This window comes from Diabrotica virgifera, chromosome 9 (assembly GCF_917563875.1).
Source record: "Diabrotica virgifera virgifera chromosome 9, PGI_DIABVI_V3a".
Lineage (NCBI taxonomy): Eukaryota > Metazoa > Arthropoda > Insecta > Coleoptera > Chrysomelidae > Diabrotica > Diabrotica virgifera.
Genome location: NC_065451.1, coordinates 15511243 through 15759820, shown reverse-complemented (window position 1 = coordinate 15759820; position 248578 = coordinate 15511243). Strand labels below are relative to the sequence as shown.

The 248578-nt window shown below is 32.6% G+C and overlaps 4 protein-coding genes across 13 annotated transcripts; 3 read left to right on the top strand and 1 right to left on the bottom strand.

The window, feature by feature from the left end:
- Window positions 1-19004: 19004 nt before the first annotated feature.
- Window positions 19005-42659, top strand: LOC126892199 (uncharacterized). Of its 3 annotated transcripts, XM_050661693.1 has the most exons (4): window positions 19005-19137; window positions 37560-37660; window positions 38012-38110; window positions 38464-42659. In XM_050661693.1, the coding sequence occupies exon 4, from the start codon at window positions 38624-38626 to the stop codon at window positions 42482-42484; it is 3861 nt and encodes a 1286-aa protein (XP_050517650.1). In that variant the 5' UTR covers window positions 19005-19137; window positions 37560-37660; window positions 38012-38110; window positions 38464-38623; the 3' UTR covers window positions 42485-42659. The 3 variants fall into 3 exon arrangements, with proteins under 3 accessions (XP_050517650.1, XP_050517651.1, XP_050517652.1); XM_050661694.1 differs by lacking the exons at window positions 19005-19137; window positions 38012-38110 and having other exon boundaries at window positions 35627-37660; XM_050661695.1 differs by lacking the exons at window positions 19005-19137; window positions 37560-37660 and having other exon boundaries at window positions 37935-38110.
- Window positions 42660-48947: 6288 nt separating this feature from the next.
- LOC126892829 (uncharacterized) lies at window positions 48948-50207 on the top strand. The gene has a single exon (XM_050662567.1). It carries the CDS (start codon window positions 48948-48950, stop codon window positions 50205-50207), a length of 1260 nt encoding a protein of 419 aa, XP_050518524.1.
- A 63113-nt stretch (window positions 50208-113320) lies between these two features.
- LOC126892201 (zinc finger protein 664-like) lies at window positions 113321-228208 on the top strand. 8 transcript variants are annotated; one of them, XM_050661702.1, is made up of 3 exons: window positions 113321-114209; window positions 203690-204457; window positions 227941-228208. In XM_050661702.1, the coding sequence occupies exons 1-3, from the start codon at window positions 114053-114055 to the stop codon at window positions 228009-228011; spliced, it is 996 nt and encodes a 331-aa protein (XP_050517659.1). In that variant the 5' UTR covers window positions 113321-114052; the 3' UTR covers window positions 228012-228208. The 8 variants fall into 8 exon arrangements, with proteins under 8 accessions (XP_050517659.1, XP_050517661.1, XP_050517660.1 ...); XM_050661704.1 differs by lacking the exon at window positions 227941-228208 and adding an exon at window positions 138798-139309 and having other exon boundaries at window positions 203690-203973; XM_050661703.1 differs by lacking the exons at window positions 203690-204457; window positions 227941-228208 and adding exons at window positions 138798-139309; window positions 144793-145147.
- A 17819-nt stretch (window positions 228209-246027) lies between these two features.
- On the bottom strand, window positions 246028-248205 carry LOC126892827 (uncharacterized). The gene is made up of 2 exons (XM_050662566.1): window positions 248088-248205; window positions 246028-247858 (listed from the first exon to the last, which is right to left on the bottom strand). The coding sequence occupies exon 2, from the start codon at window positions 247855-247857 to the stop codon at window positions 246028-246030; it is 1830 nt and encodes a 609-aa protein (XP_050518523.1). The 5' UTR covers window position 247858; window positions 248088-248205.
- Between the last annotated feature and the right edge of the window lie 373 nt (window positions 248206-248578).

Sequence of the window (248578 nt, the reverse complement as noted above, 5' to 3'; positions counted from 1 at the left end):
ACATAATTTGTGAACTGCATAGTAAAATAAAAGTCATTCGTTATTAATATAAATTCGTCCTTATTCGAATGATGTGAATAATACTTGTTTCGCTTCTACTTTTTTAAAAAATTGTAACAATAGTTTCATAAATAAAAATAATGTCTAATTACTTATAATTGAATCGGTCATTTCAAAAACAGCAAAGTCCACAATTTTGAGAAACTAACTTTTTGAGAGGAATAGACTCCTTTTTAAGATAAACGTTGTGTGCAAAAACGACACCAGTCCAGTAAAAACATTAGGAACAAAACTACAATATAACTCTGAATTTTGATGTCATCCATTTCATCCATCTTTCGACTATATAGTTAAGTTTTCTTTGCTCTTCTGTAAAATTAGGAATATGTGACTCGTGTTGTTTTTGAAATGACCGATTCAATTAATAAATCGATGGTACAGTATGTTGATATTAATTATTGGTAATTTTTTACGAATATTTTTAATTACTTTATACTATTCTACCATTACCTTATTAAAAAAAATAACATTGGCTTTTATATTTTTAAAAATCTATAGGTACTTACACAGTTTTTCTTATTTGTTATATATTTCTTTGCATATATTTATTTTAGAGATGTAATAATATCTAATAAACGCAATATTGATTAAATAAAAAATAAAAAAAGTAAAGATTGGTATGGGATTCGAACCAGGATTATCCACGTCCGAAAACAAACGACCAGTTCTCGTCGCCATACGCTCGAACTGTCAAACCATCTAAAATACTCGATGACATTGTAGGATAGTGACGTCGTCAATACTCCCCTTGAATTAGAAAGAGACTACCGACCAAATAGGCTCATTTATCTCTGTCGCAATCGTCACCCATTTTAAGATCGTAAGGCGCAATCTAGAGTATTATAAATCTATGTACGTTTACGTTTGCATAACATAACCTGCATCTTATTTTTTCTTCTTATTATTTTTTTGGGCTGGGACCTTGACAATTATCCAGTAACCAGGACTAATAGAATTGGCCAATATAATTAAAAGTGCGAATAAAAGTACAGAGCGTAGAAATAGGCGCCGCTTTGCCGAACTTGCACGGTCCCAATATGGATGTTGTAGCTATATACAAAAGGTTGCTAACATTGAAAGTTTAGACTATTTCTGGGTAAAGTGCTACATTAAGGCCGCGTCCCACCATCAAATAATTTGATCAAACTGGTTTGAGCAAACTGAAAGTGACAGTTAGTGACGTCACATCCTGAGTGTTCATTGTGGATAATAATGAAAAATTTTAATTTTAAATAAAGTACAAACAAGTTAGACAACTCAATACAAAAAATTTGATCAAACTAGACTGATAGTGAGAGCACAGATTTTCAGAATTTCAAAAAAACTGCAATTGTGACGTCACTTTGACGTACTTCCGGAGTTTGCTCAAACTGTTTGATCAAATTATTTGATGGTGAGACGCGGCCTTTAGTAAGGCTACTCGGATTGATCTGAAATTTGCACAGCATATTCTTGGCTACTTTTTATTCACTTTACATTCTATACATGTTTTCGCGCTGAGCTATAGTTTTTCTGTATTTCTCATTCAGAAAACTGATATTTTGACATAAATTTCAAACCGCATCCGCCATTTTAATTGCTGTCCATAGAAAAAAGTCAAGGTTCATAAATAGACAGGTTGCATGGTAACTTTCCACCAATCAGCGTCGAGAATCTAATGGCGGGAGTGACGTCACCCAGAATGCTGCATTCAAATTCATTCACTTCACTCATTGAAATGAACTCGGAAAGTAGGAATGTATTGAAAATATGTATATTTAAAAAAAAATACGTTTGGATTTTTAATGACTATTTATTTCATATATTCTTTAAAAAATGTGGTAGATGCCTGTAGAGTTACAAAACTCATAGAATATAATTGCAATTAAATATATGCAGTGGAATAGCATTACCACATACTTAATTAAAGCAGAAGTAGATTCTTTCTTGTGTATATATGGGACTAAATCATTCAAATATCCTAGGTATATTAATAATGGGTTGAATACAATTTACTTTTTTAAAATGATTTTGAGTAGGTATATAATAATTTTGAATTGGGGATAATGCATGTAGTACATTATTATAAATTCCTCCTAACATGTAAAACATGGTGAAAAAGAGATTCAACTAAAGATTTATGTATCAAAATTAGTAGTTTTTCCCTTAAGAGTATCTAATTACGTTAGGTACTGGATTATAATATCTAAAACTATGAAAACATTATGATACCATTCAATAGGTACCTGTGAAGTTTTACATTAACAGTAAATTATAAAAAAATACAATTTCAGTGGAATAAACAGAATTTTCCCCATTTTATATATTCATTTAGTTTATAATTGTTTATTCAAACGATCTTCAGATGGCTGCAATCCAGTAAGTAAGTAGGTACTTAACACAACCACATTAAAATATATCTTAACACTTGTAAAAGAGTTTTGGGCTTAAGTTATTATACTAAAAACACTTAATGATATCTATAGATACATTATATCTCAATATATAAACACAAATTAAAACACTAATGATATTTAATAACAAAATATAGACTCCAAACCACGTATCCTATTATGTTTACAAACAATTCGTAAAATTGATCGTCTGGGTGACGTCACGATGACAATATTTCATTTGTCAATGTCAAAGTTACCATACAACCTATGGTCTAGGTACCTTGGAAAAAAGTGTTGTGTGATTTCGTGCGTGTGCGTATTGCCACACGGTTATTAGACTTTATTACGGTTGTCTTGTCCGACGGTGGTGGGGAGACTTATATTTTTGACTTTACGTCACAAGAGTTTACATTCCCATATTTTTAAATGATTTTCGATGATTGAATGTGTGTTATTGTGTATATATGTGTATTATTTGTGTTATTATGAAATAATTAGACAAATAGTACACATTTTATCTTATACCGGGTGGAGAATCGTAAAAAGGGCCATAGGAAACTTAATGTAAAATTCTGAATTGTTGAATTCCTGCTTCCCTAACTAATTATTTTACATCAAAAGTCATGAGAGAATACTTGTAGAGAATTAAAATCTGTATTAAAATCAAAAGTTAAAATTGTTCTACGATTTAAATGCATTCCAAAATTTTGAAAAATATGATACATTTGCCACAATAGGTATGCGTGTAAAAGTAAGGCCACACGTTACTATTTAACTGACAGTGCTCACACCATTAACTGAATAAAAAAATCTTTATTATTAATCCTTTCTACGCAACTGAGGGTATCTTATCAACTGTATTGTTTTTAAACAATAAATGATAAAATAAAAATATTGACAGTTCAAAAATGTGAACATTATTGCATTGTGTGTGACCTAAGTTTGGGCTGAAAACTAAAATGTACATATTACATTTTTACAAAATTTTGGAATATGTTTAATTACGTAGACCAATTTTAACAGTTATTTCCAATACAGATTTCAATCCTCTACAAATAGTTTCTAATGTCTTTTGATGTAAAATAATTATTAGGGAAGCTGGAATTCAACAGTTCAGAATTTTACATTGAGTTAATGCAAAATTTTGACGCATGTCAAAATTCTCAATGTGTTTTAATTGTATTCATTTTTTTCGAATCCTGAGAAAACTAATAAATATTTTTGAAAAATTTCAACTCAGAATGAAAGACTACATTATTACCGAGGGCTGAAAGTCCCTGAAAACTTCTATAATGTTTATTTTAATAAGTTACAGGGCTGAAAATAAAAGAGAAGTGTGATATTTAATTTCAAATATTTCATTCAATAGAATCTGCTTGTTCATTCTAAGGGGCTTTCCGCCCTCGGTAATAATGTAATCTTGCATCGTGCGTTAAAATTTTTCTAAAATACTTGGTTTTCACAGGATTCGAAAAAAATCATATTACGATTCAAATGACAGTAAACTCTCGTGACGTAATCTCACCCTTAATGTTCATTGGTTAGTCGATTTAGGCAACCGTAGTAATTTCTAAGAACCGTGGTATTGCCATAGCCACCTTTACTTAACGTAAAGTAAAGGCCATGAGCCGATGGGTAGAGGGGATTTGACAGCTTTCGCCAGCGCTGTTAGTGGCAGTTTTGTGCATTTATCTGATAAATTAAAATGGCGCGCCATGGGTAGAGGAGAGGGGATTTGACGGTTTTCTCCTTAGAGCATGGAAAATTTTTTCTCTCTCTGGAGATCTAACACGCAATCTGTTTTTCGAACGAAAGTGAATCCTTATTTTAATACGGTTGGTTCTCATTGAGATTTGACATCACTTGTTTTATTAGTGATTTTTGTGCGATTTCTGAGTGAAAACTAGCAATTTTTTTAACTCTTTATAGTGGTGATGTGTTCGGCTTACGGTTGTAAAAGCGACAGCAGCAGGAAATAAGTGCGAATTACATTTTACAGGTAAATAAATATTTCTGTTATGTGTGCGTAGATGAAAATTCAATAAATACTCCTATATTCTTAGATATTGCCTCTTAAATGGTTAATAATTTGAAAATTAACACTTTAATGTACCTTATTACATAATTAAAATTACATGGTTAAGTTATAAAATGAGAAAAATTTACATGTAAAATTAAAAGTAACATAAAAAATCACCATTTTACCAGTGGTGTAGGTACGAAATAAATGAAATTATAAAATATATTGTGGCAACTTCGAAAATGGAATTAATAGCGTATATTGTTATTACATATTATTGACTTTTTTTGTTGTTAAACATTTTATTGCTTGATTTTATTTTGTTTATATGTAAAAAAATTATTTAAGAGCACAGTCGCAAATATTTTACGGCTATCTCTACTTTTTCTTTTTTTACACGGCAAATTATATGTATAGTATTTTTACTACAAAAGCGATATTACGTAGGTCAAAATTTTTGACGTAAGAGAGCTCTCAAAACAGAATGTGACTTTTCATTATTGCCATGTTTATTATAATTATTATAAACATGGCAAAGTCACATTCTAATGTTTTGACAGTTCTCTTACGTCAAAAATTTTGACCTACGTAATAATGCTTTTGTAGTAAAAATACTATAGTAAAGTTTTCACTGGTATGGATACGTACATAAACATTACTTGACAATGACATTGTCACCATTAACTTGAGATGACTTTTGAATGTTCTTGGATAACTGTTACTTGTATCATCGCTTAAATTATTAATTCAATTAATTAATATGATAATTTTTCACTAACTATGTATTCAGTGATTATAATAATTTATATACTATGCCATAAAAAATAATACTTAATCGAGAAAAGAGGAAAGTGATTTTTTTAATAATATATTATTACTATGGAACGCTTAGATAAATTTTGAATATCTTTAACAACAAAATGCTTATATCACAATATATATCCTGGTGTAGTCTCTGCTTGGGATCTTCCATAAATAATAAACAATAAATAACTTTTTATTAATGTCACGTCTTAAATTCTTTAGCCAATACACTATCAATATTATTTAATAAACAACTCAAGATAACGAGCGATACACAATTATTGGATCAAAGCTAGCCGTGCAAAAAATTACGTATGTCTTGTTTTAATCTGAATTTTTATCAATTAATTTTGATTAACGTTATAAAACATAAAAAATCAGTCAAAGCCTTTAATACAGAACTTTAATCTAAAATAAAAAGAATTAACACAATTATAAGTAACAATAATAAATAAAATCAAACAGGATGCTGTATATGTCCACCACCAACATCTCTACATAACCTAACTTTTCTTGTTAAGTTGACGTGCACTGCAAAGTTGACGTAAACTGGAAAGTAGTATATCTGAATTAAGAACAGACATGCACTGTATATCTATCTCTGTCGTTGAGAGCCACCTATGGTGACAATAATTTTGGATCAAACGTTATTATTATTCCTAAAGCCGTGTCAAATATCTAAAATTGCCGCTGTCTTGTCAGCACATTCTGTTCGACTGAGTGCGTTGTACGACAAAGATAGCGAATATTCAATTTGGAAAATATTACCACTGACATGGTGTTCATTTTTTTCCAATAGGGCTTTTCATAGATTGTCATTTGTTTCGAGCTTCTGTCATGTGTCACATAATATTAATATATCTACGTCATACGTCTTTGGTTTGTATTATTGTTATATACCAATAAAGTATGTCGTAGATATATTAATATTATGTGACATATGACAGAAGCTCGAAACAAATGACTGTGAATAAAAAGCCCTATAGGGCTTTTCATCGATTGCCATTTGTTTCGAGCTTCTGTCATGTGTCACATAATATTAATATATCTACGTCATACGTCTCTAGTTTGTATCATTGTTATATACCAATAACGTATGACGTAGATATATTAATATTATGTAACACACGACCGAAGCTCGAAACAAATGACTGTGAATGAAAAGCCCTATAGGGCTTTTCATCGATTGCCATTTGTTTTGAGCTTCTGTCATGTGTCACATAATATTAATATATCTACGTCATACGTCTTTGGTTTGTATTATTGTTATATACCAATAAAGTATGTCGTAGATATATTAATATTATGTGACACATGACAGAAGCTCGAAACAAATGACTGTGAATAAAGGGCTTTTCATCGATTGCCATTTGTTTCGAGCTTCTGTCATGTGTCACATAATATTAATATATCTACGTCATACGTCTCTAGTTTGTATCATAACTGTTCTATACCAATAACGTATGACGTAAATATATTAATATTATGTGACACATGACAGAAGCTCGAAACAAATGACTGTGAATGAAAAGCCCTATTCGCTCCGAGCGTTAACAAAGTGTCAAAGCAAAATCGACCGACCTGCTCATGGTGGCGGTTTTTTGAAATTTTATAAGGACGCTTTGTATATGTTTAAATGAGACATTTAAAAAATGTCGTGTCACGCTAGTGATATTATGTATTAATATAAACAGAAAATAAAAACGCACTATAAATTCTTCACTTTCCAATATTGATTATCAGTTTGATTTTGTATGCATAACCTCACTATCGCAGTTTATGTCAATAAATATTTATTAACGAAAAAGAAAATATTTTGTTGCACTATAAATTACAGTATAAATTAATAACTAATGAATTCTAACAATTGTATTCGGTTATTATCACTACAAAATAAAATATTCAAGTTTAACAAAATAATCCCATAAGACTCAATGTTAAAACGTCCTTACAAAATCTGACAGCGTATCACGTGACTGTACGTAGAGGGGAGACGCACGGAGCCAATACTGAAAAAAGTACTTTTGAAAAATTTAAACGCAGAATGAAAGACTAAATTATTACCGAGGGCTAAAAGTCCCTCAGAATAAATAAAAAGTTTCTTTTGAATGAGATCTTTGAAAATAAAAATCACACTAAATTGTCTCTTAGTTTTTCACCCCTGTAACGTTTTTCTCAGAATTCGAAAAAATAAATCCTATTTAAATATAGTATTGGAGCCGAAATTTTGCGACCTATGTGAAATAAAGATATCTATCATAAATCAATAATTCAAAAAGTTTGCTTTCGTCACGTCCCCTAATTCCTAATCCTGTTTTATTTTGAGTGGGTATAAAAGTTCAACATACTAAAATACTGTTATTTGTTTCAATCTTTCTATGTAAGCCATGCATAATATTGTGTAATTAATAAAAATAGAAAATTGAACTAAACCTACGAGCAATATTATTTAATTATGTAGTTTTATATAGTTTCTTCTGGCCTACGCGATACGCCACTGGCACTCGTGTTTGGTTCTAACTTGGTTTTGGCTTCAGTTTCGTTCTCGTTGCGGTCACTCCAGGGAGAGGGTAAAAAATTTTCCATACTCTAAGGCTACGGCTCCACGGGCGGGAAATTGACGCTAGCAGTAGCCGTTAAACGAACTTAAGGTTCCGCGAAACGGATAAGGAATAGCCGAACTGAACCGACTACGCACAAATCCTGTAATCGGTTCAGTTCGGCTATTCCTCTTCCGTTGCGCGGAACCTTAAGTTCGCTTTACGGCTACTGCTAGCGTCAATTTCTCGCCCGTGGAGCCGTACGCTAAGGTTTTCTCCAGCGCTGTTAGTGCAGCGTTGCCACATTTAGTAGATTTCTACTTTTTTGGTAGATTTTTGATATTTTTAAAAAAATTCTAGTAGGCAATATTTTTTAGTAGATTTTTGGTATATTTCAACATTTCCTTATGACAAAAATAAAATTTGCTTTTTAATAGTATTTACCCCATTTCTAAATTAATTTTTAGACATTTTGTTACAATTTCCCAATATCATTACCGAAAATAAGATTCAGGGGTGGGATTCTGTGTACAATCGCTAACACCGCCGACCGCTTTCTATCAATGTCAATATATTTGAATTTTTAGTTTTAATTCAAATATTTTCTTGTTTTACTAAGTGTCACTTCAGCATCAACTAGCAAAACTAGAAAATAATTCAATTGAAGCTAAAAATTCAAATATTTTCACAATTGACATCGATAGAAAGCGAAGTGTAGATATCTACAGTGCACGGAATTAGCCCCAGGACGTAGATGATGAATATTAAACAGAAATGAAACTGGATTCTGGTGTAACAAACTTGTAGATTTCAAGTAGCAGTGCAATCAGTACCTATTTCAGGTGTTATTGAAGAGTTCTGGCATTCGGTGAGCCTGTTAGAAGCTAACGATGGAAAACTAAAATATCTAAATATTAAAATTATAATATATGTAACTTTGCAAAACAACAAATGTTGTGTTTGCGTGTTTCTAATGTAACATGCGAAATAATTGTTTGAAGAATATGATCCAGACATGCAGATGTTAAAATCAGTGGATGACAAAATATTATATACAAATATTAAATATAAAACTGATAAAAATTAATAATAGTTGGTCATTTTTTCCCCGTTAAAATATAAAAAAGTTTGGTTTTTGTTTACAAACAGTCATATTAATTTCTAGTTAAACTCCCTCTGTGGCTCAGTGGTAAGAGCGCCTACCTTTGGATCGAAAGGACCGAATGGTCGTGAGTTCGAATCTCACCAGGGTAAAGAATTTTTCTTTTATTATAAATTAATAAATGAAAATAGTTTCTATCCTTGTGGGATCGGTACCCACCGGAGGGACCGCAGACGTTCGGATACAATTAGCGTCTCTGCAAAGACAATGACATCGACTTTGCAAAGTAACAAGACACTTACTAAACACACACACTACAAATAACACTAGCTACCTAATTAGTAAAATCCACTGTACCATCACCATGCCAATGCCCATTAGTTGTCGAGGCATTAGCTAAATAAAAAATTTCTAGTTAGTCAGGTGTTATTTTTATTATAGAAAGTTCTAAATTATATACAAATATATTAATAAAGTTTTATAGTATATTGTATTTTAGTTTTTGATAAGTAGATTTTAGTAAGCTAAACTTACAGTAGATTTTCTAAATAAAATGTGGCAACGCTGTGTTAGTGGCAGTTGGCAGTTTTGTTTTGTGCATTTGATAAACTTTATAAACTGAAATGGCGGATAATATGGATTTTTCAAAAAATAAAACAGGATATTGCAGCTGTTGTATTGATTCATGTAAAAATACTGAATATAACAGTACTCGATGCATTTATTATATTCGGAAACATTGCGTACATGTCCTGCATCACATCAACTAAATCCTTTCCTTTTTTGGTGTTGCTGATTGAAATTGGATATCAAGACTTGAATCCAGTATAATGTTTAATATCCATTTTGATAGAATTCAAACAAATTACAATTCATACACATTACAAATTTTAATAAGCAAATCAGTAAGCACACAAAAATAAACAGAGGTAACATTTAAAATGTTAAATAATTCATTTAAACTTATTCTTTTTCTCAATGGTCTCTTGCGTAATCAGTCATCCAGTCGCACGAACTTATATATTAAATATTAAAATTATAATGAATAAAATAAAAAAACATAATTAATTTTACTATTAATTCTGTGTATTCATTTAGTAATCAGGTTACAATAATATTTCAGTTCATAATTTGTGTCTTTCTAGATAAGTATCTATTTTTCTCGTTTTGTATATTTCACATACATAAATTTTATCAGAAAAGTATAAGTTTCAAACCGCGAGATTGCGCTACCGTCGAAACTCACAGCACTTTTTTGAAGCAATGTTGCCACATATTTTAAAATTATTGTTTACTGCGAAATTACTAATTCCAATACTATGGTTTATTTTTTAACCAGGAGGAGTAAACTAAAAAGACAGATTTACACCCAAGCAAGTCACTAGAATAATAACCAAATACATCTTCTTTTTTCGCTGATCTAGTCGGCCCTCAACGGTAATCCATAAATATTATATTAGATTAATACGTCACTAAAGAGTTCCAAAAACAACTGCTTTTATATAAAAGTAGACTAACAATCTAAAAATTAAAGGAATAACACAGAAAACACAAAAATCCCTATACATATAACTTAATTAACCTATGAAATGTCACTAGTGTCAAAATTTGATAAATGTCATTAGTGTCAAAATTTTATAACAGTGAAGTAAACTTACCTGCGGTTGGACCAATTACAAACAAGCAATACAGCGCGCTAAATTTGAATCACTCCTCTTGGTTAAAAAACAAACCATAGAGACATTCAGCTTTCATTCGTCGTGGTAGTCGGACGTGCGTAGGAAAGAAGCTTGTTTTTAAAACCGGTGTTTATAAATTAGGTATATAAATAAATATTTTGTGAACTTTAAAAGTAAATTAATTACACCAAATAAAAAAGCGAAATCGAAATAAAGACATTAAAAACTTATGAGTGCAGTAAGCGGGGCGACGCCCCCGATAAAAATGTTTTAGAGGCGCAAATGGATACAGAACATGCAACATCTTCAAGAGAGGAGCTGTTAGGATTTCAAAATCTTGTTCCGGTTACACAGAATAGTACCACAAAACTTGTTAATAATAAACCCATTATCGATAATGACTTTGCTAATGTACAAACTTCAATAACAAATGCCATAAATAAAGAAGTAGGAACAAAAAGGGAGGAATTTCTTTACCGACAAAACGATGTAGGACCTTTTTACGCATATTTAGAAAATAATTCACCCGATTTTCAAGGCAGATTAAACGCGTTGAGGATAGTTATTATCACAAATTTTAAAGAAAGTGATGAAAAAATTGTAAACATTGACGCAGTAGGGAGAAATAAAATACGTATTAAATTTAAAGATTATAAATCGGCTAACTATATCATATCTAAAAAAAATGAAGCAATATTCACAAAAATAATTTAGACATATACATTCCTAAGTTTCATTTAGTTAGACAGGGCGTAATAAAAGATATTTCCACAGAATTTTCAGTAGAGTATGTTAAGAACAGAATCAAAATGTACGATTTACACTGTAAATTTGAAGTCCTTCAAGTCACAAGATTAAATCGGAGGCAAGTAGATGAAAACGGTACTCAATACATTCCAACAAAAACATGTATAGTTAGTTTCAAGTCACAAGTGCTACCAAAATATATAACAATCAACAAGGTACTAAAGGAAGTCGAACCGTATAAACAAAAGGTGTTATTATGCTTTAATTGTCTTCGATTCGGACATACAGGTGGGCAGTGTGAGAGCAAGGCTAGGTGCGATAAATGCCAAGAATCCCACAACTCAAAAGAATGTAAAAAAACCGATCTCACTCCAAAATGTTTTAATTCTTCGGGAGATCATTTTACTACAAACTTAAGCGCGTGTCAAGAATTTCAGCGTCAAAAACTTATTAAAGACGCTATGTCTTCCAATAATATTAGTTATCAAGACGCCAACAAACAGTTCCCCAGAAACTCCTATGCAAAAGTAACATCCATTAATACTGAACAAACTACAAACCTCTCCTGCCTCAAAACTTTCCCTGCATTAAATCCCATTAATTATACACCCACCCAACTCCCATTAAATTCAATTAAGAAAATGTCAACTAATAATATATTCTACAATAATAATTCAAATAGTACAAATTCTCGAACATTTAAAAGACAAAGACCAAATACAGTCGAACCCGCTTATTGGAATAGCCTTCGTGCCAAGCAAAAATATTCTTATAACCGGGATATTCTAATAACCGATCATTGGTGGCCAGCCGTAATAAGTGTACCGAATGTACGTAATAATAGTACATACTATGTTAATATGTATATTTATATTGTTTTAGGTCTTTTTATGTCAATAATACAATAGCGTAACGTATTTATTAAAAAATCAAATTACATTATATTATGTGGATGCATACAGTAATTAACATGAAATGTATGCAATCTATAGATTATGTAAAAATTTTCGTATTAAAATACATAATATACTTAATAAGAAAATTATTTATTTAGTCTTGAAAAATAATCGGTAATTGTAGCTTGTTTTTTTGTTACATAAAATACTAGTCACTTTTGTTGCTCTGAATTATAAAAATTAGAAAAATTTACAATGGTTTGGCCATCCCGGAAACGTTTTATAACTTTACAAGCGATTAGGATGGGCGAACTGTTTCTTAAGAATTTTTAACAGGCAGCTGGATGGCAAATATGTATAGTGTGTAGACAAAGGAAATTATTTTACGACTGATTTTGTCGAAAACGATTGAATTGGTACTCATAATAACGCAATAAAATATTTATTACCTATCTGACAAACCCAAATAATATAAATAAAACAGCACTACTTACAGGCCTTCGAAGAAGTCCTTGGCTAGAAACCATAGTACAAGACATAATTTAAATTTTTAGGAAATTCGAAATTGTAGGTAAAAATTTATTCGTTGACCTGAAAAATAATATTCTTATAAGCGGTATTCCCTTATTAATACGTATTCCAATAAACGGATAAATTTCTTAAGGAGTAAATGGAAACGTTTCGGGACCTCGAATTTATATTCCATAAACCGGGATATTCTTATAACCGGTACTCTAATAAGCGGGTTCGACTGTAGTCCAGATCCAACATTAATTTTGCATAATGAAATTATATCTTCCCCTAGATCTCAATTACCTACGGGAGGAATATTAGAAAGAGTATTAACTGTAAGGGAAATATTAATAATAATCCAGTTGCATCTCATTCAGACTTGAGCATGATAAATTCAATATTAGAATTAGTTTTAGAAATTGTCTCAAAAGTTTTAGTAACAAAAAGTATAAATGTAAATAAGGAAAAACTTGAAAACTTAGTAAAATTAACTATAAATGGAAACACGTCATCACATTCTCAGCCCTCAACTATCAGACAATAAATATTCTTCAATGGAACTGCCGTTCGGCAGTTTATAATAAAAATAACTTGGAATATCTACTAGATAGGGGCAACTACTCCGTTGCACTGCTATCGGAAACTTGGTTTAAAACAGAAAAATATTATAATTTTAAAGGCTTCAACAATATTCGCTGTGATCGGGACGACGGGTACGGTGGCTCTGCCATTTTATTAAAATCAGACTTAATATACCAAGAAGTCTCAATTCCAACTACAATCAACTTTGAGCATACTTGTATCTCGGTTAATTTTCCATATATACATAAAAAAATTTACTTCGTTTCAGTATACTTTAAACCGAAAACTAGAATATCATTACAACAGTGGACTAACTTTTTGGAACAAATTCCAAAACCATTCATAATTGGGGGCGACTTTAACGCACATAGTTTGGCATGGAACGATGGATATGACGACATTTATGGCAAGATTCTTTTAGAAGCTATCGAACAATGCAACCTAGTAATTATGAACGACGGATCACCTACATTAACAAACAATAAGAAGTCAGCTGTAGACTTGACCCTCTGTACACAGGATCTGACACAACTAATTACGTGGTCTACTTTAGAAGAACCTTATGGCTCTAACCACTTACCAATACACATACAATTTGGAAGGAATATCCCGCTTGCGCAAATTAAACAGACAAAACATAATATATGGAGACTCAAGGCTGCTAATTGGGATGTATACACCGCTACACTTGAAGCAACAGAACCAAAATCATCACTAATGGGCATTATCGACAATATTAATAAAGCTGCCAACAAAGCAATTCCCTTACGAAAATCAAACACACAAAATAGAAATCATTGCTCGAAGGACTGGTGGAACGAAACCTGTAACATAGCTGCTAAAGCAAGAAAACAAGCTTTCTTAACCTACACACAGGCTCCAAATCTTAATAATCTAACAGAATATAAAAGACTTGATGCAGTAGCTAAAAAAACTTTTAAAGAAACCAAGAAAAAAGCTGGATAAATTATTGCCAAAATCTAAATCAAAATACACCAATTAAAGAAGTGTGGAACAAGGTAAACCGATATAAAAACCGAAAACAAGCAAATAAACCCCAAAGAAGACTGGATAAGCGAATTCCACACAAAAATCTCACCTCCATGGGTTGAAAACAACATTACTCAACAAATAGCTACCGTAAATAGGAACACTTCTGTTCTACAATCGCTATTTCAATTATGGGAACTCGATCATTGCATTAAGTCAACAAATAATAAATCTCCCGGGGCGGATAACATTTCATACAATATGTTGCATAAAATGCCCTTAGACCATAAGAAAGCCCTGTTGGAATTGTTCAATTCGATTTGGATAAATAGGATTCCTTTTCCACCGATGTGGAAAGAATACATCATAGTACCTATCAAAAAACCTGGAAAACAGAACGGAAATGCAGATTCATATAGACCCATAGCCTTATCATCGTGTATATTTAAAACCATGGAAAGAATGATAAAGAACAGGCTTGAATATTGGCTAGAAAATGAAAAAATATTACCTGACTCACAATATGCTTTTAGAAAGGGAAGATCTTCCTTAGAGCCCCTAACGATACTAGTAAATGACATCTATCTAGGATTCACACACAAATACAGCACTTTGGCCACATTTTTGGATATAACTTCAGCATATGATAATGTTCAAATAAATATACTAGAAGAGAAGCTCATCAATATTGGTCTACCTACCTCCTTTGCCAACTTCATAAAATCAGATTACTCTAATCGATCAGTTTCCTTAAAGATAAATCAAGAAATTTCGGAATCAAGAATATGTAGATCTGGATTACCACAAGATAGTATCCTGAGCCCAATCCTCTACAGCCTGTACACAATGGACATAGAAAATGTTATATCACAAAAGTCCAAAATTATTCAATACGCCGATGATGTTGTTATTTACACCAGTAGCAAATCAGAGGACAAATGTATAGAAAATATCAACACTGAATTTACAGAAATCCAAAAATGCCTAGACAACATGGGACTTTCCATATCCGAGTCCAAAACCAATATATGTATTTTCTCTAGAAACAGAAACAACTATCAAAGACAATTAACAATAGGAAAATATAAACTCTGTATTAGTAACTCTGTAAAATATCTTGGTCTGCATCTAGATAGAAAACTATTATGGAAGGACTGTATCCACCAAATTATCAAAAAGACAAGTAATTCTATAAATATTTTAAGAGCTTTTTGTAAAGCAAAGTGGGGAGCAGACCCAAATACGGCTTTACTATTCTACAAAACAATGGTACGATCAATAATGGATTATGGAAGTCAACTCTATGGAACAGCAGCAGATACACATCTAAATAAAATCGAGATACAACAAAATAAATGCTTAAGAGTTTGCCTGGGATATCTAAAGTCAACGACCATAAACATTATACAAGCTGAAGCCGTGGAACCTCCTCTTAAACTAAGAAGACAACTATTGAGCAGAAAATTCATGATAAAAACCATTTCCAAAAAAACTTCTTACCTCAATAGTATACAGTCACTAACAGTTTAAGTTTTGACCCATAGATACTGGCACTTCAAGAAAACCCCCCTCATAGTAGAAACTTTCTCAGAAATAGCAGACATTACAGATATAGTCTATTCCAACCAACTCCCCCCGGTTTTAATTTACTCACCTGAACAAATTTTTTCACGTGAAATTAGAACCTACTATTGTGAAAGTCAAGAAGTAGCATGTATCAATCAAACAAAGTTCAACGAAACAAAAAACAAATACTGGCCAAACTATGATTCTATATTCACTGATGGATCAAAGTCAAAAGAATATACCAGTTGTGCCTTTTACCATTTTGAGGAAAATACTGACAAAAAATTTATTTTACCAAAGGAAGCTTCCATATACAGTGCAGAATTAACAGCAATATTGCAAGCTATGAAATACATACTCGGCTCTAACCACGACAAATTTATATGTACGGACAGCAAAAGTGCAGTAGATAAACTTAAAAATGTTAAATTAAATAGATTAGTTAATCATATTGAAGCAAAAATTCTGTATTTACATAATGAGATACACATCAAGAATAAAGTCGTCATATATCTATGGGTAAAGGGACACGCAGGTATAACAGGTAATGAAATGGTGGATGCCTTAGCAAAAACAGCCTCAACATCAGGAGAAGAACTAAATCTTAAACTACCCCCGTCCGATTTATTCTTAAATCAAAGAAACAAAATAAATGAGACGTGGCATAACCTATACAGTGCATCAACAACCGGAACAAACTTTTGTAAACACCAGCAAAGAATCCCCAGAAAACCATGGTTTCACAAAATACCAAACAGAAACTTTGTCGCCACAATAAATCGAATACGTGCTAATCATGCACTAACACCTTATTATAAGCACAAAATGAAAATTACAGACGATCCACTTTGTAGTTGTGGTAAAATGGGTACATTGGTACATGTTTTACTTGAATGTCCAATAAATAATGTAAACATTAACAAACTAGGTATATAAAAACTTAATTCACTACAATATAAACCTTCCAATAGACCTAAATTGTATTATTTTTTCAGGAAATAATGATATACTTTATGTACTTCATCAACACATCATAAATTGTAAACTAAAATTGTAAAATTACTAACCAATTTTGTAAGCAATTCTGCGAAAGAAACTAAATGTAAAGCATTATTACAGGAAAAAAATGGTGATAACAAAAAAAAATTAATAAACCAATTAAAAAAAAAAACAAAAACAAAAAAAAACAAAACAAAAAAAACTAAAACAAAAAAAATAAAACATAAAACACACACACAAAGAGGGCTGAAACCTCCGCGGCGTTGAACCGGGTTGACGCCCTAGCGCTGTGAAGAAAAAAAAAATTAAACACCTTACTAATGCTACATATTACTAACAAAACAAATGACATTATGCTCAAGTTTGATACTATGAAACAATTTACACAACTTAATTATTCAATCTAACATAGTCTGGCTAATTGGTTCTCACCAAAGCCATAAATTCCACGAAAAAAAAAATACTAGAGACTTATTGCAAACGTAAAATAAAGGATCTCTTATTACAGGATACTTGTAATAAGATCATTGAAAAAAGTAAAACGTTTAAAGAATACCATAACCCATATAATACTCAACCTAAAATATGGAAGTGCAATTAGAAATACTATTTGTTGTTAAATACTTTTGCATATTATGGGTATTCGCTCTGAGCATTAACAAAGTGTCAAAGCAAAATCGACCGACCTGCTCATGGTGGCGGTTTTTTGAAATTTTATCAGGACGCTTTGTGTATGGTTAAATGAGACATTAAAAAAATGCCGTGTCACGCTAGTGATATGTATTAATATAAAGGGAAAATAAAAACGCACTTAATCTGATATAAATTCTTCTATTTCCAATCTTGATTATCAGTTTGATTTTGTATACATAACCTCACTATTGCAGTTTATGTCATAAATCTTTATTAACGAAAAAGAAAATATTTTTGTTGCACTATAAATTACAGTATAAATTAATAACTAATGAATTCTAACAATTGTATTCGGTTATTATCACTACAAAATAAAATATTCAAATTTAACAAAATAATCCCATAAGACTCAATGTTAAAACGTCCTGACAAAATCTGACAGCGTGTCACGTGACTGTAAGTAGAGGGGAGACGCACGGAGCCAATATAAATTGGGTAATTTCTGGAAAATGTATTATTAGGGAATAATGGATATCCAGTCCTCAACTACCTAAGGACATTGGTACATACAAATTGCTTCAAGAATAATAATTGTTGTTGAAAGAACATTTGGTATTTTGAAGAGATTTCTCAATTTAACATGTGGAATGAAATGCTAGTTACCTTTTGTTCAAAGAATAATATCAGCTTGTTGTTTTACGTAATATTGCAGTAGTTACTAGAGAAAACATTGAAATATAGAAGTTGATATTGGCCAAAACATTAATAACCTATATTTGAGAATAAACTTTTTGTATGAGTTCTTTTTAATAATACTTCAAATTTAAATTCAATTATTTATTTACACCCCAAAAAGATAACTCATATGTACTGCTGTTGTTAAAATTTAAATTCAACATAATAATTATGTAATTCCAAAAAATAATAACACATAATAATAGGGGGGCGCTACAATAGTAATTCGCACGGGCGAAATATTACCCACGGGCCGGCTCTGTGTATAGTACGTAAGGTACGTGACAAAATATTTTATAAAACCTTAATCTTAAGCTTATTACAAAGTCATTTGTATTTGAATGGCGTGGTTAAGTTTTCGGCCCAGGTAGAAATTAATACGTTTTAATCTATTATAGTTGTAATTATTATACCTGCCGTTCAGTATGTCCACCTCTTGAAATTTAACGATAATACTCAAATACAAATATCTTTGTAAAAGTTTTAATAAAATGTCTTAAAACGGACAATACCGTAACTGGATGATAAAGGGCACGGGGCCAATGGGGCCATTGGCAACCAAGAAGTTGTCAAGGTGAAGGTTATGTTGTTGTCAGTTGTCAAGTCAATCAAAGGCAAACAAAAATTTGTTTTGTTTATTGAGGGTTTATTGTTAGTTGGTTTATTGAATATTGGTCTACAGTTACAAACAAAAACAATTTGAGTTGATTGGTTGATACATGGACATTCCTATATAATGGATATTAAGGTAGAAATAATTAAGGAAGAAATTGAGGAATATGATAATGGATTTAGTAGTGCAGATGTAGGATATATTATGCAGAGTGAGTTATCCACAGAAATAGATATAAAAGATGTTGAAGATGTGAAAACGGAAACACAAGAAGATTATTCAGGTGAGACACTAACTTAAACAGTAAAAATTTCAAGTTGTTAGAGGTCCTACCCTCTTATGACTCTGGAACTAATAGGCTTGGATCCTGTGTAGCAAAAAAATTTATTAAGAGCAAGTTGAAAATTTGTTAATGGCTTAACAAAGTGTCTAGTCGAACAAACTTTGATATACAGGAACACTGGAACAGAGGAAGTTTTAATTGTGGAACAGATTACAGGTTTCGAACGTTAGACTATGAAAAATTCCCATGTATATTGTCGGACAGAATTTCCAATTGATTTATTACCCTTTCATTAAACTCTCATGCAAAAATCCGACTGCTATTTATCACCAACATAATTCATGTCATTTGACATGTTCTATGTGTCGAACTTATTAAAATGCCCAACAAATTTGTCAGAAAAACATTTTTTACCAGCTAACGGAAGATACCAGCTAAACGGTAAAAGGTTTGAAAAAAAAATTAAATTGAATAGTTTGTAAGTTGATAAAAGCTACATTTTAAAATTATTTTGAAATATACAAGGTGTCCCAATAAATGGCGGCGTATCAAAGTTATATTTTTTCTTATGGAATACCCTGTATTTTATTGCATTTTTTAATTGTCCGCAAAAAATAAGGTATAGTTTCATAAGGCTTCCCTATACCTATGTACAGAGTGTTCTGAGTTATGTTGACTTTTCTTAAAATGTAAAGTTTTAAAAGAAGGCTTATTCTCAAGTTATTCTAAGAAATTATAAAAACATTACTTTTACTTCTAAATAGTTGGATATTGGTTGAATGTATTAGTCCTGTCGCCAGGGGGGGTACAACGGCCTCTTTAATTCAGATGGACTTACCCAAGTTTTTTTTATATATTTTGACCCGTAGAATACGAATTTTTTGGGTAACAGTTGATCCGGATGTCGATAAGATTGTTATAGACAAAGAACTTGAGGAATTACATAACAGCGATTTCTCGCAAAACAAAACATATTTTTGTATTTTTTGGGTCATTTTAAGCAAAAAATATTCCTACAAGTTTTTTCGTAGAATGCATAGTTTTCGAGATAACCGCGGTTGAACTTTAAAAAAATCGAAAAATTGCAATTTTTGAACTTGAATAACTTTTGATTAAAAAATAAAGTAGCAATTCTGCTTACCGCATTTGAAAGTTTAAGTCAAATTATATCGGTTTTGATTATTTGAATTGCTAAGAATTAATTTTTTTATTGTTAAACAAATCTATAAATACATAGTGTTTCCCGTACCTAATACATGCGTTTTAACGCATGCTACGTAGAAATTGCCTCGCTTGCACTTATAGCTACTCTACCTACTCGTTCGATTTTAAATGAGAAATCATTGAAAACATCACTCACATACTAGGTGTTTATAACTTTGTTTAACAATAAAATAATAAATTTGTAGCAATGCAAATAATCAAAACCGATATAATTTGACTTAAACTTTCAAATGCGGTAAGCAGAATTGCTACTTTATTTTTTAATCAAAAGTTATTCGGGTTCAAAAATTACAATTTTTCGATTTTTTGAAAGTTCAACCGCGGTTATCTCGAAAACTATGCATTCTACGAAAAAAATTGTAGGAATATTTTTTGCTTAAAATGACCCAAAAAATACAAAAAGATATTTCGTTTTGCGAGAAATCGCTGTTATGTAATTCCTCAAGTTCTTTGTCTATAACAATCTTATCGACATCCGGATCAACTGTTACCCAAAAAATTCGTATTCTGCGGGTCAAAATATATAAAAAAAACTTGGGTAAGTCCATCTGAATTAAGGAGGCCGTTGTACCCCCCCTGGCGACAGGACTATATTCCATGGTTAATTATTATACATTTGTCTACAGGGTGTTCAAAATTTACAGTTTTATTATTGGAGTATTCAATGTGTCATATGATGCTTATTTTAAATGGAACACCATGTATATTAATAAATAATTATACTAACCAAATTTACCTCTTTCGAATGGTATATGAATGTCTTATATACCTAGGTGTCATAGTTTTTGCGTAATTTACAATTATTTAAATTCTTAATCTGTAAATCGATTTTAAACCAAAAGATTAATGACTGTCATTGTATGACATTGTCAGTTTATGACAGTACGGTCTGGTAATTATCAAAACTATAAATATCCGTGTGTAATATTAAATTTTTTTTTACTTAAAAATGGCTTTGGAAGAGCCAATTACATTCAAATTTAATTGTTCCTAAAAATGAATAATCACACTATCTATAAAAGAGTAGACATGCTACTTTGCATTGGGGAATATTTTTAAAATTTTCTCTTAGCTTCTAAAGTTTACGCTTAAAAGTATCCTGATAGAGGACACCCAAAAAAGGACGTTTTTGAGAAATTTCTCGATATATTCCGTGCTGCTGGTAATGTTGCATAGGTAGGAAAAGTTAAATAAAAATAAACCATTTATTTTTGATGACGCCAACGAACTTGATGTCCTGCTTTCTGTTACGGAAAACCCAAATACTAGTACCTACGTGAAAAATGTCAAGTCAATTGGAGATCAGTCTAACTAGTGTATGTAGAAAACATAAGAAAAACCACTATCATCCGTGTAAGACTCAACTACACCAGCATTAGACAGAACAGGAACATTTAACTTTTCGTTTATAGACTTTAGAATTTGGAGAAGATCCTGATTTTTTTTAAGAATGTATTGTGTACAGAGGAATCTACCTACTTTTTATAATAATCGTCCAGTTAATAGACATAGCTTTCATTTTATTATGATACAGTAAACAAACATTTTACTGTTGATCACCAACACCGATGAAGTGTTAATGTTTGAGGAAGTATTCTGAGCCAGTACGTTATCGACCCATATTTTTTTGACGAAAATCTGAATGGAGCAACTTTTTTAAATTTCTTAAAACAAGTTTTTTGAATCCTTCTTAAAACCTTCCACTTAGCTTGCGAACAAACATGTGGCTCCAATTGAACGGAGCTCCTGCTTATTTTGACGTGATGTTAAGAACAACCTCAACATAAAATTTAGAAATAAATGGATAGATAGATTAGGTCCATATATTTGGTCACCTGAATTGACCAAGATGAATTTTTTAAATAAGGTTATATTAATGCTGCGCTTCCTAACCCAGGAACCTGTGTTTAGTACAATCTTGGATTAATATACATGGTGTTCTAATAAAATACCCATCATATTATGCTACATTGAATAATCTAATAATGAAACTGTAAATTTTGAACACCCTGTAAATAAATGTGTAATAATCAAGCATGGAATGCATTAATTATAAGATAATTACCAGACCGTATTGTCATAAAATGACAGTGTCATACAATGACATTAATTAACTTCATCTTTTGTTTTAAAATCGATTTACAGAGTAAGAATTTAAATAATTGTAAATTATGCAAAAACTATGAGACCTAGGTATAGGACATCCAAATACCATTCGAAAGAGGTAAATTTGTTAAGTATAATTATTTATTAATATACACGGTGTTCCATTTAAAATACGCATCATATGACACAATGAATACCCCACTAATGAAACTATAAATTTTGAACACCCTGTAGACAAATGTGTAATAATTAATCATGGAATACATTCATCCAATATCCAACTATTTAGATGTAAAACTAATGTTTTTATAATTTCTTAAATAACTTAAGAATAAGCCTTCTTTTAAAACTTTACATTTTAAGAAAAGTCAACATAACTCAGAACACTCTGTACATAGGTATAGGGAAGCCTTATGAAACTATACCTTATTTTTTGCGGACAATTAAAAAATGCAATAAAATACAGGGTGTTCCATAAGAAAAAATATAACTTTGATACGCCGCCATTTATTGCGACACCCTGTATATTTCAAAATAATTTTAAAATGTAGCTTTTATCAACTTACAAACTATTCAATTTAATCTTTTGTCAAACCTTTTACCGTTTAGCTGTAATCTTCCGTCCCGTTAGTGGTGACTCACCCTGTATACCTATTATATAAAGTTTGATTAATCATAATAATATACTTGTCAGGATGATAAGGTTCACAATTAAAATCACATTCCACAATTAAAACTTCCCCTGTTCCAGTGTTCCCATACATTAAAGTTTGTCCTACTATTATTGTCCGTCCCACATTGACTTTACAGTATAGGGAACATAGGCAATGCAGTCCTTATGAGAGTTTTTAGCGCGGTGGTACCGATTTTATCAAAAATAATTTGTAATCGAACAATTGAGAGATTAAATTAAAACTGTTTTAGAAAGACAATCTACAATTTTAGGATTCGTATGCGTTTTAGTTTATTTGATATACTATAGTTATGTTATTACACATTTTTTATTTTATTTTATTTATTTATTTAAAACACGGGATAACCCCATTAACAGTTAAATTACAATACAATATCAGTTAGGTTTCAAAACATAAATTACCTATAGTATAAAATCAATAACAAAAGTCACATTTAAAAAGTTCACTACATACTAAAAACATACAAAATATAATAAGAACAAAATTCAACAATACCATACATAGATATCACAAAGCATATCACAAAGCAAAAGATCTTTTGAACCGAGATAAAGTTAAATTGAAAATATCATAATCAAATTCATTTAATAGCCCCATGTATCTATCCAATGGGTTATTAATGCCATATGTTGTTCTGTGGAAAGGAATGTTGAAAACATTGTGGTAACGTAGAGCTTGGTTTGGAACATTAAAGTTAATGTGATTTAACAGGTTTGGACAATCAATAAATCCATGTATGATCTTATATATAAATATAGCACCTGATATATCACGACGGTTCTTAAGTGGGGGCAAAGATAATTGTTGTTCAATATAGGAATAATCATGATTTCTAATGGCAGTGTGAACATGGTAAGCACAATATCTCAAAAATTTATGCTGGACTCTTTCTCACGTATCAATATTATTCTGAAAGTAGGGTGACCAAACAACTGAGCAGTATTCTAAAATAGATCTAACTAAACAACAATACACTAACCTTGTTGAATTAATGGAGAAATGACGCATATGAATCCTAAAATTGTAGATTGCCTTTCTATAACAGTTTTAATGTAATCTCTCTAATATTCGATTACAAAGTCTTTTTGATAAAATCGGCATCACCGTGCTAAAAACTCCCATAAGGACTGCATTGCCTATGCTCCCTATATACAGTGGAACCCCGATAACCCGGAAGTCTGGCTAACCCGGACCGATTTTCATCAGACAAACATTTCAACAATAAAAATGTATGTATTATGTTAAAACATTTTATCTGTAGCCGCTTCTGGAATGTCAAAAATATCAAATTTCATTGATAAAATGCGCATATCCCACCGATTTTCGCTTCGACCATAATATAATATTTGAGAGATAATGGGTATTTGTGTAACTTGAACTATAAGATATAGTAAATAGGCTATCGAAAACAACAGGCACCTGTTATTCCTTTATTTATTTCCAACTGTCCTAGCATTGTTTAAAAAAAGACTAAAGACAATTTAAAAAATTCTTTTTCAAACAATGGTCTTTTAAACAATGAAAGAGACACTGTTCTTAAATAATATAACATTGTTTCGATGGCAGACGAAATTGACACAACCGAAACTGACTGAGTTTTTTTACCTAGAAATGAACAATACCTACTCTATATTGTCTATACTATACTCTATACCAGTGGTTCCCAACCTTTTATGTCTGGCGACCCACCTTCTCATGTTTTTTCATATTCGCGACCCATCCCTTACCCATGATGATATATAATGTACATTATTCGGCTACTGTAAGAGCCACGCCGCGACCCACCTAAAATCCGCGCGCGACCCACTAGTGGGTCGCGACCCACCGGTTGGGAAACGCTGCTCTATACAACTATAGGTAAGTTAGATGTGTACTGTGCATATATATTTCATGTTATTTCAATTATTTATTTATTTATTTATTTTATTTATCAACGGGCAATCACCCAATTAAAATACAGTGTAAACATTAATCACAGGAGATTTATAACCTAACCTAAAGTGAATTTAATTTAAAATTTAATTTAAAATTTTAATCATACAAACTAGGAATATTAAATAAATAACAAACATTAACAAAAAATGTACAAAACATTAGGATATCAAGTTATTACATACAGTTTTTAAGCTGAGCTTTAAATTCATTTGGAAAACTATAACAATCTAAACCTTCCGAATATTGGTTAGCAAACCTAGGTGTTCTGGACATGAAGGAGTTGTGTTCGTAGTTAGTGCGATGAGGTCTAATGTAAAAAGGTTGTTTTAGCCTCGTTTGTCTACTGGGAACATGGAGGCTAATTTTCTCCAATAGTTGAGGACCAAAATTATTGGAGTGTAGTATATTATAATATAAAACATTGTGAGATCCTTATGCATGCGTCGGATTTCGAGAGAGGTTATGTTGAGATTTATTTTAGCGTATGGCACCTGACACATTTACATATATTTTGTATAAGACAATACATAAGTTCACAAACGCACATCTAACTTATTTACATAGTCTATCGACTCTGAAGTCACCATCAGGAAATCCTCTGACCTGCCATGATATAATCTTGTGGGACACTGTTCTGTGATAGATGGTTTGTGGTTGTCCACAGTCACAGAGTGGGGATGGTCGTTTACCCCATATGTGCATCATGTAACCACATCTGCCGTGTTGGGTTCTGATTCGGTTCAGCATAGACCATGTGTTGCTAGTCCAGAGAAATAAGATTTTTCTCGTGACACATCCCCCTCCAGGCCAAAACCAAATTTTTTGAGTAGTATGGATATCTATATTATTAACCTATATGTTTCCTGCAGTCGATTTTGATGATATACATAGTTATAAACAAATGAAGATAAAAAAACGGTAAATTATCGCTTTTTTCGTCTATTACCAAAAAGTTAAGCACTTTAAACAAATTTGAGAGAAAGAAACTCATAAATCTTATAAAAAACTTCAATATGGCGTTCGCTGAATATGTCCATCTTTATTGGTTCCTTAGAAAATTGCAAAATAAATCATAAATTTTGAGTTTTTATAAATATTCATCTTAGGTAAATATTAACTTAGAATCATCTTATTACACGGAATGCCAAGACTTCTTGTACTTAAATTATATTTTAAATTTCAAAGCAATTGGTCAAATAGTTTTAAAGTTATTTAATTTGTTTATCCCAAATTCATTTTTTTTTGCAATACTATAAGTCAGAAAATTATGAGGTTACAATAATACTTCGGACAGTTTATGAAAGAAGATCATTTATACTATTACCTTAATTAAAAATAAATGACAAGAAATAATTTTAAATAGTGTAAAATTATTTTGCAAAAACATGTCGATTTTTTGCTTACTTATAAACAATTAGAATAACTTTTTAACCGTTACCCGTAGAAAAATTTAATTTTTCATATTTAGAAAGACTGAATTTTTATACACATTTAGAAAGAAAAAGAACTTTCCTAGGACAATTAGGGAAAAAGTTAGCCCCCCATTTTTTTAATTCACATGTTTTTGCAAAATTATTTTGCAATATATATAGTTATTTTTTGTCATTTTTTTTAAATTAACTTAATAGTGTAAATTTTCTTCTTTCATAAACTATCTAAAATATTACTGTAACTTCATCATTTTCTGACTTACAGTGTTGCAAAAAAAATTAATTTTGGATAAACAAATTAAATAACTTTTAAACTATTTGACCAATGGCCTTGAAATTTAGGGTATGATTTAAGCACCATATGTCTCAGCATTCCGTGTAATAAGAAGGTTCTAAGTTAATTTTTACATAAGTTATGAATATTTATAAAAACTCAAAATTTATGATTTATTTTGCAATTTTCTAAGCAACCAATAAGAATAGACATATTCAGCGAACGCCATATTGAAGTGTTTTATACGGTTTATGAGTTTATTTTTCTTAAATTTGTTTAAAATGCCCAATTTTTTAGTAATAGATGAAAAAAGCGAAAATTTACCGATTTTTGATCTTCATTTGTTTATAACTATGTATATCATCAAAATCGGCTGCAGGAAACATATAGGTCATTATTATAGATGACCAAACTACTCGAAAAATTTGGTTTCGGCCTGGAGGGGGTTGTGTCACCAACAGGCTATTTTTTTTCCTTATTTCTCTGAACTATGCGTGGTAAGTCAAAGCCTGGTGGTTTTTGTGTGATGCAGGGTAAGTTGCTATTTTGTTGTTCCATCCATTCTCGAGTCCATGTTGTCGTTAAGTTGAACTCACCCTCCACAGCAACCTTTGCTGTTTTTATTGGCGGTCGTCTGGAGCGTAGACGGCTACCGTTGGCGGCATCTATATCTTGATGGATTGGCAGGTTCTCGTTATCTACTATCTTTCTGTACTCACTAGTGAGTGCGTGTATGCGTCGTAGTTTGGGTGGTGGAATGTGGCTCAGTACTGGGAGCCATTGCGTAGGGGTGGATTTGATAACTCCAGCAATCATTCTCATTGTATTGTTCAATTGGACATCTACTTTGTGTATATGTGGAGTGTTAAGCCATGCTGAAGAGCAGTATTCGGCAGTTGAGAAGACTAGGCCCAAGGCAGATGATCGCAAGGTGGAAGCCGATGCTCCCCATGTTGTGCCGCACAGCTTCTGGATGATGTTGTTTCTGGATTTAAGTTTTTCCGCTGTTTTTGTCAGATGTTCCTTGAATGATAGGGTTCTGTCAAGAGTCACCCCAAGGTACTTTGGTGTTTTATTGTAGGCAAGTGTGGTGTTTTCGAACTGAATATTGAGTATTCTTCCTGCAAGCTTGTTATTTAGGTGGAAACTGGAAACCTATGTTTTCGTAGTGTTTGGTTGGAGCCTCCATTTACGGAAATATTTTCCCACTATGTGTAAGTCCGCCGTGAGGATTTCTTCTGTTTCTTCAAATGACTACACCTTGTTGCAAGGACCCAGTCATCGGCGTAACCAAACTTTCTTGATCTGGTTTCTGGTATATCAGAGATGTATAGGCTAAAGAGAAGAGGAGCCAGGACAGATCCCTGAGGCAGTCCATTCTTCAGTTTCCTTGGGGTGCTGATGTCAGATCCCATGACCACTTGAATCGTTCTGTCGGCTAGCATGCTGTTGATTATTCGAGCGGTGGATTTACAGGGGATTGTACGGAGGAGCTTGTATATCATGCCTTCTCTCCAGACTGTATCGTAGGCCGCTGTTAGATCTATGAATGCGGCTGCAGTTTTAAGTTTTCGCTGGAACCCTGCCTCGATAAATGTGGTAAGTGAAAGAACCTGATCTGCGCAGCTTCTTTTGGGTCGGAAACCTGCCTGATCAACCGATATTGTTTCAAGCAGCTTTGTGCTCATTCTATTGTAGATAAGGCGCTCTAGAAGCTTAAACATAACCGATAGTAGGGCTATTGGTCTGTAATTCTTAGGGTTGTTATCATTTGGTTTCCCTGGTTTTAATATGGCAATGACCTTCGAGCGTTTGAGTTCCTGTGGTATGATACCGGTCTTCATAATGTCCGTGAAAAATTGGGCTATCCATTCTCTCGCATATTTGCCGCAGTTAATTAAGAATTCGGGATGAATATTGTCAAAACCTGGGGCTTTACCTGGCTTTACATCCTTGAGAGCAATAGTGACTTCTTCGGAAGTGAAAGGGCGGGAGTATTCGGTGTCTGTAGATTGGAATTTTAAAGTTTTGAGCTCTCGTTTTACATTGGTTGTATGTGGCTTGTCTTTCGGTGCTCTAGATGTTGATACCAGATGTGAGGCAATAGTGTTTGGGTTAATTGTTCTTTTGTTCCTTGTTATAGGAGTTCCGCTTCCTAATTTTCTTAATAGTGTCCACGCTTGCCTGCTTGATGTTTGAAAATTAAGACTTTCTACAGTTTCGGTCCATTTTTGTTGTCTCGCCGCATCTAGGCTATGGAGCAGTTCATCTGCTATTTCTTGATCGCCACTTTCAAGGAAATTTTGGTACAGTTCTTCACTATTATGGGACCAACCGGGAATGTATTCTTTTCGATAGCATCTTGGTATATGCTTTTTGGCCGTGCTTATTACGGCTCCAGCGAATCTTTTGTAATTTCTGCCGGTTGGGGGTATCCATCCTAGAGTCTTGTCCAGTTCTGTAGAAAACATACTCCACTTAGCTTTCTTCAGATTCCACCGTGGGCGAGGGATGGATGTGATTATAGGAATTTGGGTTCGTGCCTCTATGATTACTGGGCGGTGTTGACTGTGTGGAAAGTCGTCCATTACTTTTCGTGAGACTGATAGAGGTTGGCCGCTCCTATTAGTAGAGACAAAACATAGATCAGGGTTGTACCCCTTTTTCCATGCTGACATAAATGTAGGTCGGTCTTTAGCATCAAACTTAAGTAAGAAATGTTCGTCCTCCGCCCATTTTACTAGTGCGTTCCCATTGTTGTTGCATTGTTTATATTTCCACTATTCATGGTGACTGTTGTAGTCCCCCACGTATAGTGACGGGTGAGGATGTGTGTGAATGACTTGAGCTGGCCAGGATATAGCTGGTGGTTTGTAGGTGTTAGTGACGGTGATGCTTCCAATTTTTACAACAATATTATGAATTTCATCCTTAGTACACGTGGAAACAAGGACGGCGTTTTCTATGTTTTGTTTAACGTACGTTGCTGTGCCATATGATCGATGGTACGTGGCACCCAGCAGTTCGAAGCCAGGTATTTTTCCCCTTCTTCGCAGTTCTTCCGTTTCGCAGTGTGTTTCCTGTAAAGCGACCAGATCGATGTCGTTATCTTTTAAAAATTTTGATAAGTACTGGCTCTTTGAATAGCTTATGCCTTCTACATTTAAGTGACAAATTCGGATCATCGGTCCGAGTTTTCTAGTCGTTGGGTCCTGAGAAGGACCTTGTGTATTTTTGGTAATTTGCCTTTTGATAACGTTTATCGGCATTTTAATATGTCTCTGGTCAGGAGATTCTAAGATTATCTGACCGCCAGTATTTGTTAGTTCATTTAGCGTTACCCAGGGTGCACGTGTAGTATTCTACTACGGACGCGAACTAGCTATACACCCCTATGTTGAGAGACTTTTCAATATTAGTCTAGTAAAATAAAATTACACTACATGTAAATCAAAATGTAAATTCGTACAGGTTGAAAAAAATTTTATATCAAAGTTTAGGTGGGTACAAAAGACATTTTCAAGAAAGTATCCAAATCATACAAGGGATCATTGTTTAAATAATTAAAAAGGGGTAATTTTTGCAAAAAAATTACTTTTTTAACTGCTGAGGTCATTCAATTACTAATGAAGGTTTATAAGGTTGTTTTCTGTAAAGTTGAAGGGTAAATCTTTCACATAAGACTTACTAAATTAAATTTGACCCCCTATTTATTTAAATAATTATACATAAAACTTTAAAAACAAATTTGCAAAAAATTATTTTTAGCGTTTTAAATAAGCACTATAAAATATCTTATTTTACAGGAGAAGTTGCGCTATGTTATTAGTATTAATCACAAAAAAATTGGTCCAAAAATATTTAATATTTTTTGAGATATTGAATTTGTTTATTAAATGTTACTCTATTTTTAATTGCAAATACGCGGTTGTTGCCAAAGAAATATTCACCTATGTTAAATCTTATTATTTTTATTTTTATGTATATTTTCGATAAATGTGTTGATAAATTAAAATTTCAATTAAACTTCCCCCTAAAATGGCATTTGAAAATTATTCAAATTTGTTTATAATTTGTTTTTTTAATAACGTAGCGGGGATTAAATATTTTGATATGCCGTTTCGATAATTGGGTTCCTGGGAATTTTTCACTAATTAACAAATTTTTTTGTCTTTTTTTCCTCTTCTTTTTTTTTCTTGAAGTTACATTACTACGGGCCCTTTTAGGGTTAAGTTTCATTAAGAATGTCGAATCTCTAAGTTGTAGATTCTAGACCTAAAAATATTAATATTAGTCTAAAATCACTTAAATAAAATGTGGCTACTTACTGAGTTACAGAGTGTTTTATTTAGAAATTTAAAAATTACTTTTACCAAGTACTTTCAAACTATTTGACGTATCCTTATCATACTTGGCAGAAGGTGCGGGTACTATACAGTCTACTACTAAATTGTGATAAATAAAAGTTTCTAGCTACTACCATAGGCGTACGACAGGGGATAGTTAATGGTTGGCCCTTCACAAATTCTACGCCACTGAGGGAATTACTATTTTAGCGAAATTTTTCGATTCTACAATACTTTCTATGTAAATAATATACTCTTTACTGGTAACGATTAAGTCATTAGTTTTCGAGATATTGGACGTTAAAAATGAAAACGGCATAGTTATTTTGATTCATTCATTCATTAATTTTAAACTTCCAATATCTCTCAAACTGATGACTTTATCGATACCAAAGTTAGTTACATACAAAGTATTGGAGAATCGAAAAATTTCGCTAAAATAGTAATTCACTCAGTGGCGTAGAATTTTGGAAGGGTCAATAATTCACTATCCCCTGTCGTACGCCTCTGGCACTAGCTAGAAACGTTTAATAATCACGATTTAGTAGGGTGTACAATAGCCACACTTTCTACCAAGTATGATAAGGATAAAATAGTTTTAAAGTACCTGGCAATAATAATTTTTAAATTTTTAAATAAAACACCCTGTAACTCAGTAAGTAGCCAAATTTTATTTAAGAGATTTCAGTTAAATCTTAGTATTTTTAGGTCTAGAATCTACAACTCAGAGATTCGACATTTTTAATAAAATTTAACCCTAAAAGGGCCCGTAGTAATATAACACCAAGAAAAAAAAGAAGAAGAAAAAACGACAAAAAAATTTTGTTAATTAGTAAAAAATTCTCAGGAATCCAATTATCGAAACGGCATTTCAAAATACTTAAACCCCGCGAAGTTATTAAAAAAAGAAATTATAAACAAATAATTTTCAAATGCCATTTTAGGGGGGAGTTTAATTGAAATTTGAATTTATCAGTACATTTATCGAAAATATACATAAAAATAAAAATAATGAGATCTAAAGCAGGTGAATATTTCTTTGGCAACAACCGCGTTTTTGCAATTGAAAATATAGTAACATTTAATAAACAAATTCAATATGTCAAAAAATTTTAAATATTTTTTGACCAATTTTTTTTTTTGCTTAATACTGGTAACATAGCGCAACTTAGTCTGTAAAATAAGATATTTTATAGTGCTTATTTAAAACGCTAAAAATATTTTTTTGCAAATATGTTTTTAAAGTTTTACATACAATTATTTAAATAAATAGGGGGTCAAATTTAATTTAGTAAGACTTATGTGAAAGATTTACCCTTCAACTTTGCATAAAAAAATCCTATAGACCTTCATTAATAAGTGAATTACCTCAGCTGTTAAAAAAGTATTTTTTTTTTGCAAAAATTACCCCTTTTTAATTATTTAAACAATGATCCCCTCGTATGATTTGGATACTTTCTTGAAAATATCTTTTGTACTCACCTAAACTTTGATATACAATTTCTTTTAACCTGTACGAATTTACATTTTGACTATTTTTCATTTTATTAGGCTATATTAGAATAGTTAATTTCATCAACTATTGTTGAGAGACTTTTCAATATTAGAATAGTTAATTTCATCAACCCTCTAGTTTTGTTTAAATGCAACAAATCTTAAGAACTTGTGCTGAACTCTCTCAATAGCTAGAATATGGGTGTTATAGTGTGGAGACCAAACACATGAACAGTAATCTAGGTGAGGTCTCACAAGTGAACAATACAATACTTTTATGAATGGGATATTTAGAAAGTCTTTTGCACAAAGTTTGATAAACCCTAAAAGTTGAAGTGATTTTGAGACAATAGATGAGATATGGGGGATGTAGGATAAGCTGGAATCGAGCACAACACCTAGGTCTTTTATCTGAGATACAGCGTCTAAAGGACAATCCTTAATAGTAGAGATATGATTTGTAGGAGTTCTATTTCGACCAAAAACCATTAAGTGACACTTTTTAACATTAAGTTCCATTCCGTTGCTATCACACCAATAGCTCAACCGATCCAAGTCAGATTGTAATTTTTGATAGTCACCATCATTCTCGATTTTCAAATATAATTTTAAATCGTCAGCAAACATTAGGAAAAAAAGAATGTGTGTGTACTTTGTACGCACGTAAGAAGATATTCTTCTATTATATAATAGGTAATTTAAATGAAGTAAATATACTTAAAAGGTTATTTGTATTTTATTTAAAAATCAAACTAACTTTCTTATCTACCACTTTCAAAAAAATTTTATTAAAACAACCAAAAATAAAAAAAAATATGAATCGCCCAGGAATTGAACCCGCGTCATTTCAATCTCAGAGCTAACGCATTACCCACTACTCCAGCGAGGCCCTAGGAATTGACATGTAAATTTCGGATATAATTACACAACAAGGAGACATATAGTGTAAAAATGTTATGCTTACATAATATTTTATTATTTTACTACAGAGAAACACAAATCCAAAAACACAAGAATTATAATAAATAATACATTTCCTAAAAACACTAATATATTCTTTTAATGACTTATTTGCACGGTTACAGATACATACATACCTATCTTGAAAGATTAGCAATGAACTACATACTGTCAGAACTACATACTGTCAGTGTGCGCAGGCGCGCAGATTTATGTACAATTTTACCCTCAATCGATTCGCCGCTAAAGAAGAATATCTTCAAAAAGCAAAGTGGAAACAGGAGACAATACCATTAACATAGATATTGAATAGAAGGGGTCCAAGATGTGACCCTTGTGGCACTCCCGAAGGTACCCCAATTTCAAACGATTGAAAACCCTGAACACATACTATTTGTATTCTTTCAGATAGGTAGGATAACAACCATTCTAAAAGTTCACCCTGGATACCCAGACCTCTCAACTTATTGATTAAAATCTTGTGATTTACCCAGTCAAACGCCTTTGAAAAGTCTGTGTATACAGCATAAACCTGGAAGCCACCTTCAAGGGATTCCACAAGGAAGTTGGTAAATGCCAATAAATTAAGTTCAGTGGAGCGACCAGAGAGAAATCCAAATTGCTGGTCGATAAAACAGCATTTTGAACTTGCTGACAAATAGCCACAAAGAAGACTCTCAAAAACTCTGGGAATACAACTCAGAATGCTAATCGACTATAATTGTTCACTTGAGACTTATCTCCAGATTTTAGTATTGGGGTAATAAAGCTAGTTTTCCAGTAGGCTGGGAACATCCCGGTCTTTAATGACAGGTTAAAAATGTGAAAAAGAGGTCTAGGAAGTAAAAAGCTTAAGTGTTTAAGAAAAGAAGGTGGAAGACCATCTGGACCTGGCCCCTTGAGTAGAAGGACAAAACAGATTCTGCTACCAAGATAGGGAAATCAATGTGTTAGAGAGAGAAGTACCTTTCCAATGAGTAAGAGTGAGATAGATGCTGACGTCACAAGGAATCTTCCATAATGGAATCTACCATAGTTATTTTCCGCTAGATGGCATCACCAATCCGCCATTTTTATTCCAATTCACCATTTTTATTCCAATCCACCATTTTTATTCCATTTCAGTATTTTTATTTAAATTCGCTATTTTTATTCCAATTTTCCTTGACATTACGTCAAAGGAATCTACCATAGTTTACCTATTAGCCGCTAGATGACGCCATTTTTAGTCCATTTTTATTTAAATTCACCATTTTTATTCCAATTCGCTATTTTTATTTCAATTTGTCTTGATACAGATATTACGTTGAAGGAATCTACCATAATTCATTCTAAATATGATCTCAAATAAAATCTCATACATAAAACAAATTGAATTCATCGATATGAAAAAGAACTTCGACTGAGTTGACAAAGACAAAATCTAGAAGGAAGATATTCAATAGAAAAAGATTGCAAATTTTCAAAGCAAAAGTCTTTTAGACTAATTCGATTGTGAAAATTATATAATATACACAAGTAAAAAATCGAACTCCTATTGGTCCAATAAAAAAATCAAATACAACAGCATGTAAAAAGGCTTTAGTATTTTCAGTCCTATTAGTCTACATGATTATTTAACAGAATAAATTGACACAGAAAAATGAAATTTACCTCTCCGTAGATACGCCACTGCTAATATGGAAAGATATATTAGAAACTTTATTTAACTTTATTTAATAGCTAAATGATATATGGAAAAATATTAGAAACTTTGCTTAATAGCAAAGCAATTAGAAGGTAATTTAAAAAATACGTCACACTAATTGATGGAGAAAATACAGTAATTAAAGACCCATCAGTATAATTACTGGACTTTGATATAAAAACGAGAAAAGTAGTGAAAATATTGTATTCGAGATTTCGAGGCAGTTAAGTACATTTGGTATATTGTGAACATAGCAGTAAGGTGAGTACTATTTTTACTTTATTCTGATTTTTTATTTATATTCGTACCTTATATGCCATTTTTTCTGTTTTATTTTTCTAGTATTTCTAGATATTTTTTGCTTCTTATATATGAGAGTTTGCTTCTTTGTTCCTGAAGCTGAACTGATTTTCACGTATCCGTATATCAATTGGTCATATGTGATAGTTGTATTGCTCTTGGTACATTGTTGTCTCTTTTTTGTAAATACACTGCTTCTCCATTCATCTGGCTTTGTCCAACTTCCATAATTCTACTAAATAAACCTATATAAAAAGCATGGAAAACGAGTTGCAGCAATTCATATCTCTCGCTCTTTCTTACAATGTGTCAGAGGCATTCGATTTTATTGTGGTTACCAGCTCTTTTTCTTTTTTAATTCTTAATAAAATGATCTAATTAGTTACGTGATGGGAATAAGATATATACAAAAATATGAAAAAATGTTTTATTTCTTTGGAATAAAATAAAAAAGCCAAGTTGGTTGACTGGTTTAAAGCTTTGCAGTGCAGGAGATTTGAACCTATGGTCTAACACTTACTTATTTTCAATGCAATTTAACAAAGCCTTAAATCACTCAACCAACGTGGCTTTGGAACTTTGCTCTAAAAAATAACGATGATATTCACATGTTACGACATTCATATTGATAATAAAAAGAAATAAATATTTTCAAATAATATTTTATTCAAAATACTGTTATTTAGAGTGTGAGCTTTGGTACACGACACCCATATAAAAAGCGTGGCTGTCCCCTCCTTCCTTCTTTCAGCCAACGTCTCCAGTCCTTTCTGTGCTGACATTCTCCATCTCGTCTTTTCTTTTAGATATATATTTTTGTATTTTTGTTTCTGTTCTGACAACAGCATTTCCTGTCTTTATTTTTTAAGTGCTTGAATTACTTCGGAGGGAATGAAGTTGCATGAAGTCTTGCATTGCAGAGTCATAATTTCTCGATTTTTTTATTTATACAGTCGAACCCGCTTATTGGAATAGCCTTCGTGCCAAGCAAAAGTATTCCTATAACAGGGATATTCTAATAACCGATCATATGTGCATAGTAAAAACGTTTTGGGACCTCAAATTTTTATTCCTTAAGCCGGGATATTCCTTTAACCGGTATTCTAATAAGCGGGTTCGACTGTATTCACAATATATTTTAGTCTGATTTTAGCTTATATTTGTAACTTTGGATATACGTAATTTTTTAGTCGAATTCTATTTATCTTTGAACCTTAATCTATCCAAAATTTCGATAAATCCTCAGCCCTATTTTTTCAAATTATTTTAATTAAACTAAAAGACTTTTGTTTAAAAAATTTGCAATATTCTTTCTATTAGAGTCCTTCCTCTATCTATCATAGGATTTTTACAGCTGTCACCGCCTTCCTTCTTTCAGCCAACGTCTCCAGTCCTTTCTGTGCTGACATTCTCCATCTCGTCTTTTCTTTTAGATATATATTTTTGTCTTTTTGTTTCTGTTCTGACTCAACAGCATTTCCTGTCTTTATTTTTGAAGTGCTTAAACCACTTCGGAGGGAATGAAGTTGTATATAGCAAAAAATAAAAGTCGTCTGTTGTTTTGTTTCTGTTGTATCTAGAGCCTTCTAGAGTTGCAGTAGATTAAAATCCTATATTTTAGTTTTTAGTATTTCTCTTAGAACTTTTTTGTTCTTTTTCTTCTGTTTTGTCCAGTGCCCAAGAGCGTTGCAGCAGATTAGAATTTTTAGTATTTTATTCATACATATTAGTTATATCTTTGCTTACATTCGTAACTTATGTATGTGTAATTTTCTCGATCGAATTACTCTAACTAAACTAAAAGACTTTTGCTTTGAATTTTTTATTAGAGACCCTTCGTTTGGATATATATGTTTTGTGTCGGTTCTATTCAGAGTCTCGTAGCGTTGCTTCAAATCTCGCAATATTTTTTCTATTTTATCGATTTTTTCGAAGAGTCAAGTTGATTATAGCAAGTTGTTATTGTTTTAGGTGGATTTAGCAAAAAATAAAGCAAGGTTTCATCCATTGCAGTGGAAACGAACATCCAGCAGCCAAATTAGAAATCGTTGAAACTTAGAATAAAAAAGAGGGTAAGTGATTTTGTTTTTGTAAACCATACATATAATATAGTGAAATACGCAGCGGGTTCGAAAATCGCAATAGCGATGCATTTTTTTTTCTATTTCTCAATTTTTTTCGTTCTATTTTCAAAGAGAGTGAATTTTAGTATAGCAAGGTGTTATTGAGAGTTTTGCTTCGAATTACATTTTTTGCATCGAAATTTTACAACATATTTCTATTCGAGAGCCTCCTATTAGATATGTTTTTTGTCTTTTTGTGTGTTTTCTACAGCCGGTTCGAAAATCGCACTAGCAATGCATTTCTTTTTCGATTTTTTCGAAGAGAGTGAATTTTAGTATAGCAAATTGTTATTGTTTTAGGTGGATTTAGCAAGAAATAAGCAAGGTTTCATCCATTGCAGTGGAAACGAACATCCAGCAGCCAAATTCAAAATCGTTGAAACTTAGAATAAAAAAAGGGTAAGTGATTTTGTTTTTTTTTAACCATACATATAATATAGTGAAATACTTAAGCAGCGGGTTCGAAAATCGCACTAGCGATGCATTTTTTTTCTATTTTTCGATTTTTTTCGTTCTATTTTCAAAGAGAGTTAATTGTAGTATAGCAAGTTGTTATTGAGAGTTTTGCTCCGAATTACATTTTTTGCATCGAAATTTTACAACATATTTCTATTAGAGAGCCTCCTATTAGATATGTTTTTTGTCTTTTTTGTGTTTTATGCAGCGGGTTCGAAAATCGCAGTAGCGATGCATTTTTTTTCAATTTATTCGAAGAGAGTGAATTTTAGTATAGCAAGTTGTTATTGTTTTAGGTGGATTTAGCAAGAAATAAGCAAGGTTTCATCCATTGCAGTGGAAACGAACATCCAGCAGCCAAATTCGAAATCGTTGAAACTTAACTTAACTAATCGTTGAATAAAAAAGAGGGTAAGTGATTTTGTTTTTTTATAAGCCATACAATATAATATTGAAATGATTAAGGAAATAGTTAAGCAGTCGGATAATCTATTATTAACTATTAAAAGACTTCGTAAAATAATTTTTGATAAATTTACTCAAAATGATGCTAAAGTATGGTTAAAGCGATTAAATGCACATATTTGCAAATGTAATAATTTAATTAAAGCTAAAAAATTACCCATTGGAACTGCTAAAAAATTACAATCAAACGTAGGACATTTTAAACATTTTCGAAGAATAATTTTAAATTTTAATAGACGTGTTGGTCTAGGACTTAATTCAAAATTACGAAATAGAGTAAAATGGGAAAATGTCGCTTCAAGTTTTGCAAGTCGGATTAAGACAGGGGTTATAATAAATTTATATCATAAGGATGTAGGACCGTTTTTGAATGATGCTTTTACCATATTTAAACAAAAAGTTAAAACTGTTTTGAAATCTAATAGAGTACTTAAAGTCAACACTACTTTGTGGGGGGAATTTATTAAAAAGACAGGTGATAGTGAGAGTTTAGATTTGATACATTTTAGCACTAAAAATGTCATTATAGATAGTTATTCGACCGATTTACACATTTGGTTTAGCGAAAATGTTAAAGATATAATTTTTAAAAAAATGTCTGAATTTTCAGAAAAAGGTTCAGGTGCCGCTCTCTCTAAAGTAATCTCATTAGAAGTTAACATCAATAAAGTCGAAATTGGGAACGGATCATCGTACATTAAACTTCCTGAACAAATTCAAACTCGTCATGCATGTATAAATATAAAAAATTACGATCAAAATTGCTTTTATTGGGCGATTATTAGCTCTCTTTATCCAGCGAAAATACATACAGAACGTACATCGGCATATCCATATTACAGTACTGTTTTGAAAACGGAGGACTTGGAAGCTCCAATGCCTTTAACTCATATCACAAAATTTGAAAAAATAAATACTATATCAGTGAATGTTTATGCTTTGGAATTAAATCAAGTTAAGGAAAAACAGTTTTACGAAGTAGTACCTGCTAGACTTACACAAAACAAGCTTGATAGACATGTAAATTTGCTTCTAATTCAGGATAAATATTTTTCAAAGTTAAATGATTACGACGCTCCTCCTAGTGACGATGAAAATATTGAAATAAAATATCATTACTGCTGGATTAAAGATATGTCCAGGTTGTTAAGTTCTCAGTTAAGTAAGGACAAACATAAAAAATATATTTGTGATCGCTGTATGAATTATTTTTCCAGCGGAAATAAACTTGCGGAGCATGAAGAGTTCTGCAGAGACATAAACAAATGTAAAATGACTGTTCCCAAATACGATGATGTTGCTTTTAGAAATTTCACATACAAACAAACCACTCCCTTTATCATATATGCTGATTTTGAATGTCAGTTACATAATTTTACAGATTCTAATGTAAAACTGAGCAAAACAGCAAAATACCAAAAGCATGTACCTTATAGTGCAGGCTATTACTTTAAATGTGCTTACGATGACGGCTTATCATATTTTCGAAGCTACAGAGGTGAAAATTGCATGGAGTGGTTTGCAAAAGAAATGGCTGAAATATCCAAATTTGTCAATTCTAAAATAAAATCAATTGTACCTATGGTTAAAAAGCCTAGTACAAGTGGGGCAACTGCCTGTCATATTTGTGAGAAACGCTTTTTAGCTACAGATATAATTGTTGTAGATCATGATCATTTTACCGGAGAGGTAAGAGGATTTGCACACCAAGCATGCAATTTAAACTTCAGAAAGGTGTTTGTTGTGCCAGTAGCATTTCACAATTTTAGTGGATATGACTCACATTTCATGATTATCGATTTATGCAAACATGGGCACCTGAGCTTACTTCCTATTAATAAAGAAAAATATATTTCTTTTACTCTACATTCAGATGAGCATAAAATTAGACTAAGATTTATCGATACTATGAGATTTATGGGAGCTTCACTCGATGAATTAGCATCACTTTTAGATACTTCAGAGAAGAAGATTTTAAAACAAGAATTTTACAGTTTAGATGATGATGCATTTAATTTATTAACTTGCAAAGGAGTATTTTGCTATGATTATGTAGATAGTTTGGAAAAATTAGAGGAAACTTCTTTACCTACAATTAGTCATTTTTATAATAAATTATGTGATGAACATATTAGCGAACAGAAGTATGCTCATGCGCAGAAAGTTTGGTCTATATTTGAATGTAAAAATTTGGGAGAGTATAGCGATTTGTATTTAAAAACAGATATTTTGCTTCTGGCTGATGTATTTGAACAATTTAGACAAAAATGTAGGGATACGTACCATTTAGATCCTGCGTGGTATTATACCATACCAGGTTATACATGGGACTGTATGCTTAGGTATACAAAATGTAGATTAGAGTTATTAAAAGATGTGGATATGATTTTGTTTATTGAAAAAGGCATAAGAGGCGGAATATCTGTGTGTAGTAACCGATTTTCGGAAGCTAACAATAAGTACATGTCGACATATGACCCCACACAGCCCTCTAAGTACATCATGTATTTAGATGTAAATAATCTATATGGTTGGGCTATGAGTGAATATTTACCTTTTGGAGGATTTAAGTGGATTGAAGATGTAACCAAATTTGGTGTAGCATCTAAATCCACTAAACTTCCCAAGGGTCATATTGATATTATGTCAATTCCGAATGCTGCGAAGGAGGGCTATTTCTTTCAAGTTGACTTAGAGTATCCACGTGAATTACACGACAAACATAAAGATTTTCCATTTGCTGCCGAACACCGCATTCCTCCCGGTTCAAAACTACCAAAATTATTGCCAGCTCTTTTTAATAAGTCAAAATATATTATTCATTATAGAAATTTAAAGCAGGCTTTATCTAACGGATTAATTTTAACTAAAATACATAAAGTTTTGAAATTTAATCAATCTGCATGGCTGCGGCCCTATATTGAGTTAAATACTAACTTACGGGCTGCATCTAAGAGCAGTTTTGAGAAAAATCTCTATAAAATGATGAACAATGCTGTGTTTGGTAAGACCATGGAGAATATAAGGAGGCATAGAACTGTAAAAATATGTAAAAATTGGAATGGAAGGTATGGAGCCAAAAACTTGATTGCAAGTATTCGGTTTCACAGTCGTACTATCTTTAGTGAAAACCTGGTGGCCATCGAACTAACCAAATCAGTAGTGTGTTTTAATAAGCCTCTGTATATAGGTGCAGCAATCCTAGACATATCAAAATTATGTATGTATGATTTTCATTACTCCTTCATGCTTCCAACGATGGGAGAAGAAAATTGTATGTTATTGTACATGGATACAGATAGCTTCATCTATGAATTACAGTGTTTAGATGCATATAAGGAGGTTTTAAAGGCACACAACTCTAAATTCGATACATCTGACTATTCGGAAAATAACCCGTACATGATAGAACGGTTAAATAAAAAAATCCCCGGTCTAATGAAGGATGAAGCTAATGGAAAAATTATTACAAATTTTATTGGTCTAAGATCAAAAATGTATACATTTAAATTACAAACAACTGATGAAGAGAGAGAAAAAGAGAGAGAACGTTTAAAACTGAAACTAAACAAGGAACAAATTGATTGTGGTATTCAAAATTTAGGTATAACCAAAAAAGCAAAAGGTGTAAAATATAATGTAGTCAAAAATATAATCACATTTGAAGATTTTGAAAATTGTTTAAAAGAATACAAAATTAAAAGCACAAACCAAAGGTGTATTCGGTCATATCAACATTCAGTATTCAGCATAGAGCAAACAAAAACGGCCCTAAGTCCTTATGATGATAAACGATATTTAATACCAGAATCCTTTAAGACGCTTCCCTGGGGGCATTGTGATATACCATAATTTTTTAGCAAAAATATAATCGCTTTAAGACGCTGAGGGCATTTACTTGGATATTAAAAATGTGTATGGCTGGTGAAAAGACACAATCACTTTTCCTCAGTAATTTTTAATAAAATGACTATTGTACAATATTATTTTTTCATTATCCTTTTGTAAATATATTACTAAAATAAAACAGAAGTGTTAAATACATAATATTTATTAACAAATAAAGTTATTCAAGTCATTTACAACTTTAATTTTATAATAATATACATAGTCTCTCATAGCATGGCTTAACAAAGTATCTGCTGGAGAAATTTCACAAAACGCAGTCATAGCTTCAAACGGACCACATAAACTAGTATCTGTACAAAAATTCTGTTGCAAAAAATATACAACATTTGTATAATATGCATGAAAGTTTAAATTTTCCAACAACGATATGCGATGAGTCACTATACTGTGGTGTACTTGTAGAATTTGCGTAACATCATTTTCATCTAAATAGTATTCCACACCATGTTTTTCAATAACAAGGAACTTGATTGAATCCAACACCAATTGTCGTATCTTGCAGTAGTCTCCACACTGAAACTCGACAGGATCAAACTCGTCTGCATAGAAAAAATCATTCATCTTTTGTGAAAATAGGTTAATTATGTCACTCCACTCAAATTTGTCTATACTAATTCTTCGACCGTCGAATAATTCTTCTTTTATGGCATGTTGACATAAAATGACGGATGCCGTAAACTGTCTAGCTGGAGATAGACCAACTTTAATTATGTAACTATCTAGTGGAAATGAGGCTTCTAACAAGTAGTATGGTTCATTCTTCGCAGCTTCTTCGAATTTTGCTAAAACTTGGTCTAGTTCGGCACCATAATTGATTTCACTTGATGAATCATCGAATACCACAATAGAACTTGATGAACTATAACCACTATCTTGAGAACTCATGTTGAAGAGCGAGGTGAACTAACTGAGAGCGAGGTTGCTGAGCGGTCTTTTATATTGCGTCCCTCCTCTTCAAGGTTGCATTCGCATTAAAAAGTACTAAACCACATCTTTATTATTAATCCAACTATTATGTTTACTATCGAGACCCAGCCATTGAACATACATCTTATTTCCGCGTCTGTGCAATACTTTTTCAATTAAGTAAATGTCTGTATTTTTTGTTTTCTGTAATTCTTCTTCGTAGAATCCTCCTCTAATAGGCGCTCCAGTCATATCTTCAATCAAATATGTTGTGGGATTTGTTATTTTAATTTCAGTAATTTTAAATAGTTCTGTTGTCCAATTTGGCTTATATCCCTTATCAAAAAGGTGTTTATTTTTACTAATACGCACCATATCACCAACTTTCAATTTTCTTGTACCTGATATTTTCAAGTGAGTGTAATATTTTCGTAAGATTTCTTTTTCGTTAGATTTATTAACATCAATAGGTCTAAGTCGAATTTTGCTGTGTTTCGTGTTATTGTAGTCTTTTGTAATTTGAGGCAATGTATCTATCCATTTGTAAGTACCATTAAGACTGAAATACTTGTAAAGTTTTTCCTTCAATGTTCGAATAATTCGTTCACATATGGCTGCTTTTTTAACACTAAAGGTATTATAGTGATTAATACCATGTTTTCTTATGAGGTTTTGAAACTTGGAATTGAAAAATTCTGTACCTTGGTCTGTTTGTAAATTTTTCGGAACTCGTTGAGTTTGATTTAAAATATCTGCAAACGTCTTTGTTATTTCCTCCCCTGTTTTTGTCTTTAATGGTCGAGTCCACACAAATTTTGAAAAACAGTCAATTACGACAAGAATGAGCTTGTAAGATTTATTTTGATTGGCATAGGATCTCATCTCAGCAATATCCATTTGCCATAAATCATCTAGTCCTTTAATGACGGTTCGTCGACGAGGATAATTTTTTCGTGCTGGTTTATGTAATTCGTTGACCAATTGTTGTTTTTCTTTAGACATTACGAATTTAAACTTAAGACGATTGTCCCATGAAGTAATGTTATCTACTGCGTTCTGTAATGTAGGTTACATTTGATTTATTAAGTATTTTCGATGGGAAATTATTTTTCAGGACAACATTTGATTTATTCTCTTGTTAGTCTTATTTACTGTCAAGGTATTTTCTGTAGCTTTTTGTAGATTCAATGCCTTGTTAATCCTATCTACTGTCACGGTATTTTCTCCAACAGATTCTTGTTTTATTGCATTCTGGATACTTACTGCTTTTTGTAAATCATTCATTTCTTTTGTTAAATCAGATATTTTCAAGACAGCCAGTTTATTTGCATCAGATAACTCATTATTTTTTTTATTAAAATTGCTTTCAATCTTCCCGATGGAGTTTTGAAAGTCAGAAATTTTTTGTTCAAGTTGAGTATCTTTTGAACTATATTCTTTTTGCATCAAGGTAATCTCTTTTCGCAGAAAATTTTTTATATTTGCAATGTGGTCATCTACATATTTCTTGTTGGAAAGATGTATACCTGATACAGGAGGATCTCGTTTAATATCCTTATTTACTGCATGTATCTGGTTTTGTAAATCTAAAATGGATTGTTTGAAGCCTTCACGCAGCTTTTGAATAGCTTGTTCATTAGAACGATAATGATGACGACCAAACTTATCAACACTCATGTTGGAAATGATGTCTAATCTGACCTAACATTAATATATAATATCTGCTTCACGTAATTCGTTGATAATGGCAACAATTTCGTTACTATGGGATGTGTTTCCTGCTTCTTGGGAAGCAATCAACAATTCGAGTCTATCACATAGTTCATTTGGATCATCCCAATATACATATTCAATAGGATTATCGTTGTAAATCAAATGAGAAGCATCGATGAACCCTGATCCTTTGGAGGTAGATGAAGTTGCTGACGATGATGAACGAGTTGCTTTTACTACTTCTAAAGGCGATTTCTTTGATGTAGTAGACCGAGTTTTCGGTGGTGAACGAGTCGCTTTCTCTTGACCTTCGAGAGACAGTTTCTTTAATCTAGTAGATTTAATTTTCGGTGATTGCTTCTTTGCTTTTTTAGGTTTAAACAACGGTTTGACAATATTAAGATATTTTTCTGCAGTTGCACCGTTAAGATGGCCTATGGAATTGTGATGAACTAAATCTTCATTTTCATGATTCGTTGATACTGTATCGGAAAAAACATCGTCATCGCTATCTTCTTTTTTCACCTCTTCTTCTGATTTCATCTCTTCCTTTTTGACGTGTTTAAGCTTCTTATTAATAGCATGATGTGAAGATTGTGCAATATCTTTTAGTGGTTTAGTTATGGGTTCAAAGAGTTTATTTAGCGTCTCGTCTTGTTCTGTCCTACCTAGCTTTAATGCCAAATACTTTTTGCGAATGACTCGAGCTAATTCAGCAACTTTACGCTTGCGTGCAGCTACCTCTTTGTCTAACATGTTGTTATGGAATGCGTGTATTTCGATCATAACTACAATTTTATAAACTTGTCGAAGCCTAAACGATATCGTCCGTTAGAAATATCGAAATCCTTAACAATTACGAACGTGCCATACCTATCCTGCCAACATTCAGAACAAATTTTTTTAAATTGAACAAATGTCATGTCAGGTGAGACGTGATCATCAAAGACGTGTTTTAAATTGAGCTCATCCTGTTTAAACAATACAATAAGGTTGGCATTATCACGCAGGAGTTGTTTGCCTGCTCGACTGTATGATTGACATATGTATGCACAATCGATATCTTTATGTCTTCCCATGCAGTAATATTCACGTATTGTTTGTTGTGGATCCGTAGATACGTCATCAAATATGAATACTGAGTTGGGTTTAGCTTCGTCAGGACTTATTACGGCATCATTGTCTTTAAATGGAAAATAACCAACCTCTTTCACAGATTCCAACACTTCCTTCAAAAACTGATACTTGGGTTGAAACAACGATTTTGAATATACGTAAACATTTTTGAATTTAGCGCCATTTAGATCAAACAGTAATGCTAGCATAGCATTCGTTTTTCCACATCCACTTGGGCCACATACGATAGCACGAAAAGAATGTGGTAGCAATACACCATGTTTACTGATTCTTGCCACGTTATCGACAAAATCCAAGTTCTCCACTGCTAGTGTCTTATCTTGTTGAATGACCTTCATATTGTGATTAAGATGTATTTTATACGCTTGGTTATATAAAGAAATTTTTCAAGAAGCGATTCATTTCAATGTTAGTCGTTCAAGGTGAAGGAGTGTTGAATTCTCTGATCAACAATATACCGTTTGAATTGCATGCCCCTGGTTACCAGTATCTAGGACCTGGAACTAAATTACAGAAACGTCTAGCTCGTGGAGATCCAGGGATAAATCCATTAGATCGAGCTGCGAGAGATCATGATATTGCATATTCTCATAGTAATTCATTGAAAGATAGACATAAAGCAGATTGGGTATTGGAAAACAAAGCGTGGGAACGAGTTACAGCAAACGACGCATCTTTGAGTGAAAAAGCCACTGCCTGGTTGACTACTACAGCAATGAAAGTTAAACGAAAACTAGGTATGGGTATGAAACGTGGTAAAGGTGTTGGTTCATTTAAGCGACACGTGCTACAACCAATTATCAGAACGTTGAAACGAACTCCTCCATCACCAAATTTGCGTAAATCAGCTCTAGTTGCACTTGCAGCAGCTAGAACAGCCGTGAAGAATATAGGTGGGAAAAGAAATGTACGAGTTCCAAGAATCATTCCATTCGAATCAAAATCTGGTGGTATTTTACCTTTAATTCCCATCTTTGCAGGCTTATCAGCTCTTGGTAGTTTGGCTGGTGGTGCAAGTGCCATCGCAAAGACTGTAATTGATTCAAAGAATGCTCAAAAGAAACTAGAAGAGGACAAACGTCATAATAAAGCTATGGAGCATCTAGGCAAAGGATTATACCTTCGAAAAAACGCTAAAGGAGGCTTTGGATTATATTTAAAAAAGTCAAAAAACTACCGCTGAAGCTACCTAATAGACCTTTAACCAATGTGGACTTGAATAAATTTGTTAAACTACTTAAAATTCCAAATTTTCGTGGTGTGTTTATGAGAGATAATTTACCTCGTTACCCTCGTAAACATGAATGTGCTATAATTAATCTCGACATTTCAACAAACCCTGGTACACATTGGGTAGCTTACAGAAAGATAAACAAAGACATAGAGTATTTTGATTCATATGGTTGCTTGAAGCCACCTCAAGAACTAGTTTCCTATTTGAATGGTGGAAGAATTGCATATAATAACGATCAATATCAAAGTTATAACCAAATAAACTGTGGACATTTGTGCTTAAAGTTTCTGTATAATGGAAAATATAAGCGCTGATGTCTGGTATGAATTACCACAAGATATTCGCCATGCACTAGAATATTATTTACCTTGCAAGAAAGACTATAAGAAACACGTATGGTGCGATGTTTGTGGGACGATGGAAAGTGTATGTGTATTTTGTAGAATACCGTATTATGAACAAAATATAAATAAAACAAGAAAAACATGTAACATTATTCTAAGAAAAATAAAGAAATGTTTAACATATTTTGGTATTTAACTTACTGCACCTTTTACCTCCTATCAGTCATGTCTCGATTATTGACCCTAACAAGTACTACAAACGAGTTTTCGTTTACTCCTCAAGTGCCTCTTGTGCTTGATCCGCTACGGCAGTATTATGTAGCAGTGTTGGGATTTCATACATTTAATTCAATTCCAAACATTGATGGTGAAAAGTTTTATTTCTATGAGCAGAATGATCGTACAAAGTTGCGTTATATCGAAATTCCATCAGGATCTTATGAAATTACCGATATCGAAGCATACATTCGAAATAAATTAATGGGTATATACAATTCGGTTCAGGAGTTCACTTTAAAACCGAACAACAATACGCTTAAATGTGAAATTTTCTGTCAAGATCATACCATTACTTTCGAGAAAGAAGATAGTCTTGGTAAATTATTGGGTTTCTCCTCAAATAGAGTGTTAAAATCAGGAAAAATGCATTCTTCGGACCAACCTGTAAATATTATAAAAGTATCAAGTCTACTATTTGAATGCAACATTACTGAAGGAGCCTTCTACGAAGACAGACCTGTACACACCATTCTGCATTTTCCGATAAATGTTGATCCAGGTTTTTCTATTGATGAACGTCCTCATAACCCTATATACATACCAATAAGCAGCAGTATACGTGAAATTACCAAAATTACTGTTAGTATAGTCGATCAGGAATTAAGACCTGTCAATTTTAGAGGAGAGAAAAGTACGCTCCATTTGGATTTTAAGGAAACGATATAAATGGGTTTAATTATAAAACAAAACTCTACAAGTCAATATCCATTAGTCTCACACAGATCCTGCATGCGACGTGACGTGTCTGCCGCCAATAAAGCCTTTCTTGTTGCCATTGGATTAAAGCTGAAAGATGTCAAAACGTCAATACATTCGACGGGGGGTTCAACAGCAGGAGCCTCAACCTCATATTTTCGATCTTTACCAAAAACCTCTGTTCGATAATACTATTAGAAAAGAAGAATTTCGGACATATACACCATACATCAAATCATTTAATAATAGTGACGTTGTCGAATTTATCATAAATCAATCAGATGCATTTTTTGGGATACACGAAACGCTGTTGGAAATTAAAGGAAGTATAGAGAAAGTAGGTGATGGCGTGGTTTCTCTTGCACCGAATGTTGGAGCTTTCTTGTTTGATACATGTACGTATATCCAAAGTTCACATGATATGGAAATAGTTAGAGACCCAGGTGTAGTTAGCACTATTCGCAGTTTGTTATGTTATACTCCTGAAGATTCCAAGTTTCTCAGTACTGCAGGATGGAACTATCCGAATAATCCACATATATCGGGAGACAACTTTAGTCTACTGATTCCGATAAAACATATATTCAACATTTTCAACGACTACAATAAATTAACCTATGGCCGTCAAGTGTTTCGATTTGTTCGAGCACGCAATGATAGAGACTGTATTCTAGTGAAAGAACCTAATGCTACAACAACAACAACAGTATCTTTAACTGTTTCCAGCATGGAACTCAAGGTCAAGCATGTCTTTCCCAATGATGATATGAAAATTGAATTAATGACTCCGATTAAGAATAATGTGCCGATAACTATACCTTTCCGTAAATGGGAGCTCAATGAACTACCTTCACTTACGTCAGGATCTCGACGCGAGATATGGAGTGTAAAGACAACTTCATCTGTTGAACGTCCACGCTATGTCATTGTGGCTTTTCAAACTTCTAAACGAGATGACATACACGCTGATCCAACGTTATTTGATCACATTAGAATGTCCAGCGTGCGATTAGTTATTAATGGAGAATACTGGCCTAACGAGAGAATGCAATTGGATTTTGCAAAAAATGACTATGCTATAGCTCACTATAACTATACGGAATTCTTTCCTAGTTATACTCTTTCCTCAACAAAACATCCCATCTTAGATTATGCTGCTTTCAAGAAATATGCCTTATTTGTTTTTGACTGTTCCAAGCAGGATGATACGTCATTCAGATCAGGAACCGTTGATGTTAAACTGGAAATCGAAGCAGATGAAGGTTTTCCGGCAGGCACTCGAGCCTACTGTTTAATTGTTCACGACAGCCTACTCGAATACTTTCCTCTAACAGAAGTTATCAAAAATATTATTTAAGTAGGTTTAAAGAGTACGTCACTCAGTATCAATCATCACGCTTAATCATGAGGATTGCTCTAGTTGACATACAGGGATTTATGGTAGATAGATTGTTTATACCCAAGGAACTCAGCATTGAAATTGGTTTTAAACGACATCATTACATATTTACGTCTCCGCAACCGTTTACTTCATTAACTAATCAAGATAAGAAGACAGTATTCTTCTTGGAGAAAAACGTGCATGGCATTCGGTATTCCAATGGTGATGTGGAATATTCCAAAATAAATCAAATACTAGAATCCAAGTTATTGTATGCTGCCGATTACATTTACGTTCGAGGAGAACAAAAAGCAGAGTTTTTACGACAGAAATGTAATATGATTGGAATTCTTCCTGCTATTATTGATGTCTGCAAATTTGATTACACACCTTGCGTTTGTAAATTTGCTCCTGATGCAAACCCCTGTCACGCCAATGGAGTGTTTTTATGTACCGAAAGAAATGTGGATCGACTACGCCAATGGTTTTGTAATACGATATTACCTGTATAATTATGTTTTATAATAAAAATGTATAGAAAACTATTGACTTTTAATTAAAACTCCTTTTTTACTCATCAATTTTTATATTACGTGTCAAATCCTCTATTTACAATTTTTTTTTAAAATAATTTTTAAAATTAAGATAAATACAGGCATTAAAATTAAACATGTCAATGCGAATATATTATTAATTTCATTTTTCATGTTTCCGCTGGTGGTGTTATCGTCCATGGTTGAATATGTCCTAGTGGATATGTTCTATCGCTAATATGTAGGTTCTCTAATTGTTTGATAATTTTTCTTAAATCCTGATATACTTTAATATCTTTCTGTAACTCAATGAGTTTATCTTGAAACTGTTCAACTTTATGTCTGTACTCACTCAAAGACATGACGCTACTAACAAATTTGTTTCAGTAAAGATACATATCTAAAGTCTTTATGATATGATGTTTAATTTTTCTATTGCACCATCGCTTAAACATAAATTATGTTACGGTCGTAGATAAAATATAGTATGCAACTCGTAAAGCTTAGATTTCTTCACGTGACTGGTTTAAATAACATATTATTTTATGGTCGTAGATAAAATATAGTATGCAACTCGTAACGGTTAGTTTATGGATTAAATAACATATTTGATACTCCCCACACCTTTAACGTATGACAATCTCCAATCAGACCAATGCTAACGACATGTCACCATCGCTTAAACATACTAAATTATCGGTCGTAGATAAAATATAGTATGCAACACGTAGAGCTTAGATTTCTGCACGTGACTAGCTTAAATAACATATTATGTAAAAGAAGAAGAATAGACAGTTGACAAAAAGAAGAAGAGCGTGGCGACTAGCACAGAACGGAAAATTGTTTTATTTTTAATTTATTTACTATTTTAATTTAAAAATAGCGCCAACTAGCGGATAATAGCTAAACTATGGTAGATTTCTTCGACGTAATGTCAAGGCAAATTGGAATAAAAATGGCGAATTGGAATAAAAATGGCGAATTGGAATAAAAATGGCGGATTGGAATAAAAATGGCGAATTGGTGGCGCCATCTAGCGGAAAATAACTATGGTAGATTCCATCGCTGTGACGTCAGCATCTATCTCACTCTTACTCATTGGAAAGGTACTTCTCTCTCTAACACATTGATTTCCCTATCTTGGTAGCAGAATCTGTTTTGTCCTTCTACTCCCTTGTTGCTATCCAAAATGGAAAGTTTTTCATATATAGACGAAATAGAAATGCCTAATTGAGATATATTAAATTGTGATAAGTTGATGTCACCAGAATCTAAAATATTATCCTGCAAAACACAATCTCTATCACTATAATTTTTGAAAAGTAGTCAGCGAACAAATTAACAATTTCTGTACCACTAGAACCAGTGATATTATTATAGTGTACAACTGATGGTATATTAGGTTTGCTATTTTTATTACTAACAAATTTCCAAATATTTCTATTATCCCTTAGAGATGATTCAGTTAATGCAATGTAATCACGATAACATTGTTGTTTTAAGCGTTTACATTGAGCCCTTAATGCAGAAAACTCATTAAAGAAAGTGGGGGACTTAGTTCTCAGATATTCTTTGTGAACTTTCTTTTTCTGAATAATTGCAACTTTGAGATCTGGAGAAAACCACACGGGAAATTTCTTTGCTGAATACTTTTTAACAGGCACATAAAGATCAATTGTTATGTATATAATATCGTAAAAAATACTGATCATGTCATCAAGAGACTTATTTTTAAACAAATTATCTCAATTAAATTGAGAAAGAAAACTTGTAACATATATGTAGGACGTTCATCGTATGGAAATCTCTATAAAAAGCGTCACCAGTCAGTCCAGGGTTGTTAACACATGATTCATACTTAAATTCAAAAGATATAGGTGGATGATGAATATCCAAAGGAAGTAGGACTATCTCTGCTGTTGATATCTTAGCTTCGCCATCGTTCATGAAAATTAGATCCAGCAAATTGTTGTGTGCATTTTTAACGGAGTTGACTTGATAAAGGTTATGGTATGAGCATGGAATGAAGCTGAAAGAATCTGTATGGATTCAACTTCACGAGGTGAAGCTCCTGTCAAAGGGGTACCCACTGAAGACATTCCATCCTTGGACCAGTTACAGTAAGGAAGGTTAAAGTCCCCAAGAATACAAAGCTTGTGATCCGGATTTTCATACGATAGTTTCTCCACATTCTCCTGTAAACTCCCAATATTTCTCTGGATCACTTCGCTGTGGAAAATAAGCAGTAGCAATGATGATCAGCAATGATTGTAGCAACTTCAAGTTTAACAAACAAATGTTCAATGCTGTTACTTGCTAACAAAACTGTTCTAGATATTGTTTTACGGAAAGCTATAAGTACCCCACCTTCATGAGAAAAAATGCTTGTTGATAAAGATCTATCCTTTCGGTGGATGTTGTAGTCAAACATTTGTAGTTCAGAATTGTTAATGTCACTAGTCATAGTCAACCAGTTTCATTTAGCACTATAATGTCATATTGTGAGTATGATATATTCTCATAGAGTAGATTGAGTTTTGTTCGCAGCAGACCTGAAGTGGCTTGAACTTTTAATTCTGTTGATGTTTTTTGTGAGCAATTTTGGTATACCATTTTACATATTTTAGAATAAGGTTTGGTTCACCGTTACGCTGCCTTTCTCTAAGTTCAGTTTTCAGTGAATTAACCTCTGCACGTTGTTCGTTAGTTAGGTCAGCCTCAATAAACACTTAAGTTTCTATCGAGTCTTCTTTTGTTCCTCAAGATTGAACGAACAATCTCAGGAGACTCAAGGGTTAGGCGTAATGATTGATGTCCATTTTTATTGCGTTTCCCAATTCTGGCTGAGTTCTGTATGTTGGCTGGGGAGTCTGACAGACCCAGGAGGATGTCGTTGGCTCTAGATAAATCATCTTCATTGTTTTTGATTAAATTAAACATCATCAATAATGTTGTTTATTTAACTAATAATGAATTTATACGTTACTTTATGGACGCACTGTATACAAGGAATTATATCTGTACTTATAAATAAGTAAAAATATAAAATATTTACATATTTGTCTTTTATTCATTGGCGTTTTTTTTAATGTTTGTTTTATTTGTTTCTCTGGTTGTGTAACAAAAAAGAAAACTTCTGTTGGAGTGAAAGTAAAGAGGAAGATAAACTCCAACAGAAGTAAGGAAAAAAGATAAAGTAACTGGATGTAACTAGATGTGGAAAAATGAGAATAGAGCTTCTCGTTTGAGAAGACGATGTATGAAAAATACTACTTTTACAGTAGTACTTGTATGGGGGGATAATGATAAGATGACGAAGTTGAAGAAAGGGGAATTAAATGGGAGACAAGTAGAAGTATGAAGAGACAGAGGCAAACTGAATAGAGTTGGCTAGCAAGAGATGCAAGAGAACAACTTTACACTCGAGGATGGATACGGCTCGTTTGCATGCCTGTCGAAGAACAGTAGCTCTAAGTAGATAGTAATGATGACTAGAAAAGGTATATACTACGATAAGAATAATGTTCTGAAAATAAATAAACGAGAATAATTGCTAAAGAAGAACAAAATATGGTGGTGGTAATAGAGTGGTCTTCGATCACTCTCCCAGGTATCTTACACTGTTGTCAAATATTAAATATATTAAATCAGTAATAATGAACATAAAGGAATAATAAAAATAAATGATATACAAAATAAGTAAATATTTATTAAAAATAACTACTAGATTTTTGACAATCTGTGAGTTAAACAAAGTGCATATCATGTAACTCTAAAATAACATACATTATACAAAAGTTATACCTGAGATAACAACAATAATGCTACCTGTTACAAAATTACATACCTCTTACATATAGGGTACAACTCACATGAGTCCCTTTACCAAATGGTTATAGTACGCTTGCTACGTACAACTAAATTTAAACAGACAAATATGAAGATAATATAAATAAATAGGCATAAGCCTGACTAAGGGAAAATACTAAATGAATTAAGCAAGTTAAATATACAAATGAATGAAATACCGGGTGTCCACTTATATTTTCCCCCATTTTAACTGCCTATAACTTCTAAACGGCTCAAGATAGAAATATGCGATTTTCGCTGAAATGTTTTATTTTAGTAAAAGTTTTGTCTGAATGGACTGAATTATTTATCTCGCTTTCAAATACGAAAAGAAAAATGGCGGATTTTTGAAAAAAAACGTTGTTGAATTTTTTTTAATGGAACACCCAGTATATTTTTTTGTAAATTAAAAGAAAGGTCATTCACCTATCCAGCGATATAATGTTTTTCAAAATCGGTTGTCAAATCACTGAGTAATTAATTTTTAAAATGAAAGGTGCAACGTGGGTATCACATACCTAAATAACATAATATGTGATTTCCACATTGCATCTCTCATTTTAAAAATTAATTTCTCAGTCATTTGACCACCGATTTTAAAAAAAATTATATCGTTGGATAGGGAAATGACCGTTTTTTCAAGTTTTTAGGTAAGTGACCATTTTTTATGTCGCTTTTAAATAAAAAATGGCGAATTTTTGGAAAAAAAAAACGTTGACTTTTTTTTTTAAACACCCAGTATATTTTTTTGTAGCTTGAAAAAACGGTCATTTACCTATCCAGCGATATTAAATTTTTTAAAATCAGTTGTCAAATGACTGAGCAAATAATTTTTAAATTGAAAGATGCAATGTGGAAATCACATAACATAATATCATTTTGCTTAGTTATGTTATTTAGGTATGTGATATCCGCGTTGCACCGATCATTTTAAAAATTAATTACTCAGTGATTTGACAACCGATTTTGAAAAACTTTATATCGCTGGATAGGTGAATGACCTTTCTTTCAATTTCCAAAAAAATATACTGGGTGTTCCATTAAAAAAAGTCAACAACGTTTTTTTCAAAAATCTGCCATTTTTCTTTTCGTTTTTGAAAGCGATATAAAAAATTCAATCCATTCAGACAAAACTTTTACTAAAATAAAACATTTCATCGAAAACCGCATATTTCTATCTTAAGCCGTTTAGAAGTTATAGGCGGTTAAAATGGGGGAAAATATAAGTGGACACCCGGTATAATGAAGTTAAGATAAATACCGAAACGATGACCTGAATTAACCGAACAAATGTAATAAAGCGAATAAACAATGAAATATTTTTGAAACAAGCAATTAATATTACAAACTAAATTTACCCGAATTACATCAACCAATCAAAGCGATAATAAAGTATAAAAACCTAATTTTTCTAGGCTTATTCCTGTGCAAAAGAAGTTACCGTAGATACAAAAGTTTGGGAACCAAATACACTAATATACAAATATGTCATATAAAAAAACAAAGGTCAGCTATATCTGAAAAAAAAATTAATTAACATAGAGTGCATTAAACCAAGAGTCTTAAATATAAAAACCAATAGTTACTCAAAGCACAACACTAAATGTTCCCAAACAAACCCATTCATCGAACGACTTCCAGATAAGGTTCGATGCTGCAATCCATACAATGAGCACACGGAGAGTGCTAACCTGTCCTATCCGTAGGTGTAGGTGGAAAGATGACAGAAAATGGGGCTGAACGTCCCAAAATGTGTTTCCCAAATGACATGCTCCCATGATGACTTGACTGTGGCTGTAATAGGTGATCAAAGGGGCTACGACTTCACAGGATGGTTTCTCCCAAATGGCTAAAAAACATTCCCAGTTTTATTTCCTATATGAGCAAAAAGTAAAGAGAAGAAATAAATGAGAAAACTTTTTTAAGAAAAAAAAGTGACCATTAAATGAAACAAAAACTAATCTCAGGTAACCTTGAACTATTTTGGGTGTGAAGACATGAATAAATAATGACATTGATTTTGAAATTGGAACATAGAATATGATTTATCTGAGAGAATATGATATTAATATAATAATAGCCATCTACACACATATTATATACCTTAATGAAATGGTATGGAACCAGGCAAAGATAGTTACTTGACAATTTATAGATATATTGGATGCTCAATCAGTTTAAAACGTACAGAGAAGTAATGATAATTATTTCCAATATTAACTTGAGGACTTCAAAAATGTTTGGTTATGTAAAACCAAAAACCACATTAATATAAGTACCTATAATTTCCCTTAATGAATATTCAATAAAGATCGAAATAATCTTCATCCTTCATTTAATGGGTTCACTAAGGAAATTTAACAATGAAACTAATATTTCAAATATTCATAACAAAAAACATTCCAAGGCTAACAAAAAATTATTATAAAAAAGAACCCTCACCGGATGATTCCTATTCAGGCTTCAAGGGGAGTTGTCTTCCTACTCCAAGTAACCATTGGTGGTAAACTTTTCACTTTAATTAACGCTAGTTGAATAAAAATAATTTAGATGGAAATCAACCGCCATTTTATGGTACCAACTACCCACTTCACAGCCACAAGCCAAGTGTCGATCATTCCACTCTCCTTCAAAGAGGAGAACCTCAAACTACCACAGAACATGAATTCAATGTCACGGAACGATTCGACAAGTATGTTCCGTAGACGCCGACGTGTGACGTCACGTAAGTGGTCCTTTACGAGAAAATTAGAGAAATTAATTAAGCGATCAAAAGAAAATAATTATAAAAATAATTAAGGAGTTCAAAAATGATTTAGTAACGTATCAGACCGTTACAGTTGGAGTCGAAAAACACATTCTTAAGTATGCTAGGTTTATTGCAGTTTCGACATTTCTATTTGAATACAATAAATTGAAATATACAATACTTACAATAATATACATTGCAATAAAACCATAATTTAATAGATGTCTTATAATTTAATAGGTGCCTAAATCAATGAGGGTTTGTAGCGTACTAGTGTATTTCAAAGGATAACCGATTTCAGCACTCTGATGCCGTGGTATAGGAGCATTTGTAAAGATGCGTACCGTCATCATCATCCAGCCTTCTGCATCCAAAGTTGAACATAGGCCTCCCCTAATTTCTTCCAGTTTTGTCGGTCTTGGGCTTTCTGCAACCAATTCCCAGCAATCCTTTTGACGTCGTCTGTCCATCGTGTAGGTGGTCTACCTTTACTTCTTCTGTCTTCTCTTGGTCTCCACACTGTAATTTTTTGGGTCCATCTCCCGTCCTTCATTCTGGCTACATGGCCCGCCCAATTCCACTTCAGCTATGCTATTCGCTCTATGACATCTGTGACGCCTGTCCTTCTTCTGATTTCTTCGTTTCTGACCCTGTCTCTGAGAGTCAGTCCAAGTAGTGACCGTTCCATTCTTCTTTGGGCCACTCTAAGTTTCGTTGCTGTGGCCTGGGTTAACGATACTGTTTCAGCGCCGTAAGTCATGACTGGAAGCACACATTGGTTGAACGTCTTCCTTTTCAAATAATTTGACAAGTTGCTCTTGAAAATGTCTGATAGAGCTCCATATGCGGCCCATGCTAAGGTGATCCTTCTCTGTAATTCAGCAGTTTGATTGTCCCTGGCAATTTGGATTTCATGCCCTAAGTATTTATATTTATGGACCAATGCTATTTCGTTGACGTCGACTTTTGGATTTTCGCTTGGTACCAGGTTTGTCATGTATTGTGTCTTTCCAAAATTTACGTTTAAACCAACTTTTTTACAGGCGGCATCTAACTCAGTAAGCATAGTTCTAATCTCTTTTAAGTTGTCTGTTATAAGAACTATGTCGTCTGCGAATCGTAGGTGGGAGAGCCTTTCACCGTCGACATTTATTCCTTTGGCCAAATTCCTATTCCAAAGGACAAGTATAGTACTGTGGACAAAATAGTTGTTGGCAAAATATACACTAGCTTGTTTTAGATTGTTTATGACTACATTTATTTCTTATAGACTTTCTTGGTGTTATTCCTGTTGTTGAGTGTTTGTATTATTTTTTTGGTAGTCAGCGTTGGCCGAAGATGGTTGCTTAAGTTTCCTGGTAGGGTTTCACCATGTTCCCGGAGATTATATCTTTTACCATCGGCGTTTAGCCTGTTTAATATTACTTTCAAATAATGTAAATCGAATTATAAATTCAACCATTGTTTGGTTCTGGGGCTATTTAGCAAGTATTCAAATTCACTGATGATGGACCGATAGGTCTGAAAACGTTCTGAATTGGACACATTTTATTCGATCCATTGGGATTTTTAAAATTTTAATAAATATACCAATTACATAGAAATGGTTTTTACTTCATGTTAGAGTTTATTATTTTTTTCTTTCAGAAATAAATTCTTACAGTTTGCTTTATATTTTAGGTTTTTCCCAAATCAACAATAAAATGGAAACTAAGCAAACATCACCTAAACATCCATGCAAAAAAGAAGGACAAACAAGTCAACATGCTGAAGAAATCATATTAAACAAAAGTGAAAAAGTTCAGATTGTGCAAAAACGTTACAAGTGTGAAATTTGCTTAAAGACCACAGCAGGCCATTTGAAAAGACATTTGCGAATACATACTGGGCAAAAACCGTACAATTGTGAGATATGTTTTAAGCAATTTACAACAGCAAATGATGTGAAAATTCATTTGCGAACACATACTGGGGAAAAACCTTACAAGTGTGAAATTTGCTTTAAGCAGTTTTCACAGCAAGGCCATTTGGGAAGCCATAAAAAAGGACATACTGGAGAAAAAGGTTACAAGTGTGAAATTTGCTTTAAAACATTTACTGGATCAAATTATTTGAAAATTCATTTGCGATCACATACCGGGGAAAACCCTCACAAGTGTGAAATTTGCTTAAAGACATTTCCTGCAGCAGCTAATTTGAAAAGACATCTGCAAATACATAGTGGGGAAAAACCTTACAAGTGTGAGATATGTTTTAAGCAATTTATTACAGCACGTGAAGTAAAAATACATTTTCGAACACATACTGGGGAAAAACCTCACAAATGTGAAATTTGTTTAAAGCAATTTACTACAACAGGCAATTTGAAAACACATCTGCGAATACATACTGGAAAAAAACCTTACAAGTGTGAGATATGCTTTAAGCAATTTTCCCAGCAAACTGATCTGAAAAGACATTTGAGAGTGCACACTGGAGAAAAACCTCACAAGTGTGAAATTTGTCTTGGGCAGTTTACACAACAAAGTTCTTTGAATAAACATAAGAAAATACACACTGGAGAAAAAAATTACAACTGTGAAATTTGCTTTAAGACATTTATTACAGCATTTGAGGTGAAATCACATTTGGGAGTGCACACTGGGGAAAAACCTTATAAGTGTGAAATTTGCTTTAAGATATTTACTAGGGCAGGTCATTTGAAAACACATCTGCGAATACATACTGGAGGAAAACCTTACAAGTGTGAGACATGTTTTAAGCTATTTTCCCAGAAAGATTATCTGAAAAAACATTTGAAAATACATATCGTTAGCTTGTAGTGTGAAAATCTCCCCAAGTAGCAATTTTTCGACGCATTGGTTGTCAGTACAAACAAATGCACTGTATACAACGTTGCCCGAGAGCATTTGCAGTTGTTTCGGCCAACGTCCCCTACCCCAACTGACATTACGATGTTACAACCTTAGATATACGGGCAACTAATTTATTACCATTGTGACAACTACATATCACAGTTCAGTTTTTTCAACAATCGCAACGACTTAAAAATGTTATAATGCTAAACTAATTTACGCCCTGGCCGACTCTGTAGTTGAGTTTGAGTAGAGTTGTCTGTCACGTCACGACCCTGTGTTGTTCTAGAGGTGTGATACGTTTGCGGCAATTTCCAGAGGAGAAAAAGAATTTACTTTATAACCTTATTTTTTTCTTATTATATATTTTATTTTGATGGAAATTTTCAATTTATTTAACAACCTGTTTATTTGTTTTTTTAATAGCTGGTTTCCATTCCATTGTTTTATCAGTAGATTTGAGATTTGATAACCTTAATCTTTGTATCAGCTTTCGTAGACAGGGTTGCCAGGTCAATTTTTACTCTTTCAGTAGTTTTGTTTTCACAAAATCAGTAGATTCTTTTTAGGCCATGTAAATATACAGTAATACAGTGATATGCACATCCGTCCTAAATGTCCCAAGAGGAATTCCTCAAAATTGGAAACCTAATTATTCCAAACCACCAACTGGTAATTACCATTCAAATTTTTCAAAAATACTCATTACAGTTTCCTCGTGATTCGAAAAAAATGGATTAAATTCTGTTAAAATATACCAAAAATCTACTAAAAAATATTGCCTACTAATGGTTTGTTTTTAACCAAGAGTGATTCAAATTTACCGCGCTGTAATGCTTGTTTGTAATTGGTCCAACTGCAGGCAAGTTTACTCCACTCTTATAAAATTTTGACAGTAATGACATTTATCAAATTTTGACATTAGTGGAATTTCATAGGTTAGTGAAGTTATACCGGCGATTTTTTGTGTTAACTGTGTTATTCCTTTAATGATTGTTAGTCTGCTTTTATATAAAAAGCAGTCGTTTTTAGAACTCTTTAGCGACGTATTAATATAATATAATATTTATGGATTACCGTTGAGGGCCGACATGATCAACCAAAAAAGATGTATTTGGTTGTTATTCTAGTGACTTTCTTAGGCGTGAATCTGCCTTTTAAGTTTACTCCTCCTGGTTAAAAAATAAACTATAGAATTTTTTAAAAAATATCAAAAATCTACCAAAAAAGTAGAAATCTACTAAATGTGGCAACGCTGTTAATGAGAATGATACACTTTTGACACTGGTCACATGACCTCTGTCGCCCAATAAGAGGGTGCGTTCTAAAATGGTTTTGATAGTCGGCGCGGTCGGGTTTGGTTGGCGATTGGACTTCTAAGTTGTCTTGTCCGTCTAAGGTTGGTTATAAGGTATTTTTTTAGTAATATTGGTAATATTGTTTAATGCGCCATTTTGGTTTTACTTGAGATTTTTGGGATGTAAAGAAAATGAAAACACAGAATATAAATGTTGTTCTGAAGCTATTTTCTTGTGGCATTTTTATAATCAAGTCAGATTAAATAAATTATTAGAAGAATTTTTTACTAAGCAACAACATTTTTATTTATTTAGTATTATTTTGTATTTTGACAAAGACACCCGACTTGGGCGTCGAAACGTTAATAAAATCATTTTTAGGTAAAATTGTGGCTTATTTCCCATTTGAATATACTTGATTACAGAATATAAAAAATGCAGGCCTTTTCTGATACCTTTAAAAGCACTATCAATACATTAAATTTATACAGAAAATCTTTAACATAAATTTTGACATTTATATTAAAATTTGATTTTTTAAATTTGCATATTTTTGTCAAAAATGTCATAAAAAAAGGAGCGCGTGTGTTTTTTAAAGGAGAAATATCCATATTTGACGGTAATCTGAGATGCGTTTATAAATTTCACATCAGGTCATAAGTCCTTTATGTATTTATATAAATTTAAATACCCAATACGATGTCAAAACAGTTTACTTTTTAGTTTTCGCATTCACCATACAGGTGTTAAAAATATAGGTAAAAAAACATAACTACTCTGACTCCTTGAGCAACCATTGCACGCGCAGGTGCTTTTTATAGTCGCTTCAGTTGTCTTATGCAACGCTTACGAACTGATGTTGCTTACGTTAAGACAACTCAAAAATCGTCCACCAAATCAGTGCAGAATAGGGTCGTCTTCTAGGCAATAACAACGTTGTAAGAAAACGTTGCCACGCGGTAGACAACGTTGTCGCGTCGACAAATTGCTACTTGGGTCGTATCTCATTTTTTTCGAAAATGATATTTTGGTTTGGTGGTTTAGTTTGAAAACCTTGTATCTCACGATTTTCAACTAGTACGTTTTTTTAACGGTAAAATATTGCAAAATCTCTAAATTTTAAAGAACCGCTTGGATTGACATGAAATTTTGCATACACATAGCTAATAAGTCAAAGAAAAAAAGTGATATTGTTCCGATGTGTGCCTTTGCTTTGGGGGTGACTTTCACCCCTTCTCGGGGGTGAAAAAATATATGTCCAAAATAAGTTCGGAATTCGATAAACTGACTGATTCTAAGTAACTTTTGTTCTATAGAGTTTTTCACCAAGTCAATACTTTTCGAGTTATTTGCGAGTGAATTTGTTCATTTTTAAACAAAATAACCACGTTTTTAGACGGTTTTTCGCAAATAATTCAAAAAGTAAGTATTTTGTCGAAAAACAATATTCTTAATAAAAATATAGTTTATAAAAAATGAAAAAAATGGTGCATATATTAAGTCTGTACAGCTAGTACAAGCAAAGTTGTAGATAATGAAAAGCAGGTTCTTATTCGTCAAATTCCAAATCGAATATTTCATCGAGAAATAACCAAAAAACGGAACACTTTTCGGGGAACACTTATTTCAACTTTTTTAAAGTATTTAAAAAAGTTTTATTTTAGTTTTTTAAAAAAACTGCTAACCTTAAAAGCAAGTGAGTTATGCTCAAAATATTGTTGGTACCTTTTATTTTTTGGTAAAAAGAATCGCGAAAAGCACCCCCTAATTAGCATATCAAATAAAATTAATCGTTACCGCTTCACAAGTTACTTCGCTTATTTATTCTTTATACGATCTGTAAGTCTTAGCGGTTCAAAGTGCTTATTTTTGAAAAGGCTGTAGTTAAAATGGCTTGAACGAGTCACTAATTCCGAGTGTATGCAAACTTTGAACAGCCATAGCATAACCGATTTTTGTCCAACAGGAAAACAAAAAGTCCAAAATATTAAGAAAAGTAAAACGTACATTTTATTATTTCTTGATATTTTTGGTATTACATACTAACAATTTTTTAAGTTATTTTGAAAAAGAGCATTTTTTTCAAAATAAAAAATTTTTTTAAATTTTTATTTTAAAACCACTTTTTATTTCAAAAATAAACACGTTGAATCGATGAACCTTACAAATCGTATAGACACAACATAAATAAAGTAACATATGAAGCAGTAACGATTAATTCTATTTAAGTCGTTAATTAGGGGGTGATTTTCCCGATTTTTTATGCCAAATCAAAACGGACCAACTGTATTTTGAGCGTAACTTGCTCACATTTGATGCTAGAATATTTTTATAAAAATGGACATCAAGCTTTTTAAACTCTTTAAAAAAGTTATAATGAGTTTTTTCCAAAAAGTGCTTCATTTTTTGGTTATTTCACGTTGAAATATATTTATTTGAAGTTTGGCGAATATGAACCTATTTTTCTTTAGCTATAACTCTACTTCTTCTAGGTCTAGAGACTTCATGTATACACCATTTTTTTTTTCAATTTTTTACAAGCTATAATTTTGCTAACAATGATTTTTTCCATAAAGTACTTACTTTTTTAATTATTTGCGAAAAATTGTCTAAAAACGTGTTTGTTTTGTTGAAAAATGACCATATTCACTCGCAAATAACTCGAAAAGTATTGACTTAGTGAAAAAACTGTATAGAATAAAAGTTGCTTAGAATTAGGCATTTTATCGAATTTCAGACTTATTTTTAACGTATGTTTTTCACTCCCCGAGAAGGGGTTAAAGTCACCCCCAGGGCAAAAGCACACATCGGCACAATATAACTTTTTTTCTTTGACATGTTGGCTATGCGTATGCCAAATTTTATGTCAATGCAAACGGTTCTTTAAAATTTACAGCAAAAACCGTCAAATAACGTACTAGACTGTTAGAAAAAATCCAAATACACCAGACTATTTTCTACAGCCGAAAAAAGAAACCACGTATATCAATTGCTCTCTTGATTGAGTGTGAATACCACGTATATTTATGACCAAGAATTTGGTACTTAATTTGGAGTGTTTGTTTAAGAGATTCGACTTGGAGAAATGTTTTTTGTGGACAACAAAAGGTAGTCCGGCATATAGAAACATTTTATGAACCTTAAATCATTTGTACTGTATCAACCTAGTATTTGGAGGTGTACCATAAGCTATGAAAAATCAGGGCCGCGTTTAGGTCAATTGACGCCCTAGACAATTCTCTAGTAGCCGCCCTTCAAACATGTATCTACCATTTTTGCGAAAAAAAATTGCAGAAATTTTTATTTAAATAAGAATACACTAAAAATGGATTTAAACTACGATGTTTATATACCTATCATAGAAAAAATCGTCACTCCAGTCTCCAGTTCGATCACATCAGAGAATTCTTTTCAAAAAACGACTTTTCAAAAAAATTTTTTTCTTAACAAAATCGACAAATTGTTAACACTTTCTTGAAACATATAGCTCAAGGAACAAAGGTGATATAATGCCAACTTGCGCTTTTACCGTGGTGGTGGATGCCACCCCTTCTCAGGTGTGAAAATTATTATTTTTTAGATAATACCATAAATCGATAGAGAGACAAATTCTAAGCAAAATTTGTTATATAAAGTTATTATAAATCAATACTTTTTGAGTTATTCAAGATCAAAGCTTCTATTTTTTCGTAAAAAAATGCATGTTTTAAAGCTGTTTTTCACGTATAACTCAAAAACTAGGTACATATAAGCTTTTACAAAAAAAGTTATTATTACCAAAATTAAAGATAATAAAAATCTGAATAGACTCCCCACTTAAAGGACTAAACTAATATTAATTCAAAGTGAGTTATGGGTAATTGAATGTATGTATATTTTTTTCGACGAGTATGCAAATCTAAGTATTCAAGCTTAAATAATGGGAAAACAATGCATTTTTTAAAATATACCTCTAAAATATAATTCAACAATTTTGACCGGTTTAGAATTCATATTTTTGAAAAAAAGATATAATTCAAAAAAATCAGAATTTTTAAAATTATCGTAATTTTCATTTTCTTTTGATAACTCCAAAAATGTATAACCAGATTTTAGGTTTTTCTGTATTAAATATTTTACCTCTTTACTATTTCTGTAGGGTAAAAATAACAGAGATAGACACGTTTAAAGCTTAGATTTTGCTGCGAGAACTATGTAACCGGGGCCATTCAACCTTTTATTTTTAAAAAAGTAAGGGGTTTAAAAGATTCAATTCAACGTGGTTTAATAGCCATTAAAATTAACTTTCAAATGTTTTTTAGGCAAACCTGATATTGTAAAAGTTAACGGAGTTATTAAAAAAAAAGCATTAACTTTTTTGGAAAAATTTTAATAAGGTAGATTTTGAAAAATATTTGGTGCATAAATTTTAATGCTGTCAACTTGTTCGGGGGCTCATTTTATAGATATTTCTAAGTACTTTGACAAATGTTTAATAAGGTTATGTTATAAAATGCATCATTTTCCTGTTATTTAATCTTGAATAGGTACTTACATTTGAGTACTCACCGAAAAAAATATACATTCAATTACATATTATAACTCACTTTTAGTTAACATTAAAAGGATTTTCCACTAAGGAGTTTATTTAAATTTTTATTAGCTTCAATTTTGGTAATAATAACTTTTTGGTAAAATCTTATAGTTTTTGAGTTATTTATGAAAAATCGGTTAAAAATGCATTGTTCTCACGAAAAATTAAAATCTTTGATCTTTAATAACTCAAAAAGTTTTGATTTATTTTAATAACTTTATGTCAAATTTTGCTTAGAATTTGTCCTACTATCTAATTTTGGGGATATTTTTAATAAAATAATTTTCACCCACAGGGTAAAAGCGCAAGTTGACACCATGTCACCTTTGTTCCTTGAGATATCCTCCAACCACTCACCAATTTTCATGCACATCGATGGAGGTTCAACGAAATCGGAGGTAATATAGTATTTTTACTACAAAAGCGATAATACGTAGGTCAAAATTTTTGACGTAAGAGAACTGTCAAAACATTAGAATGTGACTTTTCATTATTGCCATGTTTATAATAAACATGGCAATAATAAAAAGTCACATTCTAATGTTTTGACAGTTCTCTTACGTCAAAAATTTTGACCTACGTAATATCGCTTTTGTAGTAAAAATACTATAGCTCATATCTACATTCAGTGATTGCACTAACTCTTCTTATGTCAATTGGTGATTTTATTGTGATATCCAAATGACCCCTTAAGTGAATGCATTCATGTATGAATGATGTATCTTGGTCGTCTTTATTTTGTATCAAATTTTCAGCTTCTTTAATAATTTCTTCATTGCTTAATTTTGGCAAATCTGTTAATAACACGGAAACGTTGATAAATAAGTCGATTAGATTCGGCAAATCTGTTAATAACACGAAAACGTTGATAAATAAGTCGATTAGATTCCAGATGTCTATTCAGGTGTCTTATCAGAGTGTCGATTATAATATAGAATGTGTGGATTTTCATTTCATCACTAGCTGAAAAGTTTAGTTCATCATCGGCCTCCTCGTCGAATTGAATTTTTCTTTTTCTCTTTCGTATTTCTTTATAATATGTTTTATTTGGGCACAATTTTTTGGCTTCCTTGCGGTAAAGTAATTTGAAAGAGCTTCATACTCTTTAATGACAGAACTGGAGCGTTCAAGTATTACGTAACGCGATTTTTAAAGATTTTTGACACCCCCCCCCTACGTAACGCACTGTAATGAGCGTTTAACTGTAACGCAATTTTTGAAGATTTTTGACCCCCCAATCTGCGTTACGTAATACTTGAACGGCCCCAACCCAGATCCATAATTTTTATATACAAATATTTTTTGCACAGTATTCTTGCCGCCCTCTCATAATGTGCCGCTGTAGGCAACTGCCTATATTGCCTAATGGATAAAGCTGCCCTGTGAAAAATGAAAACCTCATAAATAATCATAAACACAACCTCATTTTATATGAAAAACACGTATATTAAGATATATGAGGTTATCATAGTTACTTGGTCAAAGGCTCTATATTTATAGTGCAAGGATATTTACGTGTTTTTCATATAGTCTAAGAGCTAGAGCCGAAAAATCATCGTCATAAGTAATATGGAGTTTGGCATGTGAAATGTGTCTATTGTATATTGATAATTATGACCCCTTTCAGGCTGACACCTCAGTGGATACAGGAAGTAGCAATAAGGGATGAAAGGGGAAAGTTAGTGTAGTCATTAAAGGTTTTCACCTCCTATTTTGTTAAACCTCCATCGATTTGCATGAAAATTGGTGACTAGTTAGAGCATACCTCAAGATATAAATCTGATTTGGTGCCACTTGCACTTTTACCCTGGTGGTGAATACCACCCCTTCCCGCGGGTGAAAACTATTTTTTTTTTAAATAACCCCACAAATCGATAGAGGGACAAATTTTAAGTAAAATTTGTTATATCATGTTATTAAAATAAATCGATACTTTTTGAGTTATTAAAGATAAAATATTTGTCTGTTTAAGAGCACATGCGTAAAGTTACGGATGATAAAAAGAACATATTAATTAATTGTATGTTACTAAAATATTATGTTTATATTATTTTGATATTATAAATTTAGCAAAAGTGTATTCGAATATGTCAAATGTACCCATTATTGGACACCACCAGTTTCTGAACATATTCAGTTTATATTGATAGAAAAAATTCAATTAAATATCGAAATAATATGAAAATAATATTTTATTAACATACAATTAATTAATATGTTCTTTTTATCATCCGTAACTTCATGCATGTGCTCTTAAATAGACAAATCTTTGATCTTTAATAACTCAAAAAGTATTGATTCATTTTAATAACATGATATAACAAATTTTACTTAGAATTTGTCCCTCTATCGATTTGTGGGGTTATTTTTAATAAAATAGTTTTCAACCCCAGGAAGGGGTGGTATCCACCACCAGGGTAAAAGTGCAAGGTGGCACCAAATCAGTTTTGTTTCTTGAGGTATGCTCTAACTAGTCACCAATTTTCATTCAAATCGATATAGGTTTAACAAAATAGGAGGTGAAAACCTTTAATGACTGCACTAACTTTCCCCTTTCATCCCTTATTGCTACTTCCTGTATCCACTGAGGTGTCAGCCTAAAAGGGGTCATAATTGTCAATATTCAATGGACACATTTCACAGGAAAAACTCTATATTACTTATGACGATGATTTTTCGGCTCTAGCTCTCCGTCTAATAGTTAATATTTGTATTTCCAATTTAATAGCAACATTTAACACTTTCAGCTCTGGGCCAATCAGATATTTGTCTCAATGTGCTCGAATTAAAAATACGTAACAATAGTTTTTGTTTTTAGATTACATTATGCAGAAAATCAGTTTTTTGTCTCTCCTGTAAAATTGTAAATTGTAATTTAATGAGATACGAGGTTTTCACAAGCCATCGATATTGAAAAAAAAGTTTAAGATTGTTTAATTTAAAACAATTACGCCAGTCAATGAGAGCAAGAAAAGGATATCACCTCTCGAGTTCTATCTCACTGCATGGATTTTAATGAAATTTTGGAAATAGTCTCTACTTATCTCCTAATTCAAAGTATCCTACATACTAAGGCGCTTTTATCTTGGGGAAAATTTTTTGATCAAAATAACCACGGAAGTGGCTAGAGAACCTAATTCCAAACTAAAACTGTTCTATAATTTTTTTTTTCAAAACTCGATACTTTTTGAATTATTCGTGGTTAAAAATTGGCAATTTTTATTGAAAAATGACACCTCTTTGGACGGTTTTTTGCGAATACCTTAAAAACCATGCATCTAACTAAAAAAACTGTATAAAGCATTTTTGTAGCTTATAAAGGCTGTATGACACTATGCATTTTCTTGTATCGAAAATTGTATGAAATTCGGCACGTAATTGGTCTATTCCGGTTGGTGGATGGCGGAATTAATTTAATCCTAGAAATAAATGTTTTATATATACAGGGTGTTTCATTGGGAAAGTAACATACGTTAACTTCAGAAAGACGACACTTAGGCGGTCTCAAAAATACCATACTTAATGGGTCTTACTCCATTAATAACAGAGATACTGAGTGTTTTATCTATTTTGCCATTTTCTTAATTGGTTCATAACTTTTTAACCACACTGTATATTTATTTTATATTTGGCACGCAAATATAGTTTAAGATGTACAATAAATTAAATTATTTACAATTGTAAAAATCCAGGTCCGGATTAAAAAAAATTGGAAAAATATTCCAACCCAAAACAACACCCTGTACATTAAATTTTTTTAAAATGGATTTTTCAGTTGAAAAGAGGATGAAAAACTAAATTTAGTGGTATACTTTGAATTTTTGGCAAAATGATTTTTCTGGTCAAATTTTGAATTTAAATTCTGAAATTATGTGAATTTCGAGAGCTCTAAGTAGAAAAAAATTGAAATACAGCTTACAACTTGTCAACCGCACTGTATATTCATTTTATATTTAACACGCGAATATTCTTTTAGGTGTTCAATCAATTAATTTATTTAAAAATACAAAAAAATCCAGGTCCGGATTAAAAAATATTGTATAAATGTTCCGACCCAAAAAACATCCTGTATATTAAATTTTTTTAAAATGGATTTTGCATTTGAAAAGAGGCTGAAAAACTAAATTTAATAGTATACTTTGAATTTTCGGCAAAATAATTTTTCTGGTAAAATTTTGAATTTGAATTCTGAAATTATGTGAATTGCGAAGCTCAAAGTAAAAAAAAATTAAAATATGATTTAATTTTAATTAATATCATTATTTAATCTGAATTGGTAAAATAATAACATTTTGACACATAACAATAATTTTTGATGGTGGTAATTTTGAATAAGTACTTTAGTTTTGAATAGTTATGCTGCACATTTTCTTTTTTTTTTGTTATAATTTTTAGATACTTTGTTGATTAAAGTGATGTATTCTTTATTGACTCTTTATTATTTATTCATTATTTAAAGATGAATATTCGCCATAAACTATTTGTCACAGATAATAAAAAACACTGAAATATTTTAACATTTTACCAATTTAGATTAAATAATGGTATTAATTAAAATTAAGTCGCATTTTAATTTTTTCTACTTAGAGCTCTCGCAATTGACATAATTTCAGAATTCAAATTCAAAATTTTATCAGAAAAATCATTTTGCCGAAAATTCAAAGTATACCACTAAATTTAGTTTTTCATCCTCTTTTCAAATGCAAAATCCATTTAAAAAAAAATAATATACAGGGTGTTTTTTTGGGGTCGGAACATTTTTACAATATTTTTTAATCCAGACCTGGATTTATTATAACTGTAAATAAAATAATTGATTGGACACCTAAAAGAATATTCGCGTGTTAAATATAAAATAAACATACAGTGCTGTTAACAAGTTGTAAGTTGTATTTAATTTTTTTTCTAGTTAGAGCTCTCGCAATTCACATACATATTTCAGAATTCAAATTCAAAATTTGACCAGAAAAATCATTTTGCCGAAAATTCAACGTATACCACTAAATTTAGTTTTTCATCCTCTTTTCAACTAAAAAATCCATTTTAAAAAAATTTAATATACAGGGTGTTTTTTGAGGTCGGAACATTTTTACAACGTTTTTTAATCCAGACCTGGATTTTTTATAATTGTAAATAAAATAATTGATTGGACACCTAAAAGAATATTCGCGTGTTAAATATAAAATAAATATACAGTGCGGTTAATAAGTTGTAAGCTGTATTTAAATTTTTTTTCTACTTAGAGCTCTCGTAATTCACATAATTTCAGAATTCAAATTCAAAATTTGACAGAAAAATCATTTTGCCGAAAATTCAAAGTATACCACTAAATTTAGTTTTTCATCATCTTTACAACTAAAAAATCCATTTTCAAAAAATTTAATGTACAAGGTGTTGTTTTTGGGTCGGAACATTTTTCTAATATTTTTTAATCCGGGCCTGGATTTTTTACATTTGTAAATAAATTTATTTATTGTACACCTTAAAGGATATTTGCGTGCCAAATATAAAATAAATATACCGTGTGGTTAAAAAGTTATGAACCAAATAAGAAAATGGCAAAATATATAAAACACCCAGTATCTCTGTTATTAATGGAGTAAAACCCATTAAGTATGGTATTTTTGAGACCGCCTAAGTGTCCTCTTTCTACAGTTAACGTATGTTACTTTCCCAATGAAACACCCTGTATAATAAACGAACGGTAAATATTTTATTTATTGTGGTAACAAAAATGTGTTTCGCTTAAGACACTCGGAAGAAGAGTCGATTGTTAGTGAGAGCGTTGGGTGTGGTCCGACGCGTTTGACTGCTGAGCTGTTACTGAATAGAAAAACCACAACGATTACTGTTATTTTTCTTCCCTCTGACCAGATGGCTGAGCAGTAAATCATTATTAGGTCTGGTGTATACTTTCGCAGTTACAACAAAAAACACTCTCGAATGCATAGTGAGTTGTTGACACAAACGTCTGATATGGTAACTAATTTATGTGGGTGTGAAAAACAGATGGTGGACAGGGTAAAGCCATGTCTCTCTTAACATTTGTATTTGAATGTGCATTTCGAATGACTAACGTCGTTTCGATTTTGAGCAAAAATAATAAAAAAATAAGAAAATAAAATTAGCAGAAATAGTAATTGAATGGTGGGCTACAACAATGTTGTAAGCGACAGAATCGAGATTATGCAGGAGATGAAAAAAACACATTGACAAGCCATTTATGAACATACGGATACCAACATTGCGGTACGAAAAACTCAGGGAAGGCAAAATATTTTTAGCCAGATTGAAAGATGCTCGCATTGGTCTTTGGATATACAATAATATTGCATTAAAACCTCACTTTGACCCAATATGTGGCTTACAACATTGTTGTAGCCCACCATTCAATTATAGCGTAATGCTATAAGTCGAAATTTTGTTTGCCACCCTGTGTCACGTTACATTGGTATGGTAGTACTGCGTCTACAGCTAATTTAAAGGATTTTATAAACCTATTAATTTAGCATTTTAATGTTAACCAGAATTTTTATGTTGACTATTTGAGGTTGATTATTTGTGTTTTTATTTTGTTTTGATATTTGTGCTAAAATATTTGCATTAGAAGTATCTTCAGTTTGATCCAAATTAGAAACTACATATTGTATTTTCCTCTATTAAAAAATTAGGCAAAATGAAAGCCAAAGTAATAGTTTGAATTTTACTATAGTTTATTTTTTAACCAAGAGGAGTAAACTAAAAAGACAGATACACCCAAGAAAGTCACTAGAAAAATAACCAAATACATCTTCTTTTTTGGTTGATTATAATGGGATTTATCTCATTATTTAGATATTTTAGAAATCCTTAAATTAACTAAAGTATTCGTTAGATATTTATTTATAAAACAATAAATATTACGCCTATTTGTTATAATAATTGCAAAGTAGAACACCTTAGTTAAAGTCCACGTTTTGCTTACTCAACAAGGTTGTGATTATTCATTTTGACACACTAACGAGAATATATACAAACATATTTACAAAACGAAGTATTTGATAAATATGGGAACACGATCAGATTTGAGTCATTAGTGGGTCAGTCGAATTAGTTAGTTAGGTTTGGGAGGTTGCTGCCGTTAGAGCAGAATAATGTAATCACCTATCAACTGAATACATTTATATGGTATTAGTTTAACCAAATAAAGCAGTTATAAGTACATAGTGCGTTCCTGTTAAACAAACCCCATTCCAGTATAGTTAAATCATCCAGCTACCACCATTATTTAGATATTTTAGAAATCCTTAAATTAACTAAAGTATTCGTTAGATATTTATTTATAAAACAATAAATATTACGCCTATTTGTTATAATAATTGCAAAGTAGAACACCTTAGTTAAAGTCCACGTTTTGCTTACTCAACAAGGTTGTGATTATTCATTTTGACACACTAACGAGAATATATACAAACATATTTACAAAACGAAGTATTTGATAAATATGGGAACACGATCAGATTTGAGTCATTAGTGGGTCAGTCGAATTAGTTAGTTAGGTTTGGGAGGTTGCTGCCGTTAGAGCAGAATAATGTAATCACCTATCAACTGAATACATTTATATGGTATTAGTTTAACCAAATAAAGCAGTTATAAGTACATAGTGCGTTCCTGTTAAACAAACCCCATTCCAGTATAGTTAAATCATCCAGCTACCACCATTATTTAGATATTTTAGAAATCCTTAAATTAACTAAAGTATTCGTTAGATATTTATTTATAAAACAATAAATATTACGCCTATTTGTTATAATAATTGCAAAGTAGAACACCTTAGTTAAAGTCCACGTTTTGCTTACTCAACAAGGTTGTGATTATTCATTTTGACACACTAACGAGAATATATACAAACATATTTACAAAACGAAGTATTTGATAAATATGGGAACACGATCAGATTTGAGTCATTAGTGGGTCAGTCGAATTAGTTAGTTAGGTTTGGGAGGTTGCTGCCGTTAGAGCAGAATAATGTAATCACCTATCAACTGAATACATTTATATGGTATTAGTTTAACCAAATAAAGCAGTTATAAGTACATAGTGCGTTCCTGTTAAACAAACCCCATTCCAGTATAGTTAAATCATCCAGCTACCACCATATGATCATGTCGGCCCTCAACGGTAATCCATAAATATTATATTATAATATATTAATACGTCGCTGAAGAGTTCTAAAAACAACTGCTTTTTATATCAAATCAGAGTAAAAATCTAAAAATTAAAGAAATAACACAGAAAACACAAAAAATTGCCGATATAACTGAATTAACCTATAAAATGCCAAAAGTGTCAAACTTCATAAATGTCGTTAGTGTCAAAATTTCATAAGAGTGGAGTAAACTTGCCTGCGGTTGGACCAATTACAAACAAGCATTACAGCGCGGTAAATTTGAATCACGCCTCTTGGTTAAAAAACAAACAATAGGAGCTAAATATATGGTTGAAATTTAATAAAAAATGTTCATCTTGGTAAAAGGTATATTAGTTTAAAAAGCCCTAAAGGGCTACAAACATATGAATAAAACGTTTTCGCTCTGTAACAAGAGCATCATCAGTGTTACAAGAAACAACCAAAAAAAATACAAAGGTCAAAGCCTTTCAAAAAACAGACAAAAGTCTTATATAAAAGATAACATCGCAAAATCCAAAGGACGGATAAAATTCCTAAGGATAAGGCCCTATGGCAACGTATGACTCCCACGCGTTGTAAGTGGGTCAAAAGGTAACTAGGTCATTCTGTTATAAGAGGTGGCAGGCAGCTCAATATAATATAAACTCAATATAATATCTTATAACAGAATGACCTAGTTACCTTTTGACCCACTTACAACGTGTGGGAGTCATATGTTGCCATAGGGCCTTATCCTTAGGAATTTTATCCATCCTTTGGATTTTGCGATGTTATCTTTTATATAAGACTTTTGTCTGTTTTTTGAAAGGCTTTGACCTTTGTATTTTTTTTTTTGTTGGCTCACCATGTTCTTGTAGCACTGATGATGCTCTTGTTACAGAGCGAAAACGTTTTGTTCATATGTTTGTAGCCCTTTGGGGCTTTTTAAACTAATATACCTTTTACCAAGAAGAAAATGTTTTATTAAATTTCACTTGTAATTAATGGTATACAGCCAACTACAGGAAGTTCTTCCTTGTGGAAATTTAAATATATGGTTATTAGTAGAACAGTAGTAGAACATATTTATATTAAGTATCAATAAAAGATTTATAAATAATACCTACAAAAACAATTAAGATTTAACCATGGATGTTTTCCGGCTCATTTATATAGGTTAGGTATACTGAATTCTTCTTTTTCTTCCTTTATTGGGTTATATCAAAGGTATACTGAATTCGCTCTATCGAGATTCACTTTGACACTGACGTTAGTAATTTCTTTTTTGGGAAATTCAGTTGTCAGAAGTGACTAGAAATTACTACACAACCAACACACCTGCTCATAGCCAATATTATTAATAGTAAACAGACATAAAAATAACATAAACCTTATACTCTGGGCTAATTAGCAAAATACAAGGAGAAGTTATTTGCCAGCAATTTTATTGCTGGAATCGAATCTTTTTATTGTATGTATTAATAATATAGGTATGCAAAGTCCGCAGATAGTGTGCTACTTTTTTTATAAACAAAATGGCGCCCGAAAATAGTGCTTTTTTCAATTTTTGCTCTATAACTCCAAAGATTTTAACTTTAGACCAAAAACACCCAAATAAAAATTGACCGCAATTAAATTCTGCACAGAGAACTTTCCCCGGAAAAAGCGGGTTTTTCCAACAAAATCTTTAATTTTCAACTAAAATTTTAGATAAGTAATTGTTAATCAATATTTAAATAACTTGGTAATGTAAAAGCCCTTTTCGTATAAATTATAATTCCAGAAGCCCATGGAAATTGAATAAACAGTTTAGCAACAATTGAATTGTTAATTAAAAATTTACGGTCGCTATAATAACGACAATAATTATGATGCATAAGAATAACTATGATTTTTTCATAAGAAGACACTATACCTATCTAATGTACTTTATAGAATTGAAATTGGACTATTTAAGCGGCCTCAGGAATATTTTAAAATTATAAACAATTTTTTGGCTTATAAACAAATAGAATATCTCTGGAAATATTAAACTAAATTTAATTGTGAAAACGGTGTTCGAAAGACAGCGGCAGGACGCTTCTTTTAAAAGAAAAAACGTTTAATTATGACGAGTGGTTCCTGAGATACAACCAGTCAAAGTTGACGGGAATTTACGGTAAAGATATAAACAATAGGATCATAATTTTTAAACCATCACCTTTTTGAAGTTATACTTCTTTACCGGCGATAGAGGGTGATTTTTTTATATGTTAAAACCTATCAGCCCAGCGCATGCGCATTATAACTTTGTTCTGATTGGATGTTCAAATGACATGTCAAAAATTATCCGATATGGCAGCTGTGGTTTGGAGGTAAAGGTAAACAAATGTATAATATATTAGTTTTATTGTGGTGAGGACAGAAACAAAAAAGTTTATAATATTGTAGTGACTTTTAAATAGTTTTTAAAAGCAAAAGGTACGCAATAATTGTTAATGTATCATGGGTATAAACCTACCTATTTGATCTGCCAAAATACATAGTATGTAATACTTTTATTTATATAATTTGATTACCATCAAAATTTCTATCAATATTCACCTAATATATTGTTTTTTTTACTCTATGTTTTGTTGTATTTTTTCAATTCTAAATCATTTCAATTCAAAATTAAAATAATTTGATCAATTTTCAAAATATCACAAGTTTAATCCGTTTAGTTAGTCGATCTTCGTAAATAATGACACATAGTGTCCGTGGCTAAGCGGAGAAGGCGAATGAATTCCAATACCAACCGCTCTTATCAGCGCTGGTTCGAGTCCCAGTAGAAACTTTCTTTTTTTTTTTAAATACATTTTATGATTGTAAGTATATTTATTATATAATTGTATTTTCAGAAAATACGTATTTAGTTAAAAAAAATTTCGACAATTAATGTTCAGACATCATTTGTGGCTTGTTTAATGTGTTTGTGTGTGTTTTATTCTTTTATTATTTTAATTTTTGGCACTGTTCTAATAAAAATGTTTGAGAAGTAGTAAGTATAAATTAGTTTAATATTTAAACAAAATATAAATAAAAAGTATATTAATTTCGTTTAAATCATATAATAGAAGTATAACTTCTTACGTGCGTACAAAGTACACACACATTCTTTTTTGTTTTTGTCCTCTTTCTCCACACCAATTTTCATATCTTTAAAATACTCATAACATATATTATTATAATAAAAACTATCGATAATACGTGTGAAAATTGCCAAAAATAGCAAAATTCCAATCAAAAATTAGGTTGGAGAAAATGTAACCCTCAAAGTTCAAAATCGATAATAGTTAAAAAAATGCATTTTCTCGGCTTCCCATGGAGCAATTTCCTTCATTCTTTTTTTGTTCCCTAATAACTCGAGTAGAGCCATCGAACTAACGCATTATTAAATGTCAAACTTGCTTTTGTTTTGTTATAATAGATTAATTTATTTATAAGAACAGAAAACTACATATTTTTTCCACTTGTAGGCTTTTTTTTAGATAAACTTACTACAAGTGTACCTTTTAAAGTTAAAAACATAAATATTCTCATTTGAAAGCTGTATAATTATTTAAACAATTTTTATTTAAACAAATTAAAATTTTGTGTTATAATAAATACATTAATTTATTATAACAAAACAAAAGCAAGTTTGACATTTAATAATGCGTTAGTTCGATGGCTCTACTCGAATTACTTGGGAACAAAAAAAGAATGAAGGAAATTTCTCCATGAGAAGCCGAGAAAATGCATTTTTTAAAAGTATACCGATTTTGAACTTTGAGGGTTACATTTTCTCCAACCTAATTTTTGATTGGAATTTTGCTATTTTTGGCAATTTTCACACGTATTATCGATAGTTTTTATTATAATAATATATGTTATGAGTATTTTAAGGATATGAAAATTGGTGTGGAGAAAGAGGACAAAAATAAAAAGGTGATGGTTTGAAAATTATGATCCTATTTTTTATGTCTTTGCCGTAAATTCCGGTCAACTTTGACCAGTTGTATCTCAAGAACTATTCATCATAATTAAACGTTTTTTTCTTTTAAAAGAAGCTTCCTACCGCTGTTTTTCGAATACCGTTTTTATAATTTAATTTAGTTTAATATTTCCCGAGATATTCTATTTGTTTATAAGCCAAAAAATTCTTTATAATTTTAAAATATTCCTGAGGCCGCTTAAATAGTCCAATTTCAATTCTGTAGAGTACATTAGATAGGTATAGTGCCTTTTTATGAAAAAATCATAGGTATTCTTATGCATCATAATTATTGTCGTTATTATAGCGACCGTAAATTTTTAATTAACAATTCAATTGTTGCTAAACTGTTCGTTAAATTTCCATCGGCTTCTGGAATTATAATCTATACGAAAAGGGCTTTTACACTACCAAGCTATTTAATTATTGATTAACAATTACTTATCTAAAAGTTTAGTTGAAAATTAAAGATTTTGTTGGAAAACCCTCTTTTTCCGGGGAAAGTTTTCATCGAAGTAAATCGGAAAAAACACAACAATCTATGCAGAATTTAATTGCGGTGAATTTTTATTTGAGTGTTTTTGGTGTAAAGTTAAAATCTTTGGAGTTATAGAGCAAAAATTGAAAAAAACACGATTTGTCGGCCCCATTTTGTTTATAAAAAAAGTAGCACACTATCTGCGGACTTTGCATACCTATATTATTAATATATACAATCATAAGATTCGATTTCAGCAATAAAATTGCTGGTAAATAACTTTTCCCAAAAATGGCCTATTCTCCGATAATCAGCCCAGACTATTACTCCAATAATTATTTGTTTACACCATTATAAAGTATTGATAACAAATGAGAAAATTATTTATTGTACAAAATAAAAATATTTTGTAGAAATATACTCCAAAAAATTTTATGAGATTAGTAGACACCCAAACTATTTTTAATAATTCTTCTTTTTTTAATGAAAGATTAAGTTGATTTGAGTTGATTTTATCAGTTAATAGTGTGAGGTAGGAATTTTTGTGTTGTATGTTTCCTATTCCGAATGTGACAAAGTGAATCTCGGTAGAGCGAATTCATTATATCAATAGAACTCCATTTTGGGACTGAGATGATTATTCTTATGAAGACCTTAATCATGTATCTTTTCTTGCACTAAATATAAAAATAATACTTCAGTTTTAGTAAACTCTCATTTGTCATAATGTACAGTTTCCTACTAGTATTAGTACGTAATTATGTACTTCTGATAAAGAGGTTCTTGATATACTAATTGATTTCCTGAAACAATCTCAAATTCGTATTTAATCTTAACTAATCAACAAAATAATTAAAATAAAAAAACCTGTGGCTAATGGATTATGTCCGAAGCCAACTACCACTCTGACCATAGATTTATAATACTCTAGATTGCGCCTTACGATCTTAAAATGGGTGACGGTTGCGACAGAGATAAATGAGCCTATTTGGTCGGTAGTCTCTTTCTAATTCAAGGGGAGTATCGACGACGTCACTATCCTACTCTGTCGTCGAGTATTTTAGATGGTTTGACAGTTCGAGCGGATGGTGACGAGAACAGCGAGTCAATTCTCGAGAATGATCGTTCCCTGAGCGTACACGCTCACGAACGGATGAAATTGAACGTATAGTTCCCGCAATGTTAATTCTCGAGGATATTTTTAACTACTCGCTCCGATGAACGTATTCGCTCATTTTAACAGATCTATAGATTTGGCATCGTGATAAAACTGTTTCGGTGTTTATTTAAAACCTCTGATTTGTCACATTCATTCACCAATATTGAAATATATTACATTATGAAAATGGAAAATGGTTTCAGTTTAATAATTAGTAAAAGTCAGTAAATTTTCAATTTATTTCTTGAATTGTGAAAATAATTCATAATAATATAACAGTACTAATTAAATCTTATTCTACTAATTCAGGGTCAATTCTCAGGCCATACCTTGTGGTATATTATAAATAAATTCTGACCTAATAGGTAAAACGACCTTGATCTTCAAAAAAGATTTCGTGGCACATTTTGGTAGTTGTAGTGATTCCAAATAGGTTCATCATGTGTAGCGCCTGGATAACGTGTATTTACATGCATTATCTTATAATTACTACATATATCTAAAAATAACTTATTTACTGTACCAATCAATTTTTGAAAGAATGTAAAATTACCAGGAATCTAACCTAAATCTATCATAAAAATGTCTTTCGCGGCCGTCTTCCACTAAAATTTCAGTTTCCCTCACAACACTCATCATATTTTCTAATATCAAATCTTCCACATTCATTTGCCCAAAATCTTATTTACAGCAAAAAACAGAGTTGAGGTTAAGAAGAACGTCGTTACTATTATCGAACGTATGATGAAGACCACTCGTTGTCGAACGATCACTTTGAGCGATGATTTCGAACGAATCGTTCAAGATTCATTCCTCCAGAATTGCATTTTTTTAGAAACGTTCGCTCATTACGTCACGAACGTATACGTTCAGCGAACGATCGTTCTCGAGAATTGACTCCCTGGGTCGTTTGTCCTCGGACGTGGATAATCCTGGTTCGAATCCCATACCAATCTTTACTTTTTTTATTTTTTATTTAATCAATATTGCGTTTATTAGATATTATTACATCTCTAAAATAAATATATGCAAAGAAATATATAACAAATAAGAAAAACTGTGTAGGTACCTATAGATTTTTAAAAATATAAAAGCCAATGTTATTTTTTTTTAATAAGTTAATGGTAGAATAGTATAAAGTAATTAAAAATATTCGTAAAAAATTACCAATAATTAATATCAACATAATGTACCATCGATTTATTAATTTAATCGGTCATTTCAAAAACAACACGAGTCACATATTCCTAATTTTACAGAAGAGCAAAGATCGAAAGATGGATGAAATGGATGACATCAAAATTCAGAGTTTTATTGTAGTTTTGTTCCTAATGTTTTTAATGGACTGGTGTCGTTTTTGCACACAACGTTTATCTTAAAGGAGTCTATTCCTTTCAAAAAGTTAGTTTCTCAAAATTGTGGACTTTGCTGTTTTTGAAATGACCGATTCAATTGTAAGTAATTAGACATTATTTTTATTTATGAAACTATTACAATTTTTTAAAAAAGTAGAAGCAAAACGAATATTATTCACATCATTCGAATAAGGACGAATTTATATTAATAACGAATGACTTTTATTTTACTATGCAGTTCACAGATTATGTATTCCAATATTAACTTACTATACATAGGTACATTCATTATCTGCTAGATTTACTTAGGTCCATTTTTCAGATGTAAAAATATCTAATAAACTCAATATTGATTAAATAAAAATAAAAAAGGTAAAGTTGGTATGGGATTCGAACCACGATTATCCACGTCCGAAGACCAAAGACCATTTCTCGTCACCACCCGCTCCAACTGTCAACACATATTACTCGATAAAGTGGGATAGTCACGTCGTCGATATTCCCCTTAAATTAAAAAGAGACTACCGACCAAATTGGCTCATTTATCTCTGTCGCAACCGTCACCCATTTTAAGATCGCAGGGCGCAATCTAGAGTATTATATATCTATGACTCTGACACACACACCTGCAAAAACACAAATAAATTCTTCTTTTAGTTTCATGGCCTCCACCTCTTAGGTACTTGGCCAGTTGTCGTATTCAGACTGTAATTGGAAGCGAATCCTCTTTTCAAAAGGTCTGGATTTTTCCATATTCCCTTGTTTAAATTCATTGTAATATGATTTTCAAATAACTATTTTATATCTTAATTTGAAGAATTGTTATAAATTGATTGATCTTTCTTAAGGTTTGGTCATTAATATTATGTAGGAGATTTTGTATTAAAATGGAGGTTGGACTTCCTATATTAACAAGTTCCTGATACATGTCAAATTCAAATTGATTTGTTTTGTTAATTGGGCATTCAAGAAACATATGAGTTATATTTCCTATTTGTCCACATTCGCAAAAAGGAGTATCACTACAATTGATTTTAAACAAATGGTATGGTGTGAGGCAATGGCCCGTTCGCATCCTAAATAATTGATGTCAAGTGCCTTCGATCGACAAATGTGAATTAGTGGAACCAAGGATTTGTAGAAAAATCACTTTGGCATTGTTGATACCATTTCCCTTTAGTTTTAAACTGTTTTGTCCATTCAACTTTAAACTCATTTATAATTTTTTGTTTAATAAAAGGTAAAAAGTAAAATTTATCTATTTTAATGTCTGCGGGAACATCAGCCTCTGTATTTCCCTTTACTCCAGTATATGGCCTGGAATCCAAGCTAAGATTATATTAAATCCTGCTTCCATTGACTCAATAAAGAGGGGGGAACAATTATTTGTCCCCCAGGTGGTGTTATGTAATTTTTGAATAGCACTTTTAGCATCTGAAAAAATTATTGCTTCTTTAAAGTTTATTTGAATACAAACAGATACTGCCTTGTTAATTGCAATAATTTCTGAAGTGCATATTTGAGTGTGCTAATGTAACGTGGATGCATAGTTATAATTGATTGAAGGTATGTGTACCCAAAAACCTACTGTCCTCGACTCGGAATCTAAAGAACCATCTGTAAATACCAATTTATAATTTCCATATGTAGCTGAAAATTCATTAAGAAATTCCTGATGACTATTTATAGGTTTGCATTTTTTTGTGGGTTGAGAAAATTGTCTGAATTGTTCCCGTAAGATAATTCAGTTATCTTCAATTATTTATACATAGCACTTCTCATTTTTTCTTAAAATACATTTAGTCATCAATTTTTTTGCAGCATATCTCGCTTAGTTTGAATGTAATCGACATTTAATATTGCTCATTTTAAAAGTCTTTTCAAGCACTACAAAAGTTATTGGTAGCATTATGCACCTAAAATCGATCGGTTCTGTTATTTCAAGTTGAATACACCGATTTGAGCATGCACCAAAAAAAAACAAACGCATCTCACCTACCATATCTATTTTTTTATTATAACTAGAAGATTTATGAAGGAACGAATCTCTTTTCTTTTTTATAAGCTACGAAAATGTTTTATATAGTTCTTTTAGTTAGATGCATAGTTTTTAAGTTATTCGCAAAAAAACCGTCCGAAAAGATGTCATTTTTCAATGAAAATGGCTAATTTTCAACCACGAATAATTGAAAAAGTAGTTTAAAAAAAAATATAAAACAGTTTTTGCTTAGAATTTGGTTCTCTAACCACTTCCGTGGTTATTTTGACCAAAAAATTTTCCACCCACGAGAAGGGGTGGGAACCGCCTCCAAGATAAAAAGCGCCATAGTATATAGGGTAGGATTTGTTTATTGAACTATTCCCTACGTACTGTGAAAATATCAAGTAAATCTATGTAGTAGGATGGAATTCGGAGCCAAATACCCTCATTGACTGCCCTAATATAAGTTTTGCTTTCAATAATAATAAAGGGTTGTAAATACAGGGTGTCCCGAAAAGATTGGTCATAAATTATACCACAGACTCTGGGGTCAAAAATAGGTTGATTTAACCTAACTTACCTTAGTACAAATGTGCACATAAAAAATCCCTTTGAAGTTACAAAATGAAAATCAATTTTTTCCAATATATCGAAAACTATTAGACACCTTTTATTGGAAATATACGTGTGGCATTTTTATGGTAGGAGGATCTTTAAAAAAAATTATAGTGAATTTTGTGCACCCCATAAAAATGTTATGGGGGTTTTGTTCCCTTAAACCCCCCCTAACTTTTGTGTACGTTCCAATTAAATTATTATTATGCTACCATTATTTAAACACATTGTTTTTAAAACTTTTTTTGCCTCTTAGTACTTTCTCGAAAAGCCAGTTTTTTTGAGATATTTTGAATATTTGTCAAATCCACCACATATTTGTATATGGAGATTACGATTATAGAGACAGAGAGGTAATAATATGAAAATAATATTCTATAATGTTATTTAACCATATAAAAATATGTGGTGGATTTGACAAATATTCAAAATATCTCGATAAAAACTGTCTTTTTGAGTAAGTACTAAGAGGCAAAAAGTTTTTAAAACAATGTGTTTAACTAATTGTAGCACAATAATAATTTAATTGGAACGTACACAAAAGTTAGGGGGGTTTAAGGGAACAAAACCCCATAAAATTTTTATGGGGTGCACAAATTTCACTATAATTTTTTTTAAAGATGTTCCTGTCATAAGAATACCAAATGTCTGTTTTCAATAAAAAATCTCTAACAGTTTTCGATATATTGGAAAAAATGGATTTTTATTTTGTAACTTCAAAGTGTATAACTTTTTTTATGTGCACATTTGTACTAAGGTAAATTAGGTTAAATCAAACTATTTTTGACCCCAGAATCTGTGGTATCATTTATGACCAAAATTTCCGGGACACCCTGTATAATGATAGTAGAAGGTTAAATATGTAAATTTTTCGTTGTATTCTGTTAGCTGCCCTATGCATGTGTTTAAAATAATAATTTGTTTTAAAATTATTTCATATTTTTGTATTTAAACAATTGGACGGCGTTATGCATAACTCGACCAAGCGCCATTTCTTAATTATTGAGATAACAGCGGATTCTGGTGACACATAGCTAAAACTATCTTGGAAAAAATCCCTTTTATTGTCACGTTAATGGTTACTAAGAAAAAAAATTAAACCAAGCGACATTAATCCACTTACCATTAAGCGACCATTAAGCAACCAAGAACCAAAAAACTTTGAAGCAAAACTATGTTTTGGCGCTTGGTCGAGTTATGCATAACGCCGTCCAATTGACAATTAGCATATTATTTATTAAGACATTTAGTTTACAATGTTTTGTTTTGGTAAACAGATATATTGTTTGATAAATATTAAATTGTAAAATTGTTGTAATTTAAATATTTTTGGAATATACTAAAGGTAAACAATCATGTTTTAGTAATTTGGTATAAAACATTTGTTTGATAAAATATCTTGTCTTTTTAGTTCAATATTTTTGTTTAATAGATTTCATTTTGATGTAACTTTGATTATTTAATTTGATTTTACTTTTGAATAAATAATTAAATGATCTAGTTTGTTTACTTTATTTGTTTAAAATGATGTTTTGTGAAAGATTTTAGCCACAACGAAAAGTTTTATATAAAGATAAGAGCTTTGTCTTGTCGAATAAGTGCTTGTAGTTTCATTCTACTAGAGTGGATCCCAGAAGCAGGTTTACCTTTCTAAACGGCCTTTATTTTTAATAGATGAGAAATCTTTCTGTTTTTCAATAGTAAAGGACATCTGCATCTATTCCCATAAATTCCCATTCCATTTCCCTAAAACGATCCACGACCCAGCTTCTTCAACTAAAAAAAACTGAGCCGTCACGCACAGTACGATTCAGTGCTTGCTCTATCTTCCATTAAGCCCCTTATCGACCCCCCTTCAGAGTAAGCATTCCATTTGTTACAATAGACTAAGAGCCGAGATAGGTAAAATTTGTTAATAATTTTAGGTACCGACAGAGACTGTAACTGAAATAGTAGAATCTAAGAGAAAACGTATGAGCATGAGCACTATGCCATGCCGTCATTTTTCAGTGGCACACATGTGTCGACGTTGGAAAATCAAACTTTCTACTTTTGGACCGGATAAATATCTACATTATTTTTAAATTGACGGCATTAAGACCCGCGCGGTACTTTATGTCTCCGTTAACAGCCGGTTAGTTAATCGGGACCTCTTTCGGGTCTCTTGCGTTGTAATAAATGCAATTCATAGGCGTAACCAGGGGGGGGGGGGGTTTTGGGGGTTATAACCCCCCCCCATTGGGATGGACTTTGAGCTCTACACGCTTAACATCATATCCCTCAGAGACCTTCCAGTAGTTGTAACCCCCCCTTAGGATCATCCTGGTTACGCCTATGATGCAATTACAAGTATTATTATAATTGAAGCGTATAAAAGCAAAACCAGACATTTGACATTCTTTTAAAAAATGAGTTATACATGGATTCTTTATGAAAACATTGATATACATTCGATTTTCTGACTCTTAAATTCATAAACACACATTTTAATGGCATTATTCGTAGTTTAAATTTAGCTTTAGATGCAAAAGCATACATTTGTGTACACTTTTTACATGCAAAAGCAGACATTTGCCTTCAATCCAATCCGGATGCGACTTCTTAGCAGAGGCGTGCGGTGCATGGAAGCGGGGGAAGCACCGCTTCCCTATACTTCCATATAAGAAAATACATATATTATTAATTAGTATTTAATTATCAACAATGTTTCCCTAATCTAAGTAATCTATTATGTAACCAATAGGCATTGAAACATTATTAAAAATTGATCGCATACGAACGGTCTAAATAAGCACACAATTCAACGATTCAGTCCGCTCCTGACGGAAGCGCATCTCAAAATCGCTGCTTGTCATGGATTTGTCCCGTTCAAAAATTGGTCAGGGTTTAATAACCTCACCCACTAGTCATGTTCCTTTCGCGCGAATTTTGAAACCCCTGGAAGCGATCGTCCGACCGCTTCCGATTCCGAAAACGAGATGCGGAGTCTGTTACTGCTGCTATAAGGGGTAGGTATTTAGGTACAAATGGCTTAAAGAAAATTTCGATTTAAATTTTTTGCTTAATATTTTTACTAATATTTTATTTGACATTTTGAGATTTTTCCTTGTACTGATATTATATAGTACCTACGACATTTTACAGACGAAGTCAAGTGACATTGCATTTTGTATAAGACAATTTGATGACTTATGATGATTAAAAAAATGAGCTGTTTAAAAATATTTGGGATAAAGCTGAAAATATGGGCTTCGAACCTAAAAGAAGTGAAATTGCGTTAATACCAAACTAGACTGGCTAATTGGCGATGCCAAGGCCATAATAATAAAAAAAACCTAAAAGAAAAATAATGATGATTGATATTGTCGGCAAAAGAGAGACCTATCGACGATTATACATCGAAATGTTTGATAATATTCTATAACAAATGAGTTATCACTTTGAAAATTTTAAAGAAATAAAATATGTAGAATTATGTAATTTTAATATGTCTAATTATAATTCATTAAAATCTCCCACAGAGGTATGTACCTATTTAATTCAGTACGATTAAATTATCATTTTTTATGATAGTCTAGCTTTGCATTCTCAGTTAAATGTCATTTATAAAACACCTGAAATTAATGATAAAGAAATACTTAGGAATCGGTTGAATTTTTTGAATACTACTGGTTTAAATCAGTCTCTGTGTGAAGTGGGCAAGTTGTGTGAATTAAGTGGTAGGTACTAACTATCCCAGCTACAAGTGCATCAGTTGAACGAAGTTTTTCAGTATTAAAACGCATCAAAAGTTTTGCAATAAATTTTACAAGTGAAGACAGACTTTCTAAGTTAGCCCTAATATCCATTGAAAAAGGGTGTATTTATTAAACAATTATCAGAAAGTCCAAAATTTTACGACGATGTTATCGACAAAAAATTTGCATTGGTTGATAAGAGAATAGGACTCAAGTATAAGTAAATAAGTGTCATATTGTTGAAAGTTGTGTGTTGTGAAAGGTGATTCGAAATCGGAATATAAAAACAATTTTGAATACTTACTTACTTTCCGTGTCCGGAACACCAACAACTTTAAATTCTGTATTTCCAATGGTTGGCCACATAGATGGCCCTGTCATTTGCTATAATTAAGTCTTGTTCTGTGCAGGTCTCTCTCATCTCTGTGCATGATAGTAGATGCCGGCTGGTCTGAACCGCGCCACAGTCGCAGGTATCGTCCTCCTGGTATCCCCATTTTTTCAGGTTACTAGCACAACGTGAAACGCCGGTTCTTAGTCTGTTTAGCGCTTTCCAAGTCGGATACGGTAAATTGTGTCCAGCAGCCATTTCCTCCGAGGGAGGAAAATGTGTCGCAGTAGTTGACGCTTGCCATAGGTGTATTCGGCGCGTCTCTGGCGCTTCGGGGATGGATCTTGATGTTTTCAGGAAGCTTTTCCGAGATCTTAGTCTGCTTGGCTGAGTTTGGTGGTCATATAAGGGGTGTCTTCGGTCCGTCTCCTGCTTTTTCCGTTCTACCTCTGACGTGACCTTTCTCCTGATTGGTGGTGGAGCAATTCCAGCAATGGGGTATACCTCTTCGATAGGTGTCGGTTTCAGGCAACCCGATATTATACGGACCGTTTCATTTAGAGCCACGTCGACGTTCTTTGCGTGAGCAGAGTTTGCCCATACTGGTGCTCCAAACTCCGCGGCCGAAAAACATAATGCCAAGGCAGAAGTGCGGAGAGTGTGTGGTTGTGCTCCCCATTTTGTATTAGTTAGCTTGCGGATGATATTATTTCTGGCACTTACTTTCTTCTTAACATCTTGACAGTGGTATCGGTAAGACAGAGTTCTATCCAGACGGACGCCAAGGTATTTTGGCGTCTTGTTGTGTTCCAGCATCTGACCACGCCATTCCACCTCCAGCGACCTTCGGGCATGCTTGTTTCTCAGGTGGAAAGCACATACCTGGGTTTTTGTGGGATTGGGTTTCAGATGGTTTTTATCATAGTATAGAGCTAAGTCTCCCAGGGCATCTGTCAGCTTCACTTCGACTTCATTGAAGGTTCTTCCCTGAGCTGCCACCGCTGTATCATCAGCGTAAATAAATTGCCTTGTTTGTTGGTGTATGGGTTGGTCGTTGGTGTATATGTTGTATAGAAACGGCGCGAGGACACTTCCCTGTGGTAGCCCATTTTTTTGGTCCCTCCACCGACTGTTCTTGGACTGGAGCGTTACGTAGAAGCGTCTATTCTGGAGGAGACATTTCACTAACCTTGTTAGTCGGAAGTCCTTTGTAGTTTCGTAGAGTTTTGCGAGTAGCCGTTGATGGTTAACTGTATCATAGGCGGCAGTTAGGTCTATGAACGCTACTCCTGTTATTTCCTTCCGTTCAAAACCATCTTCAATATGTTGGGTGAGATTAAGAATTTGACTGCAGCAGCACTTTCCGGGTCTGAATCCTGCTTGTTCTGGAATAATTTTAGTCTCCACATATTCTGCGATCCGGTTCAGTATCATTCTTTCAAAGGCCTTGAAAAGGTGGCACAAGAGAGATACAGGTCTAAAACTCTTTGTATCCGCCGGATCCTTCCCTGGTTTTAAGAGGGCTACCACTCTAGCTTTTCTCCAGATTTTGGGGATTTGTAATGTACGGATGCAGCAATTCATCATTTTTACGAGCCACTCTACGGTTTTTAGTCCAAAGTTCTTTATTTGCTCTGTTCGTATGTCGTCCAGGCCAGCCGCTTTATTATCTTTCATTTGATGGATCGCGCCTCTCATCTCCTCTAGACAAAAAGAGGTACCTAGAACATCTCTTTCTTCGTCGATATTCCGTTGAGCTCTCACCTTGTTCTTTCTTGATGTCGTCTTACCGTTCATTAGAAGATGATGGGCTATCTGATCGGGTGTGACTTCTGTCATGTTGACTGCCGGAGCAGCGGGATCGTTGCCAAGATTCCGAATCAGCTTCCAGGCACGTCTGCTGTTTTGTTTCATGTCCAGACTCGTGACCAGCTTGCACCACCTTTCCGTTCTGTTGGCGGATATCGCATGTAACATTTCCTCCCCAGCCTGTATTGTCGCTTCCGAGAAAGGGTCTTCTTCATATAGCTGTTCGTATCTTTTAAGTAGGGGTTTAGATTCTTCATTGAGCCCCGCTATGTACTCAGTTCGACAACCTCTAGGGATAAATTTCCGTGATACTTGCTTTACGATTTCTACAAATTTATCGTATGAATCAGGGCAAGGTTCTAGCTGGGAAACTTCTTGATCCAATGTTTCAGAGAATTTTTCCCATTTTGCTTTAGTAAAGTTGAACCTTCTCTTGAAAGGAACAATTTCGTATCTGATTGCCGCGTTGGAAAGACAAATTATTGGTCTGTGCTGTGTCTTTGGGAGAGCGCTTCCAACGATTTTTGTCACCTGGTCTCCAATTCTGTCGCTGACAAATATATTGTCTGGGTTGTAACCTCTGCGCCATCTTCCGCTGTTGAACGACGCAGGCTGCTTTGGATCGTGAATAAGTTTTAGGTTCATGCTTTCAGCCCATTTTTCTAGTTCTTCGCCATTGGAATCTGTTTCGTTGTAACCCCACGCGACACTGTGACAGTTGAAGTCACCCAGTACGAATTTGATTTGCTGTGATTGAAAGTTATTCGGTTCCTCAAAAGCAAAGTCAGCGTTTGGTGGTTTGTACATTGACGTTACTGTACAGGAGTTTATCTCCACTGTGAGGATCTCGATGTCATTTTGATCTGTTAGAGATGTGGATGCTACGTCGATATCTGGTCTGACGAAGACTGCGCTACCATATTGGTCGTGTGGTCTCTCCAGTATGAGCTTCATACCCCGAATCCTTGGTCTGCGGCTTGCAGTACCTCTATGGGTTTCTTGAACCAGTAGAACATCGACACCATGTTCTCTGCACATATTAGACAATAGGTCTTCTTTATCTGCTGATAGTCCTTCAATATTAATTGAGGTCGTCATCAAAAATGGCCTTGATAAAGACCGTTTTGATTTTGATTGCATCTGTGTTGTTGGTGCACCGGTGTTGAAAGGATTAGCCGACATTACTCGTTTCCAGGGGACGCCCGATTGTATTCACAAGTGATCACAATCTACGTGGAGGCTCCTTTCATGTCCCCCAATTTTGAATAGAACTCTTCTTTTTAACTTTAAAGAAACCAAGCCTGGAGCAGGGACTCGACCCTGAGCAAGAAGTACAGATCGATGATAAGTCACTAGATATACGATATACCAAGTCACTAGAGTCACTAACCTGCATTGATCGGGGTAGGATTTCGTTTGTGAGTCCTTGTATCCAGGACTCCCACATAATAAGCACTTTGCTGATAGAGAGCCCCTATAGCGCATCAGAGTGCTATCGGAGGGGAAGTGTATAGTATGAAGCATTGGGGCGGGATGGAGTGACGCCCGCTTATAAGAGTAAATCTTCCTTGTCTCAATGAATTTGTATCACCAGAATCTCATTCTCAAGGCGTGTGCATGTCTCTCAGACTGGGTTAAACACTATACCTAATTTTTTGTAGTTCTTGTTTTTAGTCGATATAAGTTAACAGGTAATAACATTAGGTATATACCTATTAAGTAGGTATATATTTTGATCTCGACCCTCGTAAGAAAATATTTGTTAAACCCTTATTGAATCGCCTCCTCTTCCGAAAATGTCACCGCACGCCACTGCTTCTTAGTCACGTGCCGTCATGTTTGCGCTGTTTGTTATTGGATTTATATTTTGTTCTTACTTCGTACTCACATTACGATCAAATGTGGTAAACATAGGTTATGTATTAGTGCTCTTGAAAATAAACAATTAAACATTGTAAATTAACCATGGGGTGACCATTGATATCGAAACACTATGGGGTGCAATGGACGGCTGCTGATGAACGTCTTCGTTTTTTAAAGAACGCTCTTAACCACCCGAAAAACACTAACCAGACAGAAAATCATCCTGAGGGTACGGAAGATCATCCTGAAGGTGCAGAAAACGAAAGTACTAATCTTCTTCTTCGGTTGCTATGTCCGTTTATCCAACGTTAGCGATCATGTTGGCTATCATAACTTTATTCGCAGCAGATCTGAAGAGCGATTCCGAAGTGTGACCAAACCATTGCCTCAAATTTCTTAACCAAGATGTTCTTCTTCTTCCTCGACTTCTTCTGCCTAATATTTTACCCTGCATAATTAGATGTAGAATGCTATATTTTTCCGGATGTCTACAAACATGCGCAAAATACTCGAGTTTTCTAGACTTTATCATTTTTACCAGTTCTCTGCCTTTCTTCATCCTGCTCAGAATAATATCATTACGCACCCTGTCCATCCAGCTTACTCTCAGGATTCTTCGATAGCACCATAATTCAAAGGATTCAACCATCTTAAGCATTCTTCCTGTGAAGGTCCATGACTCAACTCCGTAGAGAAGAACGGAAAACACGTAACACTTTAAAATTCTTGTCCTAAGACTCAAATTTATGTCATGACCGCATAGAATTTTCTTGTAACGGAAAAATCCTGATTTGGCTTGAGCAATTCTGCAACGTATTTCGGTGGATGGATCCCAATTATCAGTGATTCTGCTTCCCAAGTATGTTATAGCTTTAACTCTCTTAAGTTGTACATCATTAGCGTGAATTCCAGCATCGATGACATTATCCTTACTGACGACCATATATTTTGTTTTTTTGATGTTAAGATGGAGACCATAATTACTGCACTGTGCTACCACAGAATCCAATAGATATTGTAATTCAGTATCACTACTGGCAATCAGTACAGTGTCGTCTGCATATCGGAGATTATTTATCAGTTTCCCGTTTATCACAACTCCACCTTGCGTAGTACTGAGTGCCTCTTCAAACATCTTTTCTGAATAAATGTTAAAAATTAATGGTGAAAGAATACATCCCTGTCTTACTCCACGTTGAATTTGAATCTCTTCTGTGTGATCACCGTCTACTCTAACTGTGGCTTTTTGATTCCAGTACAAGTTAGCAATGATTTTCAGATCTTTATCGTCAATATTAGTTGACCTTAGAACATCTAACATCTTAGTATGTGATACTTTGTCAAATGCTTTTTCGAAATCAAGAAAACATAGGTACACATCAGCATTTACATCTCTATTCCTTTGTACTAATACCTGCAACTCAAACAGGGCCTCTCGTGTACCTAGTCCATTTCTAAAGCCAAATTGAGTTTCGCCCAAATGTTCTTCTATTCTTTTATATATTCTCGCATGGATCACACGCAGAAAGACCTTAAGTACGTGGCTCATTAGGCTAATGGTTCGATGATCATGACATTCTTTTGCCTTCGCTTTCTTGGGAATTGGTATAAAAGTAGATTTCAGCCAATCATGTGGTAAGTAACCATGATTATACAGGGTGTAACAAAAATACAGGTCATAAATTTAATCACATATTCTGGGGCCAAAAATAGTTCGATTGAACCTAACTTACCTTAGTAGGTACAAATGTGCACATAAAAAAAGTTACAGCCCTTTGAAGTTACAAAATGAAAATCGATTTTTTCCAATATATCGAAAACTATTAGAGATGTTTTATTGAAAATAGACATGTGGTATTCTTATGGTAGTAGTATCTTAAGAAAAAGTTATAGTGAAATTTTGTACAAGAATTCATCTGTACTTATTAGATATCTTTTAAAACACCCTTTAATTATCTACGTTAATTTCTTTCAATTATTTAAATGTTATCATAAACAAATATCTTTCGTTACATAAATATTATTGACCTAGATTGTGAGGAGTAGTTATACATACAGTCACGGTCGGTGTTTACTATAAACACCTTTCAGGGTCGCCGCTGACTCGGCACTTTCAAATATACTTATACAATCAAAACATAGTAAGGGAATCCACATTCCACATTCGTCATTATACTTTCTTAGACGTAAGATTATTCATATTCAAATAGTATCATCTCCACTCCGCGAGACGACGTCGCGTAGCTTGCTACCAGCTTATACTCATGCAAGTATAATAAAACGACTTAAGCAGTGATACGACTATTAATCATTCCACCCCTCGAATAAGGGTTAACCACCCTTACCGGGAGAAGATGGTCCTAGTAACCCTGGACTATTATATGGCGATCCAAGACCAGGGAAGAAAGACTGGAAAGACGTCACAGGACTGGTAAACGAGAAATGGAGAAAAACGTCAATGTTCTGGTACCTCGACCACCCTAGAATACAGTGTGGTATGTAGAAAGGATGGAGACAGCAGGCCTGACATGCAGCTAAATGGACAATGGTATGGAGATGGAACATCGTGGGACAATGGACAATGCCATGGAACGTGCATCGAGAACTTTTGGTGATACGAACACAAACGTTTAAAAGTGGTGAGTCTATATTTTGTTCTTATGGTATTTCCACGATATTTCATAACAAATGAATAGTATAGCAGTAATGTAAGGTATATTTCTAGTATTTTTATCTATTTATTTTTAATTATCTTTATGGGTATTATTGGATTTTTTTTTATCACAAATATTAAAGTTATTCACATGGCATATTACCATTATTATTTGAGGTATATATTATTTATATTATTCATTACGAGGGTACATTTTTGCAATTTTTTTTTATGATTTTAATATTTGCTATCGTAAATATACACTATAAATATAAATATACGATATAAATATATAACAAATATACGCTATATGCATAATACATTTACATTATTATTCTAACTACTTATTTACAAGGGTTAATATAACGTTATTTATTATTGAACTTTTATTTATTATTATTGCAATTATTTTTACATATTTTTTACCATATATTGACGTATTATTTTATCTCGTTATTTTTTTTTACTATATATCTATATACTACATATCTATATACACCGTAAGACTATCGAATTTATATTTTCGCTAAGAAGTGCAGGAACTGAGGATAGAAAAATTATGTATAAATGAGTAGCAACAAAGTTACTTGGGAAGATTTTGTCAAAATAGTTGAGGAAATTGCGCAAGAAGTAGGAAGACAAAGCAGAAGGGTCTTAAAGAAAAAAGTACCGAAATCTAAGGACATACAGGAAGAAGTAACGACACAGCTAATTAAATCTTATAACAAGTTCGCGCACTTAACTAAGAAAAACTGGGAAGCACTTTCGGACAAACAGAGGGAAGCGTGCAACAAATATTTTGGAAAAATCAGAGACAAAGTTATACGCTCATTTCAAGCAGTAAATGTAAGAACAGTGGTTCCAAATTCAATACATCAACCAATCGACAAGGAAGTTGAAGAGGAACAAAGCGACGAGGAAGTAGAAGAAGGAAAAAGCGACGAGGAAGTAGAAGAAGAAATAATTAACGACGAAATAGAAGAGGAAAAAGGTGACATAAAACAAGATATAACAATATTAAACATGGCTCTGACAATCAATGAATTTTTGAATATCGCAAACAAGATATTGCCCAACGAGTTCGATGGAAGCGCAGGGAAATTACAACCATTTTTGGACGCATTAGAACTACTTGGAAAATTGGCAGAAGGTCATGAAGACACAGCTGTAACGCTAATAAAAACACGACTTACCAATAAGGCTAGGAACCTAATAACCACGGAAGATACGATTCCACGGATAGCTGAAGCACTGAAGAAAGAACTAAGAGGTGATAATCCGAAGAATTTAATAGCCAAATTAGCCAAGAAAAGGCAAGGGCATAGAGATGCAGCAGTGTACGCATCTGAAGTGGAAGAGTTAGCAGAACAATTAAAAGTAGCATACATAGCGGAAGGAATGCCACTAGAGTTAGCGAAGAAATATACGACGGAAACAGTAGTAACAACAATGAAACGAAAAGTTAATGCAGAGAAAGCTAAGCTAATACTGGAAGCAGGTAACTTTACATCACCGCAGGAAGTAGTATCTAAATTTTTATCGATCGATACGACTGAAGAAAATGCACAAGGAAGAGTCTTAAATTATAGGACAAACTACGAGAATAGGAGAGGACAGCAGCAATACAGAAGAGGATACCATAACAAATATGACAGAGGAAGAAGAAATAACTTCGGACAACGGAACGAAGGAGAAGCAACGGACAATCAACGAAATTATTCGAACAGAGGATACAGACAATTTAACAATCAAACATACAGAGGAAACCGGAGAGGAGGATGTAACAGGAACGTAAGGTTACTAGAGATAGAGGACAGTCAAGAAGAACAAGAAAACCAGCAGTTGGGGTTTTGAATGAACAAGAAGTTGGAAGCACACAGGCAGAAATAAAATATAACATTTACAACTTCGACCTAAACCTAACGAACTTTGTACGAATGAAAACAGGAATCCTTGAAAACACAAGCACCTTTATCATAGACACAGGAGCTGATATTTCAATACTAAAATGTTCACAAGATTTTATGAAGGAACAGGTGAAACCAAACACAAAGGCGAAAATAAAAGGAGTCACTAAAGGAGAGTTGCAAACAATGGGAGAAGTTGAGACAACACTAGAAGTAAAAGGAACTCGATTCGAACACATCTTTCAATTGGTAGAACCTAACTTTCCAATTCCAACAGACGGAATCATTGGGAGAGACTTTATTTCTAACTTTCAATGTATACTGGACTACGCAAACCTTAAAATGCACATTAAAGAGGACAACGATTGTTACATTAGTACGAAAATTCTGGATAATATAGATAATGACACCATAATAATAATACCCCGATGTGAAATTTACAGAATAGTCAAAATTTTTCAAACGCTAAAGAACGATAGGATAGTGGAGCAACAAGAAATACAACCAGGAATATTCATAGCAAGAGCAATTATTTCAAGTAATAATCCATACATCAAAATTTTGAACACAACATACGAAACAGTAAATGTAGAGGCAAGCACAATCAGGACGTTGGACATTAAACTATTCAACATATATAGACTAGTCAACGACAGCAAGGATAGAAAAAAAGAATTACGAGAATCACTGAAATTAGACATACCAGAATACATACGAGATAACTTAGTATCGTTATGCGAAGAATATTCAGACATATTCGCCCTAAGGCATGATATGTTAACCTGTAACAATTTCTACGAACAGAAACTAAGAGTTAAAGACCAAACTCCGGTATATATCAAGAATTATAGGACACCTCATGCGCAAACAGAGGAATTAAATCGACAAGTACAAAAACTAAGAGACCAAGGAATCATAGAACCATCTACATCCGAGTACAACAGCCCAGTAGTACTGGTACCGAAAAAAGCTATAGATGGAGGAAAAGCATGGAGATTATGCATAGATTTTAGACAATTGAACAAGAAGATAGTTACAGACAAATTCCCATTACCAAGAATAGATTCGATATTAGATCAACTAGGAAGAGCAAAATGGTTTTCAGTTATAGACTTAATGTCAGGTTTTCATCAAATACCATTAGAAAAGTCATCGAGAAAATACACATCGTTTAGCACGGAAAACGGAACATTTCAATTTACCAGATTACCTTTTGGATTAAATGTAAGCCCGAATAGCTTTTCAAGAATGATGTCAATAGCATTTTCAGGATTAACACCAGACAAAGCATTTCTTTACATGGATGACATAGTAGTGATAGGAATATCTGAAAAACATCACCTAGACAACCTGAAAAAGACATTTGAGACATGTCGAAAATTCAATTTGAAACTTAAACCAGGAAAATGTCAATTTTTTAGAAGGGAAGTAACATATTTAGGACATGATCTTTCTCAAGAGGGAGTATCACCCGACAAAGCGAAGTATGCAGCAATTGAACAATACCCAACACCTAAGACAGCGGAAGAAACAAAGAGATTTGTAGCATTTTGCAACTATTATAGACGTTATATTAAAAATTTTGCGGAAATATGCAGACCACTCAACAGATTGTCGAGGAAAGGAGTAGAATTTTTTTGGTCTGAGGAGTGTGAAAAAGCGTTCAAAAAGCTTAAATCATCTCTGACGGAACCACCAATCTTAAAATATCCTGATTTCAACAAACAGTTTATCCTAACAACAGACGCATCCAATGAGAGTTGTTCAGCAATCCTAAGTCAAGATTACAACGGAATAGACCTACCTATAGCATATGCATCAAGAAGTTTTAGTAAAGGAGAAGGTAATAAACCTATAATCGTTAAGGAATTACTAGCGATTCATTGGGGAATTAATTATTTTAAATGTTATCTATATGGAGCACCAACATTCAAAGTAAAAACAGACCATAAACCTTTGACACACCTATTTGCAATGAAAGAACCAACCTCAAAACTCACGAGGATCAGATTAGACCTAAAAGAATATGACTTCGAGATAGAATATATAACAGGGAAAAGTAACTACGCAGACAGCCTTTCAAGAATAACATTGCATCAACTAAAGAACCTATACATAGACAACACCCATATACTAGCTATAACAAGAGCTCAAGCAAGAGAAAAGGAGAAAGAAGCAAGACAAACAAAGGCTGAAAGTGAACTCGCACTACAGCCAGAAGCCACCAAACAGACAGTAAGGAAGGTACTAAATAATTTAGAGGCGCATAGACTACCAATTTTGTCCTTTGGAGCAGAACTAATCTCACCAAGACTGAGCATTAGGGCCAAAAACAAAATAAAATGCAGCAAAAGCATAGCCACAGGATTGGATCATTTCGATTTAAACCAAGCGTTGGCACAGCTTGATCAGCTGGCGGTAGAGAATGCAGTACGTAAAGTAAAGATATACGTAAATGATATTATTTTTAAATTGTGCACAATTGATGAATTTATTAAAGAAGGAAATAAAAAATTGAAGAATATAGAAATATACATATGTGAAGTACCAGAAACAATAAAAGATGACAAAGAAAAACACAGATTAATAGAAGAATACCATAATCACCCGATGTTCGGAGGACACGTAGGGAATAATAGACTAATAAAGAAGCTAAAGGCAAGATTCCGATGGAAAAATTTGGAAAAAGACGTAAGAAAATACGTTAAACAATGCCACAAATGTCAAATTAACAAACCGAAAAGAACACATGTCGAAGAGTTCGTGATATCGGACACATCTTCCAAACCATGGGACATAGTATACATAGATACAATAGGTCCATTCACTAGAAGTAATGAAGGTAATAGATACTGTATCACAATGTTGTGTGAATACGCGGTCAGCATACCAGTGTGCAATAAAGAAGCAGAGACAATAGCACGAGGAATCTTTGATCATTTCATACCAACATACGGACTCATGAAGCAAATAAGAACAGACCAAGGCACAGAGTATAAGAACGAAGTAATGCAGGAATTAACAAAGCTATTAAAAATAGAGCACAACTTTTCAACTGCATACCACCCACAGTCCATTGCAAGTTGCGAAAAACTACACAGAACGTTGAACGAGTATGTAAGAGCATTCATAGACGAAGACAGAGAAAATTGGGATGTGTGTTGCAGAATGTTCACATACTGCTACAATACAACCCCTAACGCGTATCATGGATACACACCGTTCGAACTGTTATATGGCAGGAAGGTTAACCTACCGGAAGACCTTACACAGGAGATTCAACCATGTTACAATATAGATGCCTACTACAATGAGTTACGATATAAACTACAAAGCGCACACGAGAGAGCTAGAACCTTCTTATTAAAAAACAAAAAAGAGCGGCAAGAAAAGAATAAGCTCAAAGCAACACCTCAACACTTTAAAATAGGAGACCTGGTCCTGGTAAAAAGGGAAGAGAATGGTAAGTTTGATAGTCTTTATGTAGGCCCCTTCACAATAACAGAAGTAAATAACGTTAATTGTAAAATCAGAATAGAAAACAATAAAATCAAGGAAATACATATACACAATAGAAAACACAGTGAGTACAAGTGTAATGAAACAATGTTGTTAAACGAACATTTTTATTTTTATTTATGTATTTACGTAGTTTTAGGAAAGTTTTTATATAAAATAAAAATTTTTTGTATTGATTACAACACAGTATTGGTTGGTAGCACTACTTGCAAAATTTTCTTCCCCGTAGTCAGAAAATTCTTAGGAGGGAAAGGTGTACAAGAATTCATCTGTACTTATTAGATATCTTTTAAAACACCCTTTAATTATCTACGTTAATTTCTTTCAATTATTTAAATGTTATCATAAACAAATATCTTTCGTTACATAAATATTATTGACCTAGATTGTGCGGAATGGGACGTTTCGATGCCGCCGGTTCATCGCCGGCCGTTTCGATGCCGCCGGTTCATCGCCAGTCCATTTCATCGCCGTCATATCTCGCAATTCCTAGAACTCCTAATTAATACTAAAAATAACTAATAATTGTAACTGTCGAAAATTCGGAAATATATCAGATAGCGATTAATTGACTGGCGATGAATCGGCCGGCCTCGGCATCGAACTGGCGGCATCGAAACGGCGGCGATGAAACGTCCTAGACCCAGATTGTGAGGAGTAGTTATACATACAGTCACGGTCGGTGTTTACTATAAACACCTTTCAGGGTCGCCGCTGACTCGGCACTTTCAAATATACTTATACAATCAAAACATAGTAAGGGAATCCACATTCGTCATTATACTTTCTTAGACGTAAGATTATTCATATTCAAATAGTATCATCTCCACTCCGCGAGACGACGTCGCGTAGCTTGCTACCAGCTTATACTCATGCAAGTATAATAAAACAACTTAAGCAGTGATACGACTATTAATCATTCCACCCCTCGGATAAGGGTTAACCACCCTTACCGGGAGAAGATGGTCCTAGTAACCCTGGACTAGTATAATTTGGACACCCCATAAAAATTTTATGGGGCTTTTGTTCCTTTAAACCCCCCCAAACTTTTGTGTACGTTCCAATTTAATTATTATTGTATTACCATTAGTTGTATGACCATTGTATTACCATTACCATGTATGAATGTATGAAACGATTACCATTGTATTACCATTACCATGTAGTAATGTATGAAACGATAATACGGCCCACAGTGTTGTATGCGAGCGAAACGTGGGTAATGAATCAACAAGAGGAGAAGAAGATACAGATATGGGAAAGGAAGGTCCTGAGAAAAATTTTTGTAGGTATACAGATAGCGGAGAAAACCTGGAGGAGACGAACAAATGAAGAAGTAATGAGGATGTATGGGAGACCAAAAATAACGACAATAATACGAGCCCAAAGAGTTAGATGGCTGGGACATATTACTCGAATGCCAGAAAGTAGAAACGTCAAACGAATATTGAATGACAGAGCATTGGGAAAAAGGAGACGAGGTCGCCCAAGGAAGAGATGATTAGAGGCTGCAGAGAGGGATTTAGAAGAAATCGGGGTGAAGGACTGGAGAAAGAGTGCAGAGGACCGAAAAGAATGGAGAAATATTATCCAGAATTTAGAAGCCGTAGGCCTATAAGGCCTGTTAGCGTTGTTATATATATTACCATTAGTTAAACACAATATTTTAAAAACTTTTTTACCTCTTAGTATTTACTCAAAAAGTCAGTTTTTATCGAGATATTTTGAATATTTGTCAAATCCACCACATATTTGTATATGGCAAAGTACGATTATGGAGATTTGGTAATAATATGAAAATTTATTTATGATTTACATTTTTAGATATATTTTGAACCATATCAAAAAAGAGGAAATATCTCGATAAAAAGTGCCTTCTCGAAAAAATAGAAAGAGGCAAAAAAGTTTTAAAAACACAGTGTTTAACTAACGGTACTGCAGTAAAAGTTTAATTGGAACATACACAAAAATTTCTGGGGTTTAAAGGAACAAAACCCCCATAAAATTTTTATGTAAACATATTAAAAAAGAAGCCGCAACTCGATAAAAACTGCCTTATCGAAAAAATACTAAGAGGCAAAAAAGTTTTAGAAATATTGAGTTTAACTAATGGTACCACAATAATAATTTAATTGGAACGTACACAAAAGTTTGGGGGGGGGGTTAAGGGAACAAATCCCCCATAAAATTTTTATGGGGTGCACAAATTTCACTGTAATTCTGTTTTAAAATGTTGCTTCCATAAAAATTATACGTGTCCATTTTCAATAAAAAATCTGTAATAGTTTTTAATATATTCGAAAAAATCGATTTTCATTTTGTAACTTCAAAGGACTGTAACTTTCTTTATGTGCATATTTGTACTAAGGTAAATTAGGTTCATTCGAACTATTTTTGGTCTCAGAATATGTGAATAAATTTATGACCTGTATTTTCGTTACACCCTGTATATAGCATTAAACAAGTCAATCAATACTTTACTTCCGCAATCTCCTAGTAGTTTTAGAACCTCTGTGGGTATTTCATTAGGTCCCATGGCCTTCTTTGATTTTGACAAGCGTATAGCATCTTCCACTTCGCTTTTAGTTATAGGTGGTCCACTATTCGCGTCCGTTATGTTATGTTGTATTGGTCGATCATCCTGAAAAAGATCCTCAATTAATGTATTTCCTCCATTGTTGCAGTTTTTGTTTGGTGTCAAACAATAGATTTCCATTTGAATCAGCTATCGCACGACTACTTATATTTCCACACTTTGCTAATTCTTTTACCTTCTTATGCATGTTGAAAGAATCATATTTTCTTTCATACTCCTCGACTTCGCTACATTCTTGGGTGAACCATTGCGCTTTAGCACTCCTTATTTTCCTTCTTATTTCAGTGTACAATAACTTATATTGGTCTTCATTGCGATTTCTGTGTAGTCTTCTTCTTTCCATCAAATCGAGAATTTCCTGCGTCATCCATCTTTGTTTTGGTTCAGCTTTCACCGTCTCCAATTTCCCTTTTATATGAGTCTGAATGGTACCTCTTATATTTGTCCATATTTTTTCGATTCGATCTTCCGGTGATACTTTCGATGTTTTCCAAGTCTGTTACAAATATATGCTTAACGTTTGGCTCTTTAAGCGCTTCTAGATTCATTTTAGGTTTTGGCTTAGTAAGTACTAGATAGAATAGAAAGTACTATTACTTCATCTGATACTGAAGATATTAACTTGATAATTTAGTTTTTGTATTAATTTTGTACAATTCTTTTTTGAAGTTATTCTTCTTTAGGCGCGATTGAGAGTAAAATTTTTATAAATCTGCGCGCATGCGCACACTGACAGTATGGCGTTTAGTTGCTAAATCTTTCTAGTTATGTATAAATATATCAGTGCAAGAAAAGGTGTGAAAAGAATATATTAATGTTTTTAGTAAATAAATTTATTATACTTTTTGTCTTTGGATTTTTCTTCCTCACAAGTAAGATGAGTATTATCAGTGGCGTAGCTAGGGTGGGGCGGGGGGGGGCGGTCCGCTCCCGGTGTCACCCCGTCAGGGGTGACACCCGAGAGACCCGATCACAAAAGAATAAATCATTAATTTGTGACTTTACTCACGTATCAATCTAAAGTTCGATATTATTTTGTGAACACACGAAACCACAGTATAAATAGGGACACTAGAACTTCTCTGAGAAAAATTGGAAGTAACTTCGTAAAAAGAAGTAAAGAAGTAAGAAGTAAAATAGGCGCATGGCGACCGCGCAAGGTTCCCAGTCGCTAGACCGCTAGAGTACCACTCTCGCATTGCTGGTCGCGTAGAAACGTACAGGTTAACTACCGGTAGTACTTCTTGAGATCAAAGTGCCTACATAGAAGAAATTTTACTGTTCCTCTTTATACTGTGACGAAACCGAGAGAAGTCGAGGTCAAAGAAGCATTTCTTGGATTTTTTTCCGTTAAAAGGAAAAAAGCAGTTAATTTAAGTAACGAAATTCTCAAGAAGCTTGAAATTGATGGTGTAGAAATAATATGAAGTACCGTTCACAGGGATACGATAATGCAGCTGTTATGAGCGGCGTACATGGAGGAATACAAGCTATTATTAAAGCAAAAATCAAAAAGGCCATTTTCCTCGGATCTATTGATCATTTAATTAATTTATGTGGCCAGCACTCTTTTGCACAAAACACATCTTGTGTAACATTTTCCAGAACTGAAGAAGTAATTTTTAAGTTTTTTTATGTGTTTCCATTAGCTGCTAGAAAGTGCTTATTAAACACAGCAAAACATCTGTTAAGCGACTTTCCACAACGCGTTGGAGTTCTCCGCGTATTGGCAGAACATTTTTATAGTGTTGTTCCTTCAATTTACAAATTCTCTCATCAACAAGAAAATTTATACACCAGAGGTGCTGCACATAACCTTATGCCCGCTTTGTATAATTAAAGGCATTGATCAATCAGTGACCAAAATAGGGGCACTTCGTCTTTATATTGAAGAAAAACGTAATCATATTATAAAATAAAGTAATACATAGATTTTGCAACGACAAAATGTGATGACGACGACATTTCCACCTAAAAACTAATTCGACGTAGAAAACGAATGGATGGTGAGTTAGCTACCTATATAGGACTTACACTTCGAGCCGAACTTCAAGAAGATGTTGAAATGTTTTGACATTCAATGTTGAACTAGAAACCAGATCAGTCCATTCATATGGCTTCATTGTTCGAGGCTGTGCAGACACACACTTTGCTTTTCCACGAACAGTGAACAGTTGAAATTAGCTGTTTCAACATTTTGTGACTTTTACCATGAAGAGGTATCAGAAGAAGACCTCCTGCTAGAAATACCAAGGCTCAGAAGACTTTTACAAGCGGCCAATATTACAGCATCTAAATGGTTAGCTGTAGACTTTTTAAAATTCATTGTAGTATGGGATTTTATGGAATCTCTCCCAAACTTGGTCGCCTTAAAATTGTTTATGACCATTTTTGCATCGGTTGCTTCATGTGAGAGAAGTTTTGGGAAGCTAAAATCAATCAAGAATTACTTGCGAGAAATAATGACGTCAACAAGGCTAAATAACCTCGGTTTATTAACTATCGAAAGGAGCGGTTAATGTTAGGAGAATAGAGCGGTCAATGTTAGGAATAACAATGCGAGACAAAATCAAAAACGAAGAAATCAGCAGAAGAACAATGGTGACTGACGTCATCGAAAGGATAGCCAGGTTGAAGTGGAGATGGGCAGGACACATAGCCAGAACGACAGATGGGCGATGGACGAAGAGGTTACTGGAATGGAGGTCAAGAGAAGACAAGAGAAGCGTCGGTCGACCGCCTACAAGATGGACTGACGACTTAAGAAAGCTAAAAAGACTGGATCAGAGCGGCGCAGGATAGATGGGGTTGGAAACGAGGGGAGGAGGCCTATGTTCAACAGTAGACTTTTGAGACTGGATGATGATGATTAACTATCGAACATGAAGCAACACAAAACATAAATATAGAAAATGTGATTTCAGAACTTTTCGCTGGTAAAGCTAAAAAAATATTTTAATTCATTCACATAGTGTAAATCAAAAAAGTAAATAAACTATTATATAGAACTGCCGGGAACTAGATAGTGGTAGCTTAAGATAGGGAGACATGGAGAAACTTAAAAGAGGTCTATGTTCAGCAGTGGACGATAGCGGTTAGACGATGATGATGATATACTATTTACTGCAGTTTCGTTAACTATAATTCTTAATTTTTTCATTATTCAAAACATACGGTTATCGGATTTTCGTTGATTTTAACAATCTTTATTTTTAGGATTTGGGGTGACACCATCGATTACCGCCCCGGGTGTCACCCACGCTAGCTACGCCACTGGTATTATTAAAACATTTTAATGTCTGTTTGTTACCGTGAATTGTTATTAGGTACGTCCGAATCAATATAGACACAGTCCTCATAGCCCTTTGGTATAGCGTTCGGCCAGAGAACGAGAGGTCTTGAGTTCGAATCCAGTGCAATCCTATATTTTTTTAAAGCGGTAAGCACAAAATTAGTTTGGTGTTTAAAAAAATTAAAACAAACTATTATTTAAAGTATATTTTTATTTTTAGGAAATCATATAATAGAAGTATAACTTCTTACGTGCGTACAAAGTACACACACATATTTTATATTCATTAAAATCATTCTTTGTCAAATTTAGTTTTATTTTATTACGACCCTTTTTTGTTAGTATCAGACACGAAGCTATCAATGTTATAAGAAATAATACAAGATTCAACAATCAGTTGAGGTTCATTTCGATGCATAAGCAGACATATGTGCAACTCTTAGGTGCAAAACAAGACATGTCTAACTTTTAAAGCAAAATATCTTTTAACAAGCAAGTCTAATTTATGTTTTTTTTTAGTAGTAACTATCTCTATCAAAGATAGAAAATTTTGCTTCAAACGCGATGTTCATTGGTGTCAAATTACGATTTTGGTAAGTTTTTTGCGTTTTACTCAAAACAACTTAGATGTCAAATGTCTGGTTTTGCTTTTATACGCTTCAATTATAAATAAGTATAATAATTATAATTGCATTTATTACAACGCAAGAGACCCTAAAGAGGTCCCGATTAAACCCCGGTTAACTAACTGGCTGTTAACGGAGACATAAATAAGTACCGGGCCTATAAGACACAAGGAAGGTATTTGAAAAATAAGACCTAATGTAAAAACTAGGTATATACTGCAGCGGCGGCTCGTGGGTCAATCTTCAGGGGGGTCATTTTGGTTTGAAAACTTCAAACTGTTGATTTTTTAAAGTATTTAAAAGATCTTTTAGCATTTATATTTTAGATAAAAAATACAGACTTAGATAAAACTCAATACTATTTACCCTAGTTTTCCGAAAATTAAATTTGTCTTTTTTTAGAGTAAATCTTTTAAAAAATATAGGAAAAATGGTATGAACAGGTTATTGACTGATATATAGATAGGAATATTTATAGTATAATAAATTGTAAATTTATTAAAACGAAACTTACTTTAAATATTTTTATATTTTAAGTCAATTCTTCTATCCTTTAGTTCTGCAAAATAGTCTATGACCTTCTCATTGAAATTTGGAATGCTCTTGACAAGCGTTTTCTCGATGCTCAGCATAGACAAGGCACTAAGTCTAGGTTGTCCCATCGTATTACGCAGGAATGTTTTTACTCTTTTTAAAGTAGAAAAACATCTCTCACTTTCCACGGTTGTCATAGGGAGTGTGCACAAAATATTTAATAACTTCACTGCTTCAGAAAATGTTTCAGACAAATTCATGTTAATAAAAAGCTGAAGTATGGCTACTGCACCAGCACTATTGCGAAAATCCTCACGACAATATAAGACTTCAAGTTCCGATTTTAGTTTGGAAATATTCACTGTGGGATAATTAGCCGTCACCATTTTTAAAATATTTTGCGGAAAGTTGGTAGTGTATGCTTCAAATTTCTCTATGTAGAATAACTGTGAAATCATGAGATGATCATTGAAACTAAACCTGTGATTTATTTCAGATATAATAATATCACAAATTTCAAGTGCAGTTCGTCGCTTTGGATCCTCTGCAGTAGTTTTTCTTTTTTTTGCTGTTGATGTGCTTGGTACTTCTGATTCCAAAATAGTATTTCTAATTATTTGGATATTGTTGTTAAAAGACAGGATACAATTTTTGACAGATATAACATCAATGTCTCGCATTTGCAATTGTTTAAACAATATATCAACATGGGGCATTATTTTATGGAAAAAATTTAACCAAAATAAAAAATGCTCATCTTCCAAATGTCTTTTTAAACCAGTTGCTTGATTTATATTGTTACCATCTTGCTCCTCATCAATAATTTCCTCTAAGCAAGATTTTAAATCATCTTTATAAGTGTATACAATTTCAACACATTTTGTATTGAAAGCCCATCGAGTAGGCGCAGCTTTAGGTAGCCTTACTTTAACCACTCTATCCAGAACCATCGTACGTTTTGGAGATCGGCCGAAAAAGGACGAAAATCCGTGTAAATTTGCAAAAAATATTTTTATCGGTTTGTGTTGACTCGCCGCTTTTTGGAGGATAAGATTAAATTGATGGGCATAGCAGTGAATGAAGTGTGCATTTGGGTATATTTCTTTAATTTTTGTTTGTACTCCTCCCAGTTTACCGCTCATGACTGATGCACCATCGTAACTTTGGGCAATCAATTTTTCAGGTGCTTCATTAATTTTTAATAATTGAAGTTCTTCCAATATTACATTAGTTAAATGTTGTGCTGTAGTACCTAGGGGGTTAACAAATTTCCAAAATCTTTCATGTACAATACCAGTTAATACATATCGCAATATGATAATCATCTGCGTTTTATTGGAGCTGTCTGTGGTCTCATCTACTTGAATGGCCACAAAATTTGTCTGGCCAATCTCCTTCATGATATGAGTATGCACAATGGCTAACATTGATTCTAAAATATCGTTCTGAATTGTTTTCGATGTTCCTTTAAATACTGTACTTTTTTCAATGTGTTCTTTAAACATTAAATCCAGTTCAGAAACAAAATCGATAAGGCCCAGAAAAATTCCACGATTATTGGAGCTGTCACTTTCGTCATGACCGCGCAATGCAATTTCGAAAACTCCACAAAATTTTACACAGTCGATTAGTTTGTTTAAAATATACCTATTTTTAGATACCAATTCATTAAAGTCATGCACAGATTTACGATATACACTATCAAGTTGCTGTCTTATGTTAACACGTCCTAAACTTGCGTAACTCATTGATGAATTTATATGAGTAGTTGAAGAGGCATGTTTTGTAATTTTCACTTTTAAATGCTTAATGTCAGTTACTCCATTTTTCGCCCATACAGCGTCATTCGAAAACAGTAAACACGGATAGCAAAAAAATGCATTTCTCACACTGCAGCCACAAATCCAATCACACAAATTGTACATTGATTCTTTAAAATATCTTTGAATGTCCTTACCCCTATCCTTTGTTGTTTGTTTTAAATTCATGTTTGGTTTTGGTCGACCACTTTCTTTTTTCTCAAGCCGCCGTTCATAATTTAGTGTTCCAGCAGATTTTAAGGCAATTATTTCGTCAACAACACTCATCTTGTTTTTGTTACAATCACAAAAAAATCCAACAAAACAAAATAAATTACGCAAATACGCCGCGATCGATATAGACCTGCCGTGAAGTGCGGTCAGCAGACGGTAACTAACTAAACGTGAGGCCGTCGACTCTACTAGAGGTATACGACGGAAAGGTCACTCCCACTCTCGCCCACGAAATTGCTATCTGCCGTCTCTTTTCTATTTTACATGCATTTGTCCATAAGCCATAAGAACTGTATATAGACAATTTAAAATACGGCCCAGCCACGGGCTTGTGTATAGCGCGAGGCGCGACGTTATTATATCTATTATATTTGTTTTGCCAATGCAGACTGCTGAGAGAGAATTTTATATTTCAGAGTGAAGTTTTAGATAAAAGATATTTTTAATAAAATTGGTATTTTTATGAGATTATTTTAGGGGGGTCATTGACCAATTGACCCTAAGGAGGAGCCGCGCTTGATATACTGTACAAAAATAATGGTACGGCATGCATTCTATTTCAAAATTATGTTTTACTATGCCGTACGAATGCACTTTCTCAAACGGTTTCAACGCTTATATGAATTTTCTCATTTCAACCCTATTGCAAAAAATTATTTAGAAAAGTACGGCACCAATTTCAGAGTACCTAAGTATTACTTCATTATGAATAACTGGAGATCATAGTTTTAAATGAAACGATTTGCATATTTGATAAAACCTCACTTCAATGCCGTGTTGAAATACCATAATATAATTATCACAGAATTTCGCCAAATGTAGAAAACTTACACTGTGTCTTATGATCCCTTCATTTTTCAATGTATAGTACGTAAAATATTTTTTTAAAACCTTAATCTTAAGCTTATTACAAAGTCATTTGTATTTGAATGGCGTGGTTAAGTTTTCGGCCTAGGTAGAAAGAAGTTAATACGTTTTAATATATTGTAATAGTTTTAATTATTATACCCATATGATACTATAAAATAACATGTTATTTAGGGCCGATTGTTCAATTGGAGATTATCTTCAGATTAAAAATAATCTTCAATTAAACTTAATATTGCGTTGTTCAATGCAAGTTTAACACTTAACTTTAACCATCTGTTAACAAGAGATTATCTTAATCGCTCAAAAACGAAGGATTAACGGTGTTAACCATAGATATAGATTGCGCCCTGCGATCTTAAAATGGGTGACGGTTGCGACAGAGATAAATGAGCCTATTTGGTCGGTAGTCTCTTTTTAATTTAAGGGGAATATCGACGACGTGAATACCCACTTTATCGAGTAATATGTGTTGACAGTTGGAGCGGGTGGTGACGGGAAATGGTCTTTGGTTTTTGGAAGTGGATAATCGTGGTTCGAATCTCATACCAACTTTACTTTTTTTATTTTTATTTAATCAATATTGCGTTTATTAGATATTTTTACATCTGAAAAATGGACCTAAGTAAATCTAGCAGATAATAAATGTATGTATAGTAAGTTAATATTGGAATACATAATTTGTGAACTGCATAGTAAAATAAAAGTCATTCGTTATTAATATAAATTCGTCCTTATTCGAATAATGTGAATGTTTGTTTTGCTTCTACTTTTTTAAAAAATTGTAACAATAGTTTCATAAATAAAAATAATGTCTAATTACTTATAATTGAATCGGTCATTTCAAAAACAGCAAAGTCCACAATTTTCAGAAATTAACTTTTTGAGAGGAATAGACTCCTTTAAGATAAACGTTGTGTGCAAAAACGACACCTGTCCAGTAAAAACATTAGGAACAAAACTACAATATAACTCTGAATTTTGATGTCATCCATTTCATCCATCTTTCGACTATATAGTTAGTTTTCTTTGCTCTTCTGTAAAATTAGGAATATGTGACCCATGTTGTTTTTGAAATGACCGATTCAATTAATAAATCGATGGTACATTATGTTGATATTAATTATTGGTAATTTTTGACGAATATTTTTAACAATTACTTTATACTATTCTACAATTAACTTATTAAAAAAATAACATTGGCTTTTATATTTTTAAAAATCTATAGGTACCAAGGTACCTACACAGTTTTTCTTATTTGTTATATATTTCTTTGCATAGATTTACTTTAGAGATGTAATAATATCTAATAAACGCAATATTGATTAAATAAAAAATAAAAAAAGTAAAGATTGGTATGGGATTCGAACCAGGATTATCCACGTCCGAAGACAAACGACCAGTTCTCGTCGCCATCCGCTCGAACTGTCAAACCATCTAAAATACTCGACGACAGAGTAGGATAGTGACGTCGTCGATACTCGTCGATACTCCCCTTGAATTAGAAAGAGACTACCGACCAAATATCCTCATTTATCTCTGTCACAACCGTCACCCATTTTAAGATCGTAAGGCGCAATCTAGAGCAGTGGTTTTCAATGTTTTTGAGCCATGTACCACCAAAATGCTTACAATTATTTTTGGTACCACCTAACTGAAGTATCTATGGAGGTAGGTAATTTAATTAACTACAAATATGCTGGATTTTCACTGTGGTTTCGCGTTTTGTGTACCACCGCATCTAATGAAATGTACCACCAGTGGTACATGTACCACAGATTGAGAACCCCTGATCTAGAGTATTATATACAGAGATATGTAAAGAAAATAGATCAGGCTAGTCATATGCCACTCAATGCATCGGGGTGTAACGCCGATATCAAGTACGGTGGTCTAGCTATCTTTGTCTGTCATGCGAGTGTGAGCGTATCTACCAAGAGGTGGGAATAACGGAACGACAGTAACACACAGGCGGCGGCCATCATATGCTAGAGAGAGAAAGCTAAGCGCCGGTAGAGAGAGATAGATAGACCACCAACCCGAACTGTTCCGCGTTAAGGTGGATTTTCACAGATCCGATGTCCGACGGTACGATGATACGATAGAAATTTCAGAGAATTTCATTGGCTGAAAGGTGACAGTTGGGTTTTCGTACGAAATTAAAAAGTCATCGGAAGAAGTTAAAATTATTTTAACTTTTGCACGAAATCGGATGAATTTTGACACTGTTGACATTCTATCTTAAATGTCTTGAACTTGTGAAGTGTTTATGTTTTTGATATATTGAAATGGAACAACAAAATCGTAATTATAAATGGATGTTGGTCTGAAACTATTTTCTTGTGGCATTTTTGTAATTAACTATTTTTAATGAGAAATAAGCCCCAATTTTAATAAAAAAAAAATGATTTTACTTTTAGTAAAATTGTGGCTTATTTCCCATTAAAAACAGTTAATTATAAATGGATGTGATGGTACTTCTAACAATAACTCACATTTTTATCCTCTTCAAACAGATAATTTGACGAATCCATGATGATCCAAACAATAATAAGAATAAAATCGAAATAAAACTATCTATCTGTTCCTGTTCAATATCCAACAGCAAACATTTGTATCAAATATCAATCCATGGAATAATCTGACATATTACACAAATGTCAAAAAATTTCGGATACGACAATCAAATATAATCGTACGAAAAAAATTCGTATTTCGTGTCTTCGGATATCGGATCTGTGAAAATTAGCCTTTACGCTATTTTTCGAACTGGCCTAATCTATTCTGTTATATCTATGATTATATATCTATGGTGTTAACTAAAGATTGGTAACCTTACTTTCTGGTTTTAAATTAAATATTTTCAAGAAAATTCCAAATTGGAACAACCATAGTTATTGCACTAGCTAGATATGTATGTATTTTGAATTGTTCTTTCTATAAATTTTCAGTCGTAGATAAGATTTGCAGTAATAACTAATAATCTATTACAATTTCGTGTCTCTAAAAATAATGGCTATTTCTCTTTTATTTTGATGACAGAGATATATGACAGAGGACGAATATTTCTTAGCTGTTTTTAATATAATTTTTTTGACTTCAAAAAAATGTGTTTCTTAAAAAAATTATATTAGTACAAAAATAAATAAGATCTCTCAGTGTATAGGTACTTATGCTTTACAAAATACAAATACATTATACAAATTTATGCATGATAGTTATTAATTATTTATAAATACATATTTCCAGAAGTTTCGCTTTTTTTCATTATGTGTAAAAATCAGGTAAAAACAAATTGGAAAAACTTTTAATGTAATTTTTGTGAAGGAATAGGAATTATTTTTATAAGCTAAAAAATTAACATTACATGTTTTTTTACTCAAAGTTAGCAGTTGTACTTTTAATACTTTCTTCCATTTTAAATATTTTTAATAATGTAAATTAAAAATTAAAATCTCTGTCAGTAGTAGTTGACATGTACTAAACACTACATGTCAAAAATCAACTTTATAACACAGAACACATCTTTATGTACAATTTTCATGATAAAGTTTGTTCCAAGTCGTTAATTAATAACTGGCAACGTTGTCGCCGCTTCATCGGATAAATCCGAAAGTTAACTAACATTGAACAACTTCTTAAAAAATAATCTTTAGATTAAATTTAATTACTGTTTACTTAATCCATGAGTTAAGTACTGATTGAACAACTGGCCCTTATAGTATCATGATGCTATTCTCCTTTTCATGAACATTTTTCAGTGCGTCACAAATTATAGAAAAAAAGGTAAGTCCGTGATAATACACATTTATGACATTTATTCTAACGTGACATTTTAGTTAAATCTGACAGTTGTCAAATTTTATTTTCAATTTGGAATAAAACCAAATCAATTGTGTCTATTGCATTTATAAAATGGTATTTTCTTTCATTTGTATAGTTTTATAAATTGTACAGATTATATTGATAATAGTATTATTTTATTTAATAAATAATTCTTTTTTGATTATGGCGCCATCTATCGACAACTAGAATAATCACCAAACTAGAATAATTACCGAAGTATTCACAGACGTGCCTTTTTTTCTGTCACATACAATTTAATGCGTTAGAGAGAAATCGAAAACTGTGACGCACTGAAAGATGATCATGAGAAAAAGAATATTCATAAATATGTATTCTTTGCTATTCATTCAATATGTCCACATCTTGAAATTTAACGAAACTGGCAACGTTACTGATTTACCGTAACTGGATGATAAAAGACACGGGGCCATTGGCAACCAAGAAGTGGTGTGTGAAGGTTATGTTCTTGTTGTCAGTTGCCGTTGTCATTGTTGTCAAATTGTCAAGTCAATCAAAGACAAAGATTTGTTTATTTTTGGGTTATTGAATTTGATTATTAAATATTGATTTACGATTTCAAACAAAAACAATTTGAGTTGATACATGCACATTATTATATAATGGATATTAAGGTAGAAATAATTAAGGAAGAAATTGAGGAATGTGATACTGGATTTACTAGTGCAGACGTACGGTATATGCAGAGTGAGTTATCCACAGAAATAGATATAAAAGATGTTGAAGATGTGAAAACGGAAACACAAGAAGATGATTCAGGTGAGACACTAACTTAAACAGTAAAAAATTTCAAATTGTTAGAGGTCCTACCCTCTTACGACTCTGGAACTAATAACCCTGGATCCCATGTACCAAAAAAAATTATTAATAGCAAGCTGAAAATTTGTTAATAGCTTAACGGTGTCTAGTCCGACAAACTTTGATGTACGGGAACACTGGAACAGGGGAAGTTTTAATTGTGGAACAGGTTTCAAATGTCAGACTACGAAAACGTCCCATGTATATTCAGTCATGTGATGGATGACCAAAGTTAAGTTTAACGTTTGAGTTAAAGTTAAGATAACTCTCAGGAATAACGTGCCCATAACTATATAGGTAAAATTTGGTGTGATGTATCGCTCGCAGTTATGAGATAGTTATATCATCAACGTTATATTAGAACGAAGTTTTGAGGAACAAATTTTGAAGTAACAAAGAGAACCTTATGTACAAATAGTACAAGTTGGAGTGAGCGCGAGAGATTGTTCCGAACATACCCGTCGTCGGCTACCGCCGATGACCGAACAGCAAACAGCTGTTTGGGTTCGTTGGTGTTTCTAAGTTGCTTTCAAACAGTAGATAGAAACAGGGTTGCCAGATTGGTGTATTTTCCCAAAATTTTGGGTTAATTTGAAAGCGTCTATTGAAATTTTTCTAAGCAGAAATTGTAGTGGGATTTTTTGGGGGCGGAAAATTATGGATGATTTTAAGGGGTCATGGTAAATTAAATTTGCGAATGTACATAGAACTGTATATTATACTCCTATATAATCGAAGACGATAGGAACTATGAATTATTTCCATGGCCCTCGTTGATATTGTAATATGAATTTTGCTTTACTGTTCTCTTCATTTGACTAATAATTTATTAAAATGCAGCAACAATTTAAATTTGGGGACTTTGGGGTATTTGAGCTTCAATTTCAGGGAATTTCAGTTTCTAAGTGGGAGATTTATAAAATATCTGGCAACTCTGGATAGAAAGCTCAGTAGGTACTTAAAATAAAATTTCAACTTAATCACCCGATTTGATTTTTGTATAATTTTTAAAATTGTATTACCCTTCTATTCTTAATTATTAAATTACTAGCTTCTAAATTCACTTGATTTCTGTCTAAAAACAAGTCAAAAGATGAAGCTAACCTTGCATAACTACAGAGTTATCTCATAACTTGAGGTTTAACGTCGCATTATAAAGTGACCAGATAACTCAAGAACTGTCAAGAAATAACGCAAATAGTTAAGTTAAGTATGATACATCACACCAATTCGATGGTTATAACATAACTACAGGATAACTTTACGTTAACGATAACTTCGGTCATCCATCACAGGGCTGATTGTCGGACAGAATTTCCAATTAATTTGTTACCTTTTCATTAAACTCTCAAGCAAAAATCTGACTGCTACACACACCGGCAAAATTAGCCGAACACTTTAAAAATGGGACATGTTTGATGTCTCGGATTTCCTATACCAGTTGTCCGATTTGAGTGATTTTTTTAAAATATTATAGTCTTATCATTTAAGAATACTGGTGTAATACTATTGATACTAGACAGGTAAATGTAATTTTATACCGGGTGTTACAATCATACTATGTTTTTTCCTTAAAGTTCGGAGCACTCTGTGGAATATTCTAGCCTATATAAAATTTTAAAATTCAAACTCAATTGTAGCCTTAGGCTTTCTTAACATTTTTTTATTTTGATAATTTGCTTAGGTTGGATAATAAAAAAGTTAGGTACTTTAACAACTAGTCATCTTCTTCATCAATACAGGGAGTTTCTAAATAAGTGCGACAAACTTTAAGGGGTAATTCTACATGAAAAACTAATGACGGTTTGCTTTATAAACATATGTCCGCAAATGCTTCGTTTCCGAGATACGGGATGTTGAATTTTTTCTTTTAAACTGACGATTTATTTATTGCTCTAAAACCGGTTGAGATATGCAAATGAAATTTGGTAGGTTTTAAGAGGTAGTTATTGCACATTTTTTGACATGCAATTAAGAATTTTATATTCACCACTGGCGTGCATACGGGTATAAACATTTTAGATATATCCCGAATGCACGCCAATGGTAAAAATAAATTTTTTAATTGTATGTCAAAAAATGCGCAATAACTACCTCTTAAAACCTACCAAATTTCATTTGCATATCTCAACCAGTTTTAGAGCAATAAATAAATCATCAGTTTGAAAGAAAAAATTCAACATCCCGTATCTCGGAAACCAAGCATTTGCGGACATATGATTATAAAGCAAACGGTCATTAGTTTTTCATGTAGTTTACCCCTTAAAGTTTGTCTCACTTATTTAGAAACACCCTGTATTGATGAAAATCGTGACTAGTTGTTAAAGTACCTAACTTTTGTATTATCCAACCTAAGCAAATGATCCAAATAAGAAAATGTTAAGAAAGCCTAAGGCTACAATGGAGTTTTAATTTTAATATTTTATATAGGCTAGAATATTCCACAGAGTGCTCCGAACTTTAAGGAAAAAATACAGTATGATTGTAACACCCGGTATAAAATGACATTTACCTGCCTACGAACAATATTATTACACCGATATTCTTAAATGATAAGGCTATAACATATTAAAAAAATCACTCAAATCGGACAACTGGTTTAGGAAATCCGAGACATCAAACATGTCCCATTTTTAAAGTGTTCGGCTAATTTTGCCGGTGTGTGTATTTATCACCAACATAAATCCTGTCATTTAACATTTTCTATGTGTGGAACTTATTAAAATGCCCAACATATTTGTCAGAAAAACATTTTTTCATATATAATATAAAGTTTGATTAATTGTAATAATATACTTGTCAGGATGACAAGTTTCACAATTAAAAGCAAGTTCCACAATTAAAACTTCCCCTGTTCCAGTGTTTCCATACATCAAAAATTCTCTGACTAGACACCATTAAGCTATTAACACATTTACAGACACACTGTCAACTGTCATTGTATACACATATTCTTATGGAGTAAATGACTTCATATGCAGTCATGACCATGAATGTGTTAACAAATGTTAGGTTTGCTATTAATATTTTTTTTAGTACACACAATCCATAGCTATTATTAGATATAAGTATTATTGTTATTTTGTTGTTTGCTTATTCTTCTTCTTCTTCGTCTATGATCAGGCGAGACTAGTTAGTCTCTGGCACTTGTTCATAAGACCTTTGTATCATACCTTGTTTTTTTCCCTAATAAGTTATGTGGCCTCAACGAAGGCCAAAAGTTTTCTTATTGGTAGTTTTAGGATCTCTTCTGGTTCAAAGCTCTAATTCCTGCCTTGCATCACTTAACACAGTGCAATAGCATAGTATGTGTATGGCAGTTTCTTCTTCCATTATGCACTTTATGCACCATGGTTCATTAACCTTACCTAGTTTGTATAGGTGGTTTCTTATACAACAATGCCCAGTCACCATTTCAGTGAGCGTTTTGATCTCTTATTTTAGTGATGTTTGTTTGGTCTTAATATTGGCTATCAGCTTGCTTGTATTCACTCCATACATGACTAGAGTCGTCACCTGACATTTTTGCAACCACAATTTGAAGTGAAGCATGTGATAATTAAAGACCGGATTATATGTTCCTGATTTGACTGAAATATGTGCATATATATGTCTGAAATATGAGTAAAATATGTTGAAAATATTCCCTAAAAGTTTAAAATATGTTCCAAATATGTGGAATATGTGAAAAACATTTTAAAGTAACAAGAAAATATGCATTAAAAAATGTATAAAAGTTTTATTAAATAACGGTAAGTACATATATTGACAAAATTAACCTAAATATACGAATGTATACCTATTTAGTACCTATTACTATTACTTACGTTTCTACATTTTATTCCTTCTTATAAAAACAATTCACAATCAAATGTTTTTAAATATTTTCAATAGTAAAATTATGCCGCCTATCCGTTAGTAGTAATTTGTATGTTGAAAATCTTTGTTCAACATCAACTGATGTGATTGGTGCAAACATTAACAATCTCCGCATTTAAATTGGTATTGACATCAAAATCGCCACAAATAATTTGGTTTGCTTCCTGTAATAATAATTTTAAATCACTATTTTTCTGTAAAGTTTCAATCCATTTTTTATTTATTGATTGTCCAATTCTTCCAGAAACTTCTTCAGCGTTTTCCTTAAATTTCTGAATTAAATTAAGGGACTCTTGTAGTGGAAACGATTCAGTTTCAAGATTGAGGATGGTTTTATAAACAAATTCATAATTCGATTTAATAAAACAAAGCTCATTGTGCAGTGATCTGTTTTCTAAACTTGATTTGCATTTTGAAATCGCACCAATATTTGTTTCTTCAAAACATAAAATTAGTTCTTTTATAGGGAGAAAATGTTCCGCATAAAAACAGGCAGCTTTTAAATATGTTCCCTAACTTGTGATTATAGGCTCCGGTGGCAAAGGAGTATTTGGTAATTTTTCTTTATATATCTGAATCCTTAAAGGCGATTTTACAAATATTTTCTTCACGTTGCTAATTAAACTATTAAATGTAGGAAATGAATTTCGAATTTCTTCCGCCACTCTGTCTAAACCATGCACCAAACACGTCACATGAATTAAATTGGGATATAAAACTTTTAGTTGTTGGTCAGATTTGACCATGTATGACGCAGCATCGGAAACCATAAGCAAGATTTTGTTAGCTGGAACAATGTCGGGAAGGAAAAAGTTCATGAATGCATCATTTATAAACCTAACCATTGTTACATGGTTAACTGTGTCAAGCTGTTTACAGCCAAAAATATGTCAAAATATGCCAAAATATGTTAAAAATATGTCAAACGGTCGAAAATATGTTCAAACCATCAAAATATGTTAAAAAACAGAAAATATTCTAAATATGTAAAATTAAATTAGTGTCAAACGCCTTTAATTATCATAATTCGTCCACATCCTGAAGCGTTTGATTGTATCTTTGATGGTTATCGATATGCAAAAAACATATAATCCGGTCTTTAGTGATAATAGACTAGGGCGGATCTGTGAAAAAATGTCTATTTTTGGATGTGCGAGGTGGCATTCGGATTTTTGCAGATAAAGTTAGGTACAACTTCAATAATAATAATTGACTTATGCTCCTTCTCAAATAGGCCCGGAACATTAATAAAAAAATTTAAATATTTAAAAATTTCGAAAAATATCGATTTTTTTCTACTTTCATTGCTTATAACTTTAAAAAGATTCATTTTGGAACAAACTCATAACGAAAGAAAATAAAGATAATTGAATTTTGTATGATAAACGACTGATTAAAAATGTCTTAAATTATTACCCTTTCTGTAAAATAGCAATAAATACAAAATAAGAGGGCAAAATAAGCCTGTTTTTATTCAAAGTGTTTCAACCACTTTGGTTGCACTTAGAACTTTCGTAATTCGCTTAGAAAATTCTTATACCATACTTAAATACTTCAGATCTTCAAACGTTGATGCTAATGTTAATAAGACACAGATGCTCTGAACAATTCAGATGTTGATCTATGTAAATACCCAAGAATTTGTTGATAATACAACAGTTTGATCATCCAACTCAACCTCCTCTGGAATTATCTCATTATTTTGCTTTGTGTGAAAACACACACAGTTAGTCTTCTCGGTATTTAAAACCAATTTATTTTTTAAGAATCAATTCTGAGCTGTTTTTAAGTGATCTGAAGAAATACTCAGAAGATCCTCAAACATTGATGCTAATGTTAATGAGTATTTCTTTAGATCACTTAAAAACAGCTCAGAATTGGTTCTTAAAAAATAAATTGGTTTTAAATACCGAGAAGACTAACTGTGTTTGTTTTCACACAAAGCAAAATAATGAGATAATTCCAGAGGAGGTTGAGTTGGATTACATAGATCAACATCTGAATTGGTCAGAGCATCTGTGTGTTGTTCACAAAAGAATCAACACGGCATGTTATGCATTATGAGTAATGTCTAAGTATTTGAATTTACAACACCTTAAGACAGTTTATTTTGCAAACATTTACTCAGTGCTCAGATTTGGTATTATTTTCTGGGGCGGAGGAACTGATGTTGATAGAGTATTCATTGCTCAGAAGAGAGCGATAAGAACAATGCTCAAGATAAAAGCTGGAAGGACCGGTAGGGGAAAATTTAAGGAGTTAGGATTATTTATATATATGAGGGCTTTATATATTATATGAGTGTTTACTGTTCCTGTTCAAGAATAGGGATAGGTTTACACATTCTGAGCCAAAACACAGCATACCCACTAGGTATGTAGGGCTCAATTTCCCTATACATAGGCTAGTCGCAACAGAGAGAGCACCTACATATTCGTGTATAAGTTTTTTTAACAAATTACCTGTTAGAATTAAATTGCAACAGAATTATTATATAATTAGAACTGAAATAAAAAGCATTTTATTGGATTTAGAACCATATTCTGTGTATGAGTTTTTAAATCACACATTTTAACTTTTAACTCATAGTAGTTGTAATTGTAATTTTATATTGTCACGGTCCCAGGCCGGCCCTGTCAAATCCCGAAGATTCTGGCGACTGACTGTCTGACCCTTTTCCGTTGGCGAGACACTTGTTTACCATACACCTTTTTTTATTGCTCTGTAAATAATACTTACTTGTAATTGTACCTTTCGATTTTTCTGGAAATCAGTAGATTAATTTTATAACTATATAAAGAGACATTTTTGGAATTAGAGTTTAGTCATAAATTTGTAGCCCTCGCGAAATAAATTGTAAATAAATTATAATAAAGCCGTGGTTATTTTGTAAGGAATAAAATTAGTGTAGTATTTTCTAATAAATTAATTAATGTTAAGTGTTTATCCTAGTTTGTAAAATAAAAGGTATAAATTCATTGTTTTTCATTTGTCTAGAAGTAAGTTATTAAAAATAAATAAAGTCAACTAAAATTAAACTTAGTGCCTAAAAAAACATAAATATTAAAATAGTAAAGTCAACCACGTAAAAAGACAGTTTTATAACAATATGTATTGTTGTGATCTTGATTATTGATATGAGATAATAATTTTATATGTCATTTAATTTAATCAATGCTTTAATAATAATCTAATTAATTTACCAGATCATATATCAATATGTTTTCAATCTCAGGGCTTTTTATAAAATTAAGTACTTACATACGTGGCTTCTAAGTATTTCTTAATGGTTCCTAATCGGGATAGGAAAGAAAAGAGTAAAATAATAACACATATGGGTTACAATTGTAATCAAAATATTGTTTATTTTATTTAAATGGCAATCACTGCTTAATATTTGCTATATCTTATTATTCTTAAACATAACATTTACACATGGGAATCTTATTTCCTTTTGGTTTCCAATTGAAAGTTTTTATTAACATTTAACTATTATGATTTATTAGCAACAATGCTATTTAAGTTTGATGAAGCTTTTCTGATATTATTGATTATGTTTCTTCAATTTTAAATGTGGTATTTAATACGAAAAACCCATACATTCATGTCCAAACAAATGAGACTGACCTTTTTCTGGTGAACTGAGAATGTCTGCACACAAGACCCGTTTCCTGCTATCCTTGGCTGCAATCAAAACCTCGTCCTGGCTTCCAGTAATGTTCTCCTCTGAAACTAGCTCGTATAGCTCTCGCTTCCTGCTTCTGTCGTGATGCTGTGTTCTACCTTTTTCGAAACTGCAATCAGCTACCGGGAACTCTTGGCTCAAGGAGGTTCTTTTACTCTCAACCTGGCCTACCTCTTGTTCTACGATAGATACTCCACACTCACGGAACTACACCGGCTTTCTCACTCTCCGTACACTACCGTCTACTACTCGACTTCACTTCTCGACAGCTCAAAACATTCTGCTCTCTATTTGTCATTCATTCCCCTACTTTCTAAATATCCCTTCCAGATTCACAAATCAAAATTCCACCACCAACTCTCATTCGCAGTATTCCTCAAAACCAATTTTTAAACTTTCTAAATATGCTTAATGGATTTCAAAGAAAATAGTTAATTCCCATTCTAAAATTACTTTCTACTATATACAAATTTAGTCTTATTTAGCATCGGCTAATGATCGATCCTTCCGCGAACAACGATAATGACCTATTAACGATTTCACTTGAGTCTTATTTAATCACTTCTTAAAATTAAATATAACAATTTGTTGTATACAGGTTGTTCTAAATTTATATGCCCGTGGTTGAGAAAATTGAAAATATTTTATATTAAATTGAATTCTGTTTATAATTATCAAATTTTAATTTTCATATCAAATAGAAATATAACAAATCCCCGCCTTGTATTCGATAAAATTTATCTGCATTTTTAAATAAATTTTCTCGAGGCAAAACCAACTCCCTGTATATTTCCTTACTTTAATCTACGTCTTATATCCTAACTTACTATCTACTTCATGTAATTCTGTCTTTTATTCGTGATATTTGTATACATCGTGAATATTATAAATTCCTCGGATCTTTTCCGAGTTCCTGTGCCTCAACTCATAACTATTTATCCCATTTTCATTATTCACGATATACGGGCCTTCGAAAACAGGCATCAACTTTGCGCAAATGCCCCCAGGAAGATTTGATACTCGTAATGCCCTCACGAGTACTTTTTCACCCTTGTGGAAAGTCACTGGTCTTCTTTTTCTATTTTGTTCCTGTCTTTGGATATATTTTTCGTTGCTTCGCCGTAATCTTCTCTGTACGGTTTCAATCACCTGTTGATATTCTTTTGGATCTTGGTCTTCCCATGGCCTTATCGGCAGTACACCCTTCATGATGTATTCTGGGGTCTCTTTTGTTACTGTGCTCGGAATTGTATTTAGATACCTTTCTATTTCCACCATTTTCCTGTCCCAGTGGCGATGTTGACCATCTGTTGCAATGCGAAGAAATTTCGTCACTTCCTGTATGAATCGTTCCGAAGGATTACTCTGTGGATGCCTGATGCTGACAAAATTTGTCTCTATTCCTCGTTCTCGAAGTTGTCCCTTGAAACGATCATTTCGGAAATACGTTGCATTGTCCAGTAGAATCTTTTTTGGTGTTCCTACTATGGCTATAAAATTGTCGATTTTTCTTAATATTTCTTCCCCCTTTGTGGTGCGGCAACTATATAATTTTACGTATTTTGAAAACACATCCACCATTACCAGAATATGTTTGTTCCTTTTAGTGGTCATAATTAGATCGCTTAACATATCTATTGCTACAATGTCTAGTTTGTTTCGGGCTTCAATATTTTTGGCAACATTTTCGTTTTTGAAATTCCGACTCTTATACTTTTGACATACATCGCACTTCTGGGTAATTTCCTTTGCAATGCGGTAATCCTGTCGGCTGATGTAATTTTCCCTAAAAACGAGCCAAACTTTTCTGCTACCGATATGCCCATTGTCCTCATGTAATTTCTTTATTATCTTTTCGGCCAATGTCTGTGTCACTAAATATAGTTCCTTTCCGTCTATTCTCTTAAAATATATGTTATTTTCTACTTCCGCTCTTCTTTTTTCTCTTTCCTCTAGGTCTTCCTGGTTTGTCCTTATCTCATTTAACGAATATATCCCTTCTTCTTGTATTAATCTATTTAGTCCCACCTGTAGAGTAATTGTTTCCTTTTTTCCGGTGTCCTCATCCCGTGTTAGAGCGTCGGCTATTATGTTGTCTTTTCCTTTTATATATCGGAACTCAAAATCATACTCCTGTAATAATAGAATGCCTCTATGTATTCTATTATTTACTAATCTATTCTTCATGATATGTACTAAAGCTGCATGGTCTGTTTCGATTGTGAATTTTGCTCCCAATAAGTAAAACCTCAATTTGTTTACGCAATATAGTACACTGGCAAACTCCAATTCTGTAACACTATATTTTCTTTCATGTGTTTTAGTCACTCGAGATATAAAACATATCGGTACTTCTTGGTCGTTTTGTATTTGAGACAGAACTCCTGCAAATTTTTGTATGGACGCATCAGTTCGGAGTATAAAAGGTAAATTGTAAATGGGGTGGTATATTTTCGTTCCTTTTGAGAATTCTCGTTTTAATGTTTCGAAAGCTTCCTCCTGTTCTTCTTTCCAATTCCATTTTATTCCTTTTTTAAGCAATTTTATCAGAGGGATTTCCTTTTGGCTCAAATCGGGAATCAGCTTTTTAAAATAATTTATCGTGCCAAGAAAACCTCTCAATGTTTTCAAATTCGTTGGTCTTGGGTATTCATCTATGAGCTTGACTCTGTCTTCGGCTAATCTTACTGTTTTGGTGTCCAATTGAAAACCCAAATAAATGACTTCTTTTTGAAAAAATTGACATTTTTCAATGTTTAATTTCAATCCCGCTGTGTCCAATTCTTTCAGAATTATTTCTATGTGTTCCACATGACTCTGAGTATCTTGTGAAAAAATTAATAAATCATCGATATAATGAACTATGAAATCTTCATGGCGATTCAAAATGGTATGTAGAGCTCGGACGAGTGCAGCACAAGCACTCTGCAATCCAAATGGCACTACCTTAAACCGGTAGACAATACCATCAATAGAAAAAGCGGTGTAGTTTCTACACTTTTCAGCTAACGGTATCAACCAAAAACTGTGTTTTAAGTCAATTTTCGAAAATATGTGTGACCCGGTGATTCTTCCAAAAATGGCCTCGATGTTTAGAGGTGATTCATATTGTGATACAGTGTGCTGGTTGATATTCCTGGCATCTAAACATAATCTCAATTCTCCATTGCTTTTCTTTACTATCACAATCGGGTTAACATACGGTGAATCACATCTTTCGATTATTTGATCTTCCAACATTTTATTTATTTCTTCTTTCACCTCTTGTCGATACTTGTATGGAATCGGGTAAGTCTTTGATCGAAAATTTCCCAAGTTTTTCACCTCAAATGAATGTTCGTACTTTTTAGCCACTCTGTTTTCCTCATTGATCAAATTTTCGTAATTTCTTAACATCAACCGCAATTCTTTTTCTTTCCCTTCTCCACATATCAATTTTCTGTCTTTTTTTTCAGATTCTTCACACATGTTTACCGTGCATTCCGCATCCTCGTTTGCATATACCTCCTCTTCAAATACCACTGTTTCAATCATATTCTTTTCACTTTCATTTTTTTGCTTTATTTCTTCTTCTCCTGAGCTCGTCTCTTCTTTTGAGGAATCCCAGGTTTCCTTTGTTTCTGATACTCTCAAATTTTCTTCTTCTGGGCTCAACTCTTCTTTTGAGGAGCCACAGGTTTCATTTTCTTTTATCCTTTTCCGACCTTTTCTCCTTTTTTTTTCTTTGTCCTTGCTTCGCTGCCAAATTCATTTCCACTGTTTGTTCTTTACCTGATTCGTCCGTATTTTGTTTCTCATGTTCCTTGTCCTGTTCTTTTTCTTTTTCTTCTGTTAGCTTCATCGTATTATTTTTAAAATCTATCACTACATGTTTTTCTGCCAATTCGTCAACTCCTACTATCATGTCATGTGACATATTTGGCATTATTACACATTGTAGTGCATACATATTCTTACCCAGTCGTACCATTACTCGTATGCCTTCATTTATAGTTGCCAATGTCCGTTTGTTTGCGCCCACTAAATTTACCCTAGGTATTTTGTAAATTAAATTTGTTAAGTTAACTTCTTCTATTAGTTTTCTGTTGACCAATGTTATTTCAGATCCAGTGTCTATCATAATTTTAATTGGTTTCTCGTTGATAAATCCATCCACAAATTTTAAATTAACTCCATTTTTCTTTTCGTTGTTTCCTGCCAATTTAATAAACTCCTTGGGGTGACAAAAGATTCCTGTTTGATTTTTGGTTTTTAGTGAGCGCCGTCGTGAAAAGACGCCGGTTGCTCATCGTTGTTTATATTTTCGTCATACTGTCTCTCTCCGTCATATTCATCTGTCTGGGTATTATTTACTTCTCTTCTATTTTCTCTTGGTCTGTCGGATCTGTTTCGGTTTTCTCGATATCCCTGTTCATTTTGTCTACCATTATTTCTGTTTTCTTGATTTGAGCGTGTGGTGTTTCTATTCTGGTATTCTCGATTTCTATCCTCATTCCATTGCCTATTTCTTTGTTCATAATTTCCTCTTCCGTTGTCTCTATTTTCGTTTTCCCTTCTGGGATTAAAATCTCGTCTTGTATAGTCCCTCCTATTTTGATTTCTATCTCTGTAATCTTGTGTTTCTCGGGGCCTGTAATCTTCTCGCGACCTTCTTGATTTTCTTTCTCTTAGACGTGATTCTCTTATTTGTAGGAATTGGCATAAACTATCTATGTCTTTGTAGTTTTGCAATGTGATATGGTCTTCCAGCGTTTCCTCGAAATGTCTTGCAATCAGTTCGACTAATTGTTCCGATGAGTAATTATATTGTAAATGTTTTGCATTATTGTAAATTTGCAAAGCATATGTCCTTTCTGATACACCCATCCTATCATTGTATTTCCCATTTTGCAATTCCTTGTTAATTTCCAATTGTTGGACCTTTCCCCAGAAATAATTCAAAAATTTTTGTTCAAATTGTTGCCAATTGCCGAATTCTTCTTCTTTGCTATCGAACCATAGGCTTGCTTCATATTTGAGATGGTTTCTGATAGTTTCTTTTGCTGTTTCGAAATTTCCGATGTGCTGTATTTTCTTTTTCAGGCTATTTATGAACGGCACTGGGTGTAATCTTCTTACGTCCCCGCCAAACCTTATCTTCACGTCATCTGTGCTATGTATAACCATTTCTCTTCTTTCTCCGACATTTTGTTGAGTATTGATTTCCGCAATCTTTCTTTCCACTTCTTCTATGTCTGCTTGAATAGCGTTTTGCAACTTGTTTTCCAAACTTTCCATTTCTTTTTTCTGGCAATTCGTTATCTCCTTTATTTTATTTTGAATTTTCATTTCTTGTTCTTTCATGTGATCCTTAATTTTCATTTCATACTTTGCTATGCGTTCCTCCATTTTCTTGTTGTTCTCTTCTATGGCTTGTTTTGTTTCCTTCAGATTTTCTTGCATTATTCTTTTTGTTTCATCCATTTTTTGTTGTGTTTCATCCATTTTTTGATCCACTTTTTGTTGTGTTTCATCCATTTTTCGTTGTGTTTCCTCCATTTTTTGATCCATTTTTTGTTGTGATTCATCCATTTTCTTTGATGTTTCTTCCTGATTTTTATCCATTGTCCTTTTTGCTTCATCCATTGCTTGTTTTGTTTCTCTTTGATTGTCATCCAGTTTTTGTGACTGGAGTTGCATCAGTTGTAATAGTTTATCTATTCCTGATAATTCTTGCTGTTCTGATGCCATGATTGTCGTGTCTAAAATATCTTCTTGGTCTGAATGTTCTTTTTGTTTTTTGTTGTCTTTGCTTTGGCTTCTTGTCACAGACATTTGTTTTCAAGAAGTACTGTCCCCGCCAAATATGAAATTTTACTAGTATGTTACCAAGACGGCTTTTTCTCACCCAAATATTATAAATTGTCAATAAATATATCAAATGTAAATATCGTAAAAATAAAATATTAAATCAGTTATGTAAAATTTGTACCTAAAGAGATCTAAAATTTTATGTTATCAAATGTAAGTATCTCACTTTTTACCACAGGCATATAAATTTTCAAATACCGGCTTTACTCTTTCTATCCTTCAAATTTGCCACTAGAAATACTTTACAATGCCCTCCACGTTGGACGACAGTTGTTGTGATCTTGATTATTGATATGAGATAATAATTTTATATGTCATTTAATTTAATCAATGCTTTAATAATAATCTAATTAATTTACCAGATCATATATCAATATGTTTTCAATCTCAGGGCTTTTTATAAAATTAAGTACTTACATACGTGGCTTCTAAGTATTTCTTAATGGTTCCTAATCGGGATAGGAAAGAAAAGAGTAAAATAATAACACATATGGGTTACAATTGTAATCAAAATATTGTTTATTTTATTTAAATGGCAATCACTGCTTAATATTTGCTATATCTTATTATTCTTAAACATAACATTTACACATGGGAATCTTATTTCCTTTTGGTTTCCAATTGAAAGTTTTTATTAACATTTAACTATTATGATTTATTAGCAACAATGCTATTTAAGTTTGATGAAGCTTTTCTGATATTATTGATTATGTTTCTTCAATTTTAAATGTGGTATTTAATACGAAAAACCCATACATTCATGTCCAAACAAATGAGACTGACCTTTTTCTGGTGAACTGAGAATGTCTGCACACAAGACCCGTTTCCTGCTATCCTTGGCTGCAATCAAAACCTCGTCCTGGCTTCCAGTAATGTTCTCCTCTGAAACTAGCTCGTATAGCTCTCGCTTCCTGCTTCTGTCGTGATGCTGTGTTCTACCTTTTTCGAAACTGCAATCAGCTACCGGGAACTCTTGGCTCAAGGAGGTTCTTTTACTCTCAACCTGGCCTACCTCTTGTTCTACGATAGATACTCCACACTCACGGAACTACACCGGCTTTCTCACTCTCCGTACACTACCGTCTACTACTCGACTTCACTTCTCGACAGCTCAAAACATTCTGCTCTCTATTTGTCATTCATTCCCCTACTTTCTAAATATCCCTTCCAGATTCACAAATCAAAATTCCACCACCAACTCTCATTCGCAGTATTCCTCAAAACCAATTTTTAAACTTTCTAAATATGCTTAATGGATTTCAAAGAAAATAGTTAATTCCCATTCTAAAATTACTTTCTACTATATACAAATTTTAATGACCTATTCTCTATTTCCACTTAGTCTTATTTAGCATCGGCTAATGATCGATCCTTCCGCGAACAACGATAATGACCTATTAACGATTTCACTTGAGTCTTATTTAATCACTTCTTAAAATTAAATATAACAATTTGTTGTATACAGGTTGTTCTAAATTTATATGCCCGTGGTTGAGAAAATTGAAAATATTTTATATTAAATTGAATTCTGTTTATAATTATCAAATTTTAATTTTCATATCAAATAGAAATATAACAGTATATTAGACACTTATTATTCAATTGTGGCAATTTGCTATAAGTGTGTTGTTTACAATTTTATTAATAAAAGATATTTTGAATTTGAAATCGTTTACCAAATTTCATTAAAGTCAACCTGATAGATTTTGCAGAATAATTTTGCAATCTAATTTTTTTTTCTGAAGAAAAAGTAGACTAGTTAGAAGTTTGCTAATTTTTTTACATATAAAAAGGTTTTCTACCTGTCTAATACAAGTTACAGAAATAAAATCGGATTATTTAAGCGCCCTCAGTACTGTTTTATAGTTATAAACAATTTTTTGGCTTATAAACAAATACAGTGAGGACGTTTGAGTTGGCATAAATTCATTTTCTCGAGAAAGGCGTCTCTGGAGGTAAATCCCGAAACAGGCCGATTTTTATTTTTAAATTCTAAATTTTTGGTATATATATCATACTACTGACGTCATCCATCTGGGCGTGATGACGTAATCGATGATTTTTTTAAATGAGAATAGGTGCCGTGTGATAGCTCAATCGAAAGGCTATTCAATTTTGTATTCATTAATATAAACATTAACATAATTATTTATACGGGGGTTGAATTAAACAAATTTTTTTGAATTAAATTAATTACAATATTTAGATTACGTCATCACACCCAGATGGTGATGTAACTAGTATGACATTTATGACAAAAAATTATAATTTAAAAATAAAAATCGATATGTTTCGCGATTTATCTCCAGAGTCGGCCATTCTCAAGAAAATTAATTTATTCCAACTCAACCGTCCCCACTGTATTTGTTTATAAGCCAAAACATTGTTTATAACTTTAAAACAGTACTGAGACCGCTTAAATAATCCGATTTTAATTCTGTAAAGTGTATTAGACACGTAGAAAACCTTTTTATATGTAAAAAAATTAGTAAACTTCTAAATGGTCTACTTTTTGTTCAAAAAGTTTTTTAAAAATTTGAACTTTTTAAAAAAAATAGAGATTGCAAAATTATTATGCAAAATCTATTAGGTTGATTTTAATGAAATTTGGTGTACAGTTTAAGTATGTTGTAAGAATTTTCTAAGCGAGTTATGAAGGTTCTAAGTGCAACCAAAGTGGTTGAAAAACATTGAATAAAAACAGTCTTTTTTGTCCCTTATTTTCCATTTATTGCTATTTTGCAGAAAGAGTAATAAAATTCAAGACATTTTAAACCAGTCGTATATTATACAAAATTCAATTATCTTTATTTTCTTTCGTTACGACTTTGTTCCAAAATGAATCGTTTTAAAATTATAAGTAATGAAAGTAGAAAAAAATCGATATTTTTTGAAATTTTTAAATATTTAAATTTTTTTATTAATGTTACGGGCATATTTGAGAAGGAGCATAAGTCAATTATAATTACTGAAGTTGTCAACTAACTTTATGTGCAAATATCCGAATGCCACCTCTCACATCCACCTCAAAACAGATCTGCCCTGGTCTCTAATATATAAATATTGTAAAGTTGCAAAATGGCAATCACATTGACATCATAGTTTCTAGAGCACTTGGGATGCTTGGATTCATTAAGCGAAGCACATATATGACTTTAGGAGTATTAATGCTATTAGATTGCTGTACTGTAGTCTTGTCAGGTCTTTATTGGAATATTGTTCTTCAGTTTGGAGCCCCCATTATACTTCACACATTCACAGAATTGAGCAGATGCAGAGAAAATTCCTTAGGTACCTAGCATATAAATCCAATATACCTCGTGTAAATGAATTTTCATATAATTTTTGCATTATTACAAGTTACATTTTCCCTGCCTACTTTGAAAGTGAGGAGGGGTGAGGCAGATCTCAAAATATTTTTTAAACTCATTAATAGTATTAAGTCTGGATCCCGCGTATGAAAAAAAAGTTGATTAATAGCAAGCTGAAAATTTGTTAATAGCTTCAGGGTGTCAAGTCGGATAAACTTTGATATATGGGAACACTGTAACAGGGGCAGTTTTAATTGTGGAACAGGTTCAAAATTTGGAACGGTCAGACCACGAAAACGGCACATTTATTTTGTCCGACAGAACAGACTTAAACTCTCCGAACAGAGATTAAACTCTCATGCAAAAATCAGACTGCTATTTATCACCTGTCATAATTCCTGTCATTTGACATATTCTACATGTTCCACAATTAAAACTTCCCCTGTTCCAGTGTTCCCATTTATCAAAGTTTGTCCGACTAGACACCCTTAATTATTAACAAATTTTCAGCTTGCTATTAATCAACTTTTTTTTCATACGCGGGATCCAGACCTACATGATTGACAGTCCGTCATTGATTTCCACAATGTTGTTATCAGTTCCATTAAGAAACACCAAATCAATTAACGTATTTCATCAGCCATTTAGGAGATGGCCTTAAATTCTTATATACCTAGAGTGTCACGGATGGCTAACTGTTATTAGATGGAGAGCTAGAGCCGAAAAATCATCGTCATAAGTAATATGGAGTTTTTCCTGTGAAATGTGTCCATTGTATATTGACAATTATGACCCCTTTCAGGCTGACACCTCAGTGGATACAGGAAGTAGCAATAAGGGATGAAAGGGGAAAGTTAGTGCAGTCATTAAAGGTTTTCACCTCCTATTTTGTTAAACCTCCATCGATTTGCATGAAAATTGATGTAAGAGCATATGCGTGATGTTACGGATAATAAAAAGAACATGTTAATTAATTGTATGTTAGTAAAATATTATTTTTATATTATTTCGATATTTAATTGATTTTTTTTTTCATTATAAACTTAATATGGCCAGAAACTGGGGGTGTCCAATAATGGATACATTTGACATATTCTAATACACTTTTTCTAAATTTATAAAATCGAAATAATATTTTATTAACATACAATAATTAATTAATATATTATTTTTATCATCCGTAACTTCACGCATGTGCTCTTAAACAGACAAATCTTTGATTTTGGGATGTACTTTGAGCTCTATACGCTTAACACCATAGCCCTCAGAGACCTTCCAGTAGTTGTAACCCCCCCCCCTTTCAGGTAGTTGTAACCCCCCCCCCTTAGGATCATCCTGGTTACGCCTATGGGTGAAAACCTTTAAAGACTACACTAACTTTCCCCTTTCATCCCTTATTGCTACTTCCTGTATCCACTGAGGTGTCAGCCTGAAAGGGTTCATAATTATCAATATACAATAGACACATTTCACATGCCAAACTCGGCTCTAGCTCTTAGACTATAAGCTGATAGTTTGGATTTTTTAATGAAAACTTTAGTTTTGTGAGCCTGTTAAAGCAAATTGTGATATAAATTTTTCAATGTGATATATTGTAATAACGTGTAACTAATGATTTTGTACCTGTCAGTTTCATATAAACTTACGTGCATGGAAATCGGCCCACCTAAAAATTTGGTCATTTTTCAAGTCTCGTATTTCCTAAACTTGTTGGCCGATTTAAGTGATTTTTTTAATATGTTATAGCCTTATTCCTCAACAATATCGCTGTAATAATATTATTGCTAAACAGGTAAGTGTTATTTTATACCGGGTGTAACAATGATAGTGTGTTTTTTCCTCAAAGTTCCGAACACCCTGTGGAATATTCTAGCGTATATAAAATATTGAAATTAAAACTCAACTGTAAGCCTTAGGATTTCTTAACATTTTGCTTTTTGATCCATTCGCTTATGTCGGATAATAAAAAAGTTAGGTATTTTAACAACTAGCAACGTTCTTCATCAATAAAGGGTGTTTCAAAATCAGTGTGACAAACTTTAAGGGGAAATTCTGCATGAAAAATAATGACCGTTTCATTTATAAACATATGTTCGCAAATGCTTCGTTTTCGAGATACGGGATGTTGAATTTTTTTTTTTGACAAACTGACGATTTATTTACTGCTCTAAAACCGGTTGAGATATGCAAATGAAATTTGGTGGGTTTTAAGAGGTAGTTATTGCGCATATTTGACATACAATTAGAATTTTATATTCACCATTGGCGTGCATACGGGTCACATTACCCGGTCATATTACCCGTATGCACGCCAATGGTAAATATAAAATTCTTAACTGTATGCCAAAAAATGCGCAATAATTACCTCTTAAAACCTACCCAATTTCATTTGTATATCTCATACGGTTTTAGAGCAATAAATAAATCGTCAGATTGTACGAACAAATTCAACATCCCGTATTTCTGAAACGATGCATATGCGAACATATGATTATAAACCTAACGGTCATTATTTTTTCATGCAGAATTACCCCTTAAAGTTTGTCGCACTTATTTAGAAACCCTGTATTGATGAAGAACGTTGCTAGTTATTAAAATACCTAACTTTTTTATTATTCAACATAAGCGAATGAATCAAACAGAAAAATGTTAAGAAAGCCTAAGGCTACAGTTGAGTTTTAATTTCAATATTTTAAATATGCTAGAATATTCCACAGGGTGTTCCGAACTTTGAAGAAAAAACACACTATCATTGTTACACCCGGTATAAAGTAACACTTACCTGTTTAACAATAATATTATTACAGCGATATTGTTGAAGAATAAGGCTATAACATATTAAAAAAATCACTTAAATCGGCCAACAGGTTTAGGAAATACGAGACTTCAAAAATGACCAAATTTTTAGGTGGGCCGATTTCTATGCACGTAAGTTTATATCAATGCTGTATTGTTTTATTATTTTAACTTTAATTTTATTTTTCTAAGCACTTTTTACACTGTATTTAGATTGTTTTTATATTAAGATTTTATTATTTGACTAATTCTATTGAGGTTTTTAAACTGCAAATTGTAGTAAAAGTGGGCAAGGCCCGTTAATAAATAAATAAATAAATTATTAATAATTAGTTTTTTAAAGGGAAAGGAACAAAATGCAAAATTTTGATGCCTGTCAAAATTTTCAATGTATTTTAAATGTAATAATTTTTTTCGACTCCTGAGAAAACTAATAAGTATTTTTTAAAAATTTAAACGCAGATTGAAAGATTACTTTATTACCGAGTGCCGAAAGTCCCTTAGAATAAATAAACAGTTTCTTTTGAATAAGATATTTAAAATTAAAAATCACACTAAATTTCCCTAGTTTTTCACCCCTGTAAAGGCGGGTTGACATTACTAGTGAATAAAGAACGTGGCTCAAGCTTACGTATTTTGCCCGTGCTGTTGTTAGATATTTTATTATCTATTTTCAAACTCGAGCAGTACATACAAATATACTGCTCGAGTACACCTAGAACACTTAGAAAACCGATCAGTTATATGTTCGATTTCTTGTTATTGATAATCACTTTTAGTAGTTCCAATGTGACACAAAAAAACGGCATGGGATAAAAAAAGTTTATTTGAAGAAAGTGTATTTTTTTGTTCTTCTTAATGGCGGTATAGGCACATTTTCGTAATATTTTATTTAATTATAGAGTCATTTCCACATACTAACATATTTCTCAAATTAGGCTCTTTACCGCTATTCTTTACTATATTACGCATATGTTTGCCAAATATCTCGACAAAATATTCAAAATTAAAGCTGCAGTCTTGGAACGCGTTTTCCGGTTTGATGACTCGCTGATGCAGCCTCTTAAGCCGGGTCCAGACACGTGTAACGTGTAATATAAGATTACATGTAATTTAGCATCAACAGTATGGATGTCACACGAACGTCCACACGAATCGTTTAACGAATCTAGTGATGAGCAAAACAAGAACAAGACCAAGACCAGGCTAGTCTTGGTCTTGTTCTTGCAAGCTTGTTCTTGGTCTTGCAGCTAAAAGGCGGTCTTGGTCTTTATTACCGAGTGCCGAAAGTCCCTTAGAATAAATAAACAGTTTCTTTTGAATAAGATATTTAAAATTAAAAATCACACTAAATTTCCCTAGTTTTTCACCCCTGTAAAGGCGGGTTGACATTACTAGTGAATAAAGAACGTGGCTCAAGCTTACTTATTTTTCCCGTGCTGTTGTTAGATATTTTATTATCTATTTTCAAACTCGAGCAGTACATACAGATATACTGCTCGAGTACACCTAGAGCACTTAGAAAACCGACGCAGGTTTGTCAAAATTACAGTGACTATTTCTCTTTGTTTCCTAATCAGTTATATGTTCGATTTCTTGTTATTGATAATCACTTTTAGTAGTTCCAATGTGACACAAAATCTAGGCATGGGATAAAAAAAAGTTTATTTGAAGAAAGTGTATTTTTTTGTTCTTCTTAATGGCGGTATAGGCACATTTTTGTAAGATTTTATTTAATTATAGTCATTTCCACATACTAACATATTTCTCAAATTAGGCTCTGTACCGCTATTCTTTACTATATTACGAATATGTTTGCCAAATATCTCGACAAAATATTCAAAAATTAAAGCTGCAATCTTGGAACGCGTTTTCCGGATTGATGACGCGCTGATGCAGTCTCTTAAGCCGGGTCCAGACACGTGTAACGTGTAATATAAGATTACATGTAATTTAGCATCAACAGTGTGGATGTCACACGAACGTCCACACGAATCGTTTAACGAATCTTGGTTTCCACTCAGTTGCTACGAACATGCCGAATAGGGAGGTCGTGATAGCAGATGCTGCTTTTATTTGTACATATTTGTATCTTATATAAATGTATTTACTAACTGAAGACCGGAAAAAACGTTCGGTGCGTCGATGGTGGAAAACTGATTTATATCAGAAAAGATCTACTTTACTTGTGGAACTTAAATCTCAGCAAATAAGTGGCCAATATCAAATCTTCACCTGGATGTCGCCTACTGATTTTGAATATTTAAAGATTACAATCTAATATATCACGACAAGATACCGTCATGAGATCTGCAATTTCACCGCAAGATAGACTGGCACTAATATTAAGATTTTTGGCAACAGGAGATTCATTTATTAGCTTTCAATACACTTTCAGAATTTGATCAATCAATTTGATTCAATCTTGGAACGCATTTTCCGGTTTGACGAGACGCTGATGCAACCTCTTAACAGCATTGTTTTTTTAAATTGTTAAGTGACAAAATAGTAGTTGGAAAAAAGTTAGCTAAAACTAGCTTGTTTTAGATTGTTTATTACTACATTTATTTCTTATAGACTATGTTGTTGTTATTCCCGTTGTTGAGTGTTTGCATTATTTTTTTCTTTCGGAAATAAATTCTTACAGTTTGCTTTATATTTTAGGCTTTTCCCAAATCAACAATAAAATGGAAACTAAACAAACATCACCTAAACATCCATGCCAAAAAGAAGAACAAACAAGTCAACATGCTGAAGAAATCATATTAAACCAAAGTGAAAAAGTTCAGATTGGGCAAAAACGTTACAAGTGTGAAATTTGCTTTAAAAAATTTACTGGATCAAAGTATTTGAAATGTCATTTGCGAACACATACTGGAGAAAAACCTTACAAGTGTGAGATATGTTTTAAGCAATTTACTAGAGCAGATTATTTAAAAATACATTTGCGAACACATACTGGGGAAAAACCTCACAAGTGTGAAATTTGCTTTAAGACATTTACTACAGCAGGTATTTTAAAAATTCATTTGCGAACACATACTGGGGAAAAACCTTACAAGTGTGAAATTTGTCTTCGGCAGTTTACGCAGCAAATCAATTTGATACAGCATAAGAAAGTACATACTGGAGAAAAGGATTACAAGTGTGAAATTTGCTTTAAGACATTTATTAGGGTAGATAAATTAAAAAAGCATTTGGGAACACATACTGGGGAAAAACCTCACAAGTGTGAAATTTGCTTTAAGACATTTACTGAAGCAAGTCATTTGAAAATACATTTGCGAACACACACTGGGGAAAAAACTTACAAGTGTGAGTTATGTTTTAAGCAATTTACTAGAGCAGATTATTTAAAAATACATTTGCGAACACATACTGGGGAAAAACCTCACAAGTGTGAAATTTGCTTTAAGACATTTACTAGAGCAGGTATTTTAAAAATTCATTTGCGAACACATACTGGGGAAAAGCCTTACAAGTGTGAAATTTGTCTTCTGCAGTTTACGCAACAAATCAATTTGATACAGCATAAGAAAGTACACACTGGAGAAAAGGATTACAAGTGTGAAATTTGCTTTAAGACATTTATTAGGGCAGATAAATTAAAAAAGCATTTGGGAACACACACTGGGGAAAAACCTCACAATTGTGAAATTTGCTTAAAGACATTTACTGAAGCAAGTCATTTGAAAATACATTTGCGAACACACACTGGGGAAAAACCTTACAAGTGTGAAATTTGTTTTAAGACATTTACTAGAGGAGGTTATTTGAAAATACATTTGCGAACACATACTGGGGAAAAACCTTACAAGTGTGAGATATGTTTTAAGCAATTTTCCCAAAACGTTGATCTGAAAAAACATTTGAAAATACATATTAGAAAAATGTAAGATTGTCTGAAACTATCACTTAACCCCTTTAACTGGCAAGAGGTCCCTAAGGACCCCTTCGCTTATTATTTATTTAGGCCACAGGTAAAATTAATGTAGACGCAAACTGTTTTCAATCTTCTACTCTAGTTCTTCTAGAGACGTTTAAAATGCATTCTAAATTTTACCTCGCACTAGTTGAAGTGATCGGATCGTTATGAACTACATATACTTTGTTTCACGTTAAGAACGGAACATTGCGCGTATGAAGATCAGTGTTGCCAAACCTCTCGACTGCCGATATACAATTCATTCTAATCTCTACGGCGTGGCATCGGCGCGCTTCTATCGCCCATAAGAAGTACATTGGCCTACCTAAGCAATGTTTCCTTCTTAACGTGACACGCTGTATAGCGGGATTCAGTCGTTCAATTCTTTGAAATAATTGAATCAAAACGAACGAATCATTTGCGATACACTAATCTCCATATATTATTGTGTCAGATCATATCTCTGTAAAACCAAAGGAATTTTGTCCCTATTTAAAAAAATTTCCTTCATTTTGATTCAGGTCTCAAGATATGCTTGTACAGCCTTTTTATTTAGAAATGAAAAAGAAATATAGATCTAGTGTAGTTAAGAAATTGTATTAAATTAAAAGAAATAAAGTGTAGTGCGGGAGTGTAAATTTTAAGGTAGAACAGAATTTAGTTTAGAAAAAAACACAATTAGGTATTAGAAAAAGATTAATTTCTATACGGAACTATATTTCAAATTATTTTATGACAAATATCTAAATTCATTGAATTCCTGTATACGTAGAAATAAAGAAGTACCTAATTTGAAAATTTCTGAGATTCATTTACTAGCTTTCAATACACTTTCAGAATATGATCAATCAATTTGATTCAATCTTGGAACGCATTTTCCGGTTTGATAAGACGCTGATGCAACCTCTTAACAGCATTGTTTTTTTAAATTAAGTGACAAAATAGTAGTTGGTAAAAAAAAGTTAGCTAAAACTAGCTTGTTTTAGATTGTTTATTACTACATTTATTTCTTATAGACTTTGTTGTTGTTATTCTCGTTGTTGAGTGTTTGCATTATTTTTTTCTTTCAGAAATAAATTCTTAAAGTTTGCTTTATATTTTAGGTTTTTCCCAAATCAACAATAAAATGGAAACTAAACAAACATCACCTAAACATCCATGCCAAAAAGGAGAACAAACAAGTCAACATGCTGAAGAAATCATTTTAAACAAAAGTGAAAAAGTTCAGATTGGGCAAAAACGGTACAAGTGTGAAATTTGCTTTAAGACACTTACTACAGCAGGCAGTTTGAAAATACATTTTCGAACACATACTGGGGAAAACCTTCACAAGTGTGAAATTTGTTTAAAGACATTTACTATAGCAAGCAATTTGAAAACACATCTGCAAATACATACTGGGGAAAAACCTCACAAGTGTGAAGTTTGCTTCAAGACATTTACTACGGCAGGTCATTTGAAAGCACATCTGCGAATACATACTGGGGAAAAACATTACAAGTGTGAGATATGTTTTAAGCAATTTACTACAGCACGTGAGGTAAAGATACATTTTCGAACACATACGGGGGAAAAACCTCACAAGTGTGAAGTTTGCTTCAAGACATTTACTACGGTAGGTCATTTGAAAGCACATCTGCGAATACATACTGGGGAAAAACATTACAAGTGTGAGATATGTTTTAAGCAATTTACTACAGCACGTGAGGTAAAGATACATTTTCGAACACATACGGGGGAAAAACCTCACACATGTGAAATTTGTTTTAAGCAATTTACTACAGCAGGCAATTTGACAAGACATCTGCGAATACATACTGGAGAAAAACCTTACAACTGTGAGATATGTTTTAACCAATTTTCCCAGCAAAGTAATCTGGAAAAACATTTGACAGTGCACACTAGGGAAAAATCTCACAAGTGTGAAATTTGCTTTAAGCAATTTACTACAGCAGACAATCTGAAAAGACATTTGCGAACACATACTGCAGAAAAACCTTACGAGTGTGAGATATGTTTTAAGCAATTTTCCCAAAAAGTTCATCTGAAAAAACATATTGAAAAAAAATGTAAGACTGTTTGAAACACATAACTTAACCCTCTTACTGGCAAGAGGTCCCCAGGGCCCCCGCTACCATATGTGCAAAGTGTGCAATGCACACGGGCGCCATCCTTTAGGGGCGTCAAAACCCGGGTCAAAAATTGCAAAAAAAAACAAACAAAAAAATAAAAATTAATTTTAAAATAAAAGTTGACAATTTAAATAGGATTAAGTATAAACACACACGAAATTTTATTAGTATGTCGCGTCGTCCAGTTACAGTCGATTTCCATTTGCGAGAACATATCAGGCATTTTAATTTATTTTGTTATGATTTTATCTGTTTGTTTCATTTTGATATTTTAGTCTACAAATAACAGTCCATTTAGAATTTTAAAGAACCACTTATATTTACATTTAAATTTGTTATACACATAGCTAACAAGAAAATAAGTGATATTGTGCCGATGTGTGCTTTTGCCCTACGGCTAAAAGGGGTATTCTCAGGGGAATATGGCCGAGAATACCTGGGAGTATTCTCGGGGATGAAAAAACATACATTCAAAATAAATCCGGAATTGATAAACTGACTAATCCTAAGCAACTTTTGTTCTATAGAGATTTTCACTAAGTCAATACTTTTCGAGTTATTTGCGAGTGAATATGTTCATTTTTCAACAAAAACCCCCCTTTTTAGACGGTTCTTCCCAAATAACTCAAAAACTAATTATTTTATCGAAAAATAAATACTCTCAGCAAAAATATAGCTTACAAAAAAGTGAAAAAAAATAATTTATATAATGAAGTCTGCAAACCCAGTCGAAGCAGCGTTGTAGCTAATGAAAGTAGGTTCATATTCGTCAAATTCCAAATTAAATATTTCAACGTGAAATAACAAAAAAAAAATTAAACACTTTTCAGGGAAAACTCATTACAACTTATTTAAAGTGTTAAAACAAAGCTTTATTTTTAATTTTTTAAAAAGTTTTTAGCAACAAGAACAAGCAACAAGAAACCTTTTTTAATTAGCATTCCAAATGAAATTAATCGTTACAGCTTTACCATTTACTTTATATACTACGTTGTTTATATGATCTGTAAGTTTATTCGGTTTAAAGTGCTCATTTTTGAAAAAAATTGGTTTTCAAGTAAATTTTTTTTAATCTTGAAAAAATTCCTTTTTTTCCAAATAACTTAAAAATTATTAGTGTTACCAAAAATCTCAAGCAGTTAAAAAATGTAGTTTTTGCTTTTCTGAATATGCTGGATTTTTTGTTTTCCTGTAAGACAAAAACTGGTTAATGGTTGTTCAAAATTTGCATACACTCGTGATTAGTAACTCGTTCAAGCCATTTCAACTACAACGTTTTCAAAAATAAGCACTTTGATCCGATGAAACTTCATTTCATACAAACAATACATAAGTAAAGTAGCGTGTGGTGAAGCGGTAACGATTAATTTGATTTGGGATGCTAATCAATTTTCACGATTTTTTTAGCAAAAAAAGGGACCGCAAACAAAAAGACCATTATTTTGAGCGTAACTTAATACTTACTTTTGATGTTAAAAAATACTTAAAAAACAAAAATATAGCTTCTTTAAACAGTTATAATGACGTTTCCCTGATAAGTGCTTGATTTTTTGGTTGTTTTACGTTGAAATATGCGATTTGTAATTTGACGAATATGAACCCCCTTTTCATTAGCTACAACTCTGCTTCTACTGGGTCTGCAGACTTCATATTACACCATTTTTTTCACTTTTTTATAAGCTATATTTTTTTCGATAAAACACTTACTTTTGAGTTATTTGCGAAAATCCGTTTAAAAACAAGTTTTTTTTTTTGTTGAAAAATGAACATATTTACTGGTAAATAACTTGAAAAGTATTGAAAAATATTGACTTGTCATGATAAAAACAAGTTTTTTTTGTCGAAAAATGAACATATTTATTCGCAAATAACTTGAAAAGTATTTAAAAATATTGACTTAGTCAAAAAACTTTACGGAAACAAGTTGTTTATAATTAGTCATTTTATCCAATTCCGGACTTTTTTGAACATACCTATATGCTTTTTCACTCCAGAGAAAGGGTGAAACTCACATCAAGAGCAAAAACACACGTCGGGACAATATCACTTTTTTCTTTGACATGTTAACTGTTAGCTCTGTGTATGCCAAATTAATGTCATGTCGATCCAAGAGGTTCTGTAAAATTCGGAGGTTTTACAATATGTTACCTTGAGTGAATGGACTATAAATATGACTTCTAAAGTTAAGTTTTTTGGTTTATTTCAAGCACCTACCTACCTTCAAAAAATAAATAAAAAACATCCAAAATGCCTTAAGGGGCGGCAAAATTATTTTTTGCACACAGGCGCCAGTAACCCTTACGGGGACCCTGGAGGTCCCTGAGGGCCCCTTCGCTTATTATTTATTTAAGCCACAGGTAAAATTAATGTAGATGCAAACTGTTTTCAATCTTCTTCTCTAGTTCTTATAGAGACGTCTAAAATGCATTCTAAATACTTTACGCCGTATAATTACATTTCTGCCTCAGTTTTGTGCGACAGGTTGAGGTGAACGCAGAACAAATATCTCTCATTAAATTTTTTTCGAAGTAAAATTTTGATACTGCAATTAATCTGAATTTAGTGAAACATTTTTTTTATTAGTGGTTTACAGCTTCGAGTTTCACTATAAATTGGAATTATTATAAAACAAATATTCAGAATGTGCTTTAGAATCGAAAATAGAAAGGGTTCCTGAGGGACCCGTTGCCGGTTTAGGTGAAGTTTCGTCTCGATTTGTTGTGATTGTTGTGTGTTGTTGTGCTATTGTTTTCCAACATTTGCACACTTATTTGTATATTTTGATTCTGGATATGGACATTTACTGAAGCAAGTCATTTGAAAATACATTTGCGAACACACACAGGGGAAAAACCTTACAAGTGTGAGATATGTTTTAAGCAATTTACTAGAGCAGGTAATTTAAAAATACATTTGCGAACACATACTGGGGAAAAACCTCACAAGTGTGAAATTTGTTTTAAGACATTTACTAGAGGAGGTTATTTGAAAATACATTTGAGAATACATACTGCGGAAAAACCTTACAAGTGTGAGATATGTTTTAAGTAATTTTCCCAAAACGTTGATCTGAAAAAACATTTGAAAATACATATTAGAAAAATGTAAGATTGTCTGAAACAATCACTTAACCCTCTAACTGGCAAGAGGTCCCTAAGGACCCCTTCGCTTATTATTTATTTAGGCCACAGGTAATAGACGCAAACTGTTTTCAATCTTCTACTCTAGTTCTTCTAGAGACGTTTAAAATGCATTCTAAATTTTACCTCGCACTAGTTGAAGTGATCGGATCGTTATGAACTACATATACTTTGTTTCACGTTAAGAACGGAACATTGCGCGTATGAAGATCAGTGTTGCCAAACCTCTCGACTGCCGATATACAATTCATTCTAATCTCTACGGCGTGGCATCGGCGCGCTTCTATCGCCCATAAGAAGTACATTGGCCTACCTAAGCAATGTTTCCTTCTTAACGTGAAACGCTGTATAGCGGGATTCAGTCGTTCAATTCTTTGAAATAATTGAATCAAAACGAACGAATCATTTGCGATACACTAATCTCCATACATCATTGTGTCAGATCATATCTCTGTAAAACCAAAGGAATTTTGTCCCTATTTAAAAAAATTTCCTTCATTTTGATTCAGGTCTCAAGATATGCTTGTACAGCCTTTTTATTTAGAAATGAAAAAGAAATATAGATCTAGTGTAGTTAAGAAATTGTATTAAATTAAAAGAAATAAAGTGTAGTGCGGGAGTGTAAATTTTAAGGTAGAACAGAATTTAGTTTAGAAAAAAACACAATTAGGTATTAGAAAAAGATTAATTTCTATACGGAACTATATTTCAAATTATTTTATGACAAATATCTAAATTCATTGAATTCCTGTATACGTAGAAATAAAGAAGTACCTAATTTGAAAATTTCTGAGATTCAAAATTGGAAAGAAATCCTTTGTAAAAGGTATAAAATTTTTTTTTATTAAAAATCCCTTAACAGGGCTACATCACAACAAAACGTTTTCGATTTTTACAAAAAATCATCATCAGTGTTTGATAAACTGGATGCTAGCTGAGCCACAAAAGAAAAATATCTGGGTAAAAACCCTTTACATATAATGTAGATGCCTTAAAAGTGCATAACTTGATAAAAAGGCCTGTGATGGTCACATGGCAAACAGGATAATGCCCTAAGGTAAGGTATACAGGTTTCCCAACACGTGGGATCCAAATTGAGTTGATCACATTTCAATGACTTAATGGCAACTGTCATTTGAAATGTGTCAGTCATTGAAATGTGATCAACTCAATTTGGATCCCACGTGTTGGGAAACCTGTATACCTTACCTTAGGGCATTATCCTGTTTGCCATGTGACCATCACAGGCATTTTTATCAAGTTATGCACTTTTAAGGCATCTACATTATATGTAAAGGGTTTTTACCCAGATATTTTTCTTTTGTGGCTCAGCTAGCATCCAGTTTATCAAACACTGATGATGATTTTTTGTAAAAATCGAAAACGTTTTGTTGTGATGTAGCCCTGTTAAGGGATTTTTAATAAAAAAAAAATTTTATACCTTTTACAAAGGATTTCTTTCCAATTTTGTGATTGATGGTATACAGCCAACTACAGGAAAACCTTTTCTTTTCCTTGTGGATTTCTGAGATTCATTTACTAGCTTTCAATACACTTTCAGAATATGATCAATCAATTTGATTCAATCTTGGAACGCATTTTCCGGTTTGATAAGACGCTGATGCAACCCCTTAACAGTATTGTTTTTTTAAATTAAGTGACAAAATAGTAGTTGGTAAAAAAACGTTAGCTAAAACTAGCTTGTTTTAGATTGTTTATTACTACATTTATTTCTTATAGACTTTGTTGTTGTTATTCTCGTTGTTGAGTGTTTGCATTATTTTTTTTCTCAGAAATAAATTCTTACAGTTTGCTTTATATTTTAGGTTTTTCCCAAATCAACAATAAAATGGAAACTAAACAAACATCACCTAAACATCCATGCCAAAAAGAAGAACAAACAAGTCAACATGCTGAAGAAATCATATTAAACAAAAGTGAAAAAGTTCAGATTGGGCAAAAACGTTACAAGTGTGAAATTTGCTTAAAGACATCTACTACAGCACGCAATTTGAAAAGACATTTGCGAATACATACTGGGGAAAAACGATACAAGTGTGAAATTTGCTTTAAGACACTTACTACAGCAGGCAATTTGAAAACACATTTTCGAACACATACTGGGGAAAGCCTTCACAAGTGTGAAATTTGTTTAAAGACATTTACTACAGCAAGCAATTTGAAAACACATCTGCGAATACATACTGGGGAAAAACCTCACAAGTGTGAAATTTGCTTTAAGACACTTACTACAGCAGGCAGTTTGAAAACACATTTTCGAACACATACTGGGGAAAACCTTCACAAGTGTGAAATTTGTTTAAAGACATTTACTACAGCAAGCAATTTGAAAACACATCTGCGAATACATACTGGGGAAAAACCTCACAAGTGTGAAGTTTGCTTCAAGACATTTACTACGGCAGGTCATTTGAAAGCACATCTGCGAATACATACTGGGGAAAAACCTTACAAGTGTGAGATATGTTTTAAGCAATTTACTACAGCACGTGAGGTAAAGATACATTTTCGAATGCATACGGGGGAAAAACCTAACACATGTGAAATTTGTTTTAAGCAATTTACTACAGCAGGCAATTTGACAACACATCTGCGAATACATACAGGAGAAAAACCTTACAAGTGTGAGATATGTTTTAACAAATTTTCCCAGCAAGGTGATCTGAAAAAACATTTGACAGTGCACACTGGAGAAAAACCTCACAAGTGTGAAATTTGCTTTAAGCAGTTTAGTGAAGCAGGTCGTTTGAGAAAACATTTGCGAATACATACTGGGGAAAAACCTTACAAGTGTGAAATGTGTTTTAGGCAATTTAGTGAAGCAGGTAATTTGAAAATACATTTGAGAATACATACTGGGGAAAAACCTCACAAGTGTGAAATTTGCTTTAAGCATTTTACTACAGCAGACAATTTGAAAAGACATTTGCGAACACATACTGCAGAATAACCTTATGAGTGTGAGATATGTTTTAAGCAATTTTTCCAAAAAGTTCATCTGAAAAAACATATTGAAAAAAAATGTAAGACTGTTTGAAACAAATCACTTAACCCTCTAACTGGCAAGAGGTCCCTGAGGGCCCCTTCGCTTATTATTTATTTAGGCCACAGGTAAAATTAATGTAGACGCAAACTGTTTTCAATCTTCTTCTCTAGTTCTTATAGAGACGTCTAAAATGCATTCTAAATTCATTACGCCGTATAATTACATTTCTGCCTCAGTTTTGTGCGACAGGTTGAGGTGAACGCAGAACAAATATCTCATTAAATTTTTTTCGAAGTAAAATTTTGATACTGCAAGTAATCTGAATTTAGTGAAACATTTTTTATGAGTGGTTTATACACACACCGGCAAATTTAGCCGAACACGTTAAAAATGGGACATGTTTGATGTCTCGTATTTCATAAACCAGTGGTCCGATTTGAGTGATTCTTTTAGTATGTTATAGCCTTATTATTTAAGAATATCTTTGTAATAATATTGTTGCTAGACAGGTAAATACCATTTTATACCGGGTGTACCAATCAAACTGTGTTTTTTTCTTAAAGTTTGGAACCCCCTGTGGAATATTCTAGCATATGTAAAATATTAGAATTAACACTCGATTGTACACTTAGGCTTGCTTAACATTTTCCTTTTCGACTCATTTACTTATGTGAGATAATAAAAAACTTATGTGCGTTAACAACTATCCATGTTTTTCATCAATAAATCCTCATAGTAGGGGAGGAAAGTATACTAAATTTGCAGTTACTCGAGCGTTATGGGAACCTATTGGATTGTGAAGAGTATGTGCTAAAATCAGAAAAAGGTTAAGTTAAGTTTTCCATAAAGTGGGGGACTTTTCAGTTTTTAATTTAATTTTCCATTTGAAACAATCATTTTTCTCCGATTATAGCGCTATTTATCCATAATTCGAAAAAATATGTCGAATAAAAGTTGCTTATTTTTACGTAAAGAATCCAAATCTGAAATAAAAATTGGGGGCTCCTATTTAAGATTTTAAATTAAATCCTCCACCCCACCTCCGTGGGGGCTCATGACACCCCACGGAGAGGGGTTGGGGTAAATTAAAAATTATAAATACGAACCCTACGATATTTTGCGAAATGAACATCAGATCGTAAAACTGCAAAATACACATATTCAATATTTTTCAAAAATCTACCGAATGGCACCAAACACGACCCCCCAAGGAGGTGGGGTAGGGGGTTACATTAAAATATTAAATAGGAGCCCCCAATTTTTATTGCAGATTTGGATTCTTGACGTAAAAATAAGCAACTTTTATTCGCAACATTTTTTCCTATTATGCATAAATAGCGCTATAATCGGAAAAAACGATTGGTGGAAATGGAAAATTAAATTGAAAAATGGAGAGTCCCACACTTTATGGAAAACTTAACTTAACATTTTTTGGTTGTAGCACCCACTCTTCACAATCCACTCCAGGTCACAAGAACGCTCGAGTAATTGCAAATTTAGCATACTTTTCTCCCCTACTATGAGGATTTATTGATAAAAAACGTGGCTAGTTGTTAAAGCACATAACTTTTTTATTTTCCAACATAAGCAAATGAATCAAAAAAGAAAATGTTAAGAAAACATAATTCTACAATCGAGTTTTAATTTTAATATTTTATATATGCTGGAATATTCCACAGGGTGTTCCGAACTTTAAGAAAGAAACACAGTATGCTTGTTACACCCGGTATAAAATGACATTTAACTATCTAGCAACAATATTATTACACCGATATTCTTAAATAATAAGGCTATAACATACTAAAAGAATCACTTAAATCGGACCACTGGTTTATGAAATACGAGACATCAAACATGTCCCATTTTTAACGTGTTCGGCTAATTTTGCCGGTGTGTGTATATTCGAGTTTCAGTATAAATTTTAATTATTATAAAACAAATATTCTGAATGTGCTTTAGAATCGAAAATAGAAAGGGTTCCTGAGGGACCCCTTGCCGGTTTAGGTGAAGTTTCGTCTCAATTTGTTGTGATTGTTGTGTTGTGCTATTGTTTTCCGACATTTGATCACTTATTTGTATATTTTGCTTCTGGATATGGCAGGCAATATCAACTGGATAAAGAAAAAGTTTGATTTGTCGATAATGGCCGAAGGTGAAATTTAAAAAGTTGTGGATTCTGTTGAAACGGATTGGAAAAATGCAAAACATCGCATAAGGCTTTTCATTCACAGCCATTTGTTTCGAGCTTCTGTCATATGTTGTATAATCCGTGTATATTTTTATTATACACGGATTATACGACATTTGACGGAAGCTCGAAACAAATGACAATCGATGAAAAGCCCTATTGGTGACATTTGCATCAACAGTATTGATCACTTTTCACTTTGGCTCAGCAAAGAGGGTGGTAAAAAAAATAATTTTTTCAAAATGTCGAAAACCCAATGTGTGTGTAGCAAATGTGATATTCATATACCGAGTGGTGAATTGGAAAGCGGGCCATAGGAAACTCAATGTAAACTTCTAAACTGTTAAATTCCTGCTTCCCTAATTATTTTACATCAAAAGTCATAAAAAATTATTTGTAGAGAATTGAAATCTCTATTGAAAACAACTGTTAATATTGTTCTACGAACAATAATTATTCAAAATTTTGTAAAAATATACAATTTTCAGAGTAACACGCCAAAGCTAGGCCACACACAATACAATAATGTGTATAAGATTGCATTTGTTGACAATGAATTTATTATATTAACAATAGGGAACTTGCATAAATTTTTAAATTTTAAAATAATATTAAAAAACATAAGGTAACATGATCTTAAAACGCTTGCATGCGAAAAAACAAATATTTTTAACCCGTACGCTAATTACGGCGCTTTGAAAATGGTATAAAATTCAAATATCTTAGAAGGCTCTTGAACGTCCTTCTATTGGTCTGACGTCAGAGGCCACAGTCATCTACGTCTACGATTAGGTATTACGGGTGTATTACATTTTAATCGTATTTAAATGGATATTACCAGCTATTATTTGTATTCTTGCATAGTTCTACAATCAGTTTATTTACTTTAAAGTCAAATTTATAAATCTTTAGAAATTACTAATGTGTTTATAACGTATAAGTATTATTACTCACGAGGGGTTTTCAAAAGAAAGCGATTAAGTACAACAGTTCATTTTAATCGTCTTTAATTGAAAATTCCTACGTATTATTTATGTTCATCTTATATATTGTAAGTAGTTCCCCAATCAGCTTAGTTTCAAACTGAAATTGGTACCATTATATGTATTATAGTAAACGGTTTTCCCCGTGGGTTTCATCTACCTAACTCTAATCGAAGGATTTCGTATATCCTGGAAAAGATTACGGTGTAATTCGCATAATAATAAAGAAACTAAATTTTTATGAAGTTTATTATATTTGATTGTAATGTTTATTAGTACCTATTGGAGCCTTTCATTATTGTGTTCAAAGCCTTCTGAGAAAAGATTATGGTGATTAGCAGACGTACCGATAGCCAACAAAACCCTTCTTTACAAAGTTAATAATACGCATAAATAAGAAGAATCATTATTGTAATTTTACAAGTTAATATCTTTATCATCTCAGCTTATATGGGCCATTCCACGAACATACGCCTGTTTTGGATTACTTCGACAACGAATATTTTGCTGTACAACATAAGAAGTACGAAAGTATGCTATAGTAGAAACATGACTGTAGACCGCATACTATAGTAGCACCAATACTTTTTAGTTACTCTTACTTTTATTACTAAGTTTTGTTTATTTTTAAGTTACTTGTTTCTTTTTTCAACACAAGAAACGACAAAAGTAATTTCATAAAAAAGAACTTTTTGATGCATCCAGGCACTATACAGTACTTATATTGCGCAGATTTGTTTTCCATTTTGATAAGGTATATTACACTAAATACAATAACATAAATACCGAGCAAACGTCACAGTTATTCGACACGCACAACTGGCAATGGCAAACTGCATTCAAAGCAAACGGGCGAAAACGATAAATGTGGCCTGTGACGTCAGACCCAAGCTCGCGCTTTTGAAGTTGTTTGAAACGGAAATTTTATGCGCGGAACTTTGATCAGATGTTGTACGTACACTATTCATTGTTAAGACGTAATATTTTGAATATAACATTTTTAAACATAAATTAACAATTTTATGCAAAAAAATTTTTTAGTGCAACTTCCCTATTAGAACTGTCATTTTTTTTAATTATTTTATCATTTATTGTTTAAAACACAATAAAGTTGATAAGATACCCTTAGTTAAGGAGAAAGTATTATAAAGATATTTTCTTCAGTCAATAATGTGCTCACTGTCAGTTAAATAGTAACGTGTGGCCTAACATACCCACACCTACCTACTGCGGTAAATACATTATATTTTTCAAAATTTTGGAATGTGTTTAAATCGTAGAACAATTGTAACTTCTGTTTTTAATACAGATTTCAATCCTCTACAAATAACTTCTCATGACTTTTGATGTATCATAATTAGGGAAGCAGGAATTCAACAGTTTAGAATTTTACATTGAGTTTCCTATGGCCCGTTTTCCGATTCACCATCCGGTATACACCAGTCAATGGGAGCAAGAATAGGATATTACCTCCGAATTATATCCTACTGCATGGATTTTATTGAAATTTTGGGCCTAGCCTCTACTTATCTCCTAATTCAAAGTCTACCCTATGCCGATGTGTGCTTTTATCTTGGGGGGTGGTTCCCACCCCTCCTTAGGGGTGGAAAATTTTTTGGTTAAAATTACCACGGAATTCGCTAAAGAACCCAATTTTAACGACGTTCTACACTTTCGGCAAAGAATTAAGGATTTGCATGAAATTTTAGTATGTTATAGTTTACTTCAAAAAACTAAGACTTTATTTTTTAAAAATTGTTTTACCGTGCCGTTTAATTACTATTAAGGTTCAAAGTTAACTTTTAACATGGGCTCTTATGGGAATTTTTAAAAAGTTAATACCTTTTGACTCAAATTTACGATTTTTAATTATTTGTGCTTAAATTAAAAGTTTTTTTGTAAGGAATAACATATTAAAAAATGAGGATTGTTTACCGTACCATTTATTTTTAATTTATTTATTATAATTAATTCCGTAATTTCCGTAATTTATTATAATTTGTTTTTATAAAGTATTCAATAGTGAAACATATGATTTGAGTATTCTGCTATAAATGCATTGTTACCAACTTTCGCTTGCATATAAGTTTCCCCCCTTTCCTCTGAGAGGCATACCCCGCAACGATGGTGTAGAACGTCGTTAAGCAAAAACTGTTCTATAATTTTTTTTGACAACTCGATACTTTTTGAAATATTCGTTGTTTGAAAAATGGACATTTTCATTGAAACATAATACCCTTTCGAACGGTTTTTTGTGAATACCTTAAAAACTATGCATCTAACAAAAAAACAAAGCGACACTTGCCTTTATAAATCTTCTAGTTATAATACAAAAAGTGATATGAGGTGAAAATAGTTTGTTTTTCGGTACATTCTCAAATTGGTGTATTCAACTTGAAATAACAGAGAAACGGTCGATTTTAGGTGTATAATGCTACTAATACATTTTGTAGTGCTTAAAAAGATTTTAAAATGAGCTATATTAAAGGTCCATTACATTAAAACTAAGCGAGATATGCCTGCAAACAAAATTTATAACTAATGTATTTTAAGAAAAAATGAGAAGTAATTTTTAACCCCATCCACCAAAATGTAAATGCATCGTTTTCCTTCCACAATATCTTTTATTATAGTGTTGTTTCTCTGTTCAAAAAGTTGACGGGTTTAAAATGAATGGTTTTTGAAAAAAAGATCAAATTATAGAAAGCATTTTTAAATTTTCTTAAAAATCTTCCTTTTTCTCAATGTAACTTGAAAATGATACGAGATACAGTAATGAAAAATAAAAAAAGAATGTGTGTGTACTTTGTACGCACGTAAGAAGTTATACTTCTATTATATGATTTAAACGAAATTAATATACTTTTTATTTATATTTTGTTTAAATATTAAACTAGTTTATACTTACTACTTCTCAAACATTTTTATTAGAACAGTGCCAAAAATTAAAATAATAAAAGAATAAAACACACACAAACACATTAAACAAGCCACAAATGATGTCTGAACATTAATTGTCGAATTTTTTTTTAACTAAATACGTATTTTCTGAAAATACAATTATATAATAAATATACTTACAATCATAAAATGTATTAAAAAAAACAAAAAAGAAAGTTTCTATTGGGACTCGAACCAGCGCTGATAAGAGCGGTTGGTATTGGAATTCATTCGCCTTCCCCTCTTAGCCACGGACACTATGTGTCATTATTTACGAAGATCGACTAACTAAACGGATTAAACTTGTGATATTTTGAAAATTGATCAAATTATTTTAATTTTGAATTGAAATGATTTAGAATTGAAAAAATACAACAAAACATAGAGTAAAAAACAATATATTAGGTGAATATTGATAGAAATTTTGATGGTAATCAAATTATATAAATAAAAGTATTACATACTATGTATTTTGGCAGATCAAATAGGTTGGTTTATACCCATGATACATTAACAATTATTACGTACCTGTTGCTTTTAAAAACTATTTAAAAGTCACTACAATATTATAAACTTTTTTGTTTCTGTCCTCACAACAATAAAACTAATATATTATACATTTGTTTACCTTTACCTTTACCTCCTAACCACAGCTGCCATATCGGATAATTTTTGACATGTCATTTGAACATCGAATCAGAACAAATTTATAATGCGCATGCGCCGGGCTGATAGGTTTTAACATATAAAAAAATCACCCTCTATCGCCGGTAAAGAAGTATAACTTCAAAAAGGAAATTTTTATCTGAAAAACCCCTACATTTTTGTGTGGTATCTTATTTTCGTATCTCTTATCTTTTTCGAGTTACATGGAGGAAAAGGAAGATTTTTAAGAAAATTTAAAAATGCGCTCTATAATTTGATCTTATTTTCTTCAAAAACCATTCATTTTAATCTCTTCCAAATTTTTGAACATAGAAATAACACTATAATAAAAAGTTTTGTAGAAGAAAAACGATGTATTTAAATTCTGATCGATGAGGGGTTAAATATACTTCTCATTTCTTCTTAAAAGACATTAGTCATCAACTTTTTTGCAGAATATCTCGCTTAGTTTGAATGTAATCGACATTTAGTATAGCTCATTTTAAAGGTCTTTTCAAGCACTACAAAAATTATTAGTATAATTATACACCTAAAATCGATAGTTTCTCTGTTATGTCAAGTTGAATACACCGATTTGAGCATGCAGCAAAAAAACAAACTCTTTTTACCTACCATATTCCTCTTTGTATTTTAACTCTAATAAGATTTATGAAGGAACGAATCTCTTTGTTTTTTTATAACCTACAGAAATATTTTATATAGTTTTTTTGTAGATGCACAGTTTTTAAGGTACATATTCGCAAAAATCTGTCCGAAAAGGTGTCATTTTTCATTGAAAATGTCAAATTTGCATGCAGCAAAAAAACAAACTCTTTTTACCTACCATATTCCTCTTTGTATTTTAACTCTAATAAGATTTATGAAGGAACGAATCTCTTTGTTTTTTTATAACCTACAGAAATATTTTATATAGTTTTTTTGTAGATGCACAGTTTTTAAGGTACATATTCGCAAAAATCCGTCCGAAAAGGTGTCATTTTTCATTGAAAATGTCAAATTTTCAACTACGAATAACTTAAAAAGTATTGAGTTTTCAAAAAATAATTATAGAACAGTGGCTAGATTCCGTGGCTATTTTAACCAAAACATTTTTCACCGCCGAGAAGGGGTGGGAACCACCCCCAAGATAAAAGCGCACATCGGCATAGGGTAGACTTTGTTTTTTGAGCTATTCCCTACTTACTGTGAAAATATCAAGTAAATCGATGTAGTAGCATGGAATTCGGAGCCAAATACCCTCATTGATTGCCCTAATAGGTACCTATGTTGTTCTAATGCTAAAGACTGTTTTTATAATTTTCACCATAAAGATAGTATACGCCTATTTTATTCTGTTTGTTTTTTAAGTTTATTTTAATAAAAACCGTTCAAATGAATTTAATCAATAAAACGCTATTTTCAACTTAACCGGCAAGGGGCACCTGAGGACTCCTTTACCTGATTTTACCTGGAAGCCAAACAAAAATTAATAATTAAATTTTAATAGCATTTCTAGGTTTCTTAATACATTATTAAACTTAATACCCACATAAATAGAATAATTTTTAGAATCTTGCCAGTTAGAGCGTTAATGCATGTCATCAGTATGACCATCGTGATCAAAAATAGTTTTACTATTTCGGAAGATGTTTCCATTAGTGTTGTGTCAATCGTTCATTTTACGAGGACCGAATCAATCAGTGACCGACTGCGAAAACGATCGAATCATTTCAATCGTTCGTTCATTTCAATACTTTTCGTTGCCTTTTAAGGTACTAGTACACTTAAAAAAAACCAAAAATAATCATTTTTTAAGCATTTTTTTTCATAGAACCTTTATTAACCTTTAACTACACGCGTTGGCGTATTTTGTACGCCAGATATAAGAATTCTCAGATATTCAAAAATTTAATTAAAAATTTAATTATTAATTTTTGACCTTCTTTATTTGTATCTAAGCTATCACTGGAATGTGCTTTACAATAATTGGTTTTAGTTTCGTTATAATCGGCGTTCTGAGAAGGTCGTAATTACCAGTTTATTATTTGTTGTTTCCGGTAATGTACAAAATACGCCACTATTGTAGTAATATAAGTACATCTTTCTTTTGTTTTTTTTTTTGAAGTGAAAACTTCTTTAAGGACGTTGTGCACTTTTTGGATAGGGGAAAAAGCATTGAATTCGCGACCGTGATCGCTTATGCTATATATATTATGTGCATGTATATGTTACAGTTCAAGTTGATTCTCAGTTAGAGTTGACTCCAACTAGTTGGAGTCAACTCCAACTGAAACGAGCAGTAAAAGTTGATTTTAAAAATTTAAATCAACTTTTACTAGTTGGAGTTGACTCTTCCTGGATCGATTCAGTAAATGTTGATTATACGAGAATCTCAAGTGCATTTTTAATGAGTGTGCGTTTCTTTGTTTTGACCGTTTCAACTACTTATTAGTATAGTCTGTAACGTCGCCCCCGTTAGGTAAATTATTCTGATTCGATTTTTTGCACAAACTTAAACAGGGTGTCACGCGGTACCGCGGTCGAAAAATTGTTTAACCAATTTCAGTAAAGGGACTCTATCGAACGAGTCTGATATTACGAGCAGAGGAACAGACGCGTTCGATAAAGAGTATTGAGGTGGTGCGTACAAAAGTGTATCGTCAATCATAAAAAACATTAACACTTACTTACAACTTTGAGGAAATTTTTTTAATTTTAGACGAAATAAAAAATTCGTATGATAGTAATGACAGATGACTTTTGCATGATGGCCGGTGTTGATGTTTAATCGATAGTTATCAATATTGTATACCTACCTAATTACTAAATCTGTAAAGTTTTGATTTATTTTGTATGAATATAATTGCGAAACACTACAGAATTTTACTTTTTGACATAAATTTTATTAATAATAAGATAAATTTTGTACAATATTTTTAATAATTAAAGTAAATAAATTTTAATTTCACTCAAATAAATAATTGATTGCTGCCATTGACCACTTACATTCAATCTCGGTTAATTTGATTAATTATCGCGGCAGGTAAAGTAACATTCTTCTTTCAATACAACAAAGTGTTACTTTACTGCCGAAAATGAGGGCAAATGAGTACAATAATGAATGATTTTAGTGACGTTTGGCGATAAACAATGATTTTAAACAAATTCGCAAAAATACACACACCGGCAAAATTAGCCGAACACCTTAAAAATGGGACATGTTTGATGTCTCGAGTTTCCTAAATCACTGATCCGATTTGAGTGATTCTCTTAGTAGGTTATAGCCTTATTATTTAAGAATATCGTTGTAATAATATTGTTGCTAGACAGGTAAATATCATTTTATACCGGGTGTACAAATCATGCTGTGTTTTTTTCTTAAAGTTTGGAACACCCTGTAGAATATTCTAGCACATGTAAAATATTAAAATTAATACTCGATTGTAGATTTAGGCTTATAACATTTTTCTTTTTGATTCATTTGCTTATGTGAGATAATAAAAAAGTTATGTGCGTTAACAACTATCCATGTTTTTCATAAATAAATCCTCATAGTAGGGGAGGAAACTATACTAAATTTATGTATGTGCTAAAATCAGAAAAAGGTTAAGTTAAATTTTTCATAAAGTGGGGGACTTTTCATTTTTTAATTTAATTTTCCATTTGAAACGATCATTTTTCTCCGATTATAGCGCTATCTATCCATAATTAGAAAAAATGTGTCGAATAAAAGTTGCTTATTGTTACGTAAAGAATCCAAATCTGCAATAAAAATTGGGGGCTCCTATTAAGGATTTTAAATTAAATCCCCCACCCCACCTCTGTAGAGGTTCGTGACAACCCACGGAGAGGGGAGGGGGGTAAATTAAAAATTTTAAATACGAACCCTGCGATATTTCGCGAAATGAACATCAGATCGTAAAACTGCAAAATACACCTATTCAATATTTTTCAAAAATCTACCGAATGGCACCAAACACTACCCCGACAGAGGTGGGCTGGGGGGTTACTTTAAAATCTTAAATAGGAGACATCTTTACAAACTGCAAATTTAGCATACTTTCCTCCCCTACTATGAGGATTTATTGATAAAAAACATGGCTAGTTGTTAAAGCACATAACTTTTTTATATTCCAACATAAGCAAATGAATCAAAAAAGAAAATGTTAAGAAAGGCTAAGTCTACAATCGACTTTTAATTTATTTTAAAATATTATATATACTAGATTATTCCACAGGGTGTTCCGAAGAAAAAAACACAGTATGATTGTAACACCCGGTATAAAATGACATGTACCTGTCTAGCAACAATATTATTACACCGATATTCTTAACTAATAAGGCTATAACTTACTAAAAGAATCACTCAAATCGGACAACAGGTTTAGGAAATTCGAGACATCAAACATGTCCCATTTTTAAGGTGTTCGGCTAATTTTGCCGGTGTGTGTAATTTTTTCACTTCGTACAATTTTTTTTTAGATCCGTTGGGCCTTTTTTTCTCTAAAATTGACTGTTGTCGAGTTATTAGCGACTTAAAATTTGAAAAACGCCAAAATAACCATTTTCAAGGTTTGATAACTCGGTTAAAGATAATTATTGTGAAAGTCGAGCGAGCGGCCGTGGAGTAACGGCATAATCGCTGGCCTCATACGCCAATGCACGTGGGTTCGAGCCCTGCTAAAGTCAAACCATTTTCATTTCCAATAATGACACGAGCCGTCTCACCGTGCCTCGGAGAGCACGTTAAGCCGTCGGTCCCCCTGGGCTAGTGTACATCGACACTAGTTACTTGAAACAGGGTTAAAGATGTAATTGGCGCCGGAACTGTCCGAAAGGCAAAAATGCCATACGATACTATATATTATGAAAATCAGAAACTAAAAAAAATCAAAGATTAAAGCTACCTCTATAAGATCCTGAAGAAATGTTTGTCATTATTTCATTAATAAGATATTATTTTTAATTATCAACAATGAGCGCTAACCGTGTATTGAGGCGGCCGTCAATGTGAGTGCGAGTGAGATTCACCATTGGACGGCTGGAATGGTGCATCTCTTTAGCACTCACCATTGACGGCCGCCTAATACGCACTTAAGCGCTCATTGTTAATAATTAAAGATAAAGCTTAGTAATAAAATAGTGACAAAAATTTCTGCTGGATCTTGTAGAGGGGGCTATAAACTTTGATTTGGTCACTTTCTGACTTTCATAATAATGGATTTTAACCGAGTTATTAAGCCATGAAAATGGCTATTTTCGCATTTTTCAAATTTTAAATCGCGTATAACTCGACAACAATTAATTTTAGAGAAAAATCACAAAATACCTTTTTTTGCTCAGAATAACCCAAATGATTTAAAAAAAATTGTTCGAAGTGAAAAAATTATTTTTGTGAATTTGTCTAAAAAAATTGTTATTCTTTTTATCATGATCATCTTTCAGTGCGTCACAGTTTTTCGAATTCTCTCTAACGCATTAAATTGTATGTGACAGAAAAAAAGGCACGTCTGTGAATACTTTGGTAATTATTCTAGTTTGGTGATTATTCTAGTTGTCGATAGATGGCGCCATAATCAAAAAAGAATTATTTATTAAATAAAATAATACTATTATCAATATAATCTGTACAATTTATAAGACTATACAAATGAACGAAAATACCATTTTATAAATGCAATAGACACAATTGATTTGGTTTTATTCCAAATTGAAAATACAATTTGACAACTGTCAGATTTAACTAAAATGTCACGTTAGAATAAATGTCATAAATGTGTATTATCACGGACTTACCTTTTTTTCTATAATTTGTGACGCACTGAAAAATGTTCATGAAAAGGAGAATAAAACAATTTATCGATCAAGGTACTGCCTGGCACCCAGTAGATTTGTTATAAGGACCTCTTTTTGAGTAAGTTTGTGCAGAAAATTCGAATCGGAGTAATTTACCTAACGATGGCGACGATACAGCCTAGACTAATTTGAACATATTCATTAACATTTAATTTCTAGAATCGGATGTTTGTGTGAATCAGAATCAACTTTTACTAAATGGCATTGGGAAGAGTATACTTTTCCTAGTTGGAGTCTACTTTTACTAGTAAGTTGAATATAAATCTTCATTTTATATTTATAATCAACTTTTACTGAAAAAAGGCCGTTAGAGTTGACTCCAACTAGTTGGAGTCAACTCCAACTGGATAATCAACTTGAACTGTAACATATATATAAATTGTGTGGATGTATTTAAATTTAAAATAAATGTAAAACATATTTTAAGATGGGGGAAAAGGATTTATTTGCCGACCGTCATTTCTTCGGCGAAATAAATTTTGTACGTATGTATATTATGTGTATGTATAATGTATATATAAATTGTATAGAAATATTTAAATTTAAAATAAATGTAAAACCTATTTTAAGATGGGGAAAAAGGATTTATTTGGCGACCGTCATTTCTTCGGCAAAATGGATTTTGTACGTATGTATATTATGTGTATGTATATATAAATTGTATAGAAGTATTTAAATTTAAAATAAATGTAAAACCTGTTTTTGGATGAGGAAAAAGGATTTTTTGGCGACCGTCATCTCTTCAGCGAAATAAATTTTGTATGTACAGTAAAACCTCCGTTAACCGAAACATCGTTTAGTCGAAACGACTGACAGTTTCGATAATATCGTCAATAAAAGTAAATTTTTATCGTAAAACGGAAACAATTCGATGTTAATTTGTCAAAATCAACTAAAGAACGCAATTAAATATACAACACATTACGAAATCACCTCTAGTATCTTTAATATGTACCTACTAACTTTGACCAAGACTACTATGTAATTTGATACAACAAAAAAACAAAAAAAATGTTATTTTTAACCGAAACAATTTGAAACATACCGAGAGGCAGTCCGACACTAAGCTTTCAAATAACTTAGGAATAGTACTTAATATAGAAATCGGTCTCTAATTTGTAATGTCAGATCTACTACCAGCTTTATGTATTGGCGTTAAGAAACTTAATTATTTCCATGGATCAGGAAAGTAACCAGTATATAGGGTGAGGCAGATAACTGGCCTATTAGAAATATCTCGAGAACTAAAGGCAACAGAATCATGAAAATTTGAATAAAGGGGTTTTGAAGGATGATCTATTAAATGAAAATATTTTCATCTCTTTGCAACTTCCGGTTATACCGGAAGTTGCTTATAACTTCGTTTTTTAAATGGGACACCCTGTATATTTTTACATTTTTGGATTCTCTTCGATGTCTTCTTTCTTAAAATATAAGGTTTTGTAATATTATACAGGGTATTTTAAAAGATAATTACGTTTTTTTATTAATATTCACACCCTGTAGAATTGTAGTAGTTTGACATCTAAAACTCTACTTTCGTTCAAATGATTTTTAATATACTCTACTATTGTAAAGAATCATTAGTATAGCTAAATTTTTAATTTTAGTATACAGGGTTGGTCGAAACTCGGAATGAGTATTTTCTGAGTTTTCTTAAATGGAACACCCTGTATTTTGGTATTGTAGTGAAATGATATTTTATAGTACTTTTTTATTTCTTAAGCATTCCCTATACCTAACTGCTTTAATTTGTGAGTTATTGGTGATTCAAGCTAAACATTAATTGCAACAAAAAATACGTAAAATTTTATTAGGTTGGCCGTGAAAATACTCAATCCCAAATAATTTTTCAGAAATAAATACATATTAATCCAGACTGGTCCTTAAAATTACCAATAATGGTTTAGCTATCGAAATACCTACTTAGTTAAGATTGTTGGTGCGATTAACAATTAAGCACAAATTAAAGCAGTTAGGTATAGGGAATGCTTAAGAAATAAAAAAGTACTATAAAATATCATTTCATTACAATATTAAAATACAGGGTGTTCCATTTAAGAAAACTCAGAAAATACTCATTCCGAGTTTCGACCAACCCTGTATACTAAAATTAAAAATTTAGATATACTAATGATTCTTAACAATAGTAGAGTATATTAAAAATCATTTGAACGTAAGTAGAGTTTTAGATGTGAAACTACTACAATTCTACAGGGTGTTAATTTTGCTACGAAATTAATAAAAAAACGTAATTATCTTTTAAAATACCCTGTATAATATTACAAAACCTCATATTTTAAGAAAGAAGACATCGAAGAGAATCCAAAAATGTAAAAATATACAGGGTTACCCATTTAAAAAAACGAAGTTATAAGCAACTTCCGGTATAACCGGAAGTTGCAAAGAGATGAAAATATTTTCATTTAATAGATCATCCTTCAAAATCCCTTTATTCCAATTTTCATGATTCTGTTGCCTTTAGTTCTCGAGATATTTCTAATAGGCCCTTTATTTGCCTCACCCTGTACAAAGAAGAATTAAAAATTTTCCACAATGGTCTTACCAAAATAAAACTACATTTCTTTAAAACTATAGGAGGTATTTTGTCAGGACCAGGACCTCTGTTTACATCTAACGTCATCATTTTTTCATATACTTGAGATATTGTAATATTACAGGAATTAATCGTTTTATTGGTGGTGGCAGGTAAAACACGTTTACTGATTGCTTTCTCAGAATAAACTGATGAGAAATATAATGCAGATGCATTATATTATATATAATGTAACAATCCATTTTTTGCCTGAAAATTCATCAAAACAAAGAATTCGACAAAATAAAGGACGAAAATTTTTAAGAGTTGTTTCTTTAGACGATAATTTATCGGTTTTCGAAGATACTGAAGATTTAGAGCAAAACGATGAATCCACCCAATTCAATGTTAACGCGAAAGATGAGACCAAAGATGAAGATTTTTTCGATTTTGTGGATATTCCATCCAATTCGGCAAGCCCTAACCGTTTGTAATATTATTATTAAAAGTTTTCTGGAGGGCCAATTCAATGTAAATTTTTCTATTTTGTATACCTTAAAGATTTTTCAAGAAAAAGTAAGAAGTAATTTTGGCGTATACATTTTAAATAAGATAATATATACATAGCTACATATTGAACACATTGCATGCTTATTAGTGGATGTATGCACAGAAAATGCAATTGGTTTTTTAATAAAATACGTTACAGTGCTGTATTATTCACATAAAAAGACCTAAAACCATATTAATGTATGTATGTAAATGTAGATACATAATATATGTAGTAAGGTAATGACCAGAGGCGTAGCTACCGCCGTATCAATTATACGGGGCCCCCTACATACAGTGGCCCCAGCGCGGTATGTCGAAACAAAATTTCATTCAAAAAATTTAACAAAATATTCTACAATTATTATTTCACTATTAAAACACTTTGAAGCATTGTTTGGACATCGACATTTTAGTGTAATGGATTCTTTATCTATATAAACTTTATTTATGTACAGGTACCTATCTATTTTCTGCCTCTCGTTGTTCTATAACAACAAGGCTTTTTTGTTTTCAAGATACGTTTATTGTCTATTCACCGTTGGCTGCGTGTGAGACATTGTATGTATAATGTATTGCAATATTTGTAATCGCTTTACCTTTAAATATTTGAAACAGTGAAACACTGTGTATTGTTTGAGTATATTTTCGTATAATCTGTTCTTTATCTATAAATTGTATTTAGGTATATCTCTGTATTTGCCGGTCGCTCGCCCTTAAAGAACAGAGCTTCTTTGTTTACACTCATTTTCAATGTCAATTCACCCTTGGCTTGAAAAAACTGAATTTGTTTTAAAACAATGAGTCTCAAAATTTCAAATCTTTCTATTTTTCGCCTTTAGTTTATTAGAGTTTATTAGGTTTATTATTATTACTTCCCTATATTATTTGGGAGTTATACGCACGCAGTGTGGCAATTAGTTTTTTTTAATACATACCTCCAGAAGGCTTCGATTTAGAGAAACGAAAACTGGTAGGCCTATTTATCTTCCAGAGATAAATCGACTCCATAAATTGCGAGTCTAGTGCCGGTCATAGGCGTCCGTTTTGGGTGGGTCAACCATCCGTCCGAATTTTATCGAATACCTTTTTTGTATTAACTTTTAAGCCGTTTTGACACTGAATTATTAAATTGTGAGGTATTCTATTAATAAAAGGCAATCTTGCTTTAAGTCAATAGGATACACCGTTTTCTACAAATGTTGATTTGAAAATTTTGTGTTTTAATACTTTGAGAAAAATTTTCAAACAAAAAATATAAAACAAATAACGAAAACTGGTACGTTTATTCCAGAGATGAATCAATTTAATCAACTTCGAGTTTCTGATACCGCTCATATGCGTCCGTTTTGGTAGGTCAGCTGTTAGTTTATCGATTATTTTTTGTCTTTAATTTTGAAGCATTTTTGACTCTAGATTTTTGAATTATGAGGTATTCTAGTAATAAAAGTTACTCTTGCTGTAGGTCGGTAAAATACAGCGTTTTTTTTGAAAAATTTTTAAAATTTTGTTTAAATTCAAAAAACGAAAAATGTTCAAATCGATTTTTCTAGAAAATGGTGTATTCTACCGACTTGAAGTAAAAGTAACTTTTAGTACTAGAATACCTCACAATTTAATATTCCAGTATCAAAAATGCTTAAAAGTTAAAGACAAAAAAGTTATACGATAAAATAACTGTTGCTCTACCCAAAGAGGACGCATAATAATATGACCGGTACTGGAAATTCGAAATTTATGAAATCGATTTGTCTCTGGAATATAAATAGACGTACCTACCAGTTTTCGTTTTTCTAAATAGAAGTATTCTGGAGTGGAGGTATTTAAAAAAGACACCATCTTCAAAGAACTCCTGCTCCCTTAGGAAGCATTTTCGGAGTAGGTGATTTGGGTTAAACCTTAATATTTTGAGCCCAGGAACCTACAGTTAAAATATTTCCAATTCTTAATGAGACACCCTGTATTGTTTTGTTTTATTTCATTATCTTTTATTTTGTAGTAATATTGACGATTTATGTAATTTCATTAAACTGTATTTGTTATTGTTTTTTTCCTACTCTTTGTAAACTTTGTCCATAAAATTGTAAAATTGTCAGTGACAATAAAGCATATTTCTATTGTATTCTATATAAGCATTTTTGCTTCTTTTTTTGAACATATTACATATCCATATTAGTGGTGGAAAGGGGCCCCGCGACAAACTTTGATATGGGGCCCCTGTGGGGCTAGCTACGCCACTGGTAATGACACCATCAGGAGTGGACAGGGCATCTATAGGTGACACTTATGAAAAAGATCAATCAAATAAGGTTAAAATTACAGAAATCTTCTCTGACATAAATTTAATTATTTGCTGTTAGTTCCATCCATCAGTGAGCATTAAAAGTAGTTTGTTATTTCTGAATCCAAGAGTGCACCAATCTCAGTGCCAGTGAGTTACGTGCAGTGATCCTGCAGAAGAGATCTTTATGCCAAATCTTGTGAGGCAGATTGAAGCTCTAAGGCAGACGTTGGGGAAATGAAAGTGGAAATTCAAAATCTAAAAGAAGAGAGGTCAAATCTTAGTGCCGAAGAAATTATTACAGAAATACAAGAGAGGCAAAAACGAGCGAATAATCTCATGATTTTTAATTTTCCAGAAACAAATCATAAATCTGATGTTCAAGAAGTTAAGAGTTTCATAACTCAAATCGTAGATAACCCATCCAGAGTTGAAGTTAAAAAAATAATCCGAGTGGATAAGAAAAATAAAAATGGCAATCGACTAGTAAAAATAACACTATCTTCTGCTGAAGAAGCTTTTATGGTGTTTAAAAGTAGACACAATACTAAGAAAGACAAAAAAAAATTTAAAGTATCGATCAAACTCAAATGCAACGTGCGCTTTTTAGTAAAACTCGAAATGAATTATTAAAGAGACAAGACCAAGGTGAACTTAATTTAACCATTAAATATTTCAACAATATACCCAAAATTGTTCAAAAAAACTAAGTCGGTCTCCACGTGGCACACCTCATAATAACTTAAATGTTTATTACCAAAATACAAATGGACTTCGAACTAAACTTCAGACACTTTTATTAAATATTTCACATTGTTTCACTGTCATTTAAATGTTTGTAACGAAACGATTACTTAGTTAAGAAGAATAAGTGTTTAAAGAAATTTAATAAAACGACTAATGATTAATGAATTAATAGATTAGCGGAACTAACTTAAAAAGCACAGGACTGAAAACTAATACAAGCAAGCAATATCTTATCTTTGCAGAAAACGGCATCAAACTAAATATTACATTTAAATGTGCATTTTGAATAAATATTATGACAATACGTAACACTACCCTTGTTAATCCTAAGTCGTGTTAATCCTTCGGAGTGGTGGCTAAATTTTGCTTATTGGTATTTATGCCGACAGGTAATCGATCTACTCTTATTGCAGTTTTATGATAAGAACGGTTTATGGTTTACAAATGTAACTCTAAACTAATTTGTTATCATTATTTATCATTTCCTGTTCGTAAAATGAAATAATAATTTTGAAAATTTATTTTGTTTTTTCAATAAAAATTTTCATTTAGTGATTTTTTCGGGCCCCATTAAAATGCAGGCCTGAGGCAGGGGCCTCATGGGCCTAGTGGTAAAATAGGCCCTGCTCGAGGGGTTTTATTGGACTTGATATTTGCTAACGACAGTTCTATTCAAGTTGTAGCTTCTGATAAGGAATTAGTTCCATTAGATAGGCATCCTCCCGCCTCATAGGCGTAACCAGGGGGGGGGTTGTAACATTGGGATGTACTTTGAGCTCTATACGCTTAACACCATAGCCCTCAGAGATTTTCCAGTAGTTGTAACCCCCCCTTTCAGGTAGTTGTAACCCCCCCCCTTAGGATCATCCTGGTTACGCCTATGTCCCGCCTTGAACATTGCCATAAAAGATTTTCATTGTAGTAATAACTGCTCAACAAACCAGAACAGCTCTTACTATTTGGATTTTAATAACACTGATTTTAATGCCTTGAATGATTACCTTTCTTGTATATTAACTGGGATCAAATTCTTGAAAATCAAAGTCTAGATAAAATGTTAGTTACATTCTACGAAGTCATGTACTGTGCTTTTTGTGCCAAAAAAATGATGTCATCAAAAAAGTTTCCTAAATGGTTCTCGCCAGAACTAAAGAAACTAGTTGTTCTGAAGCTATTTCCTTGTGGCATTTTTATAATCAACTATTTTTAATGGGAAATAAGCCAATTGTGTCGCAAATTCCTTGGTAGAATGCAGTAGGATGTGGTTACCCATACTGAAAGAGGAAGTCAATAGAAAGAAAATACCACGATTAGTAAGTCAATAACATATCGAGTTAGTACAAATTTTATATTTTAGCATTACTTATTGTATATCTATGTATTATTAATATTATTTATAATTTAAACATATAGTGCTTTCTGATTTGCAATATTTAGCGTAGACGCAACGGAGCCTCCGTTGCGTCTACGCTACGTTAAACTATAAATCCAATAATACACGCTTTTAAAGGTTCATGACCACGTTTTCGTCATTTGGATCCACAGTGGCGTAAAACATTACTGGATATCATTTTGTTCCAACACGACCGAGAACCGTCACGAAACGGTAACGCTCCTTCGCAGTAAACAAAATCCGTTTCAACAAAAATATGATCGTCATAGGATCATCCTTCCCACTGTTCCAACAAGAATTGTGATCTTTCAGTGACGGTTTCGTGATGATCATTTCAGTAATCGGGCAAATGCATGTGCTGGTTAGACTGACTTGCAAATTTTGAGTCTTTTTGCAGATCGAAAGCGGGAATCGTGATCGACTAAGGGCCGGTTTTTCAGTGCTGGGTTAACCCAGATTTTTCGGTCACCGAAATTTTTATGGTTAATCAGTTTTTCAGTACTAGGTTATTAGTTCAGAGAAATAAGGGAAAAAAATATCGTGTTGGTGACACAAACCCCTCCAGGCTGAAACCAAATTTTTCGAGTAATATGGTCATCTACAATAATAACCTATATGTTTCCTGCAGCCGATTTTGATGATATACATAGTTATAAACAAATGAAGATCAAAAAACGGTAAATTTTCGATTTTTCGTCTATTAATAAAAAATTGGGCATTTTAAACAAATTTGAGAGTAAAAAACTCATAAACCGTATAAAAAACTTCAATATGGCGTTCGCCGAATATGTTTATCCTTATTGGTTGCTTAGAAAATTGCCAAATAAATCATAAATTTTGAGTTTTTATAAATATTCATAACTTATGTAAAAATTAACTTAGAACCTTCTTATTACACGGAATGCTGATACTTATGGTGCTTAAATCATAACCTAAATTTCAAAGCAATTGGTCAAATAGTTTAAAAGTTATTTAATTTGTTTATCCAAAATTAATTTTTTTTGCAACACTGTAAGTCAGAAAATGATGAAGTTACAGTAATATTTTGGATAGTTTATGAAAGAAGAAAATTTATAGTATTTATTTAATTTAAAAAAAATGACAAAAAATAATTATAAATATTGCAAAATAATTTTGCAAAAACATGTGAATTAAAAATATGGGGGGGCTAACTTTGTCCCTAAATGTCCTAGAACAGTTGTTTTTCTTTCTAAATGTGTATAAAAATTCAGTCTTTCTAAATGTGAAAAAATAATTTTTCTACGGGTAACGGTTAAAAAGTTATTCTAATTGTTTATAAGTAAGCAAAAAATCGACATGTTTTTGCAAAATAATTTTACACTGTTTAAAATTATTTTTTGTCATTTATTTTTAGTTAAGGTAATAGTATAAATGTTCTTCTTTCATAAACTGTCTGAAGTATTATTGTAACCTCGTAATTTTCTGACTTAATAGTGTTGCAAAAAAAATTAATTTGGGATAAACAAATTAAATAACTTTTAAACTATCTGACCAATTGCTTTGAAATTTAAAATATAATTTAAGTACAAGAAGTCTCGGCATTCCGTGTAATAAGAAGATTCTAAGTTAATTTTTAACTAAGTTATGAATATTTATAAAAACTCAAAATTTATGATTTATTTTGCAATTTTCTAAGCAACCAATAAGGATGGACATATTCAGCGAATGCCATATTGAAGTTTTTTATACGATTTATGAGTTTCTTACTCTCAAATTTGTTTAAAGTGCTTAACTTTTGGTAATAGACGAAAAAAGCGATAATTTACCGTTTTTCGATTTTCATTTGTTTATAACTATGTATATCATCAAAATCGGCTGCAGGAAACATATAGGTTAATAATATAGATGTCCATACTACTCAAAAAATTTGGTTTCGGCCTGGAGGGGGATGTGTCACTAGAAAAATCTTATTTCTCTGGACTATATCGCTTAAACCCGTTTAAGTTGACCAAGATTTTAACCGATACTCGCTATCATAGGTGGTTTAACTCCGAATTTTCCGACAGACGTTTATCTATATTTGCTGACAGAAGAGGTTAGTTAAATTATGACATTTTGTGTTATCGCGGGAAATATTGTATGTATTATGTATTATTATATTCTTGATTATAGGTCTGGATCCCGCGTATGAAAAAAAGCTGATTAATAGCAAGCTGAAAATTTGGTAATAGCTTAAGGGTGTCTAGTTGGATAAACTTTGATATATGGGAACACTGTAACAGGGGCAGTTTTAATTGTGGAACAGGTTAAAAATTTGGAACGGTCAGACCACGAAAACGGCATATTTATTTTGTCCGACAGAACAGACTTAAACTCTCCGAACAGAGATTAAACTCTCATGCAAAAATCAGACTGCTATTTATCACCTGTCATAATTCCTGTCATTTGACATATTCTACATGTTCCACTCATTAAAACGCCCATTTGGTGATAAATAACAGTCTGATTTTTGCATGAGAGTTTAATCTCTGTTCGGAGAGTCTAAGTCTGTTCTGTCGGACAAAATACATGTGCCGTTTTCGTGGTCTGACCGTTCCAAATTTTTAACCTGTTCCACAATTAAAACTTCCCCTGTTCCAGTGTTCCCATATATCAAAGTTTGTCCTACTAGACACCCTTAAGCTATTAACAAATTTTCAGCTTGCTATTAATCAACTTTTTTTTCATACGCGGGATCCAGACCTATTATATCTTCATCATCAGATGAAGAATCGGAACTTGAATGCATTAATCATTTTTGTAATGTTATGTTATTTGTTATTTATAAAATAGGTTATGAAATTCTATTTTGTTTATTTTTCTGTCAAAATCTATAGAATTGCACATCTTGGTTTAAAGCACTGAAAAACGATTTAAGGGTTAAAATATTGGTTAAAATTTAAACTAGGTTAGCTAACCAAAATTTTAACCGCTTACTGAAAAACCGGGCCTAAAAGCACACAAGCTGTCACCAAAAAAAATGATAATGATAGATATATCAGTTATCAATCAGATACCCGTTCCAACATCGGTTTCCAAATTACCGTCATGGGACGACAACTGGGCGATACAATTACGAACATGCGCACAACAAACGGTACAAGTAGTTTCGTGACGGTTTCTGGACCGTCCAAAAGTTCATGTTGGAACAAACCTATAGATTTATACATGCAACGATTTACATACATATTTGATAAAACCTCAGTTCAATACCATGTAATACCGTTGACTGATAAATATACTCCTTATTTATCAATCAACGGTAATACCATTACCACAATTATCATAGAATTGCGCCAAATGTAGAGAACTACACTTTGGACACAGAATAAGGAACAAGTTGTTTCCTATAATAACATGTAAAGTATACAGTAAAATAGCGTTACCGTATTCTCCTAGGGTTACTTGATAACTCTCTTTTCTTCATTTATCAATACCGTAACTGAATGATAAAACGCACGAGGCCATTGGCAACCAAGAAGTTGTCACTGTTATGTTTTTGATGTCAGTTGTCAAAAGACAAAGATTTGTTTTTTTTTTGGTTTGCATTGCATTTTATTTTTATTCAAATTTATTGTCTATGTGGGTTATTTTGTTTGGTAAACCAAAGATTTGTTTGGTTTATTAACGGTTTATTGTTGTTGGAATTTGATTATTGAATATTGGTTTACAATTACAAACAAAAAGAATTTGAGTTGATACATGCACATTCCTATATAATGGATATTAAGGCAGAAATAATTAAGGAAGAAATTGAGGAATATGATACTGGATTTAATTGTGCAGACATACGGTATATGCAGAGTGAATTATCCACAGAAATAGATATAAAAGATGTTGAAGATGTGAAAACGGAAACACAAGATGATTCAGGTGAGAAACAAAATTCAAGTTGTTAGAGGTCCTACCCTCTTATACTATATCATAAATAACTATTAAGAAACGCTTTTATTTAGTTGAGTGACTAAAATTTAAGGACAACATCAAGTTTAGGGCAACCAAACATAACCAATTTGTAGTTGACATTTGAGGTCATAGATAAATAATATATATAGTATTACCAATGACATATAAGAGGATAGACACAGCAAGAACTATAAAAAATGTCATAAACATATACTTCGCTGAAGTACACGTTTTGATAGGAAGGGGAGAAATTTTTATGAACACGACACGATCAAATATTGTTTTGTTTGTATGTGCATATTTGATCGTTGTTTGTCTTGTGTTTTTCATTGTGAAAATCGAATTATATTTTATATTTTTGGGAGTGTAGAGTGAAAATGTCTAATGATCTTTATGACACCCGATTCTGTGTCAGATATAGGGGAGTTCTCCGTCCATCCTGTTATATTTCAATGAGTATTACCGAATAGATAGGCAACTCACTGTAAAAATTTGGTTCCTTACGCCATTTGCGACCGATGTGTTAACTAATCACCATTTGGTGAAATTCAAATAGACAAGCATTAATTTTATCCATTTAGCGCCTCTTGCGGGCAATTTCGTTACTAATTAAAATATCTTGTTATTTTACAAGAAATAATCTCACCTATATTATTAAAATAAAATACCAAAACTTACTAAGCTTGTTAAAGTATTTTATTTAAATAATATCTAAGTAATACTCATAAATTATTCGGAATTCTCAAGTTTGCAAAATATGTTATTTTTGCTGTCAAATTTAGTAAGGAAAAGGGATATAAAAAAGTTAGACAATTTTTTTCTAAATATAGGTACGTGTATTTATTTGTTGTTTCAGATAAAACAGTTATAAACTAATTACTATTTACCTATGCATTTTTATAACAACTTTTCTATGACTTGTACATGCTTGTACACAACAATAATAAACCATGTTTATTTTTCTTATTAACACAACACCAAAGTTCTTTCGCAACTAAAATCAGGCATAATCAGTAAAATCAAAATACAAATTGAGCCATTCAATAATTAAATGCCCTGCGCATGCCACCTTAGTCATAAATGACGCAGTGTCTTCTTCTACAGAAACAACAACCTTTTTTGTATTATACAAGAACTGTACACTTTTTTCTGGTTTTACAAAGAGTTGGGAAGTTCTGAAAAAACATGTTTCACAACTAACACTAAAACCGTTGAGTACTACTAGATGGTTAAGTCGAATAGATGCATTGAAACCTCTAAGATTTCAATTTTGTGAAATATATAATGCCTTATTCGAAATAATAGAAGACGGCAACAAGGATTCAGAAACTAAAGTCAAAGCATGAAGATTGGTAAAAAATATTGTAGTGTAGTTCTTTGGCATGATATTTTATTTCATATAAATTCAGTCTCGAAGATGTTGCAACATGTAACTATTTTGTCAGATTGTGTAAAAATGCTGTCAGACACTATGGAAAAAATGAAAATTTACTGACAATTTGGCTATGACCAAATGAAAATTACTGATAATGAAATTGCAGAAAATCTTGTAAATAAGTTCCGAATTTCCTGCTAAAAATGAATATTGAGGCAAGAGAAAAATGCGTCAATTTGATCTGTGGATCAGCTCTCAACAGAAGAAGATAAATTTAAAGTAAATTTTTTCATCTATATTTTTTGACATTGCCTTTAATTCTTTGAATGATCGATTTTCGCTTTTAGAAACTCATAATAAAAATTTTAAATTTTTATATGATACTTTTAAATTGAGGGAAATATAAGAAAAGGGAAATATGATAAATTACTAGAAAAATACTAGAAAATCTTCATTCAATACTTTTCATAGAAAAAGAATCGGATATAGAGGCAAATGATTTTCTAGAAGAATTATTGCATTATTATTATTATTATTATTATTATTATACATAAACAAGGGCAGAGGGACAAGTCCCTATTATGCCCAAAAACAAAGAAATTACATAAGTAACCTACTAGTAAATACAATATAAAAAAAAAACAACAACAACAAAAAAAAGATACAATTTGGGTTTACATAAAAAAATATTTCAACTATAATAGAAAACTGTCAAGTCTGTTTTTAAATGTGTTGGTAGAGGGGGCTGAGACAATGTTATCATCCAGGTTATTCCAAATATCGAAAACTCTATTTGGTAAAAAATTCTGTCTTGGTCTCATACAAAAGTTCTCTTTTTTCAGTTTAAATTGGTGACCTCTAAGGCGTTCATCTTGATTGATTGTAAAAATTTCGTCGAGATTTCCGAAATTAAATTTTAATATTTTAAATGTGGTTATTAAGTCGCCACGTTGTCGGCGAAGTCCAAAAGAAGTTAGGTGTGTCATACTGAGCCTTTCTTCATAGGAAGGTCTTCTCAGTCCCAATGGAATTCGAGTGGCTTTTCTTTGGACGTTTTCCAACAAAATTTTGTCTCGAACCAAATCAGGATACCACGTTGGGCCAGCATATTCAAGAATCGGTCTTATGTAAATAGTGTAAAGTTTACAGAATGACTGCATTGAAGCTCTCGAAAAACACCTCCGAATAAGATATAGTCTGGAGTTCGCACGTTTACAAATAGACTGAATATGGTCGGACCACGTTAGGCTGCTGTTTACGATAACACCGAGGTCGTTATACGAGAACACTGAATCTAATGGTTGTCCGTTAACGAAGTACAGCACAAGTGGATTGTTTTTACCAATTCTAAGCACTACACATTTTTCCGTGTTTAAGGGTAGTAACCACTGGGAACACCAAGTAAAAATAGAGTCCAAATCTCTTTGGAGGGCTAACTGGTTTGTGATAGGATTGGCATATATTTTTGTGTCATCAGCATATAACGATATTTTACTTGAAACATAGGAAGGAACATCGCTGGTATAAACCGTAAAAAGCAGAGGTCCAAGGACAGAACCCTGCGGCACTCCACTTTCCACTAACCTGTCCTGTGAGAAAGATTCGCCAACTCTAACTTTGTAATGTCGATCTGTTAGGAAATCATCAATCCAGCATAATAAAGTACCGCGAACTCCGAAATGTTCTAGCTTATGTAGAAGTCTGCGCTTAGGAACACGGTCAAAGGCTTTAGAGAAATCTAGATAAACAACGTCGACCGGCTGTGAACTGTTAATAGATGATGTCCAGTCGTTAACACAATGTAGGAGATTGGTTAGAGTAGAGCGACCAGAAACAAATCCATGTTGTTGTGTTGGAATAACATTTTCTTGGAGAAGGAATTTAGTCATGTCCTCGGAAATAATGGCTTCCATGACTTTGCTAAATACTGGTAGTATGATTTATCCCAAATGATACCATACTCCAACCTTTAGAGGTTTTGAACTATTTGTGCCAAAATAACCTAATTTCTTCATACCCAAATATAGTTGTAACATTAAGGGCCGGTATTATCTGTCCCGATTAAACCCTGGTTAGAAGAATTTTGTCATGCGAGGTGCAGAAAGTACCGACCCTAAGGCTACGGCTCCACGGGCGAGAAATTGACGCTAGCAGTAGCAGTAAAACGAACTTGAGGTTCCACGGAACGGAATAGGAATAGCCGAACTGAACCGACTACGCACAAGTCCTGTAGTCGGCACAGTTCGGCTATTCCTATTCCGTTCTGTGGAACCTTAAGTTCATTTTACGGCTACTGCTAGCGTCAATTTCTCGCCCGTGTAGCCGCAGCCTAAGAATTTTATTAACACTCTCTGTCTCCGTAGCTTGGGGAAAGAAGCTTTTCAAAATTAATAATGATTTAAACTATTAACGAAGCTCCATAAGACAAACAAAACTAACAAAATTAGCACTTATTTCGATAGAATCCTCACTAGCTGCTACTTTAGAATACACCAATCTGAGTGACGAGTTTACCAAAATTAAAATCAAAAGGATAGAATTGTAATTTTCATAAATGTTATTTAATGTTAATACATATTTCATTTAATTTAAAGTATGTTTTGTTTTTAAAATAAAAGTTTTCGTTCATTTTGTGTAATTTCATCGTAAGTTTACATCGAAAATGCACGGAACTCTCGGCTTCGGAACTGAGAGTCATGGACCTAAAGAACAGTCGTCAACTGAAGTATTTCTGTCAGCAATGTTTGGAGGGCATGGCAGCTGTACCTAAATTATACAAAATCGTCAGCGAGTTACGCCTAGAGGTGAAACATCTTCAGGAAAGTATTGAAGCCAAAAACACTTCTATACCACAATTAACTACTACACCGTAAATTTCGAATGATGAATCTATAATTAATGAAATTCAAGAGCGTAATGCTAGAGCTAGGAACATTATGATCTTTAATTTGCCAGAATCCCCAAATGACACTGCAACTGTGCGTTCAATCATAAGTGAAACCTCCAGTGATGGTATAAGTATTGTTAAGATAACCAGATTTGGCAAGAAAAATAAAAATGGACATCGTTCTGTAAAGGTGGAGCTCTCAAGACCCCAGGATGTATTTGATGTGTTAAAAAATAAATATAATGTAAGCCGTGATAGACATATTTTCATAAGTGCTGACCTCACGCGTCTTCAACAAAACATCTTAAATAAGTTAAAAACTGAATTGGCAGAAAGGAAATCTAAAGGTGAGAAAGATCTAGTTCTACAAGTTTCCAATACACTGAAAATCTACTGTCATAATGTAGGAGGTTTAAGGACAAAATTATCTGATTTCTCTGCAGCAGTTAATTGTTCTTGCTTTGATATATTTGTCATTATTGAAAGTTGGTTGAACGATGATTTCCTAGATAAGGAACTTTATTTGGTTAATTATCAGATATTCAGATGTGATAGATCTAATCTTTCAAGTACTAAAAGTAGAGGTGGAGGGATTTTGATACTTATTCATAGAGAAATAAAAGCTTTTAGAATGAGCCTCATAAACAATTCAGTGGAGCAGTTATTTATATCTTGTTCTGTTTCAAATTTTAATTTTATCATTGGTGGCGTGTATATTCCTCCTAACAGTCCAAATAATTGTTATCTATCACATGTTGAAACGATTGAAGATTTGAGAATTCAGTATAATAAATGCAACTTTTATATTTTTGGTGATTTTAACTTGCCTAATATAACTTCCGATTTAAATAATATAACACCATCTCAGATGAATGAAAACATTTCTAGTGTAGCACAATGTTATGCTTTTCTTGATTTTAAACAGCATATTACTATTCCTAACTCTAATAATAAGTTTTTAGATCTACTATTTTCGAATGTGGATAGTATTCTAGTTTCATCTGCAATAGATCCTATTTTTTCTGAAGCTACCCATCACAAACCATACTCCTTTGATTTACCTATATCGGGCATTACAAATAATTTACTGTGCCAAGAATTTTACTATGATTTCAGAAACGCTGATTATATTAGCTTACAGAATTATTTGGGACCTATCAATTGGCACAAGTATTTAAATTTAAATGACATAAATACTGCAGTACACAATTTCTATCATATTCTGAGTATGGCATTAAATCTTTTTGTGCCCAAAAAGAAAAGTAAGGTATCAACTTTCCCAAAGTGGTTCAATGCTGAGTTGAGAAATTTAATCATCCAAAAGAAAATAGCTCACAAAAATTACAAGAATACTGGCAATCGCTGTTATTACATAGAATTTTCAAAGTTACGTAGTCAATGTAATATTTTATCTAAAGAATGTTTTGTGAATTACAAAAAAGACCTTGAAAATAATTTTAATACCGATCCCAGGTCATTTTGGAGATTTTTTAGCCGAAAAAATAATCTATATGATGTTCCTAATAATATGTATCTAGCTGATAAAAAAGCTGTGAATGGTGATCAGATAAGTGAACTTTTTGCTGTTTACTTCTCTGAAGTTTATGTTTCTTCCCTGGATGTAAGTTATCATGACACATTTAATAATTATTCATCTATAAAGTGTGATTCTTTGACAGCGGAAGTTATTTTTGACGGTTTGTCAAAACTTTCTAATAATGTAACAGCTGGACCGGATGGTCTTCCCGATTTTTTCTTGAAAAACTGTGCTTACAGTCTAACTCAACCATTGTTTGTTCTATATAACTTATCATTGAAATTAGGCATTCTTCCTGATAAATGGAAAACTAGCCATTTAATTCCAATTTTTAAATCTGGCGAAAGAGAAAATATAGAAAATTACAGAGGTATATCTAAACAATCGACCATTCCTAAACTACTTGATAAGTTGATTTATAACCATATTAGTTTTACTTGTCAACAATTAATAAATAATTATCAACATGGCTTTATGCACAAGAAATCCACAACTACAAACTTACTATCTTATGAAACATCTATTATCAGAGATCTGGAAAGAAAATGTCAGGTAGATTGTGTATACACAGACTTTTCAAAAGCCTTTGATAGGATTGACCACTACTTACTGCTACATAAACTTAAGGCATATGGTTTCAGCGATCAGCTTTTAAAGTGGTTTGATAGCTATTTAATAGGTCGCACACAAAAGGTCAAACTGGGTTCCTTTATGTCAGATGCAATACAAATAAAATCTGGAGTTCCACAAGGTGCTCATTGCTCGCCCCTTCTGTTCAATCTGTTTATTAACGACATAGGTGAATGTTTTAATCACTCTAAGTACTTGCTATTTGCTGATGATTTGAAGATTTTCAGATCTATCAAAGATCATGAAGATTGTAGTCTCCTTCAAAACGATCTCAATAATTTAGTTGAGTGGTGTAACAAAAACAGACTCTTTTTAAACATTAATAAATGTCATTTCATTAGCTTCCACAAAGTTGCAAAAAAATATCAATCATCATATGTCATCAACAGTAAAGCGCTCTCTTATGTTAAAACAGTAAAGGATTTGGGAGTAATATTCGATGAAAACTTAACGTTTGTGGATCACATTAACTATGTGACAGCAAAGGCTTCAAAAGTACTGGGTTATATACTTCGCAGTTGTGCTGATCTTTCCCTTAATACAATAAAGGCTGTTTACTCATCATTGGTTATATCTATATTAGAATTCTCCTCTATTGTCTGGTCACCATTTTATAATGTTCATGTTGTTTGTCTCGAGAGAGTTCAAAATAAGTTTTTAAGATTTGCAGCATACAGATTGGGATATAATGTTATTGAACTAAACCACAACTATACCATCATCCGTAGTGATCTCAATTTGCACTCCTTAAAAGATCGTAGAATTATAAATGATCTAGCTTTTATTTATAAACTATTAAATAGTGAAATCAATTGTCCTGATTTATTAAAATTAATAAACTTTAATATTCCAAACCATAATCTGAGAAATAATAACTTGTTCCATGTACCTCATCATTCAACTAACTATGGTCTTAACTCACCAATAGATAGAACTTTAAGTCGCCTGAATGATTTGGACATCGATTTATTCTCTTCTTCCAGTCGAGTATTTAAAAACCGACTAAAATCAATTTTTCCGGTCAGCACTTATGTTTAATATTTAATATTATATTTTCAGTGGATTTGTTAATTTTTGCCATGGATAATGCTTTTGTATTATGTAATGTGTTAATTTTTTATTGTCTGTAGTTGGTTGATTAATGTCAGTTTATATTATATTATTATGTATTGTCACTGCATAACGTGGATTGTGTGTATGTTAAATTTAGTTTTATTGTAATGTACTTACTACAGTTTTATGCTGTCACACTTTCATTTAATTCATTTAATGTTATTTTTAGTTTTTTACTGTTTTACTGGACTTTACTAATACTACTTTTACTTCTACTTATTGTTTATATATTGTTGTGATCTTATTTATTTATATGTGATGATATTTTTATATGTAATTTAATTTAATTTATGCATTAATGATAATCTAATTAATCAACCAGATCACATATCAATATGTTTTCAATCTCAGGGCGAATTATAAAATTACTTACTTACTTTCGTGACTTCTAAGTATTTCTCAGTGGTTCCTAATCGGGATAGGAAAAAAATAAAATAATACACACATATGGATTACAATTATAAATCAAAATTTTGTTTATTTTATATAAATGGCAATCACTGCTTAATATTTGTTAGATCTTATATTTATTTAATACAAACATTTAAAAATGGGAATCTTATTTCCTTTTGGTTTCCAATTTAAAATTTTTATTAATAATGAACTATTAGGATTTATTAGCAACAAATTGATTTAAGTTTGATGAAAATCTTCTGATATTAGCGATTATGTTCTTCAATTTTTAATGTGGTATTTAATACAAAAAAACCATACATTCATGTCCTGACAAATGAGACTGACCTTTATCTGGTTAGCGCGAATGTCCTCACACAAAACCCGTTTCCTCCTACCCTTGGTTGCGATGAAAAACTCGTCCTGGCCTCCAGTAATGTTCTCCTTTGAAAACTACCTCGTATAGCTCTCGTTCCTGCTTTTCTCGTGATGCCGTGTTCTACCTTTTTCGAACCACTTCAATCAGCTACCGGGACACTCTTTGCTCAAGGAGATTCTTTTCTCTCGACTCGGCCTACCTCTCGTTCCCCTTGGGTACTCAACACTCACGGAACTATACCGGCTTTTTCACTCTTCGTACACTACCGTCCACCACTGGACTTCACCTCTCGACCGCTCAAAACATTCTGATCTCTTATCATCATTCATTCCCCTACTTTTCTAAATATCCCTTCCAGATTCAAAAATCAACACTCCACCACAAATTTTAATTCGCCGTATTCCTCAATACCAACTTTTAATCTTTCTAAATATGTTTAATGGATTTCAAGAAAAAATATACATTTCCCAATTTAAACTTACTTTCTACTTTTTACAAAACTTAATGACCTATTATCTATTTCACTGAGTCTTATTTAGCGTAGGCTAATGATCGAATCTTCCGCGAACTCTATAATGGTCCGCGTCACTCAAACTTGTTTATCTTAGGCGCATTGTTATCGAGTTTGTACACTTCTTCGAATCACTTTCTTAAAAACTAAATATAATAATTTGTTGTATACAGGTTGTTCTAAATTTACATGCCCGTGGTTGAGAAAATTGAAGATCTTTTATATTAATTTGAATTTTGCTTATAATTATAAAATTTTAATTCTCCTATCAAATAGGAATATAACAATATGTATATTTTTTTTGAAATTGGGGAAACCCGTAAATAAATAAATAGAAAAAATTTCATTTAATAAAAATAAATACTAGTATTAAGTTTCAATAATATTTAGGGGGTGGCATTTCGAAGACTTGCATCATATTGAAAAGATGTACCGCACGGCTCTGAATAAATCGTTACAGATAATACAATAAAAACTGTAAACGGGTAAACTAATAGAAAATGATTTGTATTTGCACTAACTGTCATTACTTTTGACAGAATTGACATTGTCGAGTGTTTGATTATTTTATTTGTGACATTCAATTATGGTGTTTTAACTATGGAGACCTACACAGAGGAGAGGAATCGAGATAGGACGACCTTGAAATTTTTGTACACGATTTTGCCTGTTTGCTTGGTTTCTCGCTAGGGCGGCGGTGGCGTAGAGATAGATGCTAGATTTGCATTGGAGTGAATGTGAAAATTTCGAAAATAATTAATTATTCGTAGTTAATATAAGATTACTGGTTTTGGTGGTTAATATTATTTAAATATGAGTGCCAAGAAAGCTTACACTAAGAGAAATTGCTTCGTACCGGGATTTATATCGATCGAGTTATCGTTCCGATAAAAAATTCAAAAGGGAACTTAACGAAGTTAATATAAAGACTTTTTATAAAGAATTGTCTTTATGTTATTTATAACGTTCATGGATTATACCTATTCGTTTGTATGTTATTTCCTTCGGTGTAAATAAAATTTGTGTATTACCTATTGGTTTTTATTTTAACCTGAAAATTATAGTGATAGTAGAGGAGGATCTTGAAAGTTTTTCTGTCGAAACAATGCATTTTTTGAGACAAAATATTTCACAAAAATTAACATTAATTTTATAAAAGTCAGACTGTCGTCTGTAGTTAATTTACATATATTTTTATTAACTAAATTTAAATATCTGATAAATAGGTAAGCTTTCAGAATATAGATAAATGAAGTGTTCAAAAGAAAAAGCATTTTAAATGTTGATAAAACGAATAATTTTAAAAAAATTGATCAATAAACTTCAAATTATTTAAATAACTTTTTAAAAACAATTACGTACAGTTAAGTTCAATTTTTTCAACTAACAAACTTTTTGATATCAGTTACAAAGATATTAACAAATTAATTTGCAGTTGAAATACCATTGGTATATAAATGTGGCAGTTAGATAATGTGACAAAATATTTCAGCTTCAAAATAAGCTGTCCTACATATTAAAGTAATGACAAATTTAAATTTGATGTCACATCTCCATATACAATGGTATAAAAAGAATACACTTTTTACCACACGTCGATTTGTTATAAGGTTAAAATAATTTATTTTTGGCATAAAACATATTCAGCTACAATCCACCAATAAATTAATGTCTAATTACGCTAAAAAGAATAATAAAATGAGTTAAATAATAAATAAGTCCATAAGAGCTAATGTATTTGTAGCACCTATTCGAACACATGCGGCGATTGCTGAAAGTTGAATTAGAGGTTGAAAAGTTAGCCCACAAATGATGCATTGCGTTTCCACTCCTTCTTACAGGTCTCCATAGTTTTAACATAAATGATTGGTTAAAGTCTTGGTGAGCGAGAAAGGCTGTCATTTCTCTTTATTTAGCTGAGCGGTGTGGAAGTGGTGGGGGACATTCCCCAATTTTGCCATATAAGATTCCGGGCATGATTTGAGGTAATCTAAAAACACTGACAGTGTTGCCATGTTATAAAATATTTCTTACTGTAACATCTAAAATTCAAAATTGAATAAGAACACAATATATAAGGGGCCGTCCATTAATCACGTGATTTTTTTTTGGCATTTTTTAACCCCCCCTCCCCTTGGTGATACATGGTGAGGTTTAAAACTAACCCCCCCCCCCCTACCCCCTATATCACCTGTATTTTTTAGTATCTACAAAAATTCTTCCTTTGTATAATTTTGTTTCCCGTTAACCCACAATTCATTAAATTCTTTTTGAGCAACACCAGGAATTTTTCTTTTCGTATACTCTGTAAATAGTTCTTTATACAGATCACCTAGCTTAGACATTGTGATGAAAAAAGTATGAAGTTAAAAACAGTTTAAACGCATGTATTCAGTGACAAACCAAGGGAATAAAACTGACAGGATTTTGAGAATTTCCAATTCATCAGATAGTAGGTAAAACACATGTAAAAGGCTCATAAATAAAAAGTCGGAGAGGCCGACAGAGTCCCGGTCAGTATTCCTATTTAGTGGAAACATCAAGGGAGGATCCAGGGAGGGGGCTATGGGGGCCATGGCCCCCTCCGAGAATTTAAAAAAGTATAAATTTAAATATTTGCAGTTCAAATGTTTTTAGTTTCATACACATATATATGTGCAAAACAGGGGATAAATATGTTTTCTGGACTAGAATTGAACAAAAGCAGTAACTAGAATGACATAGGATGTTTTATAAATCAAAATGTTGATAATTTTACAAAGTGCCAATTGTTAGAACAACTTTGGCACTGGCAACCATCAAAATCGTATCAATTTCCATATTCTATACACACAAAGAACAAAAAAGGAATAAAGCGTTACTTGGGTCACCAGCACTTAGAACAAAGGAGTTGGTTGGTATTTTCTCACAGTCAAAAGGGATTGTTATACAGGTATTGCGTTTTATTTTTCTAATGACAAATATGTCCACAATAAAGGGATGACATCAGTGGCGGCTCGTATAACTTTAGGAAGGTAGTGCCAGAATCCGGGCAGCTGCCTAAATTTTTTGTGGCGGTTTTACGATATGGTCAAAAAGGATATAAAATATAAATAAAAAAAATAGGCGCAGATATTTTTATCTTATATCTATATATTTACTATTTTTGGGATGCCAAAAAATTTACCAAAATTTATCAAAACAGTTCCGTAAATTAAGTAATTAGCAATAAAATAAATTCAACTTACCACCAGTATTTACTGCTGATGTACTTTTTTTTTTGTTTTTTTCATCACTAGGTGGGGAATCTGCAAACAGACGTCGGAGGTAAACATTTCCAACAGTGCTGGGTTCCTGAGCTGACACCTCATCAGTGTCACGTCGACCAGTTTGGCCCTAAATCGGACCTCCCTGCCCTCCGTAACTCCGATGTGGCCGGGACCAGCTAAACCCCACCCCTCTCATACTAGGGCATCAGGGTGGAATCGCCCGTTAGGGCATGACTTCTCCCCGATGTCCTTCTTTTGCCCGATTCTCAGTCGCTCGTCATCACGCATCAGCTTCCGTCTCTCACACTCATCCGACCACCACGTCCTTTAATCCTATGCTGTCAATGTTTCATTCTTCATACCACTGCTGATGTACTTGAAGTTTGTTGTTACGATATGGTCTCTAGAGCCTATTTAGAAAATTATAAAAATAACAATATTCTATTATTTACACACACGCACAAAGTTATTTAATATCACTTTTAAAGTTTACGATATGTGAAGTCCATCCTTCTTTCTTTTTTGGAGGCAAAGTTTTCAATGACTTTATTATTAAAATTGTCAATGCCATTTACAAAATGTCTTTCTGTAGACAGCATACCTAAAGCACTTAGTCGTTCTTCCTTCATGGTATTTCTGAGGAATGTCTTAATTCGTTTTAGCATTGAAAAACAACCTTCTGCTTCAGATGTTGACATGGGAATGGTTATTAATATACTTAAAAGTTTAACGGTTTCTTCAAATGTACATTTTAAACCTTCATCATTTAATAAAACAGATAATGGAACAGCCCCAGAGGTAGTACTTAATTCGACTCGCTGATACAATACTTGTAATTCAGTTTTAAGTCGAGTTTTGTTTAAAAATAAAAATTGTGTGCATGTTTCATTAAAAAATGATTCGGGGAACTTATCCTTATAAGCAGAAAACTTCTCTGACATAAATAAATGAGAAGCAACTAAATATCCGGAGAAGGTAAACCTTGTTTTTATTTGCAACAAAACTGCATCGCATATCTCTAAGGCTTCCCGTTTTCTGCTGGGCCTGTCCTCTTCAATTCGCGCCTTTTTTTTATTGGTTCATCATTATCGGTTTGTCTCTGTGACGTGTTTATTTCTTCTTGAATACTATCCATAATGACGTCCATTTGCTCCCTTATACCTTGAATTGCTGCTGCAAAATTCTCCAAATATTTTTTCACTTTGACAGAATCAGTGCATACTTTTTGCAATTGATGAAAAATAATTTCTACGTGAGGCATAATTTTATTAAAAATAAATAGCCAAAATACAAAATCTTTATCCTGGAGCTTTAATTTGTAACCATTTGCTTGATTAATGGAAGACAAATCACGTGAAGTACTTTGTATAATGTCCATAACTGCAATGAGGTCTTTTCTATTTTCATGAACAGTATGAACACTTCGTGATTGAAAATTCCAACGTGTTTGGGAAGATTTTGGCAACCTGCGATTAACCACCTCATCCAAAATTTTTGTTCTTTGAGGGGACGTTGAAAAGAATGAGCACAAACCAGATAAATTAGAAAAAAATATCCTAGCCTGCTTATTGATGGAACATGCACTTGTCATAATTAAATTCATTTGGTGTGCATAGCAGTGAACGTAATTTGCAAGACGATATGTCTCCTTAATAATTTTTTGCACACCATTTAAGCCACCACTCATAACAGATGCGCCATCATAACTTTGAGCGATTAATTTGTTTGGAGTATGTTTTAACAATGGATTTAAAACACTTAAAATACATTCAGCGATTGACTTAGCATCATGTCCGCCCGGCACGTAAAATCTCCAAAATCTCTCAACTGGTCGTCCTTTACACAAATATCGAAAGACTATAACTAATTGAAATTCACCAGCAACGTCAGTGGTTTCATCGGCAATCACTGCAACATAAGGAGAATTTTCAATTTCTTTCTTAATTTCCTCGTGGTAAACATCTAACATGCACTCCAGTAGTTCATTTTGTGTTGTTTTTGATGTACCTTTAAAACATTTGGAACTTTGAATGTGAACCTTTAAGTCGTTGTCTAATTCAGCGCTAAAATTGACCAGCTCCTTAAATATGCCTCTGTTTTCTGAATTTTTCGTTTCGTCGTGACCTCTTAGAGCTAACTCAAAAGCTCCACAAAACCTTATACAATTTATGATTTGATTCAAGACATATCGATTCTTATCTACCTGTTCATTATGTTTAATTAGAGTATCACGATAAGCTGAATTTAATTGGGTTTTTATATTTAACTTACCAAGCATTGAAAAGCTAAAAACGTTATTCATGTGCACTTTAGATTTTTCATGGGATTTCAATTTCTCCCATATATGTACAAGATCATCGGTGCCTTTGTTTGACCAAGTCTCGTCACCTCCAAACAAAACGCATACAAAACAGAAGAGTTTATTAGTTTGTTCGCAACCACACAACCAGCTATTTTTATCATAAATAATTTTATTAAACTTACGACAGCGAAGTTTTTGTCCATTTCCACTTTGTTTTTCAATTTTTAAATCGGGTAAAGGCCGACCGAGTTCTTTAATTTGTAGTTTTTTTTCTAACGAAAAACCACCAAAAGAGTTTTTTAATATACTAATTTGATTCATTGTCAATAAATAAATTAAACGTAGAAAATAATCAAAATATTATTTTTATACCTACGACACCCACGATCACAACGCACTAACTAATAATTACAAATTAAAAAATATAGTAGAGTATAAACACAAATATACAATACAGTAGTAGACAATAAACACAATAGCGTCAAGCGAACGCGTAAAGAAACTAGAAATATGTAGATCTAAAACATTGTATCTTAAGATCCACTAACTTCCTTTTCGAGATTTCGAGCCTGGCACGGAGACTCCAATTTAAACGTATGTTAAAAGTGCAATACCGCTCTCTCTCTCTGTCACTTACACAGGATGCTCATACAATCTTTCTCTTTTCTCACGAGCCACTATGCCGTTCGGCACTGGGATTTTTATGATTTTCATCCTTTATCCGGTCAGCTGTGGGTGGCCCAGAGTCGGTAGATTTGCATTGCGCTACACAGTTGCCAGATTTGATATAATTTATAAAAATAAAGAGAAATATTCACAAAAAAAATAAACAGGCATGAAAATGTTTTTAAGATAAAAAATATGTTCCTGCATAGTTAGCAAGGTACTACCTCACGGGCCGCCACTGGATGACAGTGCAAAGCCTTGTCACGAAACCTTTAACATATTTCGCCTAACTCATGGGCAAAGACGAAACCACACAAACCTATGGAAAAACATTATACCCCAAAAAGTGCGTTCAGGTTGAGCTGGATTTTCTAAAAAGTTTTCGCAACCCGCAAAAGTCAGTCATTAACCAGATAGACTCTCAAAGGTCTAAACAGAGACAAGAAAATAAAGAAAGACTATGACCAATACTAGAGTCTATAGTGTTCTTAGGTCGGCAAAATATTCCTCTAAGAGGCCATTATGATAACGGCCTTCTGCTTCTGGATGAAGATACTGGACCTAGCAATGAGAAGAATTGTTAAGGTTTAAAATCACATCAGAATAGGAGATAAATAAGACTCTTAAACAACACCTCTCCACAGCATCAACCTGAGCAACTCACATTAGTAGTACCAGCAAAAATCAATTAATAATATGTTGTGGTAAAGAAATAATTGAACAAATAATGGATCAGGTTCAAGGTGCAAATTATTACTCTGTCATATTTGACGAAACGACCGACGTATCACACGTGGAACACCTTTCTCTAAATTTGAGATACATACACAATAACAAAATTCGTGAAGACTTTGTCAAGTTCATTAACGTTTGTGAGAACATAAAAATAATTAGTTAAAATCAAGAAAGAGGGGAAGAACAAGGCCTTCCATGAGAAGCATTGGGAAAATAATTATTGCTTACTAGTTGAAAGAACTGCACTTGGATCCGAAGAAATGTATAGGAATCGGTAATGACTTTAATAATACCTACTTAAATAACGATAAGTTTTGAATGTCTTTATGGCACTCAAAAGTGTGTGAAAAGTACCTTAAAACTGACTATTGTAACTCTAATTTTTAAAAATTACCCTCCTGACCCTCCAGTACACCTCCCCAAAAAATGTTCATGGCCCCTCCCGAAAATCGGCCCTGGATCCGCCCTTGGGAAACATATGCTACATTCACAACAAAACGCTTTGAAATGGGTCGCTTCTTATCATAACATTCAACATAATTTGGGTGGAACCAATTTGCTGGGTTGTGTATATTATGAAAGAGAAATGGATTTTTGTACGCATTTGACGAAAAATAAATACACGTAACGGGTTAAGTATCGGGCATTTTCCAAAAAAAAATACATGTGATATATTACTACACCCCCCCTACCTCCTTGTGATGTTTCGTGATTTTTTATGGATCCCCCCTTTCGAGCATCACGTGATTAATGGACAGCCCCTAATTTAAAAATCAAAAACAAATGTTACATATAAATCAGAAAATATATTAAAAGCATTAAAATTATATAAAAATCAATAGTGGCAATAGTTAATAGAAACACTGAACAATGTGAAGATTTCTAAACTGTAACGTTGTAACTAATAAAACTAAAATACTAAATGGTAATAAAAAGAAACTAACTTAAACTGTAGACTGTAAACTCTAACTAATAAAATATCTAAAATACTAATTTTTTTTATATTTTAAACATCTAAATTATAAAAAAAACATTTTAAACAAGGTCTAAATTTATGTCTAAATTATAAACAGATATGGCAACACTGTTCACAAAATTCATGCTGTTGCATGGCCGTTGCCCTAAACTTCATGTTGTCCAAATTTAAAATATTAAAAAAATCAACTAAAAAGCAAAAAATAAAAAAAATTGAAAAAAATCTAACACATTCGTTAAAGAAAAGCGTGGTGCGAGAACCGTTTATTCGATGAAGACGCGCCACGCTGTGCTTTGACGAATGTGTTAGATTTTTTTTATTTTTTGCTTTTTAGTTGATTTTTTTATATTTTTAAGTCACTCAACTAAACAAAGGCGTTTCTTAAAAAAACATTTTTCATATTTTTTTATTTACAATTGTAAATAAATTAGTTGATTGTACACCATAAAAAATATTTGCGTGCCAAATATAAAATAAATATACAGTGTGGTTAAAAAGTTATGAACCAAATAAAAAATGGCAAAATTGATAAAACACCCAGTATCTTTGTTATTAATGAAGAAAGATCCATTAAATATGGTATTTTTGAGACCGCCCCAGTGTCCTCTTTCTACAGTTAACGTATGTTACTTTCCCAATGAAACACCCTGTTATAAATTTTATTAAAAATTTTTCTTAAAAAGATCCAAGTTGGACAAAAACTTTACATCACAGATTAACAAACGTTCCATAACAAACAAACAGCAGACCATCATCAGGTTAAATTCTAGATAGTTGTAGTTGAAACTAGCAACTAGCCACAGAAATTGGTCATATGATCTTTGAATAACAAATTTTAAGCCATATTTGCTTAATCTAGTGCGACAACTTAGATATATTACATAAAAATATAATAAATTAATTATAAACAAACACTACTTCCCTATGGTTTTTAACACTAACGAATTCCAATATCTTAGAAAATAATACACTACTGCACTGAATATGTATATATCGACACAAGTAACAGAATTGAAAAGAGAATCGTGCTATAACACTTAGAAAAACGACGCAATATTGTCAAAATGACAGTGACTATTTCTCTTTGTTTCCTAATCAGTTATATGTTCGATTTCTTGTTATTGATGAATCACTTTTAGTAGTTCCAATGTGACACAAAATCTAGGCATTGGATAAAAAAGTTTATTTGAAGAAAGTGTATTTTTTGTTCTTCTTAATGGCGGTATAGGCACGTTTTTGTAATATTTTATTTAATTATAGAGTCATTCCCACATACTAACATATTTCTCAAATTAGGCTCTGTACTGCTATTCTTTACTACACTGACCGGCACAAAAAACGGCCACCCCAAAAAATAGGTCATTTTTGATGTCTTGAATTTCCTAAACCTGTTGTTCGATTTAAGTGAAATTTTTAATATGTTATTATAGCCTTATTCTTTAACAATATCGCTGTAATAATATTGTTGCCAAACATGTACATTTTCATTGTATACTGGGTGTACGAATCAAACTGTGTTTTATTCTCAAAGTTCACCACACCCTATGGAATATTCTAGCATTTATAAAATACTGAAATTAAAACTCAACTATAGCCTCAGGTTTTCTTAACATTCTATTTTTTGATTCATTCGCTTATGTTGGATAATAAAAAGTTAGGTACTTTAACAACTAGCCATGTGCTTCATTAATACAGGGTGTTTCTAAATAAGTGCGACAAACTTTAAGGGGTAAATCTGCATGAAAAAATAATGGCCGTTTGCTTTATAAACACATGTCCGCAAATGTTTCGTTTCCGAGATACTGGATGTTGTATTTTTTTCTTACAAACTGACGATTTATTTATTTCTCCAAAACCGGTTGAGATATGAAAATGAAATTTGGTAGGTTTTAAGAGACAGTTATTGCACTTTTTTAACATGCAATTAAGAATTTTATATTCTCCATTGGCGTGCATACGGGTAAAATGATCGGTCATATTACCCGTATGCGCGCCAATGGTGAATATAAAATTCTTAATTGCATGTCAAAAAATGTGCAATAACTATCTCTTAAAACCTACCAAATTTCATTCTCATATCTCAACCGATTTTAGAGCAATAAATAAATCGTCAGTTGGTAAGAAAAAAATTCAACATCCAGTATTACGGAAACGTAGGATTTGCGGACATTAAAGCAAACGGTTATTATGTTTTCATGCAGTTTTACCCCTTAAAGTTTGTCGCACTTATTTAGAAACACCCTGTATTAATGAAGAACATGGTTAGTTGTTAAAGTACCTAACTTTTTTATTATCCAACATAAGCGAATGGATCAAAAAACAGAATGTTAAGAAAACCTGAGGTTACAGTTTAGTTTTAATTTCAGTATTTTATAAAAGCTAGAATATTCCATAGGTTGTGGTGAACTTTGAGAATAAAACACAGTTTGATTGGTACACCCGGTCCCGGTATATAATGATAGTTTACCTGTTCAGCAAGAATATTATTACAGCGATTTTGTTAAAGAATAAGGCTATAATATATTTAAAAAATCACTTAAATCGGACAACAGGTTTAGGAAATTCAAGACATCAAAAATTACCCATTTTGAGGGGTGGCCGTTGTTTGTGCCGGTCAGTGTGTATTACGAATATGTTTGCCAAATATCTCGAAAATATATTCAAAATTAAACTGCAATCTTGGAACACGTTTTCCGGTTTGATGACGAGCTGATGCAGCCTCTTAAGCCGGGTCCAGACACGTGTAATGTGTAATATAAGATTACGTGTAATTTAGCATCAACAGTGTGGACGTCACACGAACGTCCACACGAATCGTTTAACGAATCTTGGTTTCCACTCATTTGCTACGAACATGCCGAATAGGGAGGTCGTGATAGCAGATGCTGCTTTTACTTGTAGTGTAGGAAACAAAGGTTGAACCTTGCAAAATGGACACAAGTCCGGTTTTATTTTTTTTCTGGTATATCAAGGGGTGCTTATTATAAGACTAACTTTTTCTGAAAAAATTTCGCCCCGGAACCTCCCTTTTCACCCCTTTAAAGGGGGTAATTTGTGGTTTTTGCGGAACGTAGCCCTTCCTGTAACTTTTACAAAAAATTTCTTTTATAGCAATATGAAGAGGACTATATTTTCTACGATTTTTTTCCAACACCATCTCTCTATCATCCACCGTTTAGCGGGGATGGCGCCCTAAAGTTGACAAGTTTTTAAAAAAGATGTTTTTAGAAAAAATATATTTTTCCCTAACTGTAACGGAAATTAAGAAGAAATCCTGCGACAATTATTCACAAATAATTGACTGATTTTTTCGTATAGGTTTCACTTAAGGGTAATTGCCCTTTTTTTAATTACAGGGTGTTACATTTTAAAAAACCTCTTTTTATACCATCTGAACCGTTTATGCTAGAGTAAAAAGACTTTCAGCGATTACCCATGTACTGGTGCTATTTACAAAATTTGTATAATGCACTTCCATTTTTTCCCCGGAACCACCCCAAAAAAAAGAAGAATTAATAAATAAATTGATTTTCTTGGAATCCTTCACACACAATGCCCTTTATTAATATGCTTCATATATCATTTTGTGGACGTTATTATTATCCATGCATGGACACCAAAAGCAATTTCCTAGTGCAACCCCTGTAGCAAAAAAAAATAAATAAAATGGGGGGTTGAAATTTTTTTTTGTTTTTTGCTTTTTGATCCATATGGGCATATGCTTCATCAATAGTGCTTTTCAAAAATATATATGGTTATTGCAACATCTCTGCGAAAACCACCCCTATCCTTGAAAATATACTGCAGAAACTACCCCTATCCCTTGGCGAGCATGTTTTTACGATTTTCTCATTACCTATGTATTCTTTTTAAACAAAACTTATGCAAGGTTAAAGACCACTATTTACTCTAAAAATTATGTCCTATTCATTTTTTCGTATAAGCAACCGTTACGGCACAGTGGCGCCGTAAACCTCATATATGCTTGGGCGGGCTCCAGTTTTTGTTTTTTTTTTTTCGTCATCTGTTCGTTTTACTGATAAAGTACTTATGCAAAATAAAACAACACAGTGTAACCTACAAATTATGACTTATGCACATTTTACATTCTTTGCTCCCCAAAGCCACAGTGGTGGCCCAAAATAAATTTTTGCATATTTTCGCCACCTACATGCATTTTATTGCATTAATGCTACCTTAACAGCACAATATTTACCCTTAGGTGGTCGCTACGCAGTGGCGGGTCCAGGGAGGGGTGATGGGGGTGATCACCTCCCCCCCCCCTCTCAAACCAAGTGATATTATATTCAAAGATTATAAAAATATTCATTTATTTTTATAGAAATTTAACCAATTGGCGCCCCCCTCTTAACGATGCTGGATCCGCCACTGTCGCTAAAGCATAAAAAGTCATTCTTATAAAAATAATATTAATATAATATAAGTATTTCTATAAAAATAATGAATATTTTTATAATCTTCAAATATAATATCACTTGGTTTGAGAGGGGTGGGGGTGATCGCCCCCATCACCCCTCCCTGGTTCCGCCACTGCTTAGCGACCACTTAGCGGTGAATATTGTGCTATTAAGGTAGCATTAACGCAATAAAATGCGTGTAGGTGGCGAAAATATGAAAAAATTTATTTTGGGCCACCACTGTAGCTTTGGGGAGCAAAGAATGTAAAATGTGCATAGGTCATGATTTGTAGGTTACACTGTGTTGTTTTATTTTGCATAAGTACTTTATCAATAAAACAAACAGATGACGAAAAAATAAACAAAAACTGGAGCCCGTCAAAGCATATATGAGGTTTACGGCGCCACTGTGCCGTAACGGTTGCTTAAACGAAAAAAATGAATAGGACCTAATTTTTAGAGTAAATAGTGATCTTTAACCTTGTATAAGTTTTGTTTAAAAAAAATGAATAGGTAATGAGAAAATCGTAAAAACATGCTGGATAAGGTATAGGGGTAGTTTCTGCAGTATATTTTCAAGGATAGGGGTGGTTTGCGCAGGGATGTTGCAATAACCATATATATTTTTGAAAAGCACTATTGATGAAGCATATGCCCATATGAATCAAAAAGCAAAAAACAAAAAAAAAATTTCAACCCCCCATTTTATTTATTGTTTTTGGCTACAGGGGTTGCACTAGGAAATCGCTTTTAGTGTCCATGCATGGGTAATAATAACTTGCACAAAATGATATATGAAGCATATTAATGAAGGGCGTTGTGTGTGAAGGATTCCAAGAAAATCACTTTATTTATTAATTCTTCTTTTTTTTGGGTGGTTCCGGGGAAAAAATGGGGGTGCATTATACAAATTTGTAAATAACACCAGTACATGGGTAATCGCTGAAAGTCTTTTTACTCTAGCATAAACGGTTCAGATGGTATAAAAAGGGGTTTTTTAAAATGTAACACCCTGTAATTAAAAAAAGGGCAATTACCCTTAAGTGAAACCTATACCAAAAAATCAATCATCTATTTGTGAATAATCTCCGCAGCATTTCTTTTTAATTTCCGTTACAGTTAGGGAAAAATATATTTTTTTTAAAAACATCTTTTTTAAAAACTTGTCAACTTTGGGGCGCCACCCTTGCTGAACGGTGGATGATAGAGAGATGCTGTTGGAAATAAATCGTAGAAAATATAGTCCTCTTCATATTTCTATAAAAGAAATTTTTTATAAAAGGTACAGGAAGGGCTACGTTCTGCAAAAACCATAAATTACCCCCTTTAAAGGGGTGAAAAGGGGGGTTCCGGGGCGAAATTTTTTCAGAAAAAGTTTATAATAAGCACCCCTTGATATGCCAGAAAAAAAATAAAACCGGACTTGTGTCCATTTTGCAAGGTTCAACCTCTATTTCCTACACTATTGTATTTGTATTGTATTGGCTCCGTGCATGGTACAAAGACGCCAGGTACGATAGCCGGAATATCCGAAATTCGGATGAGTTCGCGCATGACGTCACAATGAGAGTGATTTTAAATATTCCCCATTTAAAACATTAGCGCTCGGAACACAATTAATTTTAAATTGGTCATAAAGAGTCATTTTAATAGATTAATATAATTTCTGTTAGCTATTTTGGTTTTATTGAAATGTAGGTGTTTTATTATTTTGATTTAAAAAATTAATTAACAATACAATGAACAAAAATAAATTTCTAAAATAAATTTGTGAGTTATATTTAAATTTTTTTTGTAATCGTCGCTTTTTAAATGAATTTTACGATCTTGTTTTTGATTGGCTTGTCTTATTTGGCGCCAGTGTTAAGGAGGGGAACGAGTCATGGGTGTACATATAAAAATTTGTAGGGGGGCTAGACGTGAAGATGTTGCACATTACATTTTGTATACTTTGGATGACAATATGTATGTAGTTTAAAGCACCCGAAAAACCATGGGGGGCCAAGGCCCCCCTACCCATATGTATGGGCACCTATGTATCGAGACTTCATTTATTTGCACGTAAACAGATGAAAATGATTGATTATTAATGGTCTGAAACAAAATCACAAAACAAATAAAACACAAGACTTACAATTTTCTTTAATTTTCTCTATTTCTCATATTTTCTGTAAGTGTTTAAGTGTTAAGTTTAATTTCTTAATCATAAAACACATGCGCAACCTAAAGAACAGGTGTTTGCTTTTGTAATCACATTCAATCTTTTCAGACAAATCGATCAGTCTTTTCAAATAATTTTTCCCTGACCTTAACCGAAGTCCAGACTCATTGAAATTATTAAATATTAAATATAGTATCCAGTTTATGCATTTTTACCACCAATTCTTCTGGAGGTTTCTTTAGGCCCCCTTCGGAGACTTAATCAATCCACGTGTAAGTGGAAGTATCCGTACTTTCAGGCAAATCTAACTTCTTGCAGATATACCCACTGACATATTCAAATTCGTCATATTGTAATTGGTTTAATTCTTCGACGTCTGCATCCACTTCTTCTTTCTCTGCTCTGCACCGTCAGATAAATCTGAGAAGTATGTTTTGCATAAAAAAACTTCACCTAAATTATCGATTGGACCATCCCTGACCTCATCAGCTTCTGTGTTACCAGCTTCGGATAAACTCCCTTCATTCCTTCCCAAAATATAGTTTTTTACGCGGTAGCGGAATTCCACCGCATCAGGATGGTCATGTAAGCCACCAGTCCTCCTCATGTTGCCAAAAAATTCTCAAGTACATCTTGATTTAGTTTGTACGTAAGAATATATTTTATATCTACTTTGGATTTTATATCCTCAAATAAACCTTTTAATACGTTTTCCTTTAACTTTTAAAGCTTTCATAGCTTCTGTTATCTGGTCAATAATTTTATTTTGAATCACTAGATTCAATCCACAGCCTTATACTCGGTGTCGGGAATCTGCATAAGGTACCCTGGTGACGTTAAGGCAATCAAACCAATAATTTACCTAAAAAACAGCAAAATATATGAACTGAGAAGTAGTCAACTTTTAAATGAGGCTTACCAATTTAAAAAAACAACTTAACTCAGCCGGGGTTGAGTCACTGTAAGATGATATTTATTTTTTATCTAATAACGTCCAGTCGGAACTATTGATAACTGATAAGATACAAATTTATGTCAGACTTTTATTTTGCGATAGGGCAAACTTTGATGAATAATTATTACTTTGGTCTTCAATATAAATAATTTTAATATATAATATATTATTATTTTAATATACAGTGAGCACGTAAAGGTTGGAATAAATTCATTTTCTCGAGAATGGACAATTTTGGTAAAAAATCCCGAAACAGGTCAATTTTTATTTTTAAATTGCGACTTTTTGACGTATGTATCATACTAGTGACATCACCCATCTGGACGTGATGACGTCATCTATAATTTTTTTAAATGAGAATAGGGGTCGTGTGATAGCTTATTTGAAAGGTAATTCAATGCTCTATTCAGTAATATAAACATTAACATAATTATTTATACAGGGTGCCCAAAAAAAATTTTTTGAATTAAATTTATTGACATAAAAAGAAGAATGTGTGTAATATATTTATGTGGGATTTTCCCACTGATTTAATATATTTAACTTAAAATACATTTTACTGCTATCAGAAAAAACAGGAAATAATGTTTATTTGACAAATAAATATTGTTTTTTGCATAAATTCAATATTAAAGCCGCCACCCACCTTCTTCTTGACAGTTTGAACATTTAATTTAAGCGAAAAGCAATGATTATTTTCCAAATAAACTTTTTTTTCTGTTTTCTGAGAGCAGTAAAATGTATTTTGAACTAAATAAATCACATTCATTCTTCTTTTTATGCCAATAAATTTAATTCAAAACAATTTTTTTTGGACACCCTATATAAATAATTATGTAAATGTTTATATTACTGAATAGAGAATTAAATTACCTTTCAAATGAGCTATCACACGACCCCTATTCCCATTTAAAAAAATCATCGATGACGTCATCACGTCCAGATGGGTGACGTCATTCGTATGATATATATGCCAAAAAGTCGTAATTTAAAAATAAAAATTGACCCTTTCGGGATTTTATTCCAACCTTTACGTGCTCACTGTATAATACTTACCACAGCAATTTTGAAATTTGAACTATTTAGCATAGGAAAAATATTAAGCAGGTATATACCGACATAATAGCGTAAATTGTAATTAAGAACATTGGATATAATTTATATAGTATATCAAATCATCAAATCACCAATGTTATACATAATTATATAGTTATCCATCATTAAATTTCAAAACTAATTTGTACATTATTTATTTATTAACGGCATGCATTTACAAAAGTTTTAAGACAGCTATACTTTATAAACAATAAATTTTAAACTATCAAACTTCTCAGAATATTAAACTACAACAAACTTATTTTAAGATACCCTTCAGTTGTTTTTTAAATAAACTAATTTTGGAGACAATACATTAAGGGGTAAATAATAATTCTTTCACACTAACGAGCCTACAAATCAACTTAAATCTTACAAAAATCTCCCCAAAATCTAAAAAATCGATAAAACTCCCATATAAACGTATGTATTTCAACAGCCGCTACTCTCATTGTGACGTCGACAGAACGCGATCAGCTGATAGTCGCATGCGCAATATCGTACCTGGCGTCTTTGTACCATGGGCTCCGTGCGTCTCCCCTCTACTTACAGTCACGTGACACGCTGACAGATTTTGTCAGGACGTTTTAACATTGAGTAACATTGATTATTTTGTTAAACTTGAATATTTTATTTTGTAGTGATAATAACCGAATACAATTGTTATAATTAGTTATTAATTTATACCGTAATTTATAGTGCAACAAAAATATTTTCTTTTTCGTTAATAAAGATTTATTGCCATAAACTGCTATAGTGAGGTTATGTATACAAAATCAAACTGATAATCAATATTGGAAAGTGAAGAATTTATATCATATTAAGTGCGTTTTTATTTTTTGTTTATATTAATACATAATATCACTAGCGTGACACGGCATTTTTTTTAAATGTCTCATTTAAACATACACAAAGCGTCCTGATAAAATTTCAAAAAACCGCCACCATGAGCAGGTCGGTCGATTTTGCTTTGACACTTTGTTAACGCTCGGAGCGAATATGAATGTATTTACTAACTGAAGACCAGAAAAGACGTTCGGTGCGTCGATGGTGGAAAACTGATTTATATCAGAAAAGATCTACTTTACTTGTGGAACTTAAAGCTCAGCAAATAAGTGGCCAATATCAAAACTTTACCTGGATGTCGCCTACTGATTTTGAATATTTAAAGATTAGGTACATCTAATATATCACGGCAAGTTACCGTTATGAGATCTGCAATTTCACTGCAAGATAGACTGGCACTAACATTAAGATTTTTGGCAACAGGAGATTCATTTACTTGCTTTCATAGCCTAATAAAATAAAAAAAAGTCAAAATGTAAATTCGTACAGGTTAAAACAAATTTTATATCAAAGCTTAGGTGGGTACAAGAGATATTTTCAAGAAAGTATCCAAATCATACAAGGGATCATTGTTTAAAAAATTAAAAAGGGGTCATTTTTGCAAAAAAATATACTTTTTTAACTGCTGAGGTACTTCACTTATTAATGAAGGTCTATGGCAGAGTTTCCCAACGGGTGGGTCGCGACCCACTAGTGGGTCGCGGACGGATTTCAGGTGGGTCGCGGCGTGGCTCTTACAGCAGCTGAATAACGTACATATATATCATCATGGGTGAGGGATGGGTCGCGAATATGAAAAAACGTCAGAAGGTGGGTCGCCAGACATAAAAGGTTGGGAACCACTGGTCTATGGGATTTTTTCTGTAAAATTAAAGGGTAAATCTTTCACGGAAGACTTACTAAATTAAATTTGACCCCCTATTTATTTAAATAATTGTACATAAATCTTTAAAAACAAATTTGCAAAAAATTATTTTTAGCGTTTTAAATAAGCATTATAAAATATCTTATTTTACAGACTAAGTTGCGCTATGTTATCAGTATTAAGCAAAAAAAAAATTGGTCCAAAAATATTTAATATTTTTTGAGATATTGAATTTGTTTTTTAAATGCTACTATATTTTAAATTGCAAAAACGCGGTTGTTGCCAAAGAAATATTCACCTGCTTAAGATGTCATTATTTTTATATTTATGTATATTTTCGATAAATGTATTGATTAATTCAAATTTCAATTAAGCTCCCCCCTAAATTGGCATTTGAAAATTATTCAAATTTGTTTATAATTTGTTTTTTTAATAAGGTCGCGGGGATTAAGTATTTTGAAATGTCGTTTCGATAATTAAGTTTATGGGAATTTTTTACTAATTAAAAAATTTTTTTTGTCGTTTTTTCTTCTTCTTTTTTTTTTTCTTGGAGTAACATTACTACTGGCCCTTTTAGGGTTAAATTTTATTAAGAATATCGAATCTCTGAGTTGTAGATTCTAGACCTAAAAATATTAAGATTAACTAAAATCTCTTAAATAAAATGTGGCTACTTACTGAGTTACAGGGTGTTTTATTTAAAAATTTAAGTACTTTATAATTTTTACCAAGTACTTTAAAACCATTTGACGTATCCTTATCATACTTGGCAGAAAGTGTGGCTATTATACACCCTACTAAATTGTGATTAATAAACGTTTCTAGCTAGTGCCAGAGGCGTACGACAGGGGATAGTGAATGATTGACACTTCCCAAATTCTACGCCACTGAGTGAATTACTATTTTAGCGAAATTTTTCGATTCTCCAATACTTTGTATATAAATAACTTTATTGGTATTGATAAAGCCATCAGTTTGAGAGATATTGGAGGTTTAAAATGAATGAATGAATGAATCAAAATAACTATGCCGTTTCATTTTTATCGTCCAATATCTCGAAAACTAATGACTTAATCGTTACCAGTAAAGAGTATATTATTTACATAGAAAGTATTGGAGAATCGAAAAATTTCGCTAAAATAGTAATTCCCTCAGTGGCGTAGAATTTTGGAAGGGTCAACCATTAACTATCCCCTGTCGTACGCCTCTGGTAGTAGCTAGAAACTTCTATTTATCACAATTTAGTAGACTGTATAGTACATACACTTTCTGCCAAGTATGGTAAGGATACGTCAAATAGTTTGAAAGTAATTGGTAAAAATAATTTCTAAATTTTTAAATAAAACACCCTGTAACTCAGTAAGTAGCCACATTTTATTTAAGTGATTTTGGACCAATCTTAATATTTTTATATCTAGAATCTACAACTTAGAGATTCGACATTCTTAATGAAACTTAACCCTAAAAGGGCCCGTAATAATATAACTCCAAGAAAAAAAAGAAGAGGAAAAAAAGACAAAAAAAAATTGTTAATTAGTGAAAAATTCCCAGGAACCCAATTATCGAAAGGGCATTTCAAAATATTTAATCCCCGCGACGTTATTAAAAAAACAAATTATAAACAAATTTGAATAATTTTCAAATACCATTTTAGGGGGAAGTTTAATTGAAATTTGAATTTAACAATACATTTATCAAAAATATACATAAAAATAAAAATAATAAGATTTAATACAGGTGAACATTTCTTTGGCAACAACCGCGTTTTTGCAATAGAAAATAGAGTAACATTTAATAAACAAATTCAATATCTCAAAAAATATAAAATATTTTTGGACCAATTTTTATTTCCTTAATACTGATAACATAGTGCAACTTAGTCTGTAAAATAAGATATTTTATAATGCTTATTTAAAAGGCAAAGAATAATAATTTAAATAAAGTTTTTAATACATCTGCTGCAAATGAAGAAACTAAAGATAAATAAATTCTATTTTTGTATTTTCGAACATTTCGATTATTTGAATATTATTACGTTTAAAGATGTTTTTTGTTGTATTAATTTTTTGTGTGTGTAAATAAAAATAAAAGTTGTCTTAATAATTTTTTCATTGTTAATTACTAGTATTACTTATGTTATAAAATATTTTATTAATTTTTAAAGTATTTACATTTATAATACTTTCAGGGACCCCGCTACCATAAGTGCAAAGTGTGTAATGCACACAGTCGCCATCCTTTAGGGGCGCAAAAATTGAGGATCAAAAATTGCAAAATATTTACAAAAAAAAATCAAAAATCAAAAATTAATTTTAAAATAAAAGTTGAGAAATTAAATAGATCAGTTTTACTTTGTTTGGATGACATTATTAGTCTTTCTATAGATACAAAATAAAAAATCCTGCTATAAAAATAACAAACACCCATTCCCTAGACAAAACTGTAGATAAGAAATACCTAACTATTGTAAGCCCTGATTTCGTGGAAAAATTCTAAACATGTAAGTAGTAGTGTGTGGGCGGTAATTCTATCTCATCTATAAGCCAACGATTGTGTGACACTCAAATGATGAATCGACAATATTTGATAATCGCGTACCCACCAAATAACTAATTAGACCGGCCTGTATCGTCTTCCCCGTTAGCGAAATTATTTCGATTCGATTTTTTGCAAATTACTCAAAATGAGGTCTTTATAACAAATCCAGAGAGCCAGGCGGTGCCTTGGTCGAAAAATTATTAAAAAAAATTCACAAAAATAATTTTTTTCATTCGAACCAATTTTTTTAGATCGCTTGGGTCATTCTGAGTAAAAAATGCCTCTTGTCATTTTTCACTAAAATTGATTGTTGTCGAGTTATACGCGTTTTAAACTTTAAAAATGCGAAAATGGCCATTTTTAAGGCTTAATAACTCGATTAAAAATTATTAATATGAGAGTCAAAAAGTGACGAAGTCAAAGTTTAAAACCCCTCCTTCAAGATCCTGAAGAAATTTTTGTCATTATTTTATTACAAAGCTGTTGTTTTTAATTATTAACAATTAGCGCTATAGCCCAAGCTGTATCGTTGCCCCCGTTAGCGAAATTATTTCGATGGTTTTTTTTTGCAAAAACTTACTCAAAAAGAGGTCTTTATAACAAATCCACAGGGTTCCAGGCGGTACCTTGGTCGAAAAATTGTTTAGACAACTTCTTTGAACAAATTCACAAAAATAATTTTTTCACTTCGAACAATTTTTTTTAGATAATTTGGGTTATTCTGAGCAAAAAAGGTCTCTAGTAATTTTTCTCTAAAATTGATTGTTGTCGAGTTAGGTATATGGCCATTTTTTCGCATTTTTCAAATCTTAAATCGCGTATAACTCGACAACAATCAATCTTAGAGAAAAATGACAAGAAACCATTTTTACTCAGAATGACCATAGTTATCTAAAAAAAATTAGTTCAAAATGAAAAATTTTCTTTTGTGAATTTGTTTAAAAAAAATTGTTTAAACAATTTTTCGACCACGGCACCGCCTGGTACCCTGTGGATTTGTTATAAGTATTATGGTAAGTCCCGTCCTAAAGGTACGTTTTTATTGGCGCGGCTCGCTAGTTTAATCGCTGAAAGATCGTCGCTGAACAGGGTTGGCAGATTGGAGTATTTTCCCACAATTTTTTGGTAATTTGAAACCGTCTAGGGGAATTAAATTTGCGAATGTACATAGAACTGTATATTATACTCTCATATAATCGAAGACGATAGGACCTATGAATTATTTCCAGGGCCTCTGTTAATAAGTAGTATAATTTTGGTTTACTCTTCTTTACATATGACTACTACTTCATTAAAATGTGCCAAAAATTTAAATTTGGGAGATTTGAGCTTCAATTTGAGGGAATTTATAAAATCACATCTGGCAACTCTGTAGCTGAACAGTGAATGCGGTGTATCTGATTGTGCGTGTGGTTGTGTGGATTGTAGGAGCCGTTTTGACTGAAGCGTCTATAACCTTTGTACCCAGGGGCAGCAAGTGTCGATTTTTGGTGACTGCTCTGAGAGTATGAGAGCAGACAAAATCATATAGACACTGGGCGGTTATAGTGGCGTATTTCGTTGACGGCCAGACAAACAGACAGTCATGAAACCGGAAACATATATTTGTTCTCGTATTGCTGAGCCGCGTCGAATAATATATCACTTGTACTATTCCGACGACTTTAAAACAGTACTTTCGGTCGAATTGCTAAAACCGGAAGTCCTAGGTGAAATTTCTCACTTTTATTACCATCGTTGGGTTATAAGCTTTCATTCGACATCTCATTTGCCATTATACCTAGTGCCATGGCGAAGGAGTTATTTTCACAGACGGACAGATAGTCAGAAAACCGGAAGTATACATTTGCTCTCGTGTTTCTAAAGCGAGTCGAATAATATATTGCTTATATTATTCCGGCGACTTTAAAACAGTACTCCCGGTCGCCTTTCTAAAACCGGAAGTCCTAGGTCAAGTTTCTCACCTTTAGTACCATCCTTGAATCATAAGCTTTCGTTCGACATCTCATCTGTCATTCTACCTAGTGAAATGACGGAGGAGTTATTTTCACGGACGACGAACAGACAGTCTTGAAACCAGAAGTATTTGTTCTCATCTTGCTATAGCGCGTCGAATATTACATCGCTTGTACTATTGACTTTAAAATAGTACTTGCGGTTGCATTTCTAAAAGTCTTAGGTCAAATTTTCTCACCTGTAGTAGTATCCTTGGATCATAAGCTTTCATTGGACACCTAATTTTCATTCTACCTGGTATAATGAGGAGTTATGTTTACGGACGGACGGACAGACGACAGACGGACAATATTAATATTATTATTCAAAGAAAACAATTATTGTTAAAATACATGCGAGCAGAGGAAATAGAGGATGAAGAAAGAATTGTCCAATGCTACAAGATTAGAAAAACATGCAATATTTAAAATAAGACATGAAGAAGGATACTTCAAAAATGTGATAAACAACCATTTATTAGGAAATTATGAAATGATACATACTTATAAAAACAAGCTTCACTTCACAAAAATTTCTCAAATACAAAACTCCGAAACACGCACCGCCAATCTGGGACGCAAAAAAGTCGACAATGTCTGGAATGTAATATGTACTAATTTTTTTTCTTCTACGACGCTACAGCCCAGATTGAGCCTTGGCCTCCTTTATTTTTTGCCTCCACCCTTGTTTGTATGTGGCTGCTCTTCTCCATACACGGACTCCTAAAAGTGCTTGTGCGTCGCTGTTTACTGTGTCTTCCCAGCCCTTTCTTGGCTTTCCAACCGGTCTTTTTTCCAGCATTCTAGCGTTCAGTGCTCTTTGTAATACTAGTACCACATAAAACAATTTCCTTTTTTAAGAACGATTTCCGGATTGGGAGTCGAAACGTCAACAACTAAGAAAAATTTAGTTATAATTACAATCAATTGTTGCTTAATCCCAACAAAAATATCATTGTCAACATAAAAATGTTAAATTATCAATAAAATGATGATATTAAAGTTCTATATTTGAAAAACATGGCCCGATTTTCATTGAAAAGTCCCGGATTTTAAGTATTTTTTTCAGCTTTGTCCCGAGTTCGACTGAATTGGAGTTGGTCACACTAAGGGCCGGTTGTTCGAACGCTAATCAACAATGATCATTATCAAATATTTAATTACTGTCACCAAAACTGTCAATGTCAACTTTGTTTGGGTTGCTGAAAACATAATTAATTACAATTATGAGATTTATTATTAATTATGTTAATAATTATTGTTATATTAATTGATTATAGACTCCACAGACTTTTTAACAACCCAAACAAAGTTGACATTGACAGTAATTAATTATTTGATAATGATCATTGTTGATTAGCGTTCGAACAACCGGCCCTAAGTATACCGCAATCAATGCTCAGATTCAGCGACGATCTTTCAGCGATTAACGAGCCAGCCGCTGCAGTAAAAACGTACCTTAAATGGACAAAATTTGAAAATCACGTTACTCTGGGTTCGCCATCCACAAAAAGGTGGGATGTTGTGAGGTGAGCAAAAATGTTCTCGGGTTAAGTCTAAACCCTCTGTGTGTAACAAGATGGTCCAGCAGAATTGATTCAATAAAGCCCCTTAAACTTTATTTAATTAAGATTTGCTATGGTGTTATTTGTTCCTATTTTGCTTTATTTGCACCTACCTACCTACCTTCAAAAAAAATAAATAAAAAAAAAATATCAAAATGCCTTAAGGGGCGCCAAAATCATTTTTTGCACACAGGCGCCAGTAGTTCTTACGGGGCCCTGAATACTTTGTATCAAATAAACCTGGTTTAAACCAAATAAACCTGGTTTAAACCAAAATACCTGGTTCTTTGGTTTTTTTTTTTAAAACCTTGGTTTTTGCCAACCCTGGTTAAGTGACAAAATAGTAGTAGGCAAAAGAAAAGTTAGCTAAAACTATCTTGTTTTAGATTGTTTATTACTACATTTATTTCTTATAGACTTTCTTGTTGTTACTCCAGTTGTTGTGTGTTTCCATTATTTATTTCTTTCGGAAATAAATTCTTACAGTTTGCTTTATATTTTAGGTTTTTCCCAAATCAACAATAAAATGGAAACTAAACAAACATCACCTAAACATCCATGCCAAAAAGAAGAACAAACAAGTCAACATGCTGAAGAAATCATATTAAACAAAAGTGAAAAAGTTCAGATTGGGCAAAAACTTGACAAGTGTGAAATTTGCTTAAAGACATCTACTACAGCACGCAATTTGAAAACACATTTTCGAACACATACTGGGGAAAGCCTTCACAAGTGTGAAATTTGTTTAAAGACATTTACTACAGCAAGCAATTTGAAAACACATCTGCGAATACATACTGGGGAAAAACGGTACAAGTGTGAAATTTGCTTTAAGCAGTTTTCACAGCAAGGCGATTTGAGAAGGCATAAGAAAGGACACACTGGAGAAAAAGGTTATAAGTGTGAAATTTGCTTTAAAACATTTACTAGATCAGAGTATTTGAAAATTCATTTGCAAGCACATGCCGGGGAAAACCCTCATAAGTGCGAAATTTGCTTAAAGACACTTAGTACAGCAGGCAATTTGAAAATTCATCTGCGAATACATACTGGGGAAAAACCTTACAAGTGTGAGATATGTTTTAAACAATTTACTACAGCACATGAAGTAAAAATACATTTTCGAACACATACTGGAGAAAAACCTTACAAGTGTGAAATTTGCTTCAAGACATTTACTGTGGCAGGTCATTTGAAAATACATTTGAGAACACATACTGGGGAAAAACCTTACAAGTGTGAAATTTGTTTTAGGCAATTTAGTGAAGCACGTAGGTTGAAAATACATTTAAGAATACATACTGGAGAAAAATCTCACAAGTGTGAGATATGTTTTAAGCAATTTACTACAGCAGGTGCGGTAAAAATACATTTTCGAACACATACTGGGGAAAAACCTCACAAATGTGAAATTTGCTTTAAGACATTTACTACAGCAGACCATGTGAAAAGACATTTGCGAATACATACTGGGGAAAAACCGTACAAGTGTGAGATATGTTTTAAGCTATTTTCCCAGCAAGGTTATCTGAAAAAACATTTGAAAATACATATTAAAAAAAATGTAAGATTGTCTGAAACAAATAACTTAACCCTCTAACTGGCAAGAGGTCCCTGAGGACCCCTTCGCTTATTATTTATTTAAGCCACAGATAAAATTAATGTAGACGGGTCAATCCAAACCAAGTGGTCCAAAGGTGGTTGCTTGACTATTTTTAATATTTTTTATTTTTCTACCTTTTAAACTTCAGTCTATAGAGAGTACAAAATTGCATTCATTTTATTTTTAAAAAATTTAGTTTGCCGATGACGGCCATTTTTGTTAAAGCGTGTCGATCATTTTCACGGAAAACATGGCTTCGCTCTTTAGCCAATATTTTTTCTGAGGTTTGTCCTAGAACAATAAATCAAAAACCAAACATTTTATAAAAGTATGCTCTAAAAAACAGCCTGTAGCATTATTTAATTTCAAACTACCCTTAAGGCCTTCAAAGTTTGAATAGGTAAACTGATAAAATTCAATTTTCAGCATTTTTTTAACAGCATAAGGCAAGCCGATATTGGTTTGTAATTTTTTTCTGGAAAAGACATACTTACATACTTTAAATAAAAAAAGTTTGAGCTTTGAAACGTGAGTAAATTTTTTCAAAAAAAATCTTAGAAACGTAATTTTTTGAAAAATCTCAAAGTTTGACCCCTTATATCTCTGATGGGCACGGATGAAAAAATTTGAAATTTGGCTGAATGTTAGCCCCTAGCAAGTAGAATAAGGAGTAAAAATTCGAAGTTGCAGACTTTTGTCATATAGGAGTTACAGACCTGAAAAAATGGTCAAAAATCAAAATGGTCAAAATTTGAGCGTTTGCGGGCAGGGTAATTAAAATTCAAATAAACTGTCTAATGAAATAAAAATTAATCTATTTTCACCAGATTTCACAATGAATATAAATTTATACAGGGTGGGCCAAAGAAAAGAGTCCACCTCGATATTTGGCAATAGTTACCTATTAGATTTTAAGGAAATGCCGAAATAGGTCCACTTTTATTTTTATTATATTGCAACTTTTTGGAATATATTTCATACTACGTGACGTCATCCACCAGAGCGTGATGACGTAATCGATGATTTTTTTTAAATGGGAATAGGGGTCTTGTGGCAACTAAAAATACATTGTACTGCTGTCAGAAAATAGAAAAAATGTTTATTTCACAAATAAACATTTCTTTTCGCTTAAATTAAATCACAAACAGCCTCCCACTTACCTCTTAACAGTTTGAACATTTAATTTAAGCGAAAAGCAATGTTTATTTGCCAAATAATAATTTTTTTTTCTATTTTATGACAGCAATAAAATGTATTTTGAGTTAAATAAATAACATACATTCTACTTTTTGTGTCAATTAATTTAATTCAAAAATTATTTTTTGGCCACCCTGTATAAATAATTATATTATTGTTTATACTACTGAACAGAGAATTGAACACTCTTTCAAATGAGATAACATACGACCCCTATTACCATTAAAACAATAATCGATTACGTCATCACGCCGAGGTGGATGACGTCACTGACGATGACACGTCATGGAGACGTATGAAATATATATAAAAAAAATTTAATTTAAAAATAAAAATCGACCTGCTTCGGCATTCCCTTAAAATCTAGTAACTGCCAAATATCAAGGTGAAGTCTTTTCTTTGGCCCACCCTGTATAAATTTGTATTTATTGTGAAATCTGGTGAAAATAGATTAATTTTTATTTCATTAGACAGTTTTTGAATTTTAATTACCCTGCCCGCAAACGCTCAAATTTTGACCATTTTGATTTTTGACCATTTTTTCAGGCCTGTAACTCCTATATGACCTAAGTCTGCAACTCCAAATTTTTACTCCTTATTCTACTTGCTAGAGGCTAACATTCAGCCAAATTTCAAATTTTTTCATCCGTGTCCATCAGAGATATAAGGGGTCAAACTTTGAGATTTTTCAAAAATTACGTTTTTGAGATTTTTTTTTGAAAAAATTTACTTAAGTCTCAAAGCTCAAACTTTTTTTTATTTAAATTATGTACGTATGTCTTTTGCAGAAAAAAATTACAAACCATTATCGGCTTGCCTTATGCTGTTAAAAAAATGCTGAAAATGGAATTTTATCAGTTTACCTCTTCAAACTTTGAGGTTCATTTAAGGCCTTAAGGGTAGTTTGAAATTAAATAATGCTATAGGCCGTTTTTTTAGAGCATACTTTTCTAAAAAGTTTGGTTTTTGATTTATTGTTCTAGGACAAACCTCATTGAAAATATTGGCTAAAGAACAAAGCCATGTTTTCCGTGAAAATGATCGATACGCTTTAACAAAAATGGCCGTCATCGGCAAACTAATTTTTTTTAAAATCAAATAACTGGAATTCTGTACTCTTTATGGACTGAAGTTTAAGAGGTAGAAAAATAAAAAATATTAAAAATAATCAAGCAACCAACTTAATTTATATTGGACCACTTGGCATGGATTGACCCAGACGCAAACTGTTTTCAATCTTCTTCTCTAGTTCTTCTAGAGACGTTTAAAATGCATTCTAAGTTCGTTACGCCGTATAATTACATTTCCGACTCAGTTTTGTGCGACATGTTGAGGTGAACGCAGAACAAATATCTCTCATTAAATTTTTTTTTTCGAAGTAAAATTTTGATACTGGAAGTAATCTGAATTTAGTGAAACATTTTTTTATGAGTGGTTTACAGCTTCGAGTTTCACTATAAATTGGAATTATTATAAAACAAATATTCTGAATGTGCTTTAGAATCGAAAATAGAAAGTATTCCTGAGGGACCCCGTGCCGGTTTAGGTGAAGTTTCGTCCCAATTTGTTGTGTTGTGCTATTGTTTTCCGACATTTGATCACTTATTTGTATATTTTGCTTCTGGCTATGGCAGGCAATATCAACTGGAGAAAGAAAAAGTTTGATTTGTCGATAATGACCGAAGATGAAATTTAAAAAGTTATGGATTCTGTTGAACCGGATTGGAAAAAATGCAAAACATCGCATTGATGACATTTGCATCGACAATATTGATCACTTTTCACTTGTAACATTAAATATTCCCCAATCACGGTGGGCGGCATTTATGTATAATGCCCCAAGAAGAGGGTGTTATTTGCATAACATGAAAAGGGAATTGAACTTTGACAAGATGTTGATATGTCATATAAGGGGATGTTACATAATGAAGAACATGGCCACGGTCGCTACAGTCTCAGAGATTTAAGGGATGGATTCTTAAAAGGTGTTATGATATACTCTTATTAGCTTAGAAAATTTTAAAAAGATAGAAATATCGAAATAAGGATGTAAAAAAAAATAAAGAAAATAAAATATTGGGCGCCATTGGTTACCTAAAGGAACCAAACTTTCACAAAATGAAAATAATAAAAGAAAAATAGTATTAAATCAAAATAAAACAAAATAAATAGTCTCACAGAAAATATACATAATATACAAAATATTATAACGTAACTTACCTTATTTACTATATACTCAATATTCTATACTCAGCCAATTCTTTATTGTTCTTACGATTCAAGAGAGAAGGAAAGAAATAATAAATTTATATTTTGCAAATCAAACATTATTTATTAAAAACAAAAAAATTAATTTCTGATCTCTCGGTGTTACAGATTGAGACCAGATTACCAAATCAAAAAAGATGAAACAAAAAGTTCTACAAACATAAAAATTATACCTTTACAATCATTGTCCTGGTTTCTTCTGGTTGTTGGTTAGTTTGTAAGTCCAAGACGCTATTTCACTACGCGAAAATCACTTCACATTGTTAATAGCTACAGCAACAGTACATAAGGTTATCCATAGTTCATTACAAAAGTTGTCATAGAGAAATTCAGCTTTCTACTCGGAACAAAAATATTTTAAAGTTCATTAAACGGGTTCAAAATGAAATATATAAGCATACTTCATGATTTAACTGCAATGTTAAACTTAGTAATGCAAAAATGAAACTTCTAACTCCTACTTCCGGATCTGACTGCATAAAAAAATTATTTAATACCAAAAGTGGTATGAAATCATATCGGCGATTCGCTTAAAAACAGCGAGAAAATTGCCTGAGCTCACGCTACATACCATCATATACGCCGGGCTGGGTCAACTTAGCCGGCCGGGAAACTGCTAACTACATTTTGAAACACTGACTGGAACTCAAAACTAAACTTCCTTGATGACAGACTGAACTGCTTGATGACTTCCACGGAACTGACTTACTCGATCTCCTCAAACTTGGGTTTCCTCTTTCAAAAAAAAGAAGTTACCTCCTATTCTGACAGTCATACCCTACTTTGTCCAATGATGATCATTCGAAACATTTGCCTACCAATCGGGTAGCGAGATAATCATGGATCAGGACATCCTACCATTGCCATGGTTCTTACTTTCGACCAATTACGAACACGCTATCTTTGCAATAACAAATCTATGAGTTTTCACAAAATGCGCTGACTCATACTATCCAGTTAGTTTTGAGAACTCAATATTTAAGGGTTTTACTAAAAACATCGACTTATCTATGTTGAGATTTCCTGTTCCAATACAACATTCAACAGATTTCTGTCTGAGAAAGCCATTAGTCTACAACACAGCAGGGGTTTTTTTCTAGGTACTTGGAAGTCGACGAAAACCACCAAGTCTTCATAGTCCATTCTTTCACGGTTTTTGCTCTAAATTTTAAAGAACCGCTTGGATTGACATGAAAGGCATACGTATAGCTTACATGTTAAAGAAAAAAAGTGATATTGTGCCGATGTGTGCTTTTGCCCTGGGGGTGACTTTCACCCCCTCTTGGGGGTGAAAAAATATATGTCCAAAATAAGTCCGGAAATGGGTAAACTGACTAATTTTAAGTAACTTTTGTTCTATAGAGCTTTTTCGCCAAGTCAACACTTTTCGAGTTATTTGCCAGTGAATATGTTCATTTTTCAACAAAATAACAACATTTTTAGACGGTTTTTTGCAAATAACTCAAAAATTAAGTATTTTGTCGAAAAAAATGTTCTTAGCAAAAATATAGCCTATAAAAAAGTAAAAAAAATTGTGTACGCGTTAGGTCTCTGGATCTCGTAGAACCAGAGGTATAGCCTATGAAAAATAGATTCATATTCACCAAATTTCAAATAGAATATTTCGACGTAAAATATCCAAAAAATTAAGCACTTTTTGGGGAAAACCCATTATAACTATTTTAAAGTGTTTAAAAAAAGCTTTATTACTATTTTTACAAAAAGTTTCCAGCATTAAATTTAAGCAAGTTACGCTCAAAATAAAGTTCGTCCCTTTTGTTTTTGCAAAAAAAAATCGGGAAGGCCACCCCCTAATTAGCAACTTAAATGAAATTAATCGTTGCCGCTCCACAAATTATTTTACTTATGTTGTGTTTATATGATCTGTAAGTTTCATCGATTCAAAGTGCTTATTTTTGAAAAAATTTGGTTTCAAAGTAAAATTTTTAAAAATTTAAATTTTGAAAAATATGCTTTTTCTCAAAATATCTTAAAAATTGTTAGAGATAACAAAAATCTCAAAAAACAAAATAAGTCTGATTTGCCTTTCTGAATATCAGGTATTTTTTTGTTTTTCTGTTAGACAAAAATTGATTAGGATTTGGTGTTTCTAAATTTGCATACATTCGTGATCAGTGACTCGTTCAACCCCTTTTAACTACAGCCCTTTCAATAATAAGGACTTTCAACCAATGAAACTTACAGATCATATAAACAATATATACACGAGTCAAGAAACTTGTGAAGTCGTAACGATTAAGTTCATTTAAGATACTAATTAGGGGGTGATTTTCTCGATTTTTTTACCAAAACCAAAACGGACTAACTTTATTTGAGCGTAACTTGTTTAATCTTGATGCTAGAAATTTTTTTTATAAACAAAAATGAAGCTTTTTTTAAACACTTTAAATAAGTTGTAATGAGTTTTCCCCGAAATGTGCTTCATTTTTGGTTATTTCACGTTAAAGTATTCCATTTGGAATTTGACGAATATGAACCTATTTTTCATTAGCTATAACTCTGCTTCTACTAGGGCTAGAGACGTGATATATACACCATTTTTTAAAATTTTTTACAGGCTATATTTTTGCTAAAAATGTTTTTTCGGCAAAATTCTTACTATTTGAGTTATTTGCGAAAAAACCCTCTAAAAGCGTGGTTATTTTGTTGAAAAAATGAACATATTCACTGCCAAATAACTCGAAAAGTATTGACTTAGTGAAAAAACTCTATAGAACAAAAGTTACTTAAAATTAGCCAGTTTATCCATTTCCTGACTTGTTTTGGACGAATATTTTCTCACCCCCAAAGGGGGTGAAAACCACCCCCAGGGCAAAAGCACATATCGGCACAATATCACTTTTTTTCTTTGACTTGTTAGCTATGTGTATGCCAAATTTCATGTCAATCCAAGCGGTTCTTTAAAATTTAGAGGTTTTGCAATATTTTACCGTTAAAGAACTGACTATCACTTAGCGTGAGATAATATAAACAAAATTCGGACCAAACGTCGATAAAAACATTTCACTGAGAGATTTGATATGATACTTATGTGTTGCCCATTCATTGTTCGTTATGTAACTGACATAATTAATACTTGTTTGGCAAATAATGTTTTTCCCGATGCTTGGAAAATTGCTAGAGTTCTACCAATTCCTAAAATAAAGGAAGTAAAAGAGCTTGGTGAATTAAGACCTATTAGTCTGTTACCTGTACTATCAAAAGTTTTAGAAAAAATTATGTACATACCTCCAAATCAAAAGTCACTTAGATAAATATAAAATACTTCCTTCCTTCCAGTCTGGCTTTCGCAGTGGCTATAGCTGTAGCACTGCTTTGCTAAATATTGTGGATGATATTCTAAAAGGGACAGACCTAAATAAATGTACTGTATTGATTCTTCTTGATTTTTCTAAGGCATTTGATACTATTTCTCATGAATTACTGTTTGGTATTTTACACTATGTCGGATTTTCGTTAGATGCGATTAAATTATTGAAAAGTTATATTAGTAATCGGCAGCAATATGTCGAAACTAACGGTAGAGCTTCTGATTTATTAAATATAACTAGAGGTGTTCCGCAAGGATCTATCCTTGGGCCACTTCTTTTTAGTATTTATATTTCTAATTTAACATCCAATTTAGATAATGTTAGTGTTCATTCTTATGCTGATGATACTCAAGTGTATTATACATTCTCTCCTACTGATTTGGCAAGTGCTTCAGAAAAGCTTAATAGTTATTTATCTAAACTCGTAATTGAATCTGAAAAACATCAACTAAAATTAAATCCTATTAAATCATCCGCTATGGTTTTCGGTAAAAACAAAGACAGTATTAGGAGAAATATTCAAATTTTGTTGCAAAATAATAAGATTAATTGCACTGATGTGTCCAAAAGCTTGGGTTTATTCCTAGATTCTGATCTTAAATTTAAAAAACATGTGTCGGCTTGTATTCAAAAAGCATACAGTTCATTAAAAATGTTATTTCAGCATCGACATATTTTAAGCTCTAGGCATAAAATATTACTAACGGAGTCTTTAGTCTGATCGCATTTCAATTATGGAGATGTCGTGTATGGTCCTTGTCTTGACCAGTTTGATATAAATAGAATACAAAAAGTGCAGAAGTCATGCCTTAGATTTATTTACGGCATTAGGAAGTATAAGAGTGTCTCTTATAAGCTTAAGGATGCTAAATGGCGAACCGACGAAAACTCCATGCTCTTTGTCTCTATCATCGTATAATAGTAACAAAATGTCCGCCATATCTATATGACAGAATTAAGTTCAGGACAGACGTTCACAATATTAATGTCAGATCCAAAGGTTTGATATCTCCACCCACGCATAGGCGTAACCAGGGGGTGGTTTTGGGGGTTGTAACCCCCCCCCTTTGGATGTACTTTGAGCTCTATACGCTTAACAACAGTATTATTCCATACCCCCAGAGTTCTTCAAGTAGACGTAACCCCCCCTTAGGATCATCCTGGTTACACCTCTGCACCCACGTACAAAACAACAACATTCCGTAAGTCATATGCCCGATTTCACCAACGATACCTAAACAGTTGCCTTATTAAGTAATTCTTATCGATAGGAACTTCCTAAGTCAATACTTAAGAACAATAGCGTTTCACAACTAAAAGAACTGCTTATCTAGGAAATTCTTTCCTAGGTATTAATTCGGGTACGTTTGAACTATTTTTGATAAATAAAAAGAAGAATACGATGACATTACCTTACTTTTTCGATTATTTGTCATTATTGTTTGCTTGCCAAATTGGTTTTATTCAGTTTTGTACTGTTATAGTTATTTTATTTAGTAGTTAGTTATTTGTGAATTAAGTTTGTTAAGTTTTGTGTGTTATTTGCATATGTACAGACATATTACATATTTGCATATGTATAGCTCTATCAAAAGAAGACAACTTGCTCACCTTTGGCATCTCATTATATTTATTAAGGCTATGGGTACATAATTCGAAAATATTTTACGTGTATCCCTACTTTATCTGTCTTTACACGGCAAATTACGTGTAGTAAAATTCACACTGGTATGGATATGTAAACATTACTAGAATGTCATTCTACTTGAAAATGTCATCATTAATTTAAAGAGATGGGTTTTGAATGTTCTTGGATAACTGTTATTTTTATAATTGCAAATTATTAATTCAGTTAATAAATGTGATAATTTTTTCACTAAATATGTATTCAGTGATTGTAATAATTTATTTGCACAACGAAGACTAATACTCAATCGAGAAAAGAGGAAAAGTGTTAAAGTGATTTTTTAATAATATATTGTTATGGAACGCTTACAATTTTGAACATCTTTACCAACAAAATACTAGGATCACAGAATATATTATCCTGATGTATTCTCTGCTTGGATCTTCCACAAATAATACACAATAAATAACTTTTTATTAAGTTCACGTCTTAAATCAGTTATTTATCAAATACACTATATATCAATAATATTTAATCAATAACTAATATAGGGAAAATATTCCCTATGCAATGTCAAATATTTAAAATTGTCACTGATTGTCAGTGTCTGACTGACAATATATGCTGACAATATTATATTCGGCTGAGTGCGTTGTAAGACAAAGATAGATTTGGAAAATATTACCACGGCATTGTGTTCATTTTTTTCGAATCCTGAAAAAACCAATAAATATTTTTGAAAAATTTAAACGCAGAATGAAAGACTAAATTATTACCGAGGGCCGAAAGTCCCTTAGAATAAATAAAAAGTTTATTTTGAATGATATATTTGAAATTAAAAATGACACTAAATTTTCTCTTAGTTTTTCACCCCTGTAACTTATTAAAATAAACATTATAGAAGTTCTCAGGGACTTTCGGCCCTCGCTAATAACGTAATCTTTCATTCTGCGTTTAAATTTTTCAAAAATACTTATTAGTTTTCTCAGGATTCGAAAAAAATGAATCCCCATTTGAATATCATTGCAGCCAAAAATACGTACCGATCCTCTTAATGTTGATTTTTATAATTTTCAGACATCCCTCAAAAAAAATATACAAAAAACTTCAAAACGGCTTCAGCCACTAAACAAATCAATAAAATATTAACAATAGGCGAAAGCCACAAAAAAAAAATAGTAACAAAACCCAAAAAACGGGCATGAGGAGCCCACATTCTCGAGCGCCGAGTCGCCGAACTGGACATAGCCCAGAGCGGGGACTCGGCGCCCGAGCAAGCAAAACAGATCGAAGATAAGTCACTAGAGATAGCGGGAATAGAGCGCCTCACGCTGGCCTGCATTGATCGGGGTAGGATTTCATATGGGAGTCCGTGTACCCAAGACTCCCATATGATAAGCACTTTGCTGATTGAGAGCCCCTATAGCGCATCAGAGTGCTATCGGGGGGTAAGTGGATGGTCTGGAGCATTGAAGCGGGGTGGAGTGATTCCTGCTTACGGGAGTTAATCCTCCTCGCCCCAATGAATTGTATCACCCGAATGTCATTCTCTAGGGGTGAGCAAGTCTCTCAGGCTGGGTTAAATCATTATGCTTGCTTGCTTGCTTGCATATGTACAGTGAAATGAAGGAAAAGAAAAAAGTTGTAAATTTTACACATGACGAAAAATTAAAGTTAGTTGAATTGTCATTAATGAAACAATTTTAAAATAAATAATATGTTAAAAATTGCTTCTTTCATTATTAAGTTTTAATGACATACTTTTAGTGATATCATGAATGTATTTTTGAAACACAACACTAGTTTGTTAGGTAGTAGGTAGACTACATAAAATTTTGTCAATAGACTTGTAAAACACTCCAAATGATTTTCTATATTTTCCAACACATATTATATTATCAATATAAAAGAAAATACACTATTACAACTAATATACCTAATATTATTACAGAATAACAGAAAAATAAAGGTAAGAAGCAAATTATTGACAAACGTCACAAGTACATTAGTCAAAATTGTAAAAATATAACCTGACTGTCAACGATAAGTAATACCTAAAGTTTAGGGAGATCGAAAACGGTATCCTAATATTTACAACTTATATAATAGTATCCCTGAATCAATGAAAAAACTACCTATTAACTCATTCAAAAGAAAAATGAAATTACATCTTCTTGAGTCAACACAATGTGTTATAATACCCTATAAACATTACATGACTCAATAAGATGTCATAATACCCTATAAACATTACTTTTCATGTCCTATCACCTGTATTGTTTCTTTTTTATTTTATTTCTATTATTTAAATTTAATTACTGTAATATAACTATTATATATTTGATTTATATATGCCAGCAGAAAATGTTCTTTAATTGTTAAAAAAGGGTCAGAGCTTTGATCAGCAGGCACAGCATTCGTGTTGTGCTATGTTGTTCTCTTGTCCCTTTTACAGAGATATTTTTTTCCTATATTGTTATATTTGGTACTTGTACTTCTTTATTTTGTCTCTGTAATAAAGAGTTTATTATTATTATTATTATTATTTATAACTTTAACTTCTTTGGTGGTGAGCTTCCAGGAAAGCATTACTTGGACACTCAAAAACAACTACGTCACATTTCAAAGAACGGACAGATAAATACAATTCGTAACATTGTGGGAACGTAGAAATGACAAAACTCACTTCATGCGAAAGATCTATTAGGAACTGCGATTCTTCGATTCAATATACAGGGCGTAGCGAAAGTGTTACAATTGTAAACTAGATCAAAACTTCAAATAACTTTGGTATTCAGGATAGAGCAAAAAAATAACACTAGGGGCGTACTTAGTTATATTTAGACGGTAAATTTGAGATTGTTTCACACTTTGGCTCAGCAAAGAGGGTGGTAAAAAAAATAAATTTTGCGAAGTGTCGAAAACTTAATGTGTGTGTAGCAAATGTGATATTCATATATGTTGTTCTAATGCTAAAGACTGTTTTTATAATTTTCACCATAAAAATAGTTTACACCTATTTTATTCTGTTTATTTTTAAGTTTATTTTAATAAAAGTCGTTCAAATGAATTTAATCAATAAAACACTATTTTTAACTTAAACCGGCAAGGGGCACCTGAGGACCTCTTTACCTGATTTTACCTGGAAGCCAAACAAAAAGTTAATAATTAAATTTTAATAGCATTTCTAGGTTTCTTAATACATTATACAGGGTGTTTCATTAATAATTGTCCATATAGTTACTGGAGAAACCTTAGCACAAAATACGAAGATTTAACCTAAAACACTTAAATAAAATGTGGTTCCTTACTGAGTTACAGGGTGTTTTATCTAAAAATTTAAAAACTATTTTTGCTCAGCATTTTAAAACTATTCTACGTATCCTTTTCATACTTGGCAGGAAGTATAGGTAATGTACAAACTACTAAACTATGTTAAACAAACGTTTCTTGCTATTACCAGAGGCGTACGAGGGGGAAAGTTAATGGTTGGCCCTTTCGAAATTCTACGCCACTGGCGAAATTGCTATTTTAGTTCAATTTTTGGATTCTCCAATACTTTCTATGAAAATAATATACTCTTCATTCGTAGCGGTAAAGTCATTAGTTTTCGAGATCTGTGAAGTTAAAAATGAAACGACACGGTTATTTTGATTAATGTTGTGTGTCGCTTCATTCTTAATTTCAAATATCTCGAAAACTAATCATTTTATCGTTACGAATGAAGAGTCTATTATTTACATAAAAAGTATTGCAAAATCAAAAAATTACACTAAAATACCAATTTCGTCAGTGGCGTAGAATTTGGGAACGGTCAACCAGCCACTATCCCCTGTCGTACGCCTCTGGTAGTGGCTAGAAACGTTTATTTATCTTAATTTAGTAGGGTGTACAGTACCTACACTTTCTGCCAAGTATGATAAGGGTACGCCAAATAGTTTTAAAGTACTGGGTACAAATAATTTTTAAATTTTAATCATAGGAATCATATCATAAATTAATCAAAATAACTGTGCCGCTTCATATTTAACTTCAAATATCTCGAAAACTAATGACTTTATCGTTACCAATAAAGAGTACATTATTTACGTAGAAAGTATTGGAGAATCTAAAAATGGCACTTAAATAGTAATTCCACCAGTGGCGTAGAATTTAAGAAGGGTCAACCATTTACTACCCCCTGTCGTACTCCTCTGGTAGTAGCTAGAAACATTTGTTGGTCATAATTTAGTAGGGTGTCTAGTAGTCGCATTTTCTGCTAAGTATGAAAAGGATACGTCGAATAGTTTTAAAATGCTGAGCAAAAATATTTTTTAAATTTTTAGATAAAACACCCTGTAATTCAGTAAGGAACCACATTTTATTTAAGTGTTTTAGGTTAAATCTTCGTATTTTGTGCTAAGGTTTCTCCAGTTACTATATGGACAATTATTAATGAAACACCCTGTATATACAATAGCACTAAAGGCCTTAGAGGCCCATGGCTTGAAAAGTTTGTTTTTTTCTTTCTTCATTTTCACGTTTCTTTATGTGCTGAGCTCTTCTCTGGCTTGATATGTGATTTTCCTCCATTCCTTCCTGTCACTCATTTTTCTTTTTTGGCCCTCTAGCCCCATTCTTTCCAAATCTTTTTCGACGTCTTGCTTCCATCTATTTTTCGGCCTTCCTCTTCTCTTTCTTGAAGTTATAGTGTAGTTTAGTACCTTTTTTGGAGTCCTCGTGTTTGGCATCCTTTCAATGTGACCTCGCCATCTAAGTCTCTGAGCCTTTATCACTCCTATTATATTAGGTTGGTTGTATAATTGCTTTAACTCATCATTTGATCTTCTTATCCATAAACCGTCCCTTATTTTTCCTCCATATATCTTCCTTAGTATTTTCCTTTCCCAGATCTCCAGTAAATTTTGTTCATTTTTTGTCATTGTCCATGTCTCACTGCAGTATGTTACTATTGGCTTTATAGTTGTTTTGTATAGCTGTACTTTTGCCCTTCTTGATAGAAACTTGCTTTTCAACATTACATTAAGCGCATGTACACTTCTATTGCCTGCCATTATTCTAGCTTGTATTTCTTCTTTAATGATAGGTTTACGTGATATTATTGCCCCTAGGTATGTAAATCTTTCTACCATTTCGAATTCGTATGATGTTCCTTCTTCTACTTCTACTTTAAACTTTTGACCATTCCTAAACTGACCATCTGTCCACTCCATACATTTTGTTTTAGTTGAATTTATATATAGTCCCATTTTCTTCGCTGCTTTTACTATTCTCTGTACCATCTCCTGTAGCTCTTTTTTTCCTCTTGCCAGTAACACCACATCATCCGCAAACGCCAAAACTTGGTGTCTTCTTTGATATATGAGTCCTTCTCTATTGATTTTTGCTTCTCGCATTATTTTTTCTAGGCATAAGTTGAAGAGTAAAGATGACAGAGGATCGCCCTGATCGGTCTTAATCCTTCGTTTACTATAAATTTTTCTGATGATTGATTGTTTATTTTGACTCTGTTTTCTGTATTCTCCAGAGTGAGATGTATCATGTTACGTAGCTTTCTGCTAACTCCCAATTCCTCAAGCGCCTCTTTTAATTTCTTCCTCTTTATTCTATCGTATGCTTGTTGGAAGTCGATGAATAGTGCTATCGTTGGTAGGTTGTGTTCATAGCTTTCTGCTTGTAATTCTCTGATTACGAATACTTGGTCCGTTGTGCTTCTCCCTCTTCTAAATCCGCACTGATATTCGCCTATTATATTTTCAGCTTCTTTTTCAAGTTTGTCTTTTATTGATTTTCCTAGGATTTTGTATACGGTATTTAGTAAAGCTATTCCTCTGTAATTACTGCATTCTGTTTTGTCGCCTTTTTTATGTAATGGGCAGATAATTGCTTCCTTCCAGTCCTCTGGTATTCGTTCTTTTAACCATATATCTTTTATGATTTTGTGTATCCAATCATTCAGCAATTTTCCACCATATTTCATCATCTCTGCTGTTATGTTATCGCTTCCAGGGCATTTGTTGTTTTTAAGATTTCTAATTATTTCCTCGATTTGTTCTTTGCTCGGTGGATTATCTTCTATGTCTTCTAACTGTTCATTTTCTGTCTCTGCTTCTATGGATTCATTTTGGTTCTTAATACATTATTAAACTTAAAAAAAATACCCACATAAATAGAATAATTTTTAGAATCTTGCCAGTTAGAGCGTTAATCTATGTCATCAGTATGACCATCGTGATCAAAAATAGTTTTACTATTTCGGAAGATGTCTCCATTAGTATTGTGTCAATTGTTCATTTTACGAGTACCGAATCAATCAGTGACCGACTGCGAAAACGATCGAATCATTTCAATCGTTCGTTCATGTCATTTACTTTTCGTTGCATTTCGTTGCAATACTAGTACACTTTAGAAAACCAAAAATAATCATTTTTTTAAGAATTTTTTTCTTAGAAGCTTTATTAACCTTTAACTACACGCGTTGGCGTATTTTGTACGCCAGCTATAATAGACCAGGTCTATATCTGTAAAAATATTAGCACATTTGGATGTTGAGAGGTGACTCATATTTTTTTGCAGAAATTGCTTGAAAATAACTCATAATAATATTTGAGTTATCCTCCCACTCAAAAAGGTCCGGAACATTGTTTAAATAAGCAAAATGTCAAAAAATAAAGGAAAAATTCAATTTTTTCTTCGTTTTTTGATTATAACTTTAAAAATATTCATTTTCGAGAAAAGTTAGACTGACAAAAATTGCGTAATTAAATTTTCTACAATATAGGATTAGTTAAAAATGTTAAAAATTGTCACCCTTGTTGCAAGCAATAATTGCGAAAAAATCATAAAAATACAAGTATTCGCATTTTACGTTTTTCAACCACTTATGCTACACTTAGGACCTTCATATTTTACCCAGAAAAACTTTATGATATAATAAAACAATACTGTAAAGGGTACCCCCCGTTAAGATAGGCAAAATGCCCTCACTCTCAGAATTCAATTTTTTAAATTTTTTTCGTTCTGTGCAATTAAAAAATGAGATAACCCGGATTTTTAGCTCGCCACCTCCCTTACTCCTCCCCTCACAGCGAAAAACGTAGATTTTTAGATTGAATTTTTTTTAGTTGGGTTGCAATTGATTTAAAAATTTCAAAAAATTCACACGTGTAGCTGAAGCTTTTACAAAACATGTCCATTTTTTATGGACCCTTAGGTCGAGTGTACATAACCTCAAATTTTTTTTTAACTTTTTTAAAACCTATAACTTTTTTTTTGAAGGGGGCTGCAGGTCCAATTTTTCCGTCAGGTGCGCCATCTTGAAAAATCCGGAAAACTGTTTTTTTAGGGGGGTTTTGGGGATTTTCTCCAATTTATAGACTGCAACATACATCAACTCAAATTTTTGTTAATAGATTACGTATAAGTTGAAATAACTGAGTATATTAGGATATTCAAAAATTGGGCGAAACACTTTTAAACCCCCCAAAAACCATGTTTGTTTAAAGTTTTGTAGGATTTTGCGGGTCTAATTATATTTTTTGAGGTCGATACAGCTTGAATATTTTTTTTATTTTTTTACGTTCTATATGATTTTAAAAATTTAGGACTCATCGCAATTTTATCCCACTTCCCCTATTCCCCCTCCCCCACAGCCAAAATGTCAATTTTTCGATTTTTTTTTAAGTTGGTTTGCAACTAAATTATTAATGTTGTTCTGAAGCTATTTATTTATGACATTTTTGTAATTAACTATTCTAAATGGGAAATAAGCCACAATTTAACTAAAAAATGATTTTATTTTCCATCTGTAATGCGATAGCGGATAGAGAGAATTCGATAATCTGTGAGGCACTGAAAAAATGGTTTGGGACGATCTATATAAATAAGTCAGATTAAATTAAATTATTAGAAGATTTTTTTACCAAGCAACATTTTTGGTTAATTTATTAATATTTTATATTTTGACCATGACGTCCGTGGTGGACGTCGAAACGTTAATAATAGTTATTTATGATATTAATGTTAAAAGTACCCGTTTAATGCACGCATGTGAAAGTTTGCAGAATGAGCGATAGCGAATTCTGCAATTCACATGAGTGCCTTAAAAATGTACTTTTTAACACGCATATCATACAATATTTTTTCTACAAACGTAATTACAGGACAATATCTACAAAAACTTTTACTTGAACGTGACTGACATTCCATTTTTATATTTTTTTGACATTACATCAAAATTGTCTATACGGTCAATACGAACTGCAGTGCCTTAAAAATATTTTAAAGCACTAGTGTCTTAAAGTAGCATTTTTAACGCACGTATGAAGTGCTAAAAATTGCATTTTTAACACGGTTGTAGAAAAAATCATTTTTTAGTTAAATTGTGGCTTATTTCGCATTTAGAATAGTTAGTAATTATTAAATTATAAATTACAAAAAATTCACACGCACAGCTGAGGCTTTTACAGAACATCTATTTTTATGGACCCGAAGGTCGAGTGTACATATTATAACCTCATTTTTTTTTGTTTTTTAATAGGTACGTATAACTTTTTTGGCGATGGCTGCTAATTTTTTTTGTGTTTAGTGTATTTTACAAACCATCTACGTTTGGCTCATAATGCAAATAGTCCACGCTGTATGCTTGTCCCGTTAATCCGCTTGTCCGATTAATTTTTTTGCACAAACTTACTCAAAAACAGGTCCTTATAACAAATTCACAAGGTGCCATTCAGTACCGCGGTCGGAAAGTTGTTTTAACCATTTTCTTAAACGAATTCAAAAAATCAATTTTTTCACTTCGGACAAATTTGTTTTAGATTCTCTGGATCAAGCTGAGCAAAAAAGGTATCTTGTGATTTTTCTATAAAATTGACTGTTGCCGACTTACATGCAATTTCAAATTTGAAAACCGCAAAAATGGCCATTTTCAAGGCTTAATAACTCGATTAAAAATTATTATTATGAAAGTCATAAAGTGACCAACTCAAAGTTTAAAGCCACCCTGCAATAGCCTAAAGAAATTTTTGTCATTATTTTATTACTAACTATTATTTTTAATAATTAAACATGAGCGCATGTATGAATACATGAAGCATGTATTAAAGCGGCCGCCGCGAGAGAGAGATGTACAATATTCATTGGACGTTTTAAAAAAATATCGATTGGAAGTCGAAAATACATACGTTTTAAAAAAATAAAAAAGGAATTTTGAGGTTATATGTATTGTACACTCGACCTACACGGGTCTATAAAAAATAGGTATGTTTTGTAGAAGCCTCATAAAAATTTTAAATTAATTGCAACTTTAAACAAAAAAAAAATAGAAAAATTAACGTTTTTGTGGGGGCAGGGGGAGGGGGTGGTGGGTTAAAAATGCGATTAGTCTTATTTTTTAATCACATATAAAGCAAAAAAATGAAAAAAATATTCAGGCTGTATCGATCTCAAAAAATATCATTAAGCCCGCAAAAAAACCCTTACATAACTTAAAAAAAACATGGTTTTTGGGGGGGTTTAAAGGTGTTTTGCCCAATGTTTGATAATCCTAAAATACTCATTTATTTCAAATTATACATAATCTATTAACAAAACCTTGAGTTGATCTATGTTGCAGTCTATAAAATGGAGAAAATCCCTAAAAACCCCCTAAAAAACAGTTTTCCGGATTTTTCAAGATGGCGCACCTGACGGAAAAATCTCAAAAAAATCAGAGAGATAGATTTTGATAGAATACACAAAATCCAAAAAAAATTGGACCTGCAGCCCCCTCCAAAAAAAAGTTATAGGTTTTAAAAAAGTTTAAAAAAAATTTGAGGTTATGTACACTCGACCTGAGGGTCCATAAAAAATGGACATGTTTTGTAAAAGCCTCAGCTACACGTGTGAATTTTTTGAAATTTTTAAATCAATTGCAACCCAACTAAAAAAAATTAAATCTAAAAATCTACGTTTTTGGCTGTGGGGGGAGGAGTAAGGGGGGTGGCGAGCTAAAAATCCGCGTTATCTCATTTTTAATTGCACAGAACGTAAAAAATTAAAAAAATTGAATTCTGAGAGTGAGGACATTTTGCCTATCTTAACGGGGGGTACCCTTTAATTAAGATCGGTTCAATAGATTTCGCAAAATAAATTTTGCAATCCAGCTTTCGCAAATAAAATTGATTTTTTCAAAGTGTTGCAGGACTGAAAATAAAGCAGATAGCAAATTGAAAGTTTTTTTACATATAGAAGAATATGTACTGTACCTTACAGTGGCAATTTGCAAAATTAAAATCGGTTAACCAGCACGACGTCAGGAATTTTTTTAAATAAACATTAATTTTTGGTGCTACGCGCAGGATACCGGATACATTTGCTCTGATTGGGCATTCCAATGACCTTTGATAATGATTGATACAATTTAATTTTAATTACATTTCGATATAAATAAATAAATAAATATGTTTATTGCAAAATAAAAACACATACTCTGTCCTTTGAAATAACACTTTTTTTAGCAAAAACTTTCATTGTTCATATTTTAACTTGGAGAATAATAGTATATTACTTTATGAGGCGGAGAAGCATGACTTTTCTTGACGCGCCCGATATTCACTTCGTTCGGCGCGTAATAGAGGGCAAGTCAAGAAAAGTCGCTTCTTTGCCGAATAAAGTATACTATTTTTTCTTCAAACGTAGCAATTTTCAACCATAAATAGTACAATTCATACGCTATTTTTACTCGAAATTAACTGTGACAACTATCAAAGTCGTCTAGATGTTAGAAATTAAAATAATTAAGTCGTCGGTAGGATAAACCCTCATGATTCGCCAACATCGGGAATGATTGCTGAAAGTTGTGCTCGACCATCAGTATCATCAACAATTTATTACCAATGCGTATCAAGAGTCGTTAACATTTTTGCACGGTTTCAGTTTTGAAAATGCCTCATTAACTAATTGTATTTTTAATATTACTATAAATAAAAATGATGTTTAATTGTTGTTAATGACATTTGTATTGTTGCTTTGTGACATGTTTCATATTGTTGCCATGACAACATTTTTCCCTCCGCCGTAAAGAAATGGGAAAAAAAACTGCTGCCGGCGGAGACATCAAACTTTGACAGGATCAAGTTAGATAAGTAATGTCATCATTATTTGAAGAAAAAAGTTAATTATTTTTAAACAACGAAATGGCATAGATGCCCTAGCGGCAACTAGAGCTGCATTCCCGGGACAAATTTCTCGGGAAATCAGTAAAAAATGGAAATCCCGATTCCCGGGAATTCTTACAGATTTCCCGGGATTTTTTTAAAGATTTTATTTTAAATTATGAGCGGAGATATTACTAACTCAAAGTGAATAAATTATTCTGATATAATTATTATCTCTGTCTGCTTAATAATCATTTTAAATTATTACACTTCAAATATTTATTTTTCAATTATATTTCAAAACCTTCCAATTTTGGCATTAAATCAGAATGTATCATATCAGTCAGCATAAACATTCTTTTGTTTATGCGACGATCTGATTCATTTTGAAGCATCCAGAATTATAACAATAGTACATTGTTTACCGGGTAGGAAAAGCTTAACATTCCTGGACGACTGTGAAGATTGCTAAGTCGAGGCGCAAGCCGAGACTTAGCAACACAGAGTCCAGGAATGTGGCTTTTCCTACGAGGTAAACATACTATTTTTCCGCAAATCGTTTAAAATTCGACAGATATTGATTGATTTAAAAAAAAACGCGATAATTTTATTCCCAAATAAATGGTGCTTTGAAATTCCTAATAAAATTACTTGGGTTACTATGGAAACGTATTGAGGTTGAATTGTCAAACTTGGAAAATGTTGTTGAACACTAACAACTGTACGGAAATATCATTTCCTTACAGTAAGGAAATGACATTTCCTTACAGTAAGGAAGTCCTGACTTTTTCTTCAAGAAATTTTGACAGGAATGTCAAAATTTCCTGGCGATTTGCGGAAAAAATATTTACTTTGAATTAAAATTATGTTTATGAAGAATTAGTACATAGGGATGCAATTGTTTAAACAATATTTCACAAACAATCAAATTTGTTTGATTTTTGTGGAATTAAAATATTAAAATACCTACAACAAAATATAGAGTAAGAAAATAATATATTAGATAAAGATTGGAAGAAATTTTGGTTTAAATCAACTTATCTGAATCGAACACCATTGTCCTGCACGTAGCACCAAAAATTAATGTTTATTTAAAAAAATTCCTGATGCCGTGCTGGTTAACCGATTTTAATTTTGCAAATTGCCACAGTAAGGCACAGTATTCTTCTATACAGTGTGATTGATTAGTAGGGTAAAGCTCAATAGCTCCGCTATAGTAATAGATGGCAATAAAAGTTAATAACAAAAATTTTAGCCACCTTTGAGCTTCACATTACAAAATTAGTTAGAATGTTCGATAACACAGTGGCAGACCAAACTTATGTTTTTTTAAATGAAACAGCCTATATTTTATTTTAAATTCGAAATCCTGTTAACTTCTCCATCACAAAAATATAAAGGTTTGTTATGTTATACAGGGTATTTACAAAGTTATAACCAATTTTATATGAAAATCGTAACGAGTTCAACTCCCTGTATAAACAAAAATAAGCAAAACAACAATGGTTTATTAATGCCATATTTTTTAACGTATTGTCAAAATTTTCAAGAATGGTCGATATTGCTAATTTTCTTTATATCAAATACAGGGTGAGTCAAAACGCAAGTACATTATTTTCTCAGTAATTTTAAATGGAACAGGGAGCGTTCAAGTATTACGTAACGCAGCTTGTGGGGAGGGGGGGTCTTGTAAAACGTTACGGTGCGTTACATGGGGAGAGGGGGGTTTGAACAGCGCATTACGTAACATTGTTTTTTAACTTATGTAAATAAAAAAAGACTACGGAATCAAAATCTCCCAACTTGGCAACTTTCGTTTATATTTTACGGAGAGCCCCTAAATTGTATTATATTGTCCCTTATGATCCGCTCATGTTCCGGCCCTTCTACAACTACAATAGGACAATATAGTGTCTATTCAAGTGAAAAATCTTCAAAGGACCCCGCACAAACCTTATGGAAAATAGGTCCCAGTGGATTTCGTTCATACTTTGGGAAAATACTCTTTAAAGCATCCTGATAAAAAGTTCTCATGGGCACAACTCAATCGTATGAAGGATTTTCAAGATATAGAGGCCCAAAGTCGAAAAATTATAAGATTTACGGGGTATTCCAATTCAGTGAGTTACTGGTTATTTGGCAACATGTAGAAGTTTGGATCAAGGAAAAGTACTAGGAGTCTAGGATGTTTTTCTGGCTATTAAATGGCGACCTTTACTTTGACCTTGAACTTCAACGGACGTCATCTTCTAGAGTTTCGAGGATTTTCGGCATTCAATTGATATAAACAGATTACTCATGGGTTTTTGGGATCGCTGAACACGAATATGCCATCAGAATTGCCCTCCGGATGACGTGGTGGCCAGTGCCTCTGCAAGGGACATCATCTTCTCGAGTTTCGATGGTTTTCGGCATTTAATTGATGCAAATGAATTACTGGAGGGTTTTTTAAGGTCGCTAAACACGAATATGCCACCAGAATCGACTCCCAGAGCACCTGGTTTCCAAGGTCAATGAAAGGGGCTCCTGGAGTTTCGAGGGCCGTTGGTATTACATTAATGTAAACGGATTAGTTATAGGTTTTTGGGGTTGCTGAACACGAATACGTGATCAGTACAGACACAGGAGCACCCGGTGCCTAAGACAGGTTATCGTCTGGAGTTTCGGTGGAATCAAATGGATTACTCTTAGGTTTTTGGGGTTACCGAACATGCATACTACCGAACATGCACCATGGCACATCATCTTCTGGAGTTTATATATTTTTTTTACTTTCTGCATCAATTTAGTACCGAAAACTCTCGAAACCCCAGAAGAACACGTGCCTTAGGCACCAGGTACCCCGGTGTCTGTTCTGATGGCGTATTCGTGTTCAGCAACTCCAAAAACCAATGAGTAATCCGTTTGCATCAATGTAGTACCAAAGACCCTCGAAACTCCAGGAGCCCCTTTCATTGACCTTGGAAACCAGGTGCTCAGGGAGTCGATTCTGGTGGCATATTCGTGTTTAACGACCTCAAAAAACCCTCCAGTAATTAATTTGCATCAATTAAATGCCGAAAACCATCGAAACTCGAGAAGATGACGTCCCTTGCAGTGGCCCTGGCCACCACGTCATCCGGAGGTCAATTCTGATGGCATATTCGTGTTTTGCGATCCCAAAAACCCATGAGTAATCTGTTTATACCAATTGAATGCCGAAAACCCTCGAAACTCTAGAAGATGACGTCCGTTGAAGGTCAAGGTCAAAGTAAAGGTCGCCATTGGATAGCCAGAAAAAAATCCTAGACTAATAGTACTTTTCCTTGATCCAAACTTCTACATGTTGCCAAATAACCAGTAACTCACGGAATTGGAATACCCCGTAAATCTTACAATTTTCCGAGTTTGGGCCTCTATATCTTGAAAATCCTTCATACGATTGAGTTGTGCCCATGAGAACTTTTTATCAGGATGCTTCAAAGACTATTTTCCCAAAGTATGAACGAAATCCACTGGGACCTATTTTCCATAAGGTTTGTGCGGGGTCCTTTGTCACCAAAACAAGAACAGTAACACATGTTTGTAATAATTAGTTCGACCTTTTTAGAGCACAAAAACTGGAAAGATACAGTTTACAGATGGGATTCAGACCAAAGAAATTTTCAGAGAGAGTCATAAATCGTTTGTCTACTCGTTTTTTGAAGTCCATATGCAGTCTAGTTTTCTCAGTTTTCTGCAGCATTCATTCGAGTTTATACATATAGTATAATTATTTTTTACATAGGTACCTACCTCTAATTTCAATTTTTGTTTTTGTTGAGAATACGATTTTATTTTAAATAAAATGTTAGATAAATAAATTTGTTAAATTTTCATTTCTAATTTTATTGCTAAATGTTATTTTATTTTAAGATTTTATTAAAAAAAGTTAAAAGAGAAGAATACATGAGAAAAACAATAAAGGATGAAGCCAAAAAAGTATGTAGGGATGGGGCCAACTAGTGAAAACGCAAGAAATTAGCAGTAAAAGATTATTAAGTTTTTATTATTACCGCAAATGCGGTTAAATCAATTTTTTACCGACTCTCCGGTTAGACCAGTAAGGATCTGTTTTTAGGTGGATGTGAGAGGTGGCATTCAGATTTTTGCAATAGAATTAGACGGGAAACAACTAGAGCAAGTGGAATATTTTAAATACCTAGTAGTAATAATTGAATCAAATGGTAAACAAGACATGGAAATAAACGAGAGAATGGGACGAACAGGAAGCTTATTTAACGCTATGAAAACGGCAGTCGTTAAATCAGTAGTTAGACCAACAATCATGTATAGCAGCGAGACATGGACATTGACGGGGAGACAAATCCAGAGTCAATGCTATGGAAATGAGGTTCCTGAGGAAAATAGCAAACAAAAAGAGGACAGACAAAATACGAAACGAAACAATTAGACAAAACCTAAAAATAGAACCAATCAATGAAAAAATAGTCGAGGGACAACTTAGATGGTTGTCCCTCGACTCGGTTGTCAACTTAGAGGCTTACAAAACGAGTGTTCGAAACGAGAGTGCAGGGGAAAAACAAAAGAGGAAGACCAAGAGTTATGTGGGTAGATGAAATCAGGAAAGAAGTCGAGAAGAAGGGATTGACATTGGAAAGTGCAAGAAACCTAACGCAAGATCGGAAAGCATGGAGACTACAATGCCAAACTCAACTCCACCAGCCTTACACCTAAAGGTAGAAAGGCTTAGGACTAAGTAAGTAAGTTATATTAACAGCCTTATAGATCTTGTAAAAACCTACAAAATTATTTTTTAACAAACTTTCTAGGATAAAAAATAAAAAAGTTACGTTTAAAGATCATGTATATATTTTTTTATAAGGAGAAATCCAAATGGAAGCATAATAAGGTAAGTTAGCGATGTTTTTAGTCATTGGCCTTATTTACGCTTCTTTATTTATGTATTATTAATAGATTACAGAAGTTTGACTGGCTCACAATGATTAGTTTTAAAAACACTGGAGTTAAAAGCGAATAACGAATTTTTTTAGTTTGGTAAAAAAATGCTATTTTCTTCAGAATAAAAAAATTAGCATCAGATATACGAAAAAAATTTTAAATATGAAATTGTAGATTATCTAATTCCCAAGAAATTGGTTTGAAAAAAATTTTTCTACGGCAAAAATTGAGTGAATCGTAAATGAGTATAATATTGAAAAACATTGATTTTTTCGAATAAAAACTAATAACACTTTCGATAGCGAATAGATCGAAAACTATTAATTTTATCAAAAAAATGTATAGAACACTTTTTGCTTAAAATGAACGTTTTTATCAACTTTTCTTCTTCTTCATGTGCCGTGCTCGATTATCGAACGTTGGCTATCAAATTGGCTATAGTAATTTTGTTAACGGCAGCTCGGAAAAGGGATGCAGAGGATCTGTTATACCATTCTCTCAGGTTTTTAAGCCATGACGTTCTTCTTCGACCTGGCCCTCTTCTTCCGTCTACCTTGCCTTGTATTATTAAATGGAGTATATTATATCTCTCTGGGTGTCGCATAACATGGCCAAAATATTCAAGTTTTCGATTTTTAACTGTTCTGACGACTTCTGTAACTTTTCCCATCCGGTGCAAAACAACTTCGTTACGAACTCTATCCACCCAACTTATTCGTAGGATTCTTCGGTATACCCAAATTTCAAAGGCTTCCAATTTCTTGAGAAGAGTATCTGTTAAAGTCCAACCTTCGACACCGTACAAAAGAGTAGAGAACACATAACATCTCACTAATCTAATTTTAAGATTCAAAGTAATATTGTTTCCACATAAAAGTTTCTTTATCTTAAAGAATGCAGCTCTGGCCTTCTCTATACGTATTCTAATTTCTTTGCTCATGTCCCAGTTCTCATTTAGATTACAACCAAGGTAGGTGATACTGTTAGTTCTTTCTAATTGTTCACCATAAGCTGTTACTATTTCCGGTTGTATTGGCGTCTTACTGACAACCATCACCTTGGTCTTTGCGGTGTTTAGCTTGAGTCCATATTCATCACACGTTGTGGTAATCCTATTAATCAGATGTTGAAGTTCTTCATAATTGCTCGCAATTAACACCGTGTCATCCGCATATCTCAAATTATTAATATTGACGCCATTCATTTTGATACCACATTGAGCATTATCCACTGCTTTATTGAGAACAAACTCAGAATAGATGTTAAATATTAGTGGGGACAAAATGCAGCCCTGCCTTACTCCTCTTCGTATTTGAAGTTCTTCAGACGTGTCCCAGCCAATCCTGATGTTTGCACGTTGATGCCAGTAAAGATTTTTGATAATGCGTAGGTCTTTATCATCAATACCCACTTTCTGAAGAATAGCAATCATTTCCGTATGTTTTACCCGATCAAAGGCCTTCTCAAAGTCAATGAAACACATATAAACCGGATGCCCGACATCTCTGCATCTCTGTACCATAACCTGAATACTAAACAGTGCTTCTCTGGTCCCAAGGTTATTGCGGAATCCAAACTGTGTATCACCAAGCTGTTCTTCTATTTTTTGGTACATCCTAGAGTGCAAAATTCGTAGAAATATCTTTAAAACATGACTCATCAAGCTAATGGTTCGGTAGTCACTACATCTTTTCGCGTTTGCTTTTTTAGGTATCGTCACAAAAGTCGACAGCAGCCAATCCGTTGGTATATAGCCAGTTTGATAAACTTTATTAAAAAGATGAAGGAGAGATCTTTTACCTGAATTTTCGAAGAGCTTTATTATTTCATTCGGTATTTCGTCTGGTCCCGTCGCTTTTCTGGTCTTTGCTAATCTTATTGCTTGTTCAATTTCGTCTATAGTTATGTCAGGTCCTGTAACTACTTCGTTAATTTCAAGCTCGGGCCTTTCATCATTAAACAGTTCCTCAATGTATTCTTTCCATCTGTCTATTTTATCCAAATCAGTGATAATCAGTTTTCCGTCTCTATCAACGATGTTATTTGCATGTTTTTTGTTCTGACCGGTGAGTTCTTTTATTTTTTTATACATATTAAATGAATCATGTTTTCTCTGCAACTCTTCAATTTCTAAACATTTTTTTTCAAAGTATGTTTCTTTTGCCGCTCGTATTTTAGTCCTTATCTCTTTATTAATGCGTTTATACATTTCGATGTTTTGATTCTTAAATTTGCGTCTTTTTTCCATCAAATTCAAAATCTCATCGTTCATCCACTGTTGCTTCTTTTGATTTTTCTCTTTGAAGTTTGGAGTTGAGTTGCTTATAATCGTTTTGATTTGGTTCCAATGATCCTCGATGGATTCTTGTTGTTCGCTATTCTCAAAATTGCTCTCTAAATTGTTTGAAATCCCCTGACTGTTGTTTCTAATAAAATCGGTATCCAGTTTGTTAGAGGATCGTGGTTGTTTTATCCGTTTAAGTTTTAATTTTATTTCGGCTAACAATAGATTGTGATCAGATGGCACATCGGCGCCAGGATAGGTTTTTACAGACTTTACTGCATTTCTGTAACGCTCACTGATGGTTATGTAGTCAATTTGGTTTCTTACGATATTATTGGGGGTATCTGCTGGAGATTTCCACGTATATAATCTCCTTTTAGGTAATTTGAAAAAGGTATTCATTATACATAGATTATGTTCTTTGCAAAAATCTGCGAAATAGTCTCCCCTTTCATTTCTATCGCCCAGTCCATAACAGCCAATAATATTACTTTGTCTGCCTTTTCCTATGTTAGCATTAAGGTCACCCATCAGAATGGTGAGATCTCTAGTCTTGAGTTGGTCGGTAACAGTTTTTACATCGGCGTAGAACTTGTCAAGTTCTTCCAGTTCACTTTCCGCTGTCGGTGCATACACTTGTATTAAATTTATGTTTCTGGGTTTCGCGTTCAACTGAATCATTATGACTCGTTCAGATACCTGGCATACCGCTCTAACACATTTGCTAACCTCGTTTGAGACTATGAATCCTACACCATGACGATGGTAATTACTCTCTTCTCCTGCATAATATACTTCATGATCATCCACATGGCATTGGCCAGATCCGGGCCATCGCATTTCACTGATACCCAGAATTGATATTTGCAGCCTTTTCATCTCATTTATGGCATTGTGTGTTTTTCCTGGTTCATATAAACTCCGCACATTCCATGTGCCTATTCTACAACTTCTCTGTATATCAAATTTGGCCAAGCGGGAGATTCTTCGCACCCCTGCCCCATTTAAGAAGCGCCCGTACTCGGGGCCATCGTTTATTTCCTCAGCCATATTGATTAACCTGGGAAAAATAGTGTAGTAGTCATTCCCTTGGCTTTCTACACCGCTGTGTACACGCTGTTTAAGTGGTTGCCACCGCACCGAGTACTATTCTGTATTGACCGTTCTGGCCTAAATGACTTCCGCTCAATACAGATACTGAAAAACCAGCTGCCGATTTCCAGGTTCGATTTTATACAAGCCCTAAAACCAGGGGGCTGCCACCTCCGTCCTCCAGACCGTTGTGAAGACCTTCTTCTCCGCCCTGGATGCCGTTGTGGGCTTCATCCGTGACCCTGGACAGGGGACCCTTAGCAGGTACTAGTTTCCCGGGTCAGGAAACACCTGGAATCTGCAGAAGGCAGGGATTGATTCAATTTCCCTGATAGGACTATCCAAAAGGAGTTCCTACCTGCTATCAACTTTTGCGGTCAAAATATAATAAAAAATTTCCACCCCCGAGATGGGGTGGCAACCACCCCAATGGTAAAAGCGCATTTCGGCATCATATAGATTTTGATCCTTGGACTAGCCACTACTTCTCAAATTTTCAAGCAAATCGATCCATTCTGTAAAAATTGCGAGGTGAAAAGCTTCGGTTCCTGGGCTAATAATAGGGCAGTCAATGAGGGTATTTGGCTCAGAATTCCATCCTACTACATCGATTTACTTGATATTTTCACAGTAAGTAGGAGACAGCTCCAGAAATAAAGTCTACCCTATGCCGATGTGTGCTTTTATCTTGGGGGTGGTTCCCACCCCTTCTCGGGGGTGGAAAATTTTTTGGTTAAAATAAGCACGAAACTTGTTGGATAACCTAATTCTAAGCAAAAACTGTTTTATAATTTTTGAAGTTAAACTTCTTTACGCGCGATAGAGGGTGAATTTTAATAGGATGAAAACCTTTGTTCCCGGCGCAGTCGCATTACAACTTTGTTCTGATTGGATGTTCAAATGACATGACAAAAATTATCCAATATGGCAAAACAAAAAAGTTTATAATTGTAGTGATTTTTAAATAGTTTTTAAAGCAACCGGTACGTAATAATTGTAAATGTATCATAGGTACCTACCAAAATACATAGTATGTAATATCATTTGAACCTACCAAAATACATAGTATGTAATACTTTTATTTACATAATTTGATTACCATCAAAATTTCTATCAATATTCACCTAATATATTGTTTTCTTACTCTATGTTTTGTTGTATTTTTTCAATTCTAAATCATTTCAATTCAAAATCAAAATAATTTGATTTACATAATGCAAAAATATCAAAAATTTAATCCGTTTAGTTAGTAGATCTTCGCACATAATGACACACTGTCTCCGTGGCGAAGCGTAAAATGCGAGTGAACCCCAATACAACGCCAATACCAGCCGCGCTGGTAAGTTGGTTCAAATCCCAATAGAAACTTTTATTTTTTTTATACATTTTATGATTGTAAGTATATTTATTATATAATTTTATTTTCAGAAAATACGTATTTAGTTAAAAATTTTTCCGACAATTAATGTTCAGAAATCATTTGTGGCATTTTTAATGTGTTTGTGTGTGTTTTATTCTTTTATTATTTTAATTTTTGGCACTGTTTTAATAAAAATGTTTGAGAAGTAGTAAGTAGGGGAAGTGCGGGTATTGCCGCCCACTTAAGCAATTTACTGAATTATTCAAAAACTACAGGTCTTGATAAAAACTGTCAACTGTCAAAATACAGTCATTTTATCTACTTCTAATTATTTAAGCCTTAAAGTATTCATTTATTTTATTTTGCGGAGTATGACATTTATTTTCACAAACCTACACTTGGGCGGAATTATCAGACTATGCGGGTAATAGCGCCCACTGATGGTATAATACCGCCCAGGGTTTACATTGTATAAAAATCAAACACAAAATAATTATTTACGCACAAACAACATCTATATATTTTTTATATAAAAAAACATTCAAAAAAATACTTAAGTAAAAAAACATTTCAAACTTCACTCTATTTGCAATAATCCCATATAAAACTTTTGTGATTATCGTAACCACTACATTCTTTATGCGCCCATTTATGGCAAACTCCGCATCTGTACCACATTTCCGATTTTCCATATTCGCCACAATAGATGCACTCTTCTTCTACGTCGCTGCTGGGATCATCGGAACTGTGAATTGCACTGTGTCATTGCAAATCTCCAATTCATCGTGTAGGGATGAACCGCTTGAAGAACTATCATCGAAGACTTTCCTCGTAACACGTTTAATTTTTTTATTAACGTGTTTTACATTTTTTGAAAGTTTTTGCTTTTCTTTCTTTTGTATTTTTCTATTTTCTTTTTGCTCCAGTTCTATTTTTTCTGGAGTTGCCGTCAAAATCTTTGAAATGCCTAATTTTCTACCCATCTTTTTTAATTTATTTTCAGTTATGACACACAACGGTGTCATTTCTTCAATCGATATATCTCCTTGTCTTTCATTTGTAATTCCTGATTTTGATGTTGAAGGAGTGACATCTGCATGAGCTTCGTTGGCTTTTGATGTACTTGGAATAACATTAGGTTCATTTGTTTCCAAGACTGCATCTTTTGAAGGCACTCGATTTGTTTCAGAGGTACAGGGAGTAAGTTCAGTTTCAGGAAGTTGTAGTTCAACAGCGGGAATATTCGAAAGGGTAGAAGGCAAAAAATCTTCGTCCGTGAAAATATTTGGTCTATATGGAACAATACCGCTTATTTCAAAGCCTTTTTGAGCTTTTTCCATGGTAGCTACACGAACGAATGCTCGATTCAAAATTTCAGATACATCAAATGGTGTTATTTTTTTGTGAACATTTCGTCTCATATAGAGTGAACATTCATTTGAATAGGCAGATTTTAGCGGCCCAAAAAATGTCAAATCTAGTGGCTGTAGCTTATTGGACGTGTGGGGCGGAAACGATAACATAATGATCCCATTTTCACGGCAAAATTCATAAGCAGCTAAAGAACAATGACTGCTGTGATTATCTAGCAACAGCAATGCTGGGTTGTCGTTCGAAGTAGATGCGTGTTTATTAAAATGTTTAAGCCAAATCAAGAACAATTCTACAGTCATCCAGCCTTTGGCCGAGCATTCATATATGGCACCTACCGGTCCATTGCGTTTAAGCTGTTCCGACATTCGGATTCTAGGATAAATAAACATCGGAGGTATATATATCCCTGATGCACTTACTGAGCAGCACAGAGTTATATTTCGACCTCTCTCCCAACTTACAGCTTTTCCCAGTTGTTTGACACCTTTTGGAGCTACAATTTTGGATGGAACCTGCACCGTGGTAATGCCTGTCTCGTCAACATTAAATATGCGGCAGGCTTGAAAGTTATATTTTGTTAAAACTATATTCAAATTTTTGAAAAAAAGGCCTACACTTTCAGCATTAAAACCCGAAATTCTCCCTAAACTGGTTGCCTCGGGTTTCCTCAAACTAAGATTTGGATGCCGTTTTAAGAAAGCTTGAAGCCAGTCTTTACCGGCCATTTTTTTGTCATCGTTGAAGCAGTGTTTGATATTATTTTTAACCGCAAACTCGTAGACGATTTTTCGTAAATCAGTGGCCGTTAGACCATAGAACATCTTTGCCAAATAGATGCAGCGATCAGCCACTCGCTTTTCTTGTTCAGTGGAAAATATAGGATGACGACCTAGTTGTGCTGCACAAGCATTGTTTGTATTTAACCTATCTTTTAATGTAGAATATGGGATACCTGAAAAAAGAACATTAGAAAATGGATTAAAAAATAAAGATCATATATTACCAAACTCTCTTGCACTTTGCCTTTTCCCCTTTCCGCTTCTAACTGCATTTATAGCTTCCTGAAGCTGTTCTGCGCTCCATGTTGCCTTTTTCCGCGAATTCATCATTGTCTTTGGCATTCTTTATCCTAAATTAAAAATGTATAAATCAATGTATAATACCGCCCACTGGAGGGTAATGCCGCCCAAGTTGGGCGAAATTACCCGCCATCGCCATATTTCAAACAAAACAATTGTTAATCGTTATTTCTCAAAATATTGAAAGAAACTGTTTCGATTCATATATATAAGAGGACCGGTTACTAATTAATAAAAAAATCAATAAATTAAGTATAAAAATAAGTTACTCACAAATTATTTTCGAGCTCCTAAAAATTATAGTGGCACCACACAAAACACGTTGACTTCTCTGAAACAACTAAATATGCTTATCATGCCCCGCTCACTCTAATAAAAAACATGTAATCGTATTTATTTTCCTTCCATTTAGTCAGAGGCGCTGATGTCGGCCTTGTGATTGGTGGAACATGACTTTTGACAAATCCTGCGCTATCTGTGAATCTGTAATCTGTGCAGGGTTGCCAATTTAGTAGATTTTCTACTAGATCTAGTAGAATTTCTTGTGATTTAGTGGGAAAATTTTAAATCTAGTAGATTTTAGAATCTGGTAGAAACTTTAGTAGATTTTAGTAGGATTTGGTTGTAAGTAAAGGAATCTTTTATTTTGACAAATGACAATGACATTACATATTTTTATTTTTGTAAATTTGTAAAAAATAACTTCTAAAATGTGCTAAAATTCTATTTGTTACCTGTAATATAGATAAAAAGTAAAATAAGATCATGGAAAAGAGTAAAACGTTGAATTTAATTAGTATTTTGTCATTTAAAGAACAACATAACCCATAATACTCATCCTACAATTTGAAAGTGTATTCAGAAATACTCTATTTTAGTTGTTAAATACTTTTGCATATTATGGGTATATAAAATGGGGAATTTATGGACAATGTATTGTTAGGGAATATCCAGTTCTCAACTACCTAATGAAATGACACCATTGCAGAATCTTCAGACAGCAGTTAAAGTGCTGTTTAATCAATCATAAATTATTGCTTCAATTGTTATTGAAAGAAGGTTTGGTATTTTAAAGAGATTTTTCATATTAATATGTGAAATGAGATGCAAGATACCTTTTGTTCAAATAGTATCAGCTTTACAAATATTGCAGTTGTTTAGAGAAAACATTGAAATACTGGCAACTGAGCCTGCGGTTATTTAATCCAAAAAGCTATGGCAGTACCTACATGTATACATTTTTAACCAGGAGAAAATCTAGTGCAACTTTTTGGGCAGTGTGTGTTTGTTTGTTTTAAAATGTTGCCATTTAAGGCAAATGGCTGATAGTTCAATAATTTTGTCAATAAAAAGTAAATTAAATAAAAAGCAATAAAATTAGGGAAAATGAACATGTTCAGTGTTTTTTTTAAAGAAATCTATTTTCTTTTGTGTTTCTCTTTGACAATGATAATGTTTTGTAGCTATATCTCTCCAATACTATGTAATTTGATAAAATAATAGTACAAAAAACAATGTCATTTTTAACTGAAATTCTTGTTATCCAAAACGGCCTACCCCCCCAATTATTTCGGTTAACGGAGGTTTTACTGTAAATGGTTAATGTTGATAATATATTCTTTTTCTTGGACTGCAGTTTGTTAATAAATTTATAAATACATACATGATATTGGTGTTTGATTTGAAATGATTTTAAGTATCATTTAAAGTATGTTATATCACATTCCGTTAAAAGAACTTCCACAACTAGCAAAAATGTATGAATAAACAAATTGTTTTAAAGGACAAAAAAAAATAATAGTAAAGGAATTGGCTTTATGGTTTATGGTGGTTTGTTATAGCACATTTAAATAAACAAATGCTGATAGCATGCAAATGAAAGTGTAATACTTTTGGTTCAAAGCTTTATAGATTCTAATACATAAAGTATTAAAATTTAAAAAATAAAGACTTAAACCTTTGTTTTATTGTATTAACCTGTTTATATTGTTAATACCATTTATGTTATAATATATCTGTTGAATTGAACTCCTACTTTTGAATCCAGAATTTTAACAAATCCTAAACTTTTCCACAATGTCTCGTCTCAAGCATGATATTTGTGAATTCAAATTAATTTACATTGCATCTTAAATACCTTAGATTGCATATCAACCAAAGGATAACATGGAACAAACACCTCGCAAATGAAATGCAGGCAGTTGGATCTCAAATTCAGACAAATGTACTGGCTCCTTGGTAGGACATCCAAATTGTCATTAAATAACAAATTACTACTATACTAAGCCATGTTGAAATCAATTAGGATGTATGGTATCCATCCCTGGGATTGTGCTAAATTAACACACATCACATCCATACAACAATTTCAATCAAAAGTCATTTGATTAATTACTGGCGCACCCTGGTATGTCAGTAATCTCACACTGATCTGAATATTCCCTTCGTAATAGATGAAATACAGCGACCAACCATGAAAGTCGAACAAGAACCCAAGACAACGAACTGATCAAACATATCTACCAATGGACCAATAATCAGAAGATTCAAGCAAACGTGGCTACAAGATTTACAACAGTGAAATAAACCTACAAGACGAAGCATCATTGGATCATCATTCTTCTTTGCTTAAAATTTCATTCAAACTTGCTTAAAACTTTTAAGAAATTGATTGTAAATAAGAGTTCACAAGGAGAAAAAAATATATACAAATGTTATTTTAATTCCAATATACCTACCTTTAGACATTACAAAAGACATAAACATACCATTGTAGGTTTAGAATTAGAGGAAATGGAAAATATTTTAAGTTAAAAATGAACTTTGTACATAATATATACTATTTAATATTTTTTTACCTAGAACTTATAGTTGTCTTTTACATGTTTAATATGTAGAACTTTCCTTTCAGTTAATACAACTTATTTTTACCTACTTATTTCTTCTTAGAGAGGATATTTTTGTGATATGTGCAATCAGATGAAATTGCCAATGCTTGCAGCATTTTATCAGTTGGGGTTTATTGAGTGTTAGAAATGAACTTTATGCATTATTTTTACTGGGAATAAGCTATAGTTTTACATTAACATAAGTTTACAATTCAAAACGTTAAACTAACTTAATTTTGAAGTAAAATTTTGGATAGTAAACTGTGTTAAGCACAAGAAAGTGACCTGACTTTATACAAATTAAATGTACAAAATGTATTAGCATTGTTTAAAAAAGGGTAGTTCTTAAACAATGGTATTAGTTAAAATGTAACTTGTTTCTCTTGTTTTCACCACTTTCTCCTAGAGAGGATATATTTTTCTATAGAATAAGTATTTAACATTTTTTTAAATTATTTTTTAGAAGTTTCAGTTATGTGGTTCATGTAAATATTTATAAAAATTATTATATTTTAAATAAAAATGGTTTTTGTATATAACAAAATATCCTGTCATATGTCACTTTTTCTTTTTCAGCTGTCATATGTCATTTCTTCTTCTTTTTGGGCAGTCATCTGTCATTTTTTTCTTCTTTTTTGGCTGTCATGTGTCATTTGTGAGCAAATAATTTAGTAGAATTTTGGTAGATTTTATCCTGAATCTAGTAGAATTTAGTAGATTTTATATATAAATCTAGTAGAAAACGAGGTTCGGTCGTTGGCAACCCTGAATCTGTGTTCGTGTTCGTTCGTTCGTTGTCGTTCACTTATTTTATATGGTCGGTTATGTGATGTCTTTGTGTCACTATAAAAAGCTGATATTCAGTCGTGTTTTTTGATATTTTTGTTATTTCATAATCGAGTACCTTTTTAAAGGTAAGTTTTTCTGATTGTAGGTACTGTTTATCTAACAGTTTTAAAATACACATTTTATTTCACGTTTTGTTGTTAGGTCTAATGGCTCCGTTCAGCTGTTGTGTGCAGACGGTGGAAAAATTCGACAAGTAAACATTTATTTAATCCAAATTACTCATATTTATATGTAAAATGTCACATTATTGTTTAAATAAACAAGTAAGAAACAAAAGTTGTTTGTGTTTTACCTTTATTGTCCACTTGAATAAATAAAATATTAAATATTGGAAGTACCGTATGGAGGCTATGATGTACCTAGCATGGAGGCTAGATTATGCCACTCTTCCTATCCAATCAACAGCAAGAATGTTTAAAATTTCACACCTATCATGTAGAAGCTACACACCACTTATGTGGAGGCCAGATTTGTAGTATCCTTCCAATTAAACAGGTGCTGAAATACGTGACATATTTTTTGAAGGGTAAGATCGCATTCTACCAAATCACACAACACTTTTTTCTATGATGCTTATGGCCGGCGACCTTGTTGCACGGTTCTCTCAGTAGTATCGTGGCGTCATTTCGATGTTGCCAAAGTTACTATTTCTCTATATTTAAGATATTTTATAGAGTGGGCGGTATTTGCCGCTGGGCGGTAATACCCGCAGTTCCCCTATAAATTAGTTTTATATTTAAAAAAAATATAAATAAAAAGTATATTAATTTCGTTTATAATTATATAATCATATAATAGAAGTATAACTTCTTACGTGCGTACAAAGTACAGGGTGTCCCAAATTGGTATGTTTTGCAGTGTATACCGAAAACTAGAGGAGATAGAAAAAAAAGTAGTTAAGATGTCATGACTTCTTTTTTCGTTAAAGTAACGATTGCCCAATCAAATCATCAATAGCTCCTCACATTATCGAGATACTGGGCGATTATTGAAAAATGTCGAAAACGACAGGGTTACAGATCTTCTTTATTAAGAAAAATTTTAAAAAACTTTATAGGAACTTTTGATAGATATATTATGGACGGATTCAGTGGCGTACAAAAGACTTTTTTAGGGGGTCTCATTAAGGAAATATAAACCATACTTATGTTTTTTTTAAATGGGACACCCTGTATATTTTGACATTTTTCGTTTAGCTTTTTAATTCTCTTTCATCTGATATGACATATCATATATCCATTTTCAGTTGTTGGAGCTACCGTGCAAATAAATTGTTTATAGTTGACGTCAGGTTAAAGGCACTTAAAAATAAAACACTCGGTAACGTATTTTAACATTTTAATATTAGGGTACCAATCCTTGACATTTTTATTTAGAAAAAATAAAATCAATCAACTTAAAAAATAGGAATAACGAATTTACCAACAACAAAAAACTACTTCACTACAAGAATTAATTTTACAAAAATGTTAACATTAACATAAACCAACAAACAACAATAATAAACAACGTAACAACTATAATTAATTTTACAAAAATATGAAAATTATAATAAATGTTCAAAATACTCCCCGTTTTGTTGTAATAATAATTGACACGATATTGATATCCTAACGATTATTTGAGAAGGATACAATTTGCAGAATGGTATATAGAAAAATGTAATGAAAATCCAAATTTTTATTCAAAGGTAATATTTAGCGATGAAGCTCGCATATCCAGTGCAAGAATATTTAACCGACACAATGAACTATATTGGAATGACTCAAATTCCCACTTAGTTCAAGGGATCAGGAGGCAAGGCAGATTCAGTTTTAACGTTAGTTGTTTTGTCAAGCATAATAAATTAGTTTATCACGTATTTGACGATAAACTAACTGCTGTCGGATATGTAGATATATCTTAGAAACGAATTTAAATGACATTTCTGATGAGTAATATTTGGCTGATCGGAATACATTTTGGTTCGGACAAGATGGAGCACCTGCCGATAATGCAGAATTCGTTGGAAATTATTTAAATGAAAAATTTCATAATCGGTGGATTGGAACTTATGGTCCTGTTAGGTGGCCCCCTCGTTCACCAGAACTAAATCCTCCTGATTTTTTTATTTGGGGATTTTTAAAAAACAATATTTATAAAACTGAATTTAACACCAAGGAAGAATTATTACAAAGCATTCATCAAGCATTTAGAAAAATAAAACCAGTGCATAATAGTTAATATGCACTGCATATACTCAATTGTGTAAGATCTGTAAGAAAAAGGTGTCATTATTATTACAACAAAACGGGGAGTATTTTGAACAGTTATTATAATTTTCATATTTTTGTAAAATTAATTATAGTTGTTACGTTGTTTATTGTTGTTGGTTTATGTTAATGTTATTATTTTTGTAAAATTAATTCTTGTAGTTAAGTAGTTTTTTGTTGTTGGTAAATTCGTTATTCCTATTTTTTAAGTTGATTGATTTTATTTTTGCTAAATAAAAATTTCAAGGATTGGTACCCTAGTATTAAAATGTTAAAATACGTTACCGAGTGTTTTATTTTTAAGTGCCTTTAACGTAACGTCAACTATAAACAATTTATTTGCGCGGTAGCTCCAACGACTAAAAATAGATATTATGATATGTCATATCAGATGAAATAAAATTAAAAAGCTAAACGAAAAATGTCAAAATATACAGGGTGTCCCATTTAAAAAAACATAAGTATGGTTTATATTTCCTTAACGAGACCCCCTAAAAAAGTTTTTTGTACGCCACTGAATCCGTCCATAATATATCTATCAAAAGTTCCTATAAAGTTTTTTAAAATTGTTCTTAATAAAGAAGATCTGTAACCCTGTCGTTTTCGACATTTTTCAATAATCGCCCAGTATCTCGATAATGTGAGGAGCTATTGATGATTTGATTGGGCAATCGTTACTTTAACGAAAAAAGAAGTCATGACATCTTAACAACTTTTTTTCTATCTCCTCTAGTTTTCGGTATACACTACAACACATACCAATTTGGGACACCCTGTACACACACATTGTTTTTTTTTTGAAAACTCAATACTTTTTGAGTTATTCGTGCTTGAAAATTTACCATTTTCATTGAAAGAATGACACCTTTTCGGACGGTTTTTTGCGAATACCTTAAAAACTATGCATCTAACGAAAAAAATTATATAAAATATTTTTGTAGCTTATAAAATAGCAAAGTGATTCGTTCCATCATGAATCTTTTAGTTATAATACAAAAAGAGATATGGTAGGTGAGAAAAGTTTGTTTTTTGATGCATGCTCAAATCGGTGTATTCAACTTGAAATGTCAGAGAAACAAACGATTTTAGGTGCATAATGGTGAACATACATTTTGTAGTGCTTGAAAAACCTTTAAAATGAGCAATATTAAATGTAAAAAAAATTGATGACTAATGTATTTTAAGAAAAATTGAGAAGTGTATTTAACCCCTCATCCATCAGAATTTTTAATACATCGTTTTCCTTCTACAGTACTTTTTATCATAGTGTTATTTCTATGTTCAAAGAATTGGACGGGTTTAAAATGAATGGTTTTTGAAAACAATAAGATCAAATTATCGAGCGCATTTTTAAATTTTATTAAAAATCTTCCTTTTCCTCCATGAAACTCGAAAATGATAAGAGATAGGTACGAAAAAAAGACACCACACAAAAATGTAAGTTTTTTAGATAATAATTTTGTATTTGTTTTTCATTACTGTATCTCTTATCATTTTTAAGTTACATGGAGAAAAGGAAGATTTTTAAGAAAATTTAAAAATGCACTCTATAATTTGATCTTTTTTTTCAAAAACCATTAATTTTAAACCCGTCCAACTTTGTGAACATAGAAATAACAGGTAGAGTAAAAGGTACTGTAGAAATAAAACTATGTATTTAAATTCTGGTGGATGAGGGGTTAAATACACTCCTCATTTTTTCTTAAAATAAATTAGTCATCAATGTTTTTTGCAGCATATCTCGCTCAGTTTGAACGTAATCGACCTTTTATATTACTCATTTTAAAGGTCTTTTCAAGCACTACAAAAAGTATTGGTAGCATTATACACCTACAATCGACCGTTTCTCTGTTATTTCCAGTTGAATGCACCGATTTGAAGATGGACCAAAAAACAAACTCTTTTCATCTACCATATCTCTTTTTCTATTATAACTAGAAGATTTAAGGATGAACATATCTCTTTGTTTTTTTATAAGCTACAAAAATGTTTTATACAGTTCTTTTAGTTAGATGCATAGTTTTTAAGGTATTCGCAAAAAACCGTTCGAAAAGGTGTTATGTTTCACATCTTAAAATTTTCACATAATCTGACCAATCACAAACCAAAGACAGCTTGTGTTATCGCGAAAACACCAACTGTATTTCAATTCTGATTGGTCTATCAGCTTCGTGTTTTCAACGACGTAACCATGGATACCGATCGCAAAGCAAAGTTTGACGTTTGCCAAAAAAATTATTGTAGCTGTATACGTCAAAATGAGTCGTTTCGGTGGTACTTCAAACGAAGTTATAAACCAAAACATTGAAGAAAATAACACAAGAAAATCTAAATCTTATATATGGAGACAATTTATGATGTTCTGTGTGGATAGCAACTACAAATTAGATGCAGAAAATAACAACGAAAGACTAGCATTCATTCTAAAAGACTGGGCCTTCAACTATTTATTGTTATAGGTAAAAAATAATTATAACAAATTATTTATAGTTATAATAAATATTTCATGATTATGACTAATTGTGAATTATTCAAAAAATGGGTAGATTTCTGTTACCTAGATCAAATGTATTATTATTAAATTCCTTCCTCTCATTCTACTGAATTTTTAACCTATCACTTTGTTCGTGAAATAGTCTAATAAAATACCACTCGTGATTTAATTTATCTTATAAGTGTGTCTTTTATTTCTAAACTCAACTGAGTTGCTTAAAGAAAACACCACTCGTCCTACGGACTCGTGGTGTTTTCAAGCAACTCAGTTTCGTTTAGAAGTAAATCGACAGACTTATCGCGAAAATTGAATCACTAGTGGTATTACTATTGAAAATTGCTAATTTTCAACCACGAATAACTCAAAAGTATCGAGTTTTCAAAAAAAATTATAGAGCAGTTTTTGCTTAGAATTGAGTTCTCTAGCCACTTCCGTGTTTATTTTAAGCAAAAAATTTTCCACCCTCGAGAAGGGGTGGGAACCACCCCCCCAAGATAAAAGCACACATCGGCATAGGGTAGACTTTGAATTAGAAGATAAGTAGAAGCTATTCCCAAAATTTTATTAAAATCCATGCAGTTAGGATAGAATCCGGAGGTAATATCCTAGTCTTGCTCCCATTGACTGGCGTATAAGTATTTTTTTCTACAACCGTGTTAAAAATGCAATTTTTAGCACTACATACGAGCGTTAAAAATGCTACTTTAAGGCACTAGTGCTTTAAAAATTTTATGGCACTGCAGTTCGTATTGACCGTGTAATGTCAAAAAAATATAAAAATGGAATGTCAGTCAAGTTCAAGTAGGGGAAAGGTAGGTAAAGTGGAATAATTACCGATTCAAGCTTGTATCCCGGTAGAAGTATTCGTCTTAAAAGTTTGAGTTTATGGAAGAAGCCACTTACGTTATAGCCCTACGTAGTACTGTTAAGAAATTAAACTAATATATCACCACTTCGGAGAAAAACGTCAAAAATAAAAGTGGTGTAATATTCCACTTTACCCGCCATATTGGAGGTAAAGCGGAATACAAAAACTTAAAATGAATTAATATTATTTATTCAACTAAGCATATAAACAGAGCTCAGGAACATTGAAAAACCCTCGTCTTAACTGTTTTGGTTCATTAATAATCATTTTAATGTCCTTAATGTTGTAATCTAATACATCATCTTTATTAGGCCATTTGAAATATTTTTGCGTCCTTTCCATACACTTTACAGACGCTGATTCACCTGATTTTGAAATTACTAAACCGGGAAATGTTTGTCCGTTGTACTCTACAGCTACATATATCCCTTCCTTAATATCTTCTGTTTTTATGGTAGGAATTTGAACTGGTAGGTCCAACTCTGAACCGCTGTCGGTGTCACTATAAATGCTGATGTTTGCATCATCTTCTTCGCTGTCGCTTTGAAATAGTTGCTTCGTAACTTTCTTGATTGGATTTTTTGGGGTCGGAGCCTTCAAATTCTTTAACTCTTCAATAAAAGGGGTAGAAGTTGCTACTACAGTTTTTCCTGATCGAGCCCTTTTCTTCGTTGGATTTTCGATATTTGAAGCGACCCGTGGGATAGGTAAAATATCCGCAGGACTAACAATAGTCTTATGGAGGAGAATGTCATTTGACACTGGAGTGGACGCTGATGGCAGGTTAGATGTAGCGAGTAGAGGCCCAGGACGATCAGTTGTATCTGCAGCCACGAAAACGTTTGGATCAGGTCTCTCAAACGGCCAAATACCCGTCTTCTTAAATCCTGAGATAGCTGTTGCCATACTAGCTGCCTTCAAGTAAGCTTCTCCGAAGAGAGGACCGACATCATGAATCGTCACAACTTTCCCCGGGTGGGTTCGCAGCCAAACTCGCACTGCCTGTTCATAGAAGGTCGACATGGGATACATAAATGATACGTCCAGTGGCTGAAGTCGATGTGTGCAATGTGGTGGTAGCACCAGGATGTCTACAAAGTTTTTCTTAGCAAGCTCTAAGACTTCAATGTTTTTTATGTGGGTTGAATGGCCATCTAAAATTAGTAAAACCCTGTCCTCGGAGGTAGGCTTCGCAAATTTAATAAAATGGTGAAACCAAGCCGTAAAGATTTCGGTCTGCATCCATCCAGAAGCATGCGTGAAAATTTTGGTATTCAGAGGAACTCCAATGTCGAATGTCAAGTGATGTCTCACCCGTGGAAAAATAAGAGCAGGAGGGATGTATTCCCCTGCAGCGTTGAAGCAAATTTCTGCAGTTGTAAGCGTACCTCTTTCAGCTGATGATAAAACTCCTACTTGCTTTTTCCCCTTTTTTGAAATAATCTTTGAAGGCTTATTTGGCACGGTAGAGATTCCGGTTTCGTCACAATTATAGATGCGGTTAGGTTTGTAGTTGTGTTTTTGGTATAAGTCTTCCAATAAATCAAAGAACTTTCCGACACTAACTGCGTTAAATGCTGACGCTCGCGCTGCTGACGTTTTTTCTGGAAGTCGAAGTGAAAGAACTGGGTGCCGTTTCATGAAACCAAGCAACCATACTTTACCAGCTTCTTTCTTCTCATTATTGAATCTATGTTCAATGTTATTTCGTATGGCAAACTCGTAGGTAAGATATTTTAAGTCAGAAATAGTTAGCCCAAACAGGCGTTCTTCCATTTTAAGAATATAGTCTACCAACATCCTCTCTTGATCTACCGTGAACACGCAACGGAATCGTCCAAGTTGCTTCACTAAACGTTCTTCTGGTGGTCGCTTTAATCTTCTAAAAAGAGTTGTCGATGGAATGTTATATTGTTTTGCAGAAGAATGAATTGATAAACCACCTTGACATGCAGTTAGAGCCTCAGCCATTGCCTTCTCGTCCCAACTCTGCTGCGAAGTCTTTCGTTTGTAAAAATTAGGCATGCTAAAAAAATGTTGTCACTTAATAACATTGTTAAACTTTCAGGAGGTAAAGTGGAACGTCATTCCGCTTTACCCGCATACGTTTCATTCCACTTTACCAGCATCAACATTTTTTCTGTACAAACACGATAGCTACTAACCAAACGTGCTAATAAGTTAAAGAAAGAGTATTTATGTCCACAAATAACCATTTTATACAATAGATAATAAATACGGTTAGAAAAACTTACCTGTTGCTGATAAGAAATTTCGTCTTAGTCACCAAATATTACAACTTTTTGTTAAAAAACAATGATCTTGTTTAACTCACATGAACATATCAATGAAAGTGCGCCATATTGAAGTAAATATTGCAAAATGTCAAAAGGTATATTGTGGTAGGAGTTACAACAAAAACCGCCAATTTTGAAATTAAATTTTAAGCTTATTCCGCTTTACCCACCCATTCCACTTTACCTACCTTTCCCCTACTAGTTATTTATGATATGTGTTTTTTTCTACAATCGTGTTAAAATAGTATATTGTACAAGAAAGAAAAAAGACACATTTCTCACGAGCGCATAAGTTTCTCACGAGGCGAGTGCCGCAAATCAAGCGAGAGAGAAATATGTCATTTTCTCTCGTGTTGTACACTGTACTTTTTCTATGGATGCGTTTTTGTCAAGAGTTCAAATTTCAAAATTAAATAATTTAGGTGCTTTTAGGTATATTATATGCCTAA

Bases quoted from the DNA above. Each gene is read 5' to 3' on its own strand.
- LOC126892199 (XM_050661693.1), top strand. From the start codon at position 38,624: ATGATTAAGGAAATAGTTAAGCAGTCGGATAATCTATTATTAACTATT.
- LOC126892827 (XM_050662566.1), bottom strand. From the start codon at position 247,857: ATGCCTAATTTTTACAAACGAAAGACTTCGCAGCAGAGTTGGGACGAG.
- LOC126892829 (XM_050662567.1), top strand. From the start codon at position 48,948: ATGTCAAAACGTCAATACATTCGACGGGGGGTTCAACAGCAGGAGCCT.
- LOC126892201 (XM_050661696.1), top strand. From the start codon at position 114,053: ATGGATATTAAGGTAGAAATAATTAAGGAAGAAATTGAGGAATGTGAT. The intron at 114,210-136,433 runs GTGAGACACTAA...TTTATATTTTAG, and splicing joins AACACAAGAAGATGATTCAG to GCTTTTCCCAAATCAACAAT.